Genomic DNA, 263,199 nt, shown 5'->3' with positions numbered 1-263,199 from the left:
CTGCTCAAACAGTATTCTCTCTCCACAGTAGTAAATCCTTTAAGTATTGCAAATATCTGAAAAAAATTATCAAATGGGCCATTTTGGTTTAGAGGGCGAATATCTTTTCACATAGGAAAGAGGTGTTAAAGTTTCTACAATAGATTAAATCAGCTTTTAAAAATGGCTTTAATTATTTGTTCATGGGGCGAATCTAGAATGGGGCTCAATCATTGGCCACACCTACCAGGTTATTTGTTGTTCCGACGTCCATTTAATTGACCACCTCTGGAACAAGCAGTTCCCCTCTAAACCAGAGGGTGGCAGCAGTGATACCATCATGGTGAATCAAATTTTAAGGTTAGTTTATTAAAAGTATAGTGGAGGATCTTCGTGAAATTTTTTAAAAGACCCGCCCTATCCACTTTAAAAAAGAATGCACATGCAGAACTCTATTCCCTCTCCCGAGAACGAGCGCCTATTAAACATGTGCGTGAGCCTATTTCTCCTTGTGCACGCTCTGTTAAAAAGTTGCCGTTTGCATCACTCATACAAGCTTACTTTCCAAAAGAAGATTTGCAATTTTTCCACTGTGTAAGACTCATTGCCGGTAAGTGAAAATGGGGACAAGCACGTAGAACGGCCTTACGTAAACATATCATCAGCCTATACTTACAACCAGAGCTGGCTAGCTCAAGTGGTAAGTAAACCGTCCTGCAAACAGGAAGCCTGGGTTCCTATTCAAGCTGGGGGGGAATGAGCTGCCAGTGTGGGTCCTTAGGCAAGGCCCTACCCACACTAAAACCTGCTCTGGTTTTAGTGTGGGTCTGGCCTAGTGGTTAGGGCATTGCTCTTGCACTGGCTCCATGTGCAAAGATCCTCTACCCCCACACAGCTCCCTGGGCTATACAATGGCAGCTCACTGCCCCCCAAAAGGAATGGGTTAAATGCAGAGGGTTCATTTTGTTGCTCTGTATTGTGACAGTTTAATGACAATAGTAAAGAACAAAAAACAATTAGCAGGACCAATTAGATTTATCCAATTATCCACTCAGAAAAAGAAAATTCTCCATTATACCTTTAACTTATTAATGACGCAATATTGATTTTCTACAGGATTTTACCTTAAAATCATGTAGCAGGACTATGGAGGACCAATCCGAACATAATTAAAAATGCATAAAATAATGGCTTTTAATTCAAATTAGTGAGACATTAAATGAAACAAACGGATAAAAAACTAGGGATAAATATTGAAATTCAATTCAATTCAGTTTACAATTCACAACACATGAAATTGTAAATTATTTTGAAATAATTATATTTATCATTTACTTTAACTTTTCATTTTTTTCTGCACTTTTGTTCTAATTATTCATTTAAACAATTAATATTTATTCTTTGCTTTTTTACTGAAATGCTGTATTTTTTTTACTTATCTATTTCAAGTAAATTTATTTTTGTTTTATTTCTCCCAACCCTTTTTATTTCTTTCTGATTTTTTGACTGAAAACTGTTTTTCCACCCTTTATATTATTTTCCAATTATTTTATTTTTAATAATTCTAAAAACTCTAATAACTATAAAAAATATATTTTCTAATCCAAGTATTTTCTGAGCAAACAGATATCTCTTAAGCCATTTATTTCAATCTCTCCTTTTTCTGCCACTTGTTTTTCTACTTCCTGTATTTCCTCGATGTGCAGCTAGCTTTTATTGTAAAGCCTACTGTCCAAAAACACACACACACAAAAAAAAAACTACTCGGAAAAAAAGAAAAAGGTTAACAAGTAAAACTTGCAGATGGGCTATTTTCCAAATCTAATTAAATCAAACATATTTTAGAAACAGATTAATTAAAATAATAAAACCTGGTAAATGAATGCACAGAAAACTCCACAATAATATTAATTTTGAAGCTATTATACAAGGAATATTTCTGTCATGATAGAGCTCTCTGATTCATAGCTGGTAAAAACTCATTTCTGTCTGCTGACGTCAGAGGGAGAACCCTTTTGCAGCTAGCTCATTATTCGATAATAGAGATGGATGAAAATATTTCCCTGATTGTCGGATCTACTGCACCCAATTTGAAAGCAGCTGTGGACCTATAGGAAACCTAAATAAGCTGATGCCATCCGTATGGGGTTTATAGCAAAAAGCTGCAACTCAACATAAAGGCATAGCTGTATCCTTATCGATGAAAACCTCAGCAGCTGCCCATAATAAAACCACTATTCCAGCTCTAAGTTTTTCTCCTGCATACGTCACCTCGGTTTTCTCCCTCAGTCACTGAGCGGCACTAGAGTCCTCTGAATTGAAGAGGATTTTTGATGAAAACAATTTTATGTAGGGGAACTTTAAATTATTACATTGATCATTCATATTCACATTTGAATTCTACAAAAAATACTAGAAAAGGTCAATATCGTCTCATTGACACTCTAAACAAAACGAGATAGCAATTAAGTACAGTAGTAACAACAATATACTATTATTAAAGAGGACTAATTCAAAAATATGTGCTTTTAAAAACGGTTCAATGTTTTATATGGGAGAATTGACCTCTGCATTCATATAGGAATCAAATCAAGAACAACTGCTTAATCCATTTAATGTGCCGAATATCTTGATGTCAGGGTTCTGCCCTCTGTTTAGGTTTATTTTTAGTTTCTTTGTTATTTTGTGTCTTCAAGTTGTTTTCTGGCAGTGTTGTGTTCTTGAGTTTCTCTCTGTTACCCCTTATGCTTGTTTCTTTTCCCCTTGGCTCCTTTCTAGTTAGTTATACTCACAGCTGCTCCATATCAGCTGATTAGCTCATCCTTTGTTCTGTTCCCCATATATAAATCACCTCTGCAATTCCACCTTGCTGGTTTCTTATTGTTTTGTTGCTCTGTTGTTACTTGGCTCCCCCTGACGTCTCCTGTTTTTTGAGTATTTTGTTGGATTTTGTTACTGTTATCCTTTATTTTTAAATTAAATGAGCAAGACTCATCTCTGCCTCCTCTCTGCATTTGTGTTCTCAACCAACCTCTACCAAACCCTGACAGTTGAAACATGAATATTAAATGAATTTAATCAGCACCAATGTATACATATGTGCATGACTTTATTGGCAAGAGCCTCATGAAAATCTGGTCTGTCTTCAGTGACATATCTGAAAAATATAGTTGTTCATGTTAATTTTCCTGCTGGTTCATTGTGATTGGTGTAGATGGACCCTGCACTGGTTTTGGTGCCTATACTGTAAGTTTTCAGCCAGCCAGCCAGTTTTCATTGTACGTTGGTTCCTGCCTGGCCACCTTTAATTAAAGTTTTCTGAAACAGCCACTGGTTTGTTGCTTGGAAACATATGCAGGACAAAGAAGCTACTATTTTACATCACATTATCTTTTATCTTTGATATTTTATTTCATTTTAGTTTTATATAAATAAATATACACTGTATATGAATTTAAAAATACTCCCCTTATGCTAAACCAGTTAGTCTCTAAAAGGAGAATATTGTTTAAACAAACTCTATTCTGTATATAAACATTAAAATACTCCATCACTCTTTACATTTTTAAAATAATAAGTTGCCCTTTTAGCATCTCCATCTTGATTAAACAAAGGTCCTTTTAGAGCCAACAGCTTCTTAAATCCAGGTCAGTATTTAGTAGTCTGCTGTTAGAAAATTTCCAATCAGAAAAGGGAAACATCTATTAGCCATAGTGCTAACAGATTTTTTTCCCCTGTTTGCTAATGTCACTGCAGTTTTAATGTTACAAGTTTCTAAAACCTTGTTCACCCTCCATAGCAAATTAGCTCTAGAACTGTCTATTTAATAGAAAACCTAATCTCTGCCATCTCCAGGTTTTGGGATACAGGGGCCCACTAAAGCTGACAAAGATTAAATGTCAGCTGGATCACCAACTCATCAAATATGAATTGGTTGAAAAGTAGCAGGAAACCTGATCTCCATACCAAACAAAAAGCTGTAGAATAGTTTTGCTGATACTCCAGTGCTATATATTGCACCAGAATGAAGCATCCGCCAAATATTTATTGCCTTAAATTGTTTGTTCTATGAGTTATTTCTACTAATGGGGGCAGTAATTAAACTGTAGCATCAAGGACACTAAATTAAATAAATACTTTTAGGGTCTCTTAGCAGAGTTTCTTCTTTAAAAAAGATTAAACAAAACTGCAGTCTTTAACACTTTTAGAAGAATAATTTTTGGGCAATTATTCTCAAAAAGAAAATAGCTGTATAGTTTAAACTTTAACATTAAATGCTTGCTGCATATTAAGAGCTACGTAAATCCAAGAATCCCCATAGCAATCCAGACATAACTCAAGCATAATGGTACAAATAATTACAAGACAATTCTTTTTGTTTTGTTATGATATTTATTGAGCAAAGGCTGCTGGGAAATAATTCAAGATGAGTAAAGATATGGGACTGCAAACAGTAGCACCTCATTTATTTCTGTAATTAAATTCAAGTTCATTCTATGCATACAAGGATGCACAAATCATTTACAGTTACATTTGTCTAAGTTGCTCTCAGGTAAACAGAACAGACAGTGATAGAAAGCATGTTTAAGGCTAGGAGTTTCTTTAGATTTGTTAAGCTGTCATTGCTTCAGATACTGGATGTATAATGGTGTAGTTATGTGTTTCTTCACCTAATGTTTCATATTCATTATTACTGTTTCTGGCTCAGATGGCATCTTCACATGTCAAGTAAGGCTTCTTCAGAAGAGTGCATGTCTGGGCCAAGGACCCCCCCCCCTGCCTAACCCCAACCCTTTCTACTTAAACTCAAAAAATCTGTCCCAACAATCTCACATTACATTTTCTTTAAAGTGCTTCCCTACCAAGCATACAGATAAGAGAGGGCAGTACTCCACTCCTCTGAGCTAGCATGCAGATACACCATCCCCCCCTACTTCTGAGCTCACCTTATAAAAGCAGAAAGAACCTAAAATAGGATAAAGTTCCTCAGTCATTTGCTCTTCACCGCGTCAGTAGCAAAGCTTGCTTAAAGCTTTCACTCAGCATGCAGGTTTGAAGTTTGTCGCATTTTATTTTGGCTTCTCTCTATAATTTGCTTTTAGTGTGATTTTGTTATTACATCGCTCTAGCTGTATGGATTTCATTGTTACGTTAGTTCTTTGTGGATTGCTTATGTTCTCTCCTCTACCTTGCGCCTCTCTCAATTTAGCCCCCTCCTCTTCTCCCATTTTCTCTAAGCTGACCCTAGTCTACTCATTCAGCCTCTGTCAATGGCTTGACGGACTGTTTCTCTGTCTTTTTGCCAGAGACCAGCTTCTCCTGCTGCAACTCTTCCAACTCCTTCACTGTTTCTGTCACAGTGATGGATTTTGTGACATGCTTGGACCCATCCTCTCCAGTGGTGATTGTCTCCACGGTCTTGGTGATCACCACTTTCTGGCTGCCGTCTTCTTTAACTGGGCTCTCATCTACGCCATTAGCAATCACGTCTGTATCTTTGTTCTCTTTTTCTTCTGGGCTGCTTTTCTCTACCTCGCCGTTCATTGCGACATCTTTCCTTTCCACCTTCTTATCATCTGTTGAATCACTCTTCTTTTCAGACTTGTCCTCTTTCGGAACTTCAGCTTTGGTGGTATCAGACTTGGGGGACTCAGATTGTGGTGAGCTAGGCTTCTGGGATTCAATCTTAGGGGAAACTTCTTTTGGCGATTCAGGCTTTGGAGAAGCAGACTTAGGGGAGTCAGCTTTAGGAGACTCTTGTTTGGGTGATTCAGACTTAGGAGACTCTTGTTTGGGTGATTCAGACTTAGGAGAAGCTGGTTTGGGTGATTCAGACTTAGGAGACTCTTGTTTGGGTGATTCAGACTTAGGAGAAGCTGGTTTGGGGGATTCAGACTTAGGGGGACTCTGTTTCGGGGTTTCAGACTGTGGAGAACTGGGTTTTGGGGATTCAGACTTTGGGGAACTGGACTTTGGGAATTCAGACTTTGGGGAACTTGGTTTGGGGGATTCAGACTTTGGTGAAGAGGGTTTTGGAGATTCAGTTTTTGGGGAACCTGCCACTGGAGATTCAGATTTAGGAGATTTTGATCCATCTGTTTTTGAGGCCTCTTCTTTGCTGGCTTCCGTTTTTGAATCTTCTGACTTAGCCACAGCTTTTTCTGATACGTTTACTTGCTCTTCCTTTGCATCCTTTTCATCTACTTCTTTGCTGTCCTCTGCATCAACTTTTTCTTCCTTTTCATCTTCACCTTTTGATACTTTGTCTTGTCCTTCATCTTCTTCATTTTCACCACCTTCCTCTTCAGCAGCAGCCTCCTCTTCTTCTCCTGCACTACCCTCTTTTTCATCACCCTTCTCTTTGTCAGGAGAGGTTTTTGACTCTGGAACTTTTGAGCAAAGTACAGTTTCCTCTACCTCCTCCTCCTCCTCTCCTCCTTCTCCCCCCTCTTCATCACCTTCCTCTGCCTCACCCCCCTTTTCTTCTTCCTCTTCTCCTTCCCCTTCCTCCTTTTCTTCTTCCTTACCACCCTCTCCCTCACCTTCCTCTCCCTCGTCATCTCCTTTTTCCTCCTCATCTCCATCCTTAGAAGGGGCACTAGCACTAACTTTGGCTTCGGAGGCAGCTACAATTTCCTCTTTGTCTGCTTCATCTGCAGCATCCTGCTCTTCTTCTCCCCCATCATCCTTCCCTTCCTCCTCCTCCTCCTCTCCTCCGGGTGCGGCCGATAGCTCCTGTGCTATCTCTGCCAGAGCCTCATCAATATCTGCCTTGTCATCCTCCACCCTCGTCTCCTCTATGATCTCCTCCACAAACTTGTGCTGCACTCTCAGCTTTGAGGAGTCTGATTTAGGTTTGGAGATTTTGCTGGAGGTAACAGGCTGGCGATAAGGAAATGTGCTAAAGTGGGTTTCCTCTCCCTCGAGGAGTTTCCTGGTTAGAAACAGAGTGCATTTATGGTAAATTTGAATTATTTATTTGTCTAAAACCAATGAAATAATTGGAAGTATTGTTTTAGTACTCTACCTGTATGCAGCAATTTCAATGTCCAGGGCCATCTTGACATTCAGCAGGTCCTGGTACTCACGGAGATGGCGCGCCATCTCCCACTTGGTGCTCTTCAGTTCATTATCCAGCTGGTGGATTGTCTCCTGAGAACAAAACAAACAGCAAAAACAACTGATAAAGCATAGCAGAGCTATTTTATTTGCACAACCTGTTGTCCAACTGCGTCTTTATTAATTATTTTTTTGTGAACTTGTGAATAATTGCACTGCAGTAAAACTCCTTCTCTAATGTATTCTGACGCAATTCAGCATTCTAGAGATGCTGAGCCTCTGTTCAAGGGTAGCCTCTAACACACCACCCCCGCCCCCTCCTCAAACCTCTGAGCAGCATGATGCAAGGACAGAACCAATGAAGGCATCGACCCATGCTTCTGACTCAGCAAGAGAGGAATGGGGGGTGGGGAGGGGGGACTGCGGAGACTGTTTTTAATCACTTGGAAATCTGCCAAGCTCATAAACCAAAGAAAACCCGCAGTAATAATGACGGTGGAAAACAGTTAGCCCTATAGAGTCAGAGTAAATTTTTGTCATATATATATATATATATATATATATATATATATATATATATATATATATATATATATATATATATATATATATATATATGTATATATATATATGTATATATATATATATATATGTATATGTATATATATATATATATATATATATATATATATATATATATATATATATATATATATATATATATATATATATATACATAAATGTGTCAAATAAAATATCTGCGTCACCATGGCAAATCTCTGAGTTTTAATGCGCAACCCAAACATTTGCCGTTATATTAAATATTTATCACACATTTAAGAAAATGATCGAAGTTAGAAAAGGGTGATAGTATTTTTATTTTTAAGTGAATAAAAATAACTGTTCAGAGTGTCTCCCTACCTGAAGGCTGGACAGGTCGCTGTTGTGCCGGTCCTCGATGTCATTCAGCTGCCGCTCCAGAGAGTCCTTCATACCGCGGACGGACTCCAGCTCCACCGTCTTCACCTGCAGCTGGCGGCGGTAGTCGGCTATCTCATCCCGGGCAGACTTGATCGCGTCCTTGTTCTGCTCCGCAGCCTCGGTGAGCTTGGAGTAGCGGCAAACGAACCAGCTTTCCACCTGCTGCAGGTTCTGGTTGGAGTGTCCTTCCAGTTCGCTCCGTATTTCCCGCAGAGCCTCGGTGATGTCGGTCTTCTGGAGGTCCTTTCTTTCCATGGTTACCTGAGACGCCTGGATCTGGGCGATGAGGTCGCTCACCTCTTCCTCGTGGTTGTTTCGGATAAAGGCGATCTCATCCTGCAGCGACTGAACTTTTTTCTCCAACTCGGACTTCACCAACTCAGAGTCACCGGTGTCCTTCTTCAGTACGCGGATTATGGCTTCTGTCTCCTCACGGATGCGAGCCTCCTCCTCGAAGCGGTCCCTGAGCCGCTGGATGTCCTCCTCGATGTGTTCTGTATCGAGCTGGATCTGCGCCTTGTCGCGGTGGATCTGCTCCAGGACGGTGCGCAGTTCTTTCAACTCCTGGTCATAGAGGTCGTCCAGCTGGGTGCGGGACACCTGCTTTTGACGCAGCGCCTGAATCTCAGACTCAATCTGCTTGTTCTGCTGCTCCAGGTAGTGAACCTTGTCGATATACACAGCAAATCGGTCATTGAGCCCCTGGAGTTGCTCTTTTTCGTTAGATCGCTTGTAGTCACCGTTCAGGATGGAGGTTTGACTGTAATCAACGCTGTCGGCGGAACTCAGCACCGTTGAACCGTATGCCCGGGGCGCCGGTGCGTTCACGGTCCTCTTGTAGGATGCGGTCACCGTGGAGCTAGGGCTCGTTCGAGACCAAGACTGGGAGCGAAAGCCGCTTGAGGGGGTACCGGTGGGGCGGCCGTAGCCATAACTGGTTGTTCTTGTATCCATAACTCTCCTGAATGGACTCCCTATCGTGTCCATCGTGTAACTCATCCGGTCAGGCTAAAGTAGAGGAATGAAGTGAGACAGTGCTGGAGATGTAGAGGCGTGTGGGTCTAAATGTATGTGTGTGTGTATGAGTGTGTGCGCAGATGAGGGGTGTATGGCTTTCACAGCGACTGAGAGCCCCTCCGTCTTCTCTTTATATACCGGGGCTTCTACCGCTAACAAGGCAAGTCCAAGCAGTTTAGCGTTCCTCCTATGAAGGAGGGGAGGGGATGGAAAGGAGCGTCCCCCTCAGCTTGTGCGCTGATGTTCCCGGGACCCACTCAGTTTGGATCACGTGGCACTGTGGGTGTGGGATTTAGGATCAATTGAAAGACAGACAGCAAGGTGGTGTGTTTACATGCCTTCCATTATAATAGCTGAGGCGCCCTAATCATTTCAGCACCACAGACAGCGACAGTCAGATGTCACTCGTCTCCCTGATTTAAGAAAAAACAGCATTTTGCTAACAATTGCTGAGCCATGGTCTGCATGCAACAGTCTCCTGCTGATCTTGTCACTTAAATTATTCAAATTAAGGTTAGGTTAACAAATTAGCAGTTTTCACTTGGTGTGCAACTGCAATCAGTGCAAGGGAGTAGGTTTGATTTCAAGTTTGGTAGGGACACAATTGGTCTTCAGTTTCATTGGTCTGATGCCATTGGTCCTATGCAAAAATATGCATGCTCTTTTTTATTTCTTAATGTGAGCATCAGGGCACATTTTGTTTAAAGAGAATAGCAGCATGTCTTGCTACATTAATACAATCCAGAACTCCTCAAGAGGAAAAGTTTCTGTGTCACCTAGTTTCATTTAGTAAAAAATCTTCTTTAAGGAACCTTTGGCTAGAAATAATCGACAGACAAATCAATTAGCAAAATAATCATTAATCGCAGCCCTAATTTTATGGTAACTTTCCAAACACATTTCTTCCATAATACAGCACTGAAAGGCAGCTGCTTCACCTTGAGGCTGCCCTGCATAATTATATCTGTGTTTCCTACAATCGTATAACGATACAAGTGCATTTTTAATAGTAAAGGATTAAATGTAACACAACCTTGCAGTATTGTAAATTATAAACATGTTGTTCACACTGAATTATTGGTAGGGACAAGTAGATCGATCCAAAATTTTGGAATTAGGCAGACAAGGCCCAGGAAGCATTCTGGAGATACAGGTGTTTCTCAGCTCAAGGACTCCGAGTGGCAGTCCAAGGTATTGAATCCCGGAAACAAGTGCCTTGCTGTAATGTTTTGTACTAAAAAATAGAGAACGATTACACAGATACACAATACTGCGTAAAATCCCAGAGTTTTGCTTCTTCTCCACGTCTTTAGATATTGTAGTTTGCATTATAATAGTCTCACCTTATTTGCCACTTCAGGAAACAACCTTGATGTTGTTTCACACTCTGTCTTCTTTCTGTCTGTGTGTTTGTCTAACATGGGCAGTTTCAGTTCTTGATCTGCAACAACGACCCCCACCCCAAACTGTGGTATCTGCATGTTTTCACTGAAGGTTTGGCCTCATTAGGTGATTATTGATCATCAGTCAATCTTGATGACCTTTTTCATTATTTGGTCACTTTGATCAATATGAAACCATTAGTAGCTGTTAGAAGTAATGCGTGAAAAGTGTGTTTTACCTTTTTGTTTAATTCTGTATATCAGCAAAGGGAAGACAAAAACAGCTTCATACACCATACATTTTATAAATGCTGTATGTGTTACCAACTGAGGTTTAATCTAGTTCTTTCTCTTAACATAAGAAAAATATTCTTCACTTTCCTGTTCCTCTCTTACCGGTATTCCTCTCGAAGCTTCCAAGAAACAGAGCTAATGTATCAAGGTTGGACAATTTTAGAGTGCTCCAGAGACAGAAGGCAGACAATGAGAGAGAGAGTGAGCTCAACAGACTGAGAGAGAAAGAGAGAGACGGACATAGTGACATCCTTGCCTTCTGTGTGCCTATTTAAAGCTGTAATACCTATAGTAAATTACTCCCTTCAACCAACAAGCTCCCCAGTTGATGATGTTGCAGTGTCATTTGGCTCCTTTCCATGACTTGCTTTTCTATTTTTATTTCGTTGACTAGCAATCGCTTGAAGGATTTCATATCCTGTTAAGCTTTTCTTATGGGATATATTAAGTTCAGCAGCTGTTTGATGAACATGATGTTCTAAGGGTGAGCAGGTACACAACAATTCTGGGCCTCAGCGCATTGCAGAAGGGTTGGAGTGTTTTCAAAAGCCGATGCAGCAGAAACATGCTCGAACAGCTAAGACAAGCCTATTTTAATCAGTCTCGGTCCATCCCAGCCTGCAACTTGCACAGACACATCCATCGGGTAAGAGAGGCCAATGATCCTCTGTATGAGGTCAAGACCAAATAAACCTGGCCTGGGGAATTTACTTTAAAGGTTAAACATATGATTTCTCAAAAAAAATCCAACAGGGAGCTAATATAACCCTAGATATGTGATACCTTTATCGTAATGAGCTAATTCTGTAAATTCATTTAAATCATTTCAGTTAATTTCCATAGTGCCATTTCACTTTAAAAATAAACTATAGTGAACTAATAACTATCCCAACATTTGGACTGCTTATAGGTTTCTGTTAAGGAAAGCCAGTTGAATGCACTTAGTCACTGACTTGCAAGACCTCCTCCTAGATAAGCCTGGATGAAGGACAATTTTCACTTGCATTTTGTCTTTGATTGCAGGAATCTCTCACACCAAGCATGCATGTAGCAACAGTGGAGAGGAAAAACTCCCTTTTAACAGTAAGAGACCTGTAGCAGAATCAGACTTATTGTGAAAGACCTTTTTGCAAGGCCAACTGCAGGGAGGTAGAAGACACAAAAAACATAAAAAGAAGCAGACATACAAAAGGTAACCATTAACTAGCTCAACGGGTGGCGCAGTCCAGGGAGGATACAGCCAGGAAGATTAGCTCTGAGTCATTTAGTCAGGGTAAAAGATACAAGACTAAACTGAAAAAATAGACCTAACTCAAACATCCATAAACAAATGTCTTGATGTCATCCGAGCACAGCTTATATTGCATTCTAGGAGGGAGTCTCAGTCAAGCAGGAACAGACCAGATGAGGCTAATATGACAAGAAAAACAGAGAGAACATAAACTTATGGGTAAAACTAAAAAGCACAGCAGAATTAGAGAACTGAGAAGGAATGGAGCAGAGTTATGAAAAGATATCTCTATGTCCTCCAGCATCCGAAACTTAAGGCAGCATAAATAAAGTAAATAACTGAGGACAACCTAACTATTCATTATAATATGACATAGTGATTATTGCTCCCTGAACGATGATTTACATACACTGGTAAAGTTGTTTAAGTCAGCATAGGGTTGAGAAAAACAGTGTATATTATGTTGAGGTTAAATTATGCAACCAAACTTCCAGTTTGAATTGAAATAGATACATCTTTATTTCACCAGTTTTCTACAGTCTGTGTTTGACCAGACAGAAAGGCATCAAAGCATGTGTTTTGGTAATACTGTATCTTGCCATATATGTATATATAAACTTATCCAACGATTGAAAAAGTGTGGGAATTTTTGGTACTACAATATATTTGTTAAAGTATTACCTGGCAAACAAGGTTAATTTAGTATGTTTGGTATGATCAAGATGTTCTTACGATTTCCATCTCTAGCCAACTTTATTAAAAATCAAGATGTACAATCTAGTTCATGATACAAGGTATTACAGCTGTTTTGATATGTCATCTTTTGCTTTTGAGTCATCCATAATTTAAGTCATGCATAACTTTTTATTTTATCACTTAAATTCAATATAAAAGTCTCTAAATAGAGTGTTTATAATTTCAGTAAATTAATATGTCAGAATGTCCTCCAGTTTAATACAGAGAAAGATAAAAGTCATTGTTTTTGGCCTAAAAATGTCAAATGGCTGATCAACGCTTTACTGAACTCCATAATCATACTGTAGATAGTTTGTACTTGTGAGCGTTTTATCAAGTCTGAAGGCTCCAAAGTACTATACACTACATTAAGTAATCTACCTATTCACACACTGATAGTGGTAAGCTACTTTGTAGCCACAGATACCTGAAGCAGACTGACTGAAGCCATGCTGCCACACTATCAACACCAGAGCCCTTTGACTACCAACAGCCAACAAGGTCGGCGAAGGGGGTCCAGGCAGAGAGGACGCTGGCGTTGGCTGTTCGCCGCTTCTCTGCAAATCCGTCAAAATCTGTCCTTTTCTGCAAAATCCATGTTTCCATCAAACTGGATTATTCCTACGGAGATGTCTAAGTGCTTCATGCCCTCCCTGGATTATCTCTGCACGTCGGCCTGTTAGCCCGTGGCAACTTGTTTGGGTTGGCTACGCTAACAGAGTTAGCCGGAGCAACTCTTCTGTTTACAGAGTCCTATCAGCACCATCAGTCTTCATAAATCTTCCAGTGCCTCCGCCTTCCAGCGGAGGTCTGTGAATGGAACACCACCTCTGTTGAAGCTGTGGATCATCCTTCTGGGTATGGCTTTTTTCCACCGCTGCTCACCTGGATCCTGGCTAACTGTTAGCACCGGCACACCATCACGCCACTTGTTGCCCATCGACACCACGATACAACCACTTCGGATTCTCAACATCAACAGAGCTCCATTGGATCTTCCACGTCGACCCTGTTACATCCACCGGGGATCCGGGCGCCGCCTTGTAATGTCCAAACGCGGTGACCACAGCTCCATCGCATCCTTCTGGTCGGCATCACGTCCTGTCGCGCAACAGGTACGTCACCATCTGCGTCATCTGAGCGCCGCTATGCCTACCTCAGATATGGCTGAGTTGGACCGGCGAACTGGAAGACCTGGAGTGGATTTCAGCGTTCTCCGCTCTCTGCATAAACTGGACTCAAATTCCCACATCACAATGGAACAGCTTAATGTGCAGTCACTGTCAAAGAAATCCGGATTCATCCACGATCACATTCTGGACAAAGAAATAGACATTCTCTGCCTCACAGAGACTTGGCAACAGCCCGGTGTCTACAGCTCCCTGAATGAGGCCTGCCCACAAGGGTACTCATACCTGGACAAAGCTCGCACAACTGGGCGGGGTGGGGGCCTTGCTGTTTTATTTCGCAGCTACTTTGCAGTGTCCCTCCTGTCTGTACCCGGTGCTTCCTCCTTTGAAAGCCTTGTTTTTAAATGCAATAATCCTTTCTCTGCTACAGTAGCTGTCATATATCGCCCCCCTAAACCACAACCAACTTTCATTTCTGACATTCATCAGTTCCTAATCTCTCTCTGCACAGCACACTCAAATATTCTTGTAATTGGTGATCTCAATATACACATGGACTCACACACTTCCCGTCTAGCTGCCGAATTCAAACAGGTTTTGGACTGTCTAAATCTTCAACAGCTGACAGATGGCCCCACCCACAGCAAAGGGCATACTCTGGACCTTGTTATAACTGACTCCCTTCCACTCACCAGCATCAACATATACGATGTTGGTGTCTCAGATCACCTGGCAGTTACATTTAGACTCCCAATAACCTTTTTCACCAAACCAAAACGCCATATCACTTTCAGAAACATCAAAAACATTGATTCCTCATCCTTCAGCTGACATCTTCAGCATCTTTCCCCCTCTCCACTCTCATCAGCCAGTGACTTAATGGACTTCTACAACACAAGCCTCAACTCCATCCTGGATACTCATGCTCCTGTAATAACCCGGACTGTCACATTCACACGTTCTGCTCCTTGGTTCACCAAAGAGCTAAGGCAAATGAAGAGGTCTGGCCGTGTCCTGGAGCGGGCATATAAAACATCTGGCCTGACGGTGCATAAATTGGCCTACCGGGAACATCGCAGAAATTATGCAACAGCCCTCTCCAAAGCCAGGTCCAATTACTACTCCTCGCTCATCAACAATAACCCAGATAATTCCAGAAAACTCTTTTCCACAATCAGCCATATTCTCAAACCACAGGTCTCCTCATTCTACAACCACACAGATATAAACTGCAACCGGTTTCTGGACTTCTTCATATCAAAAATAGACAGCATCCGCTCTTCACTTTCACCTTCAAACAGCACCACTATTGATACCCCTGAGACATCTCCCACACAACTCCTATCACACTTCTCTCTGCCAACGCAGCAGGAGGTCGAGAACATCATCCGCAAATCTAAATCATCCACCTGCTCTTTAGATCCCCTCCCATCCCCTCTGCTCAAAACTCACCATCAATCCATTAGTCATCTCATAACCAAAATAATAGCCAGTTCGCTGGAAACGGGTACCGTCCCATCTACCCTTAAAACTGCCCTCATTAAACCCCTCCTAAAAAAACCCACCTTGGACCCTGAACCTCTGTCAAACTACAGACCCATTTCAAACCTCCCATTCATCTCCAAACTCCTAGAAAAAGTTGTTTCCACCCAGCTCCACAACCACCTTAAATGCAATAATCTGTATGAAAAATTCCAATCTGGTTTTCGCCCCTCCCACAGCACAGAAACAGCTCTCATCAGAGTCACCAGCGATCTGCTGATGGCCTCTGATTCCGGTTTCACGTCCCTCCTCATTCTTCTTGACCTGTCTGCTGCGTTTGACACAGTAGATCACCACATCCTCCTCCACCGCCTCCAGCATTTCATTGGTCTCTCTGGCACTGCCCTCCACTGGTTTCACTCCTACCTCACTGACAGGACCGAGTACGTGGCCCTGGGGGAGGCAAAATCCAGACCTCACACTGTCACCTGTGGGGTCCCCCAGGGCTCCGTGCTCGGCCCTACCCTGTTCACCATCTACATGCTCCCCCTTAGTTGTGTCGTCGGCAGGCATGGGGTCAACTTCCATTGCTATGCTGACGACACACAACTTTACATTAAAATGACTCCTCCCAGCTCCCCCGCCAACTCTGTCACCCGCCTCAGCTCCTGCCTGGAGGATATAAAGGCGTGGATGAGTCAAAACTTCCTGCAGCTTAATGCCTCAAAAACAGAGGCCATCCAAACTGGTACTCCTCATCAACTCCGTTCCTCTCCTCTCACCTCTGTTTCATTCTGTGGTCATACCATTCCCCTCTCTCCCTCTGTTACAAGCCTTGGGGTCAAGCTTGACCCCCACCTCTCCTTTGACAATCATGTCACCTCCATCTGCAAAACGTCCTTCTTTCACCTCCGTAATATCTCTAAACTCCGTCCCTCCCTATCCCTCCCTGCTGCAGAGAAGCTCGTCCACGCCTTCGTCTCCTCCAGGCTGGATTACTGCAACGCTCTCCTCGTCGGGATCTCTGGCAGGAGCCTTCAGAAGCTCCAGTATGTACAGAACAGCGCTGCCAGGGTCCTGATGAGGGTGAGGAAACACCAGCACATCACTCCCATCCTTCACACTTTACACTGGCTGCCCATTCACGCCCGTATAGAGTACAAGATTCTTCTGCACACCCATCACTGTGTGCACGGTGCGGCCCCCATGTATCTCACTGAACTGCTCACAACACACACCTCTTCCCGGACCCGGTCAGGCCAACAGCACCGTCTGGCCCCACCCAGGACACGGCTAAAAACAATGGGCGACAGGGCCTTCGAAGCCGCAGCTCCCCGTCTGTGGAATGCCCTCCCAGACCACCTTAGGGCCCCACAGACGGTGGATTGTTTTAAGAAAGGACTAAAAACTTTCCTTTTTAGAAATTCCTACAATTGTTGATTTTAGATTTTTTTTAATAGGCTACGTATGCCTTTTAATGTATTGATTTTAATGACTGTCTTTTTACTCTGTTTTTAATGTTATGGTCTTTTAAACTTGTTTTGTAGCACTTTGAGATTTGAAATCAAATGTAAAGTGCATGATAAATAAAATTCATTATTATTATTATTATAGTGTCATGCCCAACGACACAACAGCAGAGAAGGATGGAGCAGGAGCTCAAATCCACTAGTTACAGGAGCAACCATTTTATATTCTGAGTCAATGGTGCCCTAATATTATTAAATTCTATGTATTGTAGCAGAAACTACAGTGTAGCTTGTTCCTGTCATAACAGGACATATAAACTTTTGTGCATGCCTGTTTTTAGTGGGTGAGATTACTATACTGTGTCTTTACTTATATCAATAAAGTAAAACACTCAAGCATCCAGCTCATCCAATTTTAGCTGCCAGAATCCGGACCAATTCTAGAAATGTATCACATAAATTAGGTTCCACAACTGGCTTGGAAGAATTTTCTTAACATCCTAAAAGGTACTGTATGGTAAGAATGCTTAATATCCAATTAAATTCAGTAAAATTTTGTTATACAGCACCAATTCAGAACACACTTTATCTCAATACACATTACAGAGACAATTTAATAAAATCATACAGACAAATTGGTTTAATGTTTTGTATCTAAGGAATCCAGCTGATTGCAATGACTCTATTACTTAGCAGGATTTGCTTCTCCTGAATGAGCATTTAGCAACAGTAGACATTCACTTGATTTGCTTACTCTGTGTGGCCGCGGGTGGTTTAAAAATCTGCTACGTCACCTGCAAGGCATCCATATAAATACTTTTTAGGTATTGGTAAACTAGGTCAACAGGTGGCTCTGTCTAGGAAAGAAACAGTGAAGCAGTGAGCTCTGAGGCACTTTTGATATAAAAAGAGTCAAGAGAGCACATTCAGTTGGTCACCGTTAAAGCTGAGTTTGTAGATATGTCCCATTGATAGGAGAGAAAGAGCACTAAACACAGAAAAACAGGCCAAATTGTATTATCTGGAGTTGAAGTTGACCTCTGCAACCCCCGTGATTTCTCCACCCCTCCCTAAATATCAATATAATTTGGCATTGCTATCCACACTTCCAGGTTCAGCTCTTTTTTTCTTTTTCTATTATCCAACTGAAGTTTGCAGCACAATACTCTGGAAAGTTTCTTGTAACATAAAAGTGCAAACATGCAAAACCTATACACTGACTGTGAAAACTGTGATTTTGTTAAAGTGTTAAACTTCTTCCCTTCATAGTTCTTTATAGGGCGACGACTCACTCTGTTTTGTTAGATGAATTGGTTGGAGCTGCGAGGGCATTGGGATCAGATACTGAGGTGTGGCAGCTTATGACAAGTTTTAGATATCCGAGTGGTGTAATAATAATGGGTGGTCTGGAGACAGTGATGTCATCGAGTGCATCGACAGTGGAGGAGAATGTAAAAGGCACAACGTAAGGGAGGGGTTGCACTAGGCTCTGCAGTTTATCTGCAATGCATCAGTAGGTCCGTTTTTCCTTCCCACCTGAGAGAGTGAATGTATATAGGCCTTTTTCCTATAAGTAATCCTCAACTCAGTGGTAACAGAAATCCTTGTCTTTATTTGTGTGTTTGTTGAAGATAGCTGGCCGAACTCCAAGAGCTACTTATTTTTATTTTAGACACATATTGACTGCAAATACATTCACACATGTATAAAAAAATTTAAAGAGAAATGGGCATTGGAAATGAATAATATAATTTATTGTAGGACATGCTGTTATTAATCATGTGGTTTCATATGCAGAAATCAATAATGCAATTATAGAGAAACAGGAATAGAACTGAAGATATAGCTCCATACAAATCTTCTTCTCATTCACTTATCAGCCATAACTGTAAATCCAATAGCACTGCCTGTTTGGTTTATCAGCCATGACAATTCTTTTTTTGTGTGTGTAGCACCTCTCACATATAAAAGCACAACACTTTACAACACATAGAAAAACAAAGCAAATTAAACACAACAGTTAATTACAAGCCTGTCAATGAAATGTTATGGGAATAATAATTAAAAAAACAACAGCATTTGTAGAGGTCCCAGTGAGTCATGCATCACAACAGACTTTGTTGCAGACTTTTTCATGTTATGATTTAAAAATCCAAGGTATTTTAGTAAACTACCATAAGTTTTCCATAATAATAAAGTTCAAAGGAAATAATGCATGTTTTTTTTTTAAGGAAAGAGATATAAAACCCCCTTATTTCAAATACCCTAATTTTTAGCTACATTCAGATTATAGTAGGTTATTTGAGATTTGCCTCACTAACCCCCACACACGTTTTTCTGATGCACAGCAGTTTTCTGCAGGTTGGGCCAATCTCATAAAATATTTAGTTACTCTCAGCCTCTAATGTTCAACAGTCGAGGTTGCGTGACTCTGAGTTCCATGACCCAAACCAAAGAGACAACTTACTCAACCGTGACACTACTCCAGTTCTGCTCATAGTAAAGACATTACTGCACTCTCTCTCTTAATCTAAAAAAAGATTTTAAGAATTTTTGTAACAACATTAAAGTATCAAATGAAAACAAGAGCGAAAACTAAAAACTAAAATGAAATTAGTACAATATTTTTTTAATTTAAACCTACTGTTATGCATGGTGCTCCTTCCGTTGGAAATATCTAAATTGATGCATTAAAAAAATGTAATACTGTTGCAAATATTCATGAGATTTATACTGGGTCACAGCTCATTTATACTGGGGCACGTGCCCCAGTAAATGGGGTCTGGCGACGCCGATGCCTACAGTCTTTCTTGGAGGTCTGCTGTGGTTATTTTCATTTAACCTTGTTCAGGGAGGTTTGCACTGTCGGCTCTTTGGTCTTTTGGTGTACCTGTTCAGTCAGGCTATCAATTTGTTGTTTGCCTGTTGCCTCAGGTTAGGGCATCTCCTTGTATTTCTGCAGTTCTGAGAGTTGGTTAATTTCTGTCCATGTTAGGAAAGGGCAAAACTGAAAAGTTGTGAACAATGTTACTTCAGTATTCAGTATTTAAACCAGCTTGGTCAGAAGGAAATGAGAAGGATTCCACATAACTATTGTAAGAGGTTTCTAGGAGGGCACCCAAATACTAAGGAAATTAAAGAAAACAACAAAGGGAAGAACAATCATCACAAAATTATGATTATTATCATTAATATAGTCATTATTAGTAGTTGTAAAAGTAGTATTATTATTACTAGCTCTTTCATGCAGCTAACAAAGACAGACCTCTTTAGACAGAAACCTTTCCTGTCCATATTGCTTAACCTTGAAAGTCCAATAAACTAATGACTTTTGATTTTGATGTCATAAAAAATATACCGGTAACTACAGTGTGCACCCTTCATGCACAATATTTTTTGTAGCAACATATACAGTTACATAACAGGGTTTAGATCAATAGTTAACAACCCCAAAGCTCACATGATATTCCCTCAACCAATTTCAAATCCTCTTTTTCCAACTCCCCCCCTACCCACCCACCAACCCTCCCTTTCTCTCTCTCTTTCAACTGGATCATGATTCTGCAGCTCAGCCTCTGCAGCATGACTCCGCTTTCTCTGCACCTTAATCAGCCTCTACAGCAAATCTCTGACAGGTCTGAGAAATACTGAAGGCAGCCAGACATATACACACATACACTGATAAAGGCAGGTGTAAATATGTCTATTGCTCTAAGAGTTAACTTAAAAGGTTAAAATTACATTCATGTATTCCTGAAATAATCATTATTGGGTTGGGTAGTGCTGGAAATCATCTATATTCTAGACAGGTAACCCTCACCATAACCCTTTGCAGTCTTGAATATGTAAAACCTGTGTTGTATTCTGCATTATTGCTTCTGAGCTTAGTTGTCTCTGTTTTTTTTATGATACTTATCAGCAAATCCACAAAAGGCAGTGTCCTTGTCTTCCACAAGTCCCTGGGGAGCAATGTCAACCAAAGAGTTTAGAGGTCTCAGCATTTCATGGCCTACCACCTCCACAACTGTTACAGTAATTGCTGCTAGGGATCCTCTAAACTGCTTTTAAGGCGTAAATACTGGATATGAGTCAGACAAGTTTTTATATTCCGCTCATGTTTGATTTAGTCTACCCAAACTGTTTTCACTGGATGTACTCCATCCTCCTACGTCCTTTGTGAGTGCAGTTTTGTTCTAAGAGCTTTTGATTGTTAGAGCTGATGCCAACCAGATAGTCCTTAGTTGCACCTGCAATGATTCAGCACAGCGGCGTAGGAAGCGGGGGGGACGGGGGGGACATGTCCCCCCCAATATAGAAGCCAGGTGGATTTGCCCCCCCAAAAAATTGTACCGCAAAATATTAGATTTTGACAATTTTTTAACTATCGTGCTTTTATTTTGAAGGCGCAGCATAGCGTTACGTCATTGTACTCCCCCTCCCCTCTGTGATCTGTTGAGTGTTTAAGCACTCAGAGGGAAACAGCGATACAGAAAGTCAGAAACTTGTGAATGAGGTAAAATGGTCTGTCGGGAATGCTGCTATGAATATTGCTTATTTATAACTTCTTGTTGTCAGTTCACTTTCATATATAGAAACTGAATCTTTTTAGTTTAGGCATCTTAGTCTTGTAGGAAGAGGATTAGGGCCACTGAAAAAAGTTAACTGATTTTAAATTTTCTTTAGTTTAACATGGGGGAAAAAGTCAGAATTCTGACTTTTCTCAGAATTCTGACTTTTTTCTCAGATTTCTGACTTTAATCTCAGAATTCTGACTTTTTTCTCAGAAATCTGACAGATGATTAATGTTTCTAATCAATTTACAGGTTTTTTTTTGGATTTTTTGGTATACAGATATATAAAAACAAGAAGGTCTAACTAAAAAATAACCAGAATATATGTTTAGAGTAAAGATTGACTACTTGTGTTTACACAAGCACACAATTTCAAATCTGCTGAGCTTGCTGTGCAAGAAAATGTAAAATATACGTATAAAGAAATATAACAGGAAGTACTGCTAAAACAAACTAAATGTTAAATAATGTAGATATTGGGTTTAAAAAATTCTTCAGATTTGGAAATTTGGAAGGAATACATAATTCTGAAATTAATCAACAAATCTGGTAAAAAAAATAATAAATAAAAAATAAAAGTTGCATTTTTTTACTTGAGGAATTTGTTGAATAACTTCATAATTATGAGTTTAACTAGTTGGAGGTAATGCTACACTTCTCTGCTTCCTGTCCTGCTCATAAAAGGTAAACATTATAAACCCACCATTAATTTTCTACACTATTTGGAAAACACAACACAAATGTAATATAACAAAAGTATGTTTAACAACAAACATGTTAGCATCAAGCCATAGCCATGTCTCTTTTAGAGACTAGATCTCTTGTTTTAATGACCTTCTGCTCCTCCATTAATGGGGGGACCCCTCGGGCACGTAAAAAGTTGCCTAATTCTGTCATTTTCCACCAATGTGTCACTGGCTCTCTCAAACAACTCACATCTTTGTCAGTGAAGCTGAGTGCTCCACATCTCTGCCTTCATGGTGCCCATCTACATTAAGATCCAAAATTCTGAGAAAAAAAGTCAGAATTCTGAGAAAAAAAAAAGTCTTAATTCTGAAAATAAAAGTCAGAATTCTGACTTTTTCCCGTATTAAACTGAAATAAAATGTAAAAATCACTTAACTTTTTTTTTCCAGTGGCCCTAATCCTCTTCCGTAGTCTCGGGCTGATCACTCATCCAATATTTAACTGCTAACTTTCTCTAGACGTTTGCCACGCTAGCCAAAATGTTTTTTTTATATTTTTTTTTTTATATCTCATTTCAGTACAATGCCACCACCAACTAAAAGGCTGAAACAGCAGCAGGACTTACTCAGATTTTTTTAAAAGAGAAACGTCAGTGTGAGTAACAGTCACCTAACACAACTTGTGTTGAAATTAGCCCGGTCTGGGCGTGCGTTTTACGAGGATTTTTTATTTTTTGCATGGTTTTGATTTGCCGAAATTGACAGATGTTATACCTGCCGCGCTCCTGATCGTTAGTTAACCACAGGGAGAATTAATTCTAATTCTTAGCAGCGGCGGCCGCATTGGTCGTGCAGTGGACTGCTGCACAACCACTAATTAACCAACTAATTAACTTCTGCATCTTTATTTCCTCAAATAAACTGCTGGCTCCTCTTTTTAGACTATAAACAGATTAACACAACATTGACAACTCTGTAGTTTTCTCTGTTCTGTACTGCAAATTGGAATTAAAGGCGCCATTTCTACCAAAGGTCTGGACAGACTGGCCACCTGTCTAGGGTGGACCCCGCACCAGCACCTCCCGACCCCACTAAGGGACAGGGTGTACAGAAAATGGAAGGATGGATGGATTTCTACCAAAGGTTGATAATGCGTTTTTGAACCAGATGCTTCAAAGCGCCCTGTCCATAATTCTTCAACACACTGTCAGCTCCCTCTGTCAGTCAACCTATATAAATTCATTTTTGACCATTATTGCAAGTTTGACAAAATAAAACATATCAAACTTTGCACTTGTGTGGCCTACTGAATTGTTTTGATTTTCTAGTGCGTATGCGGACACTAAATATGCCAAGGGCTGAAGCCCTTGAAAGACATCTCCCTTTGCTTAATAAAAGACTCCAGTCATTTTGTTTGGTGATCTGCTCACATCTTATGAACAAATGCATTATGTTAATTTTAAATGCATTATTTTTGCAAACACATTTATAAAGGAATAAAGTAAAAGATTAAATAGCCTTTTTTTAAGTAGCGTACTTAAGATATGTTTCTGTTGAATATTTACGAATCTCAGATTTCCGACATGTGTCCCCCCCAATTGTAAACATATTCCTACGCCCTTGATTCAGCATATTGTAATTTTGCATTCTACAGTACATAATTAATCCTTACAGCACCAAATAGTAAAAACACCTTGATTAAAATTTGTATAGTTTAACGAGGCATAGTCATTCACTATGATTATAAAAGATACACAAAAACATATACTAATCTTCAAATAGCATTTGTCCTGATAGTGTGCTTCATCCCTTTTCAGCCTGGAAAGCCTTTTTCCTCTGGGCCTGATCAGCAGACAAATATTGTTGCGTGCCACCTGATAGCTAACCTGGCATTGTCATGATCTGGCAGGATTTCTAGCCCAGGTGCAGAACTCACGGACACAGAAGCAGGGTTAAAGTCCAGTATTTATTGAAAACACACAGGGTTCTGCCCTGGAAGGCAGAGAGGACAGAGCAGGTTAGGTTCTGGTAGAGGTGACAGGTTCAGACTAATAGGTTTTCAGGTTTAAGACAGGCTGGGTGGCTCAGGCTTGCTACCATGGAAGGGACAACAATCCGGCTCAAAGGGAAGCTCTCACCCAGCTTATATGGGGAGAGCTTAATCATGAGCTGATGGGAATCAGCTGAGCGTTGAGCACCAGCTCCCAGGAGAGGATCCACGGTGCCCTCTGGTGGGCAAGCCTCTGGATCCCAACAGGAAAAACAGAAAACCACAGAAAGGGATCCACGTCGCCCTCTGGAGGGCAAACCCCTGGATCCCAACAGTAACAGAAGCCCACAGGAAGGGATCCACGTTGCCCTCTGGAGGGCAAACCTCTGGATCCCAACAGTACCCCCCCCTTAAGGGCGGATACCAGACGCCCAAAAACAAATAAACAGAAACAAAAAACAACCCACCCAGGGCGGGCGAAGGGGGAAACAGGCAGGGAGGGCCAGGCACAGAAACAGGGTCCAAAACACAAAACAACCCACCCAGCGTGGGCGAGGACAGGGACAGTCTTAGGTGACCGGCCTTGGGGCCGGAGGCAAAACAGAGTCTCAGGTGGCCGGCCGTGGGACCGGCAGCAGGGCAGAGTCTCAGGTGGCCGGCCGTGGGACCGGCAGCAGGGCAGAGCATCAGGTGGCCGGCCGTGGGACCGGCAGCAGGGCAGAGCATCAGGTGGCCGGCCGTGGGACCGGAGGCAAGACAGAGTCTCAGATGGCCGGCCACGGAAACGGAGCTGAGACAGACGCTCCGGAGGCCGACCACGGGACCGGAGCAGAGGCAGACACTCCGGGGGCCGGAGTCTCAGAAGCCGTAGGGACCTTGTAGGAGGACGCCACCTCCGCTTCTGCAGGAAGCTCCGAGGAGGACGCCGTCTCTGCTTCTGCAGGAAGCTCCGAGGAGGACGCCGTCTCTGCTTCTGCAGGAAGCTCCGAGGAGAACGCCGTCTCTGCTTCTGCAGGAAGCTCCGAGGAGAACGCCGTCTCCACTTCTGCTGCTCTGCAGCAGGCTCCGACAGGACTGCCCACTGCGACTCCGAATCAGGCACACAGGAAGTCGCCGACTGCGGCTCCGAATCAGGAGCTGGGGAAGCCGCCGGTTGCAGTTCCGAATCAGGAACACCGGAAACCACCGACTGTGGCTCCGAATCAGGAACTGAAGAGGCCGCAGATTGCGGCTCCACATCAGGAGCAGAGGAAGCCGCCGATTGCGGTTCCGAATCAGGAACTGAAGAGGCCGCAGATTGCGGCTCCACATCAGGAGCAGAAGAGACCACCGATTGTGGCACCACATCAGGAACTGAGGAGGCTGTCGCATGCGGTTCCGAATCCGGAACACCGGAAACCACCGACTGTGGCTCCAATTCAGGAGTCTCTGGATGACACAGAGCATGCTCAGGGGTCTCCAGACGGCTCCAAATCTCCTGCCATTCGCGATCCCACTCCTCTTTACGTCGACGACACGCCATCTCACCCAGCTTTAATGGGGAGAGCTTAATCATGAGCTGATGGGAATCAGCTTAGCGCTGGGCACCAGCTCCCAGGAGAGGATCCACGGCGCCCTCTGGAGGGAAAACCTCTGGATCCCAACAGGCATAAGCCAGATTGATACATGTAGTTCCATTTGATTTGCACATGTAACCAGCTGGGAGGTTTTCTATAGAATGTATTTACACAAGGGAAGGATATTAGGTAAAATATCTTCAAACTGATTTGGTACACTCCTCCTATGTCAAGTTTTTTGCCAATCACAGCAGTAGTAGCAGCAGCTGTGTCATGATCTGGCCTGTTTGCTCTCCCTTAATTGGATATTTCTTTCACCTGCCGTTTTCCCTCCCTACCTCATTTATAATTTATTCCTCTCACCTGTTTCTTCTGGGTTATATTCAGCCTGAGCATTTGGGGCCAGATCATTATTTGTTTTCAGTTTGTTTCTGTTCAGTCTGTTCTATTTCAAGGTTCATGTCCTGGATCCTGGCAGCCAGTGGAAAGAGGGTTTTTGTGTCTGTCTCGTCTCCTGATTGTCCACAGTTCCTCCCCCGCAGAGTCCTCTGGGTTTTTGGCTCTATAGGTGCGGAGGTTCAGTTTTTATCTCAGTAAACCTGGCTGCAAGGAGGAGACCAGTTTAAAGTTCCTGCATCAAGTTCTGGTTCCACGTCCTGTCTCGGCTACCCTCTGCCACTGAGCCTGCCTGTCTGCATCTGATCCTGTCTGCTCCTATGCATGACCGCCTGGTCATGCTTCCGGTCCCAGTCAGACTCTGAACGCGCCTGGGAGCTCTATGATGCCTGATAGCCTGGATCCTGCCAACTGTCTGTTCCAGCATGATCTGGATCCTGTTCTATCTGTTCCTGTCTGCCTTGTATCCCTGGCTTGGATCGGCTTCCTGCAACTCCTCCGGAGCTGCAGCACCGGGGACACTCTGGGTGACGTGAGTGGCGTCAGCTGTCAGCCTATCGTCTGGATTGCACCCCCCTCAAGGGGTATGGACTGAACTGCAAAACCAGAGTGTCTGAGATTGGGCGGTGCCCCGCCCCCCTCCAGAGAATCTGTGAGCCACAGCTCCACCTGTAGTTTTGTTTATTAATAAACGTGTTGTACTTTCCTACTGGCTGTCTCACCTTGAATACTGGGTCCCTCTGTCCTTGGTTCATGACAAGCTGTGAAATGGCAAATTCTCTATTTGTTTCATGGATTTAACTGATAAATCAAATTCTTTTCAAATCTTGTCAAAAACAATGCAAAAACATCTTACCATTGACAACAGCAAAAATCGTGTGCTTTTGCTTGTTTTTCCAAAAGGAAACAGAGCTAATACTGGCATAGTCTTCTTTGTTCTACTTCAACCTTCCACCTATAGTTGACGGCACACATGTCACTGCATTTAATTGGTCCAAGATATTTCTATATCAAGGCAAAGGTATCTGTTGGCATCTGGCAAGAAGTATTTCGCCGTAATTTGTGTATTTACAAATCTCAAAATAATTCATCTTGCTTGCAAGGTAACGTATTGGCTGAACTCTGAATGTTTCTGCCACTTTAGTTCCTGCTACAGCACCAGCAGTCATCTGGTCTTCCTATGTTATATAGCATAAACACAAAAATGCTGTTTGCAAACAAATTGTGCAAAAGCAGTGTAAAACACAGATATAAAAATATAGCAAGCCCTCAAATCACAAAACCTTGGTATGCAACTACAGTTAGCTACTGACATAGAATTTGTCATGAAACAGGACTGATGGACCCAGTATTCAAGGCTAGACAGTCAGTAGGAAAGTTCAAAACATTTATTAAAATAAACATAACAGTACAGATGCTGAGAGCTGTGTATCTTTGGATCCGAGGAAGGCAGGATCCAGCCAATGGACTGCCAAATGAGCTGCAACATACAGCCCCGGTGTCTCTGACGCAGAAACCTCAGTGAGCAGGCAGGAATCTTATTCAGGTCATGGATATAGACCAGACAGGAACAGTTTTCGAGTCCAGGAGTCCACAGCCCGGTTAGGGGTTCTGATCCGCCCAGGAACAGACACATCCAGACTTCCAGGAATCCACAGAATGTGAATGCAGGTTCAGAGTTCCATGTGTCGAGCAATGAGCTCTGACAGAGGCTACATTCACACTGCAGGCCTGTTTTAACTGCAGTCATACAACGCAAGTTTCCCGCATGCACAGTAGAGGGCCCAATGACGTCACAGGCCAGCATGCTCCATGTTTACAGAAGTGTAGTGCCGGCGCAAATCTAGTGGTCTTTTCCAACCATAAAAACTCATTCTTTTAAATATGTTAAACATAAATACTGCTCTCCTCATCATCATCATCTGCCATGGTTGTTTTTTTTCTTACTCTCCTGATGCAGACAGGCAGGCTCAGTGGTTCAGGGACAGAGACATGGTCACGGGAATAATTGCAGGAAATTTAAACTGGTCTTCAACTAGGGGCCAGGCATACAGGACTTAAAACCAACCTTCCGTGCATTCCAAGCCAAACCCCTGAGGGCTCCGCAGAGAAGGGCCGGGGGACAGGAACATGAACCAGGGACTTAGCAAAATCGGACGAAACAAACAAACAGGGATCAAACAATGATCTGACCCTGATAGCTGGGCTGAGCCAATTATAAAGCAATAGATGCAGGTGAATAAGATGAGTGCTTATTAGGACCTGGGCAGGACAGGTGAATTAATAGAATAATTAAGGTCAGCTATCAGGGCAGATCATGACAGAAATTAGTAAAGACATACTATATCATTATGAAACTATGACAAAATGTTATGATGCAAACAGGAAAACTTGATCATCTTTTTACATGAACAGTAATGTCAAACTCAGTTTTACTGAGTATCACAATGTCTTTAAAGGGCTTCTTCTGCTTTTCATTGACAAATTTGGTTTTATTCATTAAGAGCAAATTGCTCTTCATTATTGGTTTTTCCTCCTCTAGATAACAGTTAAAGCTAGTTTTCAAACTTGAAGATAACATATGCCTCTGCTTTACTAGAAGATCAATGGTTTGATGCCTCATGTAAAAAAAGTAGTCCTGACAGATAGTGAGCCAAAATGAAGTAAAATACAATTCTCATCATCCAGTCTCACCATATAAGAACAGTTTCGATGATTTCAATTCAGTGTGTGATTGTTGATTTATAAGAATGATTTTTATTATCACAGCATCACCTTGAAGAAACAGCTTTAATGAAATGTGCTTAGCTATTAGACAGTCTGGCAGAGCATTTGCTGCAGCTACACGTGCAAATGTCATTAAAACTCTTTATTTTTCTCTCAGGTTTCTCTCCTAGTGGAGGTGTGAGAGAAATACGCACTGAAGTAATTTTCGGAGGAAGCGCATAGAGACAATTCATGGAGGGGTATACCATTAAAATGTCCCATAAATGATTGAGGAGGTCATATAGATATAAATAAGAGACAGCAAAACTGCTTGTGTGGGGGCAAAGACAGCAAAATAGATTGCAGGGGTTGCAGAGGAACAAGGTGATGCATGACTTTGCAGAATTAAAATCCATGACAAATGAATGGCATTAAAAAAAAACAGCAAGTGTAATGTTTTTAACATTCATTAAGTAATCCATCACATTAATTGTATCAGCCACAGGAACAGAGGCTAAATAAATAGAAAGATACCCCAGCCTGATTCTGATTGGTTTCTGTAATAGCTGCCATCTGCACAGCAGTGAATCTTTGGAATTCTACTGCTGACCTACTTGCTACACTGCAAGGTTATTGTTCTGTCCAATATTATATAATTATAATTATATAATTAATATACTTGTTATAAACTGTAAACAGAACTTTGAATCTGAATTAAATGCATTTTTTCAAAGAAGATTCCATAAATATTGGGTGGCGATAGATAACCCTGACTGCATTCATGTTGTTTAATACTCTAGGTTTGTCATAAGAAGATAAGAAAACTCCTGATTTGTGCTTTAACCATTTTAAAATTGGTGAATAGACAAAATAGTTGACTATGTAAGAGGAAAACATAAATAAAATACACTACTGTAATCTTGTATGGGCCCCGACTTTGCCTCACTACTAACAACCGCTTCTGCTATTTATAGTCTGCGGACGTCCTGGCTGCATCAACTTGCAAACTAACATGAATAAACAATTTTTTTCCCAGAGGGCATTGGTACTAGGATATAGATGACAACTGACACAAACACAAAATACTTGCTGACAACTTATTCTGGTTCAGGGTTTCAACTGCACCCACCCAGGTATCCTATACAGTCAAAGAGAAGAAATATGTGTATAGTGTGTTCAAACATTCAACAAATTCTTGACTCCTCTTTCAAGTTTCTTCTCTTTCTTACTTTGCTGTTACAATTAAATGTTTAAGATGAGTAACCCTACAAAAAACAATTTTAAATGGGATTTTTAATTGTAAAGGGAAAAGAAAAAAAATAATCATACCAGTCTTCTTTTTAGTAATATTACATGGTGTTTTCCAAAAAGTCTTGTGGATCATGACCATGTTATTCCGCAAATGTATGATCTTAACTATTTCAAGTAGACACTGAATTGCTTTTGATATAGTTGTATAGTTATTTTTGTCATGATCTTGGAACCTTTAGGCTGGGTTTTCTCCTTGTTGCTCTCTTCTGCTTTGCTCCACACTGCGCTCATTATCTCTCATCAGATCCACCTGTTTCTGCTGCTATTTAAGCTTCAGGATCCCAGCCTTGGGTACCAGATTTGAGCTCTAGTAAGACTAACTCTAGTGTTCCCTGTGTTTAGCTCTGCATGTTTGTAACCTGTTTCTACCCAATGACTTCTGAGTTTCTGCCGCCTCTGTTTTGCTTTGTTTGCATGTTCTGTGTTTCTGGGCTGTCACTTGGATTCCACCCTGTTGTCGACCTTGGAACTGTCTTCTGACCACGCTTGAATTATCCCTGCTGGATCCTTCGGTCCCCCTGCATGCTCTGGCAGCTGCAAAGACGCAACTCCTCTTCTCTCCTGGATCTCTGGTACTAGCTCAGTAACAAGCATTGGAGTACTCCTCCTCTGGACTACACTACTTCTTCTGGACACAGACATAACTCGCTTTGCTTTAAGGTATTTTAATTGGGGTTGTGCATCAAAAATCAAGAACTGATTGGAACCAATTCTAGCCTTTCAGTTCTCTCAGTATTTGTCAGATATTTATTTTGAATTCCTAGTCCACCAAAGGGTAATGGATGCTTCATAATACCAGCAAAGAAGAATCAATAGGAGTATGCACAAAAACCATCTGTTTTTGCTATGATATCTGAAAGTGTATCTCAACGAAATAACCAGCTATCCGCAACACTTGTGAATGGAATTATGGACGGCACACATCTGACATGATTCAACACTGCAGGAGTCATGATGAAAGCCTCGTCATTGGCTGCAGTCACACTACCGGCCTTAATGCTCAATTCCAATTTTTTTGTGAAATCGGATTCTCTTGCATTGTCATTCACATTTTCCAATATATGCGACTTGTATTTGATCTCCTGTGTGAAGATTACGCTGTGATGTCAGAAGTGAACAGAAGTAAACATGTATGGTAGTGCTGGAGCACATCTTGCAATCTTTCATTTCTTTCCCAACGTCAGCCATTGTATTAACAACACAACTTTTCTAGGAGGTTGATAATAAAGACTGCTCTCTGCATTATCGTCTGCCAATGTTGGTTCTTTGTCTTCCTGCTTCTGCACTGCAAGAACACCCGCATTGTGTATTAATGACATTTAGGTCAGATGAGTGCAACATGGTCGTTCAGACACAGGTCGCATTTGAGAAGACCAGATTCAGGAACACATAGCCAAGTGGCCTGGGTCGCATTGGAACAATTCAGATCTGTGTTGTTCAGACATTCAGATATTCAGTTTTGTAATCCAAGTAACGTCTTCCTATGGGCTATGGTTTGAAGGCACAAACTAAACAGTTCATAATTTATTATTTATGGTACGCCAGCATTCATAACATGTAGGCGAATCACTGTCCACCAGACATCCGCGGTTTATTTTGTTATTCTTATATTTTTTTTAAACAAAGCGGTGTGTGTATGACATCATTCGCACGCGCCGCTAACGTTCATTCATCCTGTCCGCTGAACTGCTGCTAGTTTTACTCTCATGCCTGGAATATGTCTAGTGCCACTACCACGGATGATCTCACTCCCGGGCTGCATGTCACAACTCCAGTCCGGCGCACGGATGACGTCAAACACGCGCCGCTTTGTTTTAAAAAAATAAAAAATATAAAAAATATCGCAGATGTCTGGGGGACAGTGATTCGCCTTTGAAATATGTTTCATATAAAAAATAAACTAACTGATGAAGTTTAAAATCTGTTCCACAATGTAGAATAAGTAAAACATCACTACTTCCATGTCTAGTTGAGTGGAACTGAGATGCACTAAATATTGCTGAGAATGTAGATTCTGTCATGATGCCTTCCTGCTGCACTGCTTTCTCCCTCAGCTCAGACACTTGGCTTAAAACCGCATCACAGTCAGAATCAGGTAAATAGAGAATTATACTACATTAATATCTGATAACATGTAAACTTTCATGATTCTTCTGCTTATAAAAAATCTTAATCGAGAATCGATTGGAACCAGAAAATTCAAATGACACAAGTTGTAAAGTAACTAATTTGGTCAAATAAATTCTACTTAAATTATTTGTTCACTGTGCTGGTTCAGCATTAATCAAGCCAGGGTGTGGTTCATAAAATTAAGCCTGCACAAAGGAAAAGAAAAACGCACACCAAAATGACCAAATCTCACAAGATTAACAACAGCAACCTAAAGTCATGTTACAACTCAAGTTCTCGCTTAAAAAATTGCTGATGTATGGTCATTAAGTATGCAATACATATTTTCCACACTGCAAAAAGGTCTTAGAGTAAGGGATGGGGGCTTGCCGAGAAGTCAGACCAAGCATTTACATAATGCATGGCTTGTTTATACCGGGCTAGACTCCAATGTCATTATTACATAGCAACAAATGCTGCATTAAGTGCAAATAGCAAAATAAATTGTTGATTAAGTAATACAACTTGAGTTTTCTCTTTCATAGCCAAGACACATAAAACAAGTTTGTAAAATATGTGTGTTTGGATTCCGGCTTAATTTTTCAGTTGCTCAGTGAGCTGAGGGATAGAGGCGCTGGTCCAAAATTTGTCAGCACTTGGGTGAATTATTAGTATATGAGGGCTCAGAAGTTTAACATGTGCACAGATCAGTGTATGTAATAAGCAGACTCCTCTATCCTTGTAGGAACATGACAACAATGGGTCCAGATAATAGAAAGGGTGTTTAACAAATCCCTAAGGATCTCACTAGGCCATCACTCCCAGTGCAAATACATTTGAAGCACAGCTTAAAGAGCAGGATGAAAAGATAAAAGAGCTTCTTCAACTCCAAAAAGCATTTAAACATATCAGCAGTAATCTTAAGAAACATATGCTACCCAGAAAATATTTTTTTTTTTTTTTTTTTTTACAATAAGTCAGATTAGTTTTTGGCAATTTTGCGCAAAATAAATCATGATTCTGAGGAAGAAAGTCATTCAAGTTTGACATTAGTGTTTAACCCTAATGAGTAATTACTCTAAGGCTCACTTTTCAGTGCAAAATATTTTTTTAATTTTTATCCACCATTCCATAAACAATCTTTGTACATTTAAAGCAGAATATACCTCATATCCAGTCAGACAGGAGTTAGGTAATGTTTGAGCATTGTTTAGCAAGATTAACTTTTCAATCAGTTGATTTGGTTTTCTGCCCAGGTCTGCTTGGTGGAGTGCCACAAGGAAAGAGATGGCTATCAGACACACAATTAATCCTTATGAGTTCTGTCTGAGCAGCAACACCATTCTGTCACTTTCAATGCAGTGGAGAGAGAATGTCTTCATAGAGCTAGAGGAGTATCAATATTCACAAACTCACATATGTGATCCACACATGCACAAGACAAGATCCTCACATGCACAGCAAAATCCACACATTTTAACTTTTTCTGTTGAATTGAAGGTAGACAGAAGTCCAAATCCAAGCTGCTTCAAACTTAAATGCAAAGCTCTCTGGGGCACCCTCAGGACCATTGCTTGAAATGTAAAAAAAACCACACCTGCAAGAATTGAGAATGAGCTTTCCAAATCTTATATACCCTCTCTTGTAAAACTATCACAATAAACTTTATTTTTTGGATTTCATCTCTGTTTTTACTTTGATATTATGCTGTAAGTCATTTGTGTTTATTATTAATAGTACTGTGTTGTTTTATTAGGTAATTCCTTTGTGCATGTATTTGCATTATTATATTACAACTATAGAACCAATTTTCTAATAAATGATGCACATGAATATCTTTGCAAGGATGAAAAGAACTTGGGGCTTATCTTCTAAAGATAAATTTAAGATTCTTCAGAACAACTTCTGTGAGAGAAAAAAACAGAAAGCAAACTCTCAGAAGCAGGTGTTCTCTCCTGGTTGACTGACTGAAGGCTCTGATTGGCCAAATTGCTGTCTAAGCCACATAACACAATCCTTCATTGGCATAATGTGTTCCCCAGATGATAGAGACATGGGAGTTTGGTGCGAAAGATGTTTAGTGAATGAAGTTTCTTCTATAAATACAACCAGTGAATAATAATCCTTATTATGCTTCTCTCTTTAGTGCTACTTCTTCAAAAACAAATCTTGTTATTTGAAGTTGGGTTGACTTTTATGTTGTGATTACCACTGTTACTCTTCATTGAAAGGCTTTCTATTTGCCATCCTGGCTCATGGTCTTTTTCTGTGAGGATTCAATATTTTCTTATGTGTGGGAATTCTCCATCTTTTTTTCGCACATTAAAAAAACAACCAATAATTTTAGAATAATCTGTAATGGACTGTCCCTCTGTTCCCTGATTTAGTGTGAAGTGTGAAGCAGAGGCAATGGTTTTTGACCAGTAAAAAAAAGGTGGCCTATCACCTTTAGTTTGGGGACAGGCCTGCCTCCAATGTGGAGGAGTTCAAGCATCTTGGGGTCCTGTCTATGAGTGAGGGGAGAATGGAGCGGGAGATCAATAGATCTGCATTAATAGCAGCCGCTGCACCGGTCTGTCGCAGAGAAGAGAGTACTAAGCGAAAAGGCAAAGATTTTGATTTACTATTCATGCTACGTTCCTACCCTCACCTATTGTCTTGAAACCATGATCATGACAGAAAATACGAGATCCCGGATACAAGCAGCCAAAATGAGCTTTCTCCGCTGGATGGCTTGGCTCTGCCGTAGAGATAGGGTCAGGAGTTCAGTCATTCAGGAGAAGCTCGGAGTAGAGACGCTTCTCCTCAACATCAAAGGAGTTGGGTGACGTGGCTCGTACATCTTTTTCCGATGCCCCAGGATGCTTTCCTTGGAAGGTGTTCCAAGCACTTCCCATCAGGTGGACCCAGGGAACGACCAAGGACAACCTGAAGAGAGAGTATATACTGCATGCTAAAGCAGCATCACTGTATCCTGCACCACAGAAAAGGGAAAAAAATAAACTGAAGACATAGTAAATTTCCCTCGGTGTAAGAGAAGTGTATTATAAAACACTAGACGGATTAAGAGGGTTAATAATGATCAAAAGATTTAACATCCAACTGGTTTTCTGTAAGACAGGTGATATTGGAGCTGTCTGAACTTTGTGGGCCTGCAGTATGAACCGAGGACACATAAATTGCTGTTTGGCATTTTCCTTATTTAACCAAGCCAGCATACTGGCTAATCAATACTATGTTCGTTCTGTTAGGTCTGTAGCGTTGTGTTTGTGTGCGTTTTGTGGCTGTGTCTCCTACCTGCAGGCTGATTGGATTCAGCTGGGGCTGAGTTACCCCAATCACTGTGACAGACACCGGGTGGTTAATGTTTTACCAGTGGTAACAGGATTGTCTGAGTCAAATTTAATGCTCTGAAAGTCTGATGCTCCTCCATCTGTACTCACCATTCTGTTGTTTTCCCTCACAGATCCTGTCCACTGGTCCCCTGAAAGATCTAACCACTTACCTGCACTGCTGAAGTTGTCTCTTCCTGGTCACAGGCAGCTCCTCTCTTGCCTTCCCCTATGCTGCTCCTCTAAATAGTTGTTCCTGCAAGGTTCACTGGGTTCTCCTGTCTAAATCAGCCTCTCATCTTAGAAGCACCAAGAACTGCTCTGGAAACCACTCGGATCAAACTCTAGTCTCAACTAAACCCCAGTCTCACCTGATGCACCTGATCTCCACTATAGATGCTCCAAATCAGAAGCTCCCTCCTATTTTCTTTTATTGTTAATTGAACTTTTGAAAACTTTTCAGATTTGTCCTTAGTGGTTGCTTGCCTAACAGTCAAAACACCAGACCATGTCACAATTTAAACTTTTTTTTTTTAATTAAATTTGTTTTGAAAATGTTTAGACTAAAAACCCCAAAAATGGCCTGGCTCCACAAAAATGATTGATCTATCTATCCCATCTTCATCCAAACTTATAGTATACTTTTTCAGAGATGTGTTTTATGGGCAGAAGAAGAAATGTGAGGCATCTACTTAAACAGTATGTTTCGAGGCACTGAAGTGAGAACTTTGACCTAAAAACACTTAACCAGTTATCAAAGACAGTAGTGATATCATCATAAAGTTGGGGCTATTGGCCATTTGACATTGGTGTATTGCATAAAGTGGGTAGAATAATGAAGACTAAATACTACCTGAAATTTCTTTTCATTTACCTTCAATTCAGGTACTAGCTTTCAACTGGTTAAAATTTGAAAACACTTAAAGTCGTAGGAAAGTCATATTTAACCCTTTAAAGCCTAATCTAAGAATAAAACAAAACAGAAAATTACTTTTTTTGATTTGAAGTCCTTATTTGGCCTTTTAACAAAATATGTAAAAAGAAAAAACAGAAATACATTTTTTTTTTTTTGAACTTTTTATTTTTAAAACTTTTCACAACAAAAGAACATTCCCTGAGCCAAGAGTAATTAAATCAATAACAGAAATACTGATGCCACATATACAATATTTCAACATAAATGCAGCACGATAAACCAGGTCACCTGAGACTTTGAATACCTTACAAGAGAGAACTGCACGTATACATACACACAAACCCACACCCCTCCCCCTCCCCTCCAGGGTGCTTACCCACAGGCCAAAAATACAACATACAGTAAACGAACAGCAAAAAATTATATATATAATATATACCCACCTATGAGTATACATACACACACGTATTCAACTATATACCTTAGTAGTACCGATGACGGAGCAGATTGCGATCCATTAGAATCACTAGAGCCCAAAATCACACACCCAAATACAATTTCACCAAATGCCATCTTTGATTGAACTTGTCCACTTTGAGTTGTAAACCAGCGGTAATTTTTTCCATCATATACATTTGTTTTACCCGATTCTTCCACTCTGCTATAGATGGTGACGAAACTTGTCTCCAGTTTGCCGTTATAGTTTTTTTAGCTACCAATAGTAAAATGTGCAAAATATACTTTTGGTCTTCATTAAAACAGTCTGGTATTATATTCAGTAAATAAAACAAAGCATTTGAAGGTATTTCTCTGTTTATAATTGTCTCTATTTCATCTCTAATCCCCTTCCAGTACTGACTGATAACCGGACAGTCCCACAGAATGTGCGTATGGTCACCAATCTTCCCACATTGTCTCCAACATAGGGCCGCTGAAGGATTTTTGACAAATCTAGAAATTAAAAATGGGGTGCGAAAAAATCTTATTAAAATTTTCCAACTGAATTCTCTCCACATTTGGCTGTTAGTTCCTTTGTGACTGCCCTCGCACAATTTGTCCCATTGTTCGTCCTCTATTATAGAATTGGATTCTAATTCCCAGTTTTCTTTTACATTATAGGTATTATGATAATTATTAGATGAGATAATTTTATACAAATGTGAGACATGTTTTCGGGCTGGAAAGGTCTTTTCTCCAATAGTAATAAAATATTGTTCTATATCATTTGGGTTTCTATTAAGTCTATTACGTTCCTTGTGACTAGTAATGTAGTGCCTAATTTGCAGATATCTATATAAATCATTTGCAGGGAGATCAAACTGTTCCTGAAGTTGTGCGAAGGACTTTAAGTCAGCCCCATAGAATAATTGGTTTAATATTTTAAGACCTTTAGCTGCCCATCTCTTAAAGCCTTGGTCCCATGTGGAAGGCGGAAAGTCTATATTACCCACAATAGGCATAGCTCTGGAGACTGACCCTGTATCTCTAAGCATCTTTTTAACCTCTGTCCATATTTTTAAAGTGTGTTTGGTCCATTCATTTCCAATTTTCATTTTATTAACAGTTCTGATATCTAGGAAGGGAAGAGTAGATAATTGTATACCTTTAGTTTCACCCCGTTCTATTTGAAGCCATTTTGCTTCCTCATCCCCTCCAATCCAAGTCACAATGGCTGATAACTGCGCTGCCCAATAATCAGAAATACATTTTTGATATTAATAATTTATTACTATGCAATAAGTCAAGATAATTTTTTGTGTAGTCTTCTGCCCTCTGTTATCAGGTATATCTGATTGTGTACAATAGGATTTTGAGCAAAGTTTTAACCATTAAATTATGCAAAAGGTGTCAGATGCAAAACATTTCAGAAACCGTGTATCAAATATGATACATTTGGTATTACAGTTAAATTTCAAATCATTCTGGCTCAAACATATATGTAAATGTACTCTTTATCAGATGCTATTGTCCCAAAAGTTAGAAAATTTCTATAAAAAAAAAAAAATCCTGTCTTAAAATCTGTGTTGTTTTTTTTTTCATTATCTTATGCAGGCTTGTTTTATATATATATATATAGCCAAGAGTCGGGACCTCTGAGCTCTCAGCTTGTACACCTAAATTTGGCCAACCATATATCTAAGGTCATCTGTCAATCTATTTTTTTTTCAGTCATAGCATCTTGATTCATATGTCGCAGCTAATATACGCAACGGTTGAAAAGAGAAATAAGCATAATTTACTTTACCATTGAGTTTACGTCCCAGTGTTCACGGGGATGGAACCCTGTGTCTTCGGCAGGTGTAGAGCTAACAGAACTGGCAGCGTTGCGAGGCAAGGGCTCAAACATGTACGGCTGTAAGCCTTCTACACCAAACCAAGCTTCTGACACCCTGGTGTCCTCTTACACAACAACTTTGTCCCCTCTTTCCTCCTCTAAATAAAAAATCTATGATGGAGGAGACTCAAAACTCTCCTCCTCTTGCATGTTTCCTCTGTCCATAGCGTTCCTTGACAGTGTCGTTTCTAAGTCACCAATTTAGTGCTTATTGGTCCCAATCTAATTTCCCATTGGGAACCGACTAGCACTTAGTTGCTAACTGGTTAGCAAGATTCTTCAGAGACACCGGCCACAACTAAACTTGCTTGCGAACCTTCCGCCACAACAATCCTGCCCCCTTGATAATCAACCAATCACATTCACTTTATTCACTCGTGTAAAGTTGGGCACCACTCGGGAGAATTCGGAACTTCAATCATTGGAACAGCAGTTTGACTTGACTTTATCAAATATTAAAAAAATTAGTTGCATACCTCCAGCTAAAACAAGCTATGTTAGGGTGACAGTTGAAGAGGGACGGACATTGCAGAAGTGCAGACAGCCATTTTAGAGAAAGACATCAATGCAGAGAGCCAGATTGGCAAAAGTGGAAAAACATTTTGAAGGGATGAAACTACACTATAACTCATCATTTGGTTATTGGACAAACCATAGAAAATGCAATCACCCTCAGTGCAGTGAAATTATTTCTAGTCTGAATACAGAGACTTGATCTCTGCCCTGTTTCCTCCTCCCACACATGGTAATCCATCAAACAGAATAATGATGAATCAGCGAAACGTTGCATCCAACCTGACATTCACCGCACCTACGTTTGATGGTCTTTTCTTTACAAGAATTTAAAAGTTGATCATTCTGGGGATCCCACTGTTGGTTCAGATTATATCTCTTAAGTCAGAAAATTGGTCTTCTGGTTTGTGTTTTGAAATGTATTTAGTATTTACCCATTTAAAAAAATAGGGCCACTAATCAGTTCTGCAAACAATAGTCACATATTAAGCTATTATGCCAAAGGCTTGTTAATGGCTACAAAAATCTTCGGTTTCTCTGCATGGTGCTTCGTAGTCTTTGAAAAAATTATAAAGGGGGCTGTAAGTACCTGTTAGTATAGATTTGAGAAAACCCACATTTATTATGAATAAAGAACCGGATTCCTGGGGTCCAACACATGAAGTAGGGTAAACTAATCCAGATTCAAATCCACAACTCTAAGTTGATCTAGCCAAAAGTCGGGACCTCTGAGGGATTGGTTTCACAACGGCTGCTATGACTCAGTTCAATCAATTTTAACTAGGTCCACTCAGAGTTAAGCACATGAGCAACAAGTATGAAAGGCCGTTATCAGTGGAGCGCCGTTTTGATGAGTCACCATGACAATAGGCAACGGGAAACGCCTATTTCACCACACTGGAAGTAGAGATTTGAATGCAGAAATGCAAAAAAATAAAATAAAATAGAATTTGTTTAAAAGATAGGCAATGAGAACGAGCATGTACAGTAGGACGGCCTTACGTAAACATATCAGAGAAATGGCTCAATTTACAAATGGCAGTGCTTACCACACTGCTTGCTTCCTCAGAAAGTTGGCCCAGAATACCAGTTAAAGAAGCATTTTATACACACAGTCTGCCACATTATCACATCATTGCATTATACACGTTTGTAAAATGAGGAAATATTACTGGCCCCGGCCATCTTAAAATAATGCATAATTCTTGATGCAGGACACCCTGGATGCACGGTGACAGAGCTCTCTAATAAGTGTAATCCACACTGTATGTAACTCCCTTTTTATTTCCAAATTATCACCTAATTAGATAATCTGCTGGGAAAACATGAACCTTAACACGTAACAGGCAGGTATGATTAGGGTTTAACAAGCACATACGTGACACATAAAAATAATCTCATCATTCTGAAAAGAACAATTTAAATCCATTACTAAACTGTCAGAATTATTAGTATTTTCAAACCTGTAATGAGCAGATTTATTCTTCAAACTGTGTCTTGTTTGATACATCTAGCCTTAGCAATCAGAGAGAAAAAGTTCCATTTTAACCTAAACATGTCCTCCGTTTATTTTTTCTTTTTAAAGGAGCACTCTGTGAAGTATTTAATTATTTGCCAATCTGTCTGTAGAATTATTTCATATTTAACTGCAAGAAATTAAAGTAAGACACTATAGGTTTAAATACTTAATTTTGCCACTTGCACCTACTGAAGCAATGAGAAAACTGACTTTACCAGTTGCCCATTGAGACATTGATCTATTATAATCACTTTGCTTTATTTCTGGTTGTGCAATAAGTGTTTAACATATTTTACAGAGTTTGAATAGTCAGAGAAGTTGATGACTTTATGGTGAGAAAAACAAGTGTAGTTATTGCATAAAACTAATGCATCAAAGTGAGAAACTGACATAAACTGTCTGCGAAAAATAATCAGAACTGTTTTTGCTTGCGGTGACATCTTATATGCTGCCTCGCCTTCCCCCTCTTCTTTTTTTTCCTGCCTCCCTCAGCGTACCCAGCCAACGCCCAGTTGCTGCAGTGCAGCTCTCTTCCCTTTCTCTGTCTCTGCAGTGAGACAGTGAGGCAGTGGGACGGGTTTTACATGTTGGCACGTATTGTGTTGCAATATAAGAGATGCTGAGACTGCAACCCCTTTTATGTTGGATTAATCAGAGCACTGTTTCATACATGAAGGTGACATGCTTACATTATTTTGGCTTCATGGACAGGACTCTGAAAAAGTTCTGTGATGTTGTGAGACACAACTAACAGGCTGAGTTATTCCGGGAGCCTACTTCTGTTCAGTCCTCCCTTTAATCATTTTTTTGCATAAACTTTTCAACAGAAGTTCTGCAACAGGGCTCTGAATCATCAAAGTGAGATGTTCTTACAGCATGACTTGCTAAAATACAACCTTCAAACTCCGACCTCAGCAAGCCAGCTGTTGTTTGGCTCTTCCTCCATCAGTATCATCTCCTGAATCCAGATTGAGAAAGACATCCCATTTCCCTTATGTCAGTAGAAACTATACTGCAGATCCTGTTCTCCTCAACATTACCCAGTTGTAGGTCTAATGTATGATGTCTCCAATTTAACCAAGCACTAAACAACAATTGCAGCCAAACATTAAAACTTAGATAGTATCTTAGGAGAAGGATGAGGCCATTGGAGATTGAAGAATACTAAGATACTTGATAACACTGCTGTGTTGAGATGAGGGATCTGATGTATGGAGCTATTCAGAGTGTGTTATGTTGCTCCCATCACATGTTGCTTTTTAATTTTTCTAGAGTTTTTTTTTTCAAAATACTGAGATGTTTTAAAGTAATGGGAAGTAGTTTTAAACGTGAGCTTTTTCAAAATGACTTTAGTGATTACTTTAAATCACATTTAATTCCATACATTCCTACATAAATGTACACAGGGATAGGCACCGTCGAGGTTAGTGCCTTTCTTACCACCATGAGATGATAGGAGGGTGAAATCCAACAACTTTTAGATTACAAAAGAGCTACACTTCCCACTAAATAACAATCACCCTAGTGAATGCTTACACTCAAAATGAAATAACTAGAAAGTGTTATTTTATATCCAGATACCTTGTTTTCAAAAGATGCATGACATAAACCCAGGTTTAACTGAACACATATGCCAGAAATCTACGGCCAAAACACATACTTTATTTAAAACTGTTTCTCTTTCAAGGGTGGTTTTGTAAGTTTTTCTTTTTTTTTTTTTTTGATGATTAAATTTATTTATTTTTTTTAGTAAATGTTAAAGATTCAGTGTGTTATAGTCTGTTTTTACTCCTGTGATGCGTATACCATCAAATCCTCTAAATACCTCAAAGGAAAAAATGTAAAGGCACCCAAATTTTCTGCTTAATAATTTTGCATCGATATTTTTTTCCCATAAATATCAGACAACAAACAAACAAGCGGGAACTGCTGCTGAGACTATTGATTCAGCTATGACATAGTTTGCCTTGACCTGTCTCAGCCATTGCTAAGGGATGATTTAGTAAGAATGGAGATAGGGTGTTATATGGCAATATAATATTTTAACACCCTATCTCCATTCTTACAAAATCATCCCTTAGCAAGATGATGAATGAAGATTGCAGCTGCAGCAAAGGGAGACACCTGCTTTGTCATTCTCTGCAACCGGACAAGAACCACACCCCTCTCAGCAGCACCTACTAATCTATGGAACATTGCAGTTTGTGGAAACACTGCATAGCAAAGACATTTACTGTAATCTAACTTTTGTAAAAGTCAAAGGACGAAGAGAGAGGAACTACAAGGCACCATGGTTGGTATTGATTGGAAGCAATGCGGGTCTTGTCTTATGGTGCTTGTGAGATGCTCTTTCAGGGCGGTGCCAGGTAATCTAAACCTCAGATATCAGCAAAATTCCTGGTATGTTGAAAACGGCATTCCTGCAGTTCCAACAGAAATCAAGGCAACACCATTCAGTGATCAGCAAAGTTTGACTCTAGTTTTGTCTTTAAAAACTGTCAGAAGATACTGCTGTGGCATGGATGTTGTTTTTTTAAGGGGGAAAAACAATTAAGCTTATAAATGTGCAAACTGAATAGCTGCTTGCCAAAAACGATTTGACACTTTAAAAGTAGACAATATGCAATATGTGCAAAGTTTCTTAGCATTTTAGGCAGAACAAGTTTTCATTATTCTTGTCCTGGGCAGGATGATGGTCTGCAGTGGTGTGATGCCTTGGCTTCAGCAGGGGTGACTCTGAGATAATTTCTTGGCAGACTGCCAGGTGCGTTCCAGCCTCCTCAAACCACTTTGGTTCTCACAGAGTACGTCTGGCTCCGCTCCGCTTCAGTGATCAATGGTTCCTAATGGAGGGACGCTCATGTGGAGCAAAAGTTTTAATTAAAACAATTTTATCTGAAGCCATAAATGAATTCAGACAATGATTTATAATTCTTTCAGATCTGTGGGGGTCAGTTATAATTTTCTGAGAGCTTAACTAAAAGGCTGCATCAGACATGTCTGGTATTTCAAGGATTTGATCCATAATGCAGGAATGTTTAAAAAGTTTTGGGTAAAATAAAGCAGCAGATTACACTGAGAAACAACTATACACATCTGTCTTGCTGTCTGTTACTCTGTCTGAGCTATCAAATGAGCAATCCATTAAAGCTATCAAGGGATCTAGCCCTTTTTTATGCAAATTAAACAAAATTATTTATATATTTTGTAGAATTTACCATCAGCAATTACAGGTAAATGTGTTTAAACCACAGTTCTTGGTTTTTTGTTTTGTTTATATATTTCAAAGTATTTTTTCATGTATTCAAGGTCAGCCTCAAAACTAACTATGAAAGTGAAACATTTTCACATTTATTGCAAAACATTCTCTCATAATCGTTTTAATTCAGATTTTTTTACTGTAAGTTTCATTTACACTTGCATTTTATAAAGACAGCAGTTGGAAAAGGGAATTTCTAAGTTGAAAACAACATCTACTACTCTTCTAAATCTGCAAATTTTTGGTAACATACAATTAACACCATTTTGCAACTTTTGTACAAGATTGCAGTAAATAGATGCTATAATGGTCATTTAATGAATCTATTTTAAGAATTTACAAAGTATTTAATGGCAAATAACTTTAAAGCTAAATAAGTTGATGTTTCTAATGGCAAATAACTATAAAGCTAAATAAGTTGATCTTTCAAATACTGTGTACTGTATTATAGCAGAATTTTAAATTCAGAAAAGCAGCAAAAATTGTATTGACCATGCAAAAATGAAAAATAAATAAATCTAGTGAAGTAATTTATCAATTTAAATTAATTATATAATATATTAAAGCAAAATATGTGGGACTAATTATGATAAAATAAAAATTTCTTAGTGGTATTTTTGAAATATATAAACATCAAAATAATCAAGTAACAGCTGAAATACTGAGCAGGCTAAAGTAAATTTTTTTTAAAACTTGTATGCATAAATAGTGTGATATATAAACACATTTGTTCTGTTTAAGGGTGGGATTGTGTTCCTGTATATTAAGAGAATGAAGGCATAGCCACAGGTAGAATTCAAAGTCCTCTAATGTGAAAAGATACATAAGGAAAAAGCTTTTGTAGCTTATCTTGTATGATGTTATGGATAGAGGTTTGTGTTTTCCAAGGAGCATACAATGACACTTTGCTGACATCTACAGTTGAAAGCCTACCAGTGCAAATTGAAATATATGCATAAATGAGATACTGTTGGACTTCCAGATACAAACAGACAAAATGGTTGTGACCGACAAACTGGACATTGTGATCATCAATAACCAGCAGAGGACATCCTTTGTGATTGATGTGGCCACCCCAACTGATGGAAACATCAGGAAAAAACATGAGAAATTGAAGAAATGCCAAGGTCTAAGGAATTGACAAGAGGGAGCCTGAAGGATGAAGGTAAGTGTAGTGCCCATGGTCATCAGAGCACTGGGGGCAGTAACCCTCATACTGTCTCCAACCAATACCTTGAGAAACATCAGAGAACACAGTCCAGAAATCCACAGGTTTAGTTTTCACAATTTTAATATATTTATTGCCCACTCCAGTAGGGGTGGTAAATATGTTGTTTTATCAAATAATATTTGGACTGTCATATTGTTTATGAACACACGCCTCACTGACGGTGTGTTAGAAAAACAAATGAAAGTGTGAATCAAGCTTAAATCATAGTCAAACAGATAATTCTGCACACATACAGAATAAATTCATCAAAACTCCATTTAAGGTATTAGTCTGCAAACAAATGATTCAGCTCCAAGTCAAACATATTTCAGTTAAAAACTTTTCACTAAAAAGTAGTGAACTTCATCTAAACAAAGCTACTACATAAAAAAGACGGAAAAACATGGCTCAAAAACATAATTGAAGAGATTATGCAATAATAGATGCAGTTCATTATGGGTTTTGTGTTTGAGAACAAAAGCTTAACAAAAGCTTATCACTGGAATGTGATCAAATAAGCTTTTAACTAATATATAGCACAAGTGGAATGTTTTCAAACCAATTGACAAGGAAAATCCATTTAGTGAATACATAATTATTTGGCCAAATAATGTTTTATTAAAAGATTAGCTTAATCAGGAACAAATAACAATTAGCTAATTGATTATTTACCCTCTTCAAAAGAGCTAGTAGCTAGCAAAGATGAAGATTCCCATGTCTTTTGGTCATAATCTGGTCATCAAAATGTAATGAGCAAATGAGAAAAACACATGAACATTACTGTAATATTAGTGTTTAAACCCTTTATGAAATCAAGGTTGTTATAGCTTTATAAACAGCAGCTCAGACATGTTACCATACAGTCCATCTTTTTACCTCTGTCTTTACTTAACTACATGAAATGATAAAGCTCATCAAAAAATGTATGTTTAACTGGATAATCTGTCCCTAACTTTGCCAGAACTTGTGGCTCTGCCCATTTAGTAACATAAATATAATCATAGCAGCCCTCGATAAAAATCAGTCTAAAACGTTTGGTTAAAAATTTTTGTTTTTGTTTTTTCTTCTTTAATCATCCATAGAGTTGACCAAGTGCAGGTAAAGTTGTAGCGCATCCACAGTCTGGATGCGACAGCTTGCAAAGACCAACAGTTCGATGGACCATTAACAAGTTCTTTACAGCAGATCTCAGACAGCAGAAAAGTGAGGCTGAATCAAGTCACACATGGACAGAGGAAGCCTTGCAAGGCTCTAAAGGTCAGGAACAGAATTTTTAAAGTATAAGCAGTGTTCAATGGGAAGCCAATGTAGAGATTTTAGGACAGGAGTTATGTGAGTTCTGGTTATACGTGTCAATATCCTTGCTGCAGAATTTTGCACTAGCTGCAGTCGAGCTAGGCCTTTTTTGTTCAGACAAGGGAACATTGCAGTAGTCCAAACATGATGATACAAATAAATGGAGAAGCATCTCAAGGTAATTTTCAGAAACTAAATTTCCTAGCAAAACTGCATGATCTACACACGTAAACATGGTTTAAGAGGAAACACGGTCCTGAATATCCAAAAATTATTATCCTGGTTTATGGCCCAACACTAGTAACTGCTAAGATACTGAGAATAACCCTTAATAGCTTAATATGAAGAAGCCAACCCACGTTTCCCAGGAGTATGAGGGGTATATGAGAGAGCAGTTTTTTTTGTTTTAACTATATATCATTAATATACCACTGAATATACTGTTCTTGTTAAAAAATGTTATTCAAAGCTATTTAAAGTTAAGGCTGCAGCTTAATGTTTAGCACAACAGTGAGTATTAAACTTGTTTAAAAGGAAAAAAAAATCAGGATCAGCAAAAATTAAGAAATAGCCAAATTTTCTCATTCAGTGACTGATTAAGATGCTTTAGATTTTAAACTCTTTGATATACATTTTTCTAAAACTTATATTTTAAATTTTCCAATTCTTCTTTTAAGTTAAAAGCCAAAGAAATTTCAAAGTTGTTTCAAGGTGAAACAAACAATATGCCCCTTCATGCAATGACTACACCTTTTATAATAAAATTTTGCTCTTTACATTGTAGAGGACACACTGACTGAAGCTGAGAGTGTTAGGTGCTGAGGGAAGCAAGATTCATTGTCAAGCTGAAAGAGTTCAGGAATTTCAATGTTTTGGATTGAGGCCAGATGACGTGACCGAAATAAAGGGCATTGTGTAGTATTTTTTAGGAAATTTGAGAGACATTTGTTTAACCTGACAGAAGGATTTAATGTTAATTATAGAATGTTAAAAATAGAAATATTTATTTAAAAAAAAGACAGAGGGCTGCATTTATCCAAGAAGAAGCAAAACCCAAAAGTGTTTAACTTTTTCATAAAGAAAAACAATAAAAACAAAAACAAATGTTATTACAGCATTAACTTTATATGAAAGCTGGTCATAAATCCTCAAAATCATGACTAATGTTATTAAGAAGTTTTAGTTTTTAATATTAAAGTCTTTATTATGTTAACAAAACACATAAGCCACAACACCATAATTTTACCACTGGGTGGTGCAATATAACAGAGAATGACAAAGGAAGGTGCAGTCTACTTTCAGACTATAAAAGGCAGAAATTCACCAAATACCATCAATTGAAATCCATGTAATCTACTTGAAGGTGTAAAATTTGAAATGTTGAAAATAACTAAAGCACCTTTGAACTGTTCAACATCTACTCGAACGTAACAGAACACTGTTGGATTTAGTCAAAAAATGTGAATACGGTATTAAACCACAAACAAGCATCAGAAGTTTATCTTTATTTTTGATTATTTATGAATATCAATTGAGATTGTGAATGTTTTTTAGCATTGGTTTTGTTTAGCCTTCTATGCATTTTATGTTTTTTAGATGAACTGGTATAATGTGATCACTGAACTGTAGTATTTGCTTGTCTTATTGATCATTAAGATTCACTGCAAAATTTACAAAAGGGTCATTTTTTACCTTTTTAAGTCATTATACAATAAGATCCAGGGCAGAAATTGCCTAAGAGTGTTTTGTCTCTTTCTTCTTTACAGTAAAATAGTTATCACCAACTCTTTACAGTTAAGATTCATCCAAATATTTCAGAAACAGAAGCACAATATCATTTCTAAAACCTACTTGTAAGTCATATTTAAATTACATTCTTATGTAATTTAATTTATTTTTTTTTCTAAGCATGACTTGCCATTTGTGTGTATACTCTTAAAATTATGACTTGTTAAAAATGGATAAAACTCTTTTAGATAGAAAGTGCCAGTTTACAATGCATTCAATGTAAAAAAGAAAGTTTATTAAATCCTTAATTTCTTTGATGGCCCAGAAGGAACTATACAAGCTGGGTGGTTTGTAGGCAAGGTTGGGAGCTTTGGCAGCTAATTCTTTTTCTAGATTGATAATCTGGATTTAGGGACCGGAAATATCACTTCATCGGCAGGTAAGGAGCCAGAGGTGTTGTGTGAGGTTTAATGGAAACTGCTAAGAAAGGTTTATACTCATTTAAAAACTTTGAGACGGGAGAGAGAGATGCTTCAGATATCGATGGGGATAGTCATAAATCCCTGACTATATTCCCCACATTCAAAGTTTTCTCCATAAACAAGGGAGGGTTTTCTTTTATGCATTTTCAAGTTACAAGAGAAAAGGTTCTGAATTTTGTGGTACAGTAGGAGGGATCTTCTCTCTCTGATCTCTGACCTTCTGGCCCAGACTCCTGAGCACCTACTCGACATCGGCTTTGCTTCGCCCTCTGAATTGTCCTGCCTTCCTTTGCTGTTCGGATCTGATCTCCTGCCCATTCTCCGGTCTCTGGGCTTTAACGTCTGGGACTCTGGGCAGCGTGTTGTCAGCTGGCCAGCTGGAACCAACCTCATCCTCTGGGCACGCACTGAACTTTAAGACCAGGTTAGTGACTCACATGGTCATAATCTTCCTCTGCAAGATTGACGTGGTCACTAACCTGTGTTTCCTTCTTGTAGAGGTTCCTGCCGTTGACACCCTCGCTGTTTACTGCAGATCCATTTTTCTTAATAGACTTTTTGTGAGATATCAAACTGTCTGATTTGAAAACTGAGTCTTCTGCTCTGGGGCAAGACACTTTGCATATTGAAATTTTATTACTAGCTGCCCTAATCCTGACAAAGCTTAACTCAGCCGTTGCATATACGTAAAGGAAAACAAGGTGACAAACATTTTCTTTAAAGCAAAACACAAATCCATTTATGGGGTCATATTGGCAAAGAGAAAGACATTGAATACAAAAATAGCAGAGTCTTCTTTGTTTTTACAAAGGCCTTACATAAAAGACCTTAGATTTTCCTACTTTATTTCTACTGCATGTGGCTACATGTAGTAGTAACCACTAAAGGTGAAACCTAATGTGTTTAGTTGAAGAAACATCCAATTTTCTCTCAGTTTCAGCAAGTGATATACAGTCCCACTTGGTATTATCTCTTTAATCACAGCTATCCACAATTAACAGCGCAACCAACCCCTCTAAATATTACAAATATATTACTATTGCTATCAAAATCCATACAAAATTCAACAGCATATTCTTTAGACAATTTAATATGCTATCAAGACCTGCCAGGGTAAAGCTCAGTGAGGTCAGTTTAACCTAATATGACTTAAAATTGATTAGCAATATAACATTTAAGGCCTAAGCATTTATTTTTTCTTAGCTGCAAATGGAATAATAACATATGCACCTGGATAAATTCAATTAACAAAGGAGATCAGTAAAAATAATCATTTGTGGAACTTTACAACAAAAACAGAGACTGATCAAACCTGTGTCTGAATTAGCTTGCTTTTATGAAACAGAGGTGTGCTAACTTTTAATTCATCTCTCATATAAAATTGTTCAATGAGTACAAATGTTTGATTGCATAAAAAATTGACAGAAAATATCAAACGTCAAAATCTTGACTAGCTGTTATCTGCTTTTAGAACTCTTTACATGTCAGCCACTGAGCTTCAGCATCAAGCATCCATGTGAGCCTTCCAGATGTGATGGTAAGTGTTTGGACAAAAAGAGGGAGGGGGAAGACATGCAATTTTAATAACCAGTGCATGTTGTTCTTCCTTTTTCTTTCCCTGACACGAAAACATGAACAAATCAGGTTGTTAGTTTTTTACATGCCAACGTAACCTTGGATATCAAACATATGACCAATCATTTTGTTCTGTATTATTTCACCCAACATGTGATATATTCTATTTTCTACCTTTTTGAAATCTCCCATCTGTTTCCAAGAATGAGGTGCTACAGTCAGTCAGGAAACATGTGAGTTCATTTGGAGGCATTCTGTGTCTCTAGTACCCTTTTCTATTGTATCTCACTTATGCAATGTGCAGCAACAGCTCATGTACGAGAAGTGTCTTGCTCAGAGGAAAGATGCAGAGCTGCGTGAGTAGAAGGATGCTTGACAGACAGAAAGGAGAGAGCTCTGCAGCAGGATCCCCTCAGTGCTGCTGAACATAAAACTGCGTGACTGGTCTCTGCAAACAGAAGGGAGGAGAGAAGGGAGAAAGGCAGGGAAGAAAGCAGGGGGAGGGGAGGCAGCTCAGTTCAGTGCGGTGCTGTAGCTGAGTGGATGAGGCAGCAGCATCAGCACCACTAGCTGTAGCATCCTCTCCCTTTGTGGAGGTGTGGGGAGGGGGGGCTGTCTTTTAGCTGCTGCAGGATCAACATTCTCTGCATACACAGAACTATCTGCTCACCTCGTCACACACTCACACACACATGTCGTGGTGGCAAGACAGGAGGAGGAGGTAGTGGTAACTGACGGGGGAAGCTCAGGGGACAGAGGGACGCAGGGAGAGGAAACAGGGACTGGTGGGAACACGAACCTGAGGAGGGCTGGAGCGACGGCAACTTCAGCAGCAGCAGCAGCAGTAGCAGCGGCACCATGGCACAAGCTGCCAAGCAGCTCCGCAAGACCAAGGACCTCGCAGAGGCCGCCGCCCAGGAGCAGAGGGAGAAGGAGGAGAAGAAGATCAAAAAGAGGAATCGATCAAGAGACCGCAGGCGCAAGGTATGGATATTCTGTCTCAGGAGGCATCCTCATATCCATCTCTCCCATCATACCTGCCGTTTTCCCCCCTCACAGGGACTGTCACACTTCAAACATTGGGTATGATTGGTTGGAACGCATTTACACACGTATAATTACACAGTTGGATTTGTAGCCTCAGTTGGCATATGTGTGTCTATGCGTGTTTGTGTGTGTGGATGTGTGTGTATAGAACCAGAAGCATTGATGCTGGGTGCAGGTTTTGTCTGCTCTGTCAGATATTTGGCCATCGGGGGGAAAGGCTCTTAATACAACTGGGTATGTGACTAATATGTGCTGCTGGTTAAATAACTCACTACACCATTTGTTTCTTTTACCTGAAAACCCTTGCAGTAGGTGCAGCTCATTCATGTTAACGAGATCTACTATTGTGCATGCATGTACAAATAACGTTTTCTTGCATGTAACCCGAAACAAGCTCTACTTGTTTTAAAAAAGATTTGCCTTTGTTAGATTTACTGTCTTCCCCCATATTGTATGGGTTTTTTTCTCACTGGTAGAAAATGGAGGGGGAAGATGGAGGTACAGTCTAATAATAGATGCAGTTTTAGTGCATTCGTGCATCTTTTAGGACTGCAGAAATTATTTTGGGGGAAAATATAACAAATGCTGATAATTTAACATCATGATTCACTGGCAAAAACTACATGTATAGATTATATCACAAAAGTGTAAAATCTCATTCACCCTCAGATGCACTCTTCTACTGTGCCATTAACTACAGCTTTGATTAGGGTTTTGCCACCTCTCACTCACGGTTGGGTGTTTTTTAATTATATTTCTGATAAAAGTTTACTGTTTCTTTAAAAAATATATATATATTATTGTGGATGCAATTTTGTTCTGTTCTAGGTGGAGGATGTTTAAGTAAACCTGACAAAAACTAGCATGTGTAGTTAAAAAGAAAAAAAAAACAGGTTAGGATTATACAATATAATGGAAGTTTTCATTCATTCCCTATTATAGTCTCAATTTAAAGTGTACAAAAATATCTCTCTTTCTTTTAAGTTCTACACAAAATAAACCATAATAAATAAATTATTTTGTAAGAAAGTATCAAATATCATCATATACAATAGATCTATAATATATTATATTTATAATAGTAATTATTAAATATAATAAAATTAATGACATGATTTCAAGCACAACTGTAGGTTTAATTTTTGTCACAAAGTTCAAACCTACCGGTGGTCGACATTTATTCAACTGATCATTCTTGAGACATTTTCATAGTTTAAATTAAGATTAATGTTCGGTAGCTTTATTGGATTGGACATATTCAGAAAAAGGACACATCTATATAAGGTTTCAATGTAGATATTCATGTCTTAGGCTACAACTCTTGGATAGAATACAACAAAAATGCTCAATTTCTTTCCTGAAAAAAAGCAGGAGCAACTGAACCTAACAGCAGAAACATGGCTCAAATGTTATGGATTAGCAGAATTAGTAGCATTATAACAGTGGGCATACTTACCTTACTTAGTGGGGGGATTGATTGTTTAATATTTAGTGGATCACTAGCCTTCCAGGCCCTTCATGTTGGAAATATTCTTCCTACTCCTCCTTCTTGCCCAGAATAGCTGGGAATCCTTACATTTTGATAAATAGGGGTAGTTGCCTCATTTATGCTCACATAATCCTCTTTCTGCAGCCAAGTTTCTGTAAGACGATACAAATCAATTTGATCATCACAAATCAAGTCATTAACTAAGAAATTGCTTTAAGAAAGAGATCTTAGGTTAAATTAAACACATGTAATCGTTTTTACTTTTTCCCCAATTGCAGTTATTTTAATTTGAATTAGATTGTCATGATGTACTATTTTTGGATTATTTTCTAATTGATTTGATTTTTTCATGAACATGAATATTTTACCATATGAGTCAGAAGGCTTTGGTGAAAAAGAATGGTAACCTTCATGTTTCTACATGAAAGCTTATGTTTCTAAAATGTTTGTTGCCATGGTGACAATGTAAGCCAGTGGGTCATTTTCATTAACTTCATTTTGAGAATTGACTGGTTCAGTACACCTAAACAAAGCTTCGTACAGGCAATATTGACAAAATTCCTTCAATATGATAGCTAGGAAGGTCTGAAGATGAACGTCCACAGGTATCAAATGGTTTGGGAGAGGAAGCTGTTTGAAAACATGTGTCCTTTGAGATTTCCAATTTTAGATTTTATGGTATTTCTGTATTGAAATTTATTGAGGGCATGTTAAAAAAGTAAAAGCGCTATCTAAATAATTCTTTATCAGGGAGCATCAGCAAGGTTCAGTCAACAATTAGTGTTAATTTTACATTTCTACAAAATTCTATCTAGGCGTGCAGATGTAAACAGTGAGTCATTTTCAGAAACTTGACTTTAAGGGATTGATGGATTTAGTGCCCATTAACAAACCTTTCTGCCGGTAAAACCATAAAAGACACTGACTGATATCCTTTAATGAAGTGCTAGGAAGGTCTAGAAATTTCCACAAGGCTAATTCTTGCCCATAGAATGGTGTTTCGATAGGGAGATAGTTGAAAAAATGTAATTTTGGGGATTTCAAGTCTCTGGGAGACTCTCCAATCATTGGAAACACTGAAGTATTCAATGGCTCTACTGGAAAGAATGTAGGGCCATTCAGGTAGTATAGACTCTACTTCTTATTTACTTACTTCCTGCATAAAACTGATCACTTGCTCAGGATGCTAAAATTCTTTTCAGACTAAGCAGAGGAAATCAATGCAGATATGCCAGCCATACCTTTCACTCCTCTCTTTTCTGCAGCCTTATATTTAAATTATACAGTTATATTTATAACTGTATAATAGTTGTTCCTGCAATTTGTCATGTACAGTAGCATTAGTACTAAAATATACCTTCAAAATAGCCTTTTTATTTGACCCTTTACGACTGACGTGAGCATTTGATGAGCAGATTGACATCTCAGTAGTTCAGTATCAAATCATCTATAAGCCTGTAGCTTATTTTTCCAAAATGTACTTCAGGTTGGGAGGTTCCTGCGCTGTTTCTGTGGATGTGACGTCAAGCTCATTCATGTTAAATTGGTCTAAGCTAGCAAACAATCAAAGCATTATTCAGGGTGGATTTTGTGAATTCTCATAAGAAACAGGCATCCAGGTCATCTCAAATACCAATGGTAAATGCAATTAAGATAAAAAAAAGTTAACAAAAAAAAAAAAGAAAAACCCTTGTCAAGTATAAGCACATGCTAAAAGAACAAGCAGACTGTTGCAACTTAGTGTTTCAACCACTGATGACAGTATCATTAGAAAATTCTGTAATGCCTCTATAATAAAGCATTTTGAAAAAATAAATGGAAAATTGTCAAAATTATTTTTCAAGATTTCTTATATAAAAAAAGAAACAACCTTAAAAGTATTATCAGCATTTAGACCCTTTTTTTTTTGCTCATTAAGAAGAAAATAAATTTTTAGAGAAACCTTCTGTCAAGAATCACTGTTTGTGTGGAGGACCCAGACGCAGAGACCAGTAGGCAGAGGTGAATTAAAGTCTGTTTATTCAGGTTCACAGGTCCAGAAGCAGGAATCAGAGCCCAACTGAAAATTACAAACGTACCAGAACCAAGGAGACATCAGGAATTAACCAAACCAGAAGCCAGGAAGAGACGAGGAACACAGAAAGAAGTTAGACGGGATCTTTGACGAGGATCCAGCAAACAGGAACTGAACAGGGAGGGCTTTTAAAGGAGACAGAGACAGAGAGAGAGCTGACGAGGAAATTGGCAGCAGGTGCTTGGCAGGACAGAGAAACAGAGGAAGGGAGGACACAAGAGGGCAGCAGAGGACAACAAATGGATAACAGGAACAATCAGACCAGGACCATGACAGTACCCCCCACCTAAGGGCGGATCCCAGACGCCCTAAAATGTCCAGAAACAACCCACCCAGGGTGGGCGAGGGCAACAAAAAGTCTCTGGAGGCCGGCCGTGGGGCCGGAGCTGAGAGAGACGCTCTGGAGGCCGGCGTCTCCAATGCAGCAGGAACCTAGGAGGAGGACGCCGCCTCCGCAGGATGCGCCGAGGAGGACGCCGCCTCCGCTTCAGCAGGATGCGCCGAGGAGGACGCCGCCTCCGCTTCAGCAGGATGCGCCGAGGAGGACGCCGCCTCCGCTTCAGCAGGATGCGCCGAGGAGGACGCCGCCTCCGCTTCCGCAGGATGCGCCGAGGAGGACGCCGCCTCCGCCTCAGCAGGATGCGCCGAGGAGGGCGCCGCCCCCGCCTCAGCAGGATGCGCCGAGGAGGACGCCGCCCCCGCCTCAGCAGGATGCGCCGAGGAGGACGCCGCCCCCGCCTCAGCAGGATGCGCCGAGGAGGACACCGCCTCCGCTTCTGTTGCTCTGCAACAGGCTCAGAGGGAGCCGTTGATTGCGGCTCAGGAACAGGATCGGACGAGGCCGCCCACTGCGGCTCAGGAACAGGATCAGACGAGGCCTCCCACTGCGGCTCAGGAACAGGATCAGACGAGGCCGCCCACTGCGGCTCAGGAACAGGATCAGACGAGGCCGCCCACTGCGGCTCAGGAACAGGATCAGACGAGGCCGCCCACTGCGGCTCAGGAACAGGATCAGACGAGGCCGCCCACTGCGGCTCAGGAACAGGATCAGACGAGGCCGCCCACTGCGGCTCAGGAACAGGATCAGACGAGCTCAGGAACAGGATCAGACGAGGCCGCCCACTGCGGCTCAGGAACAGGATCGGACGAGGCCGCCCACTGCGGCTCAGGAACAGGATCAGACGAGGCCTCCCACTGCGGCTCAGGAACAGGATCAGACGAGGCCGCCCACTGCGGCTCAGGAACAGGATCAGACGAGGCCGCCCACTGCGGCTCAGGAACAGGATCAGACGAGGCCGCCCACTGCGGCTCAGGAACAGGATCAGACGAGGCCGCCCACTGCGGCTCAGGAACAGGATCAGACGAGGCCGCCCACTGCGGCTCAGGAACAGGATCAGACGAGCTCAGGAACAGGATCAGACGAGGCCGCCCACTGCGGCTCAGGAACAGGATCGGACGAGGCCGCCCACTGCGGCTCAGGAACGGGATCGGCCGGGGCCGCCCACTGCGGCTCAGGAAAGGGATCGGCCGGGGCCGCCCACTGCGGCTCAGGAAAGGGATCGGCCGGGGCCGCCCACTGCGGCTCAGGAAAGGGATCGGCCGGGGCCGCCCACTGCGGCTCAGGAAAGGGATCGGCCGGGGCCGCCTACTGCGGCTCAGGAAAGGGATCGGCCGGGGCCGCCCACTGCGGCTCAGGAACAGGATCGGCCGGGGCCGCCCACTGCGGCTCAGGAACAGGATCGGCCGGGGCCGCCCACTGCGGCTCAGGAACAGGATCAGACGAGGCCGCCCACTGCGGCTCAGGAACAGGATCAGACGAGGCCGGGGCCGCCCACTGCGGCTCAGGAACAGGATCAGACGAGGCCGTGACCGCCCACTGCGGGAACAGGATCAGACGAGGCCGTGACCGCCCACTGCGGCTCAGGAACAGGATCAGACGAGGCCGTGACCGCCCACTGCGGCTCAGGAACAGGATCAGACGAGGCCGGGACCGCCCACCGCGGCTCAGGAACAGGTTCAGACGGGGCCGCCCACTGCGGCACAGGAACGACCATGGAGGGGGCCTTGAAGGCTTGGGGCGCCCGCTGAGGTGCCTTGGAGGCCTGGAGTGCCCGCTTAGGAGCCTTGGAGGCTTGGAGCCCCCGTCGAGGGGCTCTTGGAGCTGATGGCGGTGGCAGGAACAAAAAAAAATCTTCTCTCTCCCCATAAAAAAAGCTCCAAAGGTCAGATTCCTGTATATGGGGAGGGCTGAGGAGTTCACATGCCTGGTTCTTTGCTGGGTCCATGTTTTGGCTGGATCCTTCTGTCAAGAATCACTGTTTGTGTGGAGGACCCAGACGCAGAGACCAGTAGGCAGAGGTTAATTAAAGTCTGTTTATTCAGGTTCACAGGTCCAGAAGCAGGAATCAGAGCCCAACTGAAAATTACAAACGTACCAGAACCAAGGAGACGTCAGGAATTAACCAAACCAGAAGCCAGGAAGAGACGAGGAACACAGAAAGAAGTTAGACGGGATGTTTGACGAGGATCCAGCAAACAGGAACTGAACAGGGAGGGCTTTTAAAGGAGACAGAGACAGAGAGAGAGCTGACGAGGAAATTGGCAGCAGGTGCTTGGCAGGACAGAGAAACAGAGGAAGGGAGGACACAAGAGGGCAGCAGAGGACAACAAATGGATAACAGGAACAATCAGACCAGGACCATGACACCTTCAATTTGCCATAAGCCAAAGAAGTGACACAAAAGACATGGAAGAAGGTAAACTGGTCAGATGGAACCAATAAGCTGTGTGACAACATCAACATTACACCATATCCTGAACTCATTATCTCCACAATAACAGAATTGAAGGGGCATAATTATGCTGCAGGGATGCTTTTTATTCAGTAGGAATAAGCAAGATGTTCAGAATTGATATGGAGATGGATAAGGGGACTTTCAGTGAAATACTGTAAAATAAATCCAAACTATAGATTTTGAAGAAAACTTTAAAAGCACATTAGGTCGACCTTTTACCATGAAAGTTTCAAACATTCAGACAGAGCTAAAATTAAGTCTGTCAATGAAGATTTAAAGCTGAAGTCTGTAAGTTTTTAAAAATCACTTTTTTGTCATATTGGCTAAAACCGTCCCTATGCCCAGACAGCAGTAGCCTACACGTGATATGTAACCTGTGAAAAAAACTGCTTCAATTGGTACCGCATACTGCCTGTATTTCAATCTGGAAAGAATAATTCGGGACGAGTCAAAACAACCAATCACAGCCAGAGGAGCGTCTGATGGAGTGTCAATCACAGCTCACATACGCTGAATCCCGCCCCCCCCCCACTTCTGGTCGCATGCGGAAGCCGCGCAGATGCTGTGAGAGGGGTGGAGCTTGGAGGTGGGGCATGAGTGAACCAGAGAGGGTGGGGGAGTGGCGTGAAACCTGTTTTTCTTCAAATTTTCAGTGGAAGTCTGCTCTCTCCTCAATGTTACAGACTGCAGCTTTAAGCATGACCAAGTATTAAAATGACCCACACCTAAACTTTTTTTTTCACATACACAAGCAAAAATACAGAGCTGAATATGAGAATATAAAAATGTAGAATAAAGAATTGCGAGCTGTATAAGAAGAGCACCATGGCAATTATGAAATAACATTATAACGTTAGATTAAATATTACACACACAGGTTTGCTTAGATGTTTATTTTTTACCTTTTTATAAACTATGGTATTGTCTGATTTTTATCTGCGAGTATGCGAGTCAGTCTGAGCTATATTTATCTGTCTTGATCTCACAGAGACATAATGTAGCTCAAAAATACTTCCAGTTTCAATTGCAATGAAAGTTTGGCCTATGCGGTAAATTGCTGACAATGCAAATGTAAAAACTGCATTGGCTGCATGTCTTTTTATTGACTTGACAGTTCTGCAAAACCTTGAATTGGTTTATCAGATATGATGCCAATTTTTCCTCCAATCATTTTTTTATAATTTTGCTTGGGTTCCTAAGTTTAAAGCACATTCAGAATAGCAATATAGGGATGTGTATAGCTACCTTGCAGCTCTAATTGTTTGACCTTCCTTCCTCACTTTAACCCTGAAGAGTGATCAGGACCTTTTACTGACTATCTTAACACAAATGAGTCTTTCTCCTCGAAGAAATACAAGTATATGGCCTAAAGGATTCTCAGGTCAAATATACAGCAAGGAGATGAGGCATGTGCAGTTCTTAATGTTTAGGGATATTAATTAGCTCCAGTCAATGTAAATCAAGCTCAGCAGCATGAGACATCTCTTCCCTACTTGTCCCCTTTATCCAATCTTTCTGTCACAATCCTGAACTGATAGAGCTCTGATATAGCTGCAGAAAATGTTCTACTGGCTGGACTAAATGCTCTGCAGCAGCAAAGTAGTTTTCAGTCATCTGGTTTTTTTTTAGTCTTACATCAAGTTATAATTTCTAAATCTTTATGTATCTCATTCTCTTATTTAGTATTCTGGTTGGGGAACTACTGTTGTCTTGTACTGATATTTGTGGGAAGTATCTGCCTCTTTATAGAGCAATATTACAACAGATAAGAAGGTCTGGGTTCAATCTTTACCTGCCAACCTATTCCATAGAGCACGCTGTCTCCATGGATGCATGTACAGTATTCTCTCTGGATTTGCCATCTTTGTACGTTACTGAAGTGCAGAAACTTGACCATTATTTTAATGATTGTGTTCATGGTTCCTTGGTCTGTGTCTATGTTGCCCTGTTATGAATTGAGGACCTGTCCAGTACCAATCCTTTGCTCAATGATTTGTAAAAAACGTACAGGCCTTCCTTAATGAATCTGCATTGATAATTGGGTATAGACAATGAATGGATGAATAACTAATGTGTATCCAGGTGCCTGTTTAGCTGTTCTGTTTCAATGCTACTGACAGCTTTACTCATACTCTCCCCCATTGGCTTCATGATAATAAGTTGTGGCCTTTTAAGATGCATTTGACCAATTATTTTTCCAGGGTAGACTGATTACACATAATTTACATGGAGGTAAAACAGTCTCAGTAAAGATAAATCCGCACACCACACCCACATATGCACTCTCAGAATTTGTAAAAGCACTCATGTGATTCATAAATAAAGAAGGGATTTAGCAGATTCAGATATACACAGGACACAATATAGAATTGAATGGCAAATCTACACACAAATACATCTTAGTGTACTTGTGGTTCGTGAACTTAACTGCATTCATCCATGAGACTTCCCACACAAATTACTCCTCATTAAATGTCTCCTACAAAAAAGCGGTTTATCATAACCGCTTTTTGTAGTCATCAGTATAATATGGGTAAGTCAGAATGATTGAATTTTTGTTGTTGTTTACTTGTTTTTTTTTTTTTAAGGATCAAGGTAGGATCTTAATGAAAAACTTACTTTTAACTGATCCTTCTCTTCTGAGATCAATAAAGTGTTTTTGAATTAGAATAGAATTAAATGTGTACTTGCCAAGATAAAGTTTAGATTTTCAGGGTCATTGTCAGGAGCCTAATTTTGTTCAGGTTCCAACCATGTAGTATGAACTATTGAGGTAAAGGTGTCTCTCGATTATTCCAAATACAATTTAGAGCTCACTAGAGATACTGGCATCAAACCAAACCCACAATATGGCAAGCAACTGTCATGCTTCCTTTAGTTAAACAATACTTAGGCTTTTCACATTTATTATGCCGTTCTTACCATATTATCTTGACTAATAATATCAGATTCTTCAGAAGCCATATGGATGGTTCTATACAGGTCCTTCTAAAAGTATTAGTATATTGTGATAAAGTTCATTATTTTCCACAATGTAATGATAAAACTTGAACATTCATATATTTTAGATTCATTGCACACTAATTGAAATATTTCAGGTCTTTTATTGTCTTAATACGGATTTGGCATACAGCTCATGAAAACCCCAAATTCCTATCTCACAAAATTAGCATATCATGAAAAAGGTCTCTAAACGAGCTATGCACCTAATCATCTGAATCAACAAATAAACTCTAAACACCTGCAAAAGATTCCTGAGGCCTTTAAAACTCCCAGCCTGGTTCATCACTCAAAACCCCAATCATGGGTAAGACTGCCGGCCTGACTGCTGTGCAGAAGGCCATCATTGACACCCTCAAGCAAGTGGGTATGACACAGAAAGATATTCCTGAACGAATAGGCTGTTCCCAGAGTGCTGTATCAAGGCACCTCAGTGGGAAGTCTGTGGGAAGGAAAAAATGTGGCAGAAAGCACTGCACAATGAGAAGAGGAGACCGGACCCTGAGGACGATTGTGGAGAAGGGCCGATTCCAGACCTTGGGGGACCTGCGAAAGCAGTGAAGTGAGTTTGGAGTAGAAACATCCAGAGCCACCGTGCACAGGCATGTGCAGGTAATGGGCTACAGGTGCCGCATTCCCCAGATCAAGCCATTTTTGAACCAGAACCAGTGGCAGAGGCGCCTGACCTGAGCTCCGTCTGCTGAAAAGCTTTATGGAGATTAAGATTTCATTTTTCAGCACCTGCCACCTGTTCACAGTGCCAAAACCACTGGTAAATGGTTTACTGACCATGGTATCACTGTGCTCAATTGGCCTGCCAACTCTCCTGACCTGAACCCCATAGAGAATCTGTGGGATATTGTGAAGAGCAAGTTGAGAGACGCAAGACCCAACACTCTGGATGAGCTAAAGGGCGCTATCCAAGCACCCTGGGCCTCCATAACACCTCAGCAGCCCCACAGGCTGATTGCTTCCACGCATTGAAGCAGTCATTTCTGCAAGAGGATTCCCGACCAAGTACTGAGTGCATAACTGTACATAATTATTTGAAGGTCATGTTTTTTTGTATCAAGAATACTTGTCTTTTATTGGTCGGATGAAATATGCTAATTTTGTGAGATAGGAATTTGGGGTTTTCATGAGCTGTATGCCAAAATCATTATCATTAAGACAATAAAAAAACCTGAAATATTTCCGTTAGTGTGCAATGAATCTAAAATATATGAATGTTCAAGTTTTATCATTGCATTATGGAAAATAATAAACTTTATCACAACATGCTAATATTTTGAGAAGGACCCGTATAAGCACTTTACAGTTGAAGTCGAGTTAATAGTTTCCATTTTGGAGCAGGGAATTGTGTCATGGTCTTGGTTCTGCTGTTTTCTTTGCTCCTTGTTTTCTAGATTTATTAGCCTAATTCCAGTTTTGTTGTATTTCTAGATTTATATTCTCGAGTTTTTCTGTTGTCCTCTTTTGCCCTCTTGTGTGTGTGTATGTTCCTTTCCCCTTGGCTCCCTCGTTGTCTCCTCTCACACCTGTTCCTTGTCTGCTCGTTAGCCCTCCCTTTGTCTCTCTCTCCTATATATGCTCTCCCTCTGCTCTCACTCTTTGTTGGTTCCTTGTCTTTGCTGTCCTCCCATGCTGTTGTCCACATTCCTCGTCTCTCCCTGGCTCCTCGTGTTTGGTTTTCCCCAGATGTCTTCTCGGTTCTGGTTGGCCTTTCATTATTAGTTGGATTTTTGGATTCCTGCCTTTGTTTACTGTTTTGCCCCATTAAAACTCCCAGAAATCTCCTCAGCCTCTCTGCCTCTGCATTTGGGTCCTCTACCACAACCAAACCGTGACATTAGGAACCAACCACAATGGACCCAGCAGAGCCCAGTCTGGACACCCTGAGGGATTTTTTCCTGAAGCTGGGAAAGGCTCTGGACACTATTGCCAGTCTCAGCCCGCCTGAGGAGAGGGTGAGTGCAGCTGGCCAACTAAGACAAATTCTCCTCACAAACTCCAAATTCATTTCTCCCCCAGTGCTGTCTGAACTGTTTGAAGAGTTGGAGTGGAACCACCAAGCAGCCAGCGCCCAACTCTTCAACAGACCTCCACCACCCAAACCATCACTTCACCTCCTTCCAACTCTGCTCTCAATCGCCTCCAGTCCGGTTCCTCCACCTTCACCAGCTGTTGGTCCCCCCATGCCGTCTGCCTCCTCCAGGCGTAAGCGCCGCCGGGGGAAGAAATCCTTACCCTCTCCGGCGGGTCAGCCTCTCCGGCGGGTCAGCCTGACGCCACCACTCCCTCTCCGGCGGGTCAGCCTGACGCCTCCACTCCCTCTCCGGCGGGTCAGCCTGACGCCTCCACTCCCTCTCCGGCGGGTCAGCCTGACGCCTCCACTCCCTCTCCGGCGGGTCAGCCTGACGCCTCCACTCCCTCTCCGGCGGGTCAGCCTGACGCCTCCACTCCCTCTCTGGGGGGTCAGCCTGATGCCTCCACTCCCTCTCCGGGGGGTCAGCCCGACGCCTGCTCCAATCCCACTCTTCTTCAGGTCAGTTTCCCCTATGGCCTTGGCCGTCACCTCCATGACCAGCAGTTAGCTCCTCGAGTTAGAGGTTTAAATTCAGTCACCATAATTACACCCACTGCAGTCAGAGCACCACATATTGAGGAGTCCGAGTTATGGGACTACTTTTATGGGCAAAGGGAGGATCTATTCCCTTTCCTTCCACCTCCATCAGTTCCCTGTCAGCCAGCAAATCCCAAGCCCTTCAGCGGGCCAGTTTCCCCAGCTCCAGAGCCCATTAGAGGGCCAGTTTCCCCAGCTCCAGAGCCCATTAGAGTGCCAGTTTCCCCATCTCCAGAGCCCATTAGAGGGCCAGTTTCCCCAGCTCCAGAGCCCATTAGAGGGCCAGTTTCCCTAGCTCCAGAGCCCATTAGAGGGCCAGTTTCCCTAGCTCCAGAGCCCATTAGAGGGCCAATTTCCCCAGCTCCAGAGCCCATTAGAGGGCCAGTTTCCCCAGCTCCAGAGCCCATTAGAGGGCCAGTTTCCCCAGCTCCAGAGCCCAGTAGAGGGCCAGTTTCCCCAGCTCCAGAGCCCAGTAGAGGGCCAGATTCCCTAGCTCCAGTGCCCAGTAGAGGGCCAGATTCCCTAGCTCCAGTGCCCAGTGCAGGGCCAGATTCCCTAGCTCCAGTGCCCAGTAGTGGGGAGGTTTCCCCAGTACCTGAGCCCATTAGCGGGCCGTTTGTCCTAGCACCAGAGACTCCTGAGCCCATTAGCGGGCCGTTTAGCCTAGCGTCAGAGACACCTGAGCCCATTAGCGGGCCGTTTAGCCTAGCGCCTGAGACCCCTGAGCCAGCCCTGAGCAATCTTGAGTTAGCTCTGTGCCGTCCAGAGACCCCTGAGCCTGCTCTGTGCCGTCCAGAGACCCCTGAGCCAGCTCTGTGCCGTCCGGAGACCCCTGAGCCAGCTCTGTGCCGTCCAGAGACCCCTGAGCCTGCTCTGTGCCGTCCAGAGACCCCTGAGCCTGCTCTGTGCCGTCCAGAGACCCCTGAGCCTGCTCTGTGCCATCCAGAGACCCCTGAGCCTGCTCTGTGCCGTCCAGAGACCCCTGAGCCTGCTCTGTGCCGTCCAGAGACCCCTGAGCCTGCTCTGCATACTTTTCGAAAGGCTTCAGAGATCGGGGTTAGTGAAGATACGCATCAGCGGGTGCCCCAAACCGCCAAGAGCCCTCTGCGGGCACTTCAAGCCACCTCAGAGACTGAACCTGTGCCGCCATGGGCAGTTTCCTCCATGCTGGATGTGGAGCCACGGTCGGTGGTCTCCTCAGTTCCTGATGTGGAGCCACAGTCGGTGGTCTCCTCAGTTCCTGATGTGGAGCCACAGTCGGCAGTCTCCTCAGTTCCTGATGTGGAGCCACAGTCGGCAGTCTCCTCAGTTCCTGATGTGGAGCCACAGTCGGCAGTCTCCTCAGTTCCTGATGTGGAGCCGCAGTCGGCGGTCTCCTCAGTTCCTGATGTGGAGCCGCAGTCGGCGGTCTCCTCAGTTCCTGAGGTGGAGCCGCAGTCGGCGGTCTCCTCAGTTCCTGAGGTGGAGCCGCAGTCGGTGGGCTCCCCTGTTCCTGAGGTGGAGCCGCAGTCGGTGGGCTCCTCTGTTCCTGTCCATGGGCCGCAGTCAGCGGGCCCCTCTGTTCCTGTCCAGGGGCCGCAGTCGGCGGGCCCCTCTGGTTCTGTCCAGGGGCCGCAATCGGCGGGCCCCTCTGTTCCTGTCCAGGGGCCGCAATCGGCGGGCCCCTCTGTTCCTGTCCAGGGGCCGCAATCGGCGGTAATCACTGAGACTGTTCCTGAGCCGCGGTTGGCGGTAATCACTGAGACTGTTCCTGAGCCGCGGTCGTCGGTAGCCTCTGGGGGTGTTCCTGAGCCGCAGTCGGCGGTAGCCTCTGGGGGTGTTCCTGAGCCGCAGTCGGCGGCCACCTCAGAGCCAGTTCCTGAGCCGCAGTCGGCGGCCACCTCAGAGCCAGTTCCTGAGCCGCAGTCGGCGGCCACCTCAGAGCCAGTTCCTGAGCCGCAGTCGGCGGCCACCTCAGAGCCAGTTCCTGAGCCGTTGAAACGGAGACGTCGTCCTCCTCCAAAGTTCCTGCGGCTGCGTCTAAGACGGCGTCCCCCAAGGTTCCTGCGGCTGCGTCTGAGGCGGCGTCCACCAAGGTTCCTGCAGCTGCGTCTGAGGCGGCGTCCACCAAGGTTCCTGCGGCTGCGTCAGAGACGGCGTCGGCGTCCTCCAGAGACCCTCCTTCGTCAGAGACGGCGTCGGCGTCCTCCAGAGACCCTCCTTCGTCAGAGACGGCGTCGGCGTCCTCCAGAGACCCTCCTTCGTCAGAGACGGCGTCGCCGTCCTCCAGAGACCCTCCTTCGTCAGAGACGGCGTCGCCGTCCTCCAGAGACCCTCCTTCGTCAGAGACGGCGTCGCCGTCCTCCAGAGACTCTTCCTGGCCTCGGGCCTCGCGGCCGCCCTCCAGAGACTCTTCCTCGCCTCGGGCCTCGCGGCCGCCCTCCAGAGACTCTTCCTGGCCTCGGGCCTCGCGGCCGCCCTCCAGAGACTCTTCCTGGCCTCGGGCCTCGCGGCCGCCCTCCAGAGACTCTTCCTGGCCTCGGGCCTCACGGCCGCCCTCCAGAGACTCTTCCTGGCCTCCGGTCACACGGCCACCCTCCAGAGACTTTGTTTGCCCTCGCCCACCTTGGGTGGGTTGTTTTGGTTTTGTTTGGACTCTGCGTTTGGTTTTGTGTTAGTGCCCTCCTTCCTGGTTCCCCCTCCGCCCACCCAGGGTGGGTTATTTTTTGTTTCTGGACATTTTGGGCGTCTGGTATCCGCCCTTAAGTGGGGGGCACTGTCATGGTCTTGGTTCTGCTGTTTTCTTTGCTCCTTGTTTTCTAGATTTATTAGCCTAATTCCAGTTTTGTTGTATTTCTAGATTTATATTCTCAAGTTTTTCTGTTGTCCTCTTTTGCCCTCTTGTGTGTGTGTATGTTCCTTTCCCCTTGGCTCCCTCGTTGTCTCCTCTCACACCTGTTCCTTGTCTGCTCGTTAGCCCTCCCTTTGTCTCTCTCTCCTATATATGCTCTCCCTCTGCTCTCACTCTTTGTTGGTTCCTTGTCTTTGCTGTCCTCCCATGCTGTTGTCCACGTTCCTCGTCTCTCCCTGGCTCCTCGTGTTTGGTTTTCCCCAGATGTCTTCTCGGTTCGGTTGGCCTTTCATTATTAGTTGGATTTTTGGATTCCTGCCTTTGTTTACTGTTTTGCCCCATTAAAACTCCCAGAAATCTCCTCAGCATCTCTGCCTCTGCATTTGGGTCCTCTACCACAACCAAACCGTGACAAATTGTTTCTCTTTAGATAAAATCAGGTTTCCCAACACATTTTGGAAAGGACAAATCAGGCTGTTAAAACTTGAATTCCAAGGCTCTTACCCACACAGTACAAAAAACCTCTGGCCATGAATAAAAACCAATCCCATTCTTTGCATCCTACTATCACAGGAAAAGGGATTTAACATATTTTCATCATTTTGCATAATGGTAACCATGAGTGCCACAAATGAATAGTAGATTACCAACTAGTTGGTTTTGTCCCCTGTTATTTAGGAATTTTTCCAAATTTTTTGCTTCATTATTTGTAATGGCAACTTTAAAAATGTAATTTCCAATAGGGTATATAGCAGTAAAACAATTTTGGACTGTAGTCAGCAGAAGTGAGACGCATTTCCAGGTATTCATTATTTATTATTATTATTATTATTATAGTCATGATTTGACCTTACCTTTGGCATAAACCTCCTTAAAAAATGGTGCTCTTACCATTGTGCATAAGCTGAAGCTCTTCAGGCATATGCATTTATTTGTTTCCTCCAGGTTTGCACTTAGAGACAACTGCTGGATCCAAATGGATCCAAAGATCTCTTAATGGACAGTAAGTCCTTTGTGTGCACACAGAGTATCTTATTCCACTTATATATGGTTCCTTTTTTGAGATACAAACTTGTTAACAGAGTGTAGTGGTGTAATAGGTCCATTTAAATTATTTTACTCGTACTCATTTCAGGAATCTTAGGATGTGATTTGATAACGGTTTTATATTTTATAAACAGATCAGTGAAAACGTCCTGTCTAGCTTGTTTCAGCTGAGCCGATCTCTAAAGTAAAATCCTGCAGTATTTACCTTGTTTTACCCTTGAAGAGGATCATTATTAGGATAATTTATTCATTAGTTCAAGATTAAAATACCACTTTATATGTACTACAGTAGGAAGGAAAACACTCTTCTTTGTCACCTGCAGCTGGTCCAAAATGCTGCCGCCTTTTGGCACTCTAGTAAAAGAGGATGTGAGCACATTCCATGCTGTTCTCCCTGCTCAGGCTCCCTGTACCTTTTAGGATTGTTTCTAAGATTTTACTTTTGGTTTTCAAAATTATGTAATACTTACTGTACCATAGTCATTGTAGTTCTGAAACAAGCATGTTCCCAGTCGAGTGTTCTTTAAAAAGGCTTAATTTATTGGCTATGGTCCAATACAAGATGGTGAATGTCAAAAATTATTTATTTTATTACATCTAGTAATTCTAATCTATTGAACATATTGTGTGAATTATTCACTGTTGTAAAAATATGTAAAAACAGGCCAAGTTTAATAGCTTACACTATAGAAATCTAGATTTGTTCATCTTTACCGACAGTCCCTACTAGTTTTTATTGATTAAAATGGAAAGTTTAAAAAGAAATCTAAATATGAATAGTATTGTAAATTATATTTTGTCTACTACAAACATGTTATACCAACTTTTAAGAAAGAAAATTGTGATTTTGTGTATTTTATTCATAATGGTAAGCTGTTACCTTAAGGCAAGTTTTAAAACAAAATAAACAAAACTAAATATTTAGATTAATTGAAATATAAGTATAAATATATTTACTTTTATGATTAATTCAGTCAGTATTGTATCTCTTTACACTTTTTTCAGAAATAAAATGGTTGATTCCTTTGGAAACATCTCAGTGAAAGGGTCTCTTCCTGAAACTCATGTTACAAGTTAAAGTCGTTATTGATTGCTAGTGGCCCAACTTTATATTGAAGTTTTTTAAGGGTGTTGCAGCATATTGTGGGGGTGGAACAGCTTAAAGATGGGTTTGTTCTCTAAATGTGACATTGTGTCATGGAATGTTAAATTACCTGTAGTTATGATGCAGGATGGGCTACCAGATCTATCTAAATCTACTTAAAGCAAGACAGTTAGCCTTCCCTTAAAAAAGGTGGAAAATCCTTAAAAATAACAAGTTTATTATAGTTTATGATATTTATAAACAAACTTTTCTAGTAACCCCGTACTAGCTCATTTGCTGCATATATTTCAATATAATTTCAATCTACAGCATAAACTGATCACAATAACCATTATGCCTAAAGTACTTTATGAATGAAATGTAAAAAAAAAAAAAATAGAAAATTTGATTTAATTCAGCTTTTCATTTCCTTTTTAGCATTTTAAATATTCCCTGATATCAGGAGGGTCTTAAATGTCAGTATTGAACTTCACGAACATCGCATAGAGTATATAGATATACAGGATTTACATTTACTGTTTAATGAGTTAATTACATGGTCAGTAAAGTAGAACAATCTAAAGGTATTTATAAAGCACCGATAAAACTTTGATGTATTTTTTCGCACAGCAATCTACAGAGGTTGCACTTTGTGTCTATTCATCCCCTTTGAGGAGAGGGGAGGTAGGATGAGCCAAGGTCGAGCACAGCAGAGGAGCACTCATGACCATCCCAAAGCTGCTACAGGCTATATTTACCTGGCTGCCTAGAATTACACAGCAGAGCTTCCTATCTGTCTACACGCCACTGTAGTGTTCTAGCCAAGCATCTGCTCTGATACCGTATCTGCCTGGGATCTCTGCCTGCTGAAACAACATGGATGATTTCAGAATAGAAGTACAGTGAGGATTGTCATCAAATCTGTCCGAGGTGTTATCTAGCACATTGACAGTTTTTGATACACAGATCAAAGGGATTGCATAAAAGAATGTCTGGTTAGACATGTCTAATCTGTGGACAGTAACTTTGTTCTGTTAAATTTAATCTTATTAGACATTTTTCACTCTTTACCAATAAACAATTTAAGCAATTGTGTTTTTCTGAAGGCTTATGGTTTTCCCACCAGTTTGGATCTGCAAAAGAAAATATTTACAGGTATTGCTTGAAATGCCAGGCCACACATGTGTAGTTTTAGCCTGCAGAGATGAGTAGAAGTAGTCTTTGTGATCGTCAGGCTATCTAAAGTGACATGTTCCTTTGGTTGTTATGATTTAACCCTGTAGATGGAGATCAGTTAAGGAATGTCTTGTTGATGAAAGTTTGTACTCATGATAGAATACTAGTTTGAAATGTTGTACAGATTTATCTGGTTGCTGTAAAGCATGAACTCTTAAAATCTGCATCAATGATTAGCTAATTTATGCTGACTCTAGGTTTAATATCAATTTTTTTTTTGGCTGCTTCACACCAAGTTAAGTCTACAGTTTGACATATTTGCAAATTATACAGATACTCTATGTATCTTTTGGGGCAAAAATATTATAATCTGTAACCTATAATTTTTGTTGAAGTTATAATAAATGAATGTTTTGTATGTTAATACATAATTGTTTATTGAGTGTTTTCATTAGAGGTGATTAATTTGCCTAAGAATAAGTGGGGTGCTGCCTCTTCTTACTCACATTGAGAAATGCAACGTATCAACATGACCTATGAATAGCTTGATATTACTATGGATATTGCCATATACTGATCTCAAACTGATGATGGATGAAAAGAAATCCCTGAAATATTAATAAAGAAACTCAGCATAAATTGTCAAAGAATTATGGCTGAAATTTCAGCGAAAAATGTAATGCCCTTTAAATAAACCAGTGTTTTTCGGTTGTTAAATTCCTTGAACGTAAACAGAGAAAAAGTAATTAGTTTACTTATTCAACATGTAACCAATCATCCATCCTGTAAACAAGAAAAATAACTAGATTTGAGAACACGCTAATATAAAGCTGTATATCATAAAATGTCATTTCTTTTATTGAGAATTGTATCTGCGTTTTTATGGTGTGCATAATTATTGAGGATGATAAACAAATGTTAAACAGTATATAAAGGGAAAAATCTCAAATGTCTTTTGACAATGAAGTATTTGTCATACAAACTATTACTAATCGCATATCCTTTACCTTCAGAGATTTTTTTTTTCATATAAAACAAAACAAAAAAACATTGAGAAATCTTTCCAATGTGCAAGAAGACACATCATTTCGCTAAGCCTTCCAACATGCCGATCTACTCACATTAGTGATCTGTTTGACCTCTCAAAGGGTTATTAGCAAAATCCCTAACATTTGCTAAGTTAATTAGAGGCCAAGTGAAAGTGAATGATGTGGACTGGCATAGTGCCATACACACTAACATATAGACAAAGGATACTCACACACCCTTAGAGCTATAACAGGGCATTATGTAATAGAATTAGTACTCCTGAAGGTTTGCAAGATCATGTGGCTTGCAGGAGCCAACTAATGCACTGAAGCAGCCTCTCTCGGGCACACCCCAACTCCATCATCTTCCTCCATCCCTCTCTCCATCCATGTGCTTGAACACATTTTACTGTGCCTGTGAGGGTTAATGGATGTAATGGATTCATGGTGAAAAAGTATTTTCATGATGGTTTTCTTCCAGATCCTGACAATGAAATAATAGGATAGTACAAATTTGGAAAAATGTATTTTCCACAAATTTCTGTTTGTTTTTATTAGATTGATTTTTGGCTGCCAACAAAAAGTTTGAATTGACTGAATAAAGCAAAGACAGGAAAAGTAATCATATCTACCTTACAGTGAATAAAATAAATTCACCTATTATTGAGCAAGAAAATTTTAATCATTTATTTATATTTCAACCTAATCTTTTGGTTCACTATTGGATAATTTGATACATTTTATTACAAACCCAATAAACACCTCCAATGCAATATCAATGGTTTAAAAAAAAAAAAATACATTTTACTCAAAATGCTTAACTTCAATAATCCCTTTACAAAATTAAATAAAAAATCAACAACCTAATCTAAAATCAAAAAATTTTCCTTTTACTGATTTTTATATTAACATTGTTAAGTAAAAAACAGGCGAGGAAACTGCTGAGCAATTCTAACAAAAGTTACTTTAGTCACATTATTATTTTTTCCTTTCACAGACCTATACTACATCAGACGTTGTTGAATCCTGGCACCTACAGATTTGGGACCCATAAAGAAATTGTATAACATATTAAAAACACCCCAATTCAAAATTTAAACACGTGCTGTTGTAAATATGTTATCACACCAGTGATCCATATCATGTCCAAATCATATACTGCATTTTTTAGATGCTTTGTTTGCTCTCATGTCTGGCAGGCAAATCCTTGGACTGCCTCTAACTGTAGGTCAGTGAAACCCCATCCTTGATAATTCAGAAATTATTAAATGACCACCCTTGGGGGCAAAGATTTGGTGGCACACAGCAAACTAAAGATACACTTTATAAATGAAAGAGGACTTGATGTGCTTTCTTTACATTTAGAGGTATGTAAAATAAAAATAATAAAAAAATAAAACAAACAAAACTGCATTAACACAGCCATAAAAATGGATAGGTAATCAAAGTCTGAAATTATACATTTTTAAAACATATTTTCTTTCTATGTACTTCTCCATGCCTTACCTTGCAAGAAAGATGAATGGTTGCAAGATATGTGAATTGACAAACTCCTGAAAATTCAAAATGAACGACATGTACCAATCTGGCTTATGACAGCTTAATCCATACCTGCAAAATGCAATGAATTTTTAAGTGTTCTTTATTTTAAAAAGTTAAAAAAATAAGGTTAGCATTTGAATAATTAAAACACCAAATGTCTTCCACTTCTAAAGTCTTGATTATCTGTAGCGACCTTAGTGATTCTGTATTTTTGTATCCATACAAGTTTCCACATGGTGAACGGAGGTTATGTTTCTAAGGAAAGATGCAAATGTCATGGTTTTGGTTATGTTGTGCTTTACTTTGCTCCTTGTTTTCTAGTTTTATTGGTTTAATTCCTATTTTGTTGTAGTTTCTAGATTTATGTTAGTTCTCAGGTTTTTCAGTTGTTTTCCTTGGTTGCCCTCTTGTGTGTGTTTCTTTCCCCTTGGCTCCCTCGTTGTCTCCTCACACCTGCTCCTTGTCAGCTCGTTAGCCCTGCCATTGTCTCAGTCAGCTACATATACTCTTCCTCTGCAGTCTCTCCTTGTTTGGTTCCTTGTCGTTGCTGGTCCTGTCGCTGCAGTAGTTTTCCTCTTAGCTCGTCGCTCCTCAGGCTCGTTTTCCCCTGATGTCTCCATGGTTTTGGTTTGTTTAACATTTTAAGTTGGATTTCTGGATTTCTGCCTCTGTTACCTGTGGTCTGCAATTAAATCTCTCAGAACTCATCTCTGCTTCACTCGTCTCTGCATCTGGGTCCTCAAGCAACCTCACCACCCACTCCTGACAGCAAAACTTTCATCTTTAGAATTCATCATTCACTACAACTATCTACTGTAATGAAGGAATTTCCCTTAAACTCATGCACACATTAAAACAAAGATAATATATCTGAAAAGCCCCAAAATTATACATTGCTGAGGTTAGAATAATAAAAGCCATTGAAAAGGTCCTTAATTACATATATATAATATTAGACATCAATAGAAGGTTTTCAGGATTTCACGGAAATCTTACTTTATACACAAAATGCAGGAAAGAAGATAATTATCACAACAGTATTTGCTCTATCTCTGCATTCCACTGGAAACAGAGGCACTGAGCTGGAAAATCCATGCTGCACTTGTATAAATACTTCATTGCTAATTTAATTTTAAACTGATGGAAGAAGGAAAACTGTAAAAACTGCTCATTCCTTTACAGCACCCTTAGTGTTTTCCCCTATCAGCTACGCGTCTATATCGCCGTGTTCTTGCTCTTGGCTGTATTACATCCAGATGCTTCCTTGCATTTTAATCCTATCGCTTACTCCTCCCTATGTTTTCACTTTCACTTTGCGTGATTCCTCTATTGTACATCATGAACTTTTCAATGATCGCATTTTTGTAATGCAAGTCTAAAGCGGTCGGAGCTAAAAGCTTATGCTTCAGCTTTGCTAACTCTGTGATTAATGACAACATAAAATATTCACAGTGTTTGAAATGTGCAAATGAGCTGCAGGGACATTTAGACAGGACAATGGGAATGATAAAATGCACTGAATTTGTAAGAATCATTCGAACGGAATAAATCTATTTAAAGACAAAAGGCAGAATCTAATAAAAATCTACTTGTATTCTGACAGAATATCTACATTACTGGTTCTGAAATAGAAAAATTGTTTATTGCTGGTTAATTTCACAGTAATGCAATCAAGAAGCTGAAATGTATAATTAAACCTTACCCTTTAAAACTTGGAAGCTTTTTTTGTCTCATTTCTTTCTGCCTGTGGTATTGTATCAGTGCTTAAAGTAATGGCATATGCAGCTGTGAGGAGTTTTCATAATGGAACCTTCACTTCCTCTTTTGTAAATCATAATAATGACTGTGAATTCTACATAAGAAATTATTTAAACATTAGAAATAGACTACTTATAACTGCCTTTCCCTTTTCACTAAAAATGCGATTATGTTTTTGAACAGCTTTTTGGATAAACAATGTAGGTAGCCCACACACACCTTTTGACATTTATCTTTCAAACTAGGACTTGTCTGATTGCTACTGATGTAGAGTGTATCATCCTTAGAAATAATTATCAGCAGCTTCAGTATTGTACTTTCTTAATTTTAAATAATAAAAAAAGTCAGCAGGAAGATGTAGTTGAGCTCTTCTGCTCTTAGACTCAGTCAGAGAGAAGACACATCCAAGCCCCTCTGAGGCTTTCTAATATGCAAAGTAGGACAGGTCCAAACTGCAAATGACAGTTAGGTCTGCAGAGAGGATAATCTGGAATGATATTGCCTTCATCCACACCAGGAGGAGTCTAGGGCCACAGAAAGAGCAACTAATGGCTGTATCAACCCCACACATGCTATTGCGTGGATGTTCAAACTCTTACCTTCATGAAAGCATTACAGAGTGCTAATTAGGAAAAAATGTACAAACGCAGAGGTAGTTTCTCTCTCAAGACTTTATTTCTGTTGAATTGAATGAATACCTCATGGTTAGGGTGGTCATGCCTGGCTAGAACAATTCAGGCTTTTGCACTACCTGCCTTTCTAGTTTTATTTATGATACAGCCTTAGTAGCAAATTCTGACAAAATCAAACTTTATCAGATGGCTTCAGCTTACTTGAGTAACTGATTTACTTTAGAGAAAAGTACAGTACACCAGTTCTTACACTGGTTTTGTCTTGCATTTGTGACTTTAAAAGCTGATCTTGGCTGCATTGCAATGAAGCAGCAAGTCTGAGTCAGCCTTTTTTAGGGCATAAGACTGACTGACAGGGTGACAGGGTGTGTCCTGCTGCTGTCTCTGCACCAAACTCTCATGGGAAAAACCAAGGTGGGAGGAAAGCACACAAAGTCACAAATGTGCCTTTAGGATATATTAAATTCAGCCATTAATCCTATACCTCTTTACCACCATTGCAAAGCAGAAAAAGTAAATCATACATAAAAAATGCTTTATAATGCTGCATCCAGTATTTTACTGCTGTAAAAAAAATACTTTCACATTTCTGAACACAGAATAAATCTGTTTCTAACTCATAGAGATGTGAGAACCAATGCACCTTTGCAGAAGGGTCTTATTCTAAAATGATTCAGTGAGGTAATCTAGGACAAAAGGTGTAGTAATCAAATATTTCTCCATTCTATATATTTTTTTATTTTTGTCTTGTATAAACCTGGCATTTAGGATTGTGTAACAGTCTTTGCACTTTTTTGTTATCAAGTGTTTAACGCACAGCTCAGAGAAAAGCCTTCAACCACCAGTAAAGGATGATTGATGGTGTTCTGAATGAAGTGCAACTTTCTGTAAATGCAGTGTGTCAGCTTGTCTTGCCCATATTTTTAGTTTTCCCTGGTGCATACAATTTATTATAGCCTGAGCTTTGAAAAGAGCTCAGTATCTTCTCACTGTGACACTTTGTGACTGCTACCCTACTTTTCACGATTCACAATAAGTGTGGGGAATGGTTGATACTGCATTTCAGATAACTTATTTAGCATTTAACAAAAGGTAACATGTTTTAAAACAGTCCAAATTCTGAAAATTTCTATCTAATGTAAACACCTTAGCTTTTAGACTTTAATAATCATTTGAGATACCTGTTTTAGAACCCTAAACTTTAGTTGTCAGAAAATGTGTACTAACTGATCTACTCATCTTTTAAGAAATCATGCATTTGAAGTTTCGATGTTACAGTCCTTTTTTTTAATAATGTTGACAGGCTGTGGGCTCCCTGCATATTGGACCTTGCACATCAGGCCTGATCTCGCTGTCTGGAGCTGGCTGGGTTGATGAATATCTCCCTGTTGGCTAAAATGACCCTTTCTGTATGAGCCAGAAAGCTGAGTCATAAGGAAATGATTCTGTTGACTGATTTTTGGAACAGCATGTCTTTTGAAGTCACCGTATAACTGGCAGCATCTCTCTCTCTAACTGTTTTTGAAGAAAATCTCATTTACCTGCTTTTGAAATAAACTGAGTTGAACTGCACCGTTTTATAACTGGGTTTTATGTAATAGACTTTGAAATCTATATGCTAGGATTATTTTGGGCATTGAGCAATCTGTGCAAATTGATGATACATAAGTAAACTAAACTGAAATAAAGTTTAATCGTGTAATTAATAACTTTAATTGCAAATGTTGGATGTTTATGTGATTGAATGGGGTAAAGTACTGTAGGTTGTGTAGGACATGAAAAACTTATGAGAAAGCTTCTCATTATATTCTGGAATGTAAATGCTGTGTCATTGCTATTTTTAGCAGCTGCAGGTATCCTCATAGTCATCGTGCTAGTTGCAGCCTCACAGCTGAAGGTAGCCATGCATGCCCTACTGTGCAGTCCCCCAATGTAACATATATGACAAATATGTACAGTAATATCCAATACACCCATGTTCAATAATTTCTTTATAAACCATATTACACACAACATACAGCATTTATTAGTAAACATTAATTGTAAATCTGTATGAATTAATAAGTAACATGTTTAAGAGGAATTACCATAGGTTATGTTAACGTTTCTATTAATCCTACCTCAGATAACGTTCTGTATAAATATAGGTGGAATCAAGCTCATGGTTTGCAGAAATATCACAAAAACAAGTAGACAAAATGTAATTATTGTAGTATTATTATGTTGACAAATTTACAGACGCATGTTGACACAGAGGGACCAACTGCTAATATGAGGCTAATGGCAGCCATTATTATTATTTTTTTTTTCCAACCTCTGGTGTTTTAAATGCTTTTATTAGGTCATACAAATGACTCAAAGTGGGTTTCTTTGGACTACTCTGCAATGTGTTAAAGCTAAGCTGACATGCATGCTTGACTGTGCTGGAGCCTTTACATCCTGCAGTGAGGAGCATATGTCAGCTCTTGTGACCGCCTGTTGGCACGGGAGTCAGAAAAGATGTAGCATGTTAAAGTGTGTGTATGCCAATCTGTCTGTAATCAGTTTTAGGTTACATTTTTTTATATATAATGTTCTGAACATTTACATACTTAAATCCATGTCAATTCACAAGTAAATTGCCCAGGATTACAAAAAAAGTTTTTTTCATTTTTTTTTTAAGCAAGAAAAGTCAGAAATAATCCTTTTATTTCACAAAAACCTGAATGTAACAGAAACTATAACTGAAGAATGAAGTATTATCACTACTAAAATGATCAAAGTGTCAGAATATTTAATGATTAATTACTGATCTAGCGCTTATTCTCCTCCCATTGGAATGATTCTGTGTGAATAGTTGCAAGAAAATATCTACTCAACTAAAGTATCTTGCATCTGCAAATTAAAACTATAACAGAATCCTGGTTAAAGAAAAAGTGATTTACTATGGTAAAGGGGAGATGGTAGGAAGGTAAAAAAAATATATATTTATATATAAAAAAGCAGACACAGGGATAAACTCCAACACCCCCTAGATTTGAATCTAATGATTCAGGGGTCAATCCATCAATAGTTGGGGTTACACAGCAACTGCAAAGCACATCAATCATACATTTCTAACCGTGGACATACACACTCAAACGCCAGGGAAAAGCCACAAATAATACCGTAGAACTGGGGCTTCGTGTGACTGATTGATATCTTAATATTGTAAGTGTCTTTCCTGGTAAGGAGGTTAATTTATCTGCATTGATTTTGTAATTCTGTTGTAGTTGTGGTTGTTTTTTTATTTTTAGTTGAGCAGATTACTTTTCTTTTATATGAAACATCTGATAACACAGACGGAAACATGCAGTTCCCTACTTTAAATGCATCAGTAGATATTTTTATGAAGCTGTGAGAAATCCTCCACTTTAATATGTTGAAGGTCGAACGCAATGACTCATAAACCAGAGACAGTTCATGCAGGGATACATAAATCAATATGATCTCTGAAACATGCACAGACTAAACTGTGATAAAGAGCTTTGCAAATCAGCTGTTTTTTTCTGGCTTGACTGCAATAGAAATACTAAGACAGCTTTTAATAGAGAAATAAACAGGTTGATGGACTGCAGATGCTCTGCATCAAATGCTGCATCACGTATAAATTTTACCAGCTGGGACTGAGTCATGTTGTAACTGCTGTGGCAGAAAATTCCCTCCCTTGTCTTTCTTTCCGTAAAACCCTGACCTTAGTTTAGTTCATTTACACCATTGCCCCAAATCAGTGGAGCTGCTATATTGTTTAAGACCATGACCTCACAATTCTTCCCTGTTAGTGCAAAGCTAGTCAAAACGTAAACATGTCTATAAGGACTTATAGCTCTGATATAATCATGTCTACTATCAAACACAGTCAGGTCACTCTAACTCCTATTCTAAATGTCTCTTTAATCTTTTCAAACTTCACCTCTTTTTTTCAGCTTTTTTTGTCATTACAATGTCACAAGTACATTGCAATGAAATTAACTCTGTGCATTTAACCCATCCCCTTGGGGAGCAGTGGGCTGTCATTTTGCGGGACCCGGGAAGCAGTGTGGTGGTTAAAGCTGAAGTCTGTAAGTTTTTAAAAATCACTTTTTTGTCATATTGGCTAAAACTGTCTCTATGCCCAGACAGCAGTACATATGATATGTAACCTGTGAAAAAAACTGCTTCAATTGATCCCGCATACTGCCTGTCTTTCAATCTGGAAAGAATAATTCGTGACGAGTCAAAACAACCAATCACAGCCAGAGGAGCGTCTGATGGAGTGTCAATCACAGCTCACACACGCTGAATCCCGCCCCCCCCCTCTTACCGCTTAACCTGCCGCTGCCGCCCGGCTGCCGCAGTCAGGAGGACGCGCGTGGAAGTCATGGCGGAGCGACAGCCACCAGTGAAATAGAAACTGCCCTTGCTGCCCCTGCCGACAACTGCTTACACGGCAAACTTCGGTATAACCAGCATCTTATATCTAGCTACTTGGAGGTGAGTGTTGTCGCTCTTACCGGTTCACACTCCATGCCGCGTACGCTGCTTGGACGCTTCTGGTCGCATGCGGTAGCCGATGCTGTGAGAGGGGTGGAGCTTGGAGGTGGGGCATGAGTGAAGCAGAGAGGATGGGGGAGTGGCGTGAAACCTGTTTTTCTTCAAATTTTCAGTCGAAGTCTGCTCTCTTCTCAATGTTACAGACTGCAGCTTTAAGAGTTGCACTCTGTTGGAGTCGGGTTGAAAACTCAGAACCTCTCGATTCGAGAGAGACTCTATAACTATAGGTTATTTACCATGAGAATTTCAATCTTGACCTGAATAAGTTCCTCTACAGAGTCAACAGGTCTTTAGATAATACAATATAAATGACCCCTCACTACATTATGCAGCATGTAGACTCCAAAGGAGTCATTATTATGTTTGTAGACTTCAGCTTTGCCTTCAATATCCAATCCCAGCTGCAGGACAGACGCTGCCAGATTTTTCTGACAGACAGGAAGCTGCATGGGAAGTTGGTAAAACGGTCTTTGAGTCCAGGATCATCAGCACCGGTTCCCCTCAAGGCTTCTTGCACCTCTGCTTTCCCCAATTAGCTCATCTCTGAGGGGGTTTAGTCTGCCTACAGGTAGCAGATTAATGGTGCAGCCAGAACAATAGGGCTCAACACTCTAAAAACAGAGTAGAGATGGTCATTTGGACATTTGAAAATATCATGGACTCTTTGTACTTTCTGAGAAACTTCATTACTCAGAACCTCAATCTGGAGCTGAACATCCCCTCCCTGACCAAGCAGGCACAGCAGAGGATGTACTTCCTGCAGCAGTCAGAAAGGTTCAGCTTGCAAAGACAATGATGGAGTGCTTCCACTCTGCCCTCATTGAGTCCATCCTCACCTCCTCCATCACTAACTGTATGCCACTGCCACCTCCAGGGACAAGCACATCCCCTCTGCAGTGAGGATGTTTGTCTGGAACTGTATAGTAGAGCTCTAGAACCCAGAAGGGAACAAGAAAAACTGCAGCTGACTACTCCCACCTCCCAGGCTGGACACAAATTAGTTCAGAAGCTCTTCCGAATATCCTAGCCTAATTAATTAGGCCTCGGTCACACACTGACACTTTTACAATTGGAGAAAAAGACAAAACAAAAAAAGAAACGATCATCTTAGAACATGAATATGAGTATTGATCTCCTTTTTTGATGTTTTTGCATTTTAATAACTGCCGATATGCTCTTCATAAACAACTTGCTTTTATCCCTTCTACCTTTTTCTTTTCAATGTTTATTTATGTTAACTGTGTGTTTGCCTTGTAAAGCACAGAGTTTATAAAAGTAACTACAACACCTGAAAACAAATGAAAAACATGTAGGGGAAAAAAATGCCAAAGGTAAAAAGAAACCCAGATGAAGACTGGTTAGGCTCAAGAGGTTGAACCAGTGAAACACGTATTTTTTAGCCCTATAGCTGCAATCCTGAATATTTATGATCCACCTATTTAGCTATGATGCTATTAGAGAAGAAAATAAATCAAGTTGGGAAATGCTTTTTTAGGTATTACAATGAGCACAAATTTTTTATAAAATAATCAATACAATTTGCATGTGAACCAAATTTTTATTATTATCTAAAATAATTTACTTTTGGTTTCACCTCCATTTCCAGAATATAGTTCCAAAGCCACACCTTCTCTTTCTTTGTCCCACCTTTCTATTTCTTCTTTATCTACATTTGCTTTTCCTCTGTTTGCTGACTGCTCTTTCCTGTCATAGTCAGCAGATATAAGCCTGACGGGAAGTATATTCCATATGCAGTCAACATGCAGCTGAGTGCTGTGCATTAGCTATGCACATGTCTAGCAAACACAAGGGCTCTTAGCTCATCTATAACTCTGCCTATACCTCTATAGCTCCTTTTCTGTATTTAAACTGTTTAGGCATTTCTGCTATGTATATTGCACAAAAATTAGCCTTCTTGAATGTTTTAAAGGTTGTTTAAATCTATTCAAATTGTAGTGATCAGTTGAAATGAAGTCAGAAGAAGCACAAAATGTATAAGAAAAAAAGTTGTACAGAGGCACATCATCTTTTCTTCCACGATGCAGTGAAACGGTGCTACGTTCTTGAAATCGCTGGTAATTTCACCACCATTTAAACATGATTTTTTTTTGTTTTTATTTGACTTGACTTTGGTAATGAAAAGTTTTCATCTGCCATAAGACATTTTTTGGTTCCCAGGCTGTAAAATGTTATCAAATTAGCAAAAGAGTGAACTGACTCAATCTGCTCTGCTTTACTCTTAACTTTTGTTTAACTTCAAATTGTTGAAATCCTTTTGGAGAGTTTTAAAGTGGGATTATGCCTCATCATTTAATACAATCAACAAAAACTAGACATAAATATTTCAGAATACTCCTTTGTTGGCAATACTGTCTGGCAGGTTTTCATCTACTGGCTTTCTGAGAATTAGATTGGAAAATCCTGTTTTTGTTCTAGTCTAATGTTACTTTTATTCAGCTGAAAAACATGGGATGAAATGGTTTCTTTGTGGCAGCTCTCTTTGTTGGGTGCCCAAGAGTATGAAAGTTGTCTGTTACATATGGAAATAAAGGCTTTTCATACCTGACAGAACATAGTTAGCATGTTTTCGTAGTTTCATAGTTAGCATAAAAGCATGTTTTCAGTTGATAACTATTTAGTGTCTTTTTTTTTCTTCTAAGTGATAGCCCAACAGCTTTGTTTTCACAAGAAGACCATCATGTTTGTTGCGATAAGGTTCTACGTGAAACTTTATTGAAAATGATTTGGGGAACAAAATCGGACAAAGAGATGGAAAGGTGGATACGAAAGAGAGAGGGGATAAGAACTAGGGGGGGGAGAAAGTGACAGTCTTTTTTATAAATGTTTTATGTCTCTGTAAATTATTACATTTTGATTATTGGTTCAACTAGAGTAATGTATGTTTTACTTTTTTCTTTCTAGTTATATGAACTTGGTATTTTACGTCCTTCATAAACAAAGTTAGATTGGAAAAGACAAGACACTGGAATAAAACCCAAAAAAACGAAGCACAAGTTCAAATAAGAACTACTGAGAAACCTGCTGATTAAGACCACCTTCAAAGATTACAAGTCAGTCTGGCTCCTTAGAAGCTAATACATGAAACAGTGCATTCAACTGGAGCTTTGCATTTCAAGAGCCTTATTATAGAAGTGTGTCTCCTAAAATATCAAGCCACTGCTTGCAATGAGATGCATTGGGTGAGCTCTGTTTAGAGAGGTCAGATCTATGATAGGTTTCACTGATTTTATGAGGTTCTCATAATGTATCAAGTGGTGTGATCTATTTAGAGCATCTTTCAATTTTCTTGAATGTTCTCTTCTCTTCTTCTTCAAAATGGTTTAAGGAATAGAAGAAGATGGCATACTAGTTAACAAGATAAAAATGGCAAAGTCCAAAGAAATCAGACTGAATAGAACACATCGTAGCACAGAATGCTTCTTTGTGTTTTGGTTATTTCTAGAGCTGATTGATGACACACTGCTTCCTGTCTGCTACTAAAATACATTTCAGATATCAGTTGTTCTGGCATGCAACTTCTCTTTGGTACTGAATCAGGGCAGGCAGCCCAGAATGTCAACACTGAGTAATGACGTCAGGAACAAGCTCTGAGAAGCAGCTTTACCCAGCATGCTTTGCCCGTAGCATTTCTGCAGTGCTTATAAATATTGAAAGATTAAAAAAATGGAGAGAGGGAGGAGACAGATTTAAAGGTGGAGAAACGGAAAGATAAAAAAAAAAAAAAAAGCAGAAGCGTTATAAGGAATTCAGGATTTAAGGTTTGCTGCCTTACTTTCCCGCTCCTAACTGTTCCTTTCCTATGTGGTGCAGTTGCAGTCATGTCATTAATACAAAGTCATCAGACTCAATCTAGACTCCCACTCCAAAGACTCGATATTTGCTCTTAGATTAGCTACCCGGGAAGGAGTCTTACACAGAATCTTCCTCTCAGGTAGATGTAAAATAATTTGACATGTTATTGCCTGTTACTCTGGCATATGATGTGAATGATGCAGAAAAATCTCATGGACAGGGAATTGCTCCTGATATGTTAACGATTGCTTTGTTTTCATAATATCTACCACTACAAAGATCCTTCTAGTTGTAAAGGTAAAATATTTCTATTTCAATAGTTTATGAATATTCACACTTAGAAAATTGCATTAAGACATTTTCTACACTGTTTCAGTTACTCACTGCATCGGCGGTAATATAAAGGGGGCCTTTGAACAGGAGAAAGGGTAAAGAGAACAGGGTAGGACATGCAGCAAATAATCCAGGGCCTGGAATCAAGCTAGTAATGATGGAGTAGAAGACTTTAGCCCTTGCCATGCAACTGAGCACTATGGCAACTAAATGATTCATTTTAAACAAAAAAGGTAGTAGCAGTTTTGGGCATGTTGCTTTGATAGTTTACAGATAATAACAATAAATCAATCAATACCATGAATATATGATAAGATAATTGTTTAATTTTTATTTTATTTTTTGTTCATTTGGTTATGTGTTAAATCCTCTGTAAAAATTAGAATAAGATTAATAATCTTAATCAGCTGCAACACAGGCTTATAGTCAGACAGATGGCATGGATTTGCTTAGGGAATGCTTATTTCATTTGTCAAAAAATAACTTGACTTTGGGACAAAAATCATTAGAGAAGTTCTCTGGAAGGACGGTTAAAATGTTGCAGGACATCTCAGATCCTCAGATCCTTTTATTATTATATTACTTTTTGCCTTTATTTATTTGTGATACATCTCTGCTGGATCATCTGCTTGCAGGAAGGCAACATACACGTTACAGTGTATGTGTGCATCAATATACAAACAGATGGAAAAATCATGCTTTGATTGTAATGGGCTGCTAAAGCTGTGGCCTGACAGAAGCTATAAATACAGGTGCTGGTCATAAAATTAGAATATCATGAAAAAGTAGATTGATTTCAGTAATTCCATTTAAAAAGTGAAACTTGTATATTATATTCATACATTACATACAAACTCATATATTTCAGATGTTTATTTTGTTTAATTTTGATGATTACAAATGACAACAAATGAAAATCTCAAATTCATCATATCAGAAAATTAGAATATTGTGAAAAGGTTCAAAATTGATGGCCCCTGGTGCCACACTCTAATCAGCTAATTAACTCAAACCACCTGCAAAAGCCTTTAAATGGTCTTTCAGTCTAGTTCTATAGGCTACACAATCATGGGGAAGACTGCTGACTTGACAGTTGTCCAAAAGACGACCATCGACACCTTGCACAAGGAGGGCAAGACACAAAAGGTCATCGCTAAAGAGGCTGGCTGTTCACAGAGCTCAGTGTCCAAGCACATTAATAGAGAGGCGAAGGGAAGGAAAAGATGTGGTCGAAAAAAGTGTACAAGCAAGAGAGATAACCACACCCTGGAGAGGAATGTGAAACAAAACCCATTCAAAAATGTGGGGGAGATTCACAAAGAGTGGACTGCAGCTGGAGTGAGTGCTTCAAGAACCACCACACACAGACGTATGAAAGACATGGGTTTCTGCTGTCGCATTCCTTGTGTCAAGCCACTCTTGAACCACAGACAGCGTCAGAAGCGTCTTGCCTGGGCTAAAGAGAAACAGGACTGGACTGCTGGTGAGTGGTCCAAAGTCATGTTCTCTGATGAAAGTAAATTTTGCATTTCCTTTGGAAATCAAGGTCCCAGAGTCTGGAGGAAAAGAAGAGAGGCACTTCATCCACGTTGCTTGAAGTCCAGTGTAAAGTTTCCACAGTCAGTGATGGTTTGGGGTGCCATGTCATCTGCTGGTGTTGGTCCATTGTGTTTTCTGAGGTCCAGGGTCAACGCAGCCACATACCAGGAAGTTTTAGAGCACTTCATGCTTCCTGCAGCTGACCAACTTTTTGGAGATGCAGATTTCATTTTCCAACAGGACTTGGCACCTGCACACAGTGCCAAAGCTACCAGTACCTGGTTGAAGGACCATGGTATCCCTGTTCTTAATTGGCCAGCAAACTCTCCTGACCTTAACCCCATAGAAAATCTATGGGGTATTGTGAAGAAGAAGATGCAATACACCAGACCCAACAATTCAGAAGAGCTAAAAGCCACTATTAGAGCAACCTGGGCTATCATAACACCTGAGCAGTGCCACAGACTGATCGACTCCATGCCACGCCGCATTGCTGCAGTAATACAGGCCAAAGGAGGCCCAACTAAATACTGAGTGCTGTACATGCTCATACTTTTCATGTTCATACTTTTCAGTTGGCCAACATTTCTATAAATCCTTTGTTTTTATTGGTCTTCAGTAATATTCTAATTTTCTGATATGATGAATTTGAGATTTTCATTTGTTGTCATTTGTAATCATCAAAATTAAACAAAATAAACATCTGAAATATATGAGTTTGTATGTAATGTATGAATATAATATACAAGTTTCACTTTTTAAATGGAATTACTGAAATCAATCTACTTTTTCATGATATTCTAATTTTATGACCAGCACCTGTAATTTAGCAGCTCTGTTCAGCACAGAGACAACAGGAAGATCCTCATTTTGATGTGCTCAATCGTTTTGGAGGACAAAGAGAAATATTTCAGAAAAATGTTTAAACTTTCATTCAGTCTGGGTCTGCATTTAATTTTCAGATAAAGATCATATCAGCTTGCAATGGTCGCTCTTATTTGAACATTGAATCTTATTGGAATTACTTTTTTTTAATAACAAAATAAGCGATTAATTATAGTCCTTCACCCGTTTTTGTTAATACAGTTTGGAAGCTTCAGATTGTGACATTAGAGGAGACTAGTAATCTGTATTATTGCTTTACCTTTTTTAATTTTATCTTTTCTTTTGTTATTTTACATAAGTTAAGATCCATTGTCACCATTTTTTTTTTGTGTTTCAAAATTGAGTTTCAGAGTAAATATTTTGATACTTTCTGGTGCGTAATGTCTGGCAGACACTCCTTCCATCAACTGCACCAAGTATTCATCATTTCGGTGGACTATAGATTTGTTTTATCTTTTTTTAGCGACCATATCTTGCTATTCAAAGTCCTAATCTTCATTTAGTTTCATATTTCCTTAAATGTCTAAAAATAAAAGGTGTTTTTCGAGAGCTCTTGCTAAAGCAAACCATTTCAATGTTAGTTATTTCTAATTAAATTAAAAAACTGTCTGATCAATATTAAACATCTAAAATACAGGGGTACCTTTCCTTTTGCACATAATAGAACAAGAAAATATATTTTTTGTGTTTTAATATGCATGATAATATGCAATTCAACAAGGGAAACGTGCAGATGTTTATGAGAAGAGAAACAGCTAAAATAAATGTATCGCATTTTTTATCTTAAATGGTTATCTCAAAACAAGTGGAATTAGAATAAATTAGGGCACAGAGATGCACGCTGAAAATAGAAAAGGTTGCTAAGGAATATAAAATTAAAAAAAAGACACAACTGGCTGTTTTAAAATTGTAGCATGAAGTTGTATTCTTGGGTTTTAAAATACTACTAAACTGCATAACAGTTTGAAGGATTTTTAAATGACTTTACCAGGAGTACCAGTAATTATGGTGCAGTATCTCAACAATGAGTTTATGCAAGGTTCAGAGTACAGCTACAGAAAGCCTGCTTTAAAATAACGTTTATAGTTTGAACAGGGTTTAATAATTGAATCCATCTAAATGTTCTTTAGCTAAGATTTTGTTTATTTACTAAATGAAATTGACGGAAATGAGCAAAGTTTCATATAACTGAAGGAAATGAAGTAGTGCCAGGAGTAGGGAGGCGATGAATTAGGTTGCACCTGTACATTTGTCCCTGTGCTCCATATTTCTGTATTTTCCAACAGTCGGCACTGCCAGGTGTGGAGGTTCCTTTCTCTTTGTGTCTAGGGCAAAGGATAGAGTTAGTTCAGGCTGTAGGCCAACAAAGTGAAATCTATGGCTGATAATACCTCATTTTACACAGAAATAAACAACTTTTAAAAAATTGTCACTCTCCTATAGTATGATAGCCGACATGTGCAAATGCGTAGTACACAAAAAAATGAGCTGCAAAAACATGTGTGATGCAAACTACAGGAACAAGCACAAAAAACAAAGGCAAAATAAAAACGCTGCAAAAAAATTTTTCTAATCAGTAGAAATGGAAGCGAAAAACTACGACCAACAAAACAAATTTAAACAAAAATGCAGCAAAACAAAATGATGCTGTCACAGAAAGAAAATGTGAAAATTAAAAGCAGCTGCAAAAACAGAAGTACTCCAGGTTTAACCCAGGATAAAAACATTTCTACAGTAAGAAGAAAGGAGAGGCTTGTTTTCTTTCAGTTTGATCAGACTTATTACAGCTTTTAAAAAGTCGTTCACGTTTAATAAGTCGGCTCATGTGGAAAGTTAATGTGTGCTCATCATCTTACAGCTGAAGCATCTTTTGTGCTCTAGCTGTGCATTCGAAAAGTGGGTCTAATGCGCATTGGGTGTAGCTACCCTATCGTTTTGCAGGTAAAAATGGCAGATTAAATCTAAAGAGTCACTTGTCTTATTTTAATGAATAATGCTACGTTCAGACCACGAGGGCAGGAAGCAATAAAAAAGCTTCTGCTGCTTCATTTTTGATGCTTGTACACATTGAGGGGAAGTGTGTCCAGATGCTTCTGATGCGTCTGCTGCTCCTGTGTTCAATGGCAGAGTTAGGTTTTGCTATATTTGTTGTTAAATGTGGCTATAAAGTAGTTTTACTATATTTTTAAGTAAGAAAGTCCACCTGAAAACGCCACCTGTGCAATCAGTTTACCCAGATTACGATCCTGCCTTCAAATATTGTTGCGCTGTCAGAGCCACTCAGACCACCAGACACCGACAGTGCTCTGTCACTGGAAATCCCGTCAAACAGCAGCCTCTGGGGAATCTCCACTACTATACACGCCGACTAGAAGGCCTTTTTTTTATGTACGTAATCTTGCATAATTTGCATGTTATCTAGCTACTTCTGCTGCCTCCAGCGCGTGCGGTCTGAACGTAGCATAAAAGTTTAGGATCTAAGACAGATTTTTACTGCCATAAACCAATCAGCCATGAAGACCACTGTATGGATCAAGTCTTTTTTTACTCTGTATGTAGAAATAAATAAGATAAAAAACTCAATTTTGTTGAAGAAAAATATGCATTCAGAATGCTCTTTGTGTCAACAAAGAACATAATTTTATTTGATTTGATTGAAGCTCTCCAGCAGTCTAATCAGCTTTGTGCCAAACAAATCTTATTACGTAGATCAAATGATCTAAACTTAATTCTTCATAATTTGATGGTCATTTATAGACATTGATATGAAATAATGCTTTTTGAAAATCTGAATTTACTTACATTTATCAAGCATTGTACTTCTGTAATTTCTAAGTCTAACATGTTTTTGTAAAAAAAAAAAAAAAAAAAGTTAATTTAGGCTGCTTCATATGGAATTTGTTTTGTGATATATCCAATGAGTTTTTCAAATACACGCAAAGGTAGAATTATTTTTTATTTTTTTTTATGTAGTCCCCCTGTAAGAATCTGTCCTGCTTTTCTTTTTGCTTTTGGGTCTCCTTGTAGACTAAATAGAAATATCACCTGGAATATTATATCTCTTTGCAGGTTAAGCAAGTAATAAATCCTGTGCAGTCCATCTAAAACAGGGAGACAGTATCTGGTCACCCTGGTTGTTGGTGCAAACACTGCATGAAAAGTGGGATTTTCGTCAATATACGGCACTGTAGATTGTCGTGGAACTTCAGGTTAGCGGCAGTTTACGGCAATTTGCAACCTTCGCCGAAAACTCCCGTAAATTGTCAGAAATTGACGTGGAATTTCTTAGGCAGTGTTCCCCCCATGCCTCCCCCCCATGGAATTCTAGGGGAGGCTTTAACATGTTAATGAACATGCTGTGAGCTATACAAATGCAAACAGGGTTGCAGGGTAAGAAAATCTCTGATACAAAGAGATCAGGTATAGCCTCTTACATTTTAGCTTGAATTGATTTATTTAATTAAAGTATAGAGACCAAAACAGATCTTTAGCTGACAGAGCAATACATTTAGAGCAGTAATTATTTTTTTTTAAATTTGCATTTAAGATAAAAAATAAAATGTTGTCTGTCAATATGCTCAATTCACAATTACTTAAGTGGAAAAGTTTCAAGAAATGATTCTGAGATGATTCACTTTATAACATGGCGCATTATCCTGTTGGAAGTAGCCATCAGAAGATTGGTACACTGTGGTCATAAGGACATAGGTCAGCATGCTAAATTGGTTTTAAGTGGCCCAAAGTGTGGCAATAAATATCCCCCAAATAGATGGTAGAAATAGATCAGGCTCAGTATAGCCTAATTATAGACTCTTACATTTTAGCTTGAATTGATTTATTTAATTAAAGTACGCTAGATTACTGTGTATGCAAATGTTATGTAAAAAAAAATACACAAAATAATTTACTTCAAAAATTAGTTTTAATCAGAATCAGTTGGCTGTAATGGTTAATTTTTTTTTTAGATTTCCACTTTTTTTTTTTTTTTTTGTTATTGAATATATAAGAAAACAATAACAATCTCAAATAACAAGTCAATAACAAATATTTCAATACAAGAAGAAATATCACAACTCCTGCTTTTGAAAAATAAAATTAAATGCACAGGCTGGAACAAAGTATAAAATAAAATAAAATAAATAAAAATAAATAAAATAATAATAGTAGTTAAAGTAAATTAATCAGTGGGGACTACCAACTGAAATTCTTCAATTAACTCAAACAATTTAATTGCATTTAAATTCTGCATCTTTCTCAGACATCTTTTGAAAAGGGAAAGTTCATTTTTGAGAGCAGAGATTGAGAGGGAGCATTTTGCATAGCGACATTCATGGATATAATACTTTGTTACAATTATTAGAATATTGATTAAAAATTCCAAATTTTTTTTCTTTAATGGATAAACCGAATTGAATGTTTTGCCAGGAAATAAAATCTAAATTTATTGTTTTAGAAGACAGAAAGGTTCGAAGTTGATCCCATAAGTTTAATACTTCTTTACATTCATAAAAAAGATGTTTAGTTGTTTCCAATTGAGTTGTACAAAAGCCACAATTCTCAACATTAAACTTAAATCTCTCTCTTAAAAACTCATTTGAAGGATATATGTTATTTATTATTTTAAATTGTAATTCTTTATATTTAGGAGGAATTGGGAATTTCAAATAATTTGTCCTAATTTTGACTATCATAGATTTCTTAAAATTTTGTAAGAGAGCTGTGCTTTTTGTTCTTCCTGGGTACATATTATTTATAGAATATTGATTCAAAAACTTGTTGTTGCATTTATTATCTCTAATGTCCACCTGCTCAAATTCAATCTTATGGAGACAAACAATTGCAATTGCAAACAATTTATAGGTGCATTACCGCCACCTTCCAGAATGGAGCGACGCGAGCTCTTCTCGCGAGTCCTTCCGTATAACAATGACGTCGTATGTGATTGGAGGAGCCTGATGAGCCTTCGGCCCCATCGTCCAATCACGTGTGAGCTTTTGTGCACTACGACTTCTCGCGAGACCAGCATATTAGCAGACATGTTTGTGTTACTACACTTAGAAGAACTTAATCTCCAGTTACCGTGTTTGTATTTTGTTGTTACGTGAACAATGGCTGCACGACGTCTCGCGTTCAACTCGCCTCCAACTGCTCTTAGTCCACAACTTTCGGCCAGCCCGCAGACTGACGAGAAGAAACTGCTGATTGCTATCAGCGGACTGTCTCGTCAGCTTGCCCAACGACTGCCGACATGAATGAGCGCTGGAGAATTCGATGCACTCCAGGTTGTAGTCCATAGAGGACAAGATGGCGGCTCGGCAGTCGAGCAACTTTGCGGGATATACGAACTCGAGGAAGAGAAGACGGGTGCACAACGCCACGCTAGCGGTAAATATAAGTTCGTTTACTGGTAGCTATGCTAAAAGCAGCCTAGCTTAGCTAGGCAAGCTAAAGGCAACCTAGCCTAGCTAGGTAAGCTAAAAGCAGCCTAGCCTAAAGCTTTATTAAAGTGTATTTTTTGTGATTCACAGGAATCAGTATGCCGTCTTAACAACTCGGAGACTAATTGCAGGCGCTATGAACCGGAGCAGGGGTAAGGTTTAAAGAATATGCTTTCATTCTGCGGTAAAAGGACATGGATACCGACCATAGCTGTACTTTTTTTTTTTTCTCACAGACTACAGTCGCCTCACAATGAGGCGGTGACCTCCTATTTGCTCGGATTTGCACGATGTTGATAAAGACGACATTGTGTGTAAGTGACTTGTTTTAATGTTTTCTCCTTCCTTGTTACTGTGACTTGCGTTTGATTTTATTTTTTTTTATTCATACCTCTCATTTGTTTTCCAGCTGCCTGTAAGACGTATTATGAGACGGTATGCAGGAGCTTCAGATACACGCTGCTAGCCAGCACGCTGCGTGCGGAGGCTGCCAGGCTATCTGCTTGGAGTCGGGACAGAAGAAAGATGGTAAGACTTTATTTGGTGACTATTTTTCAGGTGCATTGATAGATGTGTTGTGTCCGTATGCAGTGCGCTGATTCATTGTTTTTTTTTTTTTCAGCTGCTGAAGGCGAGGCAGAGTGTGCTGGCAGATGAGGAAGTGGAACTCTGGAAGTCCGCCGTCGTCGGCGGTGTCTCTGGATGGATTGTACGGTCGCCGCCATTTCGTAGGCCGGATCTCACTGAACTCTGTGTTAAGCTGCAGTCCCGGTTAGAAGCGATGCCGAAGTACAGGGCCACGCACAGTATGCGTCTGCACATCGGACCTGCCTCGGAGGGAATGCTGCCTGTTACCTCCAACCCCGATGAAGCAAACGGACCGTTCACGGAGTTTTAATTTTTAGATACGCATGTGTTTGGATACGCGTTGTATATAGTTGTGTGTGTTTTAATAAAGCTCTTTCTTTGCATAAACAGCTTCCTGGCAAATGTTCATTTCCTGTATAAATTCATTCATGTCCTTGATGGTAGCATAATAATTGTGTAGTAGTGTAGGATAACATAAATACACAGCATATGAATGAATAAATATATGAATGAATAAATATATGAATGAATAAATATATGAATGAATAAATATATATATGTAAATATATATATATGCCAACCAATCACGAGCGACTTTACTTGTTTAAAAAGAAGTGGTTCCGTCCAATACTCAGTAAGAAAATTAAAGCCTGGCGTGGCCACGTGTGGTTTTGCTGCCAATCACGAGCGATTTCACTTGTTTGAGAATAGTGGTTTCAGCCAATACTGAGAAGGTTATTCAAGCCAGACCTGGCCAGCCGCGCAGGTTTGCTGCATTCATATGCTAATTAGGGCCATTAGTACAGCTGATCGCTCTCCACATACGTCACGGTACGTTTCCGACAATTTGTGGCACGACAAACGCGGACAAGCACGGGTTGCAAATTGTCGGAAACTGACGAAAATCAGGCAGATCTGCGGGAGTTTACGGGGGTTTACGGGGACGAAAATCTCACTTTTCATGCAGTGAAATCAGCTTTTATTTCTCGTATACTAAACATAACATATAATGTAATTCATGCAGTTTTCTGATGAATGTATTTTTCTATTTTTGTGCCTTGAAGGAAAAAAGTTCTATCCTGCAGTTAAAATAAAAAAACGCATGTTCACCTAAGCTTTATATCTGCATTACATGCTTTTTTTTTTTTTTTGCCAACATTTCCTGTCTCTCTTGCATACACATGTGTGGGTGTTTGAGTCTGTGTGTGTGTGTGTGTGTGTGTGTGTGTGTGTGTGTGTGTGTGTGTGTGTGTGTGTGTGTGTGTGTGTGTGTGTGTGTGTGTGTGTGTGTGTGTGTTCAAAGTTGCTTGGGAATCTGTCTCATCTAGTCAAAGCCAGTCTTTGTTAAAACCCATGAGGGTTCATTACTTTGATCTATCTTCCTCCTTGGTACTGCCAACACTAAGATAATGTGGCATTGATGCAACTATTTTTAGTTTTGCACACGTGTGTCTGTGATTTTGTGTGGTAATTTGTCTTAATTTGTATTTGAATCATAATGAATGATTCTTGTTTATGCTCTCTGCCACAACGAACCGCCATTAGTCCATCCACAAACATAATTTGTTAATGTCTGCTGGAGTTAAGGGACCAAAATACATGCTTCGGGTTCTGCATCATTGGTTTGAGTCTGACGGGCACAAGCTCTTTGATGTATAGTTCACTGCTTTGTGATAGTCCTTTGATTTGTTCACCAGTGTCCAAGCTGTAATAAACAGCCTTCAATTATTTTCATCGTAGATTATTTGTTATGTTATACTCAAAACCACACAGCTACAATAAGTCATCATACATTCTGATTGTATGTTTTCTCCTATTTGTTTAATTTAAGGAGGAAGGTTAAAAATCTCACTTTTATGTGGATGGCAGTTCTAGTTTCCACAGAGTTTGGGTGCCTGGAAGATGAGATTCATGTTGAACTGCAGAGAGAGGTCAGAGCTTTAAATAACACAAGAACATACTTCAAAATCAGAACTGACAGGAGCTGGAGAAAGTTGACATATTTTGGATTCTGTCAATGACATTTGTCAGAGGAAACCAACAGTACTCAAAACATTTTAGAAGAAAGAGTCTATTAAGTTATTGACTGAATTATGTTTCTAAAACAGCTTGTAGCAAAGAGGAATATTAGTAATCAGAGGACAAACATTATTCAGCTATAGTCTGACCATTTAATGGCTTCCTTCTTTCTTTGGATTTTATTTGGGTACACTCACTAATATCAGTTTCTCTTTTGCCTTTCTTTTAATCTCTTTCTTTTTCATACGGAGTTATAGGGCCAAAGTGAGAAAAATAAAATTGGGAGGAGGGATTTTCTCCCCTCTTTCGCACCAAGAAAAGCAGTCAGTCGAAATATGAACAATAAATATGAAATGCAAAAAATGTCAAGAGGCTCAGAACATAAGACCCAGAATTCAGGTGAGACAGACAGTGATATATTCAAAAGAGAGTTTATTGAAATAACGTGCGGCTGCTCGTCTGTTGTGGCAGGCTTACTGGAAACTCTGTAGCAGTAGAGGCTCAGGTCAGTGACTTCAAAACTCAAGCAATGGATAATAATGAGCAACTCCATTGCTTTTTGCTGAACCAGCACCAGAGATCCAGGAGAAAAGAGGAGCAGCATCCTGCAGCAGCCAGAGAACGCATTGGAACCAAAAGATCCAGGAGAGTACATCCAAGCCGTGGTCAGATGACAGGTCCAAGGTCGGCAGCAGGCCAAATCCAGATAATACTCCAGAAACAAAGAACAGGTGAAACAGGGGTAGTTGAAAACTCAAGGATCCATGGGAAGAAACAAATAGGAAACAGGCAGAACTAAACAAAGGGAATCCTAGAGTTAGTCTTGCTAAGTAGCTTGAATAATCTGGTACCAAAGGCGCGGTTCCAGAGGCTTAAATAGCAACAGGAACAGGTAGATGTGATTGGAGCTAATCAGCAGAGGGAAGAGCAAAGTAGAGGAGAGCAACGAGGAAAAAATCCAGCCTAAAGGTGATAAGATCATTTCAGAAAATAAAGCAGAAATATGATATTGAGAATTGAGTAGAATTGTTAAAAAAAAGGCTCACCTTGGAGGATGTAGACTTACAAATGTTGCTAAACAGCCTGTAATAAAGCTGATGGCTCTCAGTATTCATGTCCACTTACATTATATTATCTTTTCCACTTTTTTTTTTATTGATCTTCTTGCTTTAATATTAATACCACATTTCAACTATTCTCAACTTTTTAACTTAACTGACTGAGTGAGTAAGAGAGAACAAAATTCTCCTCCCCTTTAGTGATAGGGTTAATAATAAAAACCCCTCATTGTCCTAGAAATGAAAACCAAACAAAGCAAGTATCTTTTCTGCAGAAAAGGAGTAAGAGAACAAACAGAGAATGAGACCCCTTGAAAAGCCTGTAGTCAACTCTGCAAGACCTCTCTTTTCTGCTGCTTTTATCATCGGGTTTCAAAGGAATAACAGGAGTGGTCAGAAGATACCAGGAAGGGTCAGAAGTTATCAGTCACCTACGGCAGCATAGCTGGATAATACCAGGCCCTGAGAGAAATATTTACTCTTCCCATTTAGAATTAAAAAAAAACAACAGAACATTTCTAACATGCTCAATGCCTGTAACTTCAAATAAAATGATAACATACACATTTTTCTAACATTTAGTTTTCTGTGTTAATTTTCACTCCAAAATATTTGTGGTTGATGTGGGGCAGAAAAACAGGTCTGAGATTTTGGTGTGACAATATGTTTGCTTAATTCTCATCTATGCTTGAGCCTTATTTCAAACATGACTTAATAGTTTTTGTTCAATACCCTCTTTTCTTGGTCTATTTAAGATGTGCAGAACTAAGGGTTTATCCAGGGAAGAGATTCTCACTCCAGAGCAATTTGTCCCTTGGTAGCTTCTCTGGACAAAGCTCTACTTCTATGTCTTTAATAAACAGCTTTTTATGGGTAGGTTTTCTATTTTCTCAACTCTGACAAATTTGATATCTCTAGATATCTCTAATTTGGCACGTTGATTTTTGATATAACCCTCTTTTAAAATGCCAAATAATATTAATTTTGCGCTTTTCGTTGTGTGTGTTTTTTGGGTTGGTTTTTTGATACACAGGTTGACTTCAATTGATAATATAGTAGAACGCAGAACAAATTTAATTGTACTAAATAAGAGTTGGAGTTATTGGATTATAAGGAGCTAATTAAAAATGCACACTCCAGTGATTAGATTTGTATTTGTAAAATGGGGCGCTCTGAAAAATTTGTAGGCTATCCAAATTACCCCAACAATAAAAATGAATACTTGAAACAATAGTTTGACTGCAGCCATCAGTCAAAGTAGATGTGGGCTGGTATAGGACTGATGAGCTGACTCATCAGTTTTTGAGAATATTATTTTAGGAAAAAAAAAAAAAAAACTCTTCATAAATCAATGAGATAATCATGTTATATGCATGGGTTAGGAAACAATAGTTATTTGAAAAGTAAATTGGATGTCATTGCACTTTAATTAAAAACTGGCTTGATCACCATTCAATAGACACATTTAAAAGATGTTATTAAGAGAGTTTCTACATGTAGAACAGTGATGTTTATGGTATGAATTCTTTATTTAGACTTGCATTTGCATTTTGCATATTAGTAATTTGTCTTGTGGTTTCTGCCTAACATTTTGGCATTTAATGCTCATTTACAGTCTAAAATCAATCTCCATTTGTTTATTCCGATTCCCCCATTGGAGTGATTAAGATATTCAGGATTAATGTTACATTATTTAAACGAAGGTGGAAAACACATGGCTTTCTCTTTTTGAATGTTTCTGACACGTTCTTTTGCTCCTGTCTTGACTGTGTGGCTTAGCTATGTATTGCACTATAGGTCACTTCTCTGAGCTCACAGAGCTTTATGTCATCTTATGTAATCTGCTCCTGATGTGGTGTTCCTCCATAATTATAAAAATATTCACGGTATCAATTATACATCAGCATCTGCAATGTGTTGCATGCTTTATTTGTGTTGGGCAGTCATCTGAGGTGAGATTTCTTGCTTTTTATGTCACCATCTCATGATTTCTAGCAGACTTTTCCGGGTACACTGACTCACATATTTCCTCGCATATTTCCTTTCATCTATCTGAAAAATGTCCTTCTTGATAAGCGAAAACTGTTGCATAAAGAAATGTCAACGATCGACTTGCACATTTCTAGCAAGGTGTTTAAATGAATATGGGATGGTTTTATTTCCCTCTTACCCCATATATCAAATGGAAACCTGTGGAAGAATAGATTTTTTTGGTCTTAACTTTAGACTGAAGATCCAAAGCTGTTTGATGACCGTTACCCAGTGTGCAAAGGGATTATTCTTGCTCAAGTTTGGACTTCTTTATGTTTTTGGAGATTGTTTTTTTCTGAAGACAAGAAAACAGAAAAAAAAACCTTACATTTGTATATTTACAGGCATTTTATGTTTGGCTGACCAATGTATTATAACTTCTTTTCAACTCCTTAAAATTCAGGAGGTAGCTAGAGGATGCATAATTGCTGATTTGCATAATTGCTGATCTTCATAAAATTATAATGGTTTCTGTAGGAGAAATGAGAACCGACATAAAGTGACACCTCCAGATGACGGACATGTCAAAGGACCAGGTCACTCCTGTACAGTAGATGGCACTAAGTACCACAACGGTTGTAATTAGCAATTGGAACCAGCATTTTATGCTTATTCAGTGTTATGCTTTTATTTATTATGGGAAGATGCAAGTATTCTGAGCTGCACCTCTTTTTCTGTCTAAAGGAAACCAATTCACCTTCTCCAACAGTAAAATTTTCCATCATTTATGTAGATATTTACCTTCTGTCTAGTTTAGTTATATTCATTTAAAAGCTAAACATGTAAAGTTAACCATGGTATTTTCGGATTTAAATGCAGATAAACTGTAAAAGAGTGTGTGAGTACAATTTAGTGACTGTCTTTTGCTTTTGCAACCTTAAACAATGTAAATATATGTATATTGTATTTATATATTGTATTTATATTTATTTGTTTCTGTGTATGGTTAGTGTTTTGTGGAGTTTGTTTTACTTTTTTTCCACCTTCTATCTACGCAGTATTAAAAACAGATAGTCCTTTGTATTGTTTTTTTTATTGATTACTGACAACAGCTCCAGTAGACACATTTAGTCTTCTGATATTCTATAGCATGTAGTCCTTAGTACTTTAACCTTCCTATGGTGTTAGGGTCCCTACGGACCCGTTTTGAGTTTTAGCATGCATAAAAGTACATCATACATTTGTTTTTTGCATTGAAACTTTTTGACTTTGTCAAGGACTTCCATTTTAACAAAGTAAAATCAAATTTTATTTTTTTACTAAATTATAAAGTGCTCTGGTGAAAAAAATGACTTTTGTGGTGTTCGGGTCATTTGTGACCCGGTTACAATTTTTGATTATAAAACAATAAAAAAAATGCCTAAAATGTAATCATGAACACACAATCAACCAACAGGCTCTTCCTCCAACCACTTGAGCTTAATTTAGGGCCTTTTTGTCTTTGCCTTTTTGCGAAAACAAACAAAGGGAGACATGTCCAGGCTTGTCAAGCCATTTGAGTGTAGAGGTGGTGACTTGAGGAGTACACATCGCCAATTCACAGGATGCAACAATAAGGAGAAGATTCACTGTAAATAAAGCTTTGGATCACATCTTTGCTGCAAATGAGGCAGAGGACACACAGGATTTTAGCGATGGAGATGAGCAGGCCTCTGAGAACCGGCAACAATGTCTCTTTGGACGTTTCAGATGATCTCAAGAGTCCTCAGATTTGACAATCGATACACCAGAGCAAAATCTGACAAGCTTGCTCCCATCAGGGATGTTTGGGAGAGATGGGTGCAACTCCTTCCACTGATGTTCAACCCAGGGCCAGAGGTGACAGTGGATGAACGTTTTCTCCCTTTTTGAGGAAAATGCCCGTTCCAGCAATACATGCACAGTAAGCCAGGCAAATATGGCATAAAAATCTGGGCAGCCTGTGATGCTAAAACAAGCTATGAGTGGAACCTACAGATTTACACAGGAAAATCTGCAAGCGGCATCCCTGTAAAAACCAAGGAAAACGGGTAGTCCTCGATTTGACTACTGGACTGCAGGGTCACAACATCACTTGTGACAATTTTTTTACATGCTATGACCTTGGACAAGAACTTCTCAGGAGGAAACTCACCATGGTGGGCACCATAAAAAAAAATAAACCTGAGCTGCCCGCTGAAATGTGGCTGGTGAAGGACAGGAGGAGTGGACAATCTGGACAAGCTGACTGCCACCTACAATTGCCAGCGAATGACCAGGAGATGGCCAATGGTTGTGTTTTACAACATCCTCAATAGTGTCTGCATACAATGCATTTGTGTTGTGGACCCATATTCACCAAGGGTGGAATTCAACCCAAAACACTAAGTGGAGAATGTTTCTTGAGGAGCTCGTGAATTCCCTTGTCAAGCCGCACATTGAGCAATGGGAACGGGTGCCCCGAGACCCAGCTACTGCAGACTTGGTCAGACAGCTGCAGTGGTCACCAAACATGCCATCCACATCCACAGCAACAAGAAGAGCATCAGCATCACCTTCCCCCTCTGATGCCAGCCCTGCCTCAAGCACTCCATCCACAGCCACAATGCCAGTGAGACCACCTCGCTCAAAAAGAAAGAGGTGTCAGGTCTGCCCTAGCAATATGGACAGAAAAACCTACATAGTGTGCTTCACCTGCAACAAATATATCTGCAAAGAACACACCAAAAGTGTAAATATACACAAATATAAATATTGTATTCAAGTTCTATTGTGTGGGAAAAAAAGACTTGTTTTTGCCCTTTTTTTGAAGTAAATATATACGGGTCCAAAATGACCCGAAACACCATAGATGTTACTATATTTGATAATATTAAAATTAAAATCTTTTTTTTTTGTTGAACATTTATGAAATGTGTTTTAATATCTCTCAGTTGCACTCAGGTAACAGAACAACTGATTATTTTGTTGCCTTCTTCTCTTAAGGTTAATTTGACCACTTTTTAGACATTGAAAACGAGGGGTATGCTGCTAAAACAAAGGCCCAGGGGGCCACAAAAAATATTAAAACCAATCTTTTAATAGATAAGGGAGCCCAATCAGCTAAACAAGCGTTAAGAAAAACATTGGATGATGAAAGATTGTTTTTAGGGTATTTTATGGCTGATTTAATACTCGGGTCCAAAATGACCCGCTAACACTACAGATGGCAGCAGAAAACTAACACAAGAGGAAGGTTAAGAAGTGCTACACTTTAGCTATGCACATTTTAGGATTTATCTGTTTAGTATTTTCTTCAAAAACGCTGCAGGGAAATATTGCCTTATGTACATTGTCTTATCTTAATCTAAATGTCCAGTTACATTATTTGTAACCCATGCAGGGGGGACATTATTGAGTGCTGTTGTTACAAGGTGGTGAAACTGCATCTTGCATGTGTTGCAATTTTGATTGAAAAAATGTTCATACTCTGACCTGCTAAGAAAGTGATTCATAGGAAAGGTTTTGATATGAACATAGAGAATATGAGAAAACAGACAAAAGCATCAGTAAAAACACGTTTTATTCAGTTACTGGAAAATTTGAGTGAAAGAGGACATTAATGATGTTAGTGCAAAGGGAGGGGTTCAGGTAACTAAATTATCTGATGCAGCTGACAGGTTGATTGCAAATATAGTTAAAAGAGCAAAAAGGGGAGTGAAAGAGAATAGAAAGGGAAGGAAAATGGAGCAGCAGAAAATGGTAGAACAGAGGATGGGAGATATACCCAAGCCTGTGAACAACATCAAGACCAAATCTCACTCTTTTGATCTTTTACTGGGTGGGGCTAGATATCTGTCAGCAACACAAACAAAGATTGATTAACACATGTAAAGTTCTATCAATCAAATGCAGAGAGGAAATTAGCTCTTAAAGCTATTATTTAGAGTCAATACAGGAGCGAGGAGGCTGAGAAGGAGAGACACAGGTGGAAACTGTGGACAGGAAAGTAAATGTCACAAAGAGAAAAAGCAGTATGATAGATAAACATCAAAGGAGTTACAGATGAAATTAGATGTGTTTTTTGGCCTTAAAAATATGGCATTTTGTGTACTTTAAAAAATGTATATATATCCTTTTAAATGTGCTGTAGCATTTAGGTGTAGTATCAAACATGATAATATATATATATATATATATATATTAGGGGTGTGAAATAATTTATAGGATTTCTTTGAACTTCTAACAAAATTGTTTTTGTCATGAATATTAGCAAGGAATATTTTTAAAAGCTCAGTAAGCAAATATTTAATCATATTAAGTAGTCCATAAAGTTATTAAAACAAAATATGATGGTTAAAGTCTTTTGTTTTAAGACTGTGACACAGAATTCACCTTTAAAGTTTCTAACAACCCTTAACATAAAAGTATGAATGCTTTAGATCACTGCACATTAACATGTTAGAACGACCTATTCAAAGCATAGACTTAACTAAAAGTTAAGCTACGACCAGTTAAAAGCTCAAAGAGACAAACCCTTTAGGAATTACAGCTTTATATCACTAACATATAGTCAGTTAAATAAAAAAATGAAATATTAGATAATAATATAGACAGAATTTTCCAAAATGTTATTTACAAAACATTCTTAAAACCATTCATAATGTTCCTGACCATGTATATTTATGCAATTGTTGAAAATCCCAATTAAATACGATAAGTTTTAGTTTAGAACTAGAGAAAAAACTGCTCAAAATGTAAGAATGTATTTAAAGCACTATAAATGCAAACAAGAAACCATTCACTTGTTTTATTTTAATCATTCCCAACTTGACCTTAAATTGACAGTATGCTTGTGTTTGTTTATTTATGTAGAAAAACTAAGAGAATATTTAGTAAATGTAAACTGAATACAACTCTTTAATGCGTCAGCAGTAACTCACATCTGAGATGAATAAGACATGTGAGGAGAGAAAAAAATCTAATGTCTCATCTTCTGAAAGGGCATGTGGTTTTTTTAGCAGTTCAGTATAATTAAACCATTCGGGAATAAAAGCTTCAGCAGATTTATAATTTAGCTGGTGACGAAGGTGGAGGCGGGGTCAAGAGTACAATGCAGGCATGAGTTATCTCTTCTTCAGGGCACTGAAAATATCTCATTGTTCAGGTCAGCCATAGTACGGTAGTTGTCAATGAATAAATTTAGAAGTGGGCGTACAAACACTGACACAGACCAAGAGACAAACCACAGGGGTTTTTCCTGACTGAGAGCAGAGCACGCTGCCAAATTCATAGTGTGGGCACAAGTGGGCTGTAAGAAGTCGGACGTTTTTATGCTTTTTACAAAAGGAAAAGAGATGCAGTAGATTTACTGTCATAGTACTGTCATAATATAAGTTTTTTTTGTAATCTTTGTGACTTTAAATGAAAAATGTGATACAAAATTAGAAGTTTTTAACCTCGGATTTGGATAACTTGTTTTTCGCAATAAGTTTCTAAATCATCTTACCTTTCCTCCATTCCCTCTTTCTGTGGTAGGCGGATGCTGCCACCAGCTTCCTGCGTGCTGCTCGTTCGGGGAACCTGGATAAGGCCCTGGATCACATCAAGAACGGGATTAACATCAACACTGCTAATCAGGTAAGATTTCTTATGCTAATTTGGATACACCTGTGAAAAGATCTCAGCATCAGTGGGAATGAGTTTACATTAAACAGGCCAGCAGATTACATGTTACAATGGATTAAAAGACTTAATTACTTTTTACAGGGACCTAAAAAAAAAATGCATGCCTATAACTCATAAAACGTTTATTAGTATTGCAGTTAAATACTGATTTAAGTAGAATAAGTTAGTTTTGTTTTTTTCACATTAAAATATTGTTTTTTAATCACCTCTGTATAAAACTTGAGATTGTTAACTTTAGATTCTCTGCAGAAAGAACCAACTACTGTAATCTTGACAAGCCAATCTAATGACAAAGTCAAAAAATGACTGAAACTGATGTAATCTATGAAGAGTTGAGAAACATTAATAAAACACAGCATGTATAAGCAGCATATTAAGGCAGGACTGGTTTGTTTCTTGATTAATTAATTATTCACATGCTAAGATTAAACCAGATCAGGGTCGACATGTTCACACTTTCTAAGTTCTTGTCCAGAGGGAGAAGGTAAAAGTTTTTTCTGGTTGTACTTGATCGTCTTACTTGTTGTTCTCCAGAGCAACATCTTGTATCAGGAGTCTTTTGCACCCTTGTTAAGGATAATGTTATGCGATAAATCCCAAAAAGGGTGATGGTAAAACATTTACGAACACATGCTCATTATGCACGTACATCTTACTTACTAACAACTTGAAGGAACAATTGACCCCCAATTTATTTTTTCTTTAAAATACAGTGAAATGTATAGAGTTGTCTTCTTGTCCTGAACATTATCTTCACAATTTATGGCACATTTGTTTGAAATATAGCATTTTTGTCTAAATCTATATGTACCCCTCCCTCATGTTTACCAAGGGTAATGCATTTGAATTTTCAACCAGTACTGCTACTGGCTCAAAACCTATGAAACTGGCTCTGTCTCACACTGTAAATGCACCAGTAGCACGCTGGAGTCAGAACTTTGAGGTTGCAATCTTTATGTAAATTTCCGGATTAACTATGTATTAGCTACGTAAATATGCTTTTTTATATATATAATTTATGTACTTTAACAGACCACATCCAGCCCTTAACTGCTTCACTTTCCCAGTGAATGAGGTCCACCAGGCACCATCCCCTTTAAGTGTCTTTTTCAAATACTAGATGTGGGCATAACAAGGCTGTGGTATGAGCTCTTTAAAAAAACACTCAAATCATACTTTAAATAATTTTAAACATACTCCATGAATTGGAAGATAAATCTAAAACATAGACTACCGCAAAGTTTGAAAAAAGAAATGTAATTACCTTCAGTAATTTTCAGGTCTATAAATAAGAAATAAATCAAACTATTTTATTTATATAGTGCTAATTTACATAAAATATTATCTCATTGAAGATTACAGTCAGTACATACAAATCATACAGACAGATAGTCCAACTGTATGGTACTATTATACGCAAACCTAGCAGACTGCATCAAGCCATTGACTTAAATTATCTCCTCCTGGACGAGCATGTAGGTAGTAGACGGTCGCTAGCTGTGTCTGAATGTCCGCCCTAATCACTATATGAGGCACTATATAGTGATCACACCATTTTAGATGAGTGTGCGAAAGTCTAGTGGATGAGAAAGTAGTGGACTCGAAATTTCCCACGATGCACCTTGAAAAGTAGTGATCATCATTGTGATTACGACATTTTAGATGAGTGTACGAACCTCTAGTAGATGAGAAAGTAGTGGACTCAAGATTTCCCACAATGCACCTTGAAAAGTAGTGATCATCCGTGGTCACTAGATGAGCAGATATATCTCAGAATGCTTTGAGCGGAGACCTCTTCTCGCAAAGCATTATGGGATTTTTTTTGTTACAGCGGCCTGCTGTCGCAACAAATAACAAAGATGGAAAAGAAATAATCATCTGTTTGAACTGTCAGTTGGCTGAGTTCACTATAAAGTTCACTAGTCGCAGCTCTATATGGTAATTGAGGGATTTAGGGGTTAGGGAGGAAGTTTGGACACCATACAAAACTCACGCTATATAGTGGCAGCAGGAAGGAAAACAGAATCAGTCTCAGTGTGAATGGACCTACATAATTTGGTATGTATACTAAATCACGTCAGTTTGTATGGTAATGATTAACAAATGTTAAATAAAAGTGTTCCTGGTTGGATTAAAAATCTTTTGAATATCTTGCCAGTGCAGAGCCCTGTTCAAGCCTGTTTTCTGAATGTTTGCAGGCCTCTTCAGTCCAAAACAACTAATGATTCCAATTAACAATTAACTTTTATCCATGATATCTGTTTAAGATGAGTATTTAATTCTTGTAGGGGGACTTTATTGTTCATGTTGACAACTCTGAGACAGAGGTTCTAAAGAACTGTGTAATGTAATTTAAAAAATATATTTTTAAGTGTATCATTTAATTTTGGCCCGAACACTTAACCCTGTGGTACTCCACAGGTTTACTCCAGGTTTCAAGATTATTAATTTCTTCTACAAACAGGAATCTGTTGGACGGACAAGATTTAATCCATCCCAGCACAGTTCACTAGATCCCTAGATTCCAGTCTTCTAGGATAATATTAAGATTTACTTTATAAAAAGCAGCGCTGAAATCTAACAGAGCAACAGACTAATCCATTTTTTGAGGCAGCGATCATATCATTAGTGACTTTCACCAGTTCTGTTTCAGTGCCGAGATCAGCTGTTAAACCTGAATGAAACTCTTCACAAAGAACACTGTGATGTAAATGTTCACTCTTAATTAGTAAGAGCTGTCTTGAGATTTTTAGATAAGAATAAAAGGTCAGATATAGGTCTAGAATTCATCAAGTCATCTTGATCAAGGCAGGGTTTCTTTAGTACAGGTTGATTTAAAGCTACCTTAAAAACCTGAGGTACATGTCTCTGTACTAGATATAGATTAGGCATATCTAAAATTGGGGTGGAAAGCAAAGGAAAAACTTCCTTTAAGATCTTCTTTAAGATCCTTCACTTGTTTGAGGACCATATTTTATTCCGTTGGTTCATGGGTTCGATCTGTTAGGTTTCTAAATCGTACATTTTGAAGCCAGCCTAGGATGATAAAAATATTGGTTCTAATTTAGCTAAAGAAGATAAATAAAAAGAACTCAGCAACTTCTTTACATCATTCTTGATATTTTTCGGTCTGAGCAATGAACAGTGTATTTTTTTAGAAGAACAATCTTTTGAAAATTTAGATAAGCAGGTTTTCCTTCATAGTAATTTTCAAGTATAGTAGTTATGCAGAAAACCATCCTTATACTTCCAATCATTCTGTAGGAGTTAATCTGTCATCTAAGTTTAACTTAATATTTTGTTTTCCTTGTGGTTTTATATTGCTTTCTTGTCTTCTCCTTGGCCTGCTCTTGTTGCTTTGAACTCATTTTTATATCCAGTCCAGTTGTGATTTACTACACTCTGCCTCAGGTTGCTGATTAACAATCCTAGCCAGCCTAGCTGTCCAGTCCATATGATTTGTATTCTGTATGTTATAAAGCATTTTTAGCTTTTCACCTGTTTTGCAGGTGGGGGGGAAATTATGACACTGAAAACAAACATTTTGCATCAAACAAAGGCTTTTCTTTTCCCATTATTCATTTATTAACTTTAGTCATGTTTTGTGAAGTATTTCATAAAATGTTGTTCTTAACAGAATCAACAGTGATTGATGCTGGTAGAATTTTCTTAGCAACAGGCACATTTTAATAAATAGAGAAAGAAAAATTTTTTTAATTAAGATTATAATAACATCCAGGAGGTTCATGTTTAAGGACTGCTAAAGGTATTTTTTTTATGTAAAGTAGAATTTGGGTTATGGTCAATGCACATTAAAACCAACAGCACAACAAAGTTAAAGTCGACCCACTAACACTAATGCACCCATGAAAGGCTCTACACTTACACTTACACGTACATCCCCACACAGCCTTCCAACTATATACATAATGGATTCTATTGCAAAACATTCCTCCTCATAAAAAACAATAAAACCCTTTAAAATCAAATCTATTTCAAATGACACATGCTATTGTAGGAGAGGCAGGAGAGGCACAAGGGCTGATTCAGCTTATCCACCGCTTTAATTAGTTATGAATAAAATATCAAATAATCCTCAGTCAACTAATCTGTTACATATATTTAAGAGCATTGCGTGATCTAAGTAAAGACGTTTTCCAACTCATGCAGATCAGACTGTACATTTTACTGGAACTTCGCCTTGCAGAATTGGAAAAATTGAATAAAATCAGAGCCTTGAAAGACTATTAAAGATTCATGTTTCCCAGAAACTCCTTATTCTCTGTCTAAAATGCATGAATAATTGATATATAAGATTATGGGTCCATAAATGTTTTGTTTCACCTTTTATTCTTTTAAATCTTTATAAATTAAGATAATTAACTACTAAAATATGTATTACACCTGGTCCTTAACTTCAGGGCCCTTCATGGACAGGCGCCTGGCTACATGACAGGTCTGATCCAGCCGTATACTTCGGTCCGTAGCCTAAAGTCTTCAGGTCAAAACCTGCTTATGGGTCCTCGGACCCGTTTTAAAACCCTAGGAGACTGGTCCTTTAAAGCGGTGGCACCTCGTCTCTGGAATGAACTCCCCCTGTCCCTGCGCTCTCTGGACTCGGTGGATATCTTTAAAAAGCAGCTAAAAACACACCTGTTTTCACTAGCCTTCCAAAGCACATAGCTTATTGTTTTATTCACTTACTTATTTTAGCTTTTATTGCATTTTATCTGTTTTTACTTGAGTTCTTTTTATGTTACCATATGAAGTACTTTGTGACTTCGTCTGTGAAAAGTGCTATACAAATAAAGTTTACTTACTTACTTATACCTCCTGGATTTCAAGCTCATAGTCAAAATAACTGTTTGTCCAAAATGTTGTTGAAATATTATTGATGAGACCTAAGTCAGACTGAACTTCTATATCTTGCTATCAAGGTTTTTCTGTGTTGAAATGTAAAAAGGATAATGACTGAGTGCCATATCTTTTTTGAGCTGTAGCAGCAGGTCTAAATGCAGAAGGAAATACTTAGCTTTCATCCAAATACAATTAAGATGCACATATCTGCGCCATAAAATCTCTGGCAAACATAGAATGACTGCCAAATAACAATTACAGGATATAAAAATAATCCATGTTGATTTGTTTTTCTTCCTGTCGTCTCTTTAACTGACATGCTAATACACTTTCATTCATTTTTTTATGATGTAATGTCTGTAATTTGTTTTCATTTCATTATAGGGAATGTATAAAAAGTATATTAAAGAAACTCTCTCTATATACATTCTCCACAACCCTAATCCTATTCAAATAATATATATATATATATATATATATATATATATATATATATATATATATATATATATAGTGTATTCATTTTTATTCTCTCCTGCTGTGTGTGGAAAAGGGAAGATGTTGTATTTTTATTTGAAATTAATGTGGTTCTGTGTTCTTGTATATCCACAAACCTGTGGTCTATTTTTAGGACTCATCTTTTCTCTCTCTGTCCTTGTGCCTCAGTCTTCTCTACAATTTGTTAGGGTATCTAACTGACTTCACTTTGACCCTGGATGTAGATTTAAAAAAAAAAAAATCCATGTCAGTTCAAAGCTTTTCTATTTGGGCTGTGTACAGTAAGTATGAGGTGAACTGGATGATTTTACTCCTGGAAAAAATAATGCCTGTTTTCCTCTTGTAAAAACCCAATCTATCTATAGAATGATGGACATTGGAAAAGGTCCTTTACTCAAACCCTTCTTGGGCTGTAGGGTAGAAAATATTTCTGCTCCAAATTTGAAGCTGATGTTGCCTCCTTAACAACTGAAATAACACTTCTTTGCTGCAGAGTAGTAAATAAAAAAAATCCAAGAAATCTTTCTTTAATAGTTTTGCAGCTTCTATATCCTATGGAAGCAGCAGCAGCGTAGTTGTGTTTGTCTGTTTCTGTTATATAGCTGCCCTATTCTGGACATATCAGACATCAAGATATATATAATATTTTAGATATTATTGCCAGATTTTTCTCACTTGGTGCCACTATTTGTAACTGCAGAGTAAATTTTTTTTCAGTCCACAAAAGCTACTGTACCAGAACTTTAACGAAGGATATAGTTTATCCTCTGCAGCTCTTGTAACTGAAACATTTATAGTCTTTATGATTATTTATCTAACATTGTTGGGAAATAACAACCATTCTAACAACTTGGAGGATATTTATCCTGCGCTTTAAAAATTCCTATATTATGTTTTCTAAAATACAGCAGGTTTTGCTGCTGTAGAAAGGTTCAGACTAACAGGTGTGTATATTTAGATGTTTTGAATGGTAAAATGTTAAGTTTGGTTTTAGTAGAAATGTCACACATATGGCTCCACACTTACTTCTCAAACCTCTGGTGTGAAGGTGGGATAATAGAGGGTGTAACTGTGAGGGAAACACATATGAGGTGCCCCCAGGGACATAAATCAGAATTAACTTGCATATACACATATTAAATTACACTCTTCCATATAATATACTGAAAACCTCACACAAACACTAGTAAAAAGCTCTCACATAAACTAGTGAAAACATTTACCTCTTATATAATCTACTCAAAAGCTCTCATACAAAGTAGTGAGAACTGTTCATATAAACTGGTGAAAAGCTTTACCTTTCATACACACTACTAGAAAGCTTTCATATACACTATTAAAAAGCTCTCATATACACTACTAGAACGCTCTCATATACACTATTAGAAAGCTCTCATATACACTATTAGAACGCTTTCATATACACTATTAGAAAGCTCTCATATACACTACTAGAAAGCTCTCATATACACTATTAGAACGCTCTCATATACACTATTAGAAAGCTCTCATATACACTACTAGAATGCTCTCATATACACTATTAGAACGCTCTCATATACACTATTAGAACGCTCTCATATACACTATTAGAAAGCTCTCATATACACTATTAGAACGCTCTCATATACACTATTAGAACGCTCTCATATACACTATTAGAATGCTCTCATATACACTATTAGAAAGCTCTCATATACACTACTAGAAAGCTCTCATATACACTATTAGAAAGCTCTCATATACACTACTAGAAGGCTCTCATATACACTACTAGAACGCTCTCATACACACTACTAGAAAGCTCTCAAACACACTACTGGAAAGCTTTCATACACACTATTAGAAATCCAAAAAATATATGGTCCCCCTCCTTTAATTTAGGCAAACATTGCTCAAATATCACCGAATCCAGATGGTTTGTTGTTGATGAAGAGAGGAATAAACACAGTTTAAGATTTGCAGCTAAATTAATTTGTTTCCATATTATGGAACTGCTATCAGGCACTTCCCATCATCTTATATCAGTAATAAAAAATTATAAATACAAATTTGGTATTTGGTGACTTGACTTTTATTTCTGTCAGGCTGAAGTGAAAAAACTTGGAAAGAGACTGATTCTCTTGGCGTTTAAAATAACAACACAAAACAGCATAAGAAAACCGCATTTATTTTTTTTATTTTACAATTTTGTAAACAACAGCGGCTGATTAAACTAAATGTCTCAACCTTGTATAATTTTACGACTTTTTATTTAACCAAGAAATGATCCGAAAGGCCTGGGAAATGATCAGATCCGCTTATGTGGCTGCAATGCGCGGCGCGCTCCCGACACAGGTGGAACAGATTTTCACATGGGAACAGAATTTCGCACAACACCGGAAAAGGATCTCTGTTGAAGCAAAAACATAAAAAATAAAGTCGAGTAATGCCCATGCTTCTGTGAGTTGTTTAGCGGATAGCTGAGCATTAATCAATAATTTCATTTGATACAATTTCGGCCGGAGATAGCACAAAATGTACGGAGCTAGCCAGAATGACCTCCGTTTAAAACAACTTCCGGGATAATGACGGTCCTTCCTGTTTCACTGAAACACCTTCCGTTTCAACTGAAATCCGCTAATAGCTTTTCAGTAGTGTGTATGAGAGCTTTCTAGTAGCGTGTATGAGAGCCTTCTAGTAGTGTATATGAGAGCGTTCTAGCAGTGTATATGAGAGCTTTCTAGTAGTGTATATGAGAGCTTTCTAATAGTGTATATGAGAGCGTTCTAATAGTGTATATGAGAGCATTCTAGTAGTGTATATGAGAGCTTTCTGATAGTGTATATGAGAGCGTTCTAATAGTGTATATGAGAGCGTTCTAATAGTGTATATGAGAGCTTTCTAATAGTGTATATGAGAGCGTTCTAATAGTGTATATGATAGCTTTCTAGTAGTGTATATGAGAGCTTTCTAATAGTGTATATGAGAGCGTTCTAGTAGTGTATATGAGAGCGTTCTAGTAGTGTATATGAGAGCTTTTTAATAGTGTATATGAAAGCTTTCTAGTAGTGTGTATGAAAGGTAAAGCTTTTCACCCGTTTATATGAACAGTTCTCACCTCATAAACACAGCTTGATTCCCATTACTGAGTGCAGGTTTTACACAGGGAGCTTCCCACTGTAGTGACACTGCAGTACAATGAAAAGCTTGAGAACAGTGTGGGTCACAATGACCCCTTGTGGACAGATCGGTTACAGCAAGCAGGCTTCAGCCTTTGCATTAATAATTCAGGATGCTGCCAAGCACATAAAACGATAGGAAGATTAAAAATGTCTAGCCAAGAGCTGTGGGTAAAACAGCAAATAGTAAAAGCATACTGGAAATCACTTTATGCCTTTTTCCTTGGATTAACTCAGATAATTTTAAATTTTTTTATGACTTCTTTCTCTTGTAACTTTTGTCTCTGTTTTCTCCAAAGAATGGTCTTAACGGGTTACACCTGGCCTCTAAAGAGGGTCATGTCAAAATGGTTTTGGAGCTGCTACACGCTGGAATTGAGCTGGAAGCGACAACGAAGGTAACTCTACCTCTTTTCATGACTAAGGCTTTAAGACTAAATCTGATCAACAGAACTGGATGATGCCCCTGGATGCTGGTTATTTATCCTACTGTCTTCTTAACCCCTAGAACCCTATGGACCCACCGGTGGGTCCAGCTGCTACGTGACCTCGTAATTTTAACAAACCCCCAGTATTGATGTAAAAAACACATTTGGCACAGTTTGGTGACATTTATGGATAAATGTGCCAAAATGGCCCCTCCGCCTAAGAAATTTCTCACTAATACCATTCTAAAATAAATATGATTCATACCAAATTTGGTATATTTTTACACAACATTTAGATTTAAAAGTCTGTACTACTTTTTTGTGCTATAAATAATATTTTGGTAGTGTTTTGCAATATTTATTTCAAAGAAAATTTTGGCGAGGTTCAAAAAATGCAAAATATTTTGTATTTTGTCCCTAATAGTTCAGGCAGGGTCAAAGCTACAATGGTGCTGACACCAGAAAACCATTCTATGACATCTTACCTTTACAGACGTACCAAAAGTTTCTTCTTAAATCTAATAGCTGTGAGGCTATAAGTTATTTACTTTTGTGTGTTTTTGTCAGGCAGAAATTTATTTATACCCCCTTAGGGTGTAAGAGGTTAACAATATATATACCTGGTTCCAGGTACTTAGAGATTCACTTCCATACAGAAAGCCCATATTCTTATGTTCAGGTAACACATAATACATGCCAGATTAAATAATACTACTTATACTTCAGCGATAATATCTAGGTGTTACTTTATTGTATATCTTGTACCATATCTGTTGGTTGTGTTTTTCTTTTTACATCTCTTTGCAGGTGATGATCCAGACTGAAGATGTTTTATCGTTATCTCCCTTTTATCTCCTCTTTCTTTCATATTTTCTCCTTTTTTCAGTTTTTCCTTAAAAAAAACAATATTAAAACAAATGTGTTTCAGTGATTTAAAAATATACTATATATATATATATATATATATATATATATATATATATATATATATATATATATATATATATATATATATATATATATATATATATATATATATATATATATATATATATATATGTGTATATATAATGTGTGTATATATAATGTGTATATATATATTTATATTATATTATGTAGCTTTAGATAATGGTATTTAGGGCCTCCCCAGAGATCACAGTAATGTTGAAGGCAAAAATGTAAATTTAATTACACCTGTTTCATAAGCTGGTGTTATAGCGTTGAATGTGGATATCTAGGCCATTGGGCTGCCATAATTGTCTCCTCATTCTCTCTCATTTTCTTTTTCTGACCTGCCATGTTTTTTTTTTCTCTTTGTGTGTGACCTCTAGAAAGGGAACACTGCTCTCCATATCGCGGCTCTGGCAGGGCAGGAGAAAGTGGTGGCTGAGCTCGTCAACTATGGTGCCAACGTTAATGCCCAGTCACATGTGAGTCTCCTGAAGCTGAGACTCTAAAAATAGTAGCTTGTGTATAGGCATCTTTCTTTTTTTTTCTTTCTTTTTTTCTTAATTGGACACAAATGTACTAAGTTAATTCTTGTTTGGATATTTAAATAATATTTCCTGCCTTTATGTGTATAATTGCTGTGCCAAATGTGTCACTAAAATGTTTATTCTAACTATCTTGATTAACATAGAGAGCAATCTGCAAGTCTCTGTGTTTATTACGAGGTGTTTTAATTTCCTAAACAGAAAGGCTTCAGTCCGCTCTACATGGCTGCACAGGAGAACCATTTAGAAGTGGTCAAGTTTCTGCTTGAAAATGGTGCAAATCAGAGTCTCCCAACTGAGGTATGATTGTATCTGATTCTCACAGTACTATTAATTTGTGGTCAAATTTGAAGCAGAAAGTTAAGACATTATTACATGTTTTTGTGTTCTATGAAAAAAAAAATAATAATCTTCTTACTAATGTTAAGCTAATCCAAAATATGATAATGCTATTTCTACCATTACAGTTTATCTATTTTTTATTAAATTATTATTTTTTTTTTCAATTTATAGATATAGAGTAATTCTGGGAATGTTCTCCCTGAGCATGCGTGGGTTCTCTCCGGGTACTCCGGCTTCCTCCCACTGTCCAAAAACATTAATGTTAGGTCAATTGGCTTCTCTAAGGTCCCCTTAGGTGTGAGTGTGTGCGTGAATGGTTATTTGTCCTGTTTATCTCTCTGTTGCCCTGTGATGGACTGGTGACCTGTCCAGGGTTTACCCCGCCTCTCGCCTGTAGACAGCTGGGAGTACTGTAAGCGTGTCAGCAAATGGATGGATGGATGAAGTAACAGCTTATTCAATTGTTTCATGGGATATTATTTGATCATGTAATTTATAATTTAAAGGGTACATTGAATGATGTAATAATATATCAAATACATAAATAATAGATGTAAATTTTAATAAGATATTAAGGATATATTTATTTATTTCATTGGATATTCACATTTATTAATTTAATGATATTTTTTGATGATTTCTTTCTTGACCCTCCATGCAACTTTTGGGTTTACTTCAGGAGGCCTCTGAAATGTAGCTTGCGGTTTTCCGCTTTTTTGCCCCATGACTCACTGAAAGGGTTTTGACCCCTAATAGACAGTTAGTAGCTTTTAGCTAGTGTTTACATTTGTCTCGTGCATTTTAACAGATCAACCACAGATTTATACATTAGTAGCCCATTAAAATTAGCAGAACTTTTAAAGATGTGGTAAAAAATGTATTAGCTGCGGATAAAGTACAAAAAATGCTGTAGTTTTTTTTTAAATAAACAAAATAGTTACCATGACAAACTGATGCAAATCTAAATAGATTGATTATTTACATGAAGGACTCCCCCCCCCCTTCCTCTGAAGACACAGCAGCTCCAATTTATATCTATGTTCAATCAAGCCCAAAATCTGTTTAGATCCAATATTTTATTTAGAAACAATTCACACAGATGTATTTGTTTAGATTATACTGCAGTAAAGTCAAATTTTCTTCAACAATAAAAACTGTTTAAGAAACACATAACATTTATTCATTGCCTTTGCAAAAAATGTAATGGCATCATCAGCTCAATCAGTTTCTTTATATTGAAAACAGACACAGAAACATCCAACCAAGAATATTGTATTTTTACAGGCATCTAAAGAGAACGCTTCGAGTTAATTATAACAAACACTCCATGAATTGATGTTTTACTTTTACCAGAGAGAGATAGTGCCAACCACAGAAGCTCTGAGTCAGGATTCCTTTCAGTGAGAAAGAAAAACAGAAAGCACCTCTAAGAGATAACGTGCAAAATGTATATTTTTCTTCTGTCCACATTCTGGAATGGTTTTGCCTTGCATTACAATTTTTCATATTTGTTTTGGTCCTTGTTTTAAAAGTAATTATCCAACAATAAGTTAATTCTTATACAATATTTTAGCACATTATGAAAGAATTATGATGAACGACTCATATGAAAGCTCAAATGCTTCTCTTTTACAACCTGATGGGTCAAAGACCAGTGATATAAAAAACAATGTAGTTCACCCCATTTTACTGGGTGAACTACATTGTTTACTCATCTTCTTTTTTTAGATTTTAATAGCATCGCAGTAGAAGATGTTAAGACCTCAATCATCTATCTTTTCTTTGTTTTTTCTTTACCTCTTCTCCTCCGTTTTGTTTCCCATCACTTAGGATGGCTTTACACCTCTAGCAGTGGCCCTTCAGCAGGGCCATGAAAACGTTGTGGCGCTGCTCATCAATTATGGCACAAAAGGGAAGGTCCGCCTCCCGGCCCTTCACATAGCTGCACGGAACGATGACACTCGCACGGCTGCTGTCCTTCTACAAAACGACCCAAACCCTGATGTACTTAGCAAGGTTTGAACCCCTCAGATGATGTCTGCTTTGTTAAGAAAATACACAAAAATTAAAGGACCAAAAAAAAAAAATTATGGAGAAAGTAATGGATATCATGTTAATTTCAATTTCTTTTTCTGTTCAGACTGGCTTCACCCCGCTGCATATTGCAGCTCACTATGAAAACATGAGTGTAGCTCAGCTGCTGCTGAACAGAGGAGCAAATGTAAACTTCACCCCAAAGGTTAGTGTTTTTCCAGCTGGATGTATTAAACAATGCATCAGGAGCATTATTGTTTCTGTATCTGCCATGGAACAACAAAGTAATGGTGTCTGAGCAAACATTCATATATAATTATACACCAGACTTCCCTCATCTCTTGTACTCAACTGTAGATTGAAATAAATAAACACTCTCTTCCTTCCACCAGTTCCAACACAGAAATGATACATAATTAGGTATTCACACATAAAAACAAGATAACAAAAATATTTATTTTACAGTACTTTCAGCTTTCTTCCAATTCATTCGTTAGCAAACATAAAAATTATTATTTTTTTAAAGCTACAGTGTGTAATTTTCAGCGACATCTAGCGGTCAGACTGCAGACTGCAGCAACATGAACGTCTCCCCCCCACCGCTTCTCCCCCCCAACAGTACGGCGAGCGTTACGGGACAAAATGTCTTCCACGACGTCCGCATCACCTACCTTCTCAAGTGATGAGGTTTGTTTACATAGATAATTTTACAGATAGTATTTCATTAGTCTGTGTAGGGTATAGATTTCATGTAGACTTAAGATAATAAATATACCCGTTATTTTTTCTACGTCGTTGTGACGTTTTGGTGAGCTGCTTTGCATGGTGATATAAACAGACGAAGTAATTGTAGTCATTAGTTTAACAGCGAGATTGTGTTCGCTGGAAGAATATATATTCCCCGTTTACAGAGTCCAAGTCTTGTTTGTGGCACGGGGGTTACAAGGCAAGGAAGAGGGAAAGGAAGAGGGCAGAGAGGCCGGGGTGAGCGTGCAGCTGGGGCCAGGCGAGAGAGGGGAGCCAGCGGGGTGAGAGCAGAGGAGGAAAGGCTTGAAGATCTCCAAAGGAGCCGGAGAGAAGTAACCGAGGTATATATCCAGAAAATTATTTTACAGAAAATTACTGAATCATTACCTGTGAAACGTCAGGGACGTTGCTGAATAAGTATACTGGAGAGTAACAGCATCATCACGCAGCATGTTATTGTTTTAGACAGGTCTGAACATCCTGTACTCCAAAAACTGCAGTGATATTAGACAATTGTGTGTATAGGATTAATTACCTGTCCAAGAGAAAACTGGCAACTTGAGCGTCACTTTGAAAACCTTTTTCCTCCATCAGTGACTTCCATCGTGTAAATGCCGTGCCAATGTTGATCCGTGTTTTTTGTCGTTTCTTGTCACTCTTGCGTTTATTCTCGTCGTGTTTCCGCTTCTTAGATGACGGGGGTTCGGTGTCCGCCGCTTTTCGTTGTGATACAGAGTAGGCATGATCCTCCATTCGTCTGATGTTTGGCCACACAGTGCCAAACAGTTTGCAAAGTCACTCACGCCTGCCGCCTTGTTTACCTTTCTTGTTACCGAGGCGCAGTATACCTGCTTCTTCTTCTTCTTTGGTTTCAGGCAGACTAAACGCTTCTCAGGCATAATACTGCCATCTACTGTTCAGTACCGTCTCAGTTCATCTCTCTCAACTTGCCGTAGTTATTTTCGAGCGTCATGGGAGATCTCGCAATCGCTAGTTTGTTGCCTCTGCGCTGCCGTAGCGCAAAGATGTCAGCCTCCATGGCTGCGAGACCCGCTCCTATGTAATTATAAATAACGAATTCTAAGGCAACGCAAATGTTATGGTTAAAAAGCTGAGCTCATAGGTGATGATAAATAACATAGTTATGTATAATATATTAAATTTCTGAATTTATATGCCTGTAATTATTACACACTGTAGCTTTAATTCTTAAAGCAAATCTGAGCTTGCAATTGCATGATCTCTGATGGAAAATCTTAGCTTATGTCAAACTTATTTTTACTATTTATAAAAGAAAATATTGGTTTGCTATAGCATTATGTTTTTCATAAATTGTTCATGTTATGTTATTTTTTCCAATAATCTTTGCTTTACAGTATATGCTATCAGCGCAAGCCAAATTTTGTTTTGTTTACAATCATCAATGATGTAAACACTGGTGTCACTGCTTCTGTCTCCTTGAACCCCAGTCGGTCTCGGCAGATGGCCGCTCACACTGAGCCTGGTTCTGCTAGAGGTTTCTTCCTGTTAAAAGGGAGTTTTTCTTCTCCACTGTCGCTACAAGCATGCTTAGTGTGAGGGATTGCATTTGAGTCAATGAGTCAATGCAATCAACTGGTTTTCCTTAGATAGAAAACTTTGTATCAATTTGACTGTATGATCTGTAAAGTGTCTTGAGATGACATGTGTTGTGAATTTGGTGCTATATGAATAAACTGAATTGAATTGATGTTAACTTTTTGACTTTTACCTGTAGTTTTATGAAAAAAGATTAATCTTAAACATTTTTGTAAAAACAAGTCATGTATTTGACATCAAATTAATTAGGAATACAGTAGCCTTATCTTGAAACTGCAGGCTGTTAATTTTAGATACAATAATAATGTTTTTCTTAAGTGATTTATTGTAGTTTGTTTTTTTTTCAAGTTTTTTTTTCAAAATTGTTTTTGTTATGAAAAATGTCCAAACAATCGAATGAAAATTTATCCCAAAAAAAAAGTATGCATTTTCATCATCTTAGATTTAAAAATCTTTGTCCCCGGTGTGTACACGTTGTATTTTTCTACCTGGAGTGTAGAAGTTGTAGAAAAAAAATGATAAAAGCAGAGGCTCCACCTGTTCCTTACTACTTACTAAATAAAAAAAAAATAATTATTGATATCTCATTGTATTGTAATACTATTTATTATTATAATTTTATTATTTTCCAAACCATTCAAGGAACTTTTATATGTACTATTTACATTTTAAATGTTTATGTGTAAACATTTTACATTTCTCACATAAGTTCTTTTTGATGGTATGCAAACTTTTGGCAAGATATAATATCTTAGGTTTTAATCCCATGCTTTGCCAAAAATCCCATATTGCTAAGAAGACAGCTCCAATGAATAATCAGGACTATTTAATACATATTATTTCTTGACAATAAGTAATTTTCTATCTGATCAAATATGGGTTAGTGTTTTACCACAAATTCACTGTTGTTACTCACCATTTCTACTTAACAATACTATGTTTGGGTTTCATTTAATTCAATTCAGTTTATTTATATAGCACCAATTCACACCACACATCATCTCAAGGCGCTTTACAGATACAGTTTAACCAGATTATACGACTCATTTACTCTTCAGCGATCCCTAACACAAAGCATGCTTGTAGCTTATTTTGTACCATTATTAAGGTTCGAAACTTACCATAAGTATTGAAACCAACGAAGTGGAAAAAACACTTTTTCAGAATCCAGTCAAACACTAACATTTGCTGAAAAGGGAATCATGTCTAGTAAACTGATTATCCTTAATAGAGAAATGAAGCCAGGCTTTTTCCACATTTCCAGTAGAAAAGTTTATATGAAGTTATTATTTTCTGCTGACTTTCTTTCTGGCTGTGACAAAACATGCAGCAACCTACAATATATGATTCATCTGTTCTCCAGAATGGAATCACACCTCTCCATATAGCCTCCAGGAGGGGCAATGTGATGATGGTCAGATTACTGTTGGACAGGGGAGCTCAGATCGATGCCAAAACAAAGGTAAAGTACATTTGAGCCGCAGTCTAATTGAATTTTTGCAGGAGCTCATTGATGTGTGAAACTGTTCCATATATAGTTGTGCTATATTTTCATACTGATTCACACTGTTGTTTTACTCTTTTCTATTTATCTCGGACTTCTACCAACTGTTTACAGGATGAGCTGACTCCTCTTCACTGTGCAGCCCGGAATGGTCACGTTCGCATTATTGAAATCCTCCTGGAACACGGTGCTCCCATCCAGGCTAAAACTAAGGTAATGTCATTGTTACTGTCTCTCCTGTCTGCAAATAAAGCTTTTAATAGTGAAGCAATCAGACAGTAAAAACATTAGAAATCTTTCACTCAAGAGTAAATATGAAATTAGCAGTTAGTGATTATAAGCCTCTAATGCCTAATGATTTATAAATAGCCTCGTTCATAAAACAGTTTCTTTCCAAACCTGCAAAGACAAGCTGCCTTTGAACTCCCTCTGGCCGTTCATAAATCACAAGATGGCGATGTGCTGCACAGCGGTGAGCCTTCAGTAATGGCGCCAGCAGTGCACTATGTATATATTTTGAGTCAGAAGTTTTCCACTATGTTTATTTCATAACGGTAATGTGTATACGTTGGTATCAAGCATATGCTTTGAATTTAAATGATTTATTTCACAGTCTTACTCTTTTTGACAGGAAAATAAGTTCTGGGTTTTGTTTATGCAGGTCACACCTCACTATATCACTTCCCCAACCCTCAGCTCTGACTTCCTATTATACAAGTTAGTGGGCGAAGGGCTGTGGCTATAGGCTTGGTGGGTTAGGAGCATTAGAGCGGAAGTCAGGCATCTAAATCTCTCACCCTAAAGGCTTAGAGACTGAAAAAAAGGGGCCTTTATCACACCTTGAAGAGCTTTTTGAAAGAAACTAATAAAAATATTCAGAATATACTGCTAACTTATTTAGGGATATTTCCTTAGGTTTTATGATTTTGAGATGATAGGTAAAACAATTTCAGGAAAAAAAAAATATTTTTAAATTCTTCTTCAGAAGAAATGTTTTTGTTATAATTAGTAGTCCTACATTTAGGACACCATTATTCAGCCATTTTGGTAAATATAATATGGTTTTCTGGTTATACTCCTTTCTTTCTTGTATAGAATGGTCTGTCCCCAATTCACATGGCAGCTCAGGGGGATCACATGGACTGTGTCAGGCAGCTACTGCAATACAATGCTGAGATTGATGATATCACATTGGACCATCTAACCCCACTTCATGTAGCAGCCCACTGTGGTCACCATCGAATGGCCAAAGTTCTACTAGACAAAGGAGCCAAAGCTAACGCTCGTGCTCTGGTGAGTTACTAGTTTGTTTACTTTGGATGGTAAAAGTTTCACTTAACTCGGCTAGAAAATTCCCCCAAAAAGTAAAGAAACGATCCACTGGACTTTGTTTCCAAGTTTGAAGACGTTTCGCTTCCCATCCAGGAAGCTTTTTCAACTCAAAATTTAATTCATTTTGAATTGAGAGTCCAGTGGATTGTTTTTTAACTTTTTTTATTTGGAATGGCTATGACCTGGATGACAAAAAATTTTCACCAGCACTTGGCTAGGAAAGTTTTTTTTTTTTCCTGCTCAAAGTTTTTAGATGTTTAATTTGTCTTTATGAAGCAGTTTTTATTTCCAATAGTTCAAAACAAGTCTTGAACCTTTTCTCCTTTGCCTGCAGAATGGCTTCACACCTCTTCATATCGCTTGCAAGAAGAACCACATGAGATCAATGGACTTGCTGTTAAAGCACTCTGCTTCTTTGGAAGCTGTCACAGAGGTGAGATAATCTGCTCAAGTAGCATCATAGCAGTGCTATCTGTACAGTAGCTTTTATACCATTATTTTTAATTTATAGTTTTTTTTACTCTAATTGCTGCTAAGAAACTGGAAGATTGTATTACATATATTTTTGTGGGCGACTGCACTGTTTATAGTTCTGCCTTAGACCTACATTTCCATTAGTGAGGAAATAGCTGGAGGAGTATAGCTAATGCATTATTCATGCAAGAAATTGTCACTATCTAGTCTATATTTTGTTTCCTAATACACTGTTTAAACTAATTAATAAGAATAATACTTGTTGAAATGCTTCGTGTTTGAATGACCTTTTGTTTCCCTTTGTTTATACGTTTGCAGTCTGGTCTCACCCCTCTCCATGTAGCAGCATTCATGGGCCATCTAAACATAGTAAAGAACCTGCTCCAAAGAGGGGCTTCACCTAATGCTTCCAATGTGGTAAGAAACTAAGAGGTTTAAAACTTATTTAATGCTTAGTGTCACAACTTATGGATACCTTTAACCTTCATGTAAGATATTCTTGATATTGTTTCTGGTAGTTTTGACTTTAATAGTATTTTCATGCATAAAAAATAAAATTTGATGTAGCTGATGTGATTTATTTTGACTATATTTTTTGATTATGTTGAGTGAACTATCCAATTATTTATTTTTTTCAAGATCATTTATTTATTTGAGCCAAAGGGGTAACTGTGGTGCAAAAATAAGCAGCTCTCATGTTACAGTTGGTTTCATCATTCAGCAGAACACTGTCACAACACTGACACAACTTGGCCCATGGGTTAGAAAAGATATAAAGGGTGTATGGCGTTGGTTTACAACTAATCATTTCAAAGCAGAGCACTGAAACTGTCAGTCAAATACATAAATGAGCAGGGATGAGATGACATCAGCACACAAACCACAGGAAAAGACAAAATGCTTTGAAAAGAGAAATTCAATCCATCCATCCATCCATCCATCCATCCACCCATCCATCCATCCATCCATCCATCCATCCATCCATCCATCCATCCATCCATCCATCCATCCATCCATCCATCCATCCATCACCCTGAACAGCTCACCATCATAATTTCTCAGCTGGCAGAGAAATGATACATTTGTGGAACATAAAAACAGCAATGTGCATAATCCTTCTACATGTATAAATGTACTGAAAACTACATCTAAACATGAATTACACTAAATCTCTCTGAGCATCTTGTTTAAATCTTTACTGTTTGTCCTATATGAGGATGGTCTCTCCCTAGTAGTCCAGAGTGCTTATGTAACGCTTTGCTGGTTTGAACCTTTTCTAATCTTGCTACTTTCAGCATTTTACTTATGCATGTATCTGTAAAGATTCTCAGTCATCCATCTCATGGTCAAGCTTAAAAGGTTCAGTTCAGCCTCTCATCCAAGAGGTGTCTTCAGTTCTTTAAGAAACCTCTTGGATGAGAGGCTAAACATCTTTTAGAAAACTTCATGTCCAGTTGCTGAAACAGAACCTTGCTTGACCTTTGCGTGTGTTATTTGTCTAAGTCTACTATTAGTATTGGTTTGTTTCATTTTTGGGTTTGTCAGTCAAAATTTTGAGTTTGTTGTACTTTTTTTTTAGTTGCTGCCCATTTATGTATTTGCAGTACCTTTTTACATCTTGTCCACCGTCATCCTGTGTCATCTTGTAGGACAAGTTTGGTAAAAAAAAAAAAAAAAATGGCAACAGAACAGCCTGTTCTGATGATTGGTGTTTTCAGCTTGAAATTAGTTAACTCAATATTGAAACAATTTGACCTCTCATGCAATAAGATGACGAAATAGAAAGAAATTGAAACTTCCTTGTTATCTGAAACTGATAATGATGCCGATATTGTATTATTTTATCAAGACGAAACAGAGCACTGACATTTTATTTGTAGATGGAAGGTGATATATTTTGGAGATTACATACATAAAATTATTAAAATTTAAAAAATAGATTTATTCTCAAAACAATGACTTAATAAACCCATTAGCACTTTTAAGTGAACTTAAAAGCTTGTTATACAGTATAAGGATGATAAGATCACCAAGCTACTGTTACAGTAAAGCAAAGCTATTTTTCTGTCTGTCATATTTTTTTTTATTTGGGGGGCTGTAGTAAATATGCAAAAACTCGAACAGAGACTTTGTTTGTTATGCATGGCAGTAGACATTTATTAACACTGATACTGACTATTTAGACGCCAGTCAACCTTTTTCGCCATATTTGCTGCTGATATTTTTCAGATGATACTTTTGGCATATTGAGGCTAAATCTTGAACAGTTGAAGAAAAATCATTCAAATGAGACATCTGAAATATAAAGCGTATAAATAACAGAAAATTTCAAAGGGATATTGTGTTGGAACCATTTTAATTAATTAATAGATCTTAATTTTCTTAACTGACTAGCATACGCTGGCTGCCATTATGAATTATTGAGGTCTAATCTTATGAACTGAGTACTTCTACAGAGCTCTAATAAAATAATCTTTGTGTTTTTTATGCTTCAGAAAGTGGAGACACCCCTCCATATGGCCTCCAGAGCAGGACACTGTGAAGTGGCTCAGTTCCTTCTACAGAATGCAGCACAAGTTGATGCAAAGGCAAAAGTACGAGCATATGAACTTTCTTTCACATTTTTTTTTATAAAGTTTTGCTTTGAAGCTTCTCAGCAAAACTTCAGTTCAAGTTCAAGCATTGCAGCATTCGTTTTACTCCCCCCTACAGGATGACCAGACACCACTACACTGTGCGGCTCGTATGGGCCACAAGGAATTGGTCAAGCTGCTCCTGGAGCACAAGGCTAACCCTGACTCAGCAACGACTGCTGGTCACACGCCCTTACACATCGCTGCACGTGAGGGACATATCCACACCATACGGATATTATTGGATGCAGGAGCGCAACAAGTCAAGATGACAAAGGTAGAGTAGGTTATAAAATCAATGTATCACGTGTTGCAATGTCAAATTCAGAAATAAACATGTCACATGTTTTGTTTCCCTATGTGGAGCAGAAAGGTTTCACTCCTCTACATGTAGCTTCTAAGTATGGAAAAGTGGATGTAGCGGAACTTCTTCTAGAAAGAGGTGCAAACCCAAATGCAGCAGGGAAAGTGAGTTGTTGCTTTACTTGTCTACTTGAATTATCAGACCTAAGAATTTCAGCTTTTCGGGGAAAAAATGTAGCTTTACAAGCTTATTGCCATAGTATGTGTCCCATACATACGTTTCTGTGTGATTTTTGTGTTTTTACGTCTCTGGGTTTTTATATGTTTACATGTGTACATATATGTGTGGTTGACAGAATGGTTTGACACCCCTTCATGTGGCCGTGCATCACAACAACCTGGATGTTGTTAAGCTTCTGGTCAGCAAGGGAGGATCTGCACACAGCACTGCCCGAGTAAGATGTTTACTGATGAATGTGTACATTCTCGCACAAGCCCTTTGACTTTAGAGAAACTCTTGCACCTGTCCTCATACTTGCTAATGCTCCTTCACAACAACTTTTATGATCTTTTTTATGTGTAAATTGCCTTTGGACTTGAATCAAAAGAGTAAAGCCTGTGCTGGCATGTGTGCCATTGTTTATCTCTCCAGAACGGTTACACTCCTCTGCACATAGCTGCCAAGCAGAACCAGATGGAGGTGGCCAGTGTTCTGCTTCAAAATGGAGCATCCCCAAATGCAGAGTCCCTCCAAGGCATCACGCCCTTACACCTGGCCGCACAGGAGGGGCGGCCTGATATGGTGGCTCTGCTTATCTCCAAACAAGCAAATGTAAACCTAGGAAACAAGGTACATTGGAATGACATTAAATGTCTTGCATTGTTCTTGGAGAGCCATAATTAACTGCACTGTTAAGCATACAAAAGAAATCGCTCAGGGTAACAGGCTAAACTGAATTGTTTAATGCGTGTTGGTTCTTTTTTGTTGTTGCATTTCAGAATGGGCTGACTCCCCTGCATCTTGTAGCTCAGGAGGGTCATGTAGGCATCGCAGACACTTTGGTCAAACAGGGCGCGTCAGTCTATGCAGCTTCACGGGTAAATTCACATCCATGAAACAAGTGCATGGATTAACAGGATAAGTTAGATCTGCTAAAATGACCTGAATATAGAGACTGACTTCCACATCAGAGTGTAGAGTAATTAGCTCATTTAAACAGTATAATTCTTTCATGGTTCTTTATCTATGCAGAGGTCAGAAATGAGGAGAGGAATTTGAGATGAATGAAAGGCATCATATTGTTCATAGTTAGATGAGCTAGAAAAAAATTATACCAGCCATAAGAAAGTTACAAAGGGTTTAAAAAGTAAAAAAGTCAATAATCTTCTTATTTGTTATGTTCTGGAAAAGATTTTTATTAATCTTCTTCTTTTCATAACACATAATAAAAATGATTTATTTAAATTGATAATCTATTGCAGTGACTAGACAATATTAATTCAATAGAATTATACTTTGTGCACAGATAATCCTTTAACATTGGCTTTAACTTGGGTGAAAAGCATTAAGACATTCTATTCTTGGAAAACCCTTCTGTGTTACATATATCAAAATACATTTTCAATTCAAAAACCAATAAGGTTTCTTCAATTTAAAATTGAAGAAACCTTATTTGGTTTTATTTTTTTCACAGCCCGTGATGGAAAATTAGAAACTTAGAAAAGTAAATATTTAAAATGGAAAACCTATGAAAAGCTTTTATGGCACTGCTACAAGTTTCCATTGAGGAATCTATTTAGGCTGCTTAAAAAATATATACTGGTATCTATATACCGGTACCGGTATATATTTTATTAAGGAATTCTGATATGTTTAAATGTTTTAGACTTACAACAATCTGTAAAGTCATAACTGTGCATTGAGCTATTATAAAGAGCTCTGTCTTTCCCCCTTAGATGGGATATACTCCCATACATGTGGCCTGCCACTACGGTAACATAAAGATGGTGAAGTTTCTTCTGCAGCAGCAGGCTCAAGTGAATGCCAAAACAAGGGTAAGCTATATCCTTATTATGAGCTGAGAGCTTTTTTTTCGTTACTCCTCTCTGAATTAGCAACTTCTGTTTTTATTCCTACAGACGGGCTACACCCCTCTGCACCAGGCGGCTCAACAGGGCCACACAGATATTGTCACCCTGTTACTAAAACATGGAGCCCTCCCCAATGAAATCACATCAGTAGGAAATTCACAGATCAATGTCGTTTGTTACTAGTGTGCTTATCTTTACTTTAAATAGCTTTAAAAATCATACCTGATACCTATTCTTGACAGTCTAAACATCAGCTTTTCTTTTTTAAATGAGCTCACCATTACAGGCGATTTAATCCGAAAGATCTAGGACAACTTTTTTAGAATATAAGAACAAAGCCAACATTAGTTTAGTCATGGTAATATGTCTTGATGATTTCTTTTTGTGTCAAAACATTGTAATTTGGTTACAGGATTAAAAGAACTAAAATGCAGGTTGTGTGACAGAAATCCAAAACCTCTCTCTCTCTCTCTCTCTCTCCCTCTCTCTCCATACATATATATATATATATATATGAAAAAATTTATCGGTTTAACCATGATTAATTGATTATTTAAATAATCGTCAACAAATTTAGTAATCGATAAATCGTTAACTGGAGCATTGAGATATTAAAACATGCATTTAGCTGAGAAAGCAACTCAGTTGAAGCAGTAATTCTATTAAAATTGTTAAAAAAAATTTGAAACATTTTGCATTTAAGAAAAATAAATCCGTCAATATTCTCTATACAGAACCCTTCAAGAGGAAACATTGTTCCACCTGGTTTAATTTCGTAAAAAAAAAAAAAATCTTCTTTATGGAATGTTTCACTATCCGATTATTGATTGATCCTTCCAAAGTATTATCAACAGATTAATCGATTTGCAAATTAATCATTAGTTGCAGCCCTAAGATGGATGGATGGATGGATGGATGGATGGATGGATGGATGGATGGATGGATGGATGGATGGATGGATGGATGGATGGATGGATGGATGGATGGATGGATGGATGGATGGATTGATGGATGGATGGATGGATGGATGGAAAATATGTGCATACAAGTTAAATATAAATCATTTCAATTTGAAAAAGAAAAAAATAGATTATATTTCTCTGTGCAGAACGGTACATCTCCCCTTGGCATTGCTAAGCGACTGGGTTATATTTCTGTCATTGATGTGCTAAAGCTGGTTACAGAGGAGTCCGTTTCCACTGTGAGTAACAGATTATATACAGTGTACAGTGACAGTCTAAAAACAAAAACAAATTGCTTTATGCGACTACTTACCTCCCTGTGGTTCTTCACAGATGACAACAGAGAAGCACCGGATGAGCTTTCCTGAGACAGTGGATGAAATATTGGATGTCTCTGAAGATGAAGGTAGTTATGTTAGCCACATTACCTGTGTTCAACCCTTCAGAGGCTGTTTTAGTTTCTTTAGTACTTGATTTCAAGTTCAAGCTCTCTTTTATAATTTAATAGAGTGGTTAAAGATAGGTACTTTCCTACATATGAATCATTTATTTCGCAGCAGAACAAACCAAAGTCTTTTTCCACTAAAAAAGATTAATAATTTAATCTTAAGAAAACATATGATCGTTAAAGTACCAAAAGTGACTTCATATGTTTACCTTTGTCATGGTAGGGGATAAAGGAGGGAAAATGTACTCCTGCCTCTCTTATTTTGGAGAACAGTCAAATATAAATGCTGTAGTTGTTTTTTTTTTTTTTTTTTTGCAGAAACTGTTAAGGGAAACTGTTAAGCATTTTTATGGCTTGAATGATTTTATGTTTAAAATGAATGTGTGTGTGTATATATATATATATATATATATATATATATATATATATATATATATATATATATATAGATAGATAGATAGATAGATAGATAGATAGATAGATAGATAGATAGATAGATAGATAGATAGATAGATAGATAGATAGATAGTAAGGAAAATAAGAATTTGAACACACTGCTATTTTACAAGTTCTCCCACTTAGAAATCATGGAGGGGTCTGAAATTGTCATCATTTGTGCATGTCCACTTTGAGAGACATAATCTAGAAAAATAAAATAATTTTTTTTTAAACTATTTATTTGTATGATACAGCTGCAAATAAATATTTGAGAAAATCTGTGGTAATATTTGGTACAGTAGTCTTTGTGTGCAATCACAGAGGTAGGTAAAACCTGTCCTCTAGTTTTTCACCAGGTTTGCACACACTGCAGGAGGGATTTTGGCCCACTCCTCCACAAAGATCTTCTCAGGATCAATCAGGTTTCTGGGCTGTTGCTGAGTGCCAGCCCAAATGTAGTAAGGAAAGTGAATTGTTACTTTACGGAGTTTGAGCTCCCTCCAAAGATTCTCTATTGGGTTTAGGTCTGGAGACTGGCTAGGCCACGCCAGAACCTTGAGGGATGGTGTTCTTGGTACTGTATGGTACTTATCGTTCTTCTTCCTCCAAACGCAGAAGAATTATGACCAAAAAGTTCTATTTTGGGTTAGGGTTAGGGTGACCACATGACTTTCTACCATGACTCCTCTGGATCATCCAAACGGTCATTGGCAAACTTAAGTCATACGTTGATATGTGCTGGTTTAAGCAGGGGAGCCTTCCATGCCATGCATGATTTCAAACCATGATGTTTTAGGGCCGGATTTATCAAGATCCAATTTTGTGTGCAGTAATTTGCGCTCGCAAACTGGAATTTTGTGCGAGGGGCTGAACCATGGTTTGCGGGTGATTTAACAAGAGCGATTGCGTAACTGGTGGCAGGTGCAAAACTGTTGGAGACGCCCTATTTAAATGATGGTTTTGCGCGTTTTGTGGTTTGCGGCAAAGTAGTTTGTAGTTTGCGCAAACTAGTGCATTAAGAAATTTTAATCTTACAGTGACACCCCCATCCCCTCCAAAAAATTATATATATATATAAACTTTGGCAACCTTTATTCCCTAAGGTGGTATGTGGCTGAATTTCTACTTCACTGCAGTAAAAAAAAAAAAAAAAAAAAAACAGGTGTTTTGTATTGGCCTGTAGAAAAATGCACATACCAAATGGCTCACAAGAAGTGACTGTGGATGAGATTATTGCGCGTATTCGTCCCCGCAGCATTGGCATGTTGCTCCACAGGCGCAGAGGTCGGGGTTCTCCGGTAGGGCGTCAGGGCCACATGGCATTTAGAACGTTGTACAGCACTTCTGAAAAACGAGATTGGGAGATCCCAGATGCAAAAAAGTGCAATGTTGCAAGGAGTTTTGTGATATCCGGGGTATTGCGTGAGTCCTCCTTGTGCCTGGCTCCAAATCCATTCGGAGTTCCTCCAACAGCCCAAAAATGGCAATGCTGGATAAACGATATGTTTTGATGATCGTTTCCTCGTTCATTCCAAAAATATTCACACGGAGTGAAAAAATGCGTTCTCTGCGTCTCCTTGCTTCATTTCGATGTCTCCTTCTTGCGACAATAACCGCTGCCATGTGTGCGCAATTACGCATACAGACCATTTGCACCTTCTTTTGAAACGTGTTAAATATAGAGTCAGATACCGTTAGCAAAATTGCTTTCAGGTTTGATAAATCACTTTGCGAGTGCTAAATTAATATATTTACATGTTCTCCTCCCACAAGACGCACTTTTGCGTGTAAACGTCCCATATTGCATATTCATTGCAGAAAAAGTACTAAATGGATAAGAGGCGCTATTTAGCACGTTTTAAAGATCAAATCCTTTTAGCACGCTGTTGATAGATCAGTTTGTACATTTTTTAGCGTGCGCAGTGAAATAGCTCACATTTTTATACACGCAAACCTCTGATAGATCCAGCCCTTAGTGTATTACCAACAGTAACCTCGGAAATGGTGGTCCCAGCTCTTTCAGGTCATTGACCAGCTCCTCCCGTTTAGTTCTGGGCTGATTTCTCACCTTTCTTAGGACCATTGAGACCACGAGGTGAGATCTGGCATGGAGCCCCAGTCTGAGGGAGATTGACAGTCATGTTTAGCCTCTTCCATTTTCTAATGATTGCTCCAACAATGGACCTTTTTTCACCATGCTGCTTTCCAGCCTTAAGGAGGTGTACAATTTTGTCTCTAGTGTCTTTGGACAGCTCTTTGTTTGGTCTTAGCTACAGTATGTTAGTAGTTGGATTTTTACTGACTGTATGGGGTGAACAGGTGTCTTCATGCATCTAACGACCTCAAACAAGTGCATCTAGTTTAGGATAATAAATGGAGTGGAGGTGGACATTTTGAAGGCAGACTGACAGGTTTTAGAGGGTCAGAATTCAAGCTGATAGACAGGTGTTCAAATGCTTATTTGCAGCTGGATCATACAAATACATAGTTAAGAAATTATAGATTGTGATTTCTGGATTTTGTTTTTTTTTAGATTATGTCTCTCACAGTGGACATGCACCTACTATGATAATTTAAGGCCCCTCCAAGATTTCTAAGTTGGATTCCAAAATAGCAGGGTGTTCAAATATTTATTTTCCTCACTTTATTTATTTCTAATATCATTTTACCCATTTTACAAATAAAGCCAAATTACTTTTATTTATATATTATGATATTATCATATGATGGCAGAAGATAATCCAATATTTGTGGAGGGCACTGTTGCTTTTATTGTGTGGTTTTTTTTTCAGCTCTTCTGTATTTTGCTAGAAGGATACCTCATGAGTAGAATCAAAGGTGCCTCTCTGGATATTAATTATTATTTGATTAAAGTTTATAACCTACTTTGTATTTGTTTTGTAGGAGTTTGCCAGCTAACTCTAGGTAGGATTGTATCTATTTCTCTGCCTTGTGCGGTCCAGTGGCTATTAATTGTCTGCTATCATTGTAGTTACTTTCATTATTTCTGTGTCAACAAATGTCTTTCTAATTATTCTTTGTCTTTTTAATCCAGCACTGTTTTCTCGTCCTAATATTCATCACCTCTATTGTATATATGTCCTTTGTTTCTATTCCAGCTTCCTCAGAAATATATTTTAAAAATATCCATATGTATATATATCTGCTTTTCATCAGCATGTATCACAGTCTAGTTGCTTTCACCTGTGTCCAGTCCAAGTTTAAATGGTTTTAGTATGGACAGAATCCTCTAATTTTTCAGAAATGGCTTCCTTCCCATCTAAAGTTGCTCTAATTTTGCAGTATAATTGACCCATTAGCTGATTAAACACATGCTGTTCAGCAGCTGTGACTCTCCTGAAAACAATACCACCATATTTGCTGTTCAAAATAAGCACAGACAGTTCCTCATATTCATCATTTTTCAATCTTCTTGGTCTTGATTGTTTTTGGTGTTTGCTGAACTGCCTGTACCGGCTGACGTCTGTAAACATCTGTCTAAGTGCTTGTAGTAAAACTTATACAAATTACTTATAATATTATTTCTGTTAATTAACCGAAATGTTTTCTCCCACACAGAAGTAACCATCACCACATTATTTTATTCTTATTAGGCATGCTCACAAAAAACTGGCTGTCACCAGGTTGCCTTGCAGTTGACCGTCCATGCAGTGTGTATTGAAATGTCTTAATAATCACTGTCTTACCGCTCTTCTTGTTCCACTTTTTTGGTTTCCATCTGCTGTTAGTGTTGTTGGTTTGACTTCATTGCTTGGACTAAATAATTTACCGTTGCCTTGTAATAAATGTAATTAAACCCAAATTGTTAATGTTTAACTAGCTCTATTTAGCTAAGTTTGTAAATATTTTATAAATGAGTCATTATGATGTGTATGTAGATGAGATTTTCCTTTGCTTTAGGAAATTTATAGAACTTGAGTTGATGTGGTCACGCATCGCATGGGTGATCTCGTCATCTCAACCCATGCATGTGCTGTGGTGTTTTATAATCCAGTTTTCTCCTATTTCTTACCTATTTATAACCCATTTTTACCTGTTGATCTTTGGCCTTTAGCTTTCAGCCTTCCTCTGCTTTTTTATGATATCCACAGGAGATGAACTGCTCGGTATGGATGGAGCACGCTATTTGAAACTTGATGACTTCAAAGACCAGGATGATGACTTTCTTTCTCCAAAGAAAACTCTTAGAGATTTTGACAGTGGCACGGGTACAACGTAAGTCAGTTTTCTAGCGTTTTGACAACACATGCAGGTTGATTTATACATTTTTAAAGGTTATATATTTATAAAAACAAGTATAATGGTGAAGATTCACAAAGCTATTTGTACAGCTTAAACGTGTGCAAACCAGAATTTTTGCCGCCCTCTAACTTTGCTGATGTTCTGCTACTAATATATATTTAATGAGCAAATAGTTTCTCTTAACTGATATGCCTTACAAACACCTATATGAGGTAGTATTACGCATTTGAGATCAACAATAAACCCTTATTTATATATATTTATCTAAATTATATTTGAGGGACATCACATCAGGTTCTCAAAAACCTGAAATAAAGATTTGATTAGCTATAACCTCTAAATGTTCTCGGTAACATGTTTTCTTAGTGTTATACTTAACTGTTTTTACTTAATTTTAGTATATTTTTGCTTTTGTAGCCCGTTATCCTCCTTTTCCTGAAAAGGCTGCAGTTGTCAAGTTTTCCTATCATGATGAATAAAGCATTTTTTTGCTGGAAGAATACAAAAATTAAAGTAAAAACAGTATCAAAATCCTTCGAACTCAATGCATATAAACACCCTGCAACAGAATATAAATCTTTCTCTGGTTTTGTGTGTTGGCACATTTTAAAACCCATTTGGTTCTCCCCTGATTAGATATCTAACAAATAAAATGTATGATTATTAATATTATTGGCTGTGAAGATGAGGATCATGTTACAGCTTCGGTATCTCAGGAACAGTGGTTGTTCTGTCTTTAAATAAAATCAGATTTGCAAATTTTTCCTAATTTTTTTGAAAAACAATTAATGAGACTGTGATATATTCTATGTGCTATGGTTTATCAAACATTCATCAATCCTTGTAAGTCGGATTACGCAATTTATTTAGCACTATTATTTGAATGCATCTGATTATTTTGTTGTAATACCATAACTATGCTACAATATAACAACAACAACAAAAAAAATCAAGATTTGTTTTCTCATCTCCTTCCTCTCAGGCCATACTCTCCTGCTATTCCCAGGATTCCCTGTGTCTCACCAGAGACAGTGCAGCTTGACCAGGTATGCATTACACTCATTCTTCCTCAGTAAAATTATCATTTGAAACATTCTCAGAGAGATAAACTGTTTGTTTTCATCCTTTCTGATGAATTTCTTACATTCCAAAGTATTTTTAAGGATTATTTTCTTTCGTCTCCTTCTAAGTCTTGATCTTCACCATTTATGGCTACTTTGTTTTGTTGTTTTTAACCAGTACACGCCCATCCCTTTACCAAAGGAGTATGATGAGGACTCGCTTATCCCGAGCAGTCCAGCTACTGAAACCTCAGATAATGTCAGCCCGGTGGCCAGCCCCATTCACACTGGGTAAAACAAAAAATAAATTATTGTGCTTTTTGCTAATAATCATTAAACTGTATATTAAGAAGCTGACAGTAATACTATATGAAACTGAGCTGGTAACTGTTAATGCTCAGGTTCCTGGTGAGTTTTATGGTGGATGCACGCGGAGGCTCCATGCGAGGAAGCAGACACCACGGCTTGCGGGTGATTATCCCTCCGCGAACCTGTGCCGCACCGACTCGCATCACCTGTCGTCTTGTTAAACCACAGAAACTGACAACGCCTCCTCCGCTGGTGGAGGGGGAGGGCCTGGCTAGTCGGATCATTTCCCTGGGGCCATCCAGTATGCAGTTTCTGGGGTGAGTTGAAGTTTATTGGGTCAATGTATGATCAGCACTGTAATGCAGTTTGGAAAAATGTGGAGCACAAAGAATTTTTGTTTTACAAGGTTGGGGGGTTATAGAAAGGAAAGGACTTTTATAATTATTTGTATTTTCAGATTTAATACCATAATCTATTTTCTGGCCAGAAAATATTTACATTTCCTAAAAAGTGGATCCATCCATCCATCCATCCATCCATCCATCCATCCATCCATCCATCCATCCATCCATCCATCCATCCATCCATCACCTCTGTAAATGGTTAGGACATACAGTGTTAGACATTAAGTTCACATTTGTGGGTTACATGTAATGTGTTAGATGCAGGAAAAATGAGTGATCATAATGATTTCAGACAGCTTTCAAAGTACAAATTGTTATTATGTCTATAATAAATGAAAATTGTGTGTGGTGTTCCTGGTCTACAGAAGTTAGTATCTTATAAGAGCTGTCCACATAGGCTCTGATGTACGTATGTGAAAGTATAATGGGCAGATGGGGAATGAAGAGTAGGCCAATTTCCACTATGTGGGCTACTGTAGCCATAGGTAAAAACAACCATCTTGTTCAGTTTTCTAACACTAATTTTTAGCAAAGCTTGCAGCAAGTCCTCAGTGATTCCAGAATACAATGCAGTGGGACTTCTGTCTCTATTCCTTATAGCTACTGAAGAAGAAGTTAATGGTCCGAATAAGTCAATGTTGCTACTAATACAAATGCAATACAACATAATGCAGTTTTTAGCATATGGGCCTGCATGCTTGTCATAATAATAAGACTGGTCCATTAGTCAGTTTTGGATAGTGTTTGCAAATATCCTAAATAATATCCTTGTTTCTAGCAAGCAAAAATCTGTAATGCTAGCTTTGATGCTTTTGTCCATTACAGAAGATTCTTGTACGAAACTTTAAAAACCAACAAATTACAACATAACTGGAGGATATGTAATTGGCTCCATTTGCTCCACTGACTTGTTGTTGTCTCTTAATCTAACCTAATTAGATTTTTCATACAAGTTACTATTACCTTTACAGGCCTGTTATTGTTGAAATCCCCCACTTTGCCTCATTGGCACGTGGAGACAGAGAACTAGTGGTCCTCCGAAGTGAAAACGGCTCAGTCTGGAAGGAACATCGCAACCGCTATGGAGATGAAGTGCTGGAAACTATTTTGAATGGCATGGATGAAGGTCAGCTTTATATTATCTGCTGTCTTTCAAACAATATTGCATGTTTCTTGTAAAATTGAAAGGAATTTTAATAAGGTAGCTGCCTCGACGCCTAACTTATCTTGATTTCCATTGTAAAATAAAAAAATAATAATTTTGCTTTCCTATGACTTTTTTTTTTTTTACCTTTACTGTAGACTTAGAGAGTCAAGAGGAATTGGAGAAGAAGAGAATACGTCGAATCATCTCTACCGACTTCCCCCTCTACTTTGCTGTTGTCTCTCGCGTTCAACAGGAAAGTGATCTTATCGGCCCAGAAGGCGGGCGTCTCATCAGTAAGCTGGTTCCCCATGTGGAGGCCATCTTCCCAGAGACTGCCGTCACCAAGAGAGTGCGGCTGGGATTGCAGGTAACAATATAAGAATCCTTGCAGCATATGTTGAGATAATTGCTTGGATATTTGATTTTTCAGAGTCTTAGAGAGAGAAAAAAAATTGGGTCAAAGGTAGCATAATAACCAGATGGCTTAATGTTGGCTATCATTGCTTTAAGCCATTGAGCTGTCCCTTTTTTGGTAAACTAATATACCAAGAACCTGTAGGACCTGTGCTGATATCATGCTTTCATGTTAAGAATGTTTATGTTCAACAGTTCTCTTTATGCCCCATCTGTAAATGATCCTCTACCTGAGCCAAATTATATGAAAAATGATAAAGACTGTGTGTTAAAGTCATATTTTAAGCCCTATTTAAAAAAAAACAAACAAAAAAAAACTCATTGAACATTAAATTCACACATATATATTCACATGAAATTGGTTTAAATTTTGAGTGAGATAGAGGCTTTCATAACAGAGATTAAGGTTCTTATGCTCTTACTTTTCTTACATTTGAAGCAGCAAAAAACTTTTTATACATGCTACGAGAAAAGAATTTGTGATATTATCCTAAATGAAAGCTCAGTTGTTACCTTATTTTTCATTTGGGCTGCCATATTAATGCTAGATTATACATCAAAACGAGGCTCTTTCTAATTTATATCAGATCTACTGATAAAATTAATAGATTAATATCTGATGAAAAAAAAAATAATATTGTTCCGGCTGTTTCATGTCTTTGAGACATTACATTTGTTTTAGTTGATATACTGTACTGATTCCATCAGCCCCTCAGAGTCTTCCAAATAAGAACTTTGAGTCTATGTCAGGTGAATTGATCAAAATAATAATACTGTAAAAACATTTTTGTTTAGATTTAGATATGCATTTTTTTATTTGAGGGTATACATACTGTATTTGTGAATGGTACAACATGATACAGGCTTTACTCTGCAGGTGCTGACATGTTTAATGAGTTTATAATGGTTTTAAAATTCAGATATGAACTGAGAATGAGGATGGGAAAGTCTTTAAAGCAGGAAACATATAGAACCTGGTTTAGAATAACAGACATGGAGAGTGAGAAGAGTACCAGGAGGAATCAGTAATGAACAATGAAAACCGGGAAGCGTATAAGGAAAGACTGGAGAAGGACGGATAATCTAGCAAAACAGGGAGTCTGAGGTAGGGTTATTAAAGAACACAGCAGGAACCAAGGGAAACAGGGGTTTCAAAAAAGACTGATAAACATATGAGAGAATAATCAAGAATGCTGAGAACAGACAAATAAAAACTTTGCCATCATCTCTGAATTAGTCCTGTAATTCTAGCAACACTTATTTAGGTAATGTGAAAACTGATATTTCAAATGATTACTATCAAATTGCTCTGGACACATGTACATTTTAAGTTTGAAAGATTAATTCTTAACTAATTAAATGGTACCCTAATCCATAGGCCTACTTTGTTTGAACACACTATAATAAAGCTTTGATAACTGAACTCCTAAAATACTGTTCATACCTCAATCATTGATAATACGACCAAAGGATGCAACATAGAACCAGGGTTAGTTCTAAAGAATAAATAGAGATGAACTGAAAAGCATATGAGACATTGGTAGGCATAAGGCACCACTCATTTTACCTTTTTTTATTTTACATCAGCCTTTGCAGTTTTTTGTTTTGAATACATCGGTGCACCCTAACAACATGTTTTTCCTTGTCAACAGTCAATGTAAAATAGGCTGCATGATTCTGCATTTTGCTCTGCCTTACACTGCTTTTTATGTTTTCCTTTTATCCAGCCGTTCGTCTCTCTTCAGTTGCCTGATTTAAGTTGTGAGCCACACTGACTGAGCTAATGCACACATGTGAAATGTGGCTTTGTTGCATGCGTGAGTATGGCTGTGAGTTTGCTGTTTCACACTTATTTTTTCTGTTTTCTTTTTGCATTAGTGCCACACTTTTGTCCTTTGGGATTTGATGCTCTGTTTTTCTGTTTTTGTTCGTTTTATCCTGAAGTCATATTAGTCTTATCTTTAAAGAGTTTTCTCCTAGGTGTTTTTAAAAAGCCTTTGTACCTCTGAATAAACTTTAGGCACAACCAATCCCTGATGAACTGCTAACTAGACAGCTTGGGAACCAAGCAACCTTCAGCCCAGTGGTTACAATCGAACCTCGGCGACGCAAGTTTCACCGTCCAATTGGACTGCGCATATCTTTACCCCCATCCTGGAAGGAAAGCCCACGGGATGCTGGCGAAGGAGACACCACCAGCTTGCGCCTCCTCTGCAGTGTCATAGGTACTGTAAGAAAAGTCTCAAAAAGAAACAGTAATGATACAGTTTAAGGAGTAGAATTTTGTTCCACAAGAAGTATACTGGTTGTCTTAAACTATGAATACACATTGAATGCCTTTAACATTTAGTGACGTTACAATTACAACCATCACTGCCTGTTAGTGGGATTTTATGTGATACACAAACAATAGAGTATGTAACTATGAAATGGAAGAAAAACAGTACATGGACTTAATACTTTCTTGCAATCACAAATCTTTTAGATGTTGGGTACATTTGCATTTAACCACTGTTAATGCGATGATAGTTAGAGTTTCTGTTATTGTTATAACTAAAAATACATCTTTCTGTAATATTAATGCAGCGTAAAACTTCATTCCAATTACGAAAAAATGGAAAATAACTTACCAGATGATTTACAGTGATTCTTTAAAAAAAATTATGCAACTTGCTGGATCAGGCAATTAGCAAGATATATGAATAAATCCATGTTTTTTATTATTATTTTTATAATTTTCTGTAATATTAATACTGCAAAAAACTTTATGCCCACTAGGATACAAATGGAACATGATTTACTAAAGGTTTGAGTGTATAAAACCGCATGCAAACTTGGTATCGTGAGCAAAGCTGATCTTCTAACCGGGTACACCTGCATCTGCATGCATTTCTACATCTATAATTAGCATGCCGGAAATATAGGTGCAAACTGTATCAGGTTTAAAGAGGTAATTTTGAGATGCTGGATCAAGCAAAGGCTGACCCTAAGGTAACCACTAACAGAAGCCATGTCATATCACAATTAAAAATAGTTCATCTTTTTATTTTTTTGCAAATGGATGGATAATTCCAGCTATGATCACATTTATTGGTTTCTCCCAGACGGTTTTCTGTGGTGTGCTGTCGAGCACAGGGTTGATTTTAGAGATGGTGGCTATAGAGATTCTCCTCACAAGGAATAGATTGGGTAGAAAATAGATTTCACGAAGGCTGTCTTTAAAAAAACTAGTAATAATAATATACCGGTAATAAATTACAACCTACAACACTCAAAAGTTTAAGGGTGCTGTTTAATGTTTGTTTTTTCTTCACAGGAGGCACTTCTATGTGGTTAACTGCTGTCAAAAGGATCATTATCATGTGTTTTGAAATACATAGGTTCTCGATTATCTTTTTAGCTGTTATTCACACATCTGTAGGCGCTTCTTTCACCTTTCTTTCTCGTTATCCAGGTTACATTTTTTTTTCTCATACAAACAGGTTCTTTCTCTTTATTTTCTCCACATAATTGTTGTACCTGTTTTGTGCTTTGCTGTAGCCTTTGGGATATGCCAAATAAGTTCACTTTGTACTCCCAAACACTCCATGGTGAGAGCCAAATCACTAACTCCACATCCAATTTAGTGCTTAATTGGTATCATACTATATCAAGCGCATACTGGAGCTAATATCATGATGTAGGATGTTTATCATTACTGTAAGAGTTCATTATAAGCTGGAAGGAGAAAGCCTATTAAATGTGTAACAAACGTCAGTCAGTGGCAACAAAGAACTGAGCTTGAGATTCTTGGTTAGGAATAAATTTTAAAATATAAAATTGCAACCATACACAAAATTTATACATTATGCTGTATTATTCAGGTGAGAAATTGGATATAAGATGGGTGGTTTGCTTCTTTTTTCCATAACTGTATTTTGTCTTTAATACAATGAAATGTGAAAAAAGGTCAGAGGAGAATAAAAAAACAGTTTTTCAGTGTTGTGTAGGAGACTGTATATCTACTCATTGAACACATTCTTTGTTTTTGGGACTAAGGTGGAACAGCTCCAGCTCAGTGGGAGGACATCACTGGAACCACCAAGCTGATGTATGCAAATAACTGTGCCAGTTTTACCACCAACGTGTCTGCAAGGTAAACAACACAGGCTGAACTGCCTGAAAAAACAAATTCAATCGCCCTTCTTCTCTCTTTCCCTTATTTATATGAAAATATTTTTCAAATGAATGTTTTTCTTTCCTCTTCCTATCCAGATTTTGGTTGGCAGATTGTCCGCGCACAGCAGAGGCAGTTACTTTTGCCAACCTGCTGTATAAGGAGCTAATGGCAGTCCCGTATATGGCGAAATTTGTTATTTTTGCAAAGATGAATGAAGCACGGGAAGGCAGATTGCGTTGCTACTGCATGACGGATGATAAGATGGACAAGACTCTAGAACTGCATGAAAACTTCACAGAAGTGGCCCGCAGTCGAGATATAGAAGTAAGCACAAAGGATATTTAAAACTGTGATCACAATAAGACAGTGAGAAGTTGGAAAACAATTGTCATTTTTAGATGTTAGAGATCTATCTTTTTTTAATTAGTGTAAAGATGTGAAGGTGGTTTATCATCGCCTATTTGTTTATTATTGATTTTTACAGCTTATGGAGGGCATGCCGCTGCACCTGGAGTGTTCTGGAAATTTGGTGCCCATTCGGAAGGCCACACAGCAACCTCGTAGCTTCAGCTTCCAGGCCTTCAGAGATAACAGACTGCCTGTGTCTGTCAAGGTCTGTCTCTATCTTACTGTTGACATGCCTCATTTTCTATCTCATTCATTCCATTTGGGGTTTTTGTGTTCTGTTTAATTCTGTTTTGCTGTTTTTTTTTTTTTTTAACACAGCGGATCCTCTATCCTTTCTGATAAACTTATACTTATTTAAGAAGCTAATAGTGAATCATATTAAGGCTTTGAAAAATATAAATATAAAATAAGTATGTATAGAAGGGAAAGAGTTTAAACAACACAAAAAATATTTAACTTACCGGTACTTGAATAATTATATTGGCATTAAAAGTTAATTTTTTTAAATATCTCCATTGTGTTAATAGTGGAAGAAAATGTGCTGTTTAATCACGTAGTTTGTCTTAATTGTGAATTAACAAATTAAGTGTTTTTCTTAGAAATAGTGTCCAGATAAATTTCAAATGACCTAATTGATGGCTTGCATTCTTGCACTTATGGTCCCCCCCCAAAAATAAATGTAAATACATCAACTCTGGCTGTGGTGAGGCCAACAAAACATTAGTCAATCTACTTTGCTTACATTCAAAAATGGATTGCTACTTGTTTGTCAATCAAAGATTTTGTGTATGTCCCATAATAATGTTATTTACTTAGGCTGCAAGCGTAACTCATTCGCTGTTTGGCTAGTGGCCGCCATTACGCCAAAGCACGAAGAAGTACTCCTACGATTGTTTGCTGCTGCTGCTTTTATTCAGCTATTTGTTTACTCTTTTGTGTAAACTGGAGCATCAATGGCCGAAAAGAATCCTGGCAAAACTAATCTGAAAAAGACGCAGCAAGAGCACATCAACAAATTGTAAATATAACTTGCAGTGATAAAACCGGCAGAGACCTCTTCTTCTTACAGAGATTTCCAGTTGACTAGGTGAATCCTGGCACTCTGTTGCCTCTCTAGGGTAAATACAAAATTACCAGCTGAGGCGTTTCCAGAATAGAGAAGTTTTGCTAAGGAGGGGAGGCTGAGGCATGCGCTCAATTCAAAAATACACAAACAGCATTTGGACATATCTTCCACCACAGAATCCTCTTTCATGCCTTTAAGTTTGTGTCAAATTTGTCTAGACAATTTTCAAACAACCTGACTACATTTAAAAGTTATAAATTGATCAGAGCAAAACTGTCAGAAAAGTTTTATAGAAGGAAAAAAAGGGGTTAAGAGAAGAATAACATACAAATGTTATCAAGGATTCTCTACGCAAAATATGAAGTGCAACAAGAGCTTCTGAGTCTGGCCATTTGTCAAAGAAAAAAATAATTCACATTAAATAAAGATGAGCGCACAATCCTTTTTTTTCTTAAAATTTTCATTTTTATTGCAAAATAGAAATCAACTTACTGTTTATCTCTTTTTATTTCTATAAATGAAAAACAAAAATACTGCTGTTCTTTTTTTTATTTTTATTTTATTTTAGGCTTTAAATGAAAACAACAAACTACTAATACTTTTCATGGTTTTATGTTGAAAATAGAGAGAATCTAAATCAAATATGTAGAGAACTTGTTCTTAATTTTAACCAAAAGGTCTTTTAGGTTTTGGGGTTTTTTTGTGGAAAGTGACACCTCCTCAACAACAAAAACTGTGTGCTGTCATAAAAGCAATGTGAAGATAGAATCATGCTTTGGGTCCATTTTGATCCCTATAATCTAGAGCAAAAAAGTAATTATTGTTACCATAGCAAATATTTGAATAGGTATTACTTTTCCTTACCTTAACTTTACTTTAAATTCCTTTTAATAAGCTTTTTACCTTTATATTTCCTACTTCCTTTTTAATTCATGCTGGTAAGGTTCAACAACAAGTTGTATTCAAATAGCCTAGCCCACACCTCAAATAGCGCTCCAAAATGATATTAAGCCAATCCTCGGAAGCAAATCTGAAATCAATAACCATCTTGCCTTGTCTAATGTGTGATCATATTGATGTATTTTCATTTTGTTGAACAGTATTTATCTCCTCCCCCCCAAGTAAAGTCAGTTTCCCCCTCATCCATGTCTGTTGGTGTGACTTATTGTACTGTCTGTTATCACCTACCTGAATTCTTGTAACCATGCAACAAACAACTTACCTATCTATCCCTTGACTCTCTGGGGTAATTGTTTGCATGTCCTGTGTCTCCCTCACTTTCTTTGCCTGCCTTCCAATCTTTGCGGCCCTGCCTCTCTGTACGTGTCTGTCTCACTGTCTCTCTCTCTTTCTCTCATGGTCACTCTGTAACTGTCTGATCTGACAGACGCCCAGGTAAAATGTGCAGGTAAATCTCTCTCTCTTGCCTGCCTGTGGACTGCTTCCATCCCTGTTTCCCCCCTGCTTCTTGTTACTGCGCGCCAACCTCAAGGCACTGTGGAAAGATCTAATTTCCCTTTCTGATTTGTCTGTCTTCTCCCCTTGCTGCTCTTTCCTTTTCTCTTCTCCACTCTAACACTTTCTAATTTGCATCATCTGATGCTATCTTTCTTTTACTCTTTTATTTTCTGCTATTTTCTTTATCTACTTCTCTCTATTTTCCTTCTCCTTTTATTCCACATTCTATGCTCTGTCTATACTAGGTCAGGGATAGCAACAAGGAAGCCACTGGGTTTCTGTCTTTTCTGAGGAAATGCACCAAGTATGAGGACTCGCAACATGTCCTCTGCAACCTTAATATAACTATGCCACCTTGTGTCAAGGTAAGAGCTTGCCATAATGAATTCTGCAACATGCATGAAAACATGAAAGTCTTTGAAACACTTGAAATTCTATTTGTCTTAGGTTAAAATGTTATCCGTCACTTTATGTAGTGCATTTCTTTATATACCGTAGATATCAGTGTTTTTTATAAAAACAAAAGGAGCCTTGATTACAGGTCTGACCTGATGCTGCCCATAGATATCCATAATAAAGGCCTTTATTATGGATATCTATGATGCTGCCCACCTATATTCTATTTACAATTTAGGCTTAATCTTCAATTTTTGGGCACTTGGTGAGTTAGAAGATGATCAAAATTAAGTCAGTTGTTTTTAATAAAATCTCAGATGCATTTAATCTCCATTTGGTGGCATGGCCCTAATCAGTCTCCTTGTAGATACCATCTGATGCATTATTTTTTCCATAATTAAAAACATACATCCATGGACTTTTCTGAATAGCTGCTAAAACTTTAACTGGTCCTGTTTATTTTGGTCCGATGAAACAAAAACTGTATTTTTCAACAGTAACTCTGGATCTGGTGCAGAACAAAAGTTAAAATTGTAGAAAAGCATCTGGTGACGTATGTGCAGTGAGCTGAAGCATTTGTGATGATGTGGACTTGTTTCTTTCCAAAAGCCCAAGTAAAGTCCTTGAGTTAAAGGCTGAATTTATAAAAGCATTCAATATAAAGAAGTTGTTAACAGAAAAGAAATATTTCTTGGCTTTTTCAGAGACATAAATAATTTTAGGCAAAATAAAATACAGTTTTGCCACTCAGTCTTAAGTTCAAAATTCCTCTCCTTAACTTTGAAAATAAATAGAATTTAAATCTTTACTTATAGAAACAGATGAGTTGTGTTATCGTTTAAGTCATCCAGCCAATAATTGTCTAGCATAAAAATCTATTTTTATAAGTTCCTTTAATTAATTCCTGTCTTAGGTTGCTGGTAGCGAAGAACGAAGACGAACTTTAACTCCTTTGGCCCTAAGAGAGCGCTACAGTGCACTAAATGAGCCTGGTGTGGGTAAGTCTTACCTTAAGTCATTACCTGTACTTTAGCCCTCTCCTCATAGATACACACAGGAGATGGGCATAGAATGTTGCTCTGCCCCCTTTGCCCAGACCCCTGCTTCCCTTATCTGCCCCAATGTTCCCCTCTCTGCCCTTATTTTTCTCATGTGCACGCATGGCACAAAGACTAAGCCTTGGATGCAATGCACTGCTGTACAGTGTGCCCCAGAGTTTGTGGCAGTGCAGTTACAGGAAAGCACACTGAATGTGTGGCTGAGAGACAAGCAACAGTCTGGAACGTGGCCTGAAATAGCTCCATGGCACCTGGAAAGTTCTTTTTTTTCTTTCCTAAGTGCCTTGGAGGTTAAAACAATGACTTCTGTGATTGGTTAGGCATGGCGCTGGTGTCTCCACTGTGACATCCGATGGCATGGCAGCAGATATATTAGCTTTATTAGCTCTGAGAATGAGCAGGACCTCCCAGTGGAGCTAGACAGAGGAGCCCTCTGCACTGGTTTTTATTTAATCACTAAAGTTGGTAAAAACTTATGTTATTTCCTGAGGAAAGATAAAAGGTCTCTTCTGTCTATCAAATACACAGCGCTGCTATATTGCACCTTGGTCTCTCTGTAATGTTTACGGAATGCTACTATTATTGGAACTAACATTTCAATGAACCCCAAAGTCTGACATGGTGTGCCCACATTGTGTTCTAACATTGATGATAACATGGATAATAACAGTGTTGTGAGCAATCGTATTTACGTCAGCAGAGCAAAAAGGTAGGTACCATCATAAAATCTTCTCAAAATATTTCCCTTTTAGGGTTTACATGGTTTACTGCTGTTATCAGTTCTTATATAGCTACAATATATTCAAATTTTCTAGAAAGGCCCGAGTATATCAGAGTTATAAGAAGAGGGGCATTTCTTGACAATGAACCACAATTAAAATGCTTTCTTTAGAATTTTGACAAGAATCAATACAATACTTTTCATCAGAGATGCATGGATACAAAAACAGGAAGCTGAAATGAGTTCTCTCCACAGAGTGGCTGGGCTCTCCCTTAGAGAAAGGGTGAGGAGCTCAGTCATCTGGGAGTTCAGAGTAGAGCCGCCTCTCCTTCACATCTAGGGGAGTCATCTGAGGTGGCTCGGACATCTTTTCCCAATGCCCCATGGTGTTCCATTCACATCCAACAAGGACAAAGCCCAAGACACACTCGGAACTATGTCCCTCAGCTGGACTAGGAGCGCATTCCGGCATCCCCCAGCAGAGCTGCAGAAGGTGTCTGCAGAGAGGGAAGGCTGGGACTCTCTACTGAAACCTCTGTGACCCACTCCTGCATAAAACAAGACGAGGAGTGGGAGAAATACTTGTTCAACTTTAGTAGTTTGATAGCGTAGCACCTCCCCTACTGTCCAATCACATTCTGAATGCTACTGTACATTCTGTTCACTCTGTGTCCTAACAGTCCCACAGATGGATCAACAAAGTATAGGCTATGAATATGTATGCAAAAGTAATATGTCTGTAATACTTTTGCAACAAACAAAAAAGAATATTGTCATAATGGGTTATCGTGTCTAGAATTTAAATTAAAGAAATTAATCTAATAACATTTGGATAATGACAGTAATATACCCATGTAAGGAAAAAGAGCAGCACTTTAAATACTTGCTGGAAGCACTTTGTCCCATTTATAATTGCTGAATTATATACAGGACTATTACATAAAGCAAGGATTTTATTAGAATCACTTTCCATGCTTTTAGGGACTGACACACTAATACCAGTTTTTAACTCATCTGCTCACTAATGTTTGTATTTTACTGTATAATATATAAGGTGTTTAGCCTCTGTTTTGATATGAATAATTAAGGTCATAGTTTAGTATTCTTCCAGTTACTCATATTGATCAAGCTTAAAACAAAATTTAACGAAAGTTTTTTTCATGCTTAATGAACTCAGTGCTCTGCTTCCAGCCTGATTAAAACCATATTACTTACTCTACTGCTGGGCCGTTACTAGAGCAGGTTATACTGAACAGTCTTGGAGCTGCAGCAGCCAATACAGTTTCCCTGTTAATTCACTATGGACAGAACTGTAAACGATGAAAAGCATTTAGATTGTTAAGAGAAAAAGATAAACAAAAAGGTTTTAGATATGCACAATAGAGATTTGAAAGCCATTCACATTGGGTAGGGGATTTTAAAAAATGACTTCACTAGAAACCAATGTCGGATATTAAAATGCTGGTCTCCTTTGTCTGATTCCAATTATAATATTAAATCCCAGATATGAGAACCTGGAATTAAGTATATTTAAATTATTGTTTTCATTGCATGTTTTTAAGGGCTTCTAAACTGCTCTAATTTTCTCTTTAGCTACTGTCAACGCCATGGAGAGGACGGAAATCAAAATCCATATTATTTCTGATCAGCTGGGTTTAAGCTGGGCAGGTTAGTTCCTTCAGTTATATACAGGCATGAATTAATATGGTGGACACTAAAAAAATGCCACTTCAGGTTTGTCTTCACTCATGGAGAGTTCCCTTATTGTTATTTTTCAGGTCATCTTGAGTGACTTTAAAGTTAACAGAGCATGATTTTTTTTGTATCGTAATATTTTTATTTACAGGTGCAAATATCTAGCTTATTTGATCTCCTTTTTCTGTTTTAATATTCTTGTTTCTCCTCATTTAAGAGTTGGCACGAGAGCTTCAGTTCAGTGTTGATGACATCAACAGGATCCGTGCAGAAAATCCAAACTCACTGTTTGACCAGAGCTCTGCCCTCCTCAACCTGTGGGTCAGCAGAGAGGGTAAAAAGGCCAAAAGTGAGTGTTTGTGCCGCATCTCCAAATTCTTCCTATGTGTAGCAACTGTCTGAAATCATAGAGCCCATCTGTTGAGGATTTAATACAGTGTTTAAAACTTCGGGAGGCAGTGGTGAGTTTCTCAATGATTTAATAGTAGGTAAACAAACAACTGAGGCAGCAATCCAAAAATCAAACAAGAAAACAGAGTCAAACAAACCAAAACCATGGAGACATCTGGGGGAAACAATCACGAGGAGAAAGACTCAATAAGACAGAATTGGAGGAAGTTTGACGAGGAACCAGCACTGAATAAATGCACAGAGAGAGTATTTATGGGAGACTGAAACAAAGAGAAGGCTAACGAGCAGATTGGGAGCAGGTGTGAACAGAGCAGAAACAGGAAAGGAGCTAGGGAAAAAGGAGAACACAAGAGGGCAGCAGAGGGCAACAAATAAAAACCTGTAAACTGAAAATAACCAGAAAACACAGCAAAATAAGAATTAAAACACTAAAACTAGAAAACGTGGAACAAAGTAAAACTGAATACTCAAAAGAAAACATAACAAAATCAAGACTGTGACATAGAGACAAACATAGGAGGCAAAATAACAAAATAAATGTATCTATATAAAGAGAAGCACTTGTATAAAAGGGACATTGACACAAGCTTTGTTTAGAGAAGCAACACTTTATATTTAACAGGAAGATACAAGGTGAAATATATTGCATAATCTGTTTTTTGATTCTTGAGACATAATCTACATGTACTCTCTTGTTTTAATATTTCCAAGTGTAGAGTATTTATCAAAGTTGAATCAAGTCATTTTTTTTGTGGCACATCATAAACAATAACAGGCCAGAATAATTACCCCGGAATCAGTTTACCAAAGTACAGTAAAACAATGGTAGGGTCACATAAAATAGCTACAAAAATAGATTTTCACACTAAGATGCCCAAAAATATTCCACTTAACTACTATTGAAAGGAAATAATAAATAATGACTTTTAAGAATGAATAGAAATCATCTGTGGAGCTGTAATGTGCAAAACTAAGTAGTTTAGCAGAATATGTTCAACTACGGTAGATTGAAAACTATTTTCTACTTTGCCTGGATCTGGGAATGTCTGAATTGTCTTCTGTGAAAGACATAATTTAACTTTGCACCTTTCTTTCATGCTGCCCTTGTTTCTCTCTTTTTCCTTTCCCTGTGCTGCTCAGTGGAGAGTCTGTACACAGCTCTTAAGAACATTGACCGTGCAGACATCGTATCTTCTCTAGAGGGTCAGCCCCCACAGCAGGGGCCTGGGATGTCAGAAGAGGGTGCCTGTCGTCTGGCTGACAGAGACTCAACATTGCTGTCCCCCAGTGTCCTTAATGGTAAGAGAGACAAAAACAGTATATGTACATTGTATGTAAATATATACATTTATTAGCAAAGCACTTTCCCTTTATTATTAGAACAGCAAAAGTCTCATCTTATTGTGTAAATGTATATTTACTCAGGATTTCCTTAACCATAGTGTAATAATCACTAAATTACACTTACATGAAGATTTGAGTATTTCAGTATGAAGTCGCAATTCTTTTTTACTGTTTATGTTCTGCTGTATATATTTATTTGTAATAGCCTAAAATGAGAATTTTGACCATATTTCAATGTAAAAAAAAAAAAAAAAAAAAAAAAAAACTTTAAGACTTTAAAGTGGGGAATTAAAAATGTGTAACTCTAAGGAAACAGGCAATTAGCAGAAATTATAATGATAATATAATAAAACATCAATTTGTTTGCTTATGTTAATAAACTAACAAGCAAAAGAAAATTCCTTGCTATCTCCCTATTTGCTAAAACCCCTGCCTGCTTCCTTAGAGTGTGGGTAACAGCCATTGTGCCTTGTTTCTGTTGCCCCACAAGAGATGACGGACACAAGGCCATCACGCCTAGTTCACAAGCCGCGAGTTATTAGACCCCCGTTTTTCAGAAGGGGTAAGTTGATCAAAATCTAGGGCTGCATGGTGGTTTGCTGCTCTTGATAATGATGATGATGATGAGTCTCAGACAATGTTTTGGAGGTCTGAGGAATGGTGTTGTTCTCCCACCATGAAACTGGCTTTTATCAGCATGCACTAACACCGCCTCTGAGCATTTCTCACTGGGACACAAGTCATCTTTTTTTTTAAGTAACACTTTGTCACGCCTCATGATTAAAATATGACTTAAAATGTTTCTACTCATCTAAGAAAACCATGAGCGCTCCCTTTTATATTTTGGATTTCAATGCTATGTGCTCATAAAAGTTAAAACCTGTCACAAGAAGTGTCTTGTGAGAGAATCCCTATCTCTTGAACTTTTTTCCCCCATATTTTATAATGTTATATTTGGGATTTTATGCAATAGACCAACACAAAGTACTGCAAAATGATGAAGTTTAAGAAATATTGCATATTTTTTGGTATACATTGGTCTGGTGACCCTGGATTAAGATAGTCCATTGCTACCAACTGTCTTGAAAAATGATTTAATCTGTAATAAAATTCCATCTGTGTGTAATTCATGCACAGATAAAATATTTGTTAGAGCTTGTTAAAAAATTATTGAGCAACAAGCAGGTATACTGTAGGTTTTAAAACAATATCAAAGGCTTAACTATTCAAGTGCTGCAAAGATCCACTCAGGTGAGAAAATCCTCTGACATGGCAGCTATTGTCTCTACAATCACCTATATCCTCTCAGAACCAACCGTTTCGCTGGCCTGGTGGGTTTTGCAAGGTTTGAGTTTTAATCAGTTTATTTATTTTCAAGTATTCCATTGGTTTCTGACAGGATTTGAAATTTTCTATGCAGACGCTAACAGAGATGACAAAACTATTTTGATAAAAGTTTTCTTCCTCCATGTGTATAGCTCGCTGTTTGAGAAATACAAATTTGTTCAAGACATTTTATGTTATTTGATCTTTAAAAGTTTTTGAATTTTACCCCTCTTCACATTCATGCACTTCTTTCTGTTGGTCTGTCACACTAAATCTCATCAGTTTATACTGAGGTGTTATGACTGCAATAAAAAAAAAGTTAAAAAGTTCAGAGGGCATGGATACTTTTCAATGCACTGTGTCAGTAATTCCTTACATTTCCTTTGGGTGTTTGGGTTACACAGGATTGCCTGTGTATGTGTGCACATGAATATGTCTGTGTGCACACATACTGCTGTGTGTATGTCTGGGATGGATACAAGGGTCACAACTGGCTCTAGAACAAACTGAAAATGTGCTCTGGGCCTTCATTCGTTGTTCCTGTCTTTCCCTCTTTCTCTCTCTTTCTTCTTACCTGAGAAAAAGACAACATTCCACTCATCCTACTGCAGATTATATTGGAATGATCTCTTTTTCTCTGGATGCTGTCAACCTTTCTTTTTCTCTGAACCTGTAACACAACATACCAGCTGCCCAGCCGCACTGCTCCTCCCCCTTTTTCTCCTCCTCCCTTCTCCTACTCTTCCTCCTCACAGCTCTTCCTGTCCGACCTCTGACCTCATAAGAACCTCATGTTGACCTCTGGGCCTCCTCTTCTCTTGTCATCTTGTTTCCCCTGCGCTCCTCCCTCACTCAGTTGAGTGGGGACCCTCTCCTCCTCTTTAAATCCACAGCTCAGTGTGTGTACTACTGTTTGTGCACGTGCATGCTGCATGCTTTGCTATTATTGTACTTCAGTGGAAGTTTGAACGCGTGAATGAGCGTTTCGTTTCAGACTTGGGCCTCAGCCATTAGCTGATGAACTTAAGATACAATCAAGGGGGGTTGATAGTTGCAAGATTACACAAGTGAAGAGCAGATGAATTCTTACCTAATTTACCTTAAATAATTTTGGTCTGTGTACTGAAAGATTGCTCTGGCCAAAACTTTACATGCACTCATCAGTAATACTGGGCTTATATTAATTAGACCTAATATATCTTTTTAACTCTTTCCTAAATGGTTTGCCATAGGTAAGTTTTTTTTTTTTTTTCTGTAATTCATTCAGGCTTAAAAATATACATACTGGTTCAAATGCATATTTAGTTCTAATATTAACATAGACTTTAAAGAAAGTTCAGTAACCATTTTTGATCAGATATTATCTGGCAATATGTCAGAGCAATTGTTCCGGTCAGCCTGCTTTCTCCAGAACCAGTTTTTATGTGGCGATGCAGTTGTATCCAACTTCCAGCTGTCTAGGAGTGGCTCTTGGACTAACATAAAGAGTTTAAAGATAATTCTGGTTTGTGTTAGTACCAGTACCACAGGCAGCAGACCAGAACTTCAGCATGACACCATCTGAGAGTTGGTCATTAGGTCTGAAAGTGTCATGAATATGGGACAGATGGACCCAGTATTCAGGAGAGACAGTCAGTAGGAAAGTTCAAAAGGTTTATTAAAATAAAAACAAAACAAAAGCGGAGCTGTGGCTCGCGGACACTGCAGGCGGGGGGCGGGGCACCGCCCAATCTCAGACACTCTAGGGGAGGAAACACAGGTAAGTGACCACGATAAACTGATATATGATTATCGGGGTTGGTCACTTACCTGGTTTAACAGTCCAGACCACGAGTGTCCCCAGTGCTGCAGTCCCAGAGGTCATGCTGGAAGCTGATCCTGGTGAGGGATCCAGAACAGACAGGAACAGACAGAAACAGGCAGGATCCAGATCAGGCAGGAACAGAGACAGGTGGCAGGATCCAGACTTCCAGGCATCCACAGGCTTCCAGGAGGGTTCATAGTCTGGCTGGGACCAGAAGCATGACCAGGTGGTCACGCACAGGAGCAGACAGGATCAGGTGTAGACAGGCAGGCACAGTGGAAGAGGGTAGCCGAGACAGGACGTAGGAACCGGAAGTTGAAGCTGGACTTTAAACTGGTCTCCATCCTGGAGCCAGGCTTACTTTGATAAAAACTGAACCTCCCCCCATAATGAGCCAAAAACCCAGAGGACTCCACGGGGAGGAACAGTGGACGATCAGGAGACGAGACAAACACAAAAACCCTCTTTCCACTGGCAGCTAGGATCCAGGACATGAACCAAATAAAAACTGAACAGAAAGACTGACAGAAAGACAAGCAATGATCTGGCACTGAATGCTCAGGCTGAACTGAATATAAACCACAGGAAACAGGTGAGAGGAATACATTATGATTGAGGCAGGGAAGGAAGAGGGCAGGTGAGAGGAATTACTAATTAAGGGAGAGATGGCCAGATCATGACAGAAAGATTCTGGTCCTATTGCTTTATCTGCATTTTATCCTTAAGGTCTTCAAGTCAGAGTGCACAGGTTGATTAAGCATGAAGGGAGATGTTGCCCTCTGTGTTGGTAGCATCTCAATTAATTTGAAACATGACACTGGTGTCCTGATTAATATTGTCCCTGGGCCTATGTTTTTACTGTTTTTTGTAAAATACCACTACAACACCTAGCTGTGTTTGTTCTTAAACAAATACATGCCGGTGGTCTAACAGATGCCTAGCATCATAACTGGTTCTGAAATGCAAAAAGCAGGCTTAGATTAACATGAAATTATTTGAGCCAGTCTTTATAATTTGTACCTGTCTGGAGTGGATTCATAAAGAATGGTTGTTATATCAGATGGATGGATGGATGGATGGATGGATGGATGGACGGACGGACGGACGGACGGACGGACGGACGGACGGACGGACGGACGGACGGACGGACGGACGGATGGATGGATTATGGAAACCACTAAAAGCTCAGAATAGATATGAGTGTATGTACATTTCTGACCAGAACTGTATAATTGAGAGGGTTTTTTTCTGCAGTTTTGTAGTTTTGTTTTTAACACCAATATGTGCATGGCATGCTTTCAGTGTTGAATTAATCTCTACTGTGTACGCTGTTCTCTCCTTTCAGTGAGTGTATTTTAATCTTTGTTTTTCTGCTTAATTAACCCAAAAATGTTTGTTTTTTTGTTTGTTTTTTCTTAGTGTGAAATTAATGGTGTCATTTTAACAATATGCTGTAACTCATTGACCCCTGTAGTGCACATAATGTTCAGAGAACAATGCTGCTGCAACTTGTCTCTCATACATGGGCAAACCCAATAAGCATAAAATTGTCTTTTTAAGATTTAAAAAAGTCGATGTAATGGAGAGGTGGTTTTGTCAAGTTTCAAAATTTTGCCCAAGTTTGAGGAACTCGCCACATTGTTTAAACATTATCTGTTGGCAGGGAAGCTGGTGTGAGGATGAGCTTGTGTGTGTGGGTTGGATGTTTAGAATTTATTTCACTATAAATTTAACCTCACCTGAAAGCCAAAGAGGCGTTTCTTTATTGTTTAAAAAAATAACGTTGAGTGTAGTTTTATTTGCTTGTGTGTTGTTAAACAACGTTGAAACACGTAGGGTGCTGTGAAGAGTGTTGTGACGTGTGTCTGTGTGTTTTTCAGTTTGTTTTTTGTGCTGTTTTCAGCCTCAGTAGAGCTAATTTGTGCTTCACCATGTGTTGTGCCTCCGACACTTGTTTGTTTGTTTGTGAGGGTGTGAGTTTGTGTGTATATTTAAACCGCAGGAGTAAAAAGGAAGGATTGACTCAAATAAACCCATTCAACCCGCCTTTCTGATTCATTCCTCCCTCTTCACCCTCATTCTGATGCCACCACTGACCATCCTGGCCCTGTTCCATCCCAGAAACACACACATGTGCCTGTTGACACACACTTTGTTTAATTAGTTTATCAATTCTTGGAAAATATTAAGTGTAATATAAATAAAGTATTTGCCTACATGACAGTCCCTAAACACCTGCTAAAAATGCAACCCTTAAAATAAATCCTTGTTTTACTGTAGATAGAGAATATTGTCAGCGTGTGTGAAGATAGTTGAACTATCAGACCTGACCAAAAAGTAGTCTGTAAACCAATCTGTTTTTAAAATGGAAATGATCATTTACATAACAACAGCAACACTGATTGTTATAACGGTGCTCTTTTTCCACAGTGTAAAATTCTTCGTGTTAATCGGTGGTAAAAATATTTCGTTTTATCAAAGTGTGGAAGGAATGGTTATTTAGTTTGCCATTTTTGCCGCTGTCAACTCATATAGATCTCCAGTGGCTACTTGCGCTTCTCTTCCTGTTCAATTATGCTTTAGGAATGATGATTTTTGGTGATAGAAAAGATTAAGTTTTATCTGTTTTATTATATTGCAAATGACGAATCTGTTTCTGTTTTTAATGGCAAACTTACTTTATTAAAAGATTCTTTTTATATGTTAAAAATACAGCATAGTGTTTCACAGAAAAAAGAGCAATTACCACTTTTTATTAAGATGTATTACGGAGGCAGTTCTGGTTGCAACCGTTAAAATAATTAATACTTAAGGTTTATAAATAAAACTACATTGAATTGTTTTATATTAGTGTGCTATCAAGTCGGGAAAAAAAAATATATGTAGATATTTTAAGATCTTTATGCACATCTTCATCACAGGTGCCAAAAAGAGTTGAGGTTGCATAATAGATTGTCTCTTTAATAGGATATGTCAGCTATGCTTAAAATGTAATTAAGCTATAAGACCTTAGGCTTCTTAATGCCAAAGTGTTCACATCTCCACTACCAGACCATAATAGGTTGTACTTCTCTATGCAATAAATATAACTAAACATGATTAAGAAAATACCTCTATGTCTGCTTTACTTCACTTTGTAAAAACAAACCCTGCCGTGTTGGTTCGGTCTCTGCAAAACTGCTTTGTACACTTTTAATGAGAATTAGCTTTTTTCTGTTCATCACTGAAAATATTTTATGAACCAATTTGCATGTTTTAACTGACAAAGTGAAATATGTTCTTTTAAAAGAAGGAATAAACAAAGTTAAAAAGAATATTTTTAGTAAAATACTAAACATGTACTAGAACCACTGGTCTGCCAAACCAAAGAAAACTTCTTGCATTTTGATGTTATAATGTTATATTTGACTCTTAATTGGTATCCAAAATCAGTAATGTTTATTATGATTTTCTAATTATGCCCCTGGGTTGTTTTTTCCCAGACTGGTTTAACTAATGACTAGAATGTTTTTTTTTCTTTATTATATCAGAAAATAAAATAAAAATTACATTCTGTGATATTTCAAATGTAAATCTCTGTCATTCCACCTTTAGCAAATTCCTAAATTAAAAAAAACTTTTTAAAATAGATTTCAATAAAATTCAGAACCCAAACTGTTTTACTTAGAAAAATAATATATATATATATATATATATATATATATATATATATATATATATATATATATATATATATATATATATATATATATACACACACAACAGTAAAAGGACTGTTGTGCTAAAGGATTTATTTTATCAGAACGACTGTGTGTTTGATTGGGAATGATTGTGTTCTCTATGTAATGTCCTAAAAAGGAAAGGGAAAGTTTAATGAGCTATCTTTATGCAACACTGGAATCTATTAACAAGCATAAGATGTTATTATCATTTTGTAGCAAAATAAACTTTAATCGCCTCAAAGGAATATATTCAATTTTAATTGGAGGATTCTGTGAGTCATTTTTTGGTGGTACCTTACTTGCAGTATCTAACTCTTTCAATGACCTCAGGCGAAGCAAAGAGAACATTTATACCTTTCAAATGGCCTAACAGCCATTCAAAGAGGAATTTACACCGTTTCAAAATAACTCCACTTTCAAATGCATATAGGGGAGGCTAGCCAGTTGCAACAACAGTCTCTCGCTATCTTGATTACAATGATAATGCACATGCTCACCTGGACTCTGCTCCCTCACCAGTTGGACAGAAGAAAATTTCATTTATTTCATTGCAATGTGAGGAACATGTATATTGAAGTGCAGACCAACCTGCTTCAATTCTGTTTAAAGTAACAGATTACAATTAAAATAGTCTCCGGGCCCTTACTGGTTGATTATTTTCCTTATTTGAACCCTGCTGATTTTTAATTGGTTACCCTTTTGTAGTGTAATAATGCAGTGACTGTTTGTATGAATTAATCAAAAGTTAGTCAGATTGAATCATTAATTAGTTTAATTCAAAGTTACACTGTTAGCACTGGTAAAATAAGTGTGTCTAGTAAGAAAGTGGTGTTCTGTCATAGCTGACTGCTTGGGAAAAACAGGGTGTGGTTACAGTGACTGATGTGCAAATCTTTGGCACATTAAGATAGGCTAAACATCCTAGATCTAAATGTATGAAATATTCTTGAATATTCTGTTATGTTCAATGCTGAATGTGCTGACAACAAAATCACACAAAAATCACCAAAGGTACTCAAACTTACTAACCAATGTAGGCCTGGATTTGGAGTCAGTGGAAAGATTAAGACCTTGCATGTACAGTAATGTCCTTAAAACAGGTCAAAATGAGGCTAAGTATTGTGTGTGACCTCCACATGCCTGTATGAGCTCCCTACAATGCCTGGGCCTGCTACTGATGAGGTGGAAGATGGTCTCCTAAGGGATCTCCTCCCAGACATGGACTAAGGCATCCACCAATTCTTGAACCGTCTATGGTGCACTGTGACGTTGTTGGATGGATCGAGACATGATGACCCAGATGTGCTCAATTGGACTCTAGGGAATGGGTGGGCCAGTCCATAGCGTGCCTCCATCTGATACACTCCAGCCACATAACCTGCATTAGGAGGAACCCAGGGGCCAACCACACCAGGGTATGGTCTCACAAGAGGTCTGAGGATCTCATCTCAGTACCAAAGCAGTCATGTTACCTCTGGTGAGCATCTGGAGGGCTGTGCAGCCCTCCAAAGAAATACCACCCCACACCATTACTGATCTACTGTACTGGCAAACAGGTCATGTGGAAGAAAGTTGCAGGCCACAAATCGCTTTCCTACGATGTGGGCGATGGAGAGCTCAGGCATAAAAATGGCTTTTGAAGAGTGGTTCCTCCGGTTGGAGAGAGGTTAACATCCTGTTATTGTGGGGACTGCTGACAACAATCTGGCCTATCTCCAAAAAGCAAAACCTCTGAAACCTAAACAATCAAATTGGTCTAATTTCTTCTCCCATTTTAACTTCATCATCTCTTACCATACAGGCTTTAAATACATACAACCCGATGCCCTGTCTAGGCAATACTCCAGTGACCAGGAACACAATATCTTAACTATCATTCAGTCTTCCTGCATTGTAGGGGCCTTATTGTGGGAAATAAATGATCAAATCATGGAGGCTCAGCCGTCTTAACCGGACCTGACACTGGACCTTCAACCGAACTTTCGCACTCCTTAAACAAAATTTGTAGTGGCCTAAAATATATAAGGATGTTAAAAGTTATGTTCTTGCCTGTCCAGTGTGTGCCAACAACAAAGCCTGTCACCAACCTCCCAGTGGTCTTATTCAAAGATTGCCTATCTCTAAACATCTGTGGTCTCATATTGCCCTGGATTTTTTTACTGGACTACCACCATCTAAGGGTTTCACCACCATCCTATAATCAGCCGCTTCTTCGAACATTGACACCTCATCCCTCTTGGTTGGCTTCCATCCTCCCTTGAGACAGCTGTTTTTCGTCCTCATGGAGTCCCTTGTGAAACCCCGTCAGAAAGGGGTTGGCAATTTATCTCCTGAGTCTGGAAGGTTTTCAACAGACTTCCTGTAGTTCTCCGCTTCTAGATTCTTGTTGTTTTGTATATAAAACTGCGCTTGGGCCAAAAAACTACAAACCAACATGCCAGTTCCTGAGTTGTGTTGCAACCATCAGGGGAAGGGAGATAGTTACAACAGTTGACTTGAGTTTATTTAAAAATAAATGGTAGTTGTAGGCCCAGTCACCTCTGAATAATTACTATAAGAGAAAAACATTGTTGCAACCGTCCTTAGTCTCCCCGTACATGTCATTTCATCCACACAAACCTTTAAACTACTGTAGGCTGCAGCCATAAATATTTGCATGTGAATCTATAGTTGTTTTCAATAATAGCTCATAATAGCTTTTACCAGAGCAATCTGCTACAAGATTGAAAACATTCTGTTTAGGCCTTTATTTATTTATTTATTTTTTTACTCTTGAGCCTTGCACCTAATCATTACTCTGGCCAAGTACACATTAACGTTCACATTCTTGCTCAATTGTTGGACCTTTTTGCTCTAATCTGTCTTACTTGTGGCAGCAGAGAGCTTTGAGTCAACACTGCCTGAAGGAGTTATCAGCTGTGGGTAAAACACTAACCACTCATAGCCTTTCCACAGGTTTTTATAATTCAGATCAGTTTCAAATCAGTTTTCTTTGTTTGATGGGAGTATGTAGATTTGTGTGAATGAGTGTAAAGGGATTCTTACTTGAATGCATGTTTTGAAATTGCAGCTGTAATATTGGGAAATGCAAGACCAACAGCAGCTTGCATTTTCCTTAGCAATGTCTACAGCTGAGTCCTACTCAAGAACTTATAACATGGGTTGGAACGATAACAACGATTATACAGCAGGGTTGCTTAATGCTTTACAATATAGCAATGATATTCCTGAAATGGTGAGTTTTTTCAGTGCAATTTTACTCAACATTTTTTTATATAATTATGAAAAAAATATCCTAATTGGGTGAAATCAAATGAACAGTCTGCAGAAATAGATACATTTGTCTTCAATATTAATAAATATCGTGCCAACCCCAAAATCAACATGTGACAACACTTTTCCTTTTCTCTTCTCTGGTACAGTTTAAGTTCTGGACACTCACTTGCTTTACTTGGTAGCAAACAAGAGCCCTGCATCATTCACCTCACAGGCAACGGATGATCCACGAAGCTCTTACTGTATCCCCTCACACCTTGCACATAATGCTGTGTCCCAATGACAAAGACCTGGACTAAATTCTTTGCACAAAGGATAATTTTCCTTTATCAATACAGCAAAGTATCATTAAGAATGAAATAAGGAATAAATATAATCTTAATCTCTATTCAAGTGGAAAAAATAACGCAGGAGGTTTTTTTTTTTCTTCTTTATATAGATGACATTTCTGGCACTACATTAATTGATTTATATTAACAATAGAATCTAATAAAAAAAAACTACAGGAAGGTTGAAACAAGTTCTGCTTGATTTGTCCTTTCATTTTTGAACAAGTAAACATTTGACAAGGTTATTAATGTTCTTATCGTTCATTTATTACAAACAAGGAGCTAACTTTAGAACTTGCTTATGAACTTCTTTTAGGTGGGTTTCTGTTAAAAGGGGTTTCCTTTTCTGTAGTAGTTAATACTATGATTATCTGGAGTCTCATTTATCACACAAAACAGGGCCCATCCATATGGTTACGCATATAAAGCATATAGACGCTGGATTTTATCAGATCGAAAACCAAATACTGAGTTATGCTGCCAATGACAAGTCCTGTCCTGAACAATAAACAGTTTTCATCACATTTTCAAAATATTTATACTTTTCCATTGATGCCGACTTTTTATTCAAGTTCACTTTAACTAGAAAAGCCATATAAAAATTATAATTACACTCAATTTGTTCTTCTGGCTGATCTGCATAATGCCCTGTCTTGGAGACGTCTATTATGTTGTATGGGAAAGTTTTTACAACTCTGGGTCACTATAAAATTTGAAAAGTAAATTTAACACAAATCATTTGAGAAAATGTATTGCCTTACTACCATTTATTTACTTTATTAACTAAAATTTAAGAGATAAAACCAATGAAGTGCATCTAATTTATTTTGTCAAACAAACATGGTATCAACATTTTAATGTAATGTTTAATTCTGTTAACTGAACCTAAGTACAGTAACAGTTTCTACATTTAAATGTATTTATATATAATCCACTGGACTTATTAGTACATAAGTTCAATTTCAGTCTCCCGCAGATTCCATTGTTCTTCCCCACTTTGTACTGGTCAGAACTGGGCCTCTTAAAGGAGAAGTTCAGTTTTTTACACTTTAAGCCCATTTTCTGTAGTGTCCAGGATGAAATCGAATGATCGACACCAAAATTTTGACAATTGCTCCTGTCTCTGCTTTTTGGCTCATTTAGAATCACCCCCTGGCTGCTTTAGAATGGCTTGCATAGAGCATGTCCGATAATGTCCTTAAAACAACCTTAAACGTTCTTTTTTTAAAATATGCTACTCACCGTGTCGTCAGCGCTGTTCAATGACGTTCCAAAAAAAGTTTCGTAAAGAAAAAACGTTCCTGTAGTGTTTTATTTAGCATTTTGTAAATCCCATTGAGTTCTGTAGGAATAGTCAATATTCCGCTGCCACCGGAAACGGAAACGGGGCCTGTTTACACAGTTGTAGTCTTTTCGCTTCACTCTGTGTACTCCGACGTCGAGGTGCTAACGTCTCTGTTAAACACTTTAAAAAACTCTGAAAATGGAATACGAAAGGTGGATTCTTGATTCTCGACGTCGGAGTACACAGAGTGAAGCGAAAAGACTACAACTGTGTAAACAGGCTCCATTTCCGTTTCCGGTGGCAGCGGAATATTGACTATTCCTACAGAACTCAATGGGATTTACAAAATGCTAAATAAAACACTACAGGAACGTTTTTTCTTCACGAAACTTTTTTTGGAACGTCATTGAACAGCGCTGACGACACGGTGAGCAGCATATTTAAAAAAAAGAACGTTTAAGGTTGTTTTAAGGACATTATCGGACATGCTCTATGCTAGCCATTCTAAAGCAGCCAGGGGTTGATTCTAAATGAGCCAAAAAGCAGAGACAGGAGCAATTGTCAAACTTTTGGTGTCGATCATTCGATTTCATCCTGGACACTACAGAAAATGGGCTTAAAGTGTAAAAAACCGAACTTCTCCTTTAATATTGCTAACAGAACCCCACTTACTGTATAGAAAAATCAAATGCCCAAAATTGCTTCTTAGCCAACTCTAGATAAGAAAGAGAAAAGGCGTTTTTTTTTTTTTTTTTTTTTTTTTTTTTTTTTTATCAAATTGTGTTTAGGGTTTTTATTTTTTACAGAGTACAAGCTGTACATTTCAGTTAGATTTTAATGAAATGCAGTACTGGGAAAAAAAAAATATTTTCCTAACTGATTAATTTAAATTATAGAATTAAGAGTCTCTGTTTGTGTATTGGGACATGGCTAAGCTCCACTGTTTCTTATATAGGTTGGAGAAACAGTCGATGAACCCTCCACCCCCCTACCCCCACCCCATGGCTGTGCTTGCTTGGTGTTAGTCTTTCTTTTGTCTCGCCCCTGTCTTACTTCCAGGTTATGGGCTGGTGCAGGAGGAACTTGTGTCCCCGGCCTCCATGCAGTACAGCTTGCCCTCTCCATTGGGTGTGGAACCATACTGGCAGGAAGTTTCCAGCCTGGAGTGTGCACCTATTGCCACCACGGAAGAAGACACTTTAATGGAGATGTCGGATGTTCAAGTGTGGCCAGCAGGGGTTAGCCCCTCTCTGGTCACCGTTGAGGATTCGTCGCTAGATGGTAGCAGTCGAGCCGATGACTCTGAGGGTGCCACCCTTTCATTGCCCTGCAGCTTGGGTCACCCAAGCAGTGGAGCCAGTGGGGCCAGTGGTTCCATAATGGAGCTGGAAGAAGAGGAGGAGGAGGAGGAGGAGGAAGGGGAGGTTGAGGAGGAGGAGGTACCACAAGAGCCAGCAAGTGCACTGGCAGAATGGGACAGGGTGAGGGCCAGTGGCGCTGTTCCCAAAGTCAATCTGAATGGGCAACTGGGAGGTCAGAGGTCAGATGCAAGGAGATGTGTTGCTGTGGAAGTGGGAGGAGGAAGTAAAGGAGTAGCTGGAGGTGTGGGGCTGGGTTCAGTGGAAGGGATTTCTCTTGTTACAGGCCAGCAGGTGTATGCCCAGCATGGTGAGGTTACTGGGCTAGATCAGCCACCAGAACACAACGGGGACAACCGGTACGTCGTCATCAAGGTCATGCAATGTCAAGTCATGTACACCTAGTTTCTCTAATAACCAGCTCTGTATCTATCTGCTTTGCAGGATGGTGGGAGGAGGTGCGTTTCAGCCATACTTGCCAGACAAGGACTCCCTGCAGGGCTGGGTGGGCTCGGTATCATCAGGATACGACGGAAGCGTGCCAGGCTTGCATACAGCGCAGGAGGCCCTACTGACTCCGGTGTGTGATACGAGTTACTCTTATATGCTGCGTGGGCACCTCCTAAAGGGCGCAAAGCCTTTTGACACAGGGCCGGGCTTTTCTCATCACGAGGCGGGCCAACAACCTTGGGAGCAGGAGCAGAGGCGAGGCCAGGTCAGGTTGCAATGCCGACCACCCGCCGCTTCCTGTACCTGAAGAGGAAAAACATTTTCATCTTTTTAACTTCTTTTAAATTAATATCCAACCTTTTTTTTTCTATTTAAATTAACAACTCAGCGATCATCAAAACTGATGATTGGTCATTTTTGATAAATTGACCCAGATCAAAAGGATTTTTTCTTAAAAGAAAAAATTGTTTTACCATAATATCACATAATCCACACACAGCTTAATCATTCAATGCTGCTTTATATCAGTGACTTCATTCAAGTCGGTCTGTCTTTTTCCAGAAAGAAGAAGGCGTGAAGAAGGAAGACTTTTCAGCGGAGGCAAAGATTGTTGAGGAGCGCGGAATCGCGCTTTCAAGAAAAGTAAGATGATTGCTCTTTTAATATTCTCCATGAGTCACACATGAAAAGGGATGGCCTTGTTTTAAGCTATATCCATGTCATTGTTTTCATCAAATATTGTAAACCCATCTATAAAAAAATAGCAGTAGTAAAATAAAAACTGCTTTAAAACAATGGACAGCAGAGTTTTTCAAAGATATTGCGTCTAATTACCTTGAATTTAAATGTTGCTGGATCAGAACTTAATAACAAGGTAATAAGCAAGAAGCATCCTTTGTGTCTGGTTTAGGTTTGTATGTCTCTGCTCTGAACTGTGTTCTTTACCAACATATTTTGTTCTATTAATTTGAAGAACATACAGGGAACTTCTTAATTTACCTAAGACTATTCCAATGTGCACTAAAAAAATGGCAGCAATCTAACTGTTTACTCTTTCCTCAAAATACTGTCTTAACATTTCAGGATCTACCTAATAGAGGTATATAGTATGAATGAGAAAAAAAATTTAACTGTCTAAAAGATTTGTTAAATGGAACCACAGAAAATAGTAATTTTCCTCAGGATTTTTATACTATAATAATCTTATACGGGCAAGTGTAGCACAAAGAGGAAAATGCCTTTTTTCATTTATTATACAATGGCTTATTTCAAGTATTAATAGTATTAAATTTTTACCAACATGCACCTATATAGAGTAGCTAAAGTTGCATTTTTTATAATTTCTCTGCTTTTCACTGGTGCTGTTATTTTGGCATCCTTTGCTACTCAAACAATGTGCTGTCCTTCAAATTACATGACAAGGTTCTTAGTCACAATGTATAAACTGCACCAGGTCCCCCGAAATCCATGCAAGGCAATAATCCGAGGCAATAGGTTTAAACACCTCAGAATGCCAGGCACACATTTGCAAAAATAAAAAAAAATGTTTGCAAAGGGAAGTCCTTTTTATTTCAAAAATTCCAGATAAATTGAAAGATGTCAGACATGGGACCGAGCAGCAGCATAGCTGCATTTCATCAGCACAGGACTGACTGCAGCTTACTGTATGATGGGAGGGAATGTTTATGCTCTCCTTGGTGCAGTTCGTATGTCGCTTTTGGTTCACTTAATAACGTCCGCACTTAAGGTTTACTTATAGTCAAATGTCACAAATGTTTTTATTATTGTGTAACCTGTGTCATTTATGAATGTGTTGTGCTAAGAAACTGCACATTTTTTTATTAAAATTGTAGTATTGTCTTATTTAAAGGGATTTTTTAATATACAGGAAGGATTTTTTTTCTGCTAGACAGATAAAACAAGAAAACTATGACTCAGATCAGTTAGTAACAATGAAAAACTCAACATATAGTAAGCAAATTGTTGAATTTTGTTAACACAGTGATTGATTTGGTTGGCTGACTGCTAAACATAAAGCCCTATGAGACCCTAAACTTGTGAGCCATGGTTAGTTTCCTGCCCTGTTGCAGCACTTAACTGGTCCAAGTGTTGTCTCCTTCCCTCCTCCTGCCCTCCTTGCTCCAGGTGGGGGCGGATGTAAGAAAGGGTGCTCATTCATTGCAGCGCACCAGTCTGCGGAGAGTTAAACACTGAAATACACGTATACTACCCGATCCTTCAGGTACGGGACAACAATACAAGCACTTGTGCAACCCAGTGCTTGGAAAATTACCTGTGTGATGAATTTTAAAAATCTGATAGAGCCTAATAGTTTTTTGCACAAGCTTTGCTTTCAGTGTTGCGCCGTCGCTCCCTGGTAGAACCTTATTTCTATAACGCTGTTTGAATAAAAAAGGTTGGTTGTTGTGTAAAATGTTACATCGAAAAAGACAGGCTGCAGTCATTTGGCAAACGTTTAAATTCTCTACTGACCTAATTCAAATTGGATTTTTTTTTTCCTTTTATTTTCAAATTCCAAAAGTAGTTTTAATGCACAAAACATTCTTCAAAACACAGAGATGGAAGCACTCATGTCATGATGCTACTTCGTATAGCAGATCTGGAAAATCATAGAGAAAGTAAGGATCCCATTTACTGTATGGAATAGATTTTGAGTTTTCATTTGAATGCTAGAAAACTACAAGGTATATGTGTTTAAATTTAATACCCTGTGCAATAACTTGTTTCTTTATATATGATACCCAGTCCAATAGCTATATATATATATATATATATATATAATATATATATATATTAGTGCTGTCAAAATTATCGCGTTATTATCGCGTTAACGCGAGGCCATTTTAACGGCGATAATTTTTTTAACGTGAGATTAACGCTATGTGGTTTTATGGTACAATTTTCCAAGTACATCCCGCTGCAGCCTGCGGGAAAGTGGGGCTATTTCCCCCCAGTCTATGCATTTCTCATAGGCTTCGAGAGCGGAGCTCCTCAAGGAAAAAAAACGCTCATACACTGGGTGACGCTCGTGCCTTTTCTTTAAGCCCCACCACCAACAAACAAGTTGAGTGTCTGGTAACTAGTAGCAACCTGAAATACGCTGAGAAAACAGATTACTGAGGTGAAATGGAATCTGCTACGACACTCTTGCTGTATGTGTACGCCACAGGTCGGTATCGTGTGTGTGTGTGTGTGTGTGTGTGTGTGTGTGTGTGTGTGTGTGTGTGTGTGTGTGTGTGTGTGTGTGTGTGTGTGTGTGTGTGTGTGTGTGTGTGTGTGTGTGTGTGTGTGTGGGTGGGTGGGTGCTTGTGTGTGTGTTCTCATTTTTGTTAAGAGGCTGAAAAGTAACTTTCTAGGGCATAGACTACCTCCATCTAGTGATGTCGGTCTATTGATTTTGATGTATTGATTGAAAATTGTTCATTATTACCTTGGTTAATTAACATCTAATGTTAACTCTACTAAATTTTATAGCAGTAGGGTAAAATGCTTGTCTTTGTTCAAAAGACTGTATTAACTGTAAAGACTGTCTTTTACATCAGCCTGTTTTCAGGGCCTTTTTCTTGGCTACATATTTGTTATTTTTGGCATAAATCAGTATCTGTGACCTGTTTTCATTTTAAAAAAAGAACATTGGCACAAACCTAGCCTGTATGTATTTTTTTGTATGTCATCGAGAGTATTTAAATGATTTTCAATCAGGAAAAAAAATGTGCGATTAAAATGCGATTAATCGCGAGTTAACTCAGGCATTGATGCGATTAATCGCTATTAAAAAAATGTAATCGATTGACAGCACTAATATATATATATATATATATATATATATATATTAGTGCTGTCAAAATTATCGCGTTATTATCGCGTTAACGCGAGGCCATTTTAACGGCGATAATTTTTTTAACGTGAGATTAACGCTATGTGGTTTTATGGTACAATTTTCCAAGTACATCCCGCTGCAGCCTGCGGGAAAGCGGGGCTATTTTCCCCCAGTCTATGCATTTCTCATAGGCTTCGAGAGCGGAGCTCCTCAAGGAAAAAAAACGCTCATACACTGGGTGACGCTCGTGCCTTTTCTTTAAGCCCCACCACCAACAAACAAGTTGAGTGTCTGGTAACTAGTAGCAACCTGAAATACGCTGAGAAAACAGATTACTGAGGTGAAATGGAATCTGCTACGACACTCTTGCCGTATGTGTACGCCACAGGTCGGTATCGTGTGTGTGTGTGTGTGTGTGTGTGTGTGTGTGTGTGTGTGTGTGTGTGTGTGTGTGTGTGTGTGTGTGTGTGTGTGTGTGTGTGTGTGTGTGTGTGTGTGTGTGTGTGTGTGTGGGTGGGTGGGTGCTTGTGTGTGTGTTCTCATTTTTGTTAAGAGGCTGAAAGTAACTTTCTAGGGCATAGACTACCTCCATCTAGTGATGTCGGTCTATTGATTTTGATGTATTGATTGAAAATTGTTCATTATTACCTTGGTTAATTAACATCTAATGTTAACTCTACTGCATTTTATAGCAGTAGGGTAAAATGCTTGTCTTTGTTCAAAAGACTGTATTAACTGTAAAGACTGTCTTTTACATCAGCCTGTTTTCAGGGCCTTTTTTTTGCCTACATATTTGTTATTTTTTGCTACATGCCTCCCCATCTTCTTGCCATATGTTTCTATGGCATAAATCAGTATCTGTGACCTGTTTTCATTTTAAAAAAAGAACATTGGCACAAACCTAGCCTGTATGTATTTTTTTGTATGTCATCGAGAGTATTTAAATGATTTTCAATCAGGAAAAAAAATGTGCGATTAAAATGCGATTAATCGCGAGTTAACTCAGGCATTGATGCGATTAATCGCTATTAAAAAAATGTAATCGATTGACAGCACTAATATATATATATATATATATATATATATATATATTAGTGCTGTCAAAATTATCGCGTTATTATCGCGTTAACGCGAGGCCATTTTAACGGCGATAATTTTTTTAACGTGAGATTAACGCTATGTGGTTTTATGGTACAATTTTCCAAGTACATCCCGCTGCAGCCTGCGGGAAAGCGGGGCTATTTTCCCCCAGTCTATGCATTTCTCATAGGCTTCGAGAGCGGAGCTCCTCAAGGAAAAAAAACGCTCATACACTGGGTGACGCTCGTGCCTTTTCTTTAAGCCCCACCACCAACAAACAAGTTGAGTGTCTGGTAACTAGTAGCAACCTGAAATACGCTGAGAAAACAGATTACTGAGGTGAAATGGAATCTGCTACGACACTCTTGCCGTATGTGTACGCCACAGGTCGGTATCGTGTGTGTGTGTGTGTGTGTGTGTGTGGGTGGGTGGGTGCTTGTGTGTGTGTTCTCATTTTTGTTAAGAGGCTGAAAGTAACTTTCTAGGGCATAGACTACCTCCATCTAGTGATGTCGGTCTATTGATTTTGATGTATTGATTGAAAATTGTTCATTATTACCTTGGTTAATTAACATCTAATGTTAACTCTACTAAATTTTATAGCAGTAGGGTAAAATGCTTGTCTTTGTTCAAAAGACTGTATTAACTGTAAAGACTGTCTTTTACATCAGCCTGTTTTCAGGGCCTTTTTTTTGGCTACATATTTGTTATTTTTGGCATAAATCAGTATCTGTGACCTGTTTTCATTTTAAAAAAAGAACATTGGCACAAACCTAGCCTGTATGTATTTTTTTGTATGTCATCGAGAGTATTTAAATGATTTTCAATCAGGAAAAAAAATGTGCGATTAAAATGCGATTAATCGCGAGTTAACTCAGGCATTGATGCGATTAATCGCGATTAAAAAAATTTAATCGATTGACAGCACTAATATATATATATATATATATATATACCCCTCTATACAAATACCCATGTAAATACCCAATGCAGTAACCTTATACTGTATAATAATCCTGCTCAATAAGATACTTCAGCTGTCAGATATATATACTATACTGTACTTGTGACAGTGTAATGACAATAAAAAACGCTGTGGAAAAAAATAAAAAATGTGTATGCCTAACCCATAGAGCGTCCATCAATACACCTCTGAACTATGTTGGATGCAGCTTTAGAAAATGTGTGTGACCGCAATATTTTAGAGTCGTTTTAATCTGTTCTAGCTAATGTGGCACACATCGTTTATTTAAACTATAGTTATGACATAAACCTTTGTCTGTATTCCTTTAGGGCTGTGTTAAATCCATTAGGGACAAATATATGTGTATGAAATGCTGGTAAAGATTATCAGTCATCCAGGTCATTGTCATTCCAAAAAAGTAAAAAAAAAAAAAAAAAAATTGTTTAATATTTTTTTTTCTTTTTTTTTTTTTTTTTGAAAAAGCTTCCTAGACAGGAAGCAAAATGTCTTCAAATTTGGACAAAAAGTCCAGGGGATTGTTTTTTTCATTTTATTAGTACGAGCAGTAAGCTTTATGCTGACTTTAGTTAAAGAATACCAGTGACCAGCTTTGCTCCTGGAAATTTGCTTTTTTTATTTGTACCCTAAGTGATTTTTTTTTTTTTTTTGATAGATCAGATAAACCATCAGTGGTGTAAGAAAAATCATTGAGGTCATGTTGTTTCAAGAGGAACTGAATTAATCAATCTTGTGAAAATTGGGTTATTGAGTTTGCACTGACTGTGTTTTCCAATAGAACTACCCAGTCAAAGAGCTACAAAATCCAATGAAGAACCTAGAATTTCTCTTACTTTTTTTATTAAAGATATTGGAACAGTAGTCTCCCTCGCACTGTCATGAGCCGACAAAACTGACTCCACTGAAGACTCCCGGATAGTCAGAAAAAAACTGAGCGGAAGTCAGGTTGCTTTTGCCACATTATGCTGTTAGTGTTTGTTTCATTGATCTTTTCATTTTGTTAAGCTACTGAAAAAAGCCTCAGATAAAATTATGCTGTTTGGGAATTAAAGCGTCTTTTTTACTGCAAGTCCAGACAAAAAAGGTTCTACTAGATGCAAAGCTGCACCTCAGTGAATTGTGAATGATTTCAAAATTGAAAGTGAAATATGATTTATAACAGACCTCATCTAAATAAATTTAGATATAAAAAAATAAAAAATACAAGAGAATCCAAATTCAGCACTTTTTTTCATGATTTAGTTAAATATGACATAAATGCTTTGTTTCCAATGTTCATGAATATGTTTAAACAGCTGGAAGTTTGGTGACATGTCTAGAAAATTAAAAAGAAACTGCAGGAGCGTGGTGAAAGAGAATTTCACCAGCCTCTGTAAACATACTGGTAGTGCTGGTAGCCAACATCCTTTTCTGAAGGCCACAAATTAGAACCCATAAAGAGTGCACACATATTAATCCATGAACATTTTCAGATTATTCAGTTTTGAAATGCATCTGAATAGTTATTTTTTATCCTGTTTGAATGTATGATATTCTCATTTTAGATGCATTTTACACAGCTTTCCAACCTTTTCTGGACACTTGTTTTTACCTTTTGTCATATCATTTTATCACCTTCTTACAGGCCAAAATTATATTGAATGTATATTTACTCCTTTTCACTGTTTCTGATGTATTTCAGGACCGGAAACCCACTGCCAAAACACCTACCACAAAAACACGACCAGAAAGAAGATGGAAATGAAAAATGAAGAGGAGAAAAAGATGAAAAAAAAACAAAAAAAACATGCAAGGACAAAGATGCAAGGACAACAGAAATATCCTCAACCTGTGATCACAAAGCACCACAAAACAAAAGAAGACAAAAACAAAAAAGAGGAGTTGAACTTGTAGTTTTATAACATTTGTAAAGAAAACTATAACTAAACAAAAGGCATGATGATTCATTTTTATACAAAAAAATATATAAATGTTCGTAAGACAGCTAAAAAAAAAAGCAACAAAGTGCTTCCTGTGAACTGTAATCGCATGATAACTGCTGGTGCATGCCCTTTGACCTTTTGAACTGTCATTATCTACAAACTGAAGGAGTACAAACTGAAGCTACAGGTGCCGGCCTGTGCAGGGGTGGTTACAGGCAGTCCCTTTTAAAAGGGCCTCCTGTCCCCTAAATGAAGCAGTGTGGTAGCGAGTTGAGTCCATTACCAGTGCAGCCAAAAAAACAAAAACAAAAAAAACACAAGTCCCTTGAAGGTTGGCTGTGTATGCAGCTAAGCCTCTGCTGAGCCTATTAACGCTTCTGCCACTGGACCCTTTTTCCTCTTATTCTTAATGTGATATATGCACTCTATGCCATGTGAACACGTGTGCGCGTGTGTGTTTAAATTGCTCTGCTGCTTGTGTTTCCTGGGCTTCCCAGATAGGCTTGTTGTCTCTGTGATGTCACAGCGTGCTAGACCTCTGCTAGGAGAAGGCCGCTGGCTCTTCTCTGCTTGTGAGCTCCCATCTGCGTGTCAGTGTTTTTATTTAGATTTATTCTCAGAGAAGTTTGCTTTCTCTTTGGTATCTGTACGCTTTGGTTTCCCCCTTTGATTGAATCTGTTAGAGATTTGAATCTCTTTAATTCCCTCGTGTTTTCAAGTGTTTTAAAGACGTCAGAATGTTTTCCTTTGAAAAGAAATGATTGCTTGACAGCATTGCACAGCGTCTCTATGATAAATATCTCAACGTTTTCCTTCCATATAAGCATTTTGGTTATTCTTCCAATTTTCTTTGTAGCATATCTCTTTTTTAGCATCTCTATCAGTGACCCCACTCTATATGCATTCAAAGTCACAGGTCTCTTCTATCTGCTCCATGTTATCTTTGTTTTTGTTGTTTTATATCCACTGTGACACATCACTGTCACATTTTTATTAATCCTAAGCAAAAGCATTGAATGCAGGAATCACTGAGATTTTGGCTTTTAAGTGTATTTTTGCACTGTGACTGTCCAGTTATTACTGACCCCAAACTCGTGAACTCTCTGTACATGTTTCTTGCAAAGGTATTTATATCTCCCCTAATTTCAATCTATTTTATTGGAATTTTAAGTATTGCAAAATTGCGGAGAGGAAGAAAAGCTTTTTCATTTAAAAACCTAAAGAGTATAGCATATATTTACAACTCAGCAACACCATATGAGAGCTACATTTTAATGCAAATAAAGGTGTACGGTAAATCTTTTTTGGTATGTCTCTACCAGCTTTTGCCCATTGGTCTTTGCACTGCAGCTCAGACTTGGTTAGATTGGATAGAGATCATACATTTTAAGGTCATACCTTATATTCTGATGTAGATTTAAGTCTAGACATTGACTGGGCATTTTTAGCAGATACATATCCATAGAAATGTTTCTCCAAATATTTGAAGAGGAAAGTTTTCCAGCTGGAAATTGAGCTATCACCTGTGCCTAAAGCTTTTTCAGATTTTCTTTCAGAATTGCCCTATTTCAAGCCTGAGGAGTCTTTCCATCATTCAGGCCAGCTTCCATGTAGCTGCTAAAGAAAAGCATCTTCAGGTAGATGCAGTGTTTGTTTTGCATTCGGACCATGAAGTAGAGCTTCCATAGCTTTCAAAACCAATCTCCATTCTTGCAGGCTGTCTCCACTGCATTGCTTTTGGAGAACTTTAAATTGCTTATGAATTTGTTTTAATTGTTGCTGTCTTCCTGTCAGTCTTCCATAAAGGCCTGATTTGTTGGGCGCACAAAAAATTCTTGTCCTGTCAAAAGGTTGTCCCTTCTCTGCAGCTCCTCCAGAGGTACCATGGGAATCCAGACTGAATTTCTGCTCAATGTTATTGATGTCACTTTACATAAACAGGCATGAATATAAACGTTTGTAGTTGTGCCATATTCTTGAGTATTAAGCAGTACTTTTAAGATGCCCAGATCTGTTATACATCTTGACAGCTTTAACCCTTACCTGACGCTCTTTGACTATTCATTTTAAAAAGATTGAAATGTTGTAAAAAGTTTTTCTTCTTCTCTACAATTCTACCGAGCTTTCTTAGTACCGTGTCCGACTTCAGTAAGCACTCAGCAACTAAGTAAACACACCAAAAATGGCAAAAAAGTGAACTATGCAAACTCCAATACACACAAACACAGAAAAATGCAAAAAACAAAAGGTTTAAATCACAAAAAATAGGCAGAAACATTAAAAAAATATTTTTCAAATACTAAAAACAAACAGATGTTATAACAGGCTGCAAACTGGCACCACAAAACAAAAGTGCGCCTGATCACCAAGAGAAGTGGCCACCTCCATTTATCTATGGACATTAATGGGATACCTACAAGAAAGATAGAGGATAGAAGGAAATCTGTTTTCCTTTTTCTTTTTTAAGCATGTGGTCATAATCTGGTTCCATATTATAGAACAGAAGTATATTTAAGTAAGTGGATAATGCATACTCCTTTTGGGTCAAGTTTGCAGCTTCTTAAAACGTACTGTTTTTGGTATTTGACAAATTTTTTCCTCTGAATTAGTTTCGCTTGTCATAAGATTTTGATGCGTTTTTTGTGACTGTATTCCTTTACTATTTGATGTTATGGAGTTTGGATCATTCATCTGTTTGCTCCTGTCAGCCACCTTATCTTTGCCTTCAGAAAATATCCCACTAAAATGTACTGAAGTTTAAATTTGTTTCATTATAATATGTGAAGATGTTTACTATAAATACCTTTGCAGGGCATGGTACATTCTAGAAAAAGCACACAAAAAACACAATAGACATATATGGTCGAAAGATCAGCCAGATTTACCGCAGCAATAATACCTAATGAAAAGAAAAAAATGGAAGCTTTGCTTTCCCATTTTCCAACAATTTGTGTGATTACGATCAGAGAGATGCTTTTTTTAATTCTTTATTTAAATAGCTAAATGTCGCAAAACCTGTTTTTCTTTACAAAAGCTAATGTTTGTTGTGCTACTTAAGATTAATTTTGCTTTCTCTGAGTTATTAAGGCTATTGATGTTTCATATACAGCATATAAAAACAAGCAAGTTTTCTTTTTTTTAACATGTTATGCAGCAACCAGACAGCAGCCCCATGTAGTCTTTGTACCGTAGTAGCAGACATTTCTGAAGAGTCTCAACACCATCTTATCCCACAAGTACTGTAAAAACTACTGTAGCTTGAATGAGTGCAGCACAGAATGATTGCACACATTTTTCATATCCTTTCCATGCAGGTAAACTTCATCCGATAATAGCACATTTTATAGCAACTTATTTTACACTCAGGTTTTTTTGTTCTGCTGATGTTGGAATTCAGATGGTTCTCTGAAGCATGAGAATTGGACTCAGATTTGGTTCCTTTTGAAGAGCGAATTTGATGTATGTTTTGGTGACTGCATGAAATGAAAAAATTGTGTGCAAGTGTCTTTGTCAGATTCTATTGAATTAGACCAAAAACTTGTTTTAATTTTGTCTAAATGGGACCTCTCAATGCCGCCGTGGAACACGGAACAGTTTGTTGTTCTTTATTTTCAACCCTTATGAAGAAAAACTAACCAAGCAGGGTTCGACTGCAGCACAGGCATAACTGATTATATATTTTATTTAACGTTTGGTTTATAAGATGGCTTTGTAATGTTGACTTAAAATGCAGCCCTTTCTAAAATGATTGGCAATCTGATAAATGTGTGTTTTAAAATAATTTGATATATTGCAGTAGAATAAGACTAAAAAAACTCTTTATTTGGATCCATTGATTATTGAAAGGGAAAATAATCTCATTGTCAGATATTCTTTATAACCACCTGTGCCACAATTAATGATAACACCTCTACAATTACTGTGAAATAAGAACTGATTCAACAGTGACGTACTGGGGTCACATGTCAAATGATTGTACTCAAGACATGACAGAAAAGAAGAAAAAAACTACCTTTCATGCCCTTTGTTACAAACATGTTGAGTTTGCTAAACTCTAATGGACCTTTAAGTCAGAAATGTAAATCCATTCAACTTATATAGTGCTGTTCTTATCATGGCAACCACTCAAAAGATTTTATATGAGAGCCACATTCCCATGCATGCATTATTGAAAATACAAGATTCAGTTGGCAGCCAGTCCAGAGTTAATCTTAGATGACTATCACCTCTTAGTTAAAGTTGCCCCAACCGCAATCTCATGTTTTATCAGATGAGTGATGGACATTTGGTGTGTTGCTCACCAAGGATAAACCATTGCTAAGTATGGTGGAAGATCTGTGATACTGTGGGCCTGTTTCTCTTTCCTGGGATCCTGGGATTTGTATTATATTGCACTGTATCATAATCTCTTCTAAATATTGAAATTGAAAATTTACACTAGATACATTGAAAATGGATTAAATTGAAGCTTTCAGCAGAATCAAAAATATATGACTGAATCAACAGACCAAATGGAAATCAAGCATTTTAGCCGATGTCCATCTCATCTCCCCAACTTAAAATTCAAAGTGAGGTGAGCTGAAGAGAACAAACCATACATGGATAAAGGATTTAATTGCTCTTGCTAAATTAATTTAGCAAGTGCAATTCCGTATAAGCAATGTACTACTGAAAGATGTTTCTCTAAAGAGAATATCAACTCAATTTACCAAATATCTGACTCATGGGATAGAAGATTGTGACACCTTTGATTTTGTTTAAAGTGATTATTTCTTAATAAAGTCACATGAAAGCAAGCTCAGTCAGCTTTGGAAAAATGTAAACAAAAACAAAAAAAAACATTAACTGACAAAGCAAAATTGAAACTAAATTTAAAACTAAGAATAATCCATGTGTATAGGAATTAAGATCACGTATAAAATCCATATGGAATGAAAACTAACTTAACATGAACTTTGCAAGAAGCTTTAGGGAAGAGTTTTGGGAACACTAATTTGGAATCTAATTACCAACAGATTTTCTCCCACTTGAATTTATACTTAAATCAAATATAGAAATGTTCTAAACATTTTAGTAGTAGGTTATACCAATGTAATAACAGATTGGATTGATTTTTGCAAAAACAATCTGTATTGTACTGTAACTTTTTGGATACTTTGCTGAATCTCATCAAATTAGATCACAGTAATTTAGCCACAAATAATGACATAATCAGTAATATCAGTCACAATTGCATTGGTCTATATTCCAAACCTAAACATTCTTGAGTTAAAGTAGCATCACCACTAGTTATCACCTCACCATTAAGTGCTTCTACTGGTCTTGCTATCTTTGAAACTAAACCATTTGGATCGGTGCATGATATGAGGCACAAAAGCTAAGTTTGTAGATGTGTTTCACAGATTGAGAGTTGAACTAAGTGGAGAGTTTAAACTGCCAGTTTGATGTTGAAAAAGGATAACAGCTGTAAAGTTATTTAGGGCAGTGGTTCCCAAAGTTGGGGTCATGACCCCGCTGTGGGTTGGGTCAGCGTTAAAATCTCTAGACATCAGTTTAGTTTGGAAAATGAAGGAGCCTTGTTTAAATAATAATCAGCTTTATTGTAAGGTCTAGCGGGGCCCTCATTTTCTCTATAGTTTAGTAGCCAGTATTGCATACTCCACCCAGTAGTAAATAAAACTTTCCCCTCTACGAAATTCAACTGTAGCCTTATATCTTGTTCAGCAGATAATTATTGACAACTGAGTACCTTCAATTAGTTTTGTCAACTGCTAATACACCCAAAATTGTCTGAATGCTATTCTATGCACTGGTGTGGGGTTAAAGTTTATTCGAATTATGAGGTTTGGGAACCACTGTTTTGGAGAATAGTGTGGAAGAAGAAAGGACAATATTTTAAAAACTAGTCTGAGTACAGTCTGGAACTGTCAAGTAGCATAAATAGAAAGTCTAAAAAAAGGCATCATAGCCCTTGGAAAGCTCTCCCAGGTTAGAGGATAAAATCACTGTAAATATTAAACAATTTTTTGTAGCATCAGGTCCTTTGTTATTAGCTTAACTAAAATTAAAGTATTGAAGAGGTACACATTTGATGATACATTATTTTTGTTTTGGTAACTAGATTTGGTTATTGCATGGGTGTAGAGTATACAACCACAATGTCCAGTCAGTGCTCAATAATGAAGGATAGATAACCAATTTGACGTTAAAATCGATGTTGGGTTTTCTTTACAGAGTGTGTTCTATCACTACCATCTCTTACATCATGCACTTGCAGGAAATAAATATTTCCTGTTCTTTAAATCTCATTTATCATTCAGAAGAAGTCCCTTCTAATGTGATAAAACTTCCCTTCCATCATGTTTGTGTGTTTGGTGTGAAAGTGTGTATGCATGATAACACTTGGTTCCAAACCTTGTCAGATCAGAAGAAGAAAGAAAACATTTTTGCCAAGCATGTGAGTAAAGAGGGTGTTTAACCTACAACAATGTATTTTAAAATGATTATTGTACAATATTACCTGTTGCAAAGACTAGAGATCACCTATACTCCTTTAGACTGGATACATGACAGTGTAAACGCAATATCATATTATTCTATCCTAAGGAATGCAACTGCGCACATGCACAAAAAAGATGGTTTTTAAGAAAATGTATGTATAAATATATGATAAAATATATTTAATTAGAATGCTATGCACCCTCATAGAGTTGTTATGGATGTTCTTTAAGCATTATCTAGTTTAGGCCGACACCCACATCATGGGGAATGTAGAGGCTTTGTAGCTATGACCATTTGTTTTCTTTTCTTTTGTATTGTCCTGGAGAGGATAAACAAACGTGAATATGTATACAAGCCTTTCAATCAAACAGGAAGATATGTATAGAACATGTTATCTTGTACACCAGCTCTTACCATTTACAAGACTTAATAAACAGAAAAGACGCAACATAATGTGTGATTGTTTTCTTTGCTTAAAGCTTAATAAGCCATGTGTTTTCATATTTTTAACTGACAAAAGTTCAGAAGACATCTGTTTTAATAACTGGGAATATATTGAGATGCTAATGAAAATGCTTTCTGAAATTATGCTCAAATTTTTTTCTCAACTCAAACTCTGTGATGTCTTGGCTCTTTTTAGCTTATCTCTTGCTCCTAAGGGATCCTTAGGAGAAGTAACTCAGAAACAAATAATCACAAAATAATACAAATATGAGAAGCTCAAACTGAATCTCAAGAAATGATATTGAACAACAGATGGGCAAAACATTTTTCCTTTATTTGTAACTGAAGATAGACTATTAAGTTGGAAAGTAGGACATTTCTAACCAAAATTTCTACCTCAAAATCAAATCTGATGTCCTAATATCTCATACCACATGTAGTAAAAATAGAGCAAATGTTTGATTACACAAACTGAATAGACATAAACTGACATTAACGGTGGTTGCCACCAGTTACCCTGATCCCTACGTATATAAATCCACAAACACAATCTTATTGCTTTTGGAATTTTGGAACGAACTGAGTTTGTGGCAGATGATGGTGCTAGCACTAAATGTATTTGTATTGTTAATAGTAATCAGAGTTGCTATTTCCTTGAAAAACAAATAAGAGACACTGCTTGGGCAGGCAGGTCTTTCACCCTATGATAAATCATTTTGTGTATGAAATCATTTTCTCAACATTTAACACAAACCAGGATATATTTTGACACGTACCATTGCTCTAAATATCCGTTTTTACAAGACTGGTTGGCGAACGCAACCCAGCCTGAGAATCATGGATTTTGATGTCCTGTGTGAACCCAGTGTGAACAATTAATGCTATTTTCCAAAATAAGATTTTTGTCTCTGACTGTAATGCAATGTAACCAAAAGAACTTGGAGCTTTATAGTGTTTAAAACATATGTATTTATTAGCATTAGAATAAATTAACATATTGTGCTGACCTTGACAGGTCAAATTAGGTGTTCAATACACTTTAATGTAGTTAATTAATTCGAGATATTATAAAATATTATAAAAGAAAAAAATATACAAAAATAATAAAAAAAAAAATAAAATAAAAAAGATATTCTAAGTCCTGTGTCATAAATTCAGCAAATTAATTGTCATCTTCAATGGTAATGATTAAGTAATGATTGAAAAAGTTAGAAAGTCAGCAAAATGAAAACTACATATCCCAAAATCATATTTCTCTGACGCCCCCTGTTTTCAGCCAATCAGGGCGCTTTAATCACGTGACGAGTTTCGGTACTGGTGCAGCTTGTTTAGAATTTTTTTCCCCCTTCCTTTCGACCACGTGGAGGAACATCGACCTCTCAGCAGGCCTGCACATTGAAACCTGCGGCTTATTAAACCCTTTTTACCGTCTGCTGTGGGACGCTGCTCTGGGACCGAGATGTCCTCGGCAGGACAGACCTCCAGGAGCCTGGAGATCCCGGCTGTCCGTAGGATCGCCATCCATGATGCAGCCCACATGCCCAAGGAGTACTCCACCACTCCGGGGGGAACTCTCTTTAGCACCACACCAGGAGGTAAACATGCGCTGAACCCTGACAGGAGATGGAAGGCTTGTTTTCTGTATCATCAGGGTGTAAATACTAGATTCAGCAACAATAACCAAAGAAGGAAAGCAGCCCGTCAGTCATGAACTATTTATAGTGCTGCTCTACAGCTGCACAGACATGTTTACAACAGCAGGGCTCAGAGTGTAACACTAAACCTTATGGAAGTTGGCTCTTTTGTTTATTCTACATTCAGCTAAATAAAAAGATAGGACTATTATTGTTTGTTTAAACAGCATATAAGCGTATTAAAATCAGTTATACAGTAATAATAAGGCAATAGGCAGTGTTTTATATAGAGTTTCACAATAAAAGTGATGCATCCTCAGCTGTCATTATTGCTATATGTTATAATGATTCTATTTGCTGCTATAGATGAAATTGTGGGAAAAAGAGAAATTATTTCATAATAAAATCTTGTTATTGATGGTTCTTTAATTCTTCTTAATTTGTTGTTTAGGAATTGTTAAATTATCCAGAAATATTTCTGCAATTTTGAAAGGCCTTCAGATTACTATTTGTTTACATGGTTTCCTATTATAAGTTGTACACTAGTGAGGCCTTACTGGATTGATTGATTGATTGATTGACTATTAATCTCACAGTGGAGAAATGTACTTGTTACATCAGCTCAAATAGTCAAAAAAGAAGATGGTACCAAAGGAAGAAAAAGGTGCATATGCTATATACAGTATATACAGTGCGTCCATATATGACAGCTTTTTTTTTTTTTTATACTAGGATCATTATGCAGGGTTATTGCACAGGGTGTTTACATGTGTATTTATATAGATTGATATTTTTATTTATATATATAGTTATTGCACTGGGTGTTACTGAATGTACAATTTACAGTGAAGTTGGCAAAGATGGCTTTATTTTTAAAAAGCAAAAAGTTTTCAGTAAATGTGTTTTTTTTCTTTCTTAAAATTCGTGCTATTGCAGAAAGTGGAGCGGTCACTGGTCAACGACCTACTGTCGCATATAGAAAGGCTGGATCCTACTGGGTTAATTTCCAGTAAGGGATAGAGCTGTTCCCATTCCTCCATGTTTGCTGTGAATAATGTGGCTGGGGTGCACATGTTCGCATCAACTGATAACATGTTCTGCAACATTACTAGCTGGGACAGGTTCTCCAGATAAAACAACGTCACCAGAATGTGTCACTAAAGAAGAAATCTAGGTTATTGGTCATGGAAATTGCATAGAAATACACAAAGTACAACATAAAAACTGCTTGTTTCGTTTCTTAACATTGTTTTATATATAACATTAAGATATTTCTATGATGTCTAATGCATGAAAACATTCAAATACCTTTGAATAAACTGTAATTAACCTCTTCATTATACTGCTGTATAGAGCATCTTATGAAGATACTGAACCATTTTATGGAAAGCCAAATATGTATTCAACCAACCATCTCCTCCAGCTTATTCTGTCAGGATCGCTGGCTATCTCTGGCAGTCTATGGGCGAGAGGCGGCGTACACCCTGGATAGGTCGCCAGTCTGTTATGTTTTGAACCAAGGGTTGAAATTGCTACAGAAAATGTTGCTTTTAATCTTTTAAAACAAATGCTTCAAGCTGTGCTAATTCGGTTGTACTGGCAAACCAAATCCATTCCCTTTTTATTGCGTTTTTATGACAAACGTTATTATTTTGGGGGTAACTTCAGTTAAGTTTATTTCTATAGTGCCAATTCACAACACACGTCATCTGAAGTAACTTAACCACAGGTTGTTCCTCCCTGCTCCCATCAGACTTTACAATGTGGCACTAATAACTGCAATAACTAATGTGCAATCCATTTTTAATACCCTGTGCAATTTTATTTATATATATATATATATATATTTAATACCCTTTGCAATAACCTGAGCAATAATCCTGTGAAATAAAGAGACTTCAGCTGTTATGTATATATATATGTGGATGCACTTTATATACTGTATATACCACATGCACTTGTTCCTTCTCTTGGCACCTTCTTTTGACTATGGAACCGATGTGACATGTTAATTTCTAAGCCGTGAGATCAATGAAGTCTGTCTGATCATACAATCAGATTTGTTCAGTTTTCTATCTAAGGAAAACCAACTGATTGCATCCAGCCATTGACTCGAAAGCAATCCCTCACCCTAAGCAGGCATGTAGTGACAGTGAGAAGGGGGATCTCCGTTTTAAAAGGGAAGAAACCTCTAGCAGAACTGGGCTTAGTGTTTGGGGCCATCTTCCAAGGCCGACTGGGGTTCAAGGAGATAGAAGCAGAGATACAAAAGGTAATTATCAACAAGCTCCACATGTAGCCCCATCCAGGAACACACAGCCTGGAAGATGAGCTCCAAGCCAGCTCCCATGTCAGAGGATGAAAGAGGGCATATACTGTTAGTCAGAGACAGAGAAACAGGACTAGACTGAAAAACAGGCCAAACTCCAACCTCTATAAACAAACGTGTTGATGGAAGCAGCACAGCTGATATTACTCTCCAGGATGGGTGTCACAGCAAAACAGGAATAGACCAGAAGAAGCTACTTTTAGAAAAAAGAGAGAACATAATGTTAGAGATTGAGCTAACAAATTCTACAGAATTGGAGGATAAAAATAGAATGAAGCAGAATAATGAGACTGTCCTACAGCAGTCTAAGCGTATAGCAGCATAACTATAGAAACAGCTCAGGATAACCTGAGCAACTCTAAGATTTAATAAATAGGAAGGTTTTAAGCCTTGCCTTAAAAGTAGACAGGATCTCTGCCTTACGTGCTAAACTGGTAGTTGGTTTTACAAGAGAGGAGCCCAATAACCAAAATATCTGCCTCCCATTCTACGTATACAAATTCTAGAAACTACTAGTAAACCTGCAGATTGAAAGCGAAGTGCTCTGTTAGGAACATAAGGAACAATCAGATCTCTGATACAAGATGGAGCTTGGCCATTTAAGGCTTTATATGTGAGAAGGAGGATTTTAAAGAAGATAAGCCAGGATAGGAGAGATATTGTCTTTCTTTTTAATTTTCATAAGAACTCTGGCTGCAGCATTTTGGATCAGCTGAAGGCTTTTAACTACAGCTTGTGGACTTCCTGATAGCAAAGAATTACAATAGTCCAACCTTCAAGTAACAGATGCATGGAGAATTTTCTCAGCCCCAGGACAGGATATTTCAAATTTTTTTGCAATATTCTGCAGATGAAAGAAGGACATTCTAGAAACCTCTTTGAGATGGGATTTAAATGAGAGATCCTGATCAAAGACAATCAAGATTGTCTAATTTAATATCTGAGATCCAATTAATCCCATCCAAATGAAGTGACTGACTAATCAAATTCTTTTTCAAGGACTCTGGTCCAAAGACTATAACTTCTGTTTTGTTTGCATTCAGAGGCAGAATGTTAGACCTGAGTTATGTTATTAAATACTGACAAAGAATAAACTAAAGTGACCAGAAAAGTGACCAAAATAAATATAACAAATAAATAAATGCCCCCCCACCGCCGCCGCCGCCCCCGTTTCCTGCTTTAAAATGAGTTATTACTTTGACGTTTCTGGCCCCTCAGCATTTTTATCTCAATTGTTAGAACTACGTAGGAAACTGCCCAGAACTGAAGATATATATATATTTTCCGAAGATTCCTCGGAGGAGAGCCGCGTCGGGGCCTACACAGCTCGTACTCCTGCGGCTGTGAGCGGCTGAAATGATAAAAAAAAAAAAAAAAAAAGTTGGTTGTGTTATCAGACTTCGTTTTCACTGGTTCCCTACACATTTTACAGATGACTGTGGTTTGTTTTTGGTCCGACTTGCCATGACCGAAATACTGCCAGACTGCCGAACTACAAAAACCCTTCTTTGAAACAATTTCCTCCGCCTCTCCTTGCTGCACAGCTTCATGTGCTCTGTGTTGTGGTTTGAGAGGGCGGCGCTTGGTGACGGCATGCCTGGGTCCGCGATTGTGATTGGTTGGGAGGAAGCAGTGACTAGCATAAACCTACATGCTAGGCTACAATGAGAAGGAAGGAAAACTGCGTTTCTTTTTTATCGAACTTTTATCGACCCTCTTTTTTTCTATTGCGCCACACGTCTATCGATCGATATATATCGTTATTGAATTATCGCCCAGCCCTACTTCCTAAAAGAATGTGATGATCAACTGCGTAAAATTTAGCACTAAGATCTAAAAGAACAAGTACAGACACAAGTCCACCATCTGAGGCCATGAGAATATCATTTGTGACTTTCATCAGAGCTGTTTCAGTGCTATGATGAGCTCTAAAGCCAGACTGAATCTCTTCAAAAAGTTAATTATGCTGTAAGTGATTGCACACTTGTTTGGCAACTACTTTCTCAAGAATATCAGATAAGAAAGGAAGATTGGATATAGGTCTATAATTGACCAAGTCACCTGGGTCAAGAGACGGTTTCTTAAGTAAAGGTTTATTTACAGCTTCCTTAAAAGCCTGAGGTACATGTCCTTGTATCCGGGATCTATTAATCACATCTAAAATGGAAGAGGACATCAGAGGGAATACCTCCTTAAATAACTTGTTTGGATCTGGATCTAACATACAAGTTGAAGGCTTAGATGAAGACAATAGTTTTACTAACTCTGAAAGTTCAACTGGATCAAAGCAGTCTAAACCCAGTTCAGATTCTATGGCTACTTCAGATGCTGCCTCACCTTTCAGAGACAAACCAATAATATTTAGCTGGGTGCTAATGATTATTATTTTTATTACCATCATTCATATTTATAAAAAATCCAATAAACTCTTTACTGCTAAGAGCAGGTGGGATGGATGGTTCAACAGAGCTATGGCTCTGGGTGAATTTGGCAACGGTATTAAAAAGATATCTTGAATTATTCTTATGCTCCTCTGAAAGATTGTTGCCTCATTTATGCTCACATAATCCTCTTTCTGTAGACAAGTTTCTTTAAAGCAACACAAATAAATTTATTTACCACAAATCAAGTCATTAACTAACAGACTTATGTTAAATAACCCACCTTTAACAGTTTTAACATTTTCCCCAATTTGAGTTGTGTTTTTTTAGATTATCATGTACTCCTTTAGCATTCTTTTCTAATTTATATGATTTTTGTCGTGGGAAAGACACTGTATGGATGCAGTTATGAGTGGGTAACAGTAGAGCAGCTGCAGAAAGTTGTGTTAAACCATAACTTTGCTTCCTGGTCTGCACCCTGGGTTGTCAGGGTTTTGGATGACTATTACATTTGGCCAGATACCTAGAAAGAAGAGCTGCAACTCCCAAAGTGGGATGGATGCAGTCTCTCCCAATCAGACTAGGTTTTCCCCAAAAAGATTGCCAATTATTAATGTACCTTGATATAACCTAACAGAAGATCTTCAGAACAGCTCCAAATGACACAAAACTCAAATGGGTGAGTAGAACATGATGTAATAATGTAAAATCAAGGGCCCAATGTAAAAAAAAAAAAAAAAAAACGGCGTTCCCCTTTAACTTATCAGAAACCATTAATGACTGTTATTGAATTACATTTTTAACTTTCAGATTTTCTGTCGGGGTTTAGATATTCTTGTATTTATAAGGTTTATCTTTGGTGGTTTAAAAAAAGAAACAGTAAGAAGGCGCGTGATCAGCTGCTGTTAGCTTGGATGTTTTATCCTGTTTCAAACAGCGTGGCAACAGATAGTCAAAGCAAGGCTTTTGTCTTCCATCTACAGGTACCAGAATCATTTATGACAGGAAGTTTCTGCTACAGTGTCGGAGCTCTCCACTGACCCGAACTCCTCCCAAACTTCCTGATATTCCCGGTGTGACAAGGCCGCTCGACCCGGACTCCTCCAACAATGAAAATCCGCCCGAGGAATCACCCAGCAACAATGAAGACGACCACAACCTGCATATGGAGGAGAACTCCGGTACAATATTAGATTTATCACCTTACTTTGTGCTTTCTTTGTACTTTAGTTGAATGCAACTTTTTTCTATTCTCTTTTACAGCAGAGGACGCCCAGTTTGAAATGGACATCTAGATGCCAGCAGCAATGAGTAATGTAGGGTGCTAACAACTATGAGCTTATAAAATGATTAAAATAACAAATCTAGTCTTAGTCAGCTTTAAAGTCTGACAGTATTTTTTTTATATCAAATATTAGCTAATCTGTTAAAGCTTGAAAAAAAGAATTCACAAAAATTTATTTTCACTTTGCTTCATCACCTTGTGTAACTGATGACAAGTAATTCCTGTTATTTTTTTTATTTGATTTTAGTTATAAATGCTTTCAAAATGACTATATAAGAAGGTGTTAATAGCCAATCTGTTGATATGACTACTGTACTTGGCAATCTAATTTTTGGACTCTGTAATGGCTGCTTCTGGCCACTTGAGGGCAGCAGATAAAATCTACATGACTTCTCAATTTCCTGTCCATTTATTTGCTACATTTCCAGCTGATGAGACTTGCTCACTGTACTGTTACATGAATTTTAAAATGTGGTTTTGTTACTATAGGACTGTTTTATGCCTTTATTCTCAGTCATCGCTCGTTTGCTTTTTAATCTCAATGAATATTTTCTAATCATTTGCCTGCAAGATGGTAAATACTTTGTCTCTCAATTAACAAACCATTTAGTTTAAGCTTGGAGCCTTTTTATTATTGTGAAGTTCATTAAAAGTGTTTGTATATTCATTAATCAAAACTACAAAGTTGTTCATCTGTTTTTTGTTTTTTTTTTGTTTTTCCGTTCAAAGATAAAAAGAAACTTAATATTTTTATTCAATAGAAAAACAAAAACCCATATTTAATATACAAACCTACTAAATAAAATATTATAGTATTTCTCATTTCTCATTTAATTTGTACAGTTTAGATATAAACGTGTAGAAAAGTTGAAAATACTGGGGGTTTTTTTGCAACTAAGAAAAAAAATCATACAGCTTTGATCTTACATTCATTTTTTTTATGCATGTCAAAAGCTTGAAATTTGTTTCTTTTTCATGGTAGACAAATTTCATAAATTTTCTGTAATCTGCCTGAAAAAATTGACATTTCTTAAATATGGATGTAAATAACTATTTAACAGCCTCTGTTTTTCTAACATATTTTAATATATGGATAATTAACATGAAACCAAGGAATCCAGTAATATAAATAACAAATATATAATGAATTATATGCTTGTTTGTAAAGGTTTCTGTAAAGATTAGTTACTGGAAAAAGGAAGGACAAAAACACATTTATCTGAATTTAAACGGCTAAAATCTTATGAGGTGCACGTTTTCTAGAACATTTTTTTTTTCCTGTTTAAACTCTGACATTTAGTTGGGTGTGGTCCTGGCTTTTTATAGTGGAAGTGAAAACAATATTTTGTGTCTGGGTTAAAAAGAGATCTTTAAAAAAACAACATAAAATTAGCCATTGTATCCATAAAAAGGGTATATAAATATTCTGACTGTTAATATAAGTTATAACCAAATATCAGAGGGTGCTTGACAAACGTATATGCGAATAAGCAAATAATGCAAAAGTAAAACAATCCTGTGAAGCAATCCTTAACCCAAAGATTAGCAATATGTCTAGCCTGACTAACTTATGGGGCCTAAGGCTGGCCAGGCTACAGTGGTTCAGCCATTGCCTGGCTGAGAAATAAGAAATGAGAAGTTCTGAGCTAAGTTTAGTCCAATCTATTCATTATAATTAATCATGTTGCCTTTGCTAATATGTTTGTTCTGTACCTGTAAGCCAACCAGTTTAATGAACACTGCTATCTCTATCTTTAAACCATCTTATGAAAGACAACAAATTACAATTTTCAAATTTGACAATTTATTGTACTTTCATATACAGAAAACAATCAGATGGGTCAGTATGACCCAACATTTTTTAACATTTAGACTATTATAGCATTTTCCTTTTCGTTGGAAAAAAATCAAGTCCTTGGACTTAGAAGAAAAGTTTATGCACAAAGTTGCAAACAATGTGTGCAAAAATCTAGTAGTGCTTCTGTTAAAGGAGTCCGAATCAAGTCCAGCTGATAAATTCCTGTTGATTTCATTTTAATTCAACATTAACAGATTTCCTGCAGCTGCTCCTGTTTTTAGATTCGACGTAAAGTGCCTGTTGATTTTTATCCGTGTTTTCTTCTCAGTGGCAGCCGCACTCCTTTACGACCATATCCTCGTGATGCCTCATCAACATCCTCCCATTCTCATAGTACAGCATGGAAAGTGGTGCCAGGCGAGTGGGCACACAGGAAAGGCTTGGCACTTTTTCTGGGTGTTGAAACTTTAACAGGCTCTGAAATTAAATGAAAAAATATCAAAAGTTAGATCACATCTCCTCAAATCAAGATATTTATCATTCCTGCAGCATTTTAGCCTTACCTGCATGTAAGCATGATTAGTTGAGGCGAAGTTCTCATCTACAGGAATAGGACATGTCCCTTCGCAGCGGTAAGCGTTATACCGTTTGGGATAGACGATCCAGTCACTCCAGTTGAGCTTCTCAAAGTCTACCCACATGTCCACCTTCCTGCAGAGATGACCTAGCTCCTCCTCCCCTGCAGTGTCTCTCCGTTTCCGCTCAGTTTGTTCGTGTCCCTTTTCTCTAAGGCTGCTCACCCTGGAGGTGGGCACAGGTCGCTCCCTGTCCAGGCTGACATACTTTGAATGCTCCACTGTGCGGATTAGCGTTGGCATTCGCTGGCTATGTTGGCTCTGCCTGGAGAAGACCACCATTATCACCCTGTCAGCTGTTGGATGTTGGATTCTCTGCTGCTTGCACTCCTCCTTGCCCTCAGCTAGACCTCCCTCCATGGTCTGCATAGCAGGTCCCCGGTGAAGCCAGCGGCGGAGCATTTTGGTCATGTTAAACACTTTCCAAGAGGAAGGTGAGACCGCTGAGCCTGGATGAGCCCTCAGGCGGCCCAGAAGCAGCCTGCTCTCAAAACAGTCCATGCTGGAGCATTGTTCCCAGTTGGAGTGATAGATGTCTATAAAAGCAGGGGAGGACAAGGCAGCGAAGGCAGGTAATCGGATGCGGAGCTCAGCCAGCTGGATGTCATCGCTTGGAGACATGGACGAGAAGTCGAAGGTGACGGACCACCTCTCACAAATCTGCTGGTAGCCTGGGAATAAAGATGAGGAACATTTAACAAAGATCCAAAAGAAGGATACATTTTTTTCATTGCAATTGGGTCCATTGAGTCATTCAAAATAATTTCTTTTCTTTTTTTTCATTACTAAAACTTAAGAAAAAGACAAACTTTCTATATATGTTTAAAAAAAGATATGTAGATGTAATTTAGGTTGAAATCCATGAAAATTTCAAAATCAATTTTTAATTGTCTTTAAATTCTGTAGTGTATCTTAATTATAGGTTAACAGAAGAGGGTGGCATTTACTCTACAGGATGCTGATTAGTTGTATGTTTAACGTTCAAAAAAAAGGCCAGAAAGTTCTTAGTCAAAGACTTTAATTTTACTTTTTTAATAAATGTAGACTGCCCCTAATTCAAAGTTTGTTTTGCAAATTATTTGGTTATAATTATGAAAAAGAAAACTCACTCTTTGCGATTAGGCTGATTACGGAGTCTGCGTCTTTGAGGACGGGGAGCTCATCCCTCCCGATGCGGCTGCTGGCTGCAGAGAAACCGGCCCGATCACCGCTGCGCATGGTCCGATAGAGCTGCATCATGTAGAGCGGCAGCTTGTTTCCTTGCTGTCGCTGCATGGAGCGCCTGAAGCCGCCGGATGGAGCCTTCACCCCACGGAGCAGTGCGTCAGGAGGCGTCCCACCGAAGGGCTGCGCAGAAATGCTCCAAACCAAATCCACCAGGAGAAAAAAAAGGAACTCCACAGCGATACCCTTCATAATTCCCAAACTGAGATGCAGTCACCTCCACGATCAGATCTGGATCTGGTCCTGAGGAGAACCTGGAGCTCAGTTTTATAATCCCACCCTCTCATCTTGAAGTCCTTTGAAGAGATGCGTAAAGACGCGGATGGCTCTGATCCAAAGGCCGTAATGAGACGGTCGTTATGCATCGAAACCAAAAAGCTCTTTGTAGTGGCACAAGCATGAAAACTGTAAAAAAGCTCTAATTGCTGCTGTTCTGTTACAGATCCTAGAAGCTCTAACAAACAAATAAAAATAAAAGATACCATTTAAGGAGCTTAAAGATCTGTTCAGTGATCAATGAGATTATGAGTTAATCATGTGGAGAAATACTCTGTGTAGTTCAAGTCTTCACATGTTGGGATAGAGGCTGGAAAACAAGCGAGGGAGAAAGAAGGTAGGTAATAACATAGTTAGAAATGTTATATTAGTTTGCAGATTTCTTTTTTTAAAGAATTCATTGTGAAATATTTACTTCAACCCAATAAAATCCTTGGTACTAGTTTTAAAACGATTGCGTCAAATATTATTAAAAACACACAAGAATAAGACAGAGCAATTAGGAAACTAAAATAACACCAACAAAAACATTTTAATAGTTAAATAGTTGCATTTAAATAAGATTTTATATTTTGAAAACCAAGTGTGAATCTAAAACATGACATAAAAGGTTAGAAAATAATTATTATGATGGGTATAAAGACTATGATCGGATATAGTGACGATTATTCTTTATAAGTGATGTTAAAATTAAAAAAAACGGCAGTTTTACTTTAAAATGGTGTCTTAAGTGTTTTTTCCATCATAGTTTGGTCTAAAAACCCATATAATCTTATAAGTTTAAGCTTTTTTAATTTTTAAAGTGAATGACATCATATATTTAAGAAAACACGCGTGTTTTCCTTTGAGAAAGAGATGTTTCATCCAACCGTTCATCACATGCTTTTATCAAACATCAGTCTTAATTGTCACTAATTTATGGAACAAAGTGCTCACTCAGCATCTAAGGGGATGAAAAGGCTGCATTAAGCTTTGATTCCTTTCATTCCTGAAGTCAAGAAAATTGTGTTTGCATTAAAGAAGGACGTTCCTTTGAAAATGATTTATAAAACCAGTGCATTTGTTTTTATTACGGACAAAACAAATAATGTTACTTCAAAAAACAAATCTAACGAAATAAAAAAAAGCATAAAAACGCAGTATCATATGAGCGCTCACTTCTAGCCGTTTTATTATATTTAAAAATAATTCATAGCCTATTATAGTTAATATTTAATAAAAACGTAAATTATTGTCACCAAATATTAAAGATGTTAAACTGCATCTTAATAAATACACAACTTACAGCTACAAAGTGATGTATATAAAAGATATTACCTGACATTAACAGTAATTATGTGAACTTTAATATTTTTCTTATAATTGTGATCTAAAATAAAAAATATATATTTTAACCTTTTAAAGCCTGAACCATGAAATAATTGACAGAATATTCTAATTTTCCAAAATTAGAATTGTCATTGAACTTTCTGACAAATGAAATAGAAATATTCATTTTGTAACCTTTAATTTCATCATTTATTTGGATGAGTTTTGATACATTCAGCATTTCTGTATAATCTTTTCAATGTTTTCTCTACACTACATGTGTCTGATTATGTAAGTCAGGGTTACAAGAACAAAAACATCACACTGATATGCAGAGGTTTCAAAAACTCAGGTATCAAATATGATACACTTGCCTTTAAGGGGTTAATTCCCTACGTCTAAGATCTGCACTAAAGATATGTAAAACGTAAAATAATAAATAATAAATAAGAAGAAAACATATAAGGGGGGGGGGGGGGGGGGTGAAGTTCAGGTCATCTGTTATACGGAATTAGGACAGTATTGTTCAAAAGGCTTTTTTTCCCCTCACAAATAAAAAAAAAGTCTCTTTTGAAATATAATCACTTTAGACACGACGTTTTTCAACACACTGTATGTGTAGCGCTGATAATTTAGATTGTAGTAAAAATAATGAACACATCACATTGAGTAAAGTCCTACTGTCATCAAGACCAATCAATGGCGTAACTATCTGTACGCAGAGACTGCAGTTGTTTAGGGGGCCCCGACCTCTTAGTGGCCCCGTCACTGACACCTAGAGGCCCCCTTCGCAATTGAGAATCCTAGGACGTCTCTTTGCAGATGAAATGGTGAGAAAAATTCTTCTTCAACCAATCTTTCAACATATGAATTGACCAGACCGTATTTTACTCCAACAAATAGCAGATTTCAACATGATGGTGAACTGTTTAAACATGTCACCAATAGCAATGCAGATGGTGGAACTTTTAATTAGGCTACTATGTTAATAACTGTATAGTTCATTAGACGGTTGGTTAAAAAAAATATGTACTCATATAATATGTTTCAAACCGCAATAAAGATCTTAAAGATGTATTTGAGTGTTTTATTTTTGATAATACGACTTGGAATTTGTGGTAACCCAGAGCGTAGATTGGGGTGTTGTACTTCATTTGGTGCCCACCCAGATAATGTTGCATACGGGCCTGTTGCTGTGTCGTTACGCCATTGATCGAGACTGCACTTTGTTTCTTACAGTGCTGGTTATAGAATCTTCTTTTTATTTATCCTTATTCCATCTTTTTTTTTTTTTCAAAAAACGTCTCCAAGTTTGAGTAGCCAAATGTCGTTTATAGTGCTTCCTTTTCGTTTTCAAAGCAGGTAATTGAATACATTTTATGTAGAGTGTTTTTACTTTTCAGACGTTTTTATTCGCTTAATGTTGGAGGATTTTTTTTTTTTTTATGAAAATACTTAATTAGATACCTAATTAGATGACGGTCCTTTTCTCTTAGAAAATAATTTTGGTGGATGGTAAAAACAACCTTGAAAAAGATATTTAGAAGATGTACATATTAAGCAGTGAATGAAGCTGCAATTAATGTAGAAATATAAAAACCACGTATATTTTTCTATATTCACTCATATTTATTAATTTGTTGTTTTGTTTTGTCATCTGGCAGACCTTAAGGCCCTGTAGTATCACTTTGGAAAGTAACTGACCGGAGGCCATGGAGCCCAATCAGTGGCGCACCTGCAGCAGCAGGTGATGATGATAATGATTAAAATCTTCCTCTCAGCTCGTCCTGTTTGTTTGAATCAGTCGCGGGCCGACATGGACCTGCCTCTTGTCATTTGGTTGATATTTCTCTCAAATCTTGGATTTTCCTCTGGTAAGTCTAATTTTCGACCAAAACTTACATTATTCTGCCTTCAAACGCTCTCATCGCAAGTATAAGTTCATTGTGTAAAACCTCGGTCAGTCTATTTTATGTCGCCTACAAAATAACGGCAAATTGAGTTCAAAAGTCAAACCCAAGCATATACGTTTTGTACACAGGGAAAAAAAAATGCAACTTTTTTTGCATTTATTTAATCATATTAATTTAACACATTTCTTTTTTTTTTTATTTCAGCAGGGTAGGACATAAAACAGTTGTTTTAAAGTAACTAAATATGATTAATTAAATGTTATTTTAAGTACTTTCCCTGCTTAATACCAATTTAACAAATTTTATGGTTTTATTTTTTGGCTATATTAAAACCTAGGGGTTAATTCCAGCTCACTAACTGAATACTACAGCTACTTTATGATCCAAATACTATGACATGAATTCCTGTAGGCTATAATTGCAATGTGGCATGAGGTACTCATGTGTGTGTGTGTGTGTACCCGTCTAGCCCTCAGAGTGAGGACCATTTTTCCAATTACACCATCAAATTAGGTTTAGGGCTAAGGTGTCCATTGTTTAGGGTGAGATATGCATTGGTAATGGTTGGGTTTAGGGTTAGTTTTAGGCTTAGGGGCATAGAAAGGTTTGAAAATGAAAATCAGTGGAAATCAATGAAGTCAATGGGAGTCAATATATGGTCCTCACTATCATGGCAGAACGAGTAGGGGGTGTGTGAGTGTGTGTGTTTGTGTGTATATACAGTACAGACCAAGAGTGTGCATAGCAGTAAAGCAAAAGGTGGCTACTTTGAAGAACCTAGAACATAACATATTTTCAATTGTTTCACACTTTTTTATTAAGTAGGCTATATAATTTCATGTTAATTCATAGTTTTGATGAGTCAGTGTGAATCTACAATTTTCATAGTCAGAAAAATGAAAAAAAAAAACTCTTTGAATGAGGTGTGTCCAAACGTTTGGTCTGTACTGTATATATGCATTTATTTTTAACTGAGATATATGGGTTTAAGCAACATGCTTTCATGAAGGGACTTCCACTTCAATCTCTGCCTTGAGATGACATATTGTGAATGGCGCTTTTATAAATGAGCTGAATTGAATTTATTGGCTTTCATTCCAGCTTGTTGCGGTAAAATTGTTTTAAAGTAACACTTAATACCAATGTACTTTTTTTATTAGCTAGATTTAAAAAATAAACTTGGGCAACGTACATGTTTTTTTTTTTTTCTTTAACTCTTGTCTTGTTCTGTAGGCCAACCCCTGCTTTGCCCTGAAGGCCAGTGGCAGTGTGACGATGGACTCTGCATCTCTGCTGCGTGGAGGTGTGATGAAGAGGGAGACTGTCTGGATGGATCAGATGAAATGGGCTGTGATGGTATGGCGAAGTGGTTTAAACTGCTTTTATAGAGTTACTATCAAATCTTGTGTGCCTTCTGCTTTGACTCTGTTGCCTTCAGCCTCCACAGACTCCGATTGTCCTCCTGGTCAGTTTCCATGCGTGGGATCTGTTGGCTGTGTGGATGCTTCAGCCCGCTGTGATGGACAGAATCAGTGCCCAACTGGTTCTGATGAGGAGAACTGCCCAGCCACAGAGGGCTGCCTGGATTCTGAGTGGATGTGTGGAAACCGCATCTGTATCCCCAAGGAGCTGCGCTGCAATGGACAAAATGACTGCATTGATAACTCTGATGAAGGCGAATGTGGTGAGAAAACCTCAAGGATTAGTAGAGACTAAATCAGCCCGAGGGTCAGTTTAGAAGTAGGTTGTAGCTCAGATTTCTAGGGCTATTTTTGACCAAGCAAATCAGTTATTTTCTGCTAGAAAGGCTTTCTTTAATTTATCAGGTGATTCATGATATTTGGTGTCCTTTAACTATGTTTATGAACTTCGTTAAATAATCAATGCACAAAAAACATTACTTGAAATGGTCACCAATGAACTTGCATCACTCAAAGCTAATGAAGTGAAAGTTTTAAGTCTCTAGAGCAATGCACATCTTCATGATCAATTTTAGGGGTACTAAGAAATGTAAATTTTAAATATTATGGCTGTCCATCTTCTACTAATGGAGGCTTTCAGGAGGCATTTCTTTTTCTGCCTTTTCATTAAGGTAAATGTAGTAAGGGTGGCATCCGCTGTCCTGAGGGTAAGTGTCTGTCAGCTGAGGAAAGGTGTGATGGACGGGTTCAATGTTCTGATGGCAGTGATGAGCCTATAACCTGCAGTGAGTCCAGCAACATAAGCTTAGGTTTGGTAAATAAGCATGTCTTTAATATGCAACCTTGGTGTTATTTCCTCTTCAGGTCGTACCTGCTCCATGTCCAATGGTGGCTGCAGCCATGTGTGCAAAGATGAATCCTGGGGAGTGCAATGCATTTGTCCAGTTGGTTATAAGCTCTCCCCCAATGGTGCCGTCTGTGAAGGTGAGTGGTCATAGTACCCTGTATACCATGAATGATATTTTCTGTCTAAATGTTAAATATATTTTGTAATGCTGGCTTATACATTATGCGTGTGAAGTTCTGTGGCTGCTTCCCATCCATTTACAAACCCCTGGCATTGAAATCTATAACTGATTTTTCATTTTTAGATTTTGATGAATGTGCAGCAGCTTTTCCTCCATGTGTTCATCACTGCACAAACACTATTGGATCCTACTTCTGCCACTGCAGAGAGGGGTTTGAACTCAGCGGAGACACTACATGTCAAGCTTCAAGTATGTTTACAAAACTGAAAGCGCTTTTCTACATTTAAGCTTATGTTTAGTGAAGAATACTATAACAGAGCAATATAAAATACAGTATCTGAGCAAGTGGATACTATTGCAAAAAAATTGCTCAGAAACAACTAAACCAAAACCATAACTCATTTGCAGTTTTTCAACATTTTTCAGTTAATGCAACCCAACTGCTGATGGTACAGAGGAACACGTTAGGACTTCTGAATGTAAAATCCCTGCAGTTTAATGCAATCAAAGCTTCAGTGTTTGAGCCAGTGGCATCAGCCTATGACATTGCCAGAGGGTGGTACTACTGGGCCGATGGTGGCGGAAGTATTTACAAAACCAATGGGCGGAGCAGCTGGACAACGTTTACTGGTGGGGGGCATGCTCATTCTAAGTCTTATAATGCCACTATGGCCACCATCGAGTTAATGATAAGGCTGCTCATTTGCAAAATGTTTGGGATTTCACAGGAAAACCTGGAATTAAGGGTTTAGCCTGTGATTGGCTAAATGGATACCTTTTCTGGACCAATCAGAAGACTGAGTCAATCTACATGCAGTCAAACGATGGTAAAAGTTTCACAACTTTACTGAACAAAAATGTCCGCCCATCAGAATTGGCTCTTCTTCCCATTGAGAGGTGAGTATAATTGTTTTATTTCCTTTTTTTCTTAACAGTCCCACTCCATCATATACAGTGAACATTACGAACATGCCTTAATCACACTATAATGCTTAAGCTATATATCTTTTCTCTTCAGCCTGATGTTCTGGATAAATGAAGGTCCAGGTGACAGAGTGACATTGGAGAAGTCTTGGATGGATGGATCAGACAGAAGCACTCTTACAGTCCTCACTGCACAGATTGCTCACAGCCTTACAACTGATGTTGCTGCCAGGAGGCTCTATTGGATCAGTGACCTGAAGATGGTGGGTCCTGAATTAAAAACGGCACACATGAGCTGCTCATCATGTTTTTCCTGAGTGATTTTATTTTAATTTTTTTTCCCATTTGCAGTGGAATAGCTGATCTACTATTCACATTTCATCCTACAAACATCCTTAGTATTGAAAATTATAAATTTACATACCATCATTCATAGGTTATTAAAACTAATGTGTCATCTTGACCTTCTTAACTCTTGTCCCTGAATAAAATGTTTCATATGGAAAATGTTATCTTGGATGGATAATGTATTTAAATATTCAACTCTGAACTGTTTGCTGTTTAAAGTAAAATTCACTCCTGAAATAATTTGTGAAGTTACCAACTTAAACATTGCTAAAACTTAATCTTTTCAGTCTGTAGAGACGGTGAAGGTGGATGGGACGGGTCGCTACTCCTTTATCGGGCTATTTAACAAGAGACCAGCTTTGAGCCTCGCAGTCTTTGAAGGGATGTTCTTTTGGACCGATGAGAAAGGACTGTGGCAAGCTCCCCAAGGCCAACCAAATCCTCGGAAATTCCTCAGTAAAACTGACTTCCCTCTGCTGTCGGTCTACCATGAGCTCCAACAGCCAAAGGGTACTTTGTAGATTAAATTTTTGTGTTAATTTTGCTATTGAGAGAGAGAGAAAAAGAAACGGTGTTGCAATAAACAGATTTGAACTGGAGGAAAAAAATTCTCATGTTAATCAAATGTAGGGTCCTCAGCCTGTGCCAAGACTGTCTGCCTTCTCTGCCAACTGACTAAGAGCAACCCCAATGGATTCACCTGTGCATGTCCGTATTTTAAAATACTACTGCCTGATGGGACATGTGAATGTACGTTAACTGTGCAAAATGTACAAACTTGCATAAGACTTTTAAAGCTCCAGTTTTCCTGTTGGATGCTTTTCAGTAATTCTGCAGTTATTCGTTTTACAGATCCCCGGTTCTTGTATGGCACTATCAAAAAAATCAGCTTGCTGGAGTTTACAGCAAAAGAGTCCTCTGAAACGGAGCTGTTTTCTTCAGATGAAGGGATCCTGTCTTTTGATGTCGACTGGTACAGAGACTGGCTTTATTGGGCCAACAGCACTGGTCATGTCCAACGCACCAGTCTAAATCGAGACAGGACAGAGTTCATCCCAACACCTTTGCCAGGTTGGAGCAAAGCATTTTCAAATGTATATTTGACATTTAAATCGAACTACTCGTTGCTGCTCAGAAAAAAAAAATTTTTGAGAACCTATTTAATCAATTTTATCAATTACCTGTTTACTACAACCGTCCAGTTTAACTGAACCATCACTATTAAAACTGTATTTCATTTAGTTTGTCTGCTGTCTGTGGACCAAAAGAGTGGGAACCTTTTCTGGGTGTCGTGTGACCAGAAAGTTATTGGTACAAGCGCATCCGGTAGTAATTACCCACAGCAGCTGTACCGCACCACAAAGAAGATTAGAAGCTTTTACTTGGACTGGCTGAGGGGTGAGATGTTCTGGCTGGAGGAGGGCTGGGTCTTTAGCATGTGGATGAGCGGAGAAAAGGCAAAAGAGCTGCTGCAGATGGCAGAAGACGTTGGTGGGAACATCGCCTTTGATCTGAGAGCTAGCTGCCTCCTGTGGAACTCTAAAAGAGCAGGTGTGTAACAGTGTTTAAATGTCCTCAGTGCTTAAAAAAAAAAAACTTGATGCAGAGTTTTCCCTTGCAGTTTATGCTTTACCTTTAAAGGGAAATTGTAAAAATGTGTCTCTTTACATAGAGTTTTGAACATTTTCTGGATATTGGTTCTGTTCCCAGGGTTTTAGTAATTAAGTGTTTGGATTAATTCAGTAGAACTTGATTTCTGAGATGCAAACAAGAATTGATGAACCATTTAATGTTCATGGTCATCCTGTTTAGGTTTGACGATTCTAAGTTTGTTGAAGGAGAAAAGCCACCAAGCAGGAAGAAGGTGGAACATCTCGGGCTCTGTTGTGGCTGCTTTCGAGCCTTTCCTCTTGTCCATTTCTAACAACATGGTGATTCTGTGGGATCAACGTAATGGACACCGACTTCAGTCTGTTTCTGTGAAAGGTCCCCTACTGAGTGTCATTGTATCACTTGGAAAATTTCAAACAGGTCAGATTGTTCTATTTTTAAGCTTTTTATGTAGCATTTGCTGTTTCAGTTTAATCCTAGTGTCATTTTGTCCACATTTATCAAATAATTGTAAGACTCCACTGCTAAAAAAAAGCATATAATTTTAATATTGATTAGATGTCAGTTTGCTTCTGATTATATTTGGTAAAATCCAGTTAATCCTCATTCAAAATGCCAACTGGTAAAATGATCTGGTGAAGTCCAGCCTGTCGCAGCAAACCCAACCTGAGCATACACATTCTGACAGTGGAAATGAAGAAATCGGCCTTCATTAGGATCACAATTTCAAGCAGAACAAGGCCTCCTGATTGGCCATCTGCCTGTGGCTTGGATAAGCTGGGATGATTCAGAAGTACTAGAACAAAAGAGAGGAAACCACACTGATGGCTGGAATAACTCTCTCTTTAGTGCTGGCCTGGAAGGATATGCAGCTAAAAAAATCAGAGACAGGAGGGATGTATACTGAAATAACTGATGCGTAGCTGTAGAATGTGGAAAATGGTAACTTTTGATGAGCCTTGTGAGAGTGGATATTGGTAAACAAAGTTGGAAGATTTCATTGACCATTGATTCATTCTTGGGAGAAGTTCTGATCATTTTCTTTTTTCTCTCCTGTTCATAGTGCCCAGCACTCCAGTCTGCAATGCCCCGTATTGGTTATGCAGACAGTCAACAGTCTGCCTTCCACCAAACCTTCTCTGTGATGGTAAGAGGGACTGCCCTGATGGAGATGACGAGGAGTTGTGTGTAAGCGCTTGTCCTAAGGGTAGGTACTGACTTTATCATCATAGCCAGCCCAGCTGTAATCTCAGGAAAGCCTGTGTTCACTAGTTCGCCAAACTTGTTTGGGAACACCTTTTATTTCAGAGGAATTCAAGTGTGAAGACAACAGAAACTGTATTCCCAGAAGCTTCTTGTGTGACGGCCGGGCCCACTGCCATGATGGCTCAGATGAGGTTGACTGCCCAACCGTGGTGGCTCCTCTATCGCAGACAAATGTCCTAAAGTGTCGCAGTGGCTCAATGCTGTGTGAAGATGGCACAGAGTGTGTTTTATACAGTCATGTCTGTGATGGAGAAGCAGACTGTACTGATGGCTCTGACGAACTGGGATGTGGTAAGTTGACTTATTTTCACAAAAGTATAAGGCATCTACTGTTAATGGTGATAACTTTGTCGTTTAAGATGCAACACAAGAACCTACAAGTTGGACAAAACCAAGTGGGAAGCTTCCTGTTACCACACCTCCTGCTCTGACTCTGCCAGCCTGCCTCAGCCCGTCTGTCCTCTGTCCTTCGTCCAATGCATATGTTTGCATTTCTCAGTCCCAGTTTTGTGACGGGCGTAAAGACTGTCCTAATGGTTTTGATGAAGAGAACTGCATAAAAAGTTGTCCATCAAAAAGTAGGAACCAAATATTTTACGATGTTAAATTGCCCTCAAACACGTAATACCAACTGAATCTGTTTGTAGGTGATTTTCTCTGCAAAGACCATCGGAGCTGCGTTTCAAAGAGTTCAGTCTGTGACGGCCGCTCTCACTGCCTTGATGGTTCAGATGAAGTGGACTGTCCGAACTTGGTTCAAACTGGTGGTCAAAATGGGGTCAAATGTCTATTTGGGTCTAAACTTTGCAGCAATGGAGTAAGCTGTGTTCTCCTGAGCCATGTTTGTGATGGAGAGCAGGACTGTTTGGATGGATCCGATGAAGAAGGATGTGGTGAGCATTTATCATAAGATTTACATGAACCCATGAGTTGGATCAAATTGAAAGTATACATGTTTGCATTTTTCTCAAACCCACAAGAACTGCTGTCCTCTAAAGTCCCCCCGAAAAACAGCAGTGTACCGCAAGGCCTACAACCCAGAAATCACTCCCAATGAGAAATTATTGAAATGAATCCCCTTAAGATTTACCATCCACCAATGTCAGGATTATGGTTGGCCTTCAGGAAAGGGGATAAACCAAAGGTATTACATTAGGGTTGGGTATTAAGGCCACTGATTTTGGGGTTGAGCCAAAACCTAACTGTAAAAAAAAAAAATGCTAACCTTAAAGAACTTAATACTGGTGTCAGAAAAGTAGGCACCTTTTTCCTGCTCCATCTTTGTCCATGTTTAATTTGACACCATACTTTAAGGTATGTTTGTGGGTAATGGCACTGAATTTTTCATTACCAAAATATGCTGACTTTAACGTACTGGTAACGCTGATTGTTGCCTTCAGTCTGTTGCTTCAACTTGATCAGAAAAAGCAGCATTTCATTAGTGAACACTGCTTGCTGTGATTAATGAAAGGGTAGAGCAGGGGAGCAAAAATGGGCATTGGATGCCAGTTGACTGCAGAGTCAGAATCTAGCTTTGTTTTCAGGGTGCATTAAATGCTCGGCATGGACTGGAGAAGAAACACAAGATGCTGGTGATGAACCCCATGGATTTGATGGGGTTCCTGAAAAGGATGTTAGTTTTCAGAAATGACTCTTGTTCAAAGTTTATTATGAAGTGTATTTTATTTTTGTTAACCAATTGATACCCATTTATAGCCTGACGTAGTCCGACTCAATTCTAGTCAGAATATGAGTCTGATACTGCTCCATAGAGCTGTGATTATGGGGCGTGTTTCGAACGAACCAGGAAAAAAAATGCCTCTGCACTCAATTGGATAGATCTACAACCAATAAGAGCAACGGAGTGCGTGACGTATGTTAAGCGAGGCATAGTTGTTGTCCACAAAAATCAAAGCGTGCAGTTTCGCGTTTCTCTGTTCCTCTTTTAAAATTAATTTGCTTTCTATATCTTCTAGAACAGACCTAATAGCAGAATCTACTCACCCAAACTCTCCAGCGGCAGCCATTATTGTTGTCGCCCTAGCGCGCTTTGGTCACGTGGTTGATAACGTTACTGTTGATCATCTGTCCATCATCGTATAAAGTCCGCCCTGACAATTTGATTGGATCGCCTGACAGTGGGCTTTAATACTCGCGCTACTATGGAGCAGAGCCAGACCGAACTTCCCCGAACTCAAACCTTGTGGGCGGGACTAAGTTCTGACTGGCACCCAGGCTAACCCATTTAGCCAATGGAAGCCTAATTTGCATAATGTTAAATATCAAGGACCCTCTGCTGTTTAAACGTATTGCAATTAAGTCTTATCTGAAAGATGTTGTCCTAAATTTATTTAAGGTCCAGGTAACTGGAAGGTTGTCTAATTTTCAGAGCACAGATATTCTCTTAATGGTTGCTTTATTAGGCAAAGTGATTTTTCTTTCAGACAAACTTTGATGGACTCAAAAGTTGCTGCATTATATGTAACTTTTTAAATTGCCTCTTTTCTTGGGTTCATTCCTAGATACCCCAGGAATTACGGCCAGCCCGCCTTCATGTGCAAGCCCTTCAGTTCTCTGTCCAGGTTCTTCTATATGCATCAAACCCACCCAGATGTGTGATGGGAAGAGAGACTGCCCTGATGGATCTGATGAGAAATGTGTGAAAAGATGTTTCTCAGACAGTGAGTACCTTAAGGATCAGTAAAATGTTTTCAAGCTAATATAAAAATGCAATTAAACTTTAAAAAATGTGTTGCCCTCTAAAGCTGACTTCCGCTGCAAAGACCGTCGAAGCTGCATCCCAAAGAGCCAAGTTTGTGATGGGCGTTCTCAGTGTAACGATGGCTCAGATGAGCTTAACTGTCCAAGCACAGTGCCCACTGCTGCTCCAAACAAGGTCCTGAAATGCCGCTATGGATCCAAACCCTGTCGAGATGATCAGAGATGCATTTTCCTGGAGCATTTTTGTGATGGAGAAAAGGACTGTCAGGATGGATCAGATGAAGAAGGATGTGGTATTTATCTAGGAAGTTTTATCTCTGTTAATGTAAAGAATCGGACCTCAACTTTGTTTATTTGTCCAACAGATGCACAGAGTGGTGCTGTAAAAGATCATATGAAAGGATCCCCTGCACAAGCTAAAAGTGAAACTCTGCCTCCCACCAAGCCTCCATGCACCAGTCCTTCAGTCTTGTGTCCCAATTCGCTGATATGCATCAAACCAACAGAGATTTGTGATGGTAAAAGGGATTGTCCTGATGGGTTTGATGAAAAATGTCTGACAAGGTGTCCCTCTGACTGTAAGTGATTTACTTATTTACTATTATTGTGCTACTGCTAAAGCAGAAGAGTTTTAAAGGGAGCTTCATACAAATCTAAAAACGTAATTGAAATTGTCCTCCAAAGCTGATTTCCTCTGCAAAGACCGTCGGAGTTGCATCCCAAATGGTCAAGTGTGTGATGGTCGCTCTCAGTGCAATGATGGCTCAGATGAGCGTAACTGTCAAAGTGCAGTGGCCACCAAAGCTCCAAGTAAAGTGCTGAAATGTCGCTATGGTTCACAGCCCTGTCAGGATGGCCTGAGGTGTGTCCTCTTGAATCATGTTTGTGATGGGGAAGAGGACTGTCTGGATGGTTCTGATGAAGAAGGATGTGGTATTTATCCAGACACCTTCTCGAATTTAAATATGGGAAATCATGGACTTGATTAAATCTAACTGCATTTTTGCTTTTTAAAAGATGAACAGAGTGGTACTGTCAAAAATGAAACTCCTGCACCCACCAAAGAAGTTACTCTGCCTCCCATCATACCTCCATGCACCAGCCCTTCAGTTCTGTGTCCAGATACTACTTTATGCATCAAACCAACCCAGATGTGTGATGGAAAGAGGGACTGTCCTGATGGGTCTGATGAGAAATGTGTCAAAAGATGCTCATCTGATTGTAAGTTTACGTAAATTTTCCTCCTTTCACCGTTGCCCAAATGAATCGTAAATGTCCCCTGAATGTAGTCAAAGACACTTTGGAATCCATGGTCTTAAAATGCTATATATTAGTCATTCACAAGTGCACACATTTAGACACTGATTGCTAAGTGTCTTAAAGTCACAGCTGCTCTGGGGCACACTGACAGCAGTGATGTTACCATAAAGTGGCACTGCTGGACGCTCTAACCACCATCAGCAGGGTAGAAGAGTAAAGCATTTTCCCCAGGGACACAACGATAGAGATGGATGAAGCAGATCACTCTGGTGGGCGGTATCCAAAATGTAATGTTGAAGTAGGCCAAAACATTAGAGGCCTTAGCCCAGGTGTGGGCAACTCCAGTTCGTGGGGGCCAATATCCTGGAACATTTAGATCTATCCTTAGTCCAACACACCTGAATCAATGGCTGTTACCGCCTTAGTATACAATCAGTTCCTCCAAAGTCCTCTCAATCATCTAATTACTTGATTCAGGAGTTCTGTACCAAACTCTCATCTAAAAGTTGCAGGATCCCAGCCCTCAGGAACTGGAACTATCCAGCCTTTCTTGGCCCCATGGTAAAAAAAAATGGGACGAAACAATGTTGAGGAAACTTGGTCTTAGCCTGAGTAAAATTACACACCATACAATTAAACGTATGATTTATTGTTCACCTAACTATGATGTGCCACCATCTGTTGTAACAATAATAATTCAGTTTGTAAGCCTGTAAGTCAAGTGAATTCTATTCTACCTTTCGAAGCTGACTTCCGCTGCAAAGACCGTCGAAGCTGCATCCCAAAGAGCCAAGTGTGTGATGGGCGTTCTCAGTGTAACGATGGCTCAGATGAGCTTAACTGTCTAAGCACGGTGCCCACTGCTGCTCCAAACAAGGTCCTGAAATGCCGTTATGGATCCAAACCCTGTCAAGATGGTCAGAGGTGCATTTTCCTGGAGCATTTTTGTGATGGAGAGAAGGACTGTCAGGATGGATCAGATGAAGAAGGATGTGGTATTTATCCAGGAATATTGCATTGTTTGGGATCAAAGTTTTTTTTTTTTATATAACATGTTCAATTCCTGAGGAAATAAAAATCTTGATTTCACCTTGTACATTTTCTAGATGATGCAGAGTCTGATATGGAAAATGAGCTCTTAAGTAAATCTCCTGTGCATACTACAGTAATGCCCCGTCCCACCAAGCCTCCATGCACCAGCCCTTCAGTGCTGTGTCCAGGCTCATCTGTATGCATCCCACCAACAAAGATGTGTGATGGAAAGCGGGACTGTCCTGATGGCTATGATGAGAAATGCATTGAGCAATGTCCTTCTAAAAGTAGGATTTAAAAGATGTCATTTAAATAATTGATTTCCAGTATTAACTAATTGTATGCTTAAACATATAAGACAGAACTGTAGGCCTGCTCTGTCAATATAAATGGGCCAAAGGCAGTTATATTTTGACGTTTTTCCATAGGTGATTTCCGTTGCAGAGACCGTCGGCGCTGCATCCCGCAGAGCCAAGTGTGTGATGGACGTTCGCAGTGCAACGATGGCTCGGATGAAGTCAACTGTCAAAACACAGTGATCCCTGAAGCTCCTGCTAAAGTCTTGAAATGCCGCTTTGGGTCCAAAATGTGTAGAGATGGAACATCATGTTTTCTCCTGAGTCATATTTGTGATGGGGAATCAGACTGTCAGGATGGATCAGATGAAGAAGAATGTGGTATTTATCCATAATCCAACTTTTACTTTCATTCACTCATTTTATTTGGCAAAATGTATCCAACTTTAATTACCTTTTTGACTTTACAGAGGTTGTACCTAGTGCTTCCCCAGACAATGGGAGCTTGAATCAGTCTCCCACTGAGACCCCATGCACCAGCCCTTCAGTTCTGTGCCCAGATACTACTTTATGCATCAAACCAACCCAGATGTGTGATGGAATAAGAGACTGTCCTGATGGATTTGATGAGAAATGTTTCAACACATGTCCCTCTGCCTGTAAGTAGTTTGTCTCCTTTTACAACTACTCGGAAAGATATTTCACCATAATAAACAAAGTTACTCAATATTTATGAGTTGATCCTATTTGAAAAATCCTGTTGGGTGGGGGCTGTAGCCAAAATGACAAAATTAATGAAAGAAGGAAAAAAGTGTTCAAACGGCAACACTGGAGTGCCAGGCCCGCCTTTAGGTTTTGAGGAATGTCCTGAAATGGTGGCCATGAATGCGTTCTGTATTGTAAAAGATTTGTTCCGACTTGTGGTCTAACTGTTCACACTTCGAGGGGAAAGAACTTGTTTTGCAGGGGCACACAAGCAGGTGTTAAGGTTTTTGTAATGGTACCATCAGGCTGTCTCTTTAATTGCCATGTCTTCTGCAGAGCAATTATACCCCTTGAACTAATATTTTAAACTTATAATTGTTTAAAGTGCACACTACCCATGTACCAAGCCCTTAGTCCTCGACGCTGGCGGCCTGGGTTCGAATCCGGTCTGTTATTTCCCGCATGTCTCTCCCCCTTTCTCCTACTCCCTTTCCTGTCCACCTACTGTCTATAAAAACAAGCCACTAGTGCTGTAAAAACTAGAAATAAATAATTTGAACTTTTAAAATGAATAATTATTGAATAACTGGATTTGCTTTTTGGGAAGAGTTCAAACTTGGCACCGAAGAACCTAGAGCCGGCCCTACCTAGGAGACGTGCACAAGTCATAAGGATGAAAGCTTGGCATGTGGCATAGGACCTTGTTTGTATAAATGGATGGGGCATTGTTGGTCAATCATGTTCTATGGACAATCACAGACATGTCTAAGACCTCTGTTTTAAATGAGATGTAAAATGGACATTCTTGCCAGCTGTTGCAGCAACCAGAAGAATTATTGCCCAAAAGTATTGATGGAGGCAATTTATCCAAACCTTGGGAACTTGAGGTTTTTTGTTTTTTTGTTTTGTTTTTTTTCTTGTTAGCCTGAATAGCAGGTTAGCTGATGACCAAATACTACTTTGGTTGTAGATGCAGAAACTTTAATTCTGGATATAGTCGAAGAAACTTGAATCTTTTCTCTCCACAGCTGACTTCCGATGCAATGACCGTCGGGGCTGCATTCCTCAAAGCAAAGTCTGTGACGGACGTTCTCAGTGCATTGATGGCTCAGATGAGGCCAACTGTCCAAATGGAGAAATGGCTCCTAAACCTCTAGCAAAAGTCCTAAAATGTCGCTTTGGCTCAAGACCCTGTAAAGATGGGTTGAGATGTGTCCTACTGAATCACATTTGTGATGGAGAGGAAGACTGCCAGGATGGATCAGATGAAGCAGATTGTGGTGAGTATCTATCCATACTCTGGTTTTATGCTCCAAGAAACCAGATTTCATGCAATTTATTAAATTTTTTTTGCACGTCACACCATTCTATACAGGGACCAATTCCCCAATTCCTGTGAAAAATGAGTATATGAATGAATCTCCTGAACCCATCAAACTTAGTCCACCTACCACTACTCCACCATGCACCAGCCCTTCAGTTATGTGTCCAGGCTCATCAATTTGCATTAAGGCATCACAGATCTGTGATGGAAGAAGAAATTGTCCTGATGGTTCTGATGAAAATTGTGTAGAAAGATGTCCCTCCAGCTGTAAGTAGTTTGAATTCCCTTAAATCCTTAAAGCGGGTCTGAATATGAATTTTATTAAAACGGGTTTTTCTTTTTGTTAAAGCGGATTTCCGCTGCAAAGATCGCCGAAGCTGTGTCCCTAAAAGTCAAGTTTGTGATGGCCGCTCTCAGTGCAATGATGGCTCAGACGAAGTTAACTGTTGGGTAGTGGAGCCTCCAACTAAGACAAATACCCTAAAATGTAGCATGGGATCCAGAATGTGTCACGATGGAACTGAATGTGTCCTCTTCAGCCACGTCTGTGATGGGGAAAGAGACTGTACTGATGGATCAGATGAGGAAGGCTGTGGTGAGTCTGAACATATTTAGATGTCAGAAATGGTAGACTTTGTGTAATGTTGACTTTGTGTAAAAATTGTTTTCCAGTTTGATTAAAACGGGCCGACTAAAATTCCAATTAAAATGGTCTCTTGTTTTTAAAGAAGGCTTTTAAAATTGTTTCCTGTCAAGAAAACTTTACAAGACTAAAATACATCAATAATCTAAAACTTTAATGCCTTGATCAATTAATGCATTGATTGATCACAGATGACATGTTGGGAATTGGCACTGTATAAATGAAATTGTTATCAGCCAGCCGAAAGCTTTTGATTAAAGATGGTCTTTTTGTATACATTTTTAGATGCTGCAGAAAGTTCTAATGAATCGTCATCCCCCAACATACCCTTCTGCAGTTTTCCTTCAGTTTTGTGTCCTGATTCCAATGTATGCATTAACCCGTCTCAGTTATGCGATGGTATTCGAGACTGCCCTGATGGATCTGATGAGAACTGTGTGAAACAGTGTGCGGACAAGAGTGAGTTAACAATGATTTTTAATTTTGAAGCACTTTTTAAAGCAACTAATGCGGGAAAACTTCCTTTTGTAGCGGACTTTCTCTGCAAGGATCGCAGAAGCTGTGTCGCTAGGAGTTTGGTTTGTGATGGACGCTCTCACTGCTATGATGGCTCAGATGAGGCAGACTGTGCTACTGTAACTGCAGTGCCATCGAAGCCAAATATCCTAAAATGTCGCATGGGCTCAAGGGCATGTAATGATGGCAGTGAGTGTGTTTTATTCAGCCATATCTGTGATGGAGAGATGGACTGTATGGATGGATCTGATGAAGAAGGATGCAAAGAAACCTGCGAAGAAGGTTTGTCAGTTTTGTCAGAACAAACTTTGAATCCGATTCTACTTAATTACTTATGACTGTGCACAACTGTTAGGAGAGTTTCAGTGTGCCCATGGGAAGATGTGCATCCCGGAGACTGAGGTCTGCGATGGGAAGCCACAGTGTCGAGATCACTCAGACGAAGTGGACTGCTGGCACCAGACCAAGGGCTGCGAACACCTTTGTGCTGATGGCACACGATGCATCCCAAAGAAGTTTCTCTGTGATGGAGAGCCAGACTGCCCAGATGGAACAGATGAACTGAACTGCGGTAACTTTGTAGAGTTAAAATTCTACAAGATTAATGTTTTATAGGAATGTTTAATAACGGAAAATGACCTTTACAAGTCTGCCTTGGTTTCACCTGGTCTCTAACTTGGAAACTATACCAATTTGTTTTCGGTTTTTTTTACTTGTTACCACAGACCCTGATCCAACAGATTCCCCCTATATTGCATCACCTTGCATCACTCCTTCAGTGCTGTGCCCGGGCTCATCTCTGTGCATCTCTCCCTACCAACTGTGCGATGGGCAAAGGGATTGCCCTGATGGATTTGATGAGCAGGGGTGCATAGTTCAATGTGAAAATCCAGGCAAGTCCATTTTATAAAATACCTGCTGGTTCTGCAAAAAAACTTTGGTAATATAGGTCCATTTTTACAATTCACTGGTTCACTGACTTTTTCTTTTCTGAATTAGACGACTTCCTGTGCAGGGACCAGAGAAAGTGCATCCCAAAGACTCAAGTGTGCGATGGCCGTGCCCACTGTCCAGATGGTTCAGATGAGAAGCAGTGTCTATCAGAAATTACTCCCTCCTGTAAGAAAAACAAATAGTGAGCTGAAATATGCAGCACATTTTAAAGTTATTGTAAAAATAATAGACTTGATCGCTGTTAAAATGGAATCTAACCCCCTAAGATTTTTTTTTCTTTGTATAGAAAATGTTAAAAGCAACATTGTAAAACTAAAGCAGCTACTGGCACACCTATCACTGATTTGTGTAAATGCCCTCTGATATAGGGTAAAATGTCTAACATTTAGCCTGATGGGGAAGAATAAGACAAAGGACTTGTCCTCTTTATGCAGTGTCTCTGTAGACCCACATCCTCTTATTTGCCCTTTCAGTTCACTTTACGGTCTTTAAAAAAAAAATATATGGTCGAAGGACTGAGATGTCCATGGGATGTTTTTTTTTTAGCATGTTGTATGAAGCCAGAATTTTTGTGTAGCAGGTCACTAAAATAATTTTTAGCGCTTTGAAAATTTCCAAGGTTCCTCTTTGAATGAAAAGCAAGTAAAAGAAAAATGGATGCCTTACCACTGGGCATAAGTTGTTTTTTCAAAGATTTATCCTTTTTTATTTATTTTATTTATTTTTTGCCAGGGCCAGCTTAAGTGTTTGTTGCTAAAAAGATCAGCATGACTTTTTTTTTTCCCCCTAAACTAGGTAAAAACAAATTAAAGCTTGATCTAATTAGACAAAGCAAAATGCTTTCCCAAAAGCCACAGTAAGCGTTTAACAAACTGCAAAATAATTTTCAGTGGGGGACAGAAAATTATTTTTTTTTTTGTGGTTTTATTTCTGAATAACTTGAATACATGAGTCCACACATTAAGATATTTCCTATAAGTATTGGTGGTGCCAACAAATCTTGTTTAAGCAATCGTTTAAAAAATTACCATTGACATCGACTATCTAAACTGGTCTTGTCACAAAATGATTCACTTATGTTTTGCACACCTTAATGAAAGTAAATCTTAACAAGACCCCTGCCCCAAATTACAAATTTGCAAATGACACTTCTAATATACATGTACTTTACCCTTTATAGCCTCTCATAAAGCACCAAACGCAAGACCAGAGCCTCTAAAGTGCCGTACAGGTTTCAAGCTGTGTAAAAATGGCCTGCAGTGCATCATGTACAGCCATGTTTGTGATGGTGAGCAGGACTGCCTGGATGGGTCTGATGAGGAGGAATGTGAAAAGCGATGCAAGCCAGGTTTGTTTTTAGTTTGTAGGCATTTCCAACACTTAAAGTAGATGATTTTATTCCATGTTTAATTTTTTTTTTATTCCAGGGCAGTTCCAGTGTTCCCATGGCAGTAAATGTATCCAACAAGAACAGGTATGTGACGGACAGAATGACTGTCAGGACCGTTCAGATGAAATCGACTGTTCAAAACCGAGTGAGAGCTGCGAACACCTCTGTGACAATAAGACCCGCTGCGTTCCAACTACCTTCCTTTGTGATGGAGAAAAAGACTGTGCTGATGGTTCAGATGAAGACAAATGTGGTGGGTGACGTTTAGCTATGATCTTTACTTGCTTCCTGCACAAAATTTAAACTCATTGGTTTACACCTTGTTGTAGGTTTGTCAGTCTGTGCATCTGGCCAGCATCGCTGTGAGAGCGGGCAGTGTATTTCTGAGGCTTTTAAATGTGATGGTTATCCTGACTGCCGTGACCATTCAGATGAGGTGGGCTGTGTTAAAGCCCCTCGTTGCCCTGCGCAGCTTCGGTGCCCACATAGCCATGAATGCCTGCAGAAAGAGTGGCTATGCGATGGAGAAGACGACTGTAAAGATGGCTCGGATGAGAAGGTGAGGAGAATGCAATGGCTCTTTAGTGCAGAGAGAATATTTGGTAATTTTATTAATCTCTTTCTAGAACTGCAACAACCCTCCAATGAAATGCAGGAAGTACCAGTTTCAGTGTGAAGATGGCGATCTGTGTATTCCTCAGTCCTGGAGGTGTGATGGGAAGGAAGACTGCAACAATGGAATGGATGAAGATAAATGTGAGCATCAATGTTCTTAAAAAACAGATTCCACCTCATTGTTTAATCAAGTGATATTAAATGGAACTCCCTTGTGTTTGAAAGGAGATTGTATAATTGTAAAATCCCCTTAGCACCAATATCTTCAATTCCCCATGTCACTGGAGTACTTTTTTGTCTTTTGTTTTCCATCAATTCAGTTCCTTTAAGTTTTCAGATGTCTCTATACATAATAAGCAAAGTTTGCATTTTTTATGCAATTTCAGACTGTCAAAGAGCACTGCACAGAAAAAAAAACAATTGAATAACTAGAAATACAATTGCACACAATGAAATAAACATTCATCACAGCGGGTGAATTTAACGACTTTTCAAAAGGTTTGTCCTAAAAAGTTGATCGTAATACAGCTGAGTTTTGGACTTTAGAGGTTTATCAATACTCAATTCTTTATTTTGGTACCAAGACCGCCTATATAAAACAAGCATTTCTTGCAAAATGAGCCAAAGTCACTTGTGCTATAAACTCATTGTGTTGAACTAAAACACAGCAGAACACATGTTTAAAAGGCTTTTCGTCCTAAGGATAACGTGGCTTTTTTTTTTTTTTTTTGCATGTTGCCACACTAAACCTGCAACCTGTATTGTCTTTCTCGAGTATTTCTGCAATTCCTTCGGTGTAATCAAATTCTGAATTTTCTTTCAAAGGTACCCAAAGGAAATGCCCTTATCACCTTTACCAGTGTGGCAGCAAAGAGTGTCTTGACACCAGGCTTGTATGTAATGGCATCACCAACTGTGCTGATGGCTCAGATGAGGGCAGAGGATGTGCTCAAAAAAACTGCTCTAGTCCTTCAGCTCCTAGCTGTGATCACAGCTGTGTCAGCACCCCTAATGGAGCGGTCAGTAAATGACTTGTCTGGAATTCCAGTCCACTTTTTTGTTTTTTTTAAATGATCAAAGCAGTAGCTCTAATGAACATTCTTGGTTATCTTTTGTCCTACATCAGAGATGTTACTGCGGTGCAGGTTTTAGGCTGCAGTCCAGCTCCAGGTCCTGTGTGGATGTAGATGAGTGCACTTCAACACCAGCTACTTCTTGTAAACACATCTGCCAGAATACCTGGGGATCCTACAACTGTGTATGCCACCCTGGCTTCTACCTTGAGCCAGATAAGAAAAGCTGCAAGACGAAAGGTACTGGAGTCGGATCATATATTTCAATCTGCCTATTGAGAAAGAATAGTTCCTTCTGTAATGGACACATAATGTCAGCGTGACTGGTTGCAGGAAAGTGCAGCTTTAGAATTTAAATTGAACCAAAGAGTTGCACTTTATAATACAATAGTTAGTGGTTTTTTGGTGGCAGGGGGTTTAAATGGATAAATTGTCCTTGCACAATATAATTGTTCAAATATCAATTGTATCCCTTTGGTGAAAATAAGCTACATTAGATGCTGCTCTTAAAATGTTTTAAGTTGAAAATTGTAATCTTTGAGGAGTTTATAACATGTTTATTAATCAACAGGGAAATTAATAAAGTATTGTTGAAATTAATGGGGCTGTACAGTGGGTAGCACTGCTGCCTTGCAGCAAGAAGGTTCTGGGTTCGATTCGTGGCCTGGGGTCTTTTTGCATGGAGTTTGCATGTTCTCCCTGTTTGTGGGTTCACTCTGGGTACTCTGGCTTCCTCCCACAGTCCAAAAACATGACTGTTAAGTTAACTGGCTTCTCTAAATCCTCCTTAGGTGCGAGTATGTGCATGAAAGGGTTTTTTTTTTTTTTTTTTTTTTTTTTTTTTTTTTTTTTTTTTTTTTTTTTTTGTCGACCTGTGACGGACTGGATGTTGAAATTAAATTTTTAAACATTTATATCAGTTTCTTTGTACATACTCTACCATTGGCCTAATTTGATATTTTCTGTAGTCCTGCAATAGCATAAAACTTTTTTTTTTTTTTCCCTTGTAAGCTAGTAAACTTCTCAATTTCTGTAGATGAGCCTCTGCTTTTGGCATCAGTGCAGTCTGAGATGTTGATCCTTGGAGTCCAGAGCGGTGAGCTGCAGCTTCTCTCCTCTGCCGTTCGGCCAGTCTTCACTCTGGATTACCACTGGGCACAGCAGAAAGTCTACTGGCTGAGCCCCGATCATCAGAGCATCCGCTGGGCTGACATGAAAACTAAAAACAAAGGGACTTTGACCAAAGGTAGGTTCCATAGAAGCCTTTTTTTTATCCCTTTTTAGCTGAAAATGTAAATTTGATTAACTTTTTTTTAATATATATATCCCGAATTCTAAAGGAGTGACGTCTGACTCGATTGCAGTGGACTGGGTTGGTAAGAATCTGTACTGGATAGACGGACTGGTTGGGCAGATTTTGGCAATGAATCTCAGCAGCTCCACAGTGAAATCACAGGACTATACTGTAGTTCTTGGTGAAAACCTGGAGCAGCCAAGCTCACTAGTCCTGATACCAGACAGGGGGTAAGATGTTTTTCAGATCTGCCAGTTTGGTAAAGATTTTGCTGAAAGCAAATGTTTCTGAACGGTTTAATTTCCGTTTAGGTTGATGCTGTGGTCTGAGATTGGCAGCATCCCTCAGATCGAGAGTTCTGGGATGGATGGTTCACAAAGGAAAGTGCTGGTGAGCCAGGACTTGAGCTGGCCAGTCAGTCTGGCCTATGACTTCCTGGACAGCAGGGTTTACTGGGCTGATGAGAAGCTGCGCTGCATAGGTTCAGCCTCGCTGGAGGGAGAAGACATAAAGGTAGGTGGTGACATTTTTCTTTTGTTTGGCAAATCATTCAGTAATCAACAAAAAATTTGAGGCCTTCAAAGAGGATCTGTTACGGAGGATTACTAATTAGCTGAGCCCTAAAATAGTTTGAGCTTCATTAGGGCTCTAATATAGAAAATAAATTATAGTCATGTATTCTATTAATATGCTCTGCCTCTCTTATTTTTTTTTTTTTTTCCTCAAATCATTAACAAGCGAAGGTTAACATGAGAGGCCTTCAAAGAAACTATTGTTTTGAGACTGAGATGCATATTAGTGTTGCATTATGTAATTTTAAATTTCCAGAGGTTAGGAATGCTAAAAAGAGAACGGAGAGCAAGAGGTGAACTTTTGAGCAGGCAATTAAATCGCAATGAAAACCTTAAATGGCTGTTCATCAGCTACACAAAATCTAAGGCCACAGTTTGTTTTTTTTTGTTGTTTTTTTTTAAAAGGAAAAAAAAAAACATTCAATATTGTCAGTCAAGTATTTGCACTGGCAGGACCTCCAGATGGTAAAAGCTCAGACCTTGGTAGGACTGGGCTGCATGAGCAAACTTTATATTGAACCGTTGCTGCTGGGTTGCTGTCATAATGCCTGGTGTTTTCCTTCAGTGAAACAAAAGTTCCTGTTTTGCTGTGGCAATGAAAGGCAGCATTTTACCCTAATCTAATCCCCATTTAGTGAATTGGATAGATGGAAAGTGACATTTAAAAGGATGGAAAATGGTAACAGACGGTGGCCCACCTGAAAACAAATTCCATGCTTTGAGCTTTGTTCCCACTAGCCTCCTGAAAACGCTTTCCTTAAGCATGCCTGAATGACAGTAATTGATAGCTTCAGACATTTTTTTATTTTTAGATTGACACTTTATCTGTTATTTAGATGACATTGGGGATTTGTGACTTTTGTTTTTAAACCTTTGATGCAGCTTTTGAACAATATCTCAGTTGCATTTTTTTTATTACCTTAAATGCTTTTGCCTTCAGCTCCCATTTAGCACTGCAAAGCCATATATGTAATGTTGTTGGGATCCAATGGTGCAAAATGCCAATTCTTGCAATTTCATAATTAATCTTAAGATTTGAATCCACATAATTTGTTCTAGAAATGCTGTTTATTCCATTGGTGGTCCTTTTCTACTAGATCCTGCAGTTAACTGAGACTCCGAGCCCTTTTTCTGTGGTGGTTTTCAATGACCGTGTGTTCTGGTCTGATACCAAGAGAAGAACAGTTCGTTCAGCTGACAAGAAGACTGGCAAGGATCAAAGGGTTCTTCTTAAGAGACCTGGGCAGCCATTTGGACTGAAAGTATTTTTCTTTTTTTTTTTCTTGGCTACATTTGTAAGATGATCATAAGGTTAATGTTTGCAATGTTACTTTTTACAAAACTGATGCTTCTTCTTTTTAGCTTATGCATGCCCTCTCCCAGCCAGCTGTTTCAAGCCCCTGTGATCGGCTCCGCTGCTCCAGTCTCTGCCTTTTGACTCCCTCAGTAGGAAAATCCAGCAGTAGAACAGCTGTAAATGCTGCAGTTTGTCGCTGTCCGAAGGGGCTGCTGCTTTCTCAGGACGGAATCACTTGCACTCTACCAAAAGAGTCATCTTTTGTCCTGCTTCTGTCCCGTAACAAAATGTTTCAGGTAAATCAAGTCAGACAAAATGTGCTCTTGAATTTTATTTATCAACCTTTAGTAAAAAATACTCCTTTACGCATCTAGATATATCTGCGCTCTATGAGACGTGATGGAATCGCTCTTAAAAAAATGCCGAATGGAAGAGATTTTAATCTCCCAGGACCAGCCGAGGCCCTGAATCTGGACGTTTCCATCCCAGATCTGTCAGTGTTTGTTTCTTATTTAAGACATGGATCTGTGGACGTGCTAAAATTCAGCAATTCAAAGTCAAAACCAGAGCTGTTACTTGCTGGGCAAATCCTAAAGTTACAGGTATGTTTTAACTTTCTTTTTTTAGGAAATGTCTTTTGTATTTAAGCCTTGACAATCAAACTGCAGTTTGTGATTTAATTATTGGAGCAGCTTAGTGGTCAAACTTTTATTTTTACATTCAAGGATGATTCAATAACTGCTTTGGCAGTTGACTGGGTGACTTCCAACCTTTACTGGAGCAGCCTGGAGAGACCAGATATACACGTGACTTCACGTCTTGATGACCACACCACCTCTCTCCAGCAAGGACCTCTAATTGTAAAGTTAAATTTTTTTGATAGTTCAACAATAAAATCTGCAGTTATCTTTGCACTGCTGAGTCTTGGCTTTTTAAATGTTTCATGCAATACCTTCAATAATAAAAATGCACAACTTTAATTGGCTCACTTGTCATGCTGATATTGGAATTTTGCTTTTAGGGAGTTTCCTCCATCACCGTCCATCCTTCCTCAGGCAGGCTCTGCTATTCTGCTATAGTAATAATGGGGTCAAAGAGCCAGACTGAGATCCATTGTGCATGGATGGACGGCCGTTACAAAGTAGTGCTGTGGAGGAAGTCGAGCATCCCCATCTCAATGACCTTTGCCAATGATGGAACCAGAATCTATTGGGGGGACACAGGTAGGCAGTTGGAACTTTTTTAGTAATTTACCTGCCTTTGTTTCTATATTGGGTAAGACTCTTATTTTTCTCAGGTGAAGGAGTAATAGGATCTATTGGAGTGGATGGATCGAACTACAAGGAATACAAAACGGGGCCCCAGCTGCTCGTGTCTTTTACACGTATTGAGACCCTTTTCGTTTGGGTCACTCAGAACAAAGGTAAGAAACATGGCTTTTCTTTCATACAGTGCTAGATGCTGTACTTAAATGTTAGAGTAGCTAAATCTTTGACACCATCTGTTAATGGTTAATCTGGTAAAATCATGTATACACCTGTAATGTTTCAACTCAAGCAGCAGATGGCATCAGAGTAAACATAGAAATTCTTATTAGTTAAAACAATTTGTTCAAGTATGCTGTTCAACTTTTTTCTGGTTATGCAGTTAGTGATTTCTCATAATTGTCTTACCTGTTCAGATGTCAGTAAATTGTGGTTCAGTGATGGACTTCAGCCTAAACAGTTGTGGTTTGAGTCAAAGACCAGGATAACGGAAATCCGATCTTACAATAATGAAACCCAGGCTGGTGAGTATTATTGCATTTGTATAACTTTGTTCTTTTTTTCATCAGCGCTTGTAAATCTAGTCACAAATTTATTTTTGCTCCTCTAAAGTTTAATTACTGAACAGTTCAGCACAAGGAAACTGGAATGTCTAATCGGTTATAAAATGACTAATTGAATGAGATGCTTTAACACTTTAGTATAAAACGATTAAACAAACAGAAAATTGCCACCTTATTGTTTTTCCCTACATCAGAATCTGATGTATCTGCTGATCACTTTGAATATCATAAAATTAATTTTAACAAGTTTTAAACTGCATTGACTTTTGCCTGCAGCTTTCTAGACCTTATCAGAGCATTAGAGCTTGACTCTAGAGGCAAAATTAATACACTGGAGATCAAAGAGCCTTAGCTGCAGCAAAATTCTAATTTAATTTTGCACATGTAGCTATCCCACACCAAAATTAAAATATATTTTCCATCCATATGTAGGAATTTTAATCACTAACATCAAAAGTCAAATTAGGAATTTGACTATTTAAGATGTGGACTGAGGATATTAAACAGATCACCCTTCTGTTTATTTACTACAAGTGGAGCCTTGGTTTATGTATATAATATAAACTTAATTATTGCATCATAAAAGGATCATCACTAGCTGTATAAACCAATAAATGATCAAGTAGGTTTAGGTTAATATCAGGCTCTCGCTATGTCGACCTGCAATAAGTGGCTGTTGCCAAATTTGTTTTATAAATTCTGTTTGTGCAGCTAAGACCATGTTCTGCAGAAACGCTTGCATCGATCTCTTGGGGAGACGGGGGCGAACAGGAAATGGCTTCATTTTGTGCTATATCAAACAAGATGGTAGCCTAAAACTTTAAGATGGCTAATTACTAAGGAGAGCTCTTGTTCATGTCCTAAAATACAAGTCACCAATTAGCTTAATTTAAAACTAAAGTTACTAGATCTCTTGACGGGTTATTTACATCTAAGAAGGGTAAGGATAAAACACCCTTGTTGTTGAACAGCAGAAACTGGGCCTTCCATAAGTTTATTGCAGTTAGATGACAATGAGTACTGAAAAAGCTAAAGGCCCCTGAAGGAGCCTTCAGTTAAGCCCTGATGCCAAAAGAGCTTCCACTATAACTGAACGGTGACTGGAACCATGGATTGAGGGTGGCAGCTTTGACATGAAATGGGAGCGTCATACTTTTTTTTTTGCCTTAATATCAACGTTTTCATTTTCAGTGTTAGACTTTGGAAATTTGCACACCAAAAAGCTTGACTTTTGTTTTTTTTTTTTTTTTTTTTTACAAAGCCAAATTAGTCATTCAATTAAAAATGACAATTTAATCACAAAGTGCACAATGGAACAATAAAACATATCAGATCTACTTATGACAAACATCCAAAATGGCCAGAGGGCTGCTGTTTATCTCGGCAGGCAGTGCTAAGCCAAAGTTCCCTAGAAGAATGCATTAGTGAAATGGCTTGGGGCTTTAGACGAGCCTTGGAACTAATAAAGAAACGGATGAAGCCTGATTATCTGAAGGGGTGTTCACTGGAAAGCAAAGGGCAAATTTGTTTATTTGTACCAAATGACTGGAAGAGGATCGTATGTTTGACCAATTTTAAGTTTAGGTTGTTTTATATGCCTATTAAGCTCTGCATGCCAATAAAACAAAGGCTCATACTGCCTTTGTGCATATTTAATATAGAATTGATTGTCTGCTAAAACTTCAGGAGATGGGGGGGGATGGATGTGCTGTAGTAAAAGCTTGGGCTTATTACAACAGCTTCTCCACATACTGTGCTGCCCTATGAATCTGTTTGCTTTTGCTCTTGTCAAATTGTCATTTTGTCATAGAAGTGACAGCATAATTTTCCTAGCTTTGTAATGCCAACAAGCAATGCTGCTGCATATTTTTAGCATTGATCTATGTAGAACAAGCAGCAGGACCAGTCTGTTAGTCACAACATGGGAATTTATACCAGCTGCATGCTCAGGTTTTCACAGAATTTCTGAATAGCACTGAACATTGGGTGTGTTACTGGACACTGCGACTGGGGTGAAAAGGCTTATGTGGCTTCAGTTTATACTGAATAGATGAAGTGATGTGATACCTCTAGGGGCTTGAACTGGGAGAACTGTCTTTTTGCACTAGTTAGTGAAAGGTGGTGAAAACATAACAAACCAAATGCTCAAACAGTACTGACTCTTGTCTATAATGCAGGCTTGTAAGCTGTATGTTTATGTTTAAGCTTTATTTATCAAAAGTTGTAGTTTTCTGATAACCGCTCAAAGGCCTGCAAATCTAAAAGTTGGAAAGGCCAGGCTGTGGAAGCATGAAAGCTGACACCCATGCTTCAACAAATATTTGTACACAATTGACAAAGACTTGTGTGATACACCTTTAACTGCAGCCTCACTGTAAATAAAACCCTACAATGTCCATTTCCTCCAGGAAACAACCTTTGCTCAAATGGGAACGGTGGATGTGTCCACCTCTGCCTGCCCTATCCAGGAGGACGGACTTGTAAGTGTGCACGGGGCTTCTATGTTGTCAACGACACTTCCTGCGTCCCTCTTCCTTCCTGCCCCAATGGAAAGGAATCCTGCCTTGATGGCAGCAAATGCATTAAGAGCAACAAGTTCTGTGATGGGAGCATTGATTGTCCAGACCAGTCTGATGAACGGAACTGTGAGTTTTTGACCAAAATGACCTAAAACTTCATGTTTGTAAGGGAAGAAAGTCCTTTTAACCAATAAACTTGGGTAAAATGAAACTTTTAAGATGACTATTTGACATTAAGGGCCATCAAGAGAAGATCGTGCTGATAAAATGACCCTATGCAAAGTAGCCCTTTGTACAAAAATCACTAAATTGATCTTAATGCTGAATAGCTTAAAGCAGTTTGAGACATGCACTAAAGACTTAAACATCAGCACTATCCAGAGATTTTAAAAACCAGTCAGACAAGCCTATGCTTTATTGGTCACATTGGCAAATGGCCTAAGACAAAACCAAATTCTGGCAGAATTAGGATAGATGTTTTCACTCTAGTTTGAGCAAGCTCTCTGTCCTCTACAACTTTACATCGGTGAAGAATGCAGTGGTGAACAGAAGCATTTTTATTTTTAAATGGGAATATCAAACTCTTGACTGTGAAAATTACAGTGCAGATTTAAGGGAAGATGCAGTTAAATAAACCTCCCAAGTCAGTTTGGACTATAAATGCATGGCTAACCACTACTTTGTACAATTTGCTTTTAGATTCATATTTTCATTAACCAGTTTACTTGATTCACACATGTACCTTTAGGTCCAGGTTCTGACTTGGCCTCATCAGGGACCAAAGGTGGTGGTGGCCAATCTCTGCAGTCTTCCTCTCACCAACCCGACACGCAGAAGAACTCTGTTCTGCCTAATAAAGACTTGGCATCGTGTGATCTCCAGCGCTGCAATGGCCATGGCAGCTGCATCACAAAGGGGGAAGCCACTCGCTGCCATTGTCTGCCGGGTTATAAGGGAGAATTCTGTCAGGATACAAAAAGAGAGAGCCACCCGGCAGTCATTCTGGTGTCCTTCTGTCTGGTCTCTGCGGTAGTATTTGGTGCATTTGTCTTCACCAAAAGGTAATGTATGGATGGCATCTGTTCAGCATTTGCAATCAGTCACAGTAACGCCACTTTATAGTGTCATTTTTTTATCGTACAATTTTATTCAAAGCCCCATGTTAAATTATTTTGTTACATTTCAAAGATTCTGACTTTGTTTGTTTTACAGGAGAGGATGGGAGTACTTCAGAAGCAGATCTTCAGATAAAGAGAAGCTAATGGCCAACATGGCTCTTTCTGGCGAACAAGAATCTGACTCAGAGGTAAAACTAATGCATGGCATATCCTGACTGATTCTGCTGCATTCCTAAAGGTTTTCCTTTAAGCAATTTCTGAAATTAGCCTTGTTTCTTTTTATCTTTTGCAGGAGTTGGAGTCCTCTGTTGATGTGACAAACCCCCTACAAACATTTAAGTGAAACTGCAATTGAAACAACTATTGATTTGTTATGAAATATTTATTCAATAAATGTCTTATCAAAGCAAAGTGTTTGATTTTATAGCAGTGTCTTTCAAAGTGGAGGGCACAGCGGGAATGGGAAAGTTGTATGGAAAATAAAAGTATGAACAAGTAGAATCTAGTTTTAGAGTTACATTTTCTGATCATTATGAAATATAAATAAAATGACAAACCCAGGAGATTTGTTTCCTCAATCTAATAGAGGACCACCATACTTTGGCTGACAGAGTACTGAAACTCCTTTTCCAACCACCTGCTTTGAGTCTGGCTTTTTTCCACTTCTAAAACATGTGGAACTTGTTCACATAACACTATGCACTACGGGCCTTCAGCCCAGCCCTTCTATATATAAGAGCTTTGTTTGTTTTTTTAGTGTTTTTTCAGGGGGAAAGTGTTTAACATCTTATTCTCCAAAAATTGTTATCACTGAATCGAGATAAATATTCTAATAAGTATAAATGACAGCTTTTGCTGCATTGTATATTTTATTGCAATACTGGTCGCCTGACAGAAGCCAATATTTCAGGGCCATAATATTTGAGGATGTCTGATTAAGTAGAGAAATCTGCCCTCATGCAGTTCTTTTAAATCAGGGTTGTTCAAGTCCAGTACTCGAGAGCTACATCCTGCAACTGTTAGGGACATATTTTCTCTAACACACATACATCTAAAGGCTGAATAATTTGATTCCGGTGTTAAAAATGGGTTGAATCAAAAAGTTGCCGGATAGTTTCTGTTAAGGACCAGACTTGAACACCCCTTCTTTAAATGGACTGATGTTTGACCAGGGCCAAGTGTTTAAATGGCCTCATAACTTTTTACTGAAAAAAATTCTTTTTTTTTTTTAAAGCTACAGTGTGTAATAATTACAGGGATATGCAGTCAGAAATTTAATATATTATACATAACTGTTATTTATCATCTACGAGCTCAGCCTCTTAACCTTAATATTTGCGTTGCCTTAGGGTCTCGCAGCCATGGAGGCAGACATCTTTGTGCTACGGCAGCGCAGAGCCAACAAACTAGCGATTGCGAGATCGCCCATTACGCTCGAAAGTAACTACGGCAAGTTGAGAGAGATGAACTGAGACGGTACTGAACAATAGATGGCAGTATTATGCCTAAGAATATTATCTGTAAAATTATCTATGTAAACAAACCATCACTTGAGAAGGTAGGTGATGCGGACGTCGTGGAAGACATTTTGTCCCGTAACGCTCGCCGTACTGGTGGGGGGGAGATGTTCATGTTGCTGCGGTCTGCAGTCTGGACATTAGATGTCGCTAAAAATTACACACTGTAGCTTTAAAGGTGTCCTGTCTGGCAATGTGGCAATAAGAATAATTGTCTTGATGCCAAAAATAGCCCAACAGATTTTACTTTCACAAGTGTAGCTGTATGGCAATTGCCAAATTGCTCCACTTGTTTCATGCATATAAATTGCTTTATTATAATTGTGCAGGGAGTTTTACAGTTTATATGGACACTGCAATGTAAATAGAGCAGAAAAATGGAAGAAAAGAAAAAAATAAAGAGAAATGAAAGAGATGGGAGTCAATGACAAAACATTTTCAGTCTGCTTCATCACCTGTAACGAGATGAAAAAAAGAACAGCACAACCAAAAGACATGGTACGAGAAATACAATAAATCAACACCCTGAAACTATCGCTAAAGTAATATTAAGTCTGACGTGTACTCTGTGTTACCTGAAGAAATGAATGTGGGGTTTCTTTATGGAAGTGAATCTCTGAGTACCTGGAGCCACCGAGTCCAGTGCCGGGAGACCGAAAGCCCCAGGCGCCCAAAGGGACCCCAAGAGCGACAGCACCAAGGAGGGGCCAGCCCCGGAAATCAGACCCCCACCAAGGGAGGAGGAGAGACAGCCCCGAAGAAGCCACCCAGCCACCGCCATGCCGGAGCCGCGGGGACGAGTCCGAGGGCTCCGCCAGCAGCCGGCCACCCTGAAGTAGGGCCGGGCAACTTAATATTCTGCGACTAAACTATTCAGTTGATTAACAATCTCCAGCTGTTGCTTGGATAACCTTATGAAGCTCATTTCCTCTAATTACTTTTCAGTACTTGTTTACTGATGTAAAAGGTTCAAACTGATGCAAAGTTTGTCTTAGACATTTAATCTGATCTCTAAAAGTTGTTTGTCACCTCTCTGAAAATTTGGCTGAAAGCTCTTGTTTCTGTGCTGCCCTCATAAGCACCAGTTTTAAGAAGCCTGTTACAAATATTTCATAAGTGACATTTTAGTTCCCTTTTTCGGTATAAAATAATACAGATATTTCCCATTAGTGGAGTTCAGTCACACAAAGATTAGATTTAAATAAAAGATGTGAGGTTTTCACAAATTACTTATTTGTTCATTTTGTTTTTGATTGTGGTTTTCCAACTATAACCGTTTCAAAACACTTGTGTATTGTGTTGACCATGTTTAATGCAGTGTAAATACTGTACACTATGCAGTGTTTGCACTTTACACGTGATTGTAGCGTTTATTGGACCTATGTAGTGGTGCCTGAAGGTAACCTGACTCAGCTGAGGGGATAAGGTAGCCAAAACGCTTTAATAACACCAGGCAGTTTTTCTGCATTACTGTGGTTATCTCATATTCTTGAAGCTAATATTATTAAAGCAGGTATTTGTAGTTTGGGTATTCATGTTTTTTGTTGACACATGGAGGGGCTCAAGGTTCCATGGTCCGTTTGACTAAGCAGGGTTAAACTCTTATTCTAATCCGCAGCTCCAAATGAATCTAGCCTAAGGTTGGGAACTTTTTTTCAGATATCAGAAATACATATTTGATCAAAATAGTACATATAAAAATGGCTTGTTACTGTAATAATATGGGATTGTTTCTTGAATGCAGCAGGTGAAGATGAAGCATAAAAACATAATAGATGGAACCTCATCTTCTCATGGGGTTTTTCAGTTTGATGTATTTTATGTTACTATTGTGACTAAACTAACTTCTGTTTCATTCTTTGTGAAACAGAAAACTCAGTTTCCCATATTTCAGGTTTAGAAAACTTAGAGTTTTCAGTAAACCTGCTTTGTGAAACAGACCCCTAGTGGTCGACTGCTTTCCTCTGATTGGGGATCAAGACAAAAAAATGACGTAATCAAACTGGGGACTCCTCACTAGACCTTAAACAATTTGCAGTGTCCATCTATGATTCCACCACAGATTCTGGCAGTGGCTGATTCTGAATTAAGGAAATTGCAGCACCTACGTCCTTTTCCTTCACATTTTGCACAGCCAATTTGCTGTGCAAAAATGCTACTGCAGGTAGAAAAAGGATCTTTGGACAGAGATCAGCCTTGAGCAGGATTCAGAACCGGGACTACAGCCTTCGAAAGAACTACAAAAAATGTGTACAAATATATGAAGATCTATATCATAAAACTCAAAACATGATGTACACATGTGAGCAACTGTATTTTTGTTCAACTTCATGAAGGCGGCTGTGTCTATACGTCCAGTAATGCAACAGATAGTGGGTAACCATATTACTTCTATGCTAAATGAACCACATATCGGAAGCTTCCTTTATATCCAGCACTTATCTCTGTTTTGGCCTTAGTATCCTTTCCAAGTTGCCAGGCTGAAATTAAGCCAATTAAATTTGCTAAATATATTTTCTCTGAAAAGAGAACTTTAGACAGCTTCACAAAATCCCAGACCCGCTCGTCAAAACTCTTGTAGGGATTTGAATGATCTGATTAGATCCTCATTCCTGCTTTAGGTTTATTGGTCTCTATGAGGCTATTTCCTAAACGTAAACTTTCCAGTGTTTCAGCATATTGAACATATGTAAATACATTGATGAACATGGAAATAAGAGCTAAAATTGAGAAAAGACCTGGTAAACAAATGTTTTGTGTTAGAGACTTTCAGTCTGGCACCTTAAAAAGAAAAGGATGCTTATTCCATGAACGAGGAACACCTTGCAGGAAGCGGCTCTTATCAAGATCACATTTGATTGAGGAGTCTGTAGGCAAAAACCACCAGTGGACTGAAGGGCACTGCAGCGGGCAATGCATGGAAAACAATTATCTAAGATAGGTGCAATTGTTGCACTGCTGAGTAAGAAGAATAAACTTGTATTTATTTTGTGCTTTATGCTAACATTTGTCTCACTCAGCAGATTTAGGGGAATGTATGCAAATGAATAAAGCAGTGCAAAAAGATATAACAAAAATATTTCTTTATATAATTACAGCTCTGTGCAATCTCCTGCATTTATAATTCATTAGGTGAGGTGGCATGGATTTTGTGATAACTGATCGGACATAAAATAACTTTATTTTTCAAAGTAACATTTACAAGAATAACATTAATTTTATGCAAAGGCTAATGTAACAAAAATATGTGATTGCAACTCAGTTTGAAACGTAGCATTTAATGTTCCTGAGGTTTGCTAGGCCTGTTACAAACATGTGTGCTCAGGATCATGCATTGTGTCATACATGATCCGCTCCAGGCTTCACCTCATGCTAGAGCCTGTTCAAGCAAATGTCTGGCCTAATGCATGTTCAGTATCCTGAGGTATGCATTCAGTCATGCAGGTTAATACATTAGTTTTCAGATGTGGATTGCTCCAAACTCTTTTCAACTTAGCTTTAGCTACAACAAAATTACTTTGGCGAAATACATTTCTTTGACATAACTAAAGAAAGGATGTTTTCAAGTTTAAATCAGCCTTAGAAAGTTTGATAGCAGTTAGCACACTGGTTAGCCTATCTTCATCAAATTCCAGCTTAAACCTTAATCATCTTTGAATTGTGTCTCTAAAATTATAGACTCATATAAATGCTGTTATTAAGCTTAGATCCTAATGGTATTTATCAGCATGTTGGCTGATAATCTCTCAGCCCCGGAACCAGATCTACCTGTTCCAGGTAAGGAGTGACCGATGCCTGACAGTTGTTACTTAAGCTGGCTGGAGAAATGGCCAGTTCTACATTTAGCCTTTTTAAGGTGATTTTTCTGTGATCTTTCTTTTATTCCAGAGCTGAGTTACAGTGGCTTTTCTCTTTGGTATGGTAAAGCTTCGATGGGTGTTGACTCCAGATCTGTTTACTCTTAGTTCTCATCCTCAGATTATTTGCAAATAAAAGTAAATACAGTGAATAAAGTTTGTACCTGATGATTTATCTCAAAATTAAATTCTATATGGTTGCCTTACTACAGAAAATACTTATTTTGATCAATATTAACATGTTGATAATTTACCATGGTTACTGATTGACTTCAAAAGGCAGAAGCCAAAAACAGAGAGTTTAGGGACTTTTTTTTTTTTTTAAATCAAACTATCTTGACAGGCTTGGTTTTCTTTTTGTAAAAGAGGAAATAGTGTGCTAACAAAAAGACACTGTCATTTTATTCAAATATCATTATCTTCTTACTTCTATAATTATTACCACCAAAGTGAATGAAAATCTAGTTAATTGGTCCTATGTCTCCAGTGACAACTACTACTATAGACAAGCCAAAGGCTGCAAGGCAGTTTGTGAACATGTTCTTTATTATCGTTGATAAACTAAAGCTACCTTCTGCATTTACCTTTGTGAAATGGTACAGTAAACAAAAGGAAGCTCTTTTTATGGGGGAATTTGGCATCATTCTAATAGTAATAATACATAAAACTGCATAATTGACTTAAATCAAGATACCGCATGTTTACGTAAGGCCGTCCTACGTGCTCGTCCCAATTTTCACTTACTGGTGGTGAGACTGACATAGTGGAAAAATAGCTAATTTTCTTTTGAAAAGTAAGCTTGTATGAGCGATGCATACAGCAACTTTTAAAAAGAACATGCACGAGGAAAAATTTAATGCTCTTGCACACATTTAACAGGCGCTTCCTCTCAGGCGTGAGTATAGGGTTGTGCTTTTTTTTTTAAGTGGAGAGGGCTGGTCTTTTAAAAATTTGCAAAATTCCACAATACTGTACCTTTAAGCTTTCCAAAACTCTGCGGGGATAGGGAAATTAGGACTCGCTGCATAAAAAAGTGTTATTTTCATTACTAATGTGACGTTTTTTTCTTTAGCTACTCCCAACACTCATTAGCTCTCTACTTGCTGAATCGTTTAGCACTGAATCAAAATCATTACGTGGATTTAGAATGTGACTCATGTTTGTTTTAGGCGACTTTTGAACTTTCTGTTACAGCTAACCATGCTGCACTGCTATTGTGAGTTGGAGGTTTGATTAGGTCAGATTTTATGTTTTCTTCTATTATAATGCTTTATTTAAAACAAACCTGTTAAAAATGAATACAATACTTACTCTTCCAACAAGTCATGTGATCACTGACATACATGTTACATCCATGTCCATTGTCTAAAAGTGTTTAACTAGAGTTTGTTTAGATGTGGAACCAGTTTAGTTCCTTGGTTTTAATCATTCATTCCTTTTTTTACTGTCTGCAGCAGAAGTGTCAATAATACTTTTAAACACATCTCCTCAACAAGAGAAAAAAAGCTGTAGCCAAGGTTGGGATTAGATACAAACCAGTCAGCAGGTCACAGAATTATCATGAGGGATCCATTTTTCTACTCAATAGACATTATATAATCTTTTTTATTTTTTTTTATTTTACCATTTTAAGAACCTCTTCTCATTTACAAACCTGTCTGGTCCAAAAGGCTTTTAAGACTTGCAAACACACAAAAGATAAGCACGATATAAACAAGGTAGAAGAAGCAATTAATTTAACAAGAGATTAAATAATGAATGGGTAAATATAAGAGGTTGCTTGATTTTTTAAGGAATTACTTTATGTTAATAGGTAGCTGTGTTCAGAAGTCCTTTACACTGTATACTTATAATTCAGCTGTATTGTTCTGTAATCAGTTTTTTTTTTAAAGCTTAATACAAATTATACTGAAAGGTTGTGGGACTCTTTGTAAATGAATAATGTAATAGCATCAATGTGTTGGTGAAAAGCTTTTTGATTTCTGTCTTTTATTCTACTTAAATACTTCAAAAGAAATTCAGATTAAATCTAAACTTGTTTATTTAAAGCAAGAAAAGCTAACAAAACCAGACTTTCATATTTGGGTGATTCAGACTAACTGGCTACTATGCTTTAGATCATCATCCTGCATAACAAAATTTTCCCAGCAGAGCAGGATTTAAGTGTCCATTGATGACAGCAAGTCCTCCAGGTCCTAAAACAGGAAAACAGCCACATAACATCACATAACCACAATGTTTGACTGCCTGAAATGTCTTTTAGGTTTTATTTGTTTTTTATTTTCATTTTTAGATCAGGGGAGATGATATGTCACTTCTGGAAATGTTTAAACCAACCTTTATGCTGCCAAACAGGTTCTGTTTAGTCGGTTTCTTAATTCCACTGTAATCAGACCTGGGAATGGCTCACAGAGGAATCTGGCTCTAGACAACAATCCTCTTAGTTATTTTTGATTAAATAAGCAGGTGTAACTTTTTTACTTGGTGTCGGTTTGGTCTGAATGCCTTTCCTTCCCCCAAAAAACACATTTATTACTAAAATGTAGTTTTTTAAATTTAGTCAGGTTTTATTTTAGTGTAAAAACTGCTGGGTGAAGCACAGACCTCTGAGACGCATTGCCACCATAACTCTTATGTAATGACTGAGATTTGTGCTGGCTAATTTGTGTTTGGTATCAGTCGGAGCAACAGGAAAAGCTCAGCAACATGTGTGTAACTATTAACTCAGCTTTTCAAGGTGTATGGATAGGTTTATGCCATGATATGAACAGGCACGTGGTTTAGAGCTTTGCAGTGTGAAAGGATCACATACGGTTAATTTGATTTTGCAGCCCAGGCTGGTTTGCATAAGGGCTTTTTTAGATTGTGTAACTCTCTTGTGTGTTTGTACACAGTCATGTACGTTTTGTCATGTCTTGCAAAGTGAGTCTTGCTCTGACTTGCCTGCTCCTCCCATGCCAAAACTATCTGACAGACCTAGAGTCGCTGCTCAGTTCAGGATAGGAGCTTTTCAGTGAGTATGAAACTCTTCTATCTGTCCTTAGGAGTAGTGAAAGGATTTCTGGTTTGATGTGAAGCATTTTGAAGGTTGTATCAATACATGAGACTTACTTCTTTAGATGCTTCAGAATGTTTGTTGGATCAGGATGACTCAATATTCGAGCTCAACACACCATGAGGTGGTTTCTACCTTGTGAAATGCCATGTTACTACATCCATGTTAGAGGATATTTCAGTGGGAAGGTCTGTGTGTGAATTAGTTCATGTGAAAATAAGAGAGGGAGGAGGGGCTTTTTGTTGCTTGTTTGTGAAGGGAAAAAAACAGGTTCATATTGACAGGAATTGGTTTCTTCCTCTGTTCTCCACCCACTTTTTTCTCCCCAGGTGATCCAACTGAAAGGGGAACTTGAAAGATCCAGAATCTTTAGCACAACAGAAAGCAGGACAAGCAGACAGGATAAACTAACATTACCCCTGTTTGAAGACAAGAAGTTTTTTCCTTTTCTGTGAGTTTTTTCTGTCTGTCTTTTTACATGTTGGAATATTTTCTTTTTATTTTAAGGCTTCTCTGAAAACATGATGATTTACAAAAAATTTATTCTGCTTGATTTTATGAAAAAGATATTGCTACTCGTTGCGCAAACTGGCAACTCAAAGTGATGGTAGATCTTTTAAACCATAGACTGTGAAAGATTAAAACAGTCGGTCAGAATGGTCTATTTCTCTAATACGACCTCAACCTTAAAGCATAAGATTTTATAAAAATCCTATGCTTTTGCTTTTATATCAGTGCAATCAGATATATGATATTATACAGCAAAATAAAACAAGAATACTTAAATTCTTTCAGATTTTTATCTCTTTAAATAAATTCAAATAATACAGCCGTCTGTCTGGTTGGTACAACTTTTTCAATCATTTGTTAAAGTAAAATAAAAGTTTAAAATGTGTAAGGGCAGGGCTCCATATTGCCAATTTGGCTGAATTAACCTTTCAAAATAAGAGGCTATGGTACACCTCTGCTGTTTATTAAGTTAAAGAAAAAAATTGCTTGAAAATCAATGTTATTTAGATCCATTTTGAACTAAAATTAACTATTTTGCACAAGTGATATCATGACGATAACGTTTTCAGAACCTGATAAGTAGCATATTAAAGGTGGTTGATAAATACTCTGAAGATGGCAAATTGTGATGAATAAAAGGCAGATAAAACAGATTTGAGCAATGCCTTCCCCTAGACAGGGTAGATGCAGCAAATTAGGCTAAGAGTTAGGCTCCATGGTATGTCTGGTCTAACCACTCAATCTTAACCTGTTTTATGAATTTGCTTTTGTTTTGTTTTTGGTGTTTTTTGACCAAATTCTTTATCAAAACTGTCTTTTTTAGCATGTTCATCACTTTTTCCACATTGAAACGTGTCATTTCAAACCAAATCTGCTCGAATTTTTTTAACTGTCCAACATTTTTGCATCAAAATGAGAACTTGCATAACCCCCCCTCAAGATATCCATTTCAGCTCCTGTCTTTGTCATGCCTGTTTATTGTCTTTTAGGGTGTGTCCAAACTGTCCATTCATTTTCTTTTCCTATTTCTATCCCTCTTTGTAAAGGTCTAGTTCCTTTTGGACTCCTTTTCTCCTACCATGAAAACTAGTGCTCCAGTTGGAAGAGGCATTGACCCCAGCCTGCCGACCTGTGCTGAGATCAACTGTCACAGCCATGGGCAGTGTGTGGACCCCCCAGGGGGGGGCACTAAAATAGTGTGTGATTGTCATCTGGGCTATGATGGGGAATTCTGCGAGAAAACAGTGAACGGGGAGCTGAGCGTGCCGCTGAACGTGAGCATAATTGCCGTTATCCTTGGGCTGTTGATCCTTGCTTTCATCGTCGCTAAGCTGCGGCAGAGACAGAAGAAGAACAGGAGGTAGTTTGAGAAACTTTATGATGTAACTGAATGAATAAATCTGGGTTTTAGAATAGCTTTGATTATTTTTTAACTTAATGAAAAGAAATATTCATTGGTGTTTGTTTTCTAATACTTTTTTGTGTTTTTTTTATTTATAACATTATTGTTAAAATTTCCCATGTAACCCATTAATTGACATTTCATATTATTTTCACTTAGAATTTGAGCTTTTGTGGATAAATATTTTGCTTTTTCAGAAGAGCTGATTCCTGTAGTCTACCCTTGTATGTTATTTATAGTTTTGCAATCAGAGGAACTTTTTAGCTTCATGTTTTATATCTAAGAAACGCCCTTCATGTTTTTCTTATAATGGGGATGTGTTTCCATCTAGTCAGTACAACATCACATATTAGTGGGAAAAGAGATTGAATTCAGTCTCAAAATGTTGTTTTTTTCTGCTTTGTCAACAGAAAGCAACTGGCTGCACAACAGGGCTACAACATATCAGTTTAATATGGATGAATATCAAATATAAGGTAAGCATGTTAATCATGATGTTTGCCAGGATGTATGTTTTCATTTTCTATGAATGATTATTAGTAAGATAAATTATCCACCAGTAGAGTAATCAAATGGGTCTTGCATTGTACAAAGGTGCTATGAAATATTAAAAATACTTTCATGTGTCACCAGAATGTATTGAAACAAACTTAAATTATAAACTGCTCAATTTTCCAAATATAAATCAAAAAATAAATAAATTTTCTTCAGTTTTGTTTGGAGAGTTAACCCCTAAATTGTCATATTCATGCTAAAAAAAACTCACAAAAATAAATATATAATTGAACTGAAATATGAACTGGTGAAATAGTACTAGAAAGTTGATGAAAACAAATCTGAAAACCATTCATCCGTCCATTTTCCATCAAGCTTATCCCAGCTGGGGTCGCAAGGAGAGCTGTTGCCTATCTCCAGCTGTCAATGGATGAGAGGCAGAGTACACCCTGGAAAGGTCACACAGAGATAAACAGGACAACCAACCATTCACGCACACACTCACACCTAAGGAGAATTTAGAAAAGCCAATACACTTAACAGTCACGTTTTTGGACTGTGGGAGAAAGCCGGAGTACAGGGAGAACATCCAAACCCCTTCCCGGGCCATGAATCGAACCCAGAACCTTCTTGCTGTAAGGGAGGAGCACTACCCACTGTACAACCCCAAATATAAAATCTTACATTTTAAATCATAAAGAAAAATAATATTTTGAAAGAAAACTAAGTCTTTTTCTTAATGGTCAGAAAAGTGAATACGACAAAAATGGGGCTACAAAATTATTTAAAAAAAGCCAAATAAATAGGGAAAATGTTACAAATTAATAAATGTGAAAAAATAAATGAAAAATACCCCAACACATACCAAATTTTGTGAAAGAAACAAACTTAGATAGCTACACTCTATAATAGAAATGAAGCTCCAACTCAAATAAATTGATTCAAATGCTAGCAGGTCATTGAATTAAGTTTATAAATTAAGTTGGAACAACCTAATTTATTATCCAATTAAAGCAATTTAAGTTGGAGCAGCCTTTTCTTTTTAGATTGTACTAAATAGATTTTATTAATCATTTCAATTAAGTTATTACTGCATCTCTGTTGGATGCTCCCAATTTTTACTCATCAAAATATTCCATCATAGTCAACCATTGCAGTAACTTTATCAGAGCTGAACCATTTAGTAATTTCCCTTTTACTGTAACTGTCCCTTTTTCTTATGGCATATTTCTACATTTGTAATTTAATCTGGATCCTGGTTTGTTTGTTTTTTCAGCTCTTAACCATTAAACCAATTCATTGAAAACATATTAATCTAATATATCTTGTTCTTATCCAGGTAAACATCTTGGATCATCCTACCCTTTCGCTCCTGGCTGTTTGAGTATTTCCATTGCAAAAGCAAAACTAATCTACTCTTTTATACATGATTATATGAGAGACACAATTAATTTACTGCAGCACCTTTAACCTTGCACCCGTTTGCTATATCCAGCTGACTGTCTCCACACAGCCTGCCCTCAGCAGAACAAATGAAGTCTGCATCCAAACATGGTCCTGTCACAGTCTTGCCATACAAATGAACATTATCTTCTCATTTCATCTTTTTCTTTCATCTAAGACTGTTCCGCACAATAACGAAAAGGTTTGCCCACTTTTTATGATGAAGCAGGAGGAGACACCTGAGGCATTGCTATCAAGAGCGTCATGTATTAAACTAAAGTTACTGAGGATTTTTTTTTTTATCACAAAGGATTTTTTTTTTTTTTTCAACAAGATATAATGCTACATTATTATTTTTGCACTATGTAGTTATCATCATTTTGTGTCTACTAGCCTGTTTTTATGATGTTTAATCCAAAATAAGGAATAATGTATTAAATGATGTGGCTTACGCAAAGTATTTTATTCTATACAACTATATTTTACTGGCTTTTTTATTGGTAGAAAACTCTGGATAAGCCGTCCCACCCGTGATGCTGTCATTATTCTTTATCAGTTTAAGCATGAGTCAAAAGTGACATTGTTTGGTCAGAAATCAGTCCATGGAAAGTTATCAACTTATACAAAGCTAATTAAGTCTGAGGGTTTTTTTATTAGTGCAAATGTTTTTTTTGCACAACTGACTGACATTGTTATAACACGTAATACTCATATCCCCCCAACCCTCATATCGCTAGACTGTATGGCCGTGTCAACCGTTATGTTTATAATTTTATTTAATGTGTTTTACTCTTTAGAAGTATTTTTTTGTTTTGTTTTGTTTTTTTTTGGGGGGGGGTTCTTACTCTGGGTTGTGGACTGTTTATTTGCTCAGTGTCACACCTGAATGTTAAATCTTAATTTTTTTTCTTATCTGATTCAAAATTCATTACTTATCCAGCATAATGTCACAATTTTGGATTCTCCATGGTAAAATCGTTTGCTGCTGCATGAAAAGCTTATTTATTATTCATAAAATTTTGATTGAACCTTTAACAATGTTTGAAGATATCCAACTCTGAACCATCTCCTTGGGAGGTATTCTCAGAAGAGAACCTTAATTTCTTCAAACTGAGGTCTAGTGTTTGTAAGCTACTGGCTGCTCACAACCTCTCTGCAGAACCCCTTTGCTAAAGATCCAGACTAGACCTTTTAACTAGTTATATAATTTAAAGATTGCACCTCTAGATAAATTCAGTCCTTTTTTCTTTTTATCCTAATCTCATTGTGTAGCTTGAAATGTTCATGTAACCACCGCTGCTGAGCATATGTCACCCTGTCATTTCTTTATTGGAACTTTGTTTCAAAGTTGTTGTTTTTTTTTACTGTCATCCATGTATGAATCATTGAATAAACCATTAAAGTGCTTTTTTATGTAGTAATTTCATGGATTTCTTTAACAGAACAGGTGTTTTTATCCTCTGAGGTTAACTCTTTTTATCCAATGTATGAATTCTTACATGTTAGAAGCCTTAAATTAATTTATATATGTTGATACAAAGACGGCTAAAAAACAAATGTATACATGTGATTTGGGAAGATGACAATGTATAAAAATAAATCCTAAAGGCATATATGAATAGAATATATGAAGAGAAAAAGATCTTAATGATTTCAAAGATGAGAAAATATTTTGTGGTGTGATTAGAAAAAAGTAAATCCTGTTCAAATGTCTCAGTAATATAACAGCTTTTTAAATAAAATAAACATGGTGGGTGAAGTGCGATGACTTGAGGCTGCATGTCTGCTCTAGGATCCCGATACTGAATTATGCTTTGTTTTAAGTCTTTGAGTTATCGCTACAAAAAAGATAAAAAGTAGAAGAAATCGATAGACTTTTTTTTTTAAACATTACAAATATCTGGCACCGACATGAAATAACTTTGCAGAATGTGAGTGTTAGCAGCATTAACAGGCATGATGAGAACACGCTGAACTATTTCAGATGTTAGATGCCGCCTGCTGGCCTGATCTTATCAAACTCGACTTTCTGCTTGATATGGCTCACTACTTAGGTTGTTATTCATTAAAGGGAGGTACGAGTACTCAAAAAAAAAAAAAGTTGTTTATCTTTGGTGTTTGAGCCTCTTGCTGCTACTCAATCCACTTCCTTTGTATTTGTTCTTCCACACTTTACTCAGCATGCTTTCTGTTAAGTTTGTTTGTCTTCTGCTTGTCACTAGCTCTTCTGGCATGGAAAGCTCTACCTACTTACAGCTTGGAGGCATTCGAATCTACTGGAACATGCAATGAAACCTGAATGGGTCATCAAGGTGAATATCTGGTTTCTGAACAGGATTCTAGCTCAAACAAGGAATCCTGCAGCCAAACAGTAAACGGGTAAACAGTAAAAGTTAACTGGGCCATTGATCATAACTGTGTTAGCCATTACCATTAAGTTGGGGTTTCTTGAATGGATAGAAGATTATAAAGTACAATTTTGAATCCAGAATTTTGAGGACAAATTTAAAGGTGCTTCATCATGTGTTTTTATTATGAAATAATGCCTTTAGAACATGCTGGTGAAGATTCTCAGTCATCCAGGTCATAGTCATTCCAAAAGTAAGTAAAAAAAAAAAAAAACAATCCACTGGACATTTTTCTCCAAGTTTGAATATGTTTCGCTTCACCTCCAGGAAGTTTTTTTTTTTTTCATTGAAAAAGTTTCCTGGATAGGACTTCTTCAAACTTGAAACAAAGGCCAGTGGATTGTTTTTTACTTTTTTGGAACACAGAACTACATGAGTATTAATTTGTTATGGAATACAGTTTTTCCATCTCCTAATAAAAACACTTGGCTCAAAGAGAAGCTTCCTCTCCCGTCTGATGAGGGGGGCCTACTTAGGAAGATACTCTTCAACCGTTTGTTTTTTTTAGGTCAGGTAGGGGCTGCTGCTCAGACAGCAAAATACCCTTTTGTGAATGATTAAAAAGAAGAAATTAACATAGAAGAAACTAACATAGATAAAAGCTCAAAAAGTCACAATTTCCTCATATAAGCCATTTAATATTGTCTGGATCCCAACTATTTTCTCCATGTTTTGTTTCTGTTTCTTTTTTGAAGAACCTCACTAGCTATACTGTGATTGTAGGCATGTGCAGTTGGTGACAAAATAATTTTTTCCTACAGTAGCCTCCAGCAGGCCTTACACTATCCTGCTTTAAAGCCTAGCTTTTGCTCAGCAAAGATTTCCAGAGTAACAACACTTCTCATGGAGGGGATAAACCAATTCTTGGAATGGCGACAGCTGCTAAGAGGAGCTGCCTGTGAACACATATTAATAAAACAGCAGAGCTGTTCTGAAGTTAAGTGAAATCTTAAAAAGCTGGGCATATATCTAACAAATACATTTTCTTACCTAAAATGTTACCCTAACTTGACTAATCCACTTTATGGAACAGGATTAGCCATGAAGGGAACACCGGTCCCAACCTTAAAAACAAAGAAAAGAAGGATGCGTCTAACAGCCACATTTGAAGGGGCTTTCTAAATTGGAGAGCCTTCGTTATATGAAGGTAATGCAATCAGCACTCAAATTCAACCTTGGAAGGATGCTTCCCCTTTATTTGGATACACTCCTTGTTTTCATTCCTGCAAAGTTGATGTTCAGGTAAACAACAGGAGGGTTTTAGAAATTCCATCCATCCATCCATTTTCTGACACGTTTAATACCAAGTGGGGTGGCGAGGGGTGCTGGTGCCTATCTCCAGCTGTCAACGAGCGAGAGGCGGAGCACACCCTGGACAGGTTGCCAGTCCATCGCAGGGCAATACAGAGACAAACAACCATTAACGCACACACTCGCACCTAAGGAGACTTTAGAGAAGCACAGTCATGTTTTTGGACTGTGGGAGGAAGCTGGAGTACCCGGAGAGAACCCTCGCATGCTCAGAGAGAACATGCCAACTTCATGCACAAAGACTCCAGGCCGGGAATCTAACCTGGAACCTTCTTGCTGCTGGGCAGCAGTGCCACCCACTGCGTCACTAACCATATCAAAATTGTAGGTTTGATATGAAGTTTCATATAAAAATAAATATGCTTAATCATTTTAGATTATACGTGGAGTAAAATGAAAATGCCTTTTGATTCAGTTCAAGTTTATGATCTATGACTGTAGCTTAATTTCTGGAAGAACCAGGAACTTTCAGTCTTAGCAAGGTCGACTGCATCTTGCACAGATACTCCACTATACTGCTGGATGTTTCATTGTGGCTTGGAAATTGAAACGGGTCTTTCTTTTTTGTAATCCAGCTGCTCTCGCTCTTTCACATTCCCTTCATGCAAATCTTCTCCTCTCTACCACATAATGCAAATCCAGTCCTGCTCTCTGTGGTAAAGCGACAGTAGCAGCAGCCACCACACTGGGCCTCTGTGTCATGAAAACCAGAATGTTTTAACTGTTGATTTGGAAAATGTGGAAAAGGCTTAAAGATCAATTTTAACATATTTTTCTTTTTTAAAACATCACTGGAATAAAAAAGAGTGCCTCTGGAGACAAAGATGTCTGCCGCCTCCCACATGGACTTGTTATGACTCGACCTCGGATAACCAGAAGGCAAAAATTTCTTTGTTAGTTTGCTCATCCGGAAAAATGAAATTTTAACCTGTTTTTTTCTTTCTTCCACTATTGCATTAACATTTTTGCTCATGTGTTGCTTGTCTTCAATCATTTCAATGCTTTTTAATGCTGCAAAATGTAATAAATTGATTTAGGATTTCATTTTATGTTCGGAATTGAAAATATTAACCAAAAAGCACAAATGCGTTACTATTTTTTGGAAATCGGACAGATATTGAGATATGTTCATATACAAATAATCTTCCAAGTGTCCTTCTTTAGCAGTCTGTGCACTAACCCAAAGTTGATCAATTATAGAGTGATTAATTTTTCAAGGTGTTCTAAGACATCAAACTGTTTTCTTTTTTTTTTTTTCTTTTTTTTTTTTTTGTCCTGTCCAGCATCATAGTAAGCAGAATGGTAGTCTGGTTGCTTTATTGTGTTGAACAGATTTTGCTTTGCCAAAGGGAGCTTGGGGATTCCCCTTGAGAACCTATTTATAATTTTATTAATTAATTTTATTTCTTTAATTACACATTTTTATAGCAACATTTTACATCATATCGCTGGGCTTGACAAAACGAAACTGAAAGAGGCAACGATAGAAAGTGGAACAGAGAGAGATAAAGGAAAAAACAAAAAAAAACAAAAAGAGTGATGGAGAGAGAGAGAAATAGAGAAAGAGAGAGAGAGAGAAAAAAAAAAAAAAAAGGATACACTCACACAGTACCTTGGTGCGTCTATACAGGAACCCCTAAACATCATTCCGCGAGCCCCGCCGCCCCCGCCGCCCCCCGCCCCCAACCACCGTCCCCCATCCCCAGGCGCAGCAGAACAGGCGCCCCCTGGGTCCAGCCGACCCCCCGCAGCGTGGCCAGCCGTGACCCTGAGCCCGCGGAACAGCCACCACCCTCCCCCCCAGCAGCGCCCGGGAGGCCAGGGCATCAAAGGATCCCGTTTCCCTCACCCCCTCGCTCATGGCTATGTGTAAAATGTGTGTTGTTTGCGGTTAAAACTGAGAGGCAGTGCTAAGCCATGTCAGGAGCGGGGCCGCGTGTCGTGGATGTTCTCTTCCCAACGACTTAAAAATTGAAGCTAAGTTTTATAAAAATTCAAAGTTCTCAAAAAGCAGAAAAGTCTTCAACCAGAAATCTAAAAAAACAGGCAGAAGTTGCGGTCTTCCAGGTCCAGAGTGTTTTATTGAAAAACACAGAGCATACACACTGAGATGATCTCCGGAGAACAACTGAACATACAATGAAACAGCTTCTCTTTTATACATTTCAGGCTGTTGGGGCTCCCCCAAGCTCCTCCTTTCTTTTCATCATTTTAGATGCATTTTCTTCAGTTAAGTTTAATTAATTTTATCCTACCGGAGGAAAGTCCTTTTCAAAACATATTTTTTATATATTTAATTAAAAAACACTTTATTACAGGTCATGATTATATTTCTTATAAGTCATAATAACATATGTTGCCATTAAATCAAAAACACATCATATTCCAGTCATTATTATTTCAAAGTTTTCATTCAGTGATCATTGCAGAGCAAAGTTTTCATTCAGTGATTTATGATTATAGCATTTCACATTAAACATGGTTGGCATAATCTTGGTACTTAAACCTCCTGTGTTTCTATTCTTCAAGCATATGTCTCATGCATAGGCCTTATTTGGGCTCAGCTGTCTGTTTGCTGGACATCTGTGCACTCTTAACTTAGCCTCAGTGCAGAAGCCACTTTTAGCGGGACTTGCCAGACTCACTGTCTTGTTCTGATCTAAAGTTGCACTTAGAACCCTTAGAGCAGCATCTTGCTCTGATCTAAAGTTGCACTTTGAGCAGCATACCAGACCCTCTGTCTCTTTTCTGCAGCATACCAAACTTTTTTAGACTTTTAAAGCAAGACCTTTATTCAATGTGAAAGACATGTATATATTTTAATCATTGGTGCACATTAATTCCCTACATTTTCCCCCCTTTGATCCTAAAAGGATCAACACTACGTCAGACTACTCAAAATATCATAAGCGTAAAATATCAAAGGTAACTACTGCTCATATATCATGCACATCAAACTAGAAGTAAAACCAAGCCTACATCATAAGATTATAGTGACCAATATAGAGGTCATGAGTATATAAGGATAGCTTAGTCAAAGAGGGATCCCCCTCTTGGCACCCTTGTGAGGATCCTTCCCTCGTTGCTTACTTTTTTTGTAGAAATATTTTCTAACTTTGTTTTTTCGGCAAAGGAAAATGTCAATGCTCAAGCAGCATCTTGTGCTCCGAGGGCATCACATTCCCCTTCGCATGGGTGTAGTCAAGCACCCTTAAATAAACCACTACATCATTCCTGGGCCAGGCCAGGAAAAGCACATCCTCTAATGGTCAATGGACCTTCAATACCTCCAACCTAAGAGTAACCCTGTGGCACTCTCCTGCACAGTACTTGTACTGTCACGTAAAGTATACAATTATATCAATATTTTTTAACATAGGTATGCATAATCATCAATAATTCAGCATTGTCCTTTATATCCAATATGGCGTTGAGATTATTAGTTACGTGGCCCCGACAGCTGCAGCAATGTGGTGGCAGTAGCCACGCGCCCCTGATCACTCGGCTGCAGTAGTTTTCCTTGCAGGGAGATGATAGATTTTCGTGCCTCCTCTAGTTCAGTTTTCAGTTCCTGATTTTCTCGGGTCAAACGCTGCATCTTCCCTTTTGCCTTGATTTTGTACGATCTGCGACGAATAGCTTCCATGATGCGGCGTGATTGGTCATACTTCAGACCTCTCATCATCTTTGAATACACCGCTGTGGTGATGGATTCGACCTCAGGTGTCAGATCGAAAGCGGAGTAATAGATGTGCATTGGGTGAGCAAAAAACCCTGCGAGGTGCTGATATTCCTCCGTGCCGAAAGATATGCCTGCAAATTGTTGGTACCTCCATGGGATTTTTGGGCACGGAGGGGGAAGCTGTGTCTTGTTGGGTGTCTGCTGCATGCCCGATGTGCCTGGCATCTCCTGGGGCCAGTCAACGATTTCTTCATGCACCACCCGTTTGGAGAGGTCGGTGAAGTTGTTGCTTGGGCTGGTGTCGATCTGCAGGGCCCCAGGAACAGGTTCGTTCAGCTCAGCCAGGAAGCCTGTAATAAAGGGTAGAGGGGCATGGTCTTTTTCACTTTGCTCAGCCCGCAGTCCTGACGTGGACGGCCGCTCTTGAAGACATCTGAGGTGGGAAGGTAGTCGATCCTCCAGATTCTCTGGGCTGGCAGGGGTGCTGTTTGAGCCGAAATCGATCTTGAGGTTCCCAGGTGATGGCAGGTTGGACAGTGGCTCCCCTGTTGGTGATGGCGGTTGATCATCTGGCTGCCTTCTGGGCGTCATCATAGGCCTGTTCCAACCTGGAGGTGCGACGCCTGGCTCCCTTACAGGACCTTCTGGCTGCCTGGGAGGGACATATGGGCATGCTTCTCCTAGTGATGGGCCTAACGACGCCAGTGCAGCTTGGTCTTTTCTTTCATTATACGCTAGGCATGCCTCATCGGATGGGAAATAAGACATTTGGTTTTCGTCATGTACAGCGAAATAAGCCTCTGCCATGTTCAATAATCTACCTGTGGGGACATAGTATGGCATATTTAGACATCGTCATAAGATATATTATCCCCTATAGCTACGGATCATTCAACATGCAAATTGCTACATCTACGTGAATAAGTATATAGGTTATTGTTAAGCCTGTTAATATACATATATACAATTTTGTTAGTAAATAAGAGCACGTACCTGATGGGGGTGGGTGGAGATCATGAGTATGTTTTATATACCTTGGTCCAATTGTATCTGCACTACTGGGAACTGTCCAGTTACACTTACAATGAGTCGTGAGACTAGTCCTCGAATAAGGGGCAAGATGCAACAAATAACATCCAATATGATTAATATATATTAATCCTAGAACCATCCCAATTGCCTTAAGACTACCTTTCCACATCAAGCTTGATGAAACCATCCCAAAATCCCCTTCAGTTGAGTGTTCCAATTAATTTTAGCAAATGCTCATCCCCTCAATCGTTTCATTTTCCTGTATGACTCCTGCGTAAGCTGGCTCATTGCACATCTGTAGTGCATTGGCGAATCAAAGTACAACAATTCTTCTCCCCTATATGATCACATATACCTTGATCCCCTAGCCATAACGGGATTCCGCAGTGAACCTGTTTTGGAGAGTCCATAGCGAAGTGGCATGCAACTGTTTACCCTTTTCACACCAGATCCCATGCCCTTTATTGTGAAAATTGATAAACCTTCTGTGTTGATTGATACCATAAGAGGATTCACAGCCATCTCTCTGCTATTACCCGAGCTGCTGGTACTGTTAGCATTTGACAATATTCCCCCAAATTGGTACCGCACCAGCCGGCCGATCTTCCGCGTTTCTATCCAATCAACGCTCCCTATAGCAATCCTGTGACTTCTTCACAGGTACCCCATACGGGATCCTAATCCCAACGGTAATATATACCCCCCTCACATCTGATGCTTTCCAAACTCGTGTTTCAAGCGGGAGCGACTTGCTCTTAGCACACGATTGGGTTATTTCGTTAGATGCGTTTACCTTTAACGAACCTACGGGAGAGTTTGTCTACTATTAATCTTTAGTTGGTCCGTTAGACATTGACTGGTGCACCTCAGATGCCATTTCCCACAGAGGGGGCATTGTGGCGAACATCTGAGCTGCTCATTTGTACACATACATCCAGAAAACGGTCACCCAACAGGGGCAGGATTCCCTTTGACCATACTCAGTTATTCGAATACGTGCGACGCAGCCCACACGCTTGGAAAGGTTGGCGCGTACTCATTAGATGAAAATGACCCCCGAATGCCTGCGTGATTACGCTATTGTTCACAAAACGTATGGAGACTTTAAACTAGTTTTAACAAAACTGTAATGTACTTGGTGGAATTTCCATCCTCAGTTGGCTCGAGAACCATGTTTCTGTTACTGCACATTTCACCAGTCTATCTATAGTCCAGCGGATTTCTCAGCCTGAAGCGTCACTTTTATTCACTTCTTCTAATTCTTCATTCCCCCGTGCGGCTAATATCAGAACCGGAAAATATCAGGTGAGCCGGCTTTTTGTACAACTGGTGGAAGGGAGAACTAAACTCATTACAACGTTTACATGAAGTGGCGTGTCAACGCTCTAAAGGGCATATCGTGTGTTATCCTTTGGACAGAATGCTCGCTCAAGACATCCGAGCCATCTGTCCATGGGCAGCACGTGAGCAAAGCACACTCGTTTACATCTGTAGGCAATCCCCTATTCTACTGTCCGGGGATTATCTTCAAGAAGTAGGCTCGGTAATTTTTTAAACATGTGTAGCAGCTATGCAATATCATCTCTAGGGCACTTTCTTGGCTGATGAACATTGTTCTGGACAGAGTACTGTTGAATCCCTTGTTGGCGAACATGTCTTGTTTTCCAGTAAGACGCGTTTCTTAAATTTTATCTAAGGCGACTCATTTCTGTCTTCTGTTCACATAATTGTACCATGCGTATGCCACTCTTCTACTGTCATTATAGCATGGTTTTGTTACTTCATGTCGCTTGGCATGAATGTTCGTACTGCATCTTACCTCAATGATCACCATCCCATCCCCCCCACGGCAGTCCCGCGCCCCGTGGGAATCTCCAAAGGCGAGAATGCTTTGTCCCATTGCTACTTCCCTAAAATTTTCTTCACAGACAATTACATCAACTTATATCCTTTACTTTGCACAATGCTTTGTATTATTTATATACTCTTCATCCATTATTACATAGTGATCTACAAGTCCCTTTGGTTAGTAGCTAGTGGTATACCATTGTAAGGCTCATGTTTGTGTTTGACGCATTTAACTGTGTGCGTTGTGTTGTTAAGTAATTAACCTTAATATAAGAATCCCCCCTCTGTAAACCCACAAAGGAGTTAACAACAACAAGTACAATTAGTCAGATGGTCAAACTAGCATGCGGGTAATTCCCAACGCATCGTATGTGAGTTGGGCGGGGGACCGAGTCGATCGAGGCGGCCCATGCTAGCCTGGAGGAGAAGGCGGAAAGGGATGCGGGATAAGAAGGGACGTGCAGGTGAGCGGATGTGAAGGGCACAAACGACACCACCAGCATCTGGTGTGTCAGAAGAAACCCCTGTTCGCTCCAAGCCCTGAACGACGGATGGTATCATGGCGGGAACAGCTAGACCACATCAGGCCTGAGCCGGAACAGAAGGATCATCATCATTGACCACCAGGGAGAGTCAGATGCGAATCGGGAGCAAAGAAATTAAACTATCATCCGCAGAGTCCCTGGACATTTGGAGACCGCCTATGGCAGGGCCGCCAAGGCGTTCTGAACCAGCGCCTCTGGCCGGCACTGAGTGTGGTCGAGCGGAGAGACATGAGGGGGCGCTTAGTATCCTGACTCCAAATTTAGTGAGCTTGTGGTGTGTGGGTGTTGCGTGAGGGACAGACATATTTGACTTATAGCCAGGCTGTCAGCATGCGCAGAGCCCGTCGGTTCACTGGATCAAATCCAGTTGGTCGTCTGGAGGCCGATGGCCTAGGGTGCAATGGCGTTCCTTATTAAGGACACCCAAGAAGGGCTTTACCTTCAACTTCAGGTGGCAGAGGGTTCAGAGTGGCGTAAGGCACAACTTATAAAAGGGTCCATCCCCAACGAGTGCTCGTTTCCACCTGACTTCAAAAGACCTCGTAAGAACAACACTTTACCACCTCAACTTGAACTGTCTCTGACGTCCACTGGGCATTGGTATGTCTCGTCACCGGCTGTGGGCTAGGCTTTCCACCCTGTTGTAGACATATATAATCTGAGAATACGTGTTAAGGATCGTGAGGGTAAATCCCCCCAGTTCACGTCGCAAGCTTGCCATGGAATACCTCCTCCTGCTATGCGGGTCCGTCGAAGTCACCTGTGGAAGAGTTGGCAATGTTCGACCTGTAAGCCAATTCATGAGGAGTAAGATGGGTTTAATGCGGTAGTTTGGGGAACGCATTGCCATTAATGCAACTGGCAAGGCCGTCAACGCCCAAGTCAAAACGGTTGTTGCTGTCAGTCTATTATCTTAAAGCAATCTTTGTTTTCAGTACGTCACCTTGAATTAGCTCGATCCACGGAGCCCTGTGACTGGGATGAGTACACACAACCAAACTTCTGAGTTTTTATGCACAACTGTGTTGAAACATTTGCTTGGATCACCTGTGAAACAAAATGAGGTCCGTTATCAATGATATACGTTGTCCGGACATTGCGCCGAAATCTAGGGAAAAACTTCTTTACCACAAAAACCGTGCCTGCTGCTCTGTGGTCATTCTTAGCCAGTTGACAGGCATTCCTCTCTATCACCACCTGCTAAACCGACAGACCACCGACCAACATATACCTCGTTTCCCTTGAACCACGAGTTATCATGTCAAACATAATGCCAGTCATCAGATGGACGGAAGGGAACCGTGCTGGGACATGGGATATGTGCTAAGGTAGCAGAGTGAACATTTTATGCACATTATACTAGGGACAATGCAGGCATAAGGCCAGCATCCATCTTGTCTACCATAGTGTCATGTGAGGTGACCACCAGACCCGCCTTAACTTCTGAATAACATAGTGGCTTCTTGGAGCGAACAATGATCATCGAGGTTCCATGCATATATTTGTAATTCGGAGCGGTGGGTAACCGCAGACAAAGGTAACACAAAATGCCCTGCTACAACTCCGCCACAGAACCCATCACGGTGATGTGATAGTCGGCGTGACGCAGCCCCTTTGCCAAAACCCACAGACACTTTTTTTACCGCTTCTCAGGAGAGAACTCAGCGTTTTGGGCTTCTATCAGACGAGAAGCTAAGTTTATGCAATAGGTTCACATTCAGCTATAAGAAACCATTGGTCCCTGCACTGCAGGTCCTAGTGCTTCCTTGGCTGCTTCATCTGCTCAAGTTGTTTCCTATGGCAATGGTTTGTCTTTGCTGTTTGTGATGGAGTCTGCGCATTTTACAATCTACTAATGCGCAGAGGGCAGTTGCATAGCGCTTTAATTAAGGTCCACAACTGCTTGCCCATGTGTTTACTCTGTGAGTGTGCCAGGTCCTGTTCTTTAAACAAACCTCACGTGATGTTTCCAGATGTCTACCATCTGACTATGGCAGAACCCCGAACCCATCATGCACTGTCAGTAAGATTGTTACTTCTTTTTACCCAAGAAGATAATTACAAGCTGCAGGTCAAATGCTATTTATCTCCCCTCTCTACACTGGCTGGGGCCCGAGCCAAGGTTGCATCTAACAGCGCATTAGATGTACTTTTGGTAAAAGGTCCCAACCGGGCGTTGAGTTGGACTATTCCATATCCACGTTGTTCCCAGTCTCAGCCGTCTGATCACAGGAGCCGTCTACCAAACACGTCAGATCAGATGGGATTGATGTATTATATAAGTCTCTTCCCTCACCTTCATGAAGGTGAACCGTCTCCTTGAGACAATCATGTGGTGCTCACCTTCTGTGGAGCGGCAATACCATTCTTGTGGCTTGAGGTATTAATCGTGGTACCAAGCGTCTGCTATTGATAATAGGGATCTGAGGTCCTGAAAGAGCAGCGTAACTGTCATAACCTGTTCGACGAGCTATCGTGTGATCAAAAGTCGTTGGCTGGTGGATGCACTGTCATTGTAAATTGATGAGATGTATACAAAATTCACAGGGTCGGCACGCATGTCTAATAACTGCGATGCCGTTTTGTATTGCGAAGGCTGCTGCTGCCAAGCCCCCTATAGGTTGAGGAGGGGGGTCTAACATGAGGCAAACCTTCGCTTCTCGCGTCCCAGACCAACCCTAATTAGAGATGTGGCTGTAATAAGAGCTAGATGGGGATTTGTTTTATCCTGTTTGGTGTTGTCTTGTCAACAATACTGCACACGCATACACCTTGTCGCTCATGCGCCACATCATAGATGGAATGGCTGCCATAAACCATGATTGGCCAGTAGCAGAGCGAGCAGTTCTGAGGAGATCCTCATGGTTCTCAGGCAGATGGAACCGCACCGTGCTGCGGGACTCCAGAGAGGGCTGTCCATTGGGGTAATTGAGCATCGAAAACTGGTTTCCTTGACACCCGCATTTAGATAATTATGTGCTACTAAGTGGATAGAGCCCGTATTAGGCGTGGCATAGATCACTACCACCCACCGGTCTGCTGTGAACACTGCCATTCCACAGGAGAAAGCGCGCGACACATGTGACCAGCGCCGTGGTGCATGAAGGTTCTCGTGTCAATATGATGAGTTATGGAGCTTTGCGCGTCGGAGTGAGGAGGGAGACAGGGAACTGGGGCAATATCAAACCGTTTTTGACACCCCACTGTGAGGTCTGTCCTGCACGTAGAGTTAATCTCCGACTGCCTTTGCTCGGCAGAATTGCATATCTTTTTCTTCTGTTTCTTTCAGCGACTGACGGTTTATATCTATATCTCTCAGCCCGTCGTGCCACGTGCGTTCAACACGGTGCGGGTGGAATTGGGAGGTTAGTCTCTTTCTACACACGGCTCTTTAAAGAGCACACACCAAATCAAAATCCTGTTCATCAACGTAGCGCGAGCAGCGCATTGGAGAGCGTGCGAGTGTTATGTACAAGCGAGATGAGAGAAGGTCATGCTGATGAGCGCAGCAAGCAACACAGCGGCAACGAACACAATGCAAAAGTTGATGTGTGAGGTATGTACGAATCCGCAGTTGCAAACGCGAAGCTTATCGTATAGTTTTTGGCCTTTGTCTCACCGTGAATCGTGCAAACAAGTATTGGGAACAATCAGATGGACCGGTACACTGAAGAATGCTGAACACAGAATCATCACGTGAAAAACCAATTTGTACCGCCTTTGGTATAGTTTACTCAGTAGTGTGTGTGGGTCAGGGTACTCCACCGGTATACTCTTCTGCTACGTATAGCATATAATTATCTTAAGTCATGTGCACTAATATCTGTTAGTCATTACTTGTTGCTTATCAGATGGGAAGAACAATTGGGGTGAAACAGGGGCTTGATCGTTTGTCCAAAGGACTCCTGCTTTTCATAATCCTGTAATACAGGCGTATGCCTTCTACTACGTACTGCGCCTCTCCGTATTAAGTGGGTACTCGAGATCTCTAGATAAGGGTAATTTCACATTACTGATTTGATAGATAAGATTTTGATTAGGGGTTCTGCTGATTTTACTAACCCTACATCTGTTTTATTACTTTTTGGACCATACACATGGTCTCTGTAACCTTGAGTTCTAATAAGGATTCATGTTCTCAAGCCACTCTGCCATTAGTTCTTTTCCCATTTGAACTTTAAATGTGTCTGCATTACCTACTACATCAGCTTGTGTACATGAGATTTTGAAGAACAGTCCATCTTTTGACATGCTAATGCAGTCCCATGCTGTAGCAGTCCACTCAGTGACTTGCTTGGCTTTTTGAACCATGGGTCCCAGGTCATGTGACTCATATTTGTCTGCAATCAGTAATGTGACATGTGGTGTTGAGTTGGTTACCTGGAACCATTCTGCTACTTCTTTATCAGGAAATGTGACAACAGCTGCAGCTCCTTGTGGTCCAACTATTATGTCAGCGTATTGGATGACAGTCGTTTTGTTGTTAATTTCTTCATCCCAGCTTTTCTCATAGTCTTCGTGTGTCTGTCCTTTGTCATAAAACATGGTGCAATGGAGAGGGAGAAAGGGTTTTTAGATTTCTCATAGTGATTCATTATGAGGGGTCTCCATGTTTCCCACTCTAGTTGGAGGAAGGAAGTTGGTGATGTGAGTTTTAGCCAAAACACGTGGTCTTCTGGATCATGGCTGGTTGTTTGAGGGGTCAGTTGCAGGCTTAGTGGCATCATGTAGGCTTCATTCTTGTCCGTTGCTTCAAAGGTAATTCCATTAGGGGTACATTTGATTTCTGCGTTAAGCTGGCATAGCACATCTCTACCCAGTAGATTTATGGGCGTATTTTCTGAGTAGAGTAGTGGTGCATACACAGTCTTTTCACCTATGATCATGGGAACTGGCTCAGTCATGGGTATAATTTGGGTTTTCCCAGAGAAACCTACTGTTCGAATCTTTGATGCTGAGAGAGGCAGGCCAATTCCACTTTTCCCTATACAGGAGTAGGCCGCTCCTGTATCAATCATAAAGCGATGATGGCTGTCATATATAGTGACATCAATGGTGGGTTCTGTTTGTGGTCGTTGGGTTAATACAGGTAGAATGGCCTCTCCATCAGGTTTCTCTGGGCACCCCTATTGCCAGTACATCTCTTGTCCTGCTCCATAGGTGGCTGGTCCAGCAGTAGGGGGCTGAGGTCCCATCCATGGGTTTGTGGGGCAGTCTCTTTGCATGTGTCCAACTTGTCCACATCCCCAGCATTGGAGTTTTCCACGCTGCTGTCCCATGTCTGGACCTGCCTGGGGCATCTGCTGGTATTGGCCTTGAGGGGGCCTTCTTGGGGCTCCTTGTGTTCCCCTCCATCTTCCCCGCATGGGTGGCCCCCCTCGTCCTCTACTGAACCCTGCTGGTTGGGGACCTCCTCCTTGGTTCAGATGCACATGAATAGGAGGGACTGGTTGAGGTTGGGTCTGCTGTGGCAGGGCTCCTCCCACAGGTGGTGCTGCTGGATATTGCATCTGCTGTGTGGGCGGAGGGATGACAGGTGACACCACTGGTGCTTGCACAACTGCCTCTTCAGTTGGTGCACTCTCCGCTGGAGGTGTGGCTGCCACAGTCAGCGCTGCTTGGTGTTTAGGTTTTTCTTTTTCTTTCTTTGCTTTGGACAGTTCCCCAATCTGTAGCTGGGTCAATCTGGTGGCCAACACCTTACTTTGTTCCTCAGAGGCCCGTTTTTCATCCCTATACATGTTTACATAATGTATGACATGCTCAGAGAACAGTGGCCAATCCATCTTCATGAGCCCCACAACACCATTCAGTTTGGCTTGTACTTCTTTGGGCATGGCCTCTCTGATGTAGGTTCTGAACAGGGAGCCTGATGTCTTCAGTTCTTTCCCATCACTTCCAGTTTCTGTTTTCCATTTCTGCTGGAACCTGTGCAGAAACTGGGCTGGGCTCTCATCGTCCTTCAGGCGTTCTTCTCTCAGCTTAGTTGGATCACTGCAGGTGGGGTATTTGTCTCTCAAGGCTGCCCACACCTTGGGTCTTATTTTGTTGAATGGTATCTTGTCATACCGGTGTGAGATCATGACCCCTGGAAGCTGAGCTTCATCAAACACCTCTCTGGCCGCTGAGTGTCCTGCTGTTTTGATCAGCAGTGCCTTGATGTCTCCAGCAGCCAGGTTGATGCCTCCAGTGATTTCTTCCAGCTTTTCTATCCACCTGTCAGCACCATCTGCCAATGGGGTCAGTCTTCCAGCCAGTGTTATCATGTCCATAAATGACCATGGTACATATCTTTCTTCCTGAGGTCCTTTAGACAGCAAGGGAGCCATGTGGACCTCATCTTGCTCTTGCTCTGGCTCTAGCTCTCTTGCTTTGGACCTGGTCTGCATGGTGTGTTTCCTGCCTTGTACTATTTGTAGATCCACATCACACTCGGCTGTGAGAGGCTCCTTTACACCTGCCTTCAGCCTGCTCCTTTCCTCGGACCACTTATTTAATGGATGTTTTGGCGATATTAAATCTGGGCCTTCATCTTGTGGCACAACGTCTTCCCAATCTGTTACATCACTCTCCATTGTGCTCACCTCCACCTTACTTGCTTTGTCCATTAGGAACTGTGTCTGTGGACATGGTGGGTCTGGGCAATCCTTTTTGGCTGCTATTATAAGCTGCTCTTCTTCCATTCTTTTAAATTTTTCTGATTCTTCATCTTGCCTTTTCTTCTCCTCCTTTTGTCTTTTTATTGTCTCTTTTAACTCTTTTTGTTGTCTCATTTGCGCTTCTTTCCACTCTCTCTCGATGAGTTGTGATCGTGTCTCTCTTAGTTCCATCACCTCCTTGTCTATTAGTTTCTTTAGTGGTTCGGATTCTTCTAAGACTAACTTGGTCCTGGGTGTTGAGTGGCTTGTGAGGCTTTTTCGCTGTGGTGTGCGTTTGCGCCGTACTGTGGATCGGGTACGGACAATGATCTTCCTTACTTCTGGGGTTCTTTTTATCTCCTCATTCTCACTGCTGTCTTCATGCTCTTCTTGCTGTGTGTCGCTCATTTCTCTTTCTATTTCTTCCTCCTCTTCTTCCAACACTAATTTAAGTTGCCCTGTAATCTTTCCCTTGCTGCCTGGCTCTATCACTACGGGGTACTGGCCTGCTGCACTAGGGTGATATGGTGGTGGCTTATGGTCTATGTAGTCAGGGGCTGTTGGATTCTTATGGTGTTCCATTTTAAAATACCGCAAGATGTCACTCTGTTCAGCATGCTTCTGTTTTTTATGCAAATGCAATCAGTCCCGCTTTTTATCCTTTTCCCGCAATTTGGCATCTACTTCATCACAGCAAGAAGGATCAAAGATGCCCTCTTTAGGCCAGCGATTCTTTCCAGATGTTATCTTGTGCCATTCTGTCATACATTTTTGAATTTTGCGTTTATTGGAAGGATGTGTCATTATAACCAATTTGACAGGCGTCAATTCTGCAGACTGTTTGCTCCCATTGGCTCCCATGGCAATCAGTGATCACCCAACCTTTAGGGTATATGCTTATTTACCAACCTTTATAATTTTATTTTAATTTTACTTTAGCCGGCTCTGCTCTTTCCAATTCAGATTGTGTTTTATCTTTTATTATTTTCTTATTGTCCAATTGTTCTTCTTTTCAGAATTTTCCAATTTGAATTTAGAATTTTTTTTTTTTTTTTGTTTTATAAATAATAGTGTTTTCGTACCTAAGAATAGTAACTCTATAATTTATATGATATAACTTATAATTCCAATATTTATTATATAACTTTATATCCAATTTTACACTTTTTGTTGGGACCTTGTTAATTTCTTTTTATTCTTTTAACCATGTATTTTCCAGTTGCCAATTCTATTTTCCAATCTTAATGAATTTTCAGGTTATTCTTCTTAACTATATTTTTCAATAATTATTTCTATTTATTATGATCATATATTTAAGCTTTATTAATGTTATAATTTTTATTTATTAATATCATCCACCCCCTACTTCCCCTTAGTCACTTAACTCTTTCACTCTTCACACAGACAAAGACACACAAAACAAATGATTATATATTTTACAGTGCACTTCTACTCTTCCTCACTGTTTCCCACAGTGGCATATAATTGTTTCCCTGCTGCCCCGGCTGCACCCAGATAAATGGAAATGCATAGACGTCCTCCGGATGGTCGAGCGGTACTATTCTCCGATTATTGCTTAATCGGTAATACTCTGGCTATCGCTTAGCCTCTTAATACCTTAATACACAACACAAGCTATTTCATGGAGTATGCCAACTCTCACTAGTCACCAATACCCTCACGTAACAGACGTACTATAATGTTCCGGATCTGTGGCTTCCACAGACTATTGTCAAAAACGCTTTGACCAATCTGTCCCTTCACCACTTGTCCGCTCAGAACAACATCTGTTAAGCTTGACTTTCACACAGTTACTCCAACACTCAACAGATCAAATACAGATTAATATAAACATCAATTAATACTTAAACCATGCATTCACATATACTCATACATACCTGGACCTTTCCTCCGCTCTATCTGCCGTTATTTGTTCTCACATAAATTCTTATCAAATTTGGAAATTACTTTATTAAATTTGGAAAACTAGGTTCTTTAGAAGAGCTTTGTGACGTCTGACCCCCACAAGCAGTCGCCGAAGGTTGGTTCCCCACTTAATTTAGAAAATTATAACGAATTGACTCACCTTTAATGGTGAAGTATGGGCCCTTTGGGGTTCCACGCCCTCCAGCTGGTGCCTGTAGCTCGTCCGACGTCCCCTTTTTGCTCTTCTCCTGGCTGGCTCGCCAATTGTCGTGGATGTTCTCTTCCCAACGACTTAAAAATTGAAGCTAAGTTTTATAAAAATTCAAAGTTCTCAAAAAGCAGAAAAGTCTTCAACCAGAAATCTAAAAAAACAGGCAGAAGTTGCGGTCTTCCAGGTCCAGAGTGTTTTATTGAAAAACACAGAGCATACACACTGAGATGATCTCCGGAGAACAACTGAACATACAATGAAACCGCTTCTCTTTTATACATTTCAGGCTGTTGGGGGCTCCTCCCCCAAGCTCCTCCTTTCTTTTCATCATTTTAGATGCATTTTCTTCAGTTAAGTTTAATAAATTTTATCCTACCGGAGGAAAGTCCTTTTCAAAACATATTTTTTATATATTTAATTAAAAAACACTTTATTACAGGTCATGATTATATTTCTTATAAGTCATAATAACATATGTTGCCATTAAATCAAAAACACATCATATTCCAGTCATTATTATTTCAAAGTTTTCATTCAGTGATCATTGCAGAGCAAAGTTTTCATTCAGTGATTTATGATTATAGCATTTCACATTAAACATGGTTGGCATAATCTTGGTACTTAAACCTCCTGTGTTTCTATTCTTCAAGCATATGTCTCATGCATAGGCCTTATTTGGGCTCGGCTGTCTGTTTGCTGGACATCTGTGCACTCTTAACTTAGCCTCAGTGCAGAAGCCACTTTTAGCGGGACTTGCCAGACTCACTGTCTTGTTCTGATCTAAAGTTGCACTTAGAACCCTTAGAGCAGCATCTTGCTCTGATCTAAAGTTGCACTTTGAGCAGCATGCCAGACCCTCTGTCTCTTTTCTGCAGCATACCAAACTTTTTTAGACTTTTAAAGCAAGACCTTTATTCAATGTGAAAGACATGTATATATTTTAATCATTGGTGCACATTAATTCCCTACATGCGCAGACAGCATAGCCACCTACCCGGCCCCCCCCCCCCACACACACACTCCGAGGCCTGCCCCCCAGAGGTGATTGCGAGCTGTTGTTGTTTCATGTGTCCAGTGTCTAAATGCAGTTAAAAACTGGGGAGCAGGTTGTCTCGGCATGCGGCGAGCTAGGGCACGTTGATGCCCCCCTCTCAGCACCAGCCCGAAGTCCCCTCCCCAGAGCCCTATATGTGTGTGTGAAAAAGAGCGGGGGGGGAGAGGAATCGGGAAGGAAGACCAGTGGGGTGTATGAATTCCCCTCTGGAGTTTAAGCCGTTAACGGCATTAAGTACCCCTGCCCCCCAGGATCCCCCCAGGGCAGAAGAGGCCAGGCACGACCGCCCCCAGAGCCACGCACCAAGCACCGCCGCAAAAGGGCCAACAGGGGCCCCCGACCACCACCGCCACAGAGGAGGGACAGGGACGGGAATGAACGAGGACCGCGGAAGGGCCAGGGCCCACAGGCCCCCCATCCTCAGGTCCCGTAGACCCCCCCCACGGGGCAAGGACGCCAACCACCCATACATCCTCACACACAACAAGCACCCACCCTCCACTCCAGCTCTCGTCCACTCCAAGCACACCCCACTCCTCTCCACCTGCGCAGGACCAACCCCCAGCCCTACACCCCAACCCACCACACAGCCCTCCGCCCATCAACAACCCTCTCCCACCCCCCCACCCCCCCCTCACTCCCCCCATGGGTAACCACACACGCACCCCCCCCGCACATCCAACCCCCGCATCCTCGAGGCCGCTCTCCTCCACCAACATTAAGTGATGGAGCCAATCACAGGGGACCAGAGGGAGTGGAATTCATCTAACTGATTCTTAGAGAAGGCAGACATTGATTCAATACTGATGTGGTCTACTAAGAAATTCCTAAACTGGCTGATACTCAGATTATTTTTGGATGTCCAGTTTGCTAGGATAGTTTTCTTTGCAATACATAAGACAGTAAGTATCATATGTGCATAGTTGGTGGCCATGTCGATCTCATCCAAGTTCCCCAGTAAACAAAGTGTGGGGCTTACGGGAAAATTACACCTGAGCCACGTTGACAGGTCGTCACATACCTGAAGCCAGAACCTCTGGACAGGTGGACAGGACCATAAGGCATGGAGATAATTGTCTGCTGTATTCTCATTACAATGTAAGCAAGTATTTGAAGGTAACAGACCCATCTTAAACATCTTCTGTGCTGTGAAATGAACTCTGTGAAAAACTTTGAATTGTATCAGTTGCATATTTGAGTTTTTAGTCATTAAAAATGTGTTTAAACATATCTGTGTCCATGAATTGTGGTTAAAGGTTCTGGACAAGTCAGCCTCCCACCTTGAAATTGGAAGGGACATTAAATCATCCAGTTTTGTTAATAGTCTATATGTTTTTGAAAGTAGTTTAGGGATAGAGAGATTCAGAAATTCTGCTACCCTAACTGGAGTCTGCAGGTTCAGTTGGTTAGAGGTATATTTTTTACTTAGATTAATCAGTCTGCGCGTGTTAGTAGAAGAGTGTCTACCTTTTATAAAACCAGTTTGGTCAGGATGTATTATGAGAGGAGTTATTTTTTCTATCCTTTTAGCAAGTGCCTTACTAATTATCTTAAGATCTACATTTATTAATGAAATTGGGCGGTAATTCGATGGGAGTGTAGGGTCTTTCCCTGGCTTTAATAAAACAGTGATAATGGCTAAGTTCATATTTGGTGGTACTTTCTGTTTCTCTTTTATTTCGAGTATCATTTTATAAAAAGTGGGAGCCAGAATTGTCCAGAACTCCTTATAGAATTCTACCGGATACCCGTCTGGTCCTGGGGCTTTATTATTGGGCATATGTTTCAGAGCGTCATGTAATTCACTTATTGAGAGGGGTGAATCTAAAGCCATCCTATTTTCCTGTTGCAGTTCTGGAAGAATAATACTATTAAGAAAATGATTGATATTGTCATCTGAGGGGTTTATTTGTGATTTATATAATGTTCTGTAAAAGTCTCTGAAAATATTATTTATCTTGTCAGGATCATGTCTGATACTTCCTTCAGAGTCTTTTATCAAAGAGATTGTTGTTTTTTCCTTATTTATGTTTAATTGATTAGTTAGAAACTTTCCAGATTTGTTGCCGTGGTCAAACTTTTCTAAGCGAAGTCTTTGAATCAAAAATTGTGTTTTTTTGTGGATTATTTTGTTCAACTCGAATTTAGCTTTCCTTATGTTGTTCAGCATGTATTCCTCCGGGGAAACTTGATAGGTGTCTTCTAGTGTTTTAATTTTGACCTCTAATTCTGAGATTTTGGCAGCATCCTTTTTCTTCTTGTAGGAAGAGAAGGAAGTAATTTTCCCTCTCATTACTGCTTTCCCTGTTTCCCACAGGACGCATGCTGAGGTTTCTGGTAAATCGTTGTTCTCTAGATAAATGGACCATTCTCTTTTAAAATAGCTGATAAATTCAGGATCTTCCAGTAATGATATATTAAATCTCCAATTTCTAGTTTGTGGTTTAATAGTTTTATTTTTCAGTGTCAGTGACACCGGTGCGTGATCACTGACGGTTATTGGGTGAATTTCTATTTCTGAGATGTCACTCATCAGTGAGCTGCTAGTTAAAAAGTAATCTAGTCTGGAGTAGGAATGATGGACTGAAGAAAAAAAAGTATATTCTCTCTTGGTAGGGTGATGAGATCGCCATGCATCACAAAGGCCAAAATCCTTCATGTACTGCTTAACAATATCTGATGATTGCCATGTTCTGTAATTCCCTGCTGAACTGAGCCTGTCCATTCCTGGATCAAACACCATGTTATAATCTCCACCTGAAATTATCGCCCTATCAGAGTAATTGTGTAAAAGAGAGAAGAGCGAGTCGAAGAATAATGGCTCATCTACATTAGGCCCATAAATGTTAGCAATGCATAAGCTAAGATTTTGAGCAGTTAATGTAATTATTATAAATCTGCCTTCTGGGTCTCTGATTATGTCATCAATGTCAAACTTTAACCTACCGTTGATCAGAATTGCTACACCTCTTTGTCTAGAATTATAACCAGCTAAATACGCGTGTGGAAACTGTCCTGTCTGAAGGAGTTCAGCTGAGGAATTTGGTAAATGAGTTTCCTGCAGTAAGGCAATATCTGCCTGAAGATCTTGTAGTCGATTAAAAATTTTTAATCTCTTATCCCCTGTGCGAGCTCCGTGCACATTCCATGTGACGATTTTCATTCCAACGAAATGAGTGTCTCATGCATATTAATAAAATCGTGTGTGTGTGTGTGTGTATGTGTATGTGTGTATGCTGCTCCGTATGTATACAGTGATCTTGTGTGTGCGTCTGCCTGTATTGTGCATCGCGCTGCGTGCTGGAATTTATACACGCGCGGAGGTTCTTTTTAATAAAGTCGCGGGTGGGTTTACCGTTCACTGTGTGATAACAAGGAAAAGTGAGAGAAAGGAAAGAAGTGAAAAGTGAAGGAGTGAAAAGTGAAGAAAGAGAAAGTGTGACAAATAACCGGTGGTTTAAAAAGCGCATCAGTGTTGTGAGCCGCTAAGTGGAGACGGTAGTGAGATTAGCAGTTATGATCGTAACGGATAATAATTGATCTAATTGTAGTTAAAAGCAAATGAAACTGTACTTTACCTGACATCAGAAGACCCACGGGGTGATGTTTGAATCCCGGTAAAGGTGTCCGTTAATAAATAATTTGTCCACCGCGATGACAGCTCGCGCTCCCTCCGTTATGGCTTTTTTCCTGATGGGAAACAGGGCTCTCCGCCGGTCAAGGATTTCCTTAGGAAATTGGTCGTTCACTCCAAAGTTGGTCCCTTTCAGCTCACGGCCCTGTTTCTTCACCTGCTCTTTCTGTTTGAAGCTGACGAACTTAGCAACAATCGGTCTTGGTCTGCGGGAATCCGGCCTTTTACCTCCAATGCGGTGTACGCGGTGGAAGCCGATACTGTTTACTGTAACCAAGGGAAGTTTTAATTCTTTATGAATAAAGGTTTTAATTGTTTCCTCCGGATTTTCGTCAGCCTTCTCTGGAATCCCTGCAAACACCAGGTTATCTCTCATGCTCCGAGCCTGTAGATCGATAATTGACTCTTTCAGCTTTTTATTATCCGCAGATATCTGATTAATTCCCTCAGTCAGGGTTTTCACCGAGACTTTAAGGTCGGCGTTTTCAGCCGCTAAAGTTTCCACCTGCTTCTGGCTGAACTCCAGTGATTCCCGAAGCTGCTGGAATTCTCTATGGAGGATTTCCACCAGGTTCAAACGGGCGTCGAAGCTGTCTAGTTTCTTCTCTATGGAGAGGAGGACGTCCATCGTGATTTCTGGTGAAGAGATTGCATCGGAGGAGACTTCTTCCCGAGCTCTCTTACTCTCACGAATGGACGGAGTAGAAGCTAGCTCTGGTTGTTTGTCTCCATTTTTCTCCATGACAAACCGGTCGTAACACCGATCGATATAATCCGTCAGGCTGATCAGATCTTCCCCTCTTTCCTCCAGAGTGTACCCTTTACGAAATAATTTGTATATATGTTTCTTAATTTTAACAATTATTTGTTATATTGGCAAATGGTAATAAATTGAGTCAATAAGTGTATTAACCGCCTGGTTTGAATCAACCGCCGTCTCACAGGAACTGTGTCACTACAGCGTCATCCTAACTAACTGTTTTCTTATATGCACTGTAGATCATTTTATAAATTTGCAACATGTAGGGAAATACAGTTTAAATATTATGTATTTATGGAGAGCATTTATTAGTAGTCAGCATCTAATCTGCAGTATAAAATGGTCCAAGTGATCATATTTAAATCAACTAAGTTTTATAAAATGTAAGACAAATGAATGAAAAGCATTGAAATGCTTTTTCATTTTAAGAATGTGGCTGCATTCACTTCCATACAGAAAGCCCACATTCATATCTTCAGGTAACACAGAGTACATGTCAGACTTAATAATACTACTTCAGCGATAGTTTCAAGGTGTTGCTTTATTGTATGTCTCGTACCATGTCTTTCGGTTGTGCTGTTCTTTTTACATCTCGTTGCAGGTGATGAAGCAGACTGAAAATGTTTTGTCATTGTCTCCTTTATATCTCCTCTTTCTTTCATCTTTTGTCTTTTTTTTCTTCTGTTTTTCTGCTCTATTTACATAGCATAATTATAATAAAGCAATTTATATGCATGAAACAAGTGGAGCAATATGGCAATTGCCATACTGCTACAGTTGTGAAAGTAAAATCTGTTGGGCTCTTTTTGGCATCAAGACAAAATATTCTTATTGCCACGTTGCCAGACAGGACATTGTAAAAACAAAAAAGAATGTGGCTGCATTATTTGACTCTTAAATAAATTAGTAATCAATCATCCAATTTGCATTTCTGGAAATGCTTTTTCATTTTAAAGTTTTACATTTCAAATTGAATTTTTGTATGTATTTGCTGGGGTACATTTTGAAAAATAAATCTCAAATGTCTTTTTCTTTTTCATTTTAATGAAGTAAAAGGATGAGCGATTATTGATTACTAATTTCATTTATGAGTCAAACAATAAGGCCACATTCTTAAAATGAAAAAGCATTTCTCAAAATGCTTTTTCATTTGAAATATGGTACCGATTTGCTTCCATATCTAGTTCTCTTAAAATCAAGTTTAGAATTGTGGAAGTGGGATCATCCACACCTCTGCCTGTGCTGTGAGGAAACTAAAGTAACATTTAGCTTTGGAACAGAAAAGTTGCTGGATAATGTTTTCATAGTTGCTCATAACTTGCCAGTTAATAGTTGTTGTTTAGAAACTGCTTCTACTTCTTTCTTTACCTGCTTCCTATGTATTATATAATATATATCTTTCCATATCATGCTTATGAAAGTTGAAATTGCAGCAGGTAACTATATTCTTTATAGATTTTCTAATCCAGGGTTTTTTGTTAAAAAATGTTTTTAAAGGAATACCTAATTCAGAAAGTAGTCGTGTGTAGCCATGCAAGACGACAAGCAACCAACCTTGGTTACCAAGAAATTCACCTTCTGGGTACCTATAAGAGTGTCGCTGTGTCAATATTTGTATTTAAAGAGGTAGGTGCACTTGATGATTTAAAACTTAAAACTTTAAGCAAATGTTGGTTTCATCATAAATAAAGCTCTTCTACTTGTTTAACAGAAAGCTTACCAGTAATGAATACTTTGTTGTTGTTCTTGTTGTTTATTATGTAGTTTATTGTTGGAGATTTCTATTTGAAGATGCAAAGTTGGTTTTGGCGAGGTTTCAAGTAGGAACCTTGATGCAAACAGTGGACTTTAAATGTTAAGGTGAGTTATTTAACACCATGAGAAAGACTTGCAGCCAGTTACATAAAGATTGCTGATTATAGATCTGCTTCTAAGCTGCTTCATATTCAAACTTTTCAAAACATACAGGTTTCCATCATTTTAAATATACTTTTATGGTTATCAAAGTAAATTATCAGCCACATTTCCACTCAAAACGTGAGCATTTTTGTCATGTTGAGAAAATAAATCCTGGGGATCTGGGTGCTATCTATTTTATCTGGTTGGCAAGGCAGCATTATGACATTTGATGAAATGACGGAGGGAAACAGCACTACACCTTCAGTCCAGCTGGTGGCGGTAGCAGGATAGCATAACTTTTTTCCCCCCTGCTGAATAATTGAAGACAATCAGGCTTACAGTTGTAGAGTTTATTGAGTCCTTAAAATATTACGTTTCTGATTACATAACTAATAATCATAAGATTATTACTCAGCTGTCATGATTTTATGACATTCTTTTTTAACTACATGATTCATTTACAAGAAATTCTAAGTGCTGTTTATAATCCTTATTTTTCTTGGGTCATTATAATATTGTAAACAGAAAATATTGTAATATAAATAAGATTAGAAAAATAAAGAGAGAATGCCAAAGAGCTGGAATACTGCAACCAAACCGTGATCTATGCTCCTGCAGAGCTGTCAGCATAAACCTATTAAAAAATGAAACAATGTTAAAGAGCTCACAATCCACTAAGTTATATTAAAAAAAAAAAGGCAGTCCAATATACCTTTAAGTAAAAATGAGGGATCTCTCTTTGATCATTAGAACTTCATAAATATATTTTGTTTTTACTGGACTTTGGCCAGACAGTTTATTATGAACACTCAGCTAAAATGCTAAAACCTTCTGGGGGGAAAAATTACATTTTATATTCTGTTACTTAGCAGCCAAATTGGGCTTTCAGCAGAGCTTTGCTGCTCTAAAAACTGAATGCACATTTTAAGGTAGGCTCATAATCTGGATGAAATTACTTCTCTGACTAAGTTTTAAGGTCTACTTTCCAGTTTAAAAGATATCCTAAAATAAATTTCTGGGTCAAAATGATAGCAAAAACAGAAAACTGGACGGACGGACAGATGACCAGATTGATACCGACAGAGGACATCCTGGACCTGCATTTTAGTGTCTTATGTTTGGTTTAACACTTAACAACCTGAACTACATGTGGACAATTATCATGAATATAACCAAACCTCTACATTAAATCAGCAGAATCTGCAAAGTAACAAACAGATGCTCCACTTCCAACCAGCTTTGATACAAAAAAAAAAGATCCTGGTAACCTAATAACACAATCCAGCCTCAGTATGATTTAAAACCACAATTAAAGCCATTAAGAGCCCTATTCAAGCACTAAGAGGAGGCTTTGTTTCTTGAATATCTGGCTCATGTCAGTTTTTAGCTTTGTTGGACGGGTGTGGGAAATGTCTCAAACTAATGTACCTTGCCACACCCTAATTAGCTCATTCCTCATGTTTTGAATACATAAATATGACTTTTTTTTATCAGGGATCTGAAAGAAAACAATTATTGTTTTTATGCCCATACAATAAGGATTGGGTGCATCAAGTATAAAGTGTATAGGGAGTTAAAATCTGAAAAGTGTGTTTTACATTTGTATTCAAATGTTCTGCTGGAAGTTTCTTCTCTTATTCAGTGTCAAGTCTTTTGTAGCTTCTCATGAGATTAGCCTTTTATTTACCCAATGCTTCTTTCCCTCTATGACCTGATTCAGTGTTCTGAGAAAAATGGAACCTCAGCATAATGCTGCCGTCACAATGCTACACCCTGAGGTTGGTCTCAGGGGTACAGCTCCCATAACCATATTTAAGAATGGAAGCGATTAGTTTTTTTTTTCTAACCACTCACAATTTTTCATATGTTTGCTGTATAGGCTACCCCGTGACATTTTGCAAACTGCAAAGATGACTTCTTTGTTTTTCCCTGTCTTTCTCCCACAGACTTCTAAAAACAGACATCAGCTCTCTGTGACAGGTGGGGTATTTTTGCGAGGCGTAAAGAGTTATGCATAGGAACATGTCTGCTTTACTATAAAATTCTGCTATTAAGGTCAGGGCAAAGTGAGAGCTACAAAAGATGTATTGAGAATAATTCTATTTTTCAACCAAATATGCAAAGAGCAGAATAGATATTTTCAGTAATTTATAAATTCAATTAAACTGTAAAAACCTTTCTGTTATTAAAAAGGTTCCATTGCAAACTGTAGATTTTTACATAAACTTGGTTTACTCAGATTTTTGAGAGCTAATGTCTTTCTTTTTTTTAGCCTACAAGCATTTACAAGCATTTTATACTCTGTTTATTCCACATCCTGCAAGAAACACTTTGGTATCACACTTGCAATATTATTTTGCACCACCAACATAGTAGAAGCTTTTATAATCCTTCTAAATAGGACAAAACTCCATGTTCTACTGCATTTTGCAGCATATTTATTTTCCACTGCACTAAACATTTCCATATAAATGCCACACATTACTCACACTTTCCTCATCAAACTGCTCTTGCAGTATACAAAAATTATTTTGAATGTTTTTAACAGTATATATGTTTTGTTTTTTTGGTATTCCAGTTTTACCAGCTTTAGGTCGTTATACAATAACTTAGACAGGTGACTGGTGTGTTTATTTTCAAAGTAAACATCAGATTCATTCAAGCGTTGAAAGAATTGAAGAAAACTCAAAGAATTTAGAGTATTTTTAGATTTTCGTTTCGTTTTAACCAAGGCTGAACCAGACTTTTCTCAGGCCCCATTTAAGCCCCACCCCTTAAACTATAATTTACATAAAGGAAAATTGTATGCTTTTAGGTATTACATTATAAACAAATCAACATATCTGAACTTATTTTACTGGTGTTAGAAGTTTAAAATGTTAAGTCTGCTTTTGAATAATTTTAAATTGTTTAAGGTTTATTAAAAAGCAGACTTAAATAGATGGATTTTTAGCAACTACCTTTCTTTATATATAAGATTTTTTTTCTGTGATGGAAGTACTGTCAATTTAAGGAGAGACTAAGGAGTTTGACCCACATGTGAGAGGATTTTAGAAATATTTGACTTTTACTTTAACTAAACATGGAACAGTTCTTTTTTTCAAAGGCCAGTTTGCAAACCCTAATCCACATTAAACTGACTATAAACTAAAAGATCAAGCTAATGCTGGAGATTGTCAAGCTACTATATTGTTATATTGGTTTAGTTTTTTGACCAACAGGCAGAATCACACAAAGAACCAGTGAATTTTAACATTTTATTTTTAAAAAAGGCAACAAGAATCTGGAAGCAGAGAACTGCAGGAGGTCAACTGGACTTTCTGGTTGGTCCGAGGTGAGAAAGCTGACTGATCAGGAAGGAGTTGGATGATGACAACTGATAAATGTACTTTTTTGAGACATGAATAGGAGGTAGCCTGGATCTGTAGGGGTTGGATTATGTGGGCTTTGCAGACTGAACCCCAGAAGTGCAGAAGAATGTAAGGAAGATCCAAAATTGTTGATGGAGAGCAGGCAGGTAGGTGATTAAGACTGAGGAGACTAACAGATTTTTGCTGGTTGTCTAGAACAATAGCAGAGTCCAAACTAAGAGATTCACAACAGACAAATTTCAAAATGAAGGCTGTTCCTAATTTAGGTTTTTGGCTGGATTACGATCAGGTGTAACCATCCAGCGATAAGAGGTGATCCTACATATAGGCCAGTCATCTTGATAGAAAAGCATTCTCAGGTGTGCAGCAACACCGGTCAGCCCAGCCACCAGCAAAGATCCTCTCTATAACAGGAAGATCACTCATACCAGAAAAACAGCAAAACCCCAGAGACCCTAAAATAGGTGTTTCTAAAAATGCTTTAGGCTGTACTTTAAATAACAAGTCCTGCAGGGAGAACCTCATTTCTTTCTTTTTTTTTTTTTTTTCTTGTTGGACAGTTTAAAAACAAAAGACTCAGAAACCTCACCTTCCATTTGTTTGGACAGAGAAAGCAATGTTGTTGTACAGGATGCACAAAGAGCCCAGCCTTTCAGACAGGTCAGACTGCATTGTTTGGGAGGAGAAACCAGTAAGAAAAGAAGAATATAACATGCAACTTAAATAAAACGCTTTCTGTATGTGTGCAGAAGGACAAATCAGACATGTCTTATTATTATTATTATGAGATACAAGAATTATTTTTCTCATTTCATCTCTTCCTCCCTCAACAGCAAATGCCCAACCAAGCAATAACGTAACTCAATATCCTATTTCCAAGAATTGCAAACCAATTCTCAGAAAAACAAAAGAAATGGCATCTCAGTGTGGAACCAGAGTAACCTGACAACAGCCAGATTTCTGGCTGTTGTCAGGTTAGAACCAGAGTGCATATTTAATAAAAAAAACAAAAGCAAAAACAATAATCACTTTGGGGATGCTTTTTTTTTTTACAGAGATTGCATTTCATATATCATAAAGTGCATATAAACATTGTATTTACATAAAACAGAAATAAAAACAAATCTAAAGTACCTTAAAGGTACAGATGATGAGTATTTACAGAGAATTATAGGCAGCATGATTCCCTTCATCATTTTTCCTTATACAAATATTTTCCTTATAATCTAGTCTTTAATATCACGCGTTGATCTCTTACCAGGCATTTTATTGTTCTCCAAATACAACATAATTTGTATGTGTTATACTGGGTGCTTTTATCTAAAAATTACAACACTTTTCACATCATGTCCCCAATCTTCTCAGTTTTTTTAACAAAGTTTTGTCCACCACTCATTTTTTCTTCTGCAAATCGCCCTCATAGATCAGCATCGTATGGTGTCCCGTTGAAGGACGGGTTGCTGACCCCTGAGCGCGCCGCGGGGGTCTTGGCCCTGGGGAAGGACACATCATCATCCAGAGTGTCCCTGTAGGAGGACGGGACGCTGTTGGCGGCGCTGCTCCTGCTGCGGCTCAGGCTCGGCACATCCACGCGTCTCGGTTCCCTTTTAGGTTGGCTCCTGGGGCCCAGGACCTCCTCAATCGGCCTCTCTCCGCGGTTCTTCCCTCCGCAGCAGCGGCAGCAGCCGATGGTCATCACGAAGCCCCCCAGGACCTCAAATATCCCCCCGATGAAGCCCAGCACCAGGCAGTAACCTGCGCGCACGCCCAGCAGCGGGGTCTCCGTTGTGATCTCGTCGATGATGTGGGTGTACCACGAGACTGCGATGAGGGTCAGGACGCCCGAGATGAA

General features: G+C 38.8%; 7 protein-coding genes across 13 annotated transcripts in view; 4 read left to right on the top strand and 3 right to left on the bottom strand.

The window, feature by feature from the left end:
* Positions 1–4,348: 4,348 nt before the first annotated feature.
* Positions 4,349–9,238, bottom strand: nefma (neurofilament, medium polypeptide a). The gene is made up of 3 exons (XM_038298970.1): positions 7,960–9,238; positions 7,007–7,131; positions 4,349–6,913 (listed from the first exon to the last, which is right to left on the bottom strand). Exons 1-3 carry the CDS (start codon positions 9,016–9,018, stop codon positions 5,233–5,235), a joined length of 2,865 nt encoding a protein of 954 aa, XP_038154898.1. The 5' UTR covers positions 9,019–9,238; the 3' UTR covers positions 4,349–5,232.
* A 41,804-nt stretch (positions 9,239–51,042) lies between these two features.
* ank1b (ankyrin 1, erythrocytic b) lies at positions 51,043–176,215 on the top strand. 6 transcript variants are annotated; one of them, XM_038298964.1, is made up of 43 exons: positions 51,043–51,233; positions 102,105–102,206; positions 111,070–111,168; positions 112,530–112,628; positions 112,893–112,991; positions 114,864–115,049; positions 115,174–115,272; positions 118,756–118,854; positions 119,011–119,109; positions 119,992–120,189; positions 120,563–120,661; positions 121,021–121,119; positions 123,198–123,296; positions 123,415–123,612; positions 123,705–123,803; positions 123,995–124,093; positions 124,291–124,488; positions 124,638–124,736; positions 125,595–125,693; positions 125,778–125,876; positions 126,838–126,930; positions 127,025–127,097; positions 130,482–130,502; positions 131,690–131,813; positions 132,823–132,886; positions 133,080–133,192; positions 133,303–133,527; positions 134,586–134,740; positions 134,917–135,128; positions 137,196–137,400; positions 139,214–139,310; positions 139,430–139,658; positions 139,819–139,947; positions 142,512–142,631; positions 143,576–143,660; positions 146,035–146,109; positions 146,354–146,485; positions 147,688–147,846; positions 160,693–161,350; positions 161,436–161,571; positions 162,003–162,083; positions 163,587–163,683; positions 169,026–176,215. In XM_038298964.1, the coding sequence occupies exons 1-42, from the start codon at positions 51,108–51,110 to the stop codon at positions 163,653–163,655; spliced, it is 5,649 nt and encodes a 1,882-aa protein (XP_038154892.1). In that variant the 5' UTR covers positions 51,043–51,107; the 3' UTR covers positions 163,656–163,683; positions 169,026–176,215. The 6 variants fall into 6 exon arrangements, with proteins under 6 accessions (XP_038154892.1, XP_038154890.1, XP_038154887.1 ...); XM_038298962.1 differs by lacking the exon at positions 163,587–163,683 and adding an exon at positions 148,382–148,453 and having other exon boundaries at positions 161,278–161,350; positions 169,026–172,028; XM_038298959.1 differs by lacking the exon at positions 163,587–163,683 and adding an exon at positions 148,382–148,453 and having other exon boundaries at positions 169,026–172,028.
* Positions 176,216–177,517: 1,302 nt separating this feature from the next.
* On the top strand, positions 177,518–184,237 carry LOC119792348 (eukaryotic translation initiation factor 4E-binding protein 1-like). 2 transcript variants are annotated; one of them, XM_038298951.1, is made up of 3 exons: positions 177,518–177,806; positions 183,539–183,736; positions 183,822–184,237. In XM_038298951.1, the coding sequence occupies exons 1-3, from the start codon at positions 177,671–177,673 to the stop codon at positions 183,848–183,850; spliced, it is 363 nt and encodes a 120-aa protein (XP_038154879.1). In that variant the 5' UTR covers positions 177,518–177,670; the 3' UTR covers positions 183,851–184,237. The 2 variants fall into 2 exon arrangements, with proteins under 2 accessions (XP_038154879.1, XP_038154878.1); XM_038298950.1 differs by having other exon boundaries at positions 177,524–177,806; positions 183,819–183,949.
* Positions 184,238–185,940: 1,703 nt separating this feature from the next.
* On the bottom strand, positions 185,941–187,689 carry LOC119792376 (nodal homolog 2-A-like). Its single transcript, XM_038298988.1, has 3 exons — positions 187,383–187,689; positions 186,202–186,944; positions 185,941–186,115 (listed from the first exon to the last, which is right to left on the bottom strand). The coding sequence occupies exons 1-3, from the start codon at positions 187,687–187,689 to the stop codon at positions 185,963–185,965; spliced, it is 1,203 nt and encodes a 400-aa protein (XP_038154916.1). The 3' UTR covers positions 185,941–185,962.
* A 4,901-nt stretch (positions 187,690–192,590) lies between these two features.
* LOC119792375 (low-density lipoprotein receptor-like) lies at positions 192,591–195,236 on the top strand. The gene is made up of 8 exons (XM_038298986.1): positions 192,591–192,678; positions 193,087–193,200; positions 193,280–193,399; positions 193,567–193,692; positions 193,870–194,073; positions 194,172–194,340; positions 194,462–194,630; positions 195,003–195,236. The coding sequence occupies exons 1-8, from the start codon at positions 192,591–192,593 to the stop codon at positions 195,234–195,236; spliced, it is 1,224 nt and encodes a 407-aa protein (XP_038154914.1).
* Positions 195,237–196,059: 823 nt separating this feature from the next.
* Positions 196,060–219,160, top strand: si:dkey-88l16.3 (low-density lipoprotein receptor-related protein 2). The gene is made up of 43 exons (XM_038299007.1): positions 196,060–196,266; positions 196,528–196,746; positions 197,390–197,533; positions 197,635–197,883; positions 197,952–198,170; positions 198,240–198,485; positions 200,115–200,273; positions 200,358–200,606; positions 200,679–200,891; positions 200,998–201,246; positions 201,331–201,534; positions 202,320–202,568; positions 202,680–202,892; positions 203,034–203,282; positions 203,372–203,560; positions 204,635–204,886; positions 204,982–205,197; positions 205,280–205,525; positions 205,859–206,032; positions 206,105–206,371; positions 206,445–206,660; positions 206,815–206,982; positions 207,089–207,208; positions 208,224–208,391; positions 208,471–208,686; positions 208,763–208,992; positions 209,060–209,189; positions 209,874–210,067; positions 210,175–210,361; positions 211,158–211,367; positions 211,462–211,645; positions 211,727–211,928; positions 213,085–213,249; positions 213,350–213,580; positions 213,659–213,886; positions 214,010–214,144; positions 214,306–214,507; positions 214,582–214,707; positions 214,966–215,073; positions 217,521–217,757; positions 218,380–218,692; positions 218,844–218,937; positions 219,042–219,160. The coding sequence occupies exons 1-43, from the start codon at positions 196,119–196,121 to the stop codon at positions 219,090–219,092; spliced, it is 8,469 nt and encodes a 2,822-aa protein (XP_038154935.1). The 5' UTR covers positions 196,060–196,118; the 3' UTR covers positions 219,093–219,160.
* Positions 219,161–262,557: 43,397 nt separating this feature from the next.
* Positions 262,558–263,199, bottom strand: part of LOC119792379 (claudin-23-like) — a 1,147-nt gene continuing 505 nt past the window's right edge. Inside the window, exon 1 of the mRNA XM_038298993.1 lies at positions 262,558–263,199. This exon is cut by the window's right edge and continues 505 nt beyond it. Within this exon, the coding sequence (XP_038154921.1) occupies positions 262,765–263,199 (435 nt within the window). The 3' untranslated portion in view covers positions 262,558–262,764.

Source organism: Cyprinodon tularosa, unplaced genomic scaffold (assembly GCF_016077235.1).
Source record: "Cyprinodon tularosa strain WSP-4 unplaced genomic scaffold, ASM1607723v1 ctg418, whole genome shotgun sequence".
Lineage (NCBI taxonomy): Eukaryota > Metazoa > Chordata > Actinopteri > Cyprinodontiformes > Cyprinodontidae > Cyprinodon > Cyprinodon tularosa.
Note: the sequence above shows the minus strand (reverse complement) of the source record. Positions and strands in the feature narration are given on the sequence as shown.

Bases quoted from the DNA above. Each gene is read 5' to 3' on its own strand.
- LOC119792348 (XM_038298950.1), top strand. From the start codon at position 177,671: ATGTCCTCGGCAGGACAGACCTCCAGGAGCCTGGAGATCCCGGCTGTC. The intron at 177,807-183,538 runs GTAAACATGCGC...TTCCATCTACAG, and splicing joins CTTTAGCACCACACCAGGAG to GTACCAGAATCATTTATGAC. The intron at 183,737-183,818 runs GTACAATATTAG...TCTCTTTTACAG, and splicing joins GCATATGGAGGAGAACTCCG to CAGAGGACGCCCAGTTTGAA.
- ank1b (XM_038298959.1), top strand. From the start codon at position 51,108: ATGGCACAAGCTGCCAAGCAGCTCCGCAAGACCAAGGACCTCGCAGAG. The intron at 118,855-119,010 runs GTAAAGTACATT...AACTGTTTACAG, and splicing joins AGATCGATGCCAAAACAAAG to GATGAGCTGACTCCTCTTCA. The intron at 120,662-121,020 runs GTGAGATAATCT...ATACGTTTGCAG, and splicing joins CTTTGGAAGCTGTCACAGAG to TCTGGTCTCACCCCTCTCCA.
- nefma (XM_038298970.1), bottom strand. From the start codon at position 9,018: ATGAGTTACACGATGGACACGATAGGGAGTCCATTCAGGAGAGTTATG. The intron at 7,132-7,959 runs GTAGGGAGACAC...TTTTGTTCTCAG, and splicing joins GCGACCTGTCCAGCCTTCAG to GAGACAATCCACCAGCTGGA. The intron at 6,914-7,006 runs GTAGAGTACTAA...GTTTCTAACCAG, and splicing joins ATTGAAATTGCTGCATACAG to GAAACTCCTCGAGGGAGAGG.
- LOC119792375 (XM_038298986.1), top strand. From the start codon at position 192,591: ATGTGTGGAAACCGCATCTGTATCCCCAAGGAGCTGCGCTGCAATGGA. The intron at 194,074-194,171 runs GTGGGGGGCATG...GGGATTTCACAG, and splicing joins CAGCTGGACAACGTTTACTG to GAAAACCTGGAATTAAGGGT. The intron at 194,631-195,002 runs GTGGGTCCTGAA...TAATCTTTTCAG, and splicing joins GGATCAGTGACCTGAAGATG to TCTGTAGAGACGGTGAAGGT.
- LOC119792376 (XM_038298988.1), bottom strand. From the start codon at position 187,689: ATGAAGGGTATCGCTGTGGAGTTCCTTTTTTTTCTCCTGGTGGATTTG. The intron at 186,945-187,382 runs GTGAGTTTTCTT...CTTTATTCCCAG, and splicing joins AATCAGCCTAATCGCAAAGA to GCTACCAGCAGATTTGTGAG. The intron at 186,116-186,201 runs GTAAGGCTAAAA...ATTTAATTTCAG, and splicing joins CTAATCATGCTTACATGCAG to AGCCTGTTAAAGTTTCAACA.
- si:dkey-88l16.3 (XM_038299007.1), top strand. From the start codon at position 196,119: ATGTTCTGGCTGGAGGAGGGCTGGGTCTTTAGCATGTGGATGAGCGGA. The intron at 203,561-204,634 runs GTAAGTAGTTTG...TTCTCTCCACAG, and splicing joins CAACACATGTCCCTCTGCCT to CTGACTTCCGATGCAATGAC. The intron at 214,145-214,305 runs GTAAAGTTAAAT...TTTTGCTTTTAG, and splicing joins TCCAGCAAGGACCTCTAATT to GGAGTTTCCTCCATCACCGT.